General features: G+C 42.5%; 1 protein-coding gene and 1 long non-coding RNA gene across 5 annotated transcripts; one reads left to right on the top strand and one right to left on the bottom strand.

The window, feature by feature from the left end:
* The first annotated feature begins 69,974 nt into the window (after positions 1–69,974).
* On the top strand, positions 69,975–249,828 carry NEDD9 (neural precursor cell expressed, developmentally down-regulated 9). 4 transcript variants are annotated; one of them, XM_008530705.2, is made up of 8 exons: positions 69,975–70,189; positions 138,080–138,257; positions 222,197–222,643; positions 240,686–240,787; positions 241,641–241,742; positions 242,578–243,819; positions 245,200–245,289; positions 247,508–249,828. In XM_008530705.2, exons 2-8 carry the CDS (start codon positions 138,246–138,248, stop codon positions 248,015–248,017), a joined length of 2,505 nt encoding a protein of 834 aa, XP_008528927.2. In that variant the 5' UTR covers positions 69,975–70,189; positions 138,080–138,245; the 3' UTR covers positions 248,018–249,828. The 4 variants fall into 4 exon arrangements, with proteins under 4 accessions (XP_008528927.2, XP_070440163.1, XP_070440162.1 ...); XM_070584062.1 differs by lacking the exons at positions 69,975–70,189; positions 138,080–138,257 and adding an exon at positions 198,636–198,968; XM_070584061.1 differs by lacking the exons at positions 69,975–70,189; positions 138,080–138,257 and adding an exon at positions 202,900–203,107.
* Positions 249,829–262,218: 12,390 nt separating this feature from the next.
* On the bottom strand, positions 262,219–280,497 carry LOC139077247 (uncharacterized). The gene is made up of 3 exons (XR_011529598.1): positions 280,192–280,497; positions 264,903–264,962; positions 262,219–263,879 (listed from the first exon to the last, which is right to left on the bottom strand). It is a non-coding gene; the product is annotated as an uncharacterized lncRNA (long non-coding RNA).
* Between the last annotated feature and the right edge of the window lie 7,861 nt (positions 280,498–288,358).

Genomic DNA, 288,358 nt, shown 5'->3' with positions numbered 1-288,358 from the left:
AGGAAATTTTTCGATAATTGTTCTACAAATGTACTCTTTCTCCCTTGCATTTTATTGACTTTTTCTTTTTTGTGTGTCTCTCTGTTTCCTCAGCTAAGTTCGTATTTAATCATTCTCTAAATTTAGAGCCAGTTCATTTGAGAAAATAAAGTTCTTTCACTTTCAGACATTTCCCAAGGTGGGAGGGGGTCGGGTCTGGGGAACGTGCCTCCACTTTTCAGCTGGATTAAGCTTTGAAAATGCTTTAGCAAGTTTTAGATTCTTGTCTGATTAAGAGCTGCTACAAATAATAAGTAGGAGAAAGAGAAAGTGAAGCTATGCAGTTATGAATACGAGTGGTAAAGAACATTCTTCAGATCCCTGCTCTGCGGCTTTAGGAATTACAGAAAGCAAATTGTAGCCTTCTAGTCAGATTTCACATCATGTCTTAGAATACAAGCGTCGAGACTGGAGTTTCCTGGGTGTGACCTCGCCTGCTTCCACCCGGGTAGTATAATCAACCCCATCGCTAAGCGCTGGCTTCACTTCCCCAGTTACCATCCTTCCTGCATCGTCATGCGTGCAGCCTGCTAGGTCATCCCCTTCAGCATACTAAGCACTTCACTGTCTCTCATCTTAAAACAAAACAAAACATACACTAAACAAAAACCCTCCTTTGGCCCCCACATCCCCTTCCAGCTGCTGCTTTGTTTCTCTTCTTCCTTTTCTAGCAAAATTCCCAACAGTCACTTATGGTCCACCTCTTCACTCCCTAGGATTCTTTCACGATATTCTTGTCCACATCCCGAATGACTTCCACGTTGCCAAATCCAAGACTCTTCTCAAGGTCCTCCTCTTCCTCAACACTTCAGCATCTTTTTAACACATCTGGCCACTTCCTGTATTGGAAGCTCTCACTTCTCTTAGTCTGTATTTACCTGGTTTTCCTCGTACCTCTCTGGCAGTTCTTTATGTCTTCTCTGATGGAGTCTGCTCTTCAGCTTAATTTATAATATGTTGGAGGGCCCTCAGAGCATAGTTCTAGGCTCTCTTCTCTACCTACACTGCGTCCCTAGGGAAATAATCCTATCCTAAGGCTTGAGATGTCATTGACATGCCATGACTCTCAGATTCTCCTTTTCATTCCTGACTTCTCTCTGAGCTCCAAATTTGGATATCCAACTTTGCATTCATTACCTCCATTTGGCTCACTAATAGGTATTTCAAATATAAAGTTAATTTCCTCCTACCCTCCAACCTGTTCCTCCTCCAGGACTTCCAATATTAGATAATGGCATCTCTACCCTCCCAGGACCTCAAGCCTTGATTTTTCTTTTCTAATCCATCAGTGAATCTGGGGCTCTATCTTCAAAATATACCTCCAATCCACTCACCTCACCCCACCTTCATTGCTATCATGCTAACCTAAACCATCATCATGACTTATCTGGATGACTGCAATTGCCTCTGAATGTCTCCCTGTTTCTACTCTCCACACAGACAATCCATTGCTACACAGCAACCAGAGAGATGTTTTAAAAATATAGATCAGATCATGTCATTTCCTTGCTTAAAACCATCTAGGTATTTCCTTCCCAAAAGCACCTAGAATAAAACGTACCTCTTTCCCCCAATTTATGAGTCCAGTTGACTTAGCCCCTATCTAACTCCTTGTCATTTTATACCATTTCCTCCCTCACTTCCTCTATCCCAGCCGTGTTGGCTGTCTTTTTGCTCCTCCAGTATGTCATGATGCTTTCCACTTCAGGGTTCTTGTATATGCTTTTCCCTTTATCCCTCTGTATAGCTGGTTCCTTCTTATTTGTCAGATGTTAGTTTCTGTGTTATCATTAGTCCCTTAGATCAAACCTCCCTAATGGCTCTGTTCAAAGGAAGTCCTCCCTCTCATCACAATGCCCAGTTCATTCCCATTAAAGTCCTTCCTACAGGTTGTAATTACAGGCTTGCTTGTTTTCTCATTTGTTGTCATTCATCTCCCACATGAATGTGAGCTCCACAAGAGCAGGGACTTGCTCTGTCTTATTAATGGCTGCATCACTGCTGTCTAGAACAATGCCTGCACACAATAGATGTTCAATAAGTATCTGTTGAATGAATGAATCAGTTTTCAGATTATTTAAGCCATTTGTTTTTCCTTGATTGCCTGTCAAGCTACTTCTTTGTAAAGTATCTGAACATTAGAGTAAGGAACATGTTTCATTTTCAACTTATCTTCAAAGTCACAGAACTTTAACAGATTGGAGAGACATCTTAGCTTTTAAGTCTTAGATTTTAAGCAGTATATCCCTTAGTGATGGTGAATAATCAAAAATTAGGTTAAGAGCACACACTTCCACAAGCAACAGTTAATCTTTTCTATTTTCTGTTCCTTTTGTGAATTTTATTTTGTCTCAATTTAGAATGTTGCTTTATGTACTTTTTATGTACTTTTCAATCTAGAAATCTACAAAATCAACATTTTTGTTTATTTCAGATACACTGGTTTCAAGACTAAGTCTTCTTATTCTCAAGAATTACAAAATAAAAATGCAGATATGGAATTTATTGCAATAATATCTTGGGATATGAAATTGTATCTATAAAACACTGATGTAATGCTATGAGCTTATAATATAAATAGATACTAGACCATCTCTGTTTTGTGGCACATTGTATCATCAAATTTTTGTGTGTGTGCAATTCTAAAGTAAAAAAATAAAACAAAGTTGCAACTAACAGGTGTGTTGCTTCAGACATACCACTCAGCGACTCTAAATCCTGAGTTGGGGAAATGCCTGCAAAGCTGAAGGTCAGGTTAAGATATCACATTTAACATTCTAGAAAACAGAAAAGAAGTATGTCTAAAATGTATTAGAAAAGAATGATAAATTAAATGTAAAACTTTGCAGATCAAGACGAAACATTCAATGTAAAATGCTTTTCTATGGAGAGAAAAGAAGAACAAGAGGGAAGAAGGAAGGCAGAGTTTGTTGGAGAGGTGCTGTGCCTGAGTTAGTTCAACTGCTTGAACTCAGTCTCTTGGGCTGTGCAGTCATGAAAATAATGGTCAGTGTTTATTTACCATTTTCTCTGGGTTTCCATATTTTGCATTGTGCTTCAGCCATGAGAAGCATGAAACCATGACAAGGACTACAAGGGCAATCAAAGCTCAGCGAGAGGCTAAAGGTTAGTGGGTTGGAGAAGTTGGGAATCACTTTACGGAAAGGGATGGACTCCGGTTGAATCTTGTCGGGTGCATTGGACTTTTTTTTTTTTTTTTTTTTAGCGTTTCCTGAATCTGTTTTGTTTTGCTTTTTTTTTTCAGTTTTTTTTTATTGAGTTATTGATAGGTTACAATCTTGTGAAATTTCAATTGTACATTAATGTTTGTCAGTCATGTTGTAGGTGCACCACTTCACCCTTTGTGCCCACCCCCCACTCCACCTTTCCCCTGGTATCCACTAAACTGTTCTTGGTCCATAGTTTTAAATTCCTCATATGAGTGGAGTCATACACAGATTATCTTTCTCTTGCTGGCTTATTTCACTTAACATAATTCTCTCAAGGTCCATCCATGTTATTGCAAATGGAATGATTTTGTTCTGTTTTGCAGCTGAGTAGTATTCCATTGTATATATGTACCACATCTCTTTATTCGGGTGCATTGGACTTTGACAGAGAGAGAAAGATGTGAGCATTGAGGAGAGAGTGTGAAGAGAGACATGTATAGAAGCAAAAGAAGGTTAGGAAGAATAGGTTAGACTTCCCTTTCCCTGGGAAAAAGTTCCAAAGGATACCCTTGTTCAAACAAGGGAGCATTTAGTGTAGCTGTAAGAAATGAGCGGAATGAAGCTGCTGTGGGTTTTGAACCCCAGGCTGCAGAGCAAGTCGGCAGGAAGAAGCTATTGGAAACCTCAAGCAAGAGTGACATGAACGAAGCAATGTTTTAGGAAGGGAAATGCTTGATGGCATCAGGCAAGGTGGGTTGCAAAGAGGTAAGCTTGGAGTCACACACCGATGCCGTTTTTCTAATAAAGATATAAAATGTAACAAATTAAAGATCTGCACTCTGATGGTTGTAATTTTAACAGAGAGATAAAGGAGTAATTCCAAGAGGCAGTTCGAAGGGAAAAGAAACAAACATTTATGAAGTGTTGTTCACTCTATCCTTTACATACATGACTCTACTTAACTCTCATAACAACCCTTCCAAACAGGTATTGTTATTCCAATTTAGAGAGAATCGAGTCTCAGTGGCTTATTAAATAACCTACTCAAGGTCAGACAGTGGAACCAGGCTTAAGAAGCAGCAGATTGGATGGGTGGTGGGTTAGGATGAATCAAAGTGTGTTTATTTGTTTGTTTTATAGAGCTGTATTTCTACTTTTGCTTTATTTATTCCTCCTAAGTCTGGGAGTCTAACATTGGTTTGTGTATGTCTGTATATCAAAGACAAGTGCTGAGAAGGGAATGCCAAAAGCAGAAAGTGATGGCCAGTTTTGTTTTAGTTTTGTTTTTTCATCCTTATAAGTAAGAATTTGGTTTTAGATAAATGAAAGATGAGTTCCTGATAATAAACGACAGTATAATAAAGACTGATAATGAGTGACTACCAGCTGGTGAAGGCAAGCACCCTTCACTAAGTTGTCTCTCCATGAGTTGCCTTGGATAGCTTCAACCCTTGGCTGGAGAGGAGTCACAGACCAGAGGTCTCAAGGGCAAAGGGAGGCTGGTGTGTATTCCAAGCAATATCCCAGTGCTGAGTGGAACCTGCGTAACCCACTTGGGCAATTAAGAAGCAGCATAAAATAAACTTGCAACACAAGGGATAGAGAATAAGACAGGCTGAGAGTCGAGGATACAGCTCAAGCTTTAGACTCAGATTTTAAAACCTGGAAAACTCTATAAAGAAAAACAGAAGCTCGCAGTCTCATTTCATTACCCACCACCAGTGCTTTTGAGCCATGAACTTTCCCCCACTTCGGAAACTTCTCTGGAAAATTCATTTCATGCTTGTCTACTCCAGTAAAACCCTTGACCGAACTGTTACAAAACAGGAGACTTGGCCAAGGGAATGTGAGAAATCACCCGATACGGTGAAACCAGTTGGCATCCTTGAGAGCCGTGGGCCTCCAACCTTGGGTTTACCTGTAATCTTGGATTGTGACCTTCTCCCAGTGGAGGGGGAGCTCTCATTGTTCCTGAGCCAGGTGTCTGGGAAGATCACAGCACATGCATCACATTCTTTAACACACACGCTGAGGAATATCTCTTAGGCCGAGTGAGGGCTTGTAACTATCAAATCTCTTTGAAAGCCTCAACTTGGATTCCATCTCGTATAAGGGTGTGCCTGTATCAATTACCTTATTTCTACTAATGCTGCTCTTGAACTAATGTGATAGAACACCCTGTCTCCTCTAGAGCAGATTTTTACCCAACAATCCTTACAGGAATCCTTAGCCAGACACCGTCCCATTCTCCACTGCGTTCTTTCAGAACTTATTTTCTCACATCTGACCCTTTCGCTCTCAGAAGATGATCTAATTTCTTCTCTCCCCAAGGAAAGGCCATATTTTCAACAAGAATTTATTGAGCATCTGCTATGAAGAGGGAATTGTGCTAAGTTTTTGGAATATAAAGACAAATAAGGCATGATCTCTGCCGTGGATGGGCTTATAGCTGGTTAGAGGGAAGTAGACATGAAAACAGGTAAGGGCAGTCAAACCATGTAGGTGAGTTAACGGACGGATGGACAGGGCAAAGGGAGCGCAGGGGAGGAGTCATCAATTCCACTTAGAAAGGCAGGAAAAGCTTCACAAAGACCATCCGAGATGAGCTGCCTAAATGCCCTTCCCTCTGTTTCCAAAATCATCTATAGCTGCAGATATTGTTACCATCTTTCTTCCTGTCTTAGAATAAATGTCTACTCTTTTCTAAGACCAAGCCTTCACTTGGCTCTTAAAAATAAACTTCATCTTCCAATATAAAAGTGAGGTAAAGAACTACAAAAATATTGTAAAACAAAAACATAGAAAAATTAAGAAAGAAAAAATAAAAATATCTCCCATAACCCAGCCAACTTCTTAACATTGCCACCATCATCCTTATCTGTTGTTTTAATCTCTTTTCTTTTTCTATGCATATTTAAATAGTTGTACCATAACCCCTATGTCTATATTCATCCTCTACCCCCTCCTGTGACCTGACCCCTCCCAATTCTGTATCTCGACTGTCTTTCCCATTGGAAAGTCCCAGTCGCTTCTCTACACACTTAAGGAAGCCATATCTACACACGGGAAGCTGAATCATTTCCTTAGCCAAGCCAGACATCATCCTTATAGATTCTTCAATGACCTGCTAAGGATGCCAGGTAACTTTTCTTGTTGATCCCTTTCTTCTCTCTGCAGCTTTCCCCCTTTAACTCCCTTACTTGTATATTTTTGAATATTTGTCCCCACTTCTCCAACAACTCTTTCCTCCACCATCTCTTTCTTATATTAGTTCCTCTCGCTCTGCCCACTCTTTAAAAACTGGCAGTTCCCAGGGTGTCACCACGGCCAATTTCCCTTTACTCACTCTAGACTCCCTCGGGAGCTTGCATATTCTCTGAGTACTTTCAGGTCTGTATCTCCACCCTAGACTTCCTGCCTGATCTTCAGCCCCATTTGCACTTCTAGTGGGCATCTTTACTCTAGACACCTCCAACTCAACATTTACAAACAGGACTCTTCTCCTTATCCCTGAGTTTGGTCGAAAGTATGACCGCCCACCTACTCCACCATGCTGGAAAAATGGACACTGTTTTCATTTCCTCCTTCTTCCTGAAAAATGTATCTCAAATCCATCGCTCATTCTCACTGACATTTTTAAAAATGAGACCCTGACTATTTCTTATCTAGTGTGTTATTTAGCCCACTAGTGAAGCCACTGCTTTCTAATTCTTTTTATAACACTTTCTTCCACGCTAGGAAAGTTTTTATTTCTATAATACAGATTCTTTAAAAAATCAGTTCCTTAACTAAAAATTGTTGATGATTTTCCTCTGCCTGTGCCCAAATTCACATTTCTTACACAGCACTCAAAGCAATGTGTCTTTTAGCCCCATCTACTTTTCCCACCCTCACTTCTTTCCTACCCTTTCTCCATGCACCCTATGCTGTAGCCCCATGCAATGACTTCACCCTGCCTGCTGCCCTGAACACGCCGTGAATTCTTACACCTCTCAGGACCTACTGCGGTTTTTCCCTCCACCTAGAAATGCCTTGTGCCTTTGCTGAAATCATATTCATGCTTCTAAGCCCGGCTTCAATGCCACCTTCTCTGTGAAGTCTTCCCAGACCTTATCTTCTCCTGCTCCTTGGGAAATCAATGACTCTCTCCTCTGAGTTTTCATGCCAGACTGGTTCCCAAACCAGCTGTGCACTACAATCAGCTGGAAAGCTTTTAGAAGAAACTGCTGCCTGGACCTTACCTCACCCCACTCACACCAGAATATTTGAGGGTAAGCTCTGCACATTAGTAATTTTTAAAATCAGATCTCAGGTGCTCAGAATTTGATCCATTCAAATCTTGATTTATGATTCATGGCAAACTATTGTCATTGTCCATGCATGTCCTTCTTTTAATTGAACTTTTATAATATAAGAAACACCTGTGAACCTACCACGTGATTTAAGAGCCAGAACATTACAAGTAGCTTATCATCTATGTTCTCCTCATATTCACCCTCCCCTGAAACTTGTATGCCTTTGTTTAAAATCGTTATTATATGTAAATAATAGGTACCATATATTATTTAGCTTTGCTTGTGTTTGGACTTCATAAAAGGCATATCTCTCTCCAGGCATTGGCATTTTTTCAAAGCTCTGGCTGATTCTCATGCATGCCAGGGGAGAGCCACCATCAGAGCGCTTTCCACGTGCCTTCTACCCAGCTGTTTCCCTGGATCATCTGTGAGCCATCTGCCTCATCCTCCTGTGCCCTGACTTCGGGAGCCCTGCCTTGTGCTGGCCTTTCTGGAGGCGTTTGCCCGGTCTCTGGTCTCTTACGGCATTCTGCTCTCATCTCCCTCCAGGTCTTAGTCATTCTACTGAGCTCTTTCCCTGAGCCTGCGCTTTGGAGCTGTCAGCCTCTACCTTGCCTCTGTCCCCTTTCCTGTTTCCTCTTTCATCCTCTCCTCACCCCCATAGCATTTATCCTTAATAATAGCAATGGAGAGCCAGGAAAGCTGCAAAGCCTGGTGTATGGAAACCACGCAGAGAGAAGAACAACAACAAATATTCCCTGTCTCTTCAGCCTCTAATGACTGGAAAGGCAGAACCAGGCTTTAGTGAAACCACAACTGCACAGAAATGGGAACTCGGTCGCTCTTTAACACGTGGACCAGCGGGATGTGTCACACTGGGGAGAAATTGGCTCCATCTCTGAACACATATCATTAGCAGCACCCCCCCCCCTTATTCTTTCACTTAATGATCCCAAATAAACAGTGTGCTGCGGCATAGAGTAGATGCCGTTTATTGAAACAGGTTACAAATAGTCAACAGGGAGAACAAGACTCATTTTATTCTGGGGGAGCCTGGTTCTGGGATGAGGAATAATGTTCTTAATTAGCTCAATTGTCTCTGGGGCCTCTGTCCACGTCCCGGGAAAGCTGAGCTTCTTCGAAAGACCAAAGAAGAGGGTGGACGAAGTGATCTGCTGTATTCGTGTCTTGGGAGAATCACAAAGGTATGTTGGAATAAAGCTGGGACGGCCCTCCCTGTTGTTCTTCAGGTGTGACGTTAAAAATCTCCTCTCGCCCAGGCAGGTGTGTGTGTCACGATCTTTCAGTTCTCCCAAGTCCAACGAGCAAGCCACACACAGACAAGACTGACTAACTTGAAGAAAAGTGTTCTCTCTGCTACTTAATTGCGGTCTGAAGGCAAGTCTGGGGAATAAATAAAAACGATAGTATATATTTGTACGCGAAATAGTCCCAGTACGCACAATGAATCATTTTTTTTATGGTTCAAATGGGAAGTAGTCTAACAGCTTACAGTTTGTCTCAGAAAACCAAAAAGGCTCTCCTTTGAGAACCACCCCATAGGTTTGCTATTACTGGGGTGGACTGGAAATCAAGAAGTTAAGAAAACTGTTTTCTTGGAAGTTTAAATTGATTAAATAACATTTAAATCTAATATGTAGGAATTTTAAAATTCTAAACTTCACTCCTGCGTCACGGAGCCCCTGTAGCAATCAGGGATCTTAAGCAGCGAAGCATTTCCGTGTTTCGTGAGGTGGGTGGCACCGGAGCCCCCCACGCCTCCCTCACACACGTGCCCTTCAGAGGGGTGTGGACACGCGACCCGGGTGTGTACAGGGATGTGCATCCACACCCACAACAGCTGGCCTGTCCACAGCCTGGCTTTAAAGGAAACCCTGACTTTTAAGGTCACTGTTCTTTTTCATTTAAATCATGATCTTACTGATGAATCCAAAGCCCAAACAAACATGATGTCAGGGCACAGCAGGGCAGTTTGAGCGGATTAGATTTCTTTAATTACAAAAACAGTAAGAGCCAGAGGCCTTTAAAATCAACTTTTTATAGTCTGAGTCATTCTCGTGTTTTTGCTCCTTTGCTTAGAAAAACAATATCATCCGAGTTGACCTAAAACCCGCATAGCGGTGCATGGGGCAGCTGAGAGAAGTGTGCTAGCGCCAAGCCTGCCCCTCGCAGCCATGCCGAGGCTGGACGTTCTGAGTCTCTGGAGAAGAATCATTTTCTTCACTCGTAGGGAAACATTTATAAGAACAGTGTTTTAAATATCAGTATTTAAAGTTTTATTTTAAGTTTCACTGTTCAGAACCAAAGAAATGAGGATAGGTGCATAAACTTTCCCCTAACCCCCTAGTGGCAAAACTGCCTCTTAGCTGAAATGCAGTTTAACACAGTGGTTCTCAAGATGAAGTCTCCAGATCAGCAACATCGGTACCACTCCAGAACTTGTTAGATAAGCAAACTGTCAAGCTCCACCCCAGATTTGCTGAATCAGCAACCCTGGAGGTGAGCCGCACAAATGGATGCGTCAGCAATCCCTCCAGGCAATTCTGAGGCAGCCTTCAGCTGAAGCACCACTGGTTTCATACAGTTCATGATGTGAAAGACCACCAGGTGTCTGAACAAAAGCCAACAACATGGCATGGCTTACCCATAAAACAGACAAACCAACAAGGTCTCTGGACCCCCTGAACTTTATTCTTAACATTTTTCTCACGCCAAAGAAAAGGGAGTAATTCGGGGACGAGGAAACTGTTTTTTTTGATGTAAAAGATCCATTGCTGTAAAAGGTGGAAAATCATTTGGGAACTATGCAAAGGTAAACAAAACCAAAAATAAGCCCACTTAGATTACCTTTTTGTTCCTTACAATAAAAAAATTTGTTCAGTTTTCTGTGTCTTTTCAGTTAACTATGAGGAACAATAAGATAAAGCCAAGAAAAATAGTCAGTTTTCTATTATAGTTAATTAAAGGAGAGGTGCCTGGTTCTACAGAGGAACTTATTTTCTTGAAGAGCCAAAGTTTTCATTCTGTTTCTTTAAATACCTAGCCTACTCCTAGATCTGAAATACACGTCTAATAAATATTCATTAAAATTAAAGGAAAAGGTAAATACAGAAAAAGGAGGAAAAAGAGAAAAATAGGGAAAATACCAGGGAGAAATATAAACATGAGAGACAGAGAAAAAGATAGAAACATACACAGAGGGAAAGAAGACACCAAGTGGAAAATAGAAGAAAATGGCAGAGGTAAGAAGCAAAGAGATGATACCTTGAGAAACAAAAAACTAAACTGATTTATAAATTATAGGAATAAGGTTCATGAACTTCAGTGACCTAGCTACTAAGGTATGCACTGTTTCCTCTTTTAAAAATTGTTATTTCTAAAAACACTTGTCCAAAATGCTGGCCAAGTTTCAAGAACCAAGACGTAGACGTACGGATGGAGCATTCTACCTAACAGAAGGAGCCCCTTTTGTCAAGTAGAGGTGCTTGGACCTGAGACAAGTTGCTGTGAGTCAGTGATCACCTTGTGCTCAAGCCAAGGAGGATGGGGAGCTGTGAGGGCTATGGCGGATTCTGTATCAAAAGAAGAGGGGGAAGGAAGAGCTTGGTTCTTTTTAAATCTTCAACTTTGCTGAGAATATGTCTCAGTTTCAACACACAGCAGCTGTTTCACAGATATATAGGCATAGGAAACATGGCTCAATGGACCCAGGCCTGTGAATTCTCACCTTGAACTAAAATTCACTTTACCGTCTTAACCAGTCACCACCTTATCTCACGCTTCGTTTCATCTCGGCAGAGAGAATATGCTCTTGTATCATACAGTGCAGTAACTGAATAGTTCAAGAGCAGTTGTAAGCAGAATTGGCCTAAGGGAAAAATATAATCTGACAGAAGTGTTGGCAGGAGACATTCCACTCACTCCCAAGCAGGACTCCACTTGTTCAAGAAAAGACAGGAGAAAGTATAAGCTACCACAACACACAAAAACAGAGCTGGCAGCCGTGTCTTATAAGTCAGAAGAGTTGATTCAACTCTAGAAAATAGTTGTTTTTCCGGTTAACATTTCCACTGTATGCAGCTTAACAGGATGCTGGACCTTCATTCTGTCATCTCAAGTAATAAACAAAAGAGAGCAATGGGGAGGCGGGGGCTGGCCTGGTGGCGCAGCAGGTAAGTGCACACGTTCTGATTCAGTGGCCCAGAGTTCGCCAGTTCGGATCCTGGGTGCGGACATGGCACCGTTTGGCAAGCCATGCTGTGGTAGGCGTCCCACATATAAAGTAGAGGAAGATGAGCATGGATGTTAGCTCAGGGCCAGTCTTCCTCAGCAAAAAGAGGAGGATTGGCAGTAGTTAGCTTGGGGCTAATCTTCCTCAACAAAAAAAAAAAAGAGAGAGAGAGAGCAATGAGGGAAAACAACCCACACTTCCATTGTCATCATACCTTGTATATTCACATATCACTAAACATTTGTCCAAACTCATAGAATGTACAACACCAAAAGAGAGCTCTAATGTCACCTGTGGACTCTACATGATGATGTGTCGGTGTAAGTTTGTCAATTGTAACAAATGTACCACTCTGGCGGGGGAGGTTGACAGCAGGGGAGGCTGCACAGGTGTAAGGGCAGGGCCATATACATCCCTCTATATTTTCTTCTCAGTTTTGCAGTGAAGCTTAAACTTCTCGAAAATAATAGTCAGAAAGAAAGAAAGAAAGAAAGAAAGAAAAAAACCCTGAGACTTTCATTCCTGCTTTTCAAGATCCAACAAATGTTTTTATCTCTCAGTAGGCTGGAACCTCCAATAATGTGGGTGACAAGATATTTAGTGCACAAATGGGAAAACAGATCTATCTTACAGACAGTTCCAGAATGTCTTAAGCTCGTTTGGACTTGCTATTCATTTGGTATTTGACTTAACGGCAATCAATCCCTAAATATTATACAATGAAAACGCATTGAGGTGTTAAACTTTTTGCTCAAAGAAAAGTATTACAAAGAAAGAAAGAGGAGAGTGAAAAACCACATGAAACATGTTTGCTTTGTATTTGTGTGTAAAGATGCAAGTATGTCCACACAGAGACGTATGCTCTCCTTCAATCTCTGCAAAGAAACTCCCTCTCTGCTGTCAGGAAGGACTTCCTTTTTGAGCGGCAGACTTGGACTTGTGTGCATGCTGCATTGGTCTCCTGGGTGCCTTACTGTGCACATCTGCAAAGCAAAGAGTATTGGGGCATTGTGAAGAAATCTTTCTTTGTACAACACTGTCCTACCAAATGTGATCATTCTTAAATCAACTGAGCAAAACAGACAAATAATATCTAGGTTTCCATATGAGTATTTTTTCATCAATAAAATAGTGGATTTATAGCATCTTCTATTAATCAGATTGTTACACCATTTTTAAAAAATCAAGGAAAGAGGCAAGACTTTGATTATGTGGCTGTCAAGACATGATTACACAATGACGGCCTTGGGCCAAGACTGGGAGGCAGCACTTCCTGTGCTGACACTGAAGGCTGATTATGACAAGTGATTGAGGTGATGGTATTCTGGAGCAAAGGGAAAAGGAAGACAGGTCTAGCCCATCAATGCTACCCCTGATGTTGGCATTTGGAGCACCTTCTCCACGTGAAGTAAATAAGCGGTTGGTTTTATCAGGATCCACTATTAGGTTTCCATAATAGCATGTCTCCTGTATTTCTGAACAGACTCTAGCAGAATGCAAAAGAGAGAGTAGGCAACTTAATTCTTAAGTGGCTTTGCACATAGAAAAATGGTGGTAATGAATGTATTTATGCAATGAATGTCTTTATGAAAACATATTTCCATTTTCTGAGATCACATTCTTCTCTTGCCTCATGAGTGTTAGGAAAACTAATATTTATTGAGTATTTACCGTGAGCTAAGTATTTTACAGACATCATTTCCTCAAGTGTTCACAACTAAGTCAAGTATATACCATCCTTATTTTTAGGTGAGGAAACTGAAGCCAAGAAGATAAAACACTTGGTCAATGTTACCAGACAGCTGGTGGCAGAGTTGGGATCCAAACTAGTTGTGTTCCATTACAAAACCAGAGTACTCTCTATCAGACTCTGCTGCGTCATTTTCTAGCCATACCAATTTAGAGTTCTAAGGTGTCTTCTCTCATTGCTAGTTGTCAAAAAAATAACACTTATATACAAACAGCCTACACACATCTAATCATATACGTGCCTATATGAGATACAGTGTAGCATGGTGGTAAGGAGCATGGACTCTGGAGCAAAACTACCTGTGTTCAAATGCCAGCCCTGACTACCAGTGTACCAGTGAGCGAGGTGCTTAGCCACTCTCTGACTCATCTTCCCATTTGTCAAACAGACATGCTAATAGTGTACATTGTTAAGAACAGTGTCTGGAACATTTTAAGCACTATGCAAGTATTAGCTAAGACTGCTATATAAATAAGGGTAGAACTCTTGAGTTCTCATTCAGTGTATCTTGGCTGGAATGGTTTTAACAATGAAAATTTACTGCTCTGGAGGCCAAGATTAAAACTGGGATAAATTTATAGACCAGTTAGATTTATTTCTGCTCCATGGTCATAGATTCCCTAATTCTACTCAGCTGTATCAATGAGTATCAAAGGTCTTAAAAGGGTTTCCTTAATTCGGACAATTTTACTCTCTCTACAAAATACATGACTTATTGAGGATCAGATGGTAGGTTAGTCATGAAATGGAATATGAGCCTTTTACTTTTGTAATTGAAAACGCTGATTTGATACACTTCTGTTCGTGGCAGTATTATTCACAATAGCCAAAAGATGGAAAAAATCCAAGTGTTCACTGATAGATGAGTAAACAGAATGTGGTACATACATGCAATGGAAGGTTATTCAGCCTTAAAAAGGAAGGAAATTCTGACACATGCTATAACCTGGATGAACCTTGAGAACATTATGCGAAGTGAGATAAACCAGTCACCAAAAGACAAATTCTGCATGCTTCCACTTATCTGAGATATCTAGAGTAGTCAAATTGATAGAGACAGAAGGTAGAATGGTGGTTTCCAGGGGCTGCGGGGAAGAGGAAATGGGGGAGTTAGTATTTAAGGGGTAAAGAGTTTCAGTTTTACAAGATGAAGAGAGCTCTGGAGACTGGTTGCACAACAGTGTGAAGGTACTTACTGCTGAACTGTACGCTTAAAAATGGTTAAGATGATAAATTTTATGTTACAAGTATTTACTACAATTAAAATTTTTTTAATACTAATTTCAATCAAACCAACTGTAGCTCCCACGGTGGCCAGCAATTAGTTGGAGGGTGTTCTGTTGTTACTGATCTGTGAGATCTGATGACACTGCCAATGCTTTTTCCTGTCAGCAGCCAATCTCAGTGAAATGCTGCAGCTGTCGTCTGTGCTCTCCAGTCCAAACGAGAGTCTGGCCCACCCACCCTTGGCCTTTGATTCTTTCCTAAGGGAGCTGCAAATATGACTCTTGAAATAAAGGGTCTGTGTGGAGAAAATGCATGTGCGCACCTCCAGGTTGTCACCCTGCCGAACCTCGTTACGTATGGGAGAATGAGTGGCAGTGCTAAAATCTTCCAGATTGGTCATAGTGTTCCATCACACGCTTGTCAGAGGTAATGGTTTGGTTTGTGATGACATCATTGGATGCTCCAGGCAGCATCCCAGGGTCTCTGTATTTGTACCCATGTTTTTGCGTACTGTGTGAATGTCAAGTCTACAACCTGGAACTTGGGCAATTCCCTGAAGCAGGGAATGGTGGAGTCTCTTCATTAGTTAGGACCCATCAAGATTTCTGCGAACAGTGGTTTCAATATGAATCCTTTAGGTTAGAATTGGTACCCTTTAAAATGTGTTTGAATTTCCCAAGCATGTGTGACCTGCATATCCTTTACTTTTCCTAGCTGGGAGGAAAGTGGAGGGAGGACAAACTTTTCGTGTTTCAACACCAATGAGAGCCACTTTCAAGTCCAGCACGTGAATTAACTAACAAATAATTATCCTTCATAGTAGTAGGAGAGTGTAAATAGGAATCTATTTTACTACTGACTATTCCTTCTTTTAGATGTTAGAATCAATTCTTTATGCTTCCCTCTCTGACTACCTGAACGCTTCCACGTGTGTGTGGAAGCGTGTGTGTGTAATAGTGCATCTATTATGTGTTATACTGAAATGTAATTTGAAGCAATAGCAACTCACACTGTTGAAAGAGTAGAGACTTTGCTTCTGATACCTGTGACACATACTATTCCAGTCTCGTTTCAAAAAGGCAGCTGTCAAATAGCTCGTGGTCGGCGTTACAGAAAATAAAATGCAAAGTGACGGTGTTTTACCCGAATGTCTCTTGATTCAACCCCTCTTGACAAGTAGAGGCCACTCTGAAGACCGAGTGCCACCTGTTACTGGAAAGGAGTCAACTGACCTCTGACCAGACTGCCTCGGGGGAGGTTTGGCCACATGTGTGATTTCCATCAGCATCCACCTTCTTCAGCCCGTGAAGAAGCTGGGGCAGAACTTGGTTAAGGAGGGGAAGTTGCTTTCAAAAGAGATGAAAGAACTACTGGAATCAAACAGCTTAGTACAATGACTGATTCTCTTTTCTACGGTCCTAAGAACTGACCTGTCCTTGACCTTCCAAAATGTTGCTTCCAGACTATCAAGCTGTCAGGGTGCTAGAGAGAAACCACAGCAAAGGGTGAGACCATTGGGCGTGATTAGTGGGTTTTGATGGTAAAAACAATGATTCTGCCTCTCTTTCAGCCCCAAACTCTCAGATAGGATAGGACACTGCCAGGACTGAGTCTTTGCCCTAAGAGAACTTGAAAAACTCTGTTTCAGGCTACTGAACTTAAGAAACCGAAAGTGGCCTTGGCGGGAACTATTTTAGCAGGAGTCTCAAGCTTTTAAAAGAAGGGGAAGCAAGGGCTTTAAATTAAGTTTCCCTTTTGTGTTCCACCAAGAACAGGTGTTCACTTCGCTCAAAGAAAGATTTCCCAGGGTGATTTCATGCATAGCGGAGAGCTGTAGTAGGATTTTTCAGCTGTCCTGCCTGGGATTGATTTCTACCATCAGGGCATATCACTCCAGCGGCTTTCTAGGAATATGATATTAAACATATACATGTGTGTATATACACAATGCCTGAATCACGTAAAACAACCACCCACCATTTCCCCAGCATTCTTGGGAATATTTGCCATATTACAGCAGCTTCCTTATACTCCAGTTATAGTAACACAAGTACTTTATACACGATTTCTCATTTAATTTTCATCACAAAGCTATGAGATCGGCATTATTGTCCCCACTATATAGATGCGAAGAACCAATGCTTAAAGAGGTTGAATAACACGCTATGTTAGCATAACTAGGAAGTGGTAGAGTTGGGATTTGAGCTGAAGAAGTCCACAGCTTTGCTCTCAATCACGCACCCACAAGATAAGGAGCATACATTGTATCGGCTGCACAAAGTCACTACAGAATCCTGAGTGACCATCTGCAAAGCCCATTCACTAACTTCCTCTCCTGTGCAGAGCTGACCCACAAGCCCAGAAATGTGGCATTGCCTCCCCACCCCCACCTCACCCAGTGTCCCTCCGCTTATGCTACTTTCAGTCTTTTCCAAGATTAGCACTTGACCTACCTTGTTTCCGTGAACTGGACTGCCAACCCTCCCAACAGGGTGTCCTGAACAATAGAATTAGGTGAAAACACCTTGCCCCTCTTTCCACTAGAATGGCTGTCCCTCTGTGGACTTCTGGAAAAGCACCGTTTATACAGCCATAACAAACTGCCCAGTCTCCTCTTTATCCAGAGTTCCACAATATCAAATCCTTTTGACAACAATATAAGGAGGAAGAAAAGTCAATTTGGCTGGTGATCAACTTTCTCTTTCCTTCTTCTCCTGAATGTCCTTATCTTTTCTCTTCTAGCTCTTCAGTTGCTTAGATTCTTTAAGAAACTGCTCTGTGTTGCCATGTTCAAGATAGATGATAGATAGACAGATAATAGATAGGTAGATAGATAGAGGATAGATGAAGATATGGCTATGTATGTATACATGTGTCTGTTATTGGCTTGGGTTCCCCCAGAAGTCGACCCTTAGATAAGGACCCACAGGCAAGCAGGAAACACTAGTAGGAGAATGGAAAAATGAGAAAGAGCGACAGGAAGAAAACTAAAGGAGAATAATCGAGCAACTTCCCACTGCAGACAAATGGGCTTAATTTGAGGGAGTTTTGGGAGATTGTGTAAAATCTCCTTTTCAAAGTGGATCATCATCATCTCAAGCTCCGCCTCAAATCCACTGAATCAGACACGAATTTTTAACAACATCCCCAAATGATAAAGTTTGTAGAGTACTTGGGCAGAATATGCCTCAAAGTTTAACTAACCAAGGGGCAAGAAAATTGTGAGATTTATCCACCAACTCCCCACTTGACATTGGTTGTGAGTAATTTCTGAGGGTTTTAATTCTCTGGCACTTCTGCCTCAGCCTTTGTATAGGCAGAACATTCATACTCCAGTGGCCAGAAAGAAAGTCCCCAGACAGAAAATGAAAGATACTAGCAGCAAGCAGCCCTCAGCATGCACAGCTGTTACAAGTTCAGCTATGATCCAGCTACTTATGAATATGATATTAAAGCTGAGGTTGAATTGCAATAATGCTAACCACCACAACTGGATTCTGGTTCACTGTTAAAGAGGCATTAGGTAGTATACATTAAACAGTTGGATTTCATCTTGGCTTTCCTTCTAAATAAAGCAGTTAATTTAGCTAGTAGAGAAACACCACTATCACAATGAACTGTAGAAGCATTAAAATAAATATAACATTATTTTTTACTCAGTAGTTATTTCAGGCTCTCTCAAGGAGACCATGAGTGAGATGAGATCAGGAAATAGGCTTCCATATTTCATTTACTTATTATAATTCCTGATATTAGCCCTCAGGAGGGGTCTTCCCTGCAATGACAAACTGTGCACCACACATGTTCTGGAGTACATTCAAGAGCTGAAATTATGGGGGGGGGGGAAGACTGGACTCCTATTATTATGTTCAACACTGCTAAAGAGATTTGGACAACATCCAGAAAACTCTCTGACTGCTCCCAGACACGATAAAGTTAACTATACAAGAAAGGCAGTTTCCAGGAAAATGTTAGTTGTGTCACCCATCACTTGTATTTTAAAAGAGTTTCAGAGTATTCCATTTGATACAAGGAAAAAATTCAAAATACATCAAAAGTTTCTAAGTCATCTTGAAAAAAAAATTAACAAAATAGTAAGCTCTCAGAAACATCAAACTTAAAATAAATCCTAAGTAGGATTTTTATGTTTAAATAATAGGGCTATAGCAAAGTGTGAATCCAAAATTTTTATACACGACAGGACATTTTGATCATGAGCTCAAATTATAAGTTCACCACTTGAACTTTATTAAATAAAATTTAAAATAGTGAATTAGCTATATATCCTTTTATACATTTTTTGCTCAATACAGCTACTCACAAGAACTCACAAGTAGCTGTATTGAGCAAAATGAATTTTAAAATACTCAAGATATTGGAAAATTACACTTATTATTCATTTATTAACCAACTACCAAAATTGAAACACCTTTTGTTTAGAAAATGAAAAATGTACCTAGTATATTCTTAACGTACCTAAGTAATGAAATTCTACAGATTATATTCTTCTTATGCCCCTTTCTCTCCCCTCTGTCTCCCTCTTTCTTCCCTTTAGCTTCCAGCGGCAAAAGCAATTTCATATATATTAAAGAAGTGCCTCTCCAGGGCACTGAGCACAGCATTGTCCGCACGCTTCCTCACACTACGGATCAACCGCCTCACTTAGAACAAAGTCTAGTGAGAGCCTGCCTTGCTGAAGTGGTCTCTCTCCCTTTGTGAGTAGTTTCTGCTCTGACCAGGACACTGAGGAAGACATCAGTGGTTTTAAGGCATTTATTTGTATAATGTGGTTGACAGACTCATTGATCTTAGAAAGAAAAGCTCTGCCAAATTTGACAATTCACACCTTACTTTATTCCAAGTTTGTATTAAAACAAAACCAGTTTGAAATATCAGTTTGGATTGGGGAAGGGGATTATTTTCCTCAAAGAACTAAGATGACTCCGCTCTCTAAACCAGTGCTGTCTAATGGAGATGGAACGTGAGTCACGAAAATGAGGCACGTACACAATTCTAAATGTTCTAGTACCCCATTAAAAAGGCAAAAAGAAACAGACCAAGTTCATTTAAATAGTATATTATTTAACCCAATAAGAACAAAATACTATAATTGTTAATATTAATGAGATATGTAGCATTCTTTTTTTCATAATGTCTTGAAAATCAAGTGTGAATTCTACACTTACGGCATATTTCAGGTGCCCCACAGGTTGCAACGGTGCTAGTCAGCTCAGATCTAGACAATCTGAACCAAGTTGCTTTAAAAATATTTGCAGGATCTTTAACAGCCAGATCAAAAGCACTAGCTGAAACCATGAAGCCGAACTACATTTGTATTATAGTGAGGTCTGACCTCTTTCATGGATACTTACAGCTCCAGCAATGTGCTAGATTTTTCTCTAAGGATTATTTTGTCATCCAGCTCAATTGCACATGCTCTCATTCATTCTAACACACGTAATGAGCAGGACTCTCCCCAACCCAGACACAACCTGCAGTATCCTACACTCTAACCATTGGGAATTGCTTTAAATTAGGAAAATACTTTAATTCTGATTCGCTTTTTAGTACAAAAAGCAGTGTCAGTCTGCTTTACTTAAAAATGTGGTCTGCCAAAGGTATGGAAAAACCATTGTGTCATCTAGGTCCTTGTGTGGACAGAGGAAGGACAACAGGAAGCAAACAGCTCTGTCGTTGAGAACATTATATATGCTAGGGCTCATTTTTTATATGCTGTGGGCCTCTGGTCAAGTTTTGGAATTAGGAAGGAGACAAAGGGAAGCCTGTCACTTCAGTGCCTGACAATGTATATTGCCATGCCCTTTGGGGGAGCAGCCTTGAACACAATGCTGTGAACGTTTCTCGTCCTCAATATGGATATTGATTGTGATATTTCTGAAACCCAATGTCTCTTCTGAGACAGTAGTTACTGTGAGATGACTCAGAAATAATAAGGCATATTTGCACAGTACACTGCCAGGGAAATCTCCCAGAGCCCTGGGCTTGGAGTGTCAGCTTCTATCCTGGACTGTCTGTAGGAAACCCTGCATCTCTGAGTGATATTCTGGCTTAACTTGAGCAATGTCCTGCTGCAAGCGATTGTCCTATGGGATTGCGCTGGTTGAGGTGTGGAAATGGATAGGAAGGGAATTCTAGGACATGACTGACACCAGTGAGAAGGGGACAGGTTTCTCCAAGGGGGTATGAAGAATCACACTCTGTTGGTTTGGAAAAGAAAGCTCTCCTTACAGAGAGGTAGACCTCAGGATCCAGGGGCAGGGCTGGGTATACTGTGTACATCTGCAAAGGGTTCAGTTCCCTGAGTGAGTTTCTCTTGGGCTATTAGAGGAGTTGTGAAGGATACACTATTAATTATTTCTCCTATGTTATATTCTCTTACAACTTTTCCATAAAAGTCTTGTGTGATAGAATAAAAACAGGACGAGCTACATAATTTGCAGGGCCAGTGCAAAATGAAAGTGCAGGAACGCTTGTTTAAAAATTATTAAGAATTTCAACAAAAATGTGGTATATACGTATAACAGAGTATTATTCAGTCTTAAAAAGGAAGGAAATTCTGACCTGTGGTGAGTAGCAAGCAGCAGAATACCATAGACAAAAGAAAAATTTTAAAGCAATCAGAATAAAAGGTATATTACTTATAAAGTAATGACAATTAGACCAACAACAGAATTCTCATTAGCATTATTAGAGGCCAGAAAACAATGGAATAATGTTTTTAAGTATTGGGAGAAAGTAGTTGTGAACCTGAAACATTCTGCCTAGCTAAATTGTTATTCAACAGTAAGAGTGAAAAAAAGATGATTTCAAACAAATCAAACCTGAGAGAGTTTACAACTCATGGGCTTTCCATAACTGAAAGAACTACAAAAGGGTGTACATCAGTAGAAAGAAAACTAAACTGAGGAGGAAGGACTGGTATGCAGAAGTATTTCGTAGTTTCTCATTCTACTCCCATGTCTTTTACAACTTTTCATATTTTATATTTATTTTTTTTTTTGCTGTGCTGCATTCTGAATAATTTCTTTAAATTTTTCTAGTTTACTAATTCTCTATTTATCGAGTTGCTAATATTTTTCTATGATTGTTAGGATTAACTTCAGGCAAAGTAAGAGAAGAACCCAATATAGCTATGGCTTTAAAAAAGACAGAGAAATTCAGTTTTCAATCAAGATAAAGAATCAGGGCCTGTATTTCTCCTCCTGCCTAGAAAAATAAAAAGAACAAATATAAGAAGCAACAGTTTTCAAGATGCTGGACATCAGGGAAGAGAGGATAGTGATCCTGATTGATGAGAAACAAATAATGTTAAGTCCTATGATTGCCCCCTTGCTGCCTTGAGAGAGTTTTCATTTTCAGGCTGTCACTGGGAGAGGGGACCCAAGGGTCCTTTCCTTGAGTTGAAGAAATGGAGCTGAGAATCTCAGGGGAACAAGACAAACAGAATTCACAGGACAGAATACTCCAGAGAGAAGAACTGCAAAGAGAGAAACACAGAGACCTGCAGAAGTTTCTCTGCCAGTAGTCAATTGAGTAATAATCAGTGTGTATGTGTGTGTGAGGAAGCTGGAGAAAGAACCACCCAAAATGGTTAGAGGAAATAGTACCCAAGCTTACACAGGGCCAGGAATAGTTCCCACTCCCACAAATTATACTAACAAACCTCATGATTCACAGGGCATGGGGCAGAGTACACTATGAAATGGGTGAAGGTGGTCAAAAAGTACAAACTTCCAGCCATAAGATAAATAGGTCCCGGGGATGTCATGTGCAACATGGTGACTATAGTTAACAATGCTGCATTGTATATTTGAAAGTTGCTGAAAGAGTAAATCTTAAAAATTCTCATCACAAGAAAAAATTGTTAACTGTGTGGCGATGTATGTCAACTAAACTTATTGAGGTAGTCATTTCACAACATACACATATGTTGAGTCACATGTATGTAAAAATATATATTTCCACCACATTTTCCTCATCCATTCATCCATTGGTGGACATTTAGGTTGTTTCCATGTCTTGGCTATTGTAAATCATGTTGCAGTGAATATGAGTGTGCACATATATTTCAAATCAGTGTTGCTGCTGTTTTGTTTTTTTATTGAGGTTATGATGGTTTACAACATTGCGAATTTCAATAGTACTTTATTATATGTCAGTCATCTTATAGGCGTGCCCCTTCGCGCTTTGTGCCCACGCCACTCCCCGCTTCCCCCTGGTAACTACTAATCTGTTCTCTTTGTCTACGTGTTTGTTTATCTTCCACATATGAGTGGAGTCATACAGAGTTTGTCTTTCCCTATCTGGCTTATCAAGTCAGTGTTTTCATTTTCTTCAGATAATTACCCAGAAATGGAATTGGTGTATCCTGTGGTAGTTCTATTTTTAGTTTTTTGAGGAATCTTCATATTGTTTTCTGTAGTAGTCGCACCAATTTCCATTCTCACCAAGAGTGCACAAGGATGCCCTTTTCTCCACATCCTTGTCAACACTTGTTATTTCTTGTCTTTTTGATAACAGCCATTCTAACAGGTGTGAGGTGATAGCTTATTGTGGTTTTGATTTGCATCTCCCTGATGATTAGTGATGTTGAGCAACTTTACATGTACCTGTTGGCCATCTCTGTATGTCTTCTTTGGAAAAATGTCTATTCAGATCCTCTGCCCATTTTTTTACCTGGGTTGTTTGGTATTTTTGCTATTGATTTATATATGTTTCTTATTTAATTTGATGTTAACTCCTTATCAGATATATGATTTACAAATACTTTCTCCCATTTGCTAGGTTGCCTTTGCGTTTCGCTGATGGCTTCTTTTGCTGTGCAAAAGCTATTTATTTTGATGTAGTCCCTTTGTTTATTTTCCCTTCTGCTTCCTTTGCTTTTGGTGTCAAATCCAAAAAATCATCTCCAAGACTGATGTCAAGGAGCTTACCACCTATGTTTTCCTCTAGGCATTTTATGGGTTCAGGTCTTGCATTCAAGTATTTAATCCATTTTGAGTTAATTTTCATGTATGGTGTGAGATAGTGGTCTAGTTTCATTCTTTTTTTTTTTTTTTTTTTGCTGAGGAAGATTTGCCCTGAGCTAACATCTATGCTAATATTTCTCTATTTTGTATGTGGGTCACTGCCACAGCATGGCCACTGATGAGTGGTGTAGGTCCATACCTGGGAACCAAACCCAGGCCATTGAAGTGGAGAATGCCTAACTTAACCGCTAGGCCACAGTGCTGGCCCCCAGTTTGATTCATTTGCATATGGCTGTCCAGTTTTTCCAATACCACTTATTGAAGACTCAACTTCTTCTTAGAAAGACTTAAAGTATCTCGTAATTAATTAGGAAAATAGCCAAAGATTTATTACCTGACATATATATTTTGTACGCTTGCATACTTCCTCGATTTTCCTTTAATTAGAAGGGAGATTATTGAGTGACTTACACTCTACAGTACTAAATAATGGGGAAAAAACCCATAGATCTTATATGGTTTCCACTGTCTAGACTTCTTGTTTGTTTTAGATCCTTCTAATGCCTGAAGGACATTGGGACGTTTTCCAAGACCAGGAGGAGCAACATGTAATTGGAGCTGTTGTCATAGTCCTTCTGTGTTAGGAAATTTCTCATCGTTGTTCCAAGAAGGCAAACACTCGGGAACCATTCTGCAGGAAACGACTGGTTTCATATAAATGGCCATTTACCACGCAGTCTGCAGTGTCATCAAATGTCTTATAATGATGGCATCTCCTACTCAGCGTCGTCCCTTCCTGAGGAAAGTGTGCTTCTTTCTAGAGGAGAATTGGTGACTGGGGATTTACTTTTCCTCTTAGAGAGAAGATTTCCTTCATGTTCGTGAGAAATTACACTAACCATAAGTGATGCTTAACATTACGTGTTAGGCTGATATTTTGGATGCGCTGCCGCTTTTGATAGGAATGAGGGAAGTCTTATACATGTGATGAAAATGCTGTATGTTGAGGAGGGGGAGTTTCTGAGTCCATGAGTCTTAAGTATGCTTCTCTGGGATAGTAAAGAGGACTTTCCACTTAAATTTTTAAATAATAATAAAGGAGACAAACAAGCACCATGCACTTTCATTCACATAGACAAGAAAAGCATCCTTCTCTTTTTCAGAGTTTGGATTTTGGAAAATTAAGAGCTGCCTGCATTTGAATTCTGTTCTTATTTTTATGTTGCCTACAGTGGCCTTTCTACACACAGGTAACGTTTCTTTCTACCTTCCATGAACTAATGTTCAAACTCCCTAGTATGTTTCACCAGGACCTTCATGATCTGGCCCTTGCTTACCTCTCCAGTTTCATTTTGTAACCTTCAGAAATACACACACGCGCATGCTAACCTCCATCCGTCAACCCCATCCCACCCTCCCTGACGAGCTACCACACTCTCACCGCAAGGCAGCCATATGGGAATTATTTCAGTTCCATATATGGCCTAGGTTCCCACCAGACTCTGGGCCTTTGTCCACGTTGCTCTATTTGCTTAAAATACTGTTTCACACAAAGTCTTTGTTACGAACTGCATGTTTGTGTGCCCCTAAAATTCATGTTTAAATTATAACCCCAAAAAAGATGGTATTAGGAGCCAGGCCCTTGGCAGGGTGACCAGGTTATGAGGGTTGAGGCTTCATGATGGAATTAGATGAGGAAGAGAGGTAGACCTCTCTCCCTGCCATGTGAGGATACAACAAGAAGGTCTGTAAGCCAGGAAGAGCATGCTCACCAGAACCCACCATGCTGGCACCCTGATCTTAGACTTCCAGCCCCCAGGACTGTGAGAAATAATGTTGGTCGGTTAGCCACCCCAGCCTGTGGTAATTTGTCTTAGTAGCCTGAGCTGACTAAGGTAGACCTTGTTTGGCTAACTTCCACTGATTCTCAATTTCAGCTGAGTAGCCACTTCCTTTGAAAAATGATTGGTTAACTCTGCTGATCAAGATTAGTCCCCTTACATGTTCTCCTGTCCTCCCCAACCATAACACTTATTGCACTGTATTTTTGGCAGACCCTGTTTTCTAAAGATGGTCACAACTATATCTCCTATCCCACATGCTCTTACCTCATTCTCCTTCACCAAGAGGTTGGAGGCAGAGGTTGGAGGAGTCTAATTCTCCTCCCCTGGAATCTAGGCTGGCTTTAGTAACCAATAGAATGTGGTGGAAGTGATGGCCGTGATTTCCAAGGTTGGTTCAGAAAAGGCCCCAAAGCTTTGTCAGTTTCTGTTGAGACATGTGTGCCAGGGGGAGCCAGTCACCGTGTGAGAAGTCTCCTTAAGTAGGTCGTGCCGGAGATAACACATGTAGGTGTTCTGGGCAACAGCTCCCAGATGATGATAGCTAAGCAAGAACTGCCAGCCAAGTGAGTGAAGACATCTCCAGATAATGCCAGCCCCCATCCAAAAGTCACCTTTAACCACCGAGGCTTCCCAGCTGAGGCCAGACATGGAATCCTGTACTTTTTGAATTCCTAAGCTACAGAGCCATGAACATAATTAAGTGATGGGTTTAAGCTACTAAATTTCAGGATAATTTGTTACACAGCACTAGTAATTGAAACACAATTATATAAATGGATGTTCTCTGATTCAGGCTGTAAGATCCACACCAGACTCTATAAGCATGAGGACATGGAATATATCTGATTTGTTTACCATTATAACCTCAGCTTTTAGTTTAATGTCTGGCATATAATAGGGGTTTAGTAAATAATCTTAACTAAATAAATAGATGAATGGATAAATGCGTGTTTTCTTCCTCTAGCTTTGTGTTATTCATCTCTTTCTCACACCTTAAGTGTGGTGATCTAATTACAGACAGTTGGTTTGCCCAAGATTCCGTTTTTCTTGTCTGTCCAGTTCTAATATCATTAGTTCCTACTGTGTTCCTCTTGACTATTCCTTGACTCCGTGTTTGCAATAATGAAGTGGCCAAGTGAAAGGCCTTGTACCATGTGGGTCTCAGAAAACCCATCCAGTACAGCCCCCAAGTTGCCCTACTTTCCCCAGAAGGGGATTGGAGTGGAATGAGGAATGACTGAAGGCCAACAATTCTCTGAAGCTTCTGAACTCGAGAGTGGTCTTTGTGAGGGCGCAGAACCATCCATCAGCAAGATACAGCCTCTCTCTTTCCACATACCCTCCTAGGGCGTGGGGATTGAAGAGACTGCAGAGAGACAGCAATCAGACCAAAACAGCACATTATCAGTTCCAGGTCAAAGAGTGTTAGGGGGTAGGGAGAGGGGTTGTTGAAGGTGAGAAGTGGGGAGCTGAATAAGATAATATCCATGCCTTAAAAAGTCTCTCACCTTCCCCCTCCATCCCAAACCCTTTCCCTGCTCTTACACATGTGCACACACACACAGAGTCAGGAGGAGGCCTGGCATCCTGAATCACACCTGGTTCTATGCAGGGTAGGTGTAGCCTTCCATGCTGAGTCCTTGCCCCAGTTATAGTGATAGAATAAAAATAAGAACAAGGAGAATAAGAATAGGAAGAGAAGCGGGAGAGAGAGGGAAGAAGGGCTATTTTTAATTTGGTGTTTGCTCTATGCCATGAATGGAAATAAGAACTTTTTTTTTTTGCATAAGGCCATTTAATCTGAAACAACTCACAAAATAGGTATATATATATATATATATATTTTTTTTTTTTTTTTGAGGAAGATCAGCCTTGAGCTAAGGTCTGTTGCCAATCCTCATCTTTTTGCTGAGAAAGACTGGCCCTGAGCGAACATCCATGCCCATCTTCCTCTATTTTATGTGGGACACCTGCCACAGCATGGCTTAACAAGTGGTGGTAGGTCCACACCCAGGATTCGAACCATCAAACCCTGGGCCATCGAAGCAGAACTTGAGAACTTAACCACTGCACCTCTGGGTCAACCCCAAAATAGGTATAATTTTTAATTCATAGATGAAAAAATTAATACTCAAAGAGTTTAAGTAACTTACTCAAGATCACATAGTTAGTAAATGGAGCCAGAATTTGTAGCCAGATCTGACTTCTCTACATTCCGTGTTCTTTGCATTCAACCAGGCTATGGGGGGTTCTATTATCACCTAGAATTTTCTAAATATCCCACAGGGAGAGTGTTCAAGTAGGATCATGACATGGGGGTCCCTTTGCTTGTGACTGTAGAGAGTTGTACCCCCTGTTATACCACGTGTTTGAATTTACTCCCCCTTACACAACTACCTGGATGCCTAAGCACAGCCAGGAACTGCTAACTGACCTGGAGTACAGTGTTCTGACCGTGCCCTGAGGATAAAGAATTCAGGCTATGAGATTCCAACACAGTGCATTGCCCCATAGAGGAGAAGGTTGAGAAATTCAGTTGATGGCTCTCAGCCATAGGTTGCTTTATGCCCAAAAATGCATTTCTGTTCCTGGCAAAGAAAGGCGACTCTCTAAGATCCACCCAGGTCGACCACAGTAGCTCTTCTGATCATAGGAGCCACTGTGAACTGAGGTGGTTTTGTTAACTCTCCATTATACAGTGTTTATACAAGCTCTGTTTGCTAAGGCAACACAGAGTCAGTAATTTCTTCAACAGTTTACAGTAAGCGATAAGAAAATGAAGGACCAGAATCAAGTGCTGAGGCTCTGGATCCAATTACTCAAAGCTTACAGGGAATTCTCAGAAGCATCTCAGAGCTTCAGAAGTATGCTTCCTTGAAACACGGGCTTGGGCTGCTGAGAACATGGCTAGGGCTCTATCACCGATAGCCACATTCCACAACTGTAAAACAAGGAATGGCTCTCCAGCTATTACTTTTTTTTTGCTTCTGATTTTTTAAAGTTAATTTTTATTGAGTTTATGATAGGTTACAATCTTGTGAAATTTCAGTTGTACATTACTGTTTGTCAGTCATGTTGTAGTTGTACTCCTTCAACCTTTGTGCCCTCCCTCCACCCCCTCTCCCCACCACCCCCCCTCCAGCAATTACTTTTAATCGTTTAGTTTTGTTTTTCCAATTCAGCAAACGTTTCCTGATCATCTGCTGTTGCAGTGCACTCTGCTTGGCCATTTAGCACTAAGGAGGACACCAGGAATCAGGGAACATGATCGCTGCCTTCACAATATTACAATCTGTTGGACGAATGATAAATAATCAACTAACACACGCCCCAGAGGGTGAGAGGAGCCCCGGCCTAAGGACACTCCCCAAATTCGAGGGCAGCACACAGGAGGGAGAAGTCTATTCCGAAAGGCAGTTGTGTATTTGATTTTGATCAAGGGTTGTGAAGGGTTTACTCTTTTAGTTTGATTCAGTTCAACATTTGAAGCCTCATTGTGAACTAGACATTAAGCTATGGAGCAGAGATAAATGGTCCTACATCCTGAGTTTAACTAGCTCACCATACCTAGTGATTATAGAAAAGAAGTTACATACTTCAACAGATTGCTTTGTCATTACTCCTCTTTGGTGGGTCCGAATATAATTGTTCAAAACATATGCATGCTGATTCTCAGTTCTCAAAGCCAGAATATATGGTCAAATGTGTAATTATAATAGATGATAACTTACGCATAAGTTACTGTGCCAATAAGTGGTAGTTAGGCCCTTCAGTTTTAATATACTTCACATGGCCACTTTCTCCTACATTGGGGAAAAATTGCGAAGCTTCTTCTACAAATCCTACATTTTAGAAGATGGTATAAGAAGTTGAATTTTCTCCTCAGACCAGGTTTGCTGAGCGGCATTACTCTATCTTCAGGATGGAAAACTCCGGACTTCCCAGTAGCAACAGTTTACATTAACTCCAAAAGAGAAAAGGGGGAAGTTAGAGCAAGTGAAAAAGAAATAAACAAAAGACAACAAAAACATTAGCTCTAGAAGAAAAGATAGAGGAAGTTAGGAAATTTAGAAAGAAGAAAAAAGAGAACAGAAAAGACAGACCAAACACTGTTAGGAAAGTTAAAAAAATCTGAACAGCAGCCTGATTTATTATAATCCATCATATCTTTGCTTTTATACCCAAAATAGGATTCAATTTAGCTCCAAGTAAATGATATCAAACACCAAAAGCAACAGATGACTCATGACTTAGAAAATCAGTTGAATGAGCTATAAAAATGCATCCAAGTTTATTTTTAGAATTTAACAGAGTGGTTTTATTTTCTTCTAATAATATGTCAGAATATACAATGGCATTCTCCAGGGTCTAAAAAATATATTTAAAGATATTGTGAATTCTGTTTTAACATGGTACTCTCCTTTTTTAATTTAATTTTATTTTTTTAGTTAAGTGCAGAGAACATTACAAAAGCTTTCAAAAAGCTGTCTAACCACAATGCTTGAGAAAGAGGAATGAGGTATAATTGTGCGATAGTAGAATGAATTACAGAATTGGTTAGAGCAGTAAAAATGGTATTACAGATGATGCTTTTCACCTTAGTACCTTAGTATTTTTCCAGTCTTCAAGAAGAGTTCATTGTCAATACCCACAATTGCGGTCCACGGTAGTGATGGTCACAATTTTAATGGGCCCTATCTTATGGAGGCTGTGTTTTATTTCTCTACCAGTGCCTTTCTCACTTGACTTTTAGCTTGTAGTCATTCACCACATAAAAATACCAGAACTAACAAGATGATTGGATGAAAATGCAGAATAATAACCATGTAATATGTAATGTGCCATAAATGTGGTGTACACATATTATATATTATAGCAAAACCTTGGTAATTGCCTGTCTGGTTTAATTTTCAGCTGAGTAAAGGGAAAAAATTCTGAGGTCGTGCTATCTTTTTCTGTATTATTATTATTATTACAAATATCTGTATTGGTCAGGGAACCACACAAATCCATCACTCCAGTTTTACAGTTTTCAAAGTTTCTGGACTTGGAAGCTAACCTAAGGTAAAACACTTACCCAAACACAGCTTTCCAGAGTTTTCTTACTTTTCTCATCAGAAATGAATTTCAAGTTAACCTTTAAATAATAAGAAACAAGAGTTCCCTAGGAAATTGCGGGGTAGCTAAACCCCAGAGTAGGACGGGGCAGGACACGGGGTGAGGACGCTGTGTTCTCTCTTATCCTTCTTAGCAGTTGGCTTTAAACGGGAATGGCTTTCTTGGATCCTGGAGTCTTGCTGTGGTCTCCGCACAGAGGAGGAGCTGTCATGATTTGGGAATGGGGCTGAGAGGAGATGATAAAAGCTTGGGCAAAATTCTGGTGCGTACCAATTCCAGCCTCTCATTTTTCTATCCTTTCTAGCCCGAACCCTCCAACTTAAAGTCTGAGGAAAGCTTGGCTCGAGAGGGCAGCTTAAGCCTCTATCATGGCGAATTAATCCTCAGATTTCCACAAATGCCTAACGAATACGCCAGGTGCTAGAGATTCCGGAATAAATAACCCCAAGTCCCTGCCTGTAGGTAATTTAGAGTCTAGTGGAGGAGTTTGTCCTAGTTTCCTAGGGCTGTCATTAACAAAGTACCACAAACTGTGGCTTAAACAAGAGAAATTTATTTTCTTACAGGGCTGGAGGTTAGAAGTCTGAGATCAAGGTGTTGGCAGGGCTGGTTCCTTCGGAGGCTGTGAGGGAGAATTTGTTCCGTTCTGTTCTCCTAGCTTCTGGCAGCCTCAGGCATTCCTTGGCTCGTTGATGGCATTCTCCCTGCATCTCCACATCATCTTAAGCTCCGTGCAGATCTATCTGTGTCCAAATTTCCCCTTTTCATAAGGACACCAGTCATATTGGATTAGGGCCACCCAATGACCTCATCTTATCTTGATCACCTGCAAAGACCCTATTTCCGAATAAGGTCACATTCACAAGTACTAGGGGTTAGAACTTCAACATCTTTTGGGGGGACACAGTTCAACCCATAAGAGAGTTTTTCAAATGGATAAAAATTCTACAGTCTCTGACCTTCCACACTGAACTTCACCTTCTCCTGAGATCTTGCATACTGGGCTTCCACAAGCCAGTTCCATTCCAGAGCCCTCTGTTACTTCACTGCCTTTGTCTCAACAACTCCGGAAACGTTCAAGGCCCTATTTTGACTTGAAAGCCCATCCTTTAGGCTGTTCCCTAGTCATTGTCCAGCACGTCTCCCTCGTCTTTGCCAGCACACCGACACTACTTTGCATCAACAACTTAAGCCCTCTGTTCCAAGGGTTTCACTGAAAAGACATATTTCACTCCAATGTTTTTTATGCCTCCTGCTCTATGTTCCGTTCCTGGGGCTCAGCACACACTCTTGCCTTCCACGAGAAACTCACAGTCTAGGGAGGAATGATAAAAAATAACACTCAGAGGAATAGAGGCTTTGGTCAGAGCCACCACAGGGTGCTATGGGAGTGCATATGGTCAGCCCTGAATCCAGGCTGAGGGTGAAGGAGAGGCGGGCAGAGAAGGCTTCGTGTAGGAGGGCACACCCGAGCTGAGTCTTGACACACATGCAGTAGGATTTATCCAGACAATGATGTAAAAGTAGAAAAGACGGACAGTGGAGTAGACAGGATCTTAGGACAGATAAAAAGATAAAAAGAGAGTATATAAAGAGATGCTAGTTAAATACTGGACATAGTAAATGAATAAGGAGAAGAGAGAGTACTGTGTTTTAAAAGTTGGGTATGAGCAGTTTTCTTTTCAATAGGTACAAACAGCTTGTCTTAGTCAGCTTGAGCTGCTAAACAAAATACCATAGACTGTGCAGCTTAGACATTTACAGACAATTTATTTCTCAATAGATGTTTATTTCTCACATGGGGGCAGGCCTGAGGGCATGGTGGTTAAGTTTGCCTGCTCCACTTAGGTGACTTGGAGTTCGTGGGTTTGGATCCCAGGTGCAGATCTAGCGTAGCTTGTCAAGCCATGCTGTGGCAGTGTCCCACATAAAATAGAGGAAGATTGGCACAGAGGTTAGCTCAGGGCCAATCTTCCTCACGAAAAAAAAAAAAGACATTTATTTCTCACAGTTCTAGAGTCTAGGAAGAAAGTCAAAGACCAGAAGATTTGGTGTCTAGTGAGGCTCTCGTCCTGGCTTATAGATGGCTGCTTTCTCAATGTGCCCTCTCTGGTGGAGAGCAAGCAAGCTCTGATCTCTTCTTCTTCTTATAAGGGTTCTAATCCCATCTTGGAGACTCCACCCTCATGACCTCATCTAAGCCAAATTACCTCCTAAAGGCCCCACCTCCAAATACCATCATGTTGGAGATTAGGGCTTCAACACATGAATTCGGGGGGACACAAACCTTCAGTCTCCCCACAGCTTTTGTTGATATCATGAGGAAAAACGAATGCCTGGTGCAGAAGAACTGACTGACAAATTCCTCCACCCTGTTCCTCTCCCCCCAGTGCCCATGGACTCAATCACTATAAACCACAAGACTGCTCTTTAGTCAATCAAACCCATGATCAGTGAGTAGGGCTCTGATAAGGGTCCGTCACACAGTGTAAGTGTAGACCTATCTAAGGCGGTCTTACTTTTTAGCTATGCAAACAGAGGCTTCTCCAGAAACCCACTGGCTTGCCCAGCTCAGGGCTACAAAAGGATGACACAGCTCTTCCCCAGCCTGGGCATTAACAGTCTCGGCTAGACTTGGGAGAACCATTCGAATTCCTCCCCAGCCAACATGTGATTCACGGGCTGCTATTGTTCCATCACTCTGGTCACCTGATGTCATGGGATCCCACAGAAGCCTGTGACCTAATGCTAATTTGACAGGAAACCTATTCTGTATCACCTCCTTCACTTCAGAATACAGCTCTCATGCCTTGATACCTTAAAATGCACACCCACCCTCCAGGTAAGTGTAGAAGCTCACCAGATTGCAAATAAACCACGGAGCTTAAAGAGGATTCTATGAGGGCTGAACATTTTAGTTGAATCTGAACTAAACAAAATATACTGGAACTATGGCTCTCATTGGCTACATAATCATCACTGTATTTTTATAAACAAAACCTCAGCATTCCTTTAAAGTAGTGTAGTTATCAGGAAGGAAACAGCTGATGTCATTTGTTTTTCTTTTAAGTCATCACGAGTCTTGACCATGACTTAAGCTGCAGAAAAATGCCAGTATACGTGCCATTTGCCATCTTTTAGTATAAATTGTGTGGGTGGGAAGGAAGAGATTGGTTAGAAAAAGAAAAAGACACAGTGTACACATAAGAACACACGTACCAAAGAACAAGGTCAATAATGAAGTGATGTGGCTAACCATAATTTGCCTTCTGGGGTCCAGATTTTGGGCCATTGAGCAATTGTGTTCTCTTCCTTTGAGTCCTGTCTGTCTGCTTTCAGGCCCCTGCTAGTGGTTTGTGGGCTGAGGTTACACCCGGTCCAGCACTAGGCATCGTGCAAAGGGTCCAAACACACAAATACCCTCAGGGCTCAGTTCCCATTCCACTTCCATCCCATGGAGGGAGAAGAGAGCTGGTCCTCCACAGGTCCGGCTCTGGAATTCCACAGTCTCTAAGCAGGAAGAAGAGATGTTTACAACGCCTGTCTGGTTTGGGGGCTGGGGTGTGTCTCTGAGATGCGTTTGATAAAACCGGAATTCTGCATTTGCTGCAGATAACAATCGCTCAGCTTTTTTAATAAGAACGGAATGTATTCCTCTTCTTTTCACTTTCAGCCTTAGTTAGTGGGGTCATTTACAGTGTTGATTCAAACTCTGTTATGGCATCGCATGAAGAAAGAATGAGTTCATTAGTTAATCGGTTCAGTAAGTTTGATTGAATTCTTCCTCTATTCTTGGGGTTACAAAGAACCGTTAGACCCAGTTCTTCCCTACAAAGAACTTACACCCAGTCTGGGGACGGGACAGGAAGCTTGTTCTTTGTGTTCTGTTCATCGCTGTAACTCCCACACCTAGCACAGTGTTCTTTTAGTGCATTCTGGGTGTTCAGCAAATACGTGTCACATAAATGAGTGAAATCAAGACCGCATGAGGACAGTAAGTCCTTTCCAAGCTGAGAAGTGAGCACTCCTGGCTTAGGACTCAGGGCAGGCTTCATAAAGGAGATGGCATTTCAGAAATGCTTTCAGGAAGGGGTAGGACTCCACGCAGCTGGTGGAGGGATGACAGAAAGAGGTTACAGGTATTCGGACACAGGGGAGTCAAGCCAGGGGACGCGGAGACCCAGAGCATTTTCAGAAGGCAGGTGGCTGAAGTGCAAGAGGCCGGACAGTGGGAGAAAAGCCTCAGGAGGCAAGTTAGAGTCCGACAGGGCAGGAGAGCACGTGCCGGGTGAGGAGGGCCTCTGAAATCACTTCCAAATTGATGGGAAAAAAGAATCATGGGTAAACTGGAGCGCCGTGACGAGGGAAAACTCCACAGAGAGCCAGACTGAGCCTGAGAGATCCAAGCTGCATCCCAGCTGGGCCCAGGAGAGGGTTGCTTCCTGCTTCCATTTAACCTTTAGAAAAAGGAAATTAAATAAAACAAAAACCTGACTTCCTATGTACTTTCCGAGTGACTCATAAGGATTATGATGTTCGTAGCCAATTTTGATGTAAAGATATGAATAGGAATAAGAACAGATCCCAGAAAGCCCCCAGGAGGCTGTTCTTAGCCATAAAATGTCTTAGGAGGGGGAAACAGCTGCCCTGTGGCCCCTCGCCCCACAGTCATGTTATGAAATGAAAGACTGCAAGGTGCCTGGTAAGCCCAAGTCATTGCATTCTAGGACCTTCCAACACGAAGGGTGTGTGTGTCTGTATGGGGTGTGTGTCTATGGTATGTGTGTGGTGTGTGCGTGTGTACGTGGCATGTGTGCGTGGTGTTCGTGGTGGTGTGTATGTGAGTGTGAATGGTGTGTGTGTGGTGCTGGAGTGGGTAGAGGTGTTCGGCCACTGAAAGAGTTTGGGGAAGAGCAAAAGTGCCAAGTTTCCCCCACTCATACCCTATGTACAACATTCTCAAAGATGGTAAAAAAAAAAAAATCGAAAAACAGAAAAACAAATTAGTCAGGAGAGGGACAAAAAAAAAACCCTCAAGAGATTAGATTTCTCAATAAAATAGTTACAGGAAATTGTTTATATTCCAGAAGAGATGAATTTTTTCTATAATTAGCTTTCACGTCAATGTTGCAATCATCCTTTTCATCTAAATTGTAGCTATCAGCCCCCTCACCAGCGCCACCACCCCATACTGTGCATCCCTCTACCTTCGTCGTCTTCTCTTGCTTCCTGGCAGGCTGTGACCGCTGGATGGTGGGAACCGATTCATCTGCATAGAACATTACTTGGCACAGAGTAGATGCTCAATGATGTTTTTGGCAGAGTGGGACCTAGGAGGGCATTTGAAGAACAGTCTCCTTGGGGTGTCCCGAGCAGTGTGAGCCACAGAAGGAGGGCTGGCTGACTACCCCAAAGGTAACCCTGGAATCAATTGCGAGTGCATGTGCACGCACACTCCTACACACACCTTCCAAAAACAAGCATTACTTTTAAAAATCATGTGATCTCCCTCAATATTCAGGAATAAACATGTTTTCTGAATATAGCGTATTCCATTCCATGCGAACACAGTATGATTCGATTCTATGACGTCCTTGCTTTACATCCATACCTTGAAAGATATTGAGTGTCATCCGCCTCTCCTTCCCCCGGCCCCCAACTCCACTCACTCTCAGATGGACACCAGACTACCCTCTGGGCCCCTGACCCCTGGTTAAGAAACCCTGATCAGTCAGGACCATGTAATCAGAGAAAGTTCCAGGAAGCCCTGCAGAAGCTTTAAATGCTGCTTTTCTGTCTGTTAGGCCACATCCCTGTCCTAGGGAGGCATCTCAGAGACTTTCCTTTAGAGGAAGAAGGCAAGCGAGGATTTCTGACCCTTCTGTGCACACCCACTCCCTGCAGCCCCTGCTCGATCGATGGGCATGGGGGGCAGTGAGCGGAGTAGAGTGAAGGGATGGGTTTATTCCAGCTACAAAAGGAAACTTCCAAGTATAAAAATGGGATGGCACATACATGTCACAGACGTTTGGAGAAAGTGGAATGTCGAGAATGTATAATGTAAGATGCCGAGGGAAGAATTCTCCAGGCGCTGGGACTGGAGCCCAGATGATGAGCATGATTTGAGGAGGTGGGATAGGGTGGGGGGCAGGGAAGGGGAGGGAGGCATTCCCAGCATTCCTGAGGGGAGGCTCAGCAAAGGGGGCGCTGGGCATGGGCAGTTTGTAGGGTCAGAGCTCACAGATGACCGCTCTCTACCAGGAGTCCAGAGAGGAGACATTAGGACATGAAAGCCTTGCAAAGGCAGTGTACGTGCACGCGTGTGCAGATGTGTGCAAGCAAACCCATGCATGCACACGTGAATTTTAATAGAAATCTTTATTTACATGCCCTGTTTCTGACATCCTATCTTCCTTTTCTTAATCTGAAGAGTACGGCCCGAGTATTAGTAATGATAACAATATCTCACTTGTAAAAATGCAAACAACTTTAAAGAGGCTTTGGGTATCTTTGTCGCATTCGTTACATTATATTATTAACTCGTTGGAAGTGCTCCTACAGCTACCTGCTCCTGGAGGGTTCAGGAATGCTTACCAGCTTAATCTTGCATTTTCGCAATGCCACTTATTTAAAATGATTGCTAAAACATTCTGTCTGTGCTTTGAAGAGCGGATAATATTATGCACGTAACCCTCTCTCTTGCTTAGAGAGGTATGCCTCCTCCAGGAGGGCCTGAGGGGGAGCAGCAAGAATGTCAGGCATCTCTTTTTCCGAAGGTGAGGGGTTGGGCTGGGTGAGTCAGCTGTTGTCACCCTAACTCTTATTTCAACACTAGGGCTGGGAAGGAGCTGGTAATCGGGGGTCTAGGAATGAAACCCCCTACCTTCTTGCCCCCACCCTCACTTCCAGCCCTGTCTAAATAAGGGTGAAGCCCCACTCAGCAAAGCCAACTTGATAACCCCTAGCCAGAGGGCGTTGAACCATTTTTCCCCTTCTGTTTGTTGAAATCCACATACTATGGGGTGTCACGAGCCCGCTCCCCTTCTCAGAAACAGTCCCCGCTGGGCTGGGATAGGAAACAGGTCTGTGGCACAGGTGTTCTTGAAGACTGTGTTTAAGTTTCTGGAAAACCCAGCAGCATGTCCTGCTGCCCTTGAGCCCCCTGGGACTTATGCCCATGCCCAGGTCTTTGCCCCGATCCTTAAAGGAATATGACTTAGCCCTGAGGCTTAAACCTCCGTAGTTGAAGTAAGGATTCTGAGTTCTAACAACTTTCCAGGTGAGGAACCCTTGGAACAGTAATGCATTTATTTTCAAATAGCCCCCCTTTTCTGAGTGCTTACTGCAAGCCAGGGCCTGTGCTTGGCTGAGCATTTTACATCAGCTAATCCTCAATCAATCTATAAGGTACATATCATTAGTCCATTTCACACCTGAGAAACCGGAAAGCAGGTTGCTCAAGCTCTCACAGCACTGCGATTTTAATCTAGGCTTCTCCAACTCCACTTAACTATGCAAAAGAAACTATAGTTCTTGCTTGTAAGTTCATTCTTTCATTCAAACAGTATTTACTGAGCTCCTACTAAGTGCCTGGGACAGGAAACACTGCTGTGAACAATACAGACAAAGCTTGAGATTTCATGGAGGTTAGACGCTAGTGGGTGGAAATGGAAAATTAACAAATATGTAACACGTTCCGTGGTGATAAGCGCCATGGGGAAAAATGAACCACGCTAACTGACATGGAAAGAGCTGGGGTGAGACAGTACTGCTTACCTAGGAAATGACGCATTCCTGATGCTAGGACATAAAAATGCTTCCCATCATGTCAAGAACAATTTCTAAACTCCTGGAACCTGTCATATCCAGCTGTGATGACAGTATGATGGCTCCCCAGCCAGCATAAGAGGAGTCCCTGCCAAATAGGTGTGTTTCAGCTGATTGGAACATTCGGTGAGGATGGAAAGGTTACAGCACAGATGGGCTGAATGACATGGGTAATGATTCAATCTCGTCCTGAGCCTCATCACCACCTTCCCTTGATTGGAAACTAATCCCCTCTCCACTTTCTTCACAAGGAGCTTTTGAAAACTGACCCCCACCAATCTGGAAACCATTTGGAGATTCCCAAGAGAGAAGGGCTATGTACCAATGTGATTGGTGGGATTGTTCTCATTAAATATAACATGATTGGGAATTACTGAGAAAACCACTACGGATGAAGGAAGGGGTTTCAAAAGATGTGACAAATTAGCATGTGTAAAGATTGGCCATAAAATCAGGAGGTTGATGAACTATCAATGTTTCTAAGCTATATAAATAAGCAGTTTTTATAAAGTGGCGTGATTTCGAGATCCTGAGAAAGGGTGGTCCCGTGCTTTAGAAAACAAGTGATTTAATAGCATAACTATATACTTTGAAAGGATTACTTCCCCTGAAGTAGCAAGGTTTGTTAACACCCACACAGAGGACATGGAGTTCCTACATCCAAACAGATCCAAAAAGTGGCCTGAGATCTCTGGGAGGTCGGACTGTGATCAGCCTCTCAGAATCGTTGTAACACTCAGTAAAACCAAATACCCTCTGTCTAGGGGGAATTGAAAATTAATCTCAACTGAAAAAAATTCTATTTAAACCCATAAAACTCCATCATATTCTCCACTCCTCGCTCCTTTCTAATCCTTTCTAGCACCCTCAAATACATTTTGGCAGTAAATGGAGTTTAACTCCTTAATTAATTTATTAAGTAATTAACATTATGACTATTTCAAATCTTATATATTCTCATTTCATGTCATTCGGAAAAAACTAAAACTTTGATTTTTCAGAAACCGGTTTTTCAAGATGGATAGAATAAATGGTCTTATTTCTATTGCAAATTTGGACACATAAGAGTTTTCACTATCTTTCCACAATTCAAGAAGAGAAGCTAAGGCGAATTCTCCAAACATACTAGCATTGTGATGACAAGCATAGTAGAGAGGAAAATACAGCTTTCGAGGCCATCTAAGTTTTGCTCTGTGTGTCTTATTACGTAATGAAATTCTTGGAATAAAAAGGTCCAAAAAATCCAAAGTGGTAGTGGTGGTGATTAAATTTACTATCATTTTATAAATGCTATAAATCTGTAGTGTCCAATATGGAAGCCACCAGCCACATGTGGCCATTGAGCATTTGAAATGTGGCTGCTCTGAATTGAGATGTGCTGTAAGTGTAAAATACACACTAGATTTCAAAGACTTAGTATGGAAAAAGAATAAAAATATCTTATTAATAATTTATATATTGGTTCTATTTTGAAATAATATGTTGGATATATCGAGTTAAATAAAATGTATGATTAAAATTAATTTTACCTGTTTATTTTTATATTTTTAGTGTAGCTACTAGAAAATTGAAAAGTTTATATGTGGCTTGCATTTAATTTTTATTAGACAACACTACTATAAATTTTATGAAAACACAAAGAAAGTATTTATTTCAGTTGGCCTTAAGGTATTTTTTTAAGCAATTTTAAAATTGTTTTTAAGCAAGAATCACCCTAAGGAGCCATCAAGATTAGATTAGTAAGTACATGCTTTGTATACTGACCCCCACCCACCCTCTTGGCTTCAAAAGAGAACAATGACAGACAGAGTATAAATAAGTAAGTAAAATGATATAAGCACATTCAAAGCACCATAAGCATCTACATGGACCAACTGCATGGACCAAAAAGCAAGACAATCAGTAGCAGACAGCACCAAGATCTGGGCCTGCTTCTGGGGCAGGAAGCAGGCAAAGACCTCTGGGAGTTTGGTTCATCTGAGGTCATGGTAACCAAAATTATCCATATAAAGTGTCAACAGGAATCAAGCTGGAGACTGGAATAGAACTCCCCCTGACTGAAAAAAAAAAGATTGAGAAAAGCTCTATTAATTGTTGCCTTGGAAATCTACTTGAATTGGTAGGACATAAAAACAGCCTCATCTCCAGGATCTGAAAGATGCTAACTGCTGGCTCTATGATAAGATTGGCCACAAACCTTAATCCTTGAGGTCATAATCCTTAACTATGTGAGCTCCAAACCTGCAATGTAAGACTTATTTTGTCAGCAAGCCCCAAGGATCCAGAGGAGGCAATGATAAAAACAACTCAAGAGGGAGGGATGGGTAGAAAAAGAAAACCTTAATTCCTTCTCAAAATAATCCTAGAAACTATGTGTGTAACACTAAGACAGATAGCCAACATAAATCACTAAGAAGATATACTTAACCAAACAAAATTAAAGTACAAGAATAGTCTGACAAAGACTTTTAGAGAGCTAAAGGAGATAAGTGAAAGTATAACTTCCAGTAAAAATAGAACACAGAATCATCAAGCAAAAACAGGTAGACATTAAAACAGATCTAAAAGAAACAATGTAAAAAATTTAGACATGAAGATCATTTATTGAAAAAAGTTTTAATAGACTGTGCAGAATCAGGGAATTGTAAGATAGTGCTGTACTGAGAATTTCACTAGACTGCACCACAAGAAGACAAAGAGAGAAAAATATGACAAAACACTTAAAGGTCTTAGAGGATAAATAGAAAAATCTAATTTGTATATGTCTAATAAAATTTCCCAGAAAGGTAGAAAAACAATATTTGAAGAGATATTTGCTAATATTTTTTCCAGAACTGAAGAGAGACATGAGTCCTCAGAGTCAAAGTTAAATCCTAGGACCCAGAGGGAAAAATAAGTTATAATTACTACAAAATAATACATATAGTGAAATTACAAATCATCGAGAAAAAATGAAGGGGAAAAATCTTAAAAACAACTATAGTAAAAAGATTACTTAGAAAGGACTGACAGTTAAATGACAGCAGTGGTAGACACCAGGAGATAAAAGAATAATATCCTCAAAATGCTAAGTGACAGTATTTCAGTCTAAACTTTTATACCCACACAAACTATCATTCAAAAAAATGAAGAGAAATAAAGCTGTTTTTAGATAAAGACCAAGAGAGTTTACCATCAATCAATCTCTCACGAGCCCAAATATTAAAGGATGTATTTAAGTAAAAGAAAAAGTGGACCCAGAGGAAAAGCATGGAATACAGGAAAGAGGGTATACATGATATTAACAAAAGAGGTTGATTAATTTAATTTAATGTCAACTATTTAAAAAGATATTTTAGCAATTTTTGGGAAAAAGTTTTAAAAACTCCAGGAAGTGGTTGTTTAATGGGTAGTTAAACATGCCCAATGAGTTTGTAACATTCCAAAATTTCATGGATAAATTTAGACTTCTCAAAAAATATTATAGTCAAAGATTGGAGGGCCAGCCCCATGGCCGAGTGGTTAAGTTCTTGCGCTCCGCTTCGGTGGCCCATGGTTTTCACTGGTTCGGATTGTGGGTGGGGACATGGCACCACTCATCAAGCCATGCTGAGGCAGTGTTCCACATAATAGAACTAGAAGGACCTACAACTAGAATATACAACAATGTATTGGGGGAGTTTTGGGGAAAAGAAGAAGAAAAAACAAAGAAGAAGATTGGCAACAGATGTTAGCTCAGGTGCAAAAATAAAAGAGATTGGAGATGGTAACTAAAAATAATAGAAATAATAGAATTAAAATAATAGAAATGCTTGCAAAACAGCAGAGTAGGGAGAAAGATGCATGGAGAAAATTTTTAAAAAAACGAAAAACAAAAAAAAACTTTATCCAAAAAAAAAGCACGGAAGTTATATATTTTTTAAAAATCCTGTAAAAATGAATAGTAAAAAGAAAATACGGTGGTAGAAATAAGTGCAACTATATCAGGATTGTAGCAATAAAAATGGATTAAATTTATCTGATAAATGACACAGATTAGTAGGTTGGAGTTTGCTAAGCCAGCTATTTGCTGTTTATAAGAAACCTTAAACAAAATCAAAACACAATCACTCAGACAGATTGAAGTATGGGAAAAGTGGTTCCATGAAATTAATAAAGAAGGAAATTTTGTGTAAAAATATCAATCTTAGACAAAACAGAATTTCAGACACAACACAATAAGGATAAATATGTATACTATGTAATAATAAAAATAAAAATCCACCAAGAGACAGCAAACACAAACACATATTCATAGAACGTATTCAGAGAACATTTTACATTTTCTCGTAAATAACTCATGAGGAAAAAAGGAAATCACAATACACGTTGAAAAATGTCCATATACTTTATGTATTCTGAAGTTATAATTTAGTGACATAGAAATTTAGGGCAATTACAGAATATTTACAACAGAATAAATGTACTACTTTTAAAAATTTTTAGATGTAGCTAAAATGTTTTTAAAGGTAAATATATAACTTTAAGTAAACTAATTAAAAATTGAAAAATGGATGAATTAAATTTGCAACTTAATAAGCTAAAAAAAAAGCAAATCCAAAGAAATTCAAAAGAAGGAAAGAAAGCAGAAATTAATAATATACAGAAAAGAGAAACAGTATAGATGATGAACAGAAACAATACTTGTTTTTAAACAGCTTTAACAAAATGTAATTCACATACCATATAGTTTGCTCACTTAAAGTGAACAATTCAATGTTTTTAGTATATTCACACAGTTGTGCAACCGTCACCACAATCTAATTTTAGAATATTTTCATCACCCTAAAAGGAAACCCTCTGCCTCTTAGCAGGCACTAGGCAATCGGTCACTACCCTGTGGCCATCAGACAGCAACTAACCTACTTTCTTTTTCTCTACACGTGTAGTAATCAAAAAACTTATCGCAATGAAAAGTCTAGTCCTAGTGGCCTCCCTGGTGCATTCTACCAAGGGTTTAAAGAAGAATGCCTATCCTTATAAACTTTTCCAGAAAATAAAAGATGAGGCGACACTTTCTAACTCATCGTACAAAGCCAGTATTACTCTGATAGCAAAACCAGACAAAGACATCACAAGACAAGAAAACTACACGTGGGCTCTAGGACCTGCCAGGAAGTTTTGCATCACTCAGCCTCAAAAGTCAAACCTGTCACCAGCAGCAAGAGAGTGAGCCATGAAGAATGTGCCATTGATACAAATGCCTGAGTCCTCTGAACAGAAGGCATTTTGATTTGCCCACATTGACACAGACTGGCGCATGCCTACAAGAGGCAGCCTCCAGAAATGGGAGCTGGTCTTAGAGTCTATGACACTGTATATTCCATTCCTAGTTACAGAAAAAGTGCTTCAAGTTTGGAAGCTCCTCCTCTTTGAAAGATTGCACTAGTTTCATGACTGATGGCAAGTCCATCCTGTGCACAACTCCTGTTGAGTTCAGCAAAGTCAGGATTCATTCATTTTCACCCTCAGAGAATCTTTCCTCATTATCCTCACCCATAGCAACCCAGGGCCAAGCTCTCTTTTCCATTCTGTGTCAAAATCTCTCCGAATCTTCATTCACATTAAAGTCTAAATGAAGGATAACAATACAAAGAATGGTTCAACCAGACTATGTGCATTTTACCAGAGATTTGAGCTTAAACTTAAAGAGTAGCAATCAATCATGTCTGTCATTAGACAATTTTATAGGGAATAATTTAAGGGGCAAGATCTTGTGAGTATAGAGGGTCTCTGGATTTTCCTAGACTCTAAAAACAATACATACACTAAGAATCTACTTTAATCCTGATGTCAAATTCTAAGTTGCTAGAAACATAAAGAAGTAAGCACCATAGGTATACCTGTTTGCATAGAGTTCTTGAAATTTGTCCAGGATATGCACAGTAGAGGTCCTGTAAGCAAAGTAAACAGGATACACTAAGGAAACATATCAATATCCAGGTTGTGCTTTCTAGAAGAAAATTTGTCTTTCCTTTCAGTGATATATGCGGCCAAGATTGTTGAAAACTTCTGTAGCTGCAGCCTCAGAAAATATGTATAAGTGACTTTAAAACTCATTAATTTCAATAATATGGGACCCTCGAGCAGATCTTCAAATCCCTTAATGATTTAGAAGATGTTTCTAGTATCTGATAACCAGTCACTTTGAATCATGAGTATTTAGTACTATAATCACTGAGGAATGTGTGGCTGGGCCTCAGAAAGCCCTATTTCCCTCGTTTGCCTCTGAGATTAAAAGCATCCAAGAGACAGGTATTGTGTTTGCTCTGGGACCATGCAGTCCCTTAATTCCAGTGGCACCATCTGGACTAAGTCCGCTTTAAGACCAGCTAGGTGAGGGCTTTTAATCATTGGCAGATCTCTTATCACAAAGTCAGATCTCTGTAACTACCAGGGGCTTAATCCTTCCCTTGCAATGCCATATAAAGTGTTAGTCCTCAACTTTTTCATTAGAAAAAGAGAAGGTTGTAGTATAGGAAATCTGATGAATCTCAAGGGTGAGCTCATGGGTTAAAACTGAGGACAGCTAAAATACTAAATGAATGGTGGAAAGATCTTAAATTTCTATTAATGTCTTTAGGTTACAAAAGTAGGGCATATGAAAAAAAGGACTCATATGAAGACAAATACGAAGGTGGAAGCAGAAAAAAAGCTTTCAGTTAAGGAATGTTTCCAAGAGACGGCACTGGGAGACAGTTTATTTTATTATGTAATAAAAAGGAAAAATAGAGATTTTCTTTTTTTGAAGGATCAGGCCAAAAGAGTTTTTAGGATATGTTATGAACTCATTCACAGAGGCATCAACATACTTTAGGGCAAAGTTGTCTAAAAATAACTTGCTTCATCAGTTCTGGGACTTTTTTTCAGTCTTTGGCCAAGAATCCAATTAATGTGTGTTGTTTTTCTCTTTCAGGCAATTTTATGTGGCTTTTATATCTCATACTCTTTTATAAAGAAAAGTCAGATGGCCAAGTGGATGTGAATAATATGATATGTTAGTAGCTAAGATGCTAAGGCTCATAATGCAATTACTTGAGTCCCTCTGGCCCAGGACATTTATAAAGATCAGTTAACTCAGTTAAGCTCTCTTTCCCTCTATCCCCAGGTTCCACCATACTTCAGAGCTGGAACTCAGACTCTCTGCCTCTATGAAACTAGCAGTGAGTGAGCGAGTGAAAAAGGACCTGGAAATAGGAGCCAGCTAGGGACTTTAATCCTTGCTGAGAGCTTACGCAGGTAACTACCTGGCAAGATTTAAATTTAAAGGCTGAAGCTGGCCTATCTTCCTGGGGCATCAATGAATAATAATAAAACATTTTAATAACAAAACGATGTCAAATATATTAAGGAATAGGATGCACACGAACCTTTAAGTTAAAACACAGTAGACTTCAAGATATTTCATGACTATTTTTTTCAAGTGGGCCACTTGAGGCTGAGTCTCTGACCTACTGGAAGCCTCTTACCACACAATATAAAGCATAACATCAGGAAACAGCTGTGGTGGAATATTCACTTGAGGGAGTATTATTATAAATCTAACAAGACGTTTGAGACAGATCACCATTAGCTATGGATTTTAATATTGGAGCAGACTTTAAAGTTAACCTGGCCTAAACAGAAACTAGAATCCAAACAAAGAGACAACCCACCAATTGGGAGAAAATATTTGCAAATCATACATCTGACAAGGGGTTAATCTCCATAGTATATAAGGAACTCTCACACCTGAATAAAAAAACAAACAACCCCATCAAAAAATGGGCAGAGGAGATGAACAGACATTTTTCCAAAGAAGACACACAGATGGCCAATAAACACATGAAAAGATGTTCAACATCACTAACCATCAGGGAAATGCAAATCAAAACTATACTAAGATACTACCTTGCACCTGTTAAAATGGCTATAATCACTAAGACTAAAAATAACAGTTGTTGGAGAGGGTGTGGAGAGAAGGGAACCCTCATGCACTGCTGGTGGGAATGCAAACTGGTGCAGCCACTATGGAAAACAGTATGGAGATTCCTCAAAAAACTAAAAATAGAAATACCCTAAGATCGAGCTATCCCACTACTGGGTATCTACCCAAACAACTTGAAATCAACAATCCAAAGTAACATATGCACCCCTATGTTCATTGCAGCACTATTCACAATAGCCAAGAAGTGGAAGCAATCCAAGTGCCCATCGACTGATGATTGGATAAAGAAGATGTGGTATATATATATATACAATGGAATACTACTCAGTCATAAAAAAAGACAAATTCATCCCGTTTGCAACAATATGGAAGGACCTGTAGGGAATTATGCTAAGCAAAACAAGCCAGACTGAGAAAGACAAATGCCAGATGATTTCACTCATATGTGGAATATAAACAAACACATGGACAAAGAAAACAGCTCAGTGGTTACCAGGGGAAGCGGGGTGGGGGATGGGCACAGGGGGTGAACGGGAGCACTTATGTGGTGACAGTCAAGAAATAATGTACAACTGAAATCTTACATTGATGTAAACTATTATGAACTCAATTAAAATTAAAAATTAAAAAAAAAAGATAAGCTGGCCTAACCTATTACTTTAAAGATGAAATTGAGAACAAAGATAAAAGGTAGAGAAAGGTCTTGGGTGGGTTTTCCTTTCTCCCTAACAGACTCCAGGGCTAAGGTTTTCCACGCACTGAGCTAGTGACCATTCTCCAAATACGCCATTGTGTATTTGCTTCAATCTTCCTTTTGCATGAAATGTCTTCTTCCTTTGGAAAAGTTTTACTCTCAATTCAAGACCCAGCTCAAAATCATCTCCTTGGGGAAACCTGTCTATACTCACCCAGGCAGACTAAGCTGCTTTCTCCCCTGTGTTCTAAGAGACCTTTAAATATAATTTTGCTTTAGTCCCTCTCATCTTAAAAAAAAAATAAATATACCCCTTTCTGACCCCCCTCTCCTGCCAACCTATCCATCTCCTCCCCTTCACCGCTATGGTTCTCAAAAGAATTGCTTCCATATTCAGGCTATACTTCCTCCCCTGCATTTACTACTCAGCCCACTCCAACCGGCTCCTGACCTCTCACCTCCGCTGAGGTTATTTTTGGTAAAGTCACCAATGACTTCTGTGCTACCCAATCCCATGGCTGCTTTTCAGTTCTTATCATACTTGTCCTCTTTTGAACATTCTACACAGTTGACCACCAGCACTTCAAAACACCCTTGGCATCTGGGACACCACACTCTACTGGTTTTCCTCCAATGACTTAAGGCATTTCTCTCAACCTCTTTGGGAGTTCATCCTCCTCTCCTGAATGTTTAGTGTTAGAGTTCCTCAGAGCTTAGACCCCAATAATACTCTTCTCTCTCTTTCCTTTATTTCTTGGTTATATTGTCCATTCCCTGTCTTCAAATTCTGTATCTATCAATGATTCTCAACAATATGTCTATAGGTAAGATCTCTCTTTCTGAGTTCTAGGTTGTAGATCCAATTGTTTACTTCCATTGCTAGCACTGTCATGATTATAAGTGATAAAATCCCACCAAAAACTAGCTAAGGTAAAACAAAACAGAACGAGACAGAGAGAGACAGACAGACAGAGGGATACCAGAGAGAGTGTTTGATAGAGACAGTCAGAGAGTCAGAAAGAGGAAGAGAGACATTGGTTAATAGACAGATACTGACTCTCAACTCATGTAACCAAACTCGGAGCAGAAGCAAGAGGACTCCAGTATTCCTCCTCTCCAACTCTTGTTTCTGTGCATAATCTGTGAACGTGTGTCTTCATTCATTTAAGCCAACATAATCCCCATCAAGGGGACATACCCATCAACGGCTCTGACCAGAGTGTAAAAGATCTCTTTGCCCTCTCAGATTAAGAGAAGAAATTTCATTGGCCCACTGAGGCTCACATGGCTTTTCCATGAATCAGTCCTTGTGGCCTGGGAGTTGAGATACTATGATTGATTTAGATTGGGTCACATGCACACCTCATAATTACTAGAGGAATAATGTGGGGCCAGGCAGTCACATAACAGGTATCAGTCAAACTATTCAACATTTCCACTGGGATCTTTCACAGGTATCTCAAGGCAATAGTACTCAAACTTAACCAGTAATGTCTCTCCAAAAAACATGATTCTCCTCCAGTATTTTCAATCTCAAAAATGACAACAACATTTATGGGATTGCTCAGCCAAGAGACATAGGATTTATGCTTGACAGTCCCTCTCCCTTATTGTCACCACCACCCCACCCACCATCCAATGATCATGGTCTACTAATTCCAAGCTATGTTTTTGATCCGTTCATTTTTTTCTGTCTCCCAAACCACCGTTCTAGGTCAAGTTGATGTCATGTTATAGATTACTGCAGTGGCATCCTAACTGGTCTCCTACTGTCCTCTCTGGATCTCCTTCCCAGTTTTTATCTTCAAAGCAGAGTGATTTGCTAAAATTTAAAAGTCACCATACCTAGCTCCTGCTTAAAATCTTAGAAAAGCTTCTCACTGCTCTTAAGATAAACCCTGAATCCTTAACTTGCTCTCCAAGCCCTGGGTGTCCAATCTCTGCTTTCATTCCTAACTTCATCTCTTCCCACTCTCCCCTTTCCCTCACTCAAAATATTTCCGCTGTATCAATCTTTCAGTGTCTCATATGTAATTTGAGCTTTATTGGGCTACAGGGCTTTCACATGAGCCAGGCGAACACACCTTGTTTTATCCTTTCTACCCCCTGCACTTCTTCAAATCACTTATCACAATTCTAATAGTTATTTGTACCAATTTTTAACTGTAAGGTTCATAATGGCAAAGACTGCATCTGTTTTGTTTGACATATTGCGTACCACCTAGGAGATGCCCTGTCAATATTTAGTGAATGAACAGCCATCCAATTTTATTATATTCTTTGTGCATCTATTCTGGCAAAATATGAACTCATTCTTTTATTTCACAAATATTTATCGAGTTGCCACCTGTGCTAAGGAGTTAAATATCACAGAGGCGTGAAGAAGATAAATGAGGTCCTTACCTTTGGAAATTGATAGACTTTTTACTGTGCTAAGGAAACTATGTATTTTCTCTTTCTTTATCTCAATTCCTGGCAGATAGCAGCTATGGAAGATTTACTGAATGAATAAATGAATGAATTAATGGGTACTCTGAACTTGACCATCAACTACTCCATCTTCTTGTCACTATTCCTAATTTTATGTGTTCAGAATGACCAAAAGACTCATGGCAGAAGAGAATGGGCCAGAGCCCATGGGTTTCCTGGGCAATGAGCTGAGACAAACATAATGATCACCCACTAGGCAGAAGTGAGATAGGGAGGTCCAAGACGGAATATTGGCACAAGGGAGGAAGGAAGGCTCTAGATATATGGCATCTGGGAGCCTTGGAGCAAATTGTTGGGAGGAAAATGGCAATGTCAATGGAGTAAGAAAGGAAGAAGAAGGAAAAGAATCAATAAAGAGCCAAAATCTGCCTATTTTTCGGTGAAGTTTTTTTTTTAAAGATTTTATTCTTCCTTTTTCTCTCCAAAGCTCCCAAGTACTTAGTTGTATATTTTTAGTTATGGGTCCTTCTAGTTGTGGCATGTAGGATGCCGCCTCAGCGTGGCTTGATGAGTGGTGCCGTGTCTGCGCCCAGATCCAAACCAGTGAAACCCTGGGCCGCCGAAGCGGAGCATGCAAACTTAACCACTCGGCCACAGGCTCGGCCCCTGAAGTTTCTTATTTAATGTCTGTCTCCTACTCTGCATTATGAGCTCTGTGGCAGCAGGAACAATGTCTCTCTTGATTATCAGAGCACCCCTAGTGCAAATCGAAGCAATCAAGCTTACTTGATGAATGAATGAATGCTCAGGCAGAGCAGGCTCCAGGTCTCAGAATTACAGCTCTAAGAAGCTAATGAGGCCAGGAAACCTGTTCCTATACCTCACACCACCCATAGAACACCCTTCCAGTGGCTGGTTCTGGAGCTCACCCTCTCCACATAAGCAGGAAACCCTTGAGAGGAAGTTCTCACACCCAGATGTTCCAACCAGTCACCAGCCCCAGGCATCCGAAAACCACAGTCAAGAGACAAATGGATCCTTATCTCTGAGTTCACAGCTAAAAATTCTCAGAGGAAAGAAACAAAACAAAACAAAACCTCTTATTGTCAGAAATAAAAAATACAAAAATGCTTTTATGCCTAGAAAGCATAGATAGTATTAGTATGAATGCATAAATTATATTGAGTAATTTTTTCAGAAAACAAGTGGTAGTGGTATGAGGTATACAATATAGCACGGCTATGGGCACCTAAAGAGACGAGGGGATGCCTTTGGGGAGAAAAAGGAGACAAAAATTAAGGAGCCTGAAGATCTCAAACATAAACGTGGGGGAAATGACCCAGAGCAGCTGAAATTTTGTGTCTTTCCCATCTAGGTAAGAGGGGATATCACATAGTGGCTGAACATGTGACTTCTAGAATCCAGTAGCCTGGGTTTGAATCCCCTCACTGTTGATTCTGGACAAGTCATTCAGCATTTGCAGGGTTCAGTTATTTTGTTTGAAAATGACAATACAAATGAGAACCATCTCTTAAAGTCCTGAGAGTATTAAATGAAGGAATCCCCATTAAGCACATGACCTGTTTTACATGCTTGAAAAATATTAGTTATTACTCATACGCACACAAATGACTCGGCGGGAGGTGTGTGCACCATTTGGGCTGAGTTCTAACAGTGGAGATTCCATGGAGAAGCAGAGGAAAATGAGGAGCCTGGAGATAACCTTTACGAGAAGTGTCCAAGCGGAGCTGGGCACACAGGCGACACTCAATAAGTGATGACTTTCCTTCCTTCCACTTTGTCATCTCCCTATTTCTATGAAATGGAATGTTAAGTGCACGATTCTTTCTGCTTCTCTGTAGCTCCCCTGCACCCACGAAACTTTTTCTGGTCTGGAGACACAGCCCAGCGGCTACACCAAGGGAAAGTGGTCAAAATGCAAATCAGAGTTTCCCTTTGAAACAAATGCATATTTTAAGGCAATCATCCAGATGCACAACTCGCATTAAAATCTAATCAAGCACAGATAATGCAAAGTTGTAAAACCAGATTTTTTCTTCTTCTTCTTCATTCAGCATCTTAAGGGCCCTCTGCTCAGGAAGGGGCTGGGTGGTTGTTTCCTGGCTCCGGGCAATGGCGGGAAGGAAGTGAAGTTCAGTGCCCCTAGTGCCACCTCCTTCCTCTTTCCCCTTCCCCCTTCAACTCCCTCAAGCCTTTTGCCCCCAACGCTGGGCCCAGAACGGTCCATAGATTCCCAGCCAAAATTGTCTCTCAAGAAGGATCTGAAACTTATTTACATTAAAATACAAATGAAGGTTGCCGCTGAGAGCATGGCCCTGAAGTCGGCCTCACCTGAAAACCCCCGGCAGCATCTCACACTCACTCCACCAAAGGCAGAGACTCCTCCTTAGCGGCCTCCCTGACCCTGCGAGCTGGTATTTTTCAGATGGATTCTTCCTGGAATCCCTGAAATCTCACTGCTTGGGCTGTAAGTTAATCAGCAGAGTTCAAACAAAGGCACGAAGGGTTAGGGAGGGCAACTGGTACTGCAACAATGGTAAGCATCTTCCTTCCTTTTGGCAGAAAGAGGAGGAGACACACTCAGCAATTCCCACCTCCCCTGAATTTAAAATCACCTGAAGCATTCATGTATCGACAACCAGAAGCCCTTTCGACCCTCTCAGAGGTCTGGGTTAAAACCCTGGAAACCAACTGTAGTACCCAGCATTGTGGGGTCGTGGAGAGGATTAAATGAGGGAGTTATGGAGAAAGCCCTGGCCTTCGCACCTGCCTTAGCAGAGTTGGGCATTATTTGAATCTCTCCTCTCGCTTCCTGCAGCCTCACTTGGAAGCTCGAGTCTGAGTCCCTCAGTCCCTGCTCTCTAACTGCCAGTTGCAGACCTTGGTGAAGAGCTGCTCTTTCCTCTCTGATCTAGTTTACATGTTGCTAACAGATTCCTCTTTCTAAAGTACAGTTCTGAGCACGTCCAAGAATCCACACTCCACTCGACCCCACGGCACACTCACGACCCAACCTTCACACGGTAGCAAGGGTTACCTTTTAAAAATCAGATTGTTTCATTTCCACGTTTAAAATGAAACGCAAACTCTTTACAGCAGCTTTCAAAGCCCCTATAGGACCTGGCCCCTGTTCATCTTTCCAACACTATCTCCTGCCATTTCCCCTGCTCACTGGGCTCCAATCACACTGATGTGATTGGTCCTCCAGCCACACTGCTCCCTCCTGCCTCAAGGCCTCCCTGCTGCTGTTCCCTCTGCCCAGATTGCTCTTCCCGCAGACCCTTGCAGGACTGGCTCCATTGCATGGCTAGTTCTCGGCTCAACAACTACCTCCCATAGGCAGTTCCTCCAGGATTAATCACATTCACCTTTTAATTTTTCCAGCACTTCTAAATCTAAAAGGTAATCTAAATTTACCTTGTATATTTATTTGTTTTCTTACTACTACCTGTCTAACCCCTCCAGGAGCTAAGTTCCTTGAGGACAAGACCCTGGTTTTCCTGTTCACTGTTCACTGTTTGTCTCCACTGTGTAGAAAGCAGTTGATACATTGTTGACTTTCCTTTTTTTTTTAAAGATTGGCACCTGAGCTAACATCTGTTGCCAATCTTCTTTTTCTTCTTCTTCTTCTCTCTAAAGCCCCCCAGAATGTAGTTGTATATTCTAGTTGTAGGTCCTTCTGGTTGTGCTATGTGGGACGCTGCCTCAGCATGGACTGATGAGCGGCGCCATGTCCACACCCAGGATCCGAACCGGCGAAACCCTGGGCTGCTAAAGTGGAGCAAGCGAACTCAACCACTCAGCCAGGGGGCCAGCCCCACCATGGTTGACTTTCAGTAAGCATTTTGCAATAGAACCATGTCATCCCTGTGTTCAAATCCTTCCACAGTTGTACATCGTTTTCAGAATCTAAAACACACTCCTTGGGGGGCTGGCCAGGTGGCATAGTGGTCAAGTTCGTACAGTCCGCTTCAGTGTCCTGGGGTTTGTGGACCTGGATCCCGGGCATGGACATGCACACCACTCATCAAGCCATGCTGTGGTGGCATCCCACATACAAAACAGAGGAAGACTGGCACAGAAGTTAGCTCAGGGACAATCTTCCTCAAGCAAAAAGAGGAAGATTGGCAACAGATGTTAGCTCAGGGCCAATCTTCCTCACGAAAAAAACCACACAATCCTGGCCTACCAGTGAACAGTCTCCATGGTTTTGCATTAATCCATGTGCTACACTATGTTTATGCAGCTCCCTTATGATAACAATTAACACATTAAATTGAAATGATCTGCATGGGTTTCTGACTCCTAACCTTTGCTCCTCAAAGTGAGGTTTGTGGACCAGCATTACTGGCATCATCTGGGAGTTTGTTAGAATTACAGAATCTGAAGTCCAGCATCACACCCATGGAATCACCAGCTGCATTTTAACATGGTGAATAGGGTGTTCATTGAGCCATATACACGCCTCGTAATTACTAGAGGCACAATAAGTGGCCTGGCTGTCAGTCACCCAGTGAGTGTCAGCTCAACTTCTCACCAGTCCCTCCTGGATCTCTCACAGGTGTCTCAAGTGGATAATGTCCAGACTGAACTAATAATGGACCTCCAGAAAACGTGGTTCTCCTCCAGTGTTTTCAATCTCAGAAAATAAGAAATAATGTCCTATGCTAATTTATGAGCTATTCAAAGGCTTTATTATTCTGCTTGGGAAACTGGGGGAATGGGAGTGACGTTCTCTGAAATAGGGAACATAGGAGGATTGGGCGGAGGTGGGCAGAGAGAGAATGGCTTTCATTTTCCCGTGAGAAAGCCAGCGGATAGATATCAGTAGCTGGGCAGATATGTGAGTTTGGAACTCATGTGAGACATCAGGGTTCAAAAATAGACTTTGGAGCCAACCTACAGCAGCCAGGGTCGAATCAGTATTTACTGACCAGTGATCCCCCTGTTTTCCTTGTTGGTTCACCCTTCAAGATGAACTCTTCAAGATAGCTCACGTCCTAACCTTTCTCCCTAAACCTCCAACACCTCCTCCTCAGACTTCAGACTTGGGTGATGACCTTCTTTCCTATTTCTCAGAGGAAATAGAAATGGTCAGCAGGGGTCATGCATCCACTCACACCCCCATACCTGTAGTCCGCCCTTGCTCTTCATGAGAAGCTGTTGATGACTTTGTTCAATTAACATTTGTTAAGTGAAGCACAGGGTGTGGGATTGTGAGTCTCAGTTCAACCAAAGACCACAAGAGAAATTGAAAGAGAGAGGTTTATTACTCACTGGTCATGGAAGAAGTCCACAGCATGACGCCAGGGGTCACGAGGTGAGGTCAAGGCAGGGTGGAGGCAGAGAAAGCAATAGGACTGGGGCACATGCCTTTATTAGGGTCGTGGGTGGAGTGCTTTGGGGTTCTTGGGCTAAAGTCAGGTTAGTCAATTCAAACCCAAATAAGCAGGGTTTTGGTAACTTCCCATTAGATAATAAGGGGCGCACGAGGGGAAGGCCCTGGAGGCAGGGGAGCCTGTGGATCGCAAGGGCTGTGGGGGAGTCATACCAGGACTTTGCATTTGCTTGTGACCCTGTGGGCTGCTGTCTAGGGTCTATGCTTGTGTGAGGGGGCTGGGGTCAGTTTAAGGCCCGGCAGACAGTTTGGCCAAACAAAATGAGTGCTGAGGCAGCAATATCATCCAGTCGTTTAGCTAAACTCTTGACAGAAGCCAACCTCTCCGCTATTTCCCAGATCCCATCCCTGTACCTTTCTCAAGGACCTCATTCCAACAGTTCACTCCTCTCTCTCCTGGGTCCTACAATTTTCCCTTTCTATTAGATTTTCAATTATCAGTCAAGCATATTAAATCTCTCATCGGTAAACAAACCAAAAAGCCTCCCTTGACTCTGAAGCCTCCTTCGCTCTCATCCCATTCTGCTTTACAGCAAAGCTCCTTGAAAGAGTTGTCTATACTGCTGCCGCCAACTTCTCCTCCCATTCCTTCTTGCACGCACAACTGAAATTGTTTTGTCAAGGCCACTGACGACCTCCCCATCACCAAAACCACCGGGCAGTCCTCAGCCCCCATCACACTTCCCCTACCAACATTTGACACGCTTCCCTCCTCCTAGACACTCTCCACTGGCCTCTCGGGACACCATACGCTGGTGGCAGTCCTCCTTTCCTCTCAGGCCACTCGCTCTCAGTCTCCGTTGCCAGTTTCCCTCTCTTGTGACCTCTCCATGTTGGCATGTCCCGTGCTCAGTCCTCAGTTTGCTTCCCTTTTCCGTGTGCGCGCCCTCAGTGATCTCATCCAGCATCACTGCTTTGCATGTCATCTACATGCTGACGACTCCCAGAGTTCCATCTCCAGCCCAGAGCTCTCCCTGACCTCTGCATTCATATATCCAACTTCCTTTTCAACAGCTGCCCTTCAATGTCTAATAACCATGTAGAACTTAGGCTGCCGCAAATCTAACTCTTTGTTCTATCCCCTCCAGATCCCCCACAGTCTTCCTCATGCTCAAAATGACAACTCCTTCTTCCACTTGCCAGAGCCAAAAGCTTTGGGCTTAACCTTGATTCCTCTCCTTTACTCCCCACATCCAACAGAAAATCCTATTGATCTCACCCCAAATTAGAAGAAAAATTCACGCATTTCTCAGCATTACATTGCCTCCATCTTGATCCAAGCCCCCATCATCTCTTGCCTTGATTATTGCAATTGTCTCCTACCAGAAATCCCTGCCTCTGCTCTGGCCTCCTTGGTCTCTTCTCAACACACCAGCCAGAATGACCTGCTAAGAGTATAAGTCAGATCACATCACTGCTCTCCTTAAAACCCTCAATGGCTCCCCGTTTCCCTCAAAATAGAGGCCAAAGCCCTAGCCTTGCCCGTGAGGCCTTCTCTGACCTGCCCCTGCTGCCCCCTGATCTGTTTCTTTCCTTTTTCCCTTCACTTCATTGAATAGAATGAACTTCACTTCATAGAATCACTTCATTCTAGCCACTTGAAGATGCCAAGCACAATTCCGCCCCAGGGCGTTTGTGCTGTTTGTTCCCTCTGGCAAGCCTCATGTTTTGTCCTAACTCCTTTCAAGTCACTGTGCAAATGTGTCATCAAAGAGGCTTTCCTATATACCCTAAAAGGTGTTGTCCCTACCTGGTATCCACCTTTTCCTACTTACCCAGCATGATATTTTCCACAACACTTACTCCGTCTAACATAGGAAATGCTTATTTGTTGATTCATTGTCTGTCTCCTACCTGATGGAAATTTCATCAGGGCAGGGATGGGTCTGTTTTGTTTATTGCTGTATCTCCAGCATGAACAACAGTACCAGGCATACAGTAGGCATTCAACGAATACTTGCTGAATAAAAAAATGGATTAAAGAAATACGTATTGAATGTCTAATCTGTGTCATGAACATATAACTAGGAATTGAAAGTACAGGAAAGGATGAAATCTCACCTCAGGAATTAACAGTTGAGATTGCAACAAAGGCAGAAAACACAGTTCGAGGGCAGGCAAAAAAAGAGGACCCGATCAGGGAGCACGGAAAGGAGTTGCTAGAATGGTGGGAGGTAAACGGAGACAAGTTTGTCACAGAACACAAGGGAGATAGAGTTCCAAAAGAGAGGGACTTGACAAGAATAGCAATGCTGCAGGAAGATAAATAAGAGGGAAAAAATGGAAAGCACCCATTGAGTGGAGCAAAAGCATTTGAGGACTGTAGTGTTTCCTAGCAACTGTGACAGTATCGCCTCCCCCAGGAAGGCTCTGTACACACTCATATCACAGTGCCTATCAATCAAATACAAGCCCGTTGACCTGTCCGTTACCCAGCAATTTAGACTGTAAGCAGCCTGAGGGCTTTGAGGAAGAGAATGGGATTTATTAGTCAATTTCCATGGGCCAGGAAAAATGCTGAGTACTTTGCATATACTCATATATTTGATCCTCACAGCAACTTGGTGAGATAGATGTGATTTCCCATTTTACATATGTAGAAATTGAGATTCCAAGAGGTTAAATAACGGAACGAAGATCTTGCAACTGCTAAGTAGCAAAGCAGACACTGGAACATTGGTCTTTTGGACTCTGTGCAAAAAACATGTGTGTAGGGAGTGTTTTTCCCATCCCTCTTATGTCATCTGAAGTCCCACATGGAGGCAGACCTGCTGGTTACTTACCCAATAGCCAACTCTTTCTTCCTTCTAACAGGACTGGATTCTGTTTGGGTATGGGGGCGGGGGTAGCCTTATGCTTCAGGAAGGACTGAGTCCTTTCCTACCCCCAGGAGGCAAAATTTGACTGGTCTAAGCCAATTATGACCATTTCATTGGCCCTGCTCTTGAGTAGCTTGGGAATAGACTTGTGATGTGTTTCTGTCTCCTGATACTAGGAGCCTTTCTCCTGGGGAGTGGGAGAAGGGCAGACAGTTCTAGGAAAGGGATCATCTCTCAAAAAGAGGCACAGAGACCCAAAAAAGGGAGTGCCTTCATTTTGGCTTTATTTATTTATGTATTTATTTGCATTTGGGTGTGGTTGAGAAGGCACTGCTTAGAGTCCTTGCAGGCACTTTGCAATCACAAGGGACCCAACAACCTGAGAACACAGCTGACATGAAGAAATTTATTGATCCACTGAATTAACCAACCTCTACCCCCAGACTTCCTGCTTGGTGAGGCAACAAGTAGCTATTGTTCAAGTAAGTTCTATTTTTACATTATTTGTAGCCAAAGCATCCAACATACACAAGATACTATGAATGTTTTTACTCAGTAGATTACCCCCAGCTCCTAACACAGTGTTAATTGCTCAGAAAATATGTTTTGATCGACTGACTGCCTGAGGAATGTTGTGTACTTCAGAGCAAAAACGAATGAATTCAATTAATTATTACAGGATGTAAAAAGTTGAAGCAACAACGTGCCATTGACATTCTCTCTAAAAGCACAAGAGGAGGAATAAAAATAGCATACCACATCGAAAAAGCCCAGGTTGTGTGCGATATGGCAGCATCGCAATGCCCTGGCTCCAGGGAATAGGCATTCATGCCAAGATCTCTGCCTGTTGGATGGCCATTTCCTACCACGTAATTAATTGAAATTTGAAATCAACTTTTGTCCCCGGGTCCCGAGGTCCAGACTAAAAACAGCCCAGATTGTATTCTCAGTCAGGAGGTAGTTATGTTTGAGATTTGTGTTGGCATCTCTGGGCTGTGACCACAGCACACATTTTTGTGGGAAATATCAGATGAAACTTTTACAGCCACATTCTTCCATTAGGAAGGGGGTGGTGGTGGCGGGGTTCAGCACGCCCAGGGGAGGTTTTCTCCTTCTGAAACTTGTTTAGACTCATTCTTTCCAAACTAATGAGACCACTTTTCCCCTTTCAGAGCATAAGTAGCTGGAGAAAAAAATGGGTGCAAAATTTAGAAACATCAGGGTCCCCTTTCCAAAGCCTTGTGATTTCACAAGGCCCGAGGTGGTTTGTGGGAACAACTTGAGGTCCTGGTGACTGATAAAAATGACATAATTTTAGAACTTTCAGAAGCCTGTGTGGCCTCTTAAAGATCAGGAATTACAGCCTTAAAGTACTGAAAACAATTACCTAAACCATTTTCAAAATGTCCATATTCAGTATTAGTTCTGGGCACTGTTCTCTTCCTCTCACTCAGACAGTTTGCACACTTTCAAGCAGCTAGATCATTCTAGTTGTGATTCCCAGATGTGGTTCAGCTGCAGTGCGTTCAGGAGTGCATTGGGAAAACATGCTGGCCTAGGATTTGGAGAAGAGTCTCTTTACGCCCACTTGCTCGTGGCCCTATTCTGAGGGAAGTGACTCTAAGTGGTTTCTTACATACAGATTGTCATGTTTCACCCCATGATCCTGGCTGATAGAACCAGGAAGTGGCAGTTGTTTTTGAAGATGACTATCCATAAGCTGGCTGGAAGCCAAGGAGACAACCCAGTGGGAGCCCTCTATAGGACAGGGGTGTCCAGTGCCCTGTAGTGACCAACAGATTCTATCAGATCCTTTTTCTCAGAGAACTTGAAGGTGACAGAGAGAGAAAAATACAAGTGGCCGAGGGATCCAGAAACCAAGAGCCTCTTGGAGAAGAGGCAGAGGGTGGAAGCCATGAGTCAGTAGCAACCAAGAAGTTAAACAATAAAAGAAGGACATGGAAGTGTGCAGGAGGAAGAAGTAATTTTCCCCATACCCTTCTAGGTGCTTGGCTGAGATTCCTGTAACAAAAGACATTAACAGGAAAAAACAATTCGAAGTTTAGTAACAAGTATACCTCCTATACACATGGGAGATACCCAGAAAAACTGAACAACTCCCCCAAATGACCCAAGCCACCACTTTAAATACCATCTCCAACCAAAGTCAACGAGGATGTTGGGGTTGGGGAAGCTGGTTATGGGAGGTTATCAGGCAAAGCCCAGTACACAGGGTGGGGCTGTCATGCAGATTTAAGTCCATGTCTTCTCCATTGAGAAGTTTCTAAAGATTTGGTCATCCTCTTCCTGGTACAAAGAGGGAGACACCCTTACAATTGGAGACTTCACTTATAAATGTAAAGGTCTCTTATACGGGGGTAACATCTACTCCTTTTCAGAGCTGCTTCTATGTCTGCTGTTTCTTAAAAATAATCAGCCTAAAATAATCTTTATGCCAAAGAGGGATTTTTAGGGGTGGCAAATTCTGCTCCCCTTCAGGAGGCAGCTAGAAGAGGTATGACAAGGGTCAAGGAGGCAGCAGAAACAGGCTGTGGCCTCATCTGGTGCCATGGATGACTGTGCTTGAGAAATCAACAAGATCCTAGCTTCCGTAGACTGAGTAGGAAGAGCCAGTTCCTGGGAGGCTGGGTTCTGACTTTACCTGAACTCTTTGCAGCTCTTTTTTATATCTCTTTATCGTAAATCTCCATTAGTTCAGAATCTGATTGCATCACATTCTTGCAATCTTAAAGAGTTTAACCAATAGATCCAATATTTACCAACTTGGTGGTCTCGGGTAAGTCGCTTAACCTCCATGAACGTTAGTTGTTTAATCTCTATATGTGATAGCCGGAAAAATGGCCCCCAAATATGTCCATGTCCTAATTCCAGGAAACTGTGAATCTGTCACTTTACATAGCAAAAGGGATTTTGCAGATGGGATTAAGTTAGGGACCTTGAGATGGTCTCCTGTATTATCCTTGAGGGTCCAATCTAATCACATGGGTCCTTAAAATTGAAGAGGAGAATTTTTCCCAGCTGTGGTGGCAGAAGAATGGTCGTAGAGATGCGACATTGCAGGCTTTGAAGATGGAGGAAGGGGCCATGAGCCAAGGAACGTGGATGGCCTCTAGAAGCTGGAAAAGGCAAGGAAACACATTATCCCCTAAACCCTCCAGAAGAATGCAGCCCTACCAACATGCTAAGTGCAGCCCAGAGAGACCTGTGTTGGACTACTAACCTACAGGACAGTAAGATAATAAATATGTGTTGTTTTGCCGTTAGGTTTGTGGTAATTTGTTACAGCACAATAGGAAACTAATATACTATAATATCACAGTACATATACACACGCAGGGAACTTCAAAAGGCTATATACTCCCATGTAACGGTTACGTTACCTTTTTGAATTACTTAATTTTTTTAATGGTTTTAACAATGAGTTTATATTACTTGTGTAATAGCGAAATAATAGAAATATTGAAGAACAAGTAATAACATACTAAAATAAATTAACCGCTTCTGAGGCTTGGCCCAGCTGTGACATCATAGGAACAATCTAGGAGATGGCTTAGTGATCAGCCTACATCTCGCCTCGTCTTCAAAGCTATACTCAGGTCTCAACTCCTCCCTGAGGAGACCACCAATTTCAAATCACTCCTGATGCCTTTATTTTCTTTTCCGCCTCCCAGGTATGTGTGCTTGCTTATATTCAACTACATAATGGTTTTGGAGTGTTTCTACATTTCTCTTGTCTGTACTTTTTGAAATATTTAGTTATTTGGTCAATCATAAATCCAAAAAATACTTGTTGGAGACAGTTGGTGTAGTCCTGAGGTCATTCAGATGATGCATATTTTTAAAGTCTTCATTAGGCCAGGTATGGTGCATTATGACAGATCTCAAGATCATGTTCAAGGAGCTCAAAATCTACTGAAGAAATTTAAAAAGGAGATTTTAGAGACCTTGTGGCCCAAACTAGTCTCACCTACCTTCGCAAGTCCATCAACCTCACCTAAAGTCCGAAAATCCTTAAGGTTCATTCGCAATCCACCCGATGTCAACAGAAGAGGCCTATTAACAATATTAGAGGTTCCAATATTAGTGATAAGCACAGCAAATGAAAACAGTGAGCCTCCTTAGAAGGTACTTGTGAACCTCTTAAGCTTAAGGACTTGGCTTCAGTGAGTTAAAAATGCAGAGCATGCCTAGGATACCAGTTCTCACTTGAGCAAGAATTTGTTGGTTCTTATCACAGTCAACCATCTCCAAGGCTTTGAATGACCCTAAACTTAATTTGGCATTTGCACAGGACAATAGGTACTTCACATGACCTGATTAGAGAATAATGAAGGCTGTTTCCTGTTAGGTCACTTTGATCCATGGCTGAGCCAAATTCCCCGGACCTGTCTCCAGCCAAAATATACCCAAAGGAATGAAGGAAATAGAGCAGATTTTTAGGAGTAGGGATCTTAGTGCTTTTCACCATGTCTTTATTTATAAAATATTTGTTGGATACTGTAAGTGTGTTCTCAAACCTTCATGTGCTTAAGAATTACCTGGGAGGGTTCCACTCGCCAGAGAAACTGACGAGGAATTCAAGAGGGGGGCCTGGGGATCTATATTCACCACCCTTGTGGGTGATTCTGATGCAAGATCTCTACAGACTACTTTGTAAAATGTTTAGTTTTGTTACCGAAACCAAAGTGGGTTTGCCTCCTGGTGAGTTAAATAAGACTCTTCACCAGAAGTAATTGTCTCACAAAGTAAAATATATTTGCAGCAAATAGGAAACCATATGGAATCACTTCCAAAGTCATGGTGTCCCCAAACAAAGGGAGCAGGGACATTTATTTCAGATGGGGGATGAATATTCAAAAGGGAGAGGTGGGTATTTGCTCGCACAGGCTCAGTTGGGAAACATGCTTCTACATACACTGCAGGTTATGGCAATAAGGCCTAAATCCCTCCTGGAGGGATCTTAGCATAAAAAATAAAGCAAAGGTCATAGGCGTAGCTCTTGTGGCGAGGGTTTGTCTGGTTCAGGGAGGTTGGTGATTGCATCTCCTTAACGTGACAAATGGGGAAAAAGAAACAATTTGGAAAAACAGTTAAATGCTTCCAAACCCACCTTTGAGTTCCCCAGGGCAATTAGCCAGTGACAATTTGGTCCCCAGAATGAATAAGTAACAGTGCCCTGCAGTCAGGAGCCTTGAAGTCCGGGGAGGCAGACACACTGTGGTGACGTTACATGATCCACGTGATAATAGAAGTCCTGGCGACAGTGAAAGGGGAAAGGATTCTCTGTCCAGGGGAGTGCAGTATCGAAGAGCGTTGCCAAAAAGAGAAGAAGGAAGGGCATTCTGGGCAGGGCCACAGCCTTTACAAGGCCACAATCATGAGAAGACGTGAAGCATGAGGCCGCAGTGAGCAGGTCAGGGTCACAGGGAGGTGAAGGGCACTCTGCTCGGCGTGGATAAGCAGGAGAGAGTCTAAGAAGACAGCATGGATCTTGATTCACCAACGAAGTTGTTCCAACTTTATTTTGTAGGCAACGGGGAACTGGTGGGAGTTTTTAAGCAGACAGTCACGTGAGGAGATTCAAAATCTGTCTATGAGAATATCTAGTATTGTGCAGATGTTCATGCAACTAGCATCTCCTGAGGACATGGCCTGTGCCCAACAGTGTGCTAAGTATCAAGTTAGAGGAGGGCTGTCACCGTTAGGAACTGTTGTGACAGTCCATGCAATGAAAGGTGAAACTAAGACAGTGGCAGTAGGTATGTACAGAGGAAACTGAGATGGTCAGCAAGTTGAGATTTAATTTTAAAAAAAGAAGCAGGATTTGGTGACAGGTTAAACTTAAGAAGCAAGGAAAAGAAGGTTTGCAATGTTTGGGGGCAGAAAGACTGCTATGGATTGAATGTTTGTGTCCCCTCCCCGCCAAATTGATATGTTGAAGCCAAACCCCCAATTTTTATTTATTGTTTTTGCTGAGGAAGATTAGCCCTGAGCTAACACTTGTTGCCAATCCTCCTCTTTTTTTTTTTTTTTTTTTTGCTGAGGAAGCTTAGCCCTGAGCTAATATCTGTGCCAATCTTCCTCTACTTTATACATGGCTTGCTGCCACAGCGTAGCTGCTGAGTTGTATAGGTCTGCATCCAGGATCCAAACTGGCGAACCCAGGTCACCAAAGTGGAGTGTGCCAAACTCAACCACCATGCTATGGGGCCAGCCCCTAACCCCCAATTTGATGGTATTAGGTGATGAGGCCTTTGGGAGGTAATTAGGTCATGAAGGTAAAGTCTTCATAAATGGGATTAATGTCTTTATAAGAAGAGACACAAGAAGATGATCTATCTCTCCCATGTGAGGATACAGCAAGAAGGCAGCCAAACCAGGAAGAGGCTCCTCACCAGAACCTGACCTTGCTGGTTGATCTTGGGCTTCCAGCCTGTGGCCAGATCTGACTAAAACAGAGACTAGGTGTATGATAATGACATCACTGGAGGGTACAGAAGGCCAAGGCTTGCCCAGACCTAAATGGGAACAGATGAGCCCATCCATAGAGAGCAGTAGAGTGACAATGGGTGGGGTCCAATGGTGAAGAGTGGGTTGCAATAAGCGGAGGAGGAGGAGTGAGCCATGAAGGAGGTGAACCAAGGCTGAGTGGGGTCCCCCCAAAAAAGAAAGAAAGGGTGTGAGAGGAAAGAAGTGATCGGTCATTTTAAATGCAACAGAGGGAAAGACTTTGTACTGTCTCCTGGTTTCATCATCTAAGATGCCACGGGTGACAGTAACAGGGACAACTGCAGTGGAGAGCCGGGAGTGAGAGCCAGACATCAGAGTGGAAGGAATGCAGTGCAGAAGGAGGGAATGGAAGGTGTGGAAGTAGGGTCACAGAATGCAGACCACTCTGTCAGGAAAGCTGAGCGTGAAAGGAAGAAGAGAGAAGGAGGCAAAGTGAGAAGGGGAGCTAGAACCAAGGGGCTGAGTTTTGGGGCTTCCATGACCATTGGACACAAGGCTTTTACTTATACAATAGAAGAAGTTGTGCTGAAAATAGAGGAGGAATAATTCAGATTTCCTTCTTAAACTTCTATGATCTTAGAGTAAAATAAGTATATAAAAACTAAAGAGAAAAAGCAGACAGCGCTGGGAATCAGTGAAAAATATTTGTAAATCTTTAAAGTAGTAATCTCTTAAAATGGGATTGTGAAATAGAGGCTGCTCTGAGAATCAGAAGAAGGAAAATATTCCTTCTTCTGGAATTTTTAACATTCTTAAGGAAGAGAAAAGATAAAGAACCAGCCATTTTAGAGAAACAAGTGGCTCTAAATGATCATAGCACTTGGGGGCCCCTCTCTGGCACTGGGGTCATTGCCAGAGGCAGCATCAGGGCCTAGGGAGAGGCATGAATTGACTCATTTTTTGGTTAAGTGATTGTGTAGGCAAAAGGAAAATCCAGAAAAATCACTTTATCAAATAACTAATGGATTTTGGTATTTGATCTGGGAATCTCTACTCAGAGGCAAACCAGTTGGATGTAAATCCACATTTTTGTATATTTAGAAAACAAATGGGCAAAAGTCAGATAAACCAAGGAGTCTAATCTCTTCAATCATCAAAAGCAGAAATGTAGTTTTGTTTTTTATATTGTTATGAATAAGGTGTTATTTTCAAATTGCTATTTCATGTGAAACCAGAACAGCAGTTTACACAGTTCCCTCAGAAACCGAGGGTAATAGAATGGTTTCAGTCTCATGTTCTGTCTGTGTACACAAGCACACTCAAGGGTGAGAATGCACACACGCACAATGGCAAGTTGACAGTGGTTACATACATTTAGATAAATGCCTAGAAAATGTCTTGGAAGAAAACATCCCAAACAGATAGCGGCAGTTCACTGCGGGCAAAGCAGAGGAGGGAACTGGAATTAGGGCTGATGGTCAAAAGGCACTTTAGTTTTACCTGGAATTTTAGCTTTTTATGGTATAAGTTTATTACTTGTAGATTTAAAAAATTATGGAAAAATCCAACCCAAGATTTCCCCAATTACTTTTTGGGAAGTCAAAGATGGTTATCATCCAGTAGAGGGAGAGGTGAACAGGATACAGGTAATGGAGAAATCAGTGCTTGGTGCCTGCCAGATGCCCAAATGCAAAGAATGCTCCCAATAAGTCAGAATCTTCTAAATTCACCCCATCGGTTCTCTCTTAAAAATAATTCAGTTTTTCTTCCCTTTGCTCGTCTACGTGCCCATGTTTCTTCAAAAAGCTGTTCTGTGAGCTAGAAAAATGGTTTCATCTCTGCAAATGTCATTTACCTCCTAATAATAAACATGAAAAATGGTAGCTATTACTACTGAGGCCGGCCTGGTGCTGTAGCAGTTAAGTTTGTGCCTTCCGTTCTGTGGCCTAGGGTTCATGGGTTCGGATATTAGGCACAGACTTATGTACCGCTTATCAAGCCATGCTGTGGCAGGCGTCCCACATATAAAATAGAGGAAGATGGGCACAGCTCTTAGCTCAGGGCCACTATTCCTAAGCAAAAAGAGGAGGTTTGGTGGCGGATGTTAGCTCAGGGCTAATCTTCCTCAAAAAAAAAAAAAAAAAAGGAAAGGTAGCTATTACTATTATTATTAATCAAGTGGTAATACTTGAAGCTATAATTCACAGGATTGATGAATGTGCAGAGAATGAGGAACAGGATAGATGGGAGAGCGAAATCCTGCAGAGATCATGAGGGATGCTAAAAGAGCTCACATCAGCAGCTCTTAACCTAGGGAGGGCATGAGGTGAGGGCTGGGCTCAGGGCTTCTGGAGGGTGAGAGAAGTTTAGAAAGAAGACTTGACAGATGGTCAGTGGGAGATGAATAAGAAGACTGCTGAGCAGCACGAGGGCCTCAGCTGAGGTTATAGGGGGAGAATTTGCAAGGAAACAAATTGGCCTTTGTTAACATTCCCCAGTGAGTCTGGGAAGCCCTGGAGCATGAGAGAAAGTAGGCTGAACTTCCACCTAAAGCTGGAAATGGATGAACACCCAGAAGAACAAGAACAACGAAATCAACATTCACACATTGCTGAAATAGCTGGTCATGGGTTTCTGGAAATGTAAGAGTGCTAGGCTCTGGATTTGGCTGATGGACTGGGAGAATAGAAGAGATGGAAGACAAAGATATCCTGTTATGAGAGAGACAAAAGGAGAATTGTAAATAGCAAGAGAGCAGGAGAGGAAGGTGGATGATGTTCCCTTTACCATGCCTACTAGATTGTAATTTCTCTTAGGGAAGCAGCTGATTCTCATTCATTTTTTATTTATCACAGCACTTGCTCAATAAATGTTTTATCATCAGGAGTGAACCAATTAATGGGAATAGTTATCTCACTAGATTATCTCCCCACCAAGCTGTGAGTTTCTTGAGGGCAGGCCCTGTGTCCTGTGGATTGATGCACCAAAAATGTGCAGAAAAGCTCAGAGGGGTTTGCAGGTACACAATAGTTATTGAATGAACAAATGAACTTGATCTTTTTGAGCTCTAATTTCTTCATCTAAAAATGAAACCACAAGACTGACTGGCATTCTTCAGCAGGGATGAGGCATACATTATAACACTGGACAACTTTGCTCTTAAAACTTGCCAAACCTACTCTTGAGAATATTCATTTAAATTCCTTAGTGGGCAGCTGATGCCCTATGGCTAATACTGTCTTCAATTGTGGAGGGAAATGAGTCAAGCAAATGGAATCATAAATACACACACACACACGCACGCACACACACACACACACACAACTTGGACATGGATTTTTTTAACCTTTTTATCTTCTCAAATTCTCCTCGCTTTTCCCTCCGCCACCACTCAGCCTCTACTCCACACAACAGTCACTCCTTGGACCAAACATCCATGACAAATTCAAAACAGTGGCCTGGGGTTTGGCTACTGCTTGACAGGTAGTTGGGCACATTCTGCGGTGCTGATGGAGATTCCAGCTCACTGAGACAGCGTGAAGAAGCTAATTAAAGCAGTCATGAAGACTGTTTCAATGAAGGAGAAAATGTAAACACCATCTTCACTGGATAGAGTGATTAGAAATTACCGTTGTTTGTTTTCTGTCACAACCATCTGTGGTTTGTCAAAATTTTGACATGTGGCATAACCTGCCACTAATCAAAAAGAAGAAAACAAACCCAAAAAAAAGGAAGAAAATCTAAAACTGTAAGTAGGAAAGCAGACATAGAAAACCTTCATCTTTCCAAGTGGGAAAAATATTTAACTTGTTTTTCCAAAACCAGTCTCATCTGTTTTTGGACAAAGTCTGAGCTCCTAGTTTGCCTTGACAGGTATGCCCTCTCCATTTGGAAGAACTCAACAGTGGGAGGTCCGGCTGTTCAAAGTGGGAAAAGAAGCCACGAGGATAGAGATGAAAGAACAGAGTTAAGGATAATCAAGTTGCCAGACTCAAGTACTTTATTTAAAAGAAGCCCAAGCTTAATTTTTTGACTCTTTCTAGAGTATCTTTGACTTATGGAGACAGCTCAGTGGCATTAATCTTTGAGTTATCCTATATAACTGTAAATTATTTTTTCTGAAATTTACACATTTAGATTGATACTGCTTAAATATCTAATGAAGAAAAAAATACCTGAGATGGTATAATGGGAAATGCATAGAGGGACATTTTGAAAAATTGTGTACTATGTGGACCTCTCCTCTACCTCTGTTCAGTTATGATGAATACTCTGAACTACAAAATAAAAACTTGAAAATAGGATAATTCTACTTCAAATCTGCAACAGGTATTGATATATAGCATGTATTCAAGAATGCTTTTTTTAAGGAGAGGGGAGAGAAAGAAAAAAATAGAGTGCCATGATGATACTTTTACCACGAATTTTGCTAATTCCACTTATGGATGTGACTATGTATGATTTATATAGATGCTCTTGTTATTGATGTATTTATAAGCCCTAGTTGCACAACACAACTGCGTGTTTGTTCTTTGTTTAAATGTGGCATATTCTTATGGGCAGAGTATTCCTTAAGTTGATTCAGGCAAGCTCAATATTTAAAAATAAGTGACATGGATCTAAATTTCAGAGAAGTATCACAGGAAATTAAAACAAAACAACAACAACAAAACAGAAGTCACAAGAGTGCAACACACAACATGAGCAGAGCTTGAAGATGAGGCGAGGGCCAAGGACAGTCCTTTCCCGGTCCTGGTGATGGAGCAGAGGCATCAGGCACCACTGGATCATTTGGGGAGCATCAGTTGTTCAGACCATCTCACTCTCTCCTCAACCCTCTATGTCCCCTAGTCACTTCCTAGGCATGAGCACTGTGTGGGAAGTGGGGAAGAGAAGGAAAAAACCAAATGACTGAGCTTATAATAATATAATTTGCCACTAATAATGATAGCAAACACTCACATACTGCTCACTTATTTGTTTGTGCCAGGCACTCTTTGAGTGCTTTCGTATACTAACTCATTTAATTCTCACAACAATCCTATGGTTATTCCCATTTTACAGATGAGGAAGCTGAAGCACAGAAAGATCGAAAGCACTTGAAGGGTAGAGCCATAATTCACGCCCGGGTGGGTGGCCTCAGAGCTTCTCCACTTGTCTGCTACTCAAAAGCACGGCTGGAAGAAGACAAAGGCTTTGGGGCTAAGAGACTTTCCAGTTCCCTCCCACATACTCGAATCTAGCTTCCACACCACATTGTAAATAGGAATCTCTGCGTGGGTACTTAGCCCCCAGCAGGATGCCTGTCACAATGTACAGGCTTAACAAATACTTGTCAAGTGAAAGGATGTTTCATGTCAATTTATAGTGAAACTGTTTGGAACAAATTGACTCCATAATACCACAAAATCCTAATTTAATTGGCCTAAAATAGCCTAAATTTTTGCCCTCAATGCAGCCTAGAAGGGAGCTTATGCCACTTTGGAAATATATTGCACAGAATTTCATTGCAATAATAATGTAAAGATCACCTATCTTTCTCAAAATAGCAAGTGGTGCAGATAATAACTAGATTTCTTACCTGCTCCTAAACTATAAATCGTCCACAGTGTATTGGAAGGTCTGACAGAACACAGAGAGGAAATGAACTGAGACAACATCACTTCAGAGCAACCGGAAGGAAAAACACACACATACCTACGCCTCTTGCATTCTACGTGTGCGGTTGCTCAGTGGGGAAACGCTTACAGCTGCCTTTAGAAACAAGTCTGGTGGCTGCAGCGAGAGAGAAGCCTCATCATGAGGCAGGACTGAGCTGCTACCTCCTGCCTGCCCGCCCAGAGAGAGGGCAAGAACTCCAGGAAGACCAGATGATTCACCAACAGTGGTTCTGCCCCGGGTGAGTTCTCAGACACTTGCTGAGTGTGGCCTGAGGGGAGAAGGCGGGGAGACTCACTCAGACTCTGAACTTCCTGAGTTGATGTCAGACATCTGGTGGTGTTCCCCACCGTTAACACCTCTTAACTGAAACTGGGAAGGGACTCAACATGCCCCAAAGGAGGAAAGAGTGGTTCCAGGCCACCTTCAAGTTGATCTGGAGGCACTGGCTTTGAGGCAACTTAAAACCCACCGGATCCTATTTTTTAAATCATCCAGGGTGGGTGCTTCCTGGTATGTAGAGTACACAGCTCCTCCCCCATTCCAGCTGTCCTCAGAGCTCACCTGTGCTAACCTGAGCTTTCACTTTTCCTCAATTATTTCAGCACTTCAAAGTATGGGCTGTCACTCACCCTTCATGGTGGATTAGAGTCATCTATAACGTCATTGTCAACCTCTCTGGGAATGACTCCTGAGGGGCAAGAAGTGGTGATTGAGAACTGGACTTAGTGTGTGTCCCAGTTCTGCAGGGAACTGGTCATTAGCATTATCTCTAAGGGGTTGGGGACAAATGACACTATGTTCTACCTGTCCACACTGGGCCACCCCAACAGCTCCATCCTTATGTTTCTCTATATTTATTAATTCATTTAACTCGTTCATTCATTCAATTGCCTTTCTTCCACAAAGGATTTGAGGCAACCTTTTTATCTTGCTGAAATTACTTCAAAGTGAAGAATACATACAACATTAAAGGGGGAAAGTCATTCTAAAGGGGTTTTATGTTGTTTAAAGCTGGTTGAGACAGGTGGGTGGTCATTTCCCTGTGCTGGTGATGAGAGGTGAGAGTGGGTGTCCCAGCCTTTTTACCTCCTGCTTGAGGAGCCCCTCCTTTCCCCTAGACACTGGTTTCCCACCCAGAAGTGGGTGTGAAACCTTGACAGAACCCTGGGAACAAGCCAAGCGCTTTTCCTCCTTGTTTCTGTTTCCTCCCAAGTTGGGTTCTTTTCAAGGACATTCCTGTTCTAAGAATGGGGCAAAATGGAGCAGTGGAAGGAAAAGAATATGAAATCAGTTTTGAGTTAGAGCTCCACCATTTCTCATTAATTAGTTCATTTATTTAACAAGTATCTAGTGAGCATTCACCGTGTGACAGCCACTTTTAAGTCAAAACGTACAAGAAATGGAGCAAAATTGACATTGCCCTGCCCCCAAAAGGCTTACGGTTGAGGGGAGAAGCAGCCATTAGTCAATGATGACACAAATGGGATGAGGACCAGAACATACTGATCTCATCTGGGAGTCAGGGAGGTTTCCATAAAGAAGGTGGAGATGAGAACTGAACGAGGCGTGGGAATTCACAAGGCAAAGGGCTGGCTAGTGCTCTGGGCAGAGAGAACAGCCTATACCGTGCCCTGAGGTGGGGGGCCACAGAATTGTCCTGCAAAATTATGGCCAGTATGGCCAGGGGGAAGAGGGGAGTAGCTCAAGATGAGCCTAAAAGACCTGTGTTAAAGATGCTGCTTATTCTAAAAGCGATGGAGAAGCTAGGGGTGTTGTGATCTGATCTGCATTTTGTTTTAACTGAGGTAACATTGGTTTATAACATTTCGGATATACACCATTATATTTCAGTTTCTGTGTAGACTACATCATGTTCACACCCAAAGACTAATTACTACCGTACACATGTGCTCTATTACCCCTTTGGTACTTTTAAGGAATCCCTTTTGATGCAGTGTGGAGAACGGATGGGAGGGGGCCACGCATACAGACAGGGACACTAGTTAGGGGGTTGATGAAGTCAGCCAAGCAAGAATATCTATGGGAGTACAGACAAGACAAGGGTGATAGCAGTGGAGATAGAATTAGACAAATTGAAGAGTCATCTAGAAAGGAACAGGACTTGGTGGCAGACAGGAAAGGAGAGTGAGGGGAATGTCAAAGATGATCCTGTTTCCTGGTTTGGGAATCCCAATGGACATTGATGCTTCATACTGGTCACAGAAACTGGAAAAGCTGGTGGAGACCAGGTCCAGGGTTAGTTCAGTTCTGGAACTAATGATTTTGGAGGGCCTAGCAGACATTCAAAGGCAGATGTCAGCCAGGCAGTTGACATTGACCAACATCTAGATAGAGCTCAGAGCAGAGGTCTGGGGGATCCTTGGCATATGGATGGTAATTGAACCCATGGGTATGGATGATACATACTTGACAGAGAGCATCAAATGAGAAAGGAGGAGGGTGGCTTAGGATTGAACCTCAAGAAATTCTAAAATTTAAACAGAAGTAGAGGAGAATGAGCTCTCCAAGAAGATTAGGATGGCTTCTTGAAAAGTTAAACATAAAATTACCATATGAACCAGCAATTCTACTCCTAATTATATATCCAAAAGACTTGAAAACAGGGACTCAACTAAGTACATATACATGCATTTTCATAGCAGTACTATTCACGATAGCCAAAAAGTGGAAACGGCTTAAATGTCCATCAACAGATGAATGGATGAAAAAATCATGGTATAGCCATACAATGGAATATTATTCACAAAAACGCTACAACATGGATAAGTCTCAACAACTTTGTGCTAAGTGAAAGAAGCCAGGCACAAAAAGTCCACGACTCCGTTTATATGAAATATCCTCAATAGGTAAATCAATAGAGACAGAATACAGACTGGTGGTAACCTGGGGCTGGTGGTAGGGGAAAAGGGGGAGCAACTGCTGAACGGGTATGAGGTTTCCTTTTGGGGTGATAAAAATGTTTTGAAACTAGACAGAAGTGGTCATTGCACAGCATTGTGAATACACTGAATTGTTCCTTGAAACATCTAATTTATGCTTTGCCAATTTCAACTCAATATTAAAAGAAGAAAAAAAGGCGAAGAAAAGAAAGACCAGGAAGGTGTAACCAGAGGTGATGGAGCACACAGACTGTCTAACTTTGTCAAATGAAGTAATGCCTGGTGCCTCTTTCTCTACATGTAAATAAGGGGAAATAGCTACCTTGTGGTAAGGATTAGATGTGATAACAAAGTTTTGAAGTATCTAGCAGAGAAGTAGTGTGGTAGAAGCAGTCAGTGACCTACCTACATCCTCAGGTCTCATCAGGACTGGGCTGACTTCTAACAGCCTGAGTCTTTATCTCATGACCTGACAGGTTTCTCCAGACCCAGGTAGGACCACTGTAACTGCCCAAAGGCAGGTGAGAATGCCCAGGAACTAACTCTCCAATGGCCTATAAATATCCCAGGTCCCTCATGCCTGTTGGAAAAACTCTAAGACATGTGTTTCACCTTTTCCCAAAGTTTCCACGTGGAAAACTTAAAGGGACCATAAAGTTCCCCCGTGGGCTTAAGCTCCAGTTGCCCACAGTGTTAGCTGGCTTGATAATGTGCCCTTGATGGCTTTCCTTCCTTCCCTTTTCCCTCCCCTCACCAAGGTCTCCTGGGATCGTTTCTTAAACTACATGCACTTGAATCCTGTGTCAGAGTCTGCTTCTGGGGGAACTAAGATCACCTGTGACACAGTGCTGTGGATACTCAAGTGGTTTCATCTTCTGTTCTCCAAGGATCAACTCTATTTGACCTTAGATGCCTGTGATCTGACATCCCTCATATCCATTCAAGTGTCATATGAGGGAGGGTCCTCCACATCAATTTCTGAGATGCCACTTAGAGAAGGGACTCAGGTACTGGCCCAGGGAGAATTCCTTTCGACTTAACATGTCCTGTAGGAAACTGTACTACGTGAAGCCACATCCCACTACAAGCCCTCTCCACTCTCCTTCTGTCTCCCTACAGCTGATCTGATCAAAATTCCCAAAGTGTGGGACACTGTGATCCTTTTACGTGGTACATGATACACAGACATGGCATTAAATCACACTGAATCACTAGACTTTGTCACAGAGAGAAAACTTCCATTTTCACACCTTTGATCCTCTGATTTTGGCCTGATCTTAAAATCCTCTAACCACCGGCCATTTACCTTTGAACAAAGAGAAAGTGAACCTCAGACTATGAGCCATCAGCAGGCAATGGTAGCTAGCTAAAATTCAATAGCGTGGCTTTGCTTTTCTGCATCTATTTTTCATGATTACCTTCTGTTAATCACAATGGCATTGGTTTTTTATTTGGAGTACTGGTATAAACTTTCTTTTTAATATAATTGACTTTAAGTGAAAAAAAAGTGAGTTGATTTAAAGAAAAACAGTGTTACTAATTATACTGGCAGCACACCTGAAATGGCAAACTCTGGAAGGTGGGACTTGAATGAGAGAAGATTGGGCAGAGGCCCAGTGGAGCAGAGGCCCTCGAGGGCATGCTGTGTCTCGTTCCACTCTGTGCCTGTCCGGTTCATGCGCAGGGCCAGGATGGCGCGGTCATCCTAGACAGGCAGTGTCCAAGCCACCCGTGTTTACTGCAGACTTTCTTGGCCATCCAAATTAACAACTTCACAGTGCCCAGAATGGCTCCCAAACATCCAGGCAGTGATGGTAAAGGCCACTGGAAACTGACACACCGCAAGACCCCATCCTGTGGTAGCTCTGCCCTAAGGAAGGATCCTGGGGCTTCAGAGGGAACTCAACAATGGTGAAATGAGATGATGAGGAGGTGACAATGCATCCACATTCCTTTTCACCTTCGCTTGATGGACGGCTGTAACAATTAACTTTCTATCTAAGTTCTACGAGCAGATGTTCCTCCTCACGCCCCTCCCTCCACTTTCCAAGGAAGGTGACAAATGAGGGTTAATAATCCAGGTAAATTTCACTTTAGAAAATTTTTTAAATATTACGAAACATTTCATACTACAAAGAGGTGTATATAATGGGTATGTACATACATTCTAAATAATAATAGAAGTAATAAACCAAACATGTTTACCTACTGCCTCCCTTCCCAATTCTTGAAGCCTGCTGCACGCGCCTAACCAATTGTATCCATCTCCACCCACGCCCCACACAAAGGGAAGTGCAGTCTGAAATTTGGTGTTAGTCACGTTCCCTTACTTTTCTTTTTAGATTGGGCTCACATGCCTCTGTCCTTAGTGCCATAAAGTCGACTCCTAGTGACCCTGTTTGTACAGCAGAACTGAACGCTGCCCAGTCTTTTTGTGCCATCCCTTCACCTTCTGGAGCTTTATCAGACAGTGCTTCGCTGGTATTCACAGCGTTTTCATGGCCAGTTTTTTTTGGAAGTGGGTGGCCAGGTCCTTCTTCCTGTATGTATGCATGTATGCATGTGATTTATATATAAACTTATATGTGAATTAATTTAGGCATATATGCAGTTTATTTTTGCCTGTTTGGAAACTTTAAACAAATGTAATCATACCATAAATATTCTTCCATAACCGGCTCTTTGGCTCAACGTTGGTTTTGAGGGTCATCATGTCGATGCAAATAGGTGTTGGTGATTCATTTTCATGGCTGTATAGCATTCTATTGTGTAGACACATGACAACCTATTATTTCTATCAATGACAGTGCTAGGGACTTGCCAAAGATGAAGGCTCAGAGTATAATTTCAGGAAGCACAATGGCTCCCAAATGTCCCCCTCTCTCGTGCACAAAATCCTACCAGGAGAGATGTGAAGCTTTGCCTCTTGTTAGAATAAGGGATAAGAGGTGAATGAATTAGGAACCTGAAAGGCAGAAGGAAAAAGACATCAAAGGGGGGAAGGAGCCTTAAAGGGAGGGAAGGAAGCGATAAAAATGACCCCCTGAGATAAAGAATCCTGAATGCACAGTTGTGCAGATTGTGGACACATTAAGGAAAGCTTCCACGCTCACAGTCCACTTCCCCTACCACAGACACCCTGGGCGGAAGCATCTCTGTGAGTACTTACTTTGCAAAAGCATCCTTCCCCAGATCAGCAATGGGCACATGAGTGCTAAGCACTCTGCTAGATCCTGAAGAGAAGCAAATGCTCCCCAGATGATCCCCACAGATATGTTTTTAGATTGATCTTTTCCTTACAGTATCCAGGACTAATTAGCTGCCACACAGTCATCAACTGTGACCATGACCCTTTCGTAACCTTTTGACTAGTTTCCATGACTCTGAAATTCCCCACCCACATCTTCACTCATAAAGAGTGGAAACGTTTAGAGGAAGTGATACTGTAAGCGGCTCAACATCACTCTGGGAAGTATTTTCCCCTAAAAGCACAGTAGTAAGGCAGTGCCTCACATCTCTCCATCACAACATGGCTTCAGCAAGGACAATAGTCTCTTAGCACCTGCTTCTCTAGATAGAAAATATGCAGGTGCTTTGTATCACAGGAGAAATGAAATGGAGTGGAGAAGTTGAGCTCAATAACTAGTGTCAGGGGTTGTGTCCCTGGTCTGGCTTTACATGCTGTGGGTCCTTGGTGGATAAGAATGATTCTCCGTATATTACATGTATTGACTGATTCATTGAGAGAGTAAATGACCAAGAGATCCTGTATCAATCAGGGTTCTTCAGAGAAATAGAACAGGATGTGTGTATATATGTACATAGGGAGAGAGATTTATTTTAAGGAATTGTCTCATGCATTTATGGAAACTAGCAAGTTCAAACTCTGCAGAGTAGGCTGGCAGGCTGGAGACCCAGGGAAGAGCTGACGCTGCTGTTGAGTGCAAAGTCAGTCTTGTCAGCAGAATTCATGTTTGGAGGAAGTCAGTGTTTTTCTCTTCAGGCCTTCAACTGGTTACATGAGGCCCACCCACATTATGGAGGGTTATCTGCTTTACTCAGAGTCTACCGACCTAAATGTTAATCTTACCTAAAAAATAACTTCACAGCAACATCTCAAGCAATGTTTGGCCTAATATCCAGTATCCAGTATCTTGGCCTAGCCAAGTCGACTCACAAAATTAACTATCACAGACACCATATCTCATTTCAGAAAATAAGTTAGCAGTTATTTATTTAACATTTTTTAAGGGCCCACTAGGGGCCAGGTACTGTGCTAGGTCCTGAGGATTCAGTACTGAAGCCAAGCAGATAAAGTCCCTATCCTCAAGGACCTCATATGTGGGAGGTGCCCAGGTAATTAAAAACACTTGGAGTAGGTTTTGTGCCTTTCAGAAGCACTGCACATGCAACTCGAGTCAATCAAATCCAACTTTCCCTTATAAATATGGTATTGGGATATACTGAGGTTGTGTCTTCATGGACTTTATGGTCAACAAGGGATCTCAGATGTAAATTTCTTGATAACTATAAACACATTTCGACAATTACACACAACATGCTATCCATTATACAGCTTTCAAAAGCACAGTGAGGATTAACAAATTGCATACAATTGTACTTAAAATGACCAGGGTATTTTGTACATAGTTACTTAATTTTTTTCATAATTCCTTTATTTTTATGGCAAGACAGATAAAAGAACCTCTTAATTCGGGTGTTATGATTTTGAAAGGATTGATTTGGAAAGACTTGGGACTACTTGATGGGGTTCCTTTCTTTCTCTGGTTGGTGGAAGTTGTTTACTTTATTGGCCTCTTTTTTCATTATGTTTTTGTTTTTTGTCTGAAGCAAGGGCAGGTATTAGAATTAAAGGCATCACTTCATGTTGTTTAGAACTGAGAATCCATTTTTTCAAAATGGTGGGATTATCTGTGCTGGCTTGCTGATGAGTCACCATGGGTGTAGAGGTGTCACATGCATAGCTTACAGTCTAAGAATGTCAGCATTTTCTGCAAACCTTTGACTGCCACAAGCTGGGGGTGGTAATCCAATCAGTCTTAGGTGAGGACTGGAGACGGCACAAGGATGTATTCTACAGATGGTGTGTGTCGAACAGTGGAATTTTACTAAGAAAGCATCCTCACAATTTGTCACCTGTTATCTCCAACACAGAGCCCCCAGAACCTCACGAAGCTCCTGAGTTTAGGAGCTAGCGTACGTTTGCAAAGCAAAAATCACATTTAAAAAGTAGGTAAGTGGTCTCCTTGATGTTCCCCCAAGAGGCCAAGCATGAGCCCAACTCAGGACTTTCGCACTGGAAGTTCCTTCTAGGAGATACCTGTAAGGCCCCTCCATGTCCCCATTCATCTCTAGGGTCACACGCCACGTTATCCTGCAGCCCTCCCTTTTACCATGCTGTATAAAAAACATCCCTGTCCCCCCTTACACACCCAGTCTCTTACCACCCCTATCACCATCTGATGTGGTAAATCCCTGGATTTGCCGATTGCCTGTTTCCTCCCCTGGACTGCCAGCCCTGTGGGTGCAGGACCTGGTTGTGTTCACTGTTGTATCTCTGCACTTGGTACACACAAAATAAATATCTGTTGAAGGAATCCATGAGTGAATGAGTGAGTGGGTGAACCACCGAGGGAATGTTAGAGACGAGTGCTACTGTGCAGGGGAAGCAGAGCGGTTTCAGCGGGGAAGCCTGCTCAGGAGGGCTGAGGCTCAGGATGGTCTTCGTAGAACAGCAAAGATGTAGAAAAACAGGAGGAGATTGTGAAGGGCAGAAAAGGTGGCCTGAGCAGAGGAGCAAGACAGCTGTGCACCAGTGCACTTCCAGGGGCCCAGGAGTGGATCCCGTTGACGGGAAGGCAGCCTCTTGCACTGGCCGAGTGGGCGGCAGTCCTGGCAGTCCATGTGAAAGCAAGAAGCCTGCCCTCTCGGGCTGCATGTACTGTAGGCAGACACTCTTCCTCAGGAAACTAAATCTAGATCTGCTCCAATATTTGACTAACAACCGGATTGAAAAACAGAGTTAACTTAACATAGCAGAGTGGAGAATATTTTTGGCCTGAACATTTTTTAGAGAAAATGTTGCTGGCTGCTTGCTTCAGCGGTAGGAAAACTTCAGAGAAGCTTTTGTGTAATACCTTACTCTAAGCAGGCTGTGATTCAGGCCTCGGCCCCCCAGGGTTCCTGCCAGGATGATTTAGCAGTAAAATGACTTAGCATCAGAGTTAAAGTGATGCATAGGGAAAAGATTTTTTACTTACATCAATTAACATCCTCAACCATAATATTCCTTGAATACCCAGTTAGAGAAGAGTTGGTTTCTTCTGTGTCATATTTTTTCTCTGCTGAATGGTTTATTTCTTAACAGCATAAAAGAGCGTCTCGGCCCAACGCTCTCTGTTTGAATTCAACCTAGCATGAGTTTCTTTCTTTTGAGACAATTTGAAATGCAATTGTGCATGACATTGAAAACATGAAGCCAATCCGAATGTCCATCAGTGGCGCCCTTGTTATAATTTGGCAATCCACTCTTTGGAATGTATGATACTAATACTACAGTTAAAAAAGAATCAACCTGATCTGGACACAAAGATGTGAAAAAGTGTGAACGAAATCCAAAGCAACAAATACAATAGAACATACAGTCGAAGCCCATTTTCAGTAAAATGATTATTATTATCTATCTCCTTGTAGAAAGAAACCATGAACTTCGGAGTTCCAGAAATGGGCAGATACCAGAGAGCTGGAGTAGCTGGTGGGGGGCTTAAGAGCCAGCTGCCTGGGTTCGAATCCCACCTCCACCATCCATGCTGTGTGCTCTTGAGTAGTTTACTTTACCTTTCTGTTTGTCAGCTTCTCATCTGAAAAAGGAGGTAACAACAGTTCTGTCTCACTGGGTAGTTTTGAAGTTTTAATGAGTCAATATACGGTTTTGAGTTTTCCATGAGTCAACATACGCAAGTACCTAAAGCACTATCCGACATATTAAATGCTTGATACATATTAGCTAGTCAGAGGAAGAGGAGGGGAGGGAATAGGGTTTCATTTAAAGTGAAGGGGCCTAACGAACTAGTAGAGTTTGACAAGAAAAGAATTCCGGAAGAGAAAACCACAAAAAACCAAAAATAACCCCAGAGGCTTCTAGGATGAATGAAATGATCCAATTAAATTCAGCTCAACCTCTGTAAAGAAAGTCAAAATGGTATTTCATTACCTAGGTGATAAACAGGAGCACATAGATACAAGTAATAAAATGAAATATCAGGAGGATATCCTTTGCCATCATGTAAACTAACCAGTGTATCAGTCATCAGTCAACAAGTATTTTTGGAACCCCTACAGTGTGCGGGACACCACGGGGAACAGGACCAGCTGTCCCTCCAGTGTGGAACTTTTTTCAAGTGGGTTTAAAGTCAGAAAACTATTGGGATGATTTGTTTCATTGTGTGTTCATTCGTAACGTACCCAATGTTACAGTAGTTAACTCAGTGTGACTCAGGAATAAGCAGGAAAAAAAATCATTGTATTACCTTTAAAGTATAGATGCCTCTTGATTTTCTGTGCTACTGAGGAATTACAGGAATAAATGTAGTTGATAAATTATGTTTATTTTATCTGTAAGTTAAATAAATCGTCATTGTTTTGCCTTTTAAATTTAAAGCCTTGCTCCATCTGTTTGGATTTCTGATTATCCTCCATCCCCATCTCTCCTTCTCACCTTGCACACGGCCCTGCAGGCCCGGAGAGAGGGGAGAAGCAGCTTTCAGGTCTAAGCAGCCCTTTGGTCACTGAGCTGAGTGACCTTGGCAAAGACCTTGTCACCTTCGCCCAGTAAAAGAAATGCAAGCGTGTCCCTGAAACACTAAAGCTTTTGCTTACCACCCCTGACCAGCTGAAGACTCCCTGTGGGAGCCGAGATCCAGTCTTGTAAATCTCTGAGAGTTCAGACAGGAAGGCCAGGCCTTTCATAGTTCTGCAGGATTTACTTGTAAGCAGGGCTGTGTGGAAGGTGCCAAAACAGCTAACAGCTAAATTTAAGAAATGATGGTAATTAGTTGGTGCAAAGGGGTAGCTTTCACTCTTAGCATCGCATTGCCAGCGGCTGAGCTGGGGAGTTTGGTCTCCAGCGAAGAGTTAAAAATCAGACAGGAACCGTTACAAAAATTGCCACTGAAAAGTAAGTTTCTTGTAAGAGAAGCTGAGACTCGCTAATTGCAGCTTACTCTAAACCTAATGACAGTCTGTAGCGTTGGTGAAGAAAGCACAGGATGTTTGAACAATGGGGAGAGGACAGGGGACTCCAAGCCGATGGATCTGAACCCAACAGGCATGATGAGTCCTTTAGAATAATGATCCCTTTTAGAGGGAACTACATTGGGAGATGAGTCCAATTTACTTTCTCCAAGATTCTTACCAACAGTAAAGATTGATAAAACACATTTGTGCTGCTGTATTTTTCAAAAGTTCAACCATATAATAACTTTAGCAGGGTACATCACACTACGCTGCCTCAATTTCAAACATTTCCTTGATGTAGGATGATCACAATAGAAAGGAATGTTCTTCTTATCCAGCCATTGGTAAGACTTTGTCTTCCTTAATCCCAGAAACTAAATCACTGGCTACTTCAGAGGCTCTGACCTAAATCTTAATTGATGCTCATTGCAATTTTAGACCACTGTGTATGATTTTAACCAGACAAACCCAGGAGGCAGGATTAAGGCTGCTGCAACGTGGACAGGCTAATATTTTGACCACTCGTATAGTGACTTTATTGCAATAGCCTTTCCATTTGTAATTTAGCTCTATAAGGCTCTCCTCCTGAGGTAACCCTCCTTTCTTAATGTCCAATACCGTGAAAACTAGGTTTTTATTTTATGTTTGATTTTTTCTGTTCAATCTTGGTGCTAGTTAACATCACTTGATCAAAACATTAATAGCTAATATTTAGGTACTAATTTATAATTCCATCAGCACATTAACCCACATCATCTTAATGTTCACAATGACTCTGGGGATTATTATTATATTCCCCACTCTACAGATAATGAAACTGAGGAGACGGGGTGGACTAGATGAGGTAACTTACGTGAAGTTGAGCAACCAATCAAATGACACAACTGAAACTGAACCCCGGGTCTTTTGACTAAGTCATTTGCCTAAAGACGTTCTTCCGATGATGACGCAACTCCTTGGGGTGGATCCTTAACAGTGCAGATGTCTTTGGTGTGAAGACATTGATTGTCCTTAGATGAAAATCCATTTTATTTCAAGATAGGAAGTTTCTGTTTTTATTTCCATCTCTCCTATATTGCTGTTAGAGTGCTGACCATCAAGGGTCAAGATTTCCCATGGAAAAATCTCCTGCACACATGAAGTGACCCTTCAGTACCACCAGTTTTGCTTCCTAAATCCCATTTCCTGTTTTTGGCACTCATTACTAACAAGTCCTCTTTTCAAGTACCTAATACCCATGGGCTCCTTCCAATTTTGCTTTAGCAAACTGTGCTTGTAGGGAAGGATTTTGTCTCATTGATTTCAATTGATGTGGCGCCAAGCCGCTATTCACCTGCTATTTACCTTTTCAGCCATATTTCTTACTTTGGATTAAGAAGTTTGCCACTCTAGTAAAGGGAGTTTGGGGGGGGGTAGATGAAGAAGATGAGGTTTTAAATCAGGGACATCTTCTTTTACCCTTCAAATTCTACCATGTAGGTGTACTGTGCTCTAGCCAACTCAGTGGTAACTGGGATATCTTGATCTACCAACGAAGGCAACATGGCCACTTGCCATACGTTTGCTATGACAGTGCAAACAGGCCTTTAGCAGAAAGAGCTGTTTTTCTTTGAAAGCAGTGCAAAAATAGGTCTGTGGAATGCTGGGGTCACCTAGTTTCCTCACTGAAAAGAAATGGGATGTTTCTGCATTAACTAGAAGGCTTGAAAGGGAGGAAGTGGTAAAGGTAATTGTGAAATAATTTCAGCAAACAGAATGTTAAATATTCTGTTCTAAGACAAGGTGTTCCCATTTGAGGGGCCAGTGGTAGAAAATATGGTTTCCATAATGAAAGGGGATCAGCCCAAAGTGCCCACCCATTCCTACTTCTGCCTCATTTCTTCTAAGCACTCAGCCTGCTGTACTGACTTCATCTCTATCACCACAGTGTCCAACCCCTCCCAGCTGGACACAAGGAGACCAAGGAAGAGGTAAGGAAAGAGGAGGGGAAGTGTTGAGGCTCCATTAGGCTTGCAAAGCAAAAGTATTGTGATAGATACTGTTGTTAAAAAAAGAGAAGGATTAGTTCTATGCTATTCCTTTCCCTTTTCTCTCCTTATAGATGTTTCAACTTCTTGGAGACATTCACCTTGTTATTGGGCTGCAGGAAATGTGTGATAGTGTTTCTGGTTAGTGGGTGGAAGAGATAGAAGCCTGGTGCATAATAATGGAATGATAGAGTTTTATTGAGGAGTTTGTGCTGAGCAAACTCACCTCCTTTGATTCACAAACACCCAAGGAGGGAGGCATTATTACAATAATTTTAGAGCCTCCCTAGGGGTTAGAAGAAGGGCTCTGTAGCCAGCCTGCCTGGGTTCAAATCATGGTTGTGCCATGTGCCTGTTGTGTGACTTTCAGATAGTTACTTATCCTTCCATGAGTCAGCTGTGTTCCCTTTAAAACTGAGATAGTAATGTCACACACCTGTTTTGGGGATCTCCAAGCCCACCCTCGGGTTCGTGACTCACTACAAGACCTCAAAGGACTCAGGATATAGTCATACCCACAGCTAAGATCTATTACGTCAAATGATTACAAATTGAAATCATCAAAGGGAAAATAAATGAGGTAAATTCCAGAGGAAACCAGGCACAAGCTACCAAGAATCCTCTCCCAGTGGAATCACACAGGACATGTTTCATCTCTCCAGCAAGGAGATATGGCGGATGTGATCTGGAGCCTACCGGGGAAGCTCATTACAGACTCAGTGCTAGAGTTTTGGTGGAGGGCCCGTCACCTAGGCAGTCTGTCTCTGGCACGTAACAAAATTCCAGACTCCTAGGAGAGCAGCTGTTCAGCATAAACCACATTGTTTGCACAGTTAGGTACAGTAAGTACCTCCTATCAAAGAATGGTGAAAACGCTCCTGAAATCCACATTCCCAGATGCCAGCCAAAGGCCAACCTTGCAAGCAGGCCCTCCTAAGGATAGCAGCCCCATGCTGCATGTTAACTCTATTCTGCACATCACCTCATGGATTATTGGGAAATTAGATGAAGTAATGTATCTCCACTGCTTACAACAGTGCCTTATACTTTGGAAGGCCTAGAAATTTTTGTTAGCCATTACTATTAAATAGAAAATAAGTATTGAGGTTTAGAATGACTACAGAGCCAAGATTAGCCCACCTGGAATCTGGATTCACATCTACCTGACTGAAAAACAACCATGCATTTGTTCACTTCATTCTAGTATAAGGAAAATAGTATCCTTCAGACCTCAACTAGGAATAGAGGTGACAGACCCCTCCCTTCTCAGGCACACAGCAGATGGAGCCTTTAAGTGTAGCTGACTGTTTTGAAAACATTGTTTCCTCCAGCTACAGGAAATATCACACTATGGTGTAGAACTCTCATCAATTCAACCCACTCCTAGAGTGTAGACATGGTTTAGTACGTTAATGCCCCAAATGAGTCTATTCTGGATTTACCACAATCTTTCCCTCCTACTCATTTAGGCATGCTTTGTTAATGTCCCTCACTTTTCAGGATTTGTATCCATAAGAATTTTCTTTTATAAGATCTGGATAGTGAATCGTCACATGATAATTGAAATCATCTAATTGTAAATCACTTTTAGGCTTAAAAATATTCTGACAGAGAATTTTCTGCTGCTCACCCCCTCCCAATGCTAACCAGTTACTCAATCTCTTTAAATCCCAGAATTCCCTCTCCATCATCTTTCACCAGGTTTTCGTGTCTTTGGTGATGTCAGTGGGACGGGCAGCAGACGTATCCCACAGCTTGCTGTGAGTGTGCGGTAGGCAACTGTGGCGCAAGTTAGTTCAGTTGAATCAGAGAAAGCTCTGTATTGAGATGGAGTCCTTGACTGCAGCCAATTGAGAGAGATCTTTTCGTTTTTTAAAAAAAGGATTTAGAAATGAGACAGGGTTAGCAAAATCATTTGAATTTTGCCTCAACAGTTAGAGTCTTTAAGAGAAATTTTGCGAGAATTTTAAGTTAAAAAAATATGTACTATCCATGGTGATTGCAATATGGTCATACAGTATGATGAAACAAAGAGCCTTAGAGCAATAGTTTATTTCAACATTAGCGTAGTTGGTTATTATGAGTCTGTCTCTTCTAATAAACGCAGCTTTTTGAAACATCTTAGTCATTTCTGTGCCCCATAGAGCCTAGCATAGAATTTACACATGGTGAACGGTCAATAAAGGTCTCTTGCTTTAACATTCAGTTCCTAATGTATTGCCATCTAAAAAAAGATGGGTTTAGTGGTTTATAACATATTGCCACTGTGTAGGTGGCTAGTTCCTAGATGACTATAGTCAACCTAGTGCCAGATTTTGACACCCACACAAATCTCTCCCTCCAGCTAGAAAAGCAAGCAAGCCAAGGAAGCTAAAGTGAAAGAATAATGTGACTGGGTTGTTTAATATCATAATTTGAAGAATAAATAATGGGATCTAGAAAAAGTAAGAAGTGAAGCTCATAGAATATGGAAGTCAAAGTATTTGTGGGAGCTGTGGTTGCTAGTAGCCAGACCCAAAGGTGCTGTGGAAGAGCTTAAGACATGCAGAGAGAAGCAAGAAGCAGGACACACAAACTAGGGAGAGAGAAAAGGAAGAGTGCCAGCATAAGAGGATGCATTAAGACTCTTTTTTTCCTATGCAACCTCCCAAATATTCCTTGAATATTGTGTCTTTACCATTGACCAGACTAATTTCTCCTTCTTACCCAGGTACCAGGTTTAGCTCACTTATTCCATCCTTTTGACATCTTTTCTTGAGCATCCCTACCCCAATTGCTTTCTCCCTCCTCCAAACATGTATAGCTTCCATCATAATGTTAGATATTGTTCCTTAGGGTCACATTTAGATTATGTATATATGGAGATTTATATCTCCATATACATATAATTATCAAGGGATATATATGTATTTTTTGTTGTTGCTATACTTCTAAGTTGCTTAAACAAAACTGGCAGATTTTTCATTCTTTCATCAGCAAGCATTTCTTACCCATCTACTGCGTATGGGGTAAAAAGAGGGTGCCGTCGAGGGTTTCGTCAGACTTTAACTAGGGTCCTCCAATTCTGAGTACTGCAGTCTATGCACAAAAGTTTCTTTTAGCAAAACCCAAAACCAGGTTTGCCAAAAGCTGTTTTCTTGTTTCCGGATCAGCTGCTTACTTCTGGAGACCATGCCTCCGCTACTTCATTGTTTGAGTAAAACTTGAGTGCTCCAAAAGTAAATGGCAACAAGAAAAAGCACCACATATGCAGACACACAAAGTGTGTAGGATATGGCCTGTCTCTCAAGTTTGAGCAGGAAACTCTGCTGTGTACCCTTTCTGTTCTTTCTGCTACACGCTCTGATCTTGTGAAGCTCTCTGTCAGCTCCTCACGAAAGGTCCATGGAGGCAAGGAGCAGTGCCCTTCCCTGGCAAAGCAGTGACCACACAGTGTTACCTGTGAGAATTATTTCATTTTCTCTTCTTCCCTAGACTCTCTTTAAATTATTAGCAGACTCTTGATCATTTTCTCCTTTGCTTGTTATTTTGCCAATCCATGATACAATTTTTATTTTAAGTCTTTCCTCATATGTCACACCCTCTTCACCCTGAGGGGCAGGTTTTTTGGCTTGGTCTCTCTTCAATCTATCCATACTTTCCCTTTTGGGTGGCATGAGAAACTGAGTCTTCTTCCAACAGCAGTTTCCCGGAACCACAGAATTTGGAGCTGGAAAGGACTGTTGTCCCTACTCTGTGACACACTGACAACTGAAGCCTGCAGAATTCTACCACATGATGGACAGTTGAGTTATGAATTCCACACCGACCTACTCCTTCTGTCACGATGTAGACAGGAATTTCAGAAAATTACTTGATAAGGCCTTATTTTTTTTTGATATATCTGTCAACTACACTGCTTCAAGATATGGTTTGTCCCTCAAAGACATGGGACAAGTCTCAAGGGAATAGCTATCTGGCAACAAAATGGCGCACCAAGACGGTAAGCTCTCCCAATCAGAGAACGTTTTCATGACAAAAACAGTGTTTAGTGGATTGGATGCCAACTTTATGTGATGGATCTCCCTGAAGCCCTGGGTTAAGAACATGTGGCAATTTGTTTGGGAAATGATGAAAGAGAAAATTTTTCAACTCTGCCTAACAGTGGTTGAAGCAGCTCTTGAGAAACTGCTGTAAAGACTTCTAACCATCAACATGGAGGAAGACGTCCAGAAGCACATGAGGTAAAAGTAAAGTTTGTACAGAGAATGAGGGGAACTTACAGATAACTTTGAATTGGCACCTATGTAATTATCTCTTTCACGTGAATTTACCAAAATTAACTAGTCAAAATGGACAATTGTGAAATGCAGACAGGCGGGCACTTGTTCTCCAAAGCCGGCTGGGTATGTCTTCATGATGTCAGACCATTAGGAAGCTTCCATCTTCCTCCTCAGAGAAATCCAAACACATCAGATGACTCCTGTACACTCCTGGGCAAAAGCTGATTCGATTCCAGATTCCTTCAAGTATAAACAGGAAGGCTTTATCAGAAGCTTCAGCCTGCTTCTTCGACAATTTCCCCACATGGGGATAAATATGTATCCTGCTCTCTGAGCTTGTTCCATGCGTAGCCCAGGTGAATCCTTGCCAGCTCTCTCCCTGTAACTCATCTGACTTAGACTCCTGGGGACTCCCACACACACATTTTACTCTTACAGAAGCCCCTTCAAGTCTCTCAAAGCTTCGCAAACTCAAGTTGTCTCTTACAAAATCTTTGTTCCTGACCCGCCTTAAAAAAGATGAACTTGGAGGTTTCCCCCAGTCGTGGTGACAGGCATATTAAGCCACGGACTCTCTTACCTTTCTCACTCTGTTGCCTACAATGGTGTGGACCTGGCTGCTCAGTTCACAGCTGATTCTCCTCAGCCTCTGTGAATGGTCGGAGGTCTTTTAAATCTCTCTTTGCAGCACCCCTCCCGCACCATCAAATATTTTGTAAAGCAACAAAACAGGAGTGTCCTGATTCCCAGCCAAGGGGCAATTATTAAGAGTGACAGGCAAGTCGTGTTTCCTCCCTCTGCTCCCCCTCCTGCCCACCAGCACCCGCCGGCTTCTGAAGGCCCACAGGGCTACCTGCACTTCCTCTGGAGGGACTTGATTCTCCAAATGGAGAGTCAACACTTTTTAAATCCTCAGTTTTATTCATTGTCTAACATGCTATTTTCCTAGCAGCCAGGTTCAGAGGTGTTTAAACCCAAATGTCATCAACACACACCAGGGCACACATAGCCAAGCCTCCCAGGCCAGTTTGCGCTAGAGAACAGTTCTGTCCGGCAGGCATCTCTGCCACGTGGGCATCAGGCGAAAGGCAGCGCTCCTGTAACGCTGTTGACGTTATCAAAGGGCAGAATGATGGCTCCTTTAGCTGTTGAACAGTCCCCTCGGCGGGCAGGACTTACGGTGACCGCCTGCGTAACGGGCAGAGAAGGCCACTTTGCTCCTTGCCACAGACTTGTCCACTCACCTAGGCCGATGTGGTAGAACTTATCTGGAAGGGGTTATTTCTCCACAAGTACAGGTTCTGATCAGAACCAAACCCTCTTCCAGGCAGGAGTGGGGAAGGCCCTGTGTCGCCTGCCAGTTTGGACACACAGCTTGTTTTCTCAGGGATAACGAGACCGCGTACCAAGTGACCTCCTGTCTGTCCACAACAGCATCATGGTAGCAGGAGTCCAAAATAGAGGGAATCTTTAAATTCGGTTATTATTATTTGAGTTTTTCTGGATGCTGTTTCTTATTTCAAGTAGTTCCATAAAAGCTGCAAAGCCACTTAAACACCATCTGAATGTGCCTGCAGAACTTGGACCGGGCGCTGCCCTATTTAGTGGCTAATAATGGTCAGTGGCTTTCTCTCCCTTTCTAACTGTGTTTGGGGTGTGTCTGGGCTGAGGTCTCAGTTGCAGCTGTGCATAGGTCTCCATAGTCCAAGAAACATTTCTGGTACTAATGGGTGGGAAGACGATGCCAAGGTGCCCGCCGCTGTTCCAGCACCAACAGAGAACAAACACAAGCCAAAGGATGCAGGGATGGTTAGGCAGAGATTGGAGCAGTCATTCCTGGGCTTCCAGAGGGATAATGACAAGTTTACCCACAGGAACAAAGAGTTATAGCCACCAGAATAGGCTTGGGTAACATCCCGGCAAACCAGTTTAAAAACTTAACTATGACGACAGGCTGAAGAAAGCCAGAAAGGAATTGGTGGGTTGAAAGTATATCTGCCAGCTTTAGAAAGTGACAAACAAGCAAAATGGAGTCTTTGAGAGAGTCCAGTGGGCTTGGCTGGAGCCCCACGACAGAAGGCAGCAGTCACTTCATTGTACTCAGCACAAAGCCGCTAAAGCTGAGAGCAGGAAATCCTGTTGTTCCCACCCTCTCCTCCGCTGAGCTCCCAGGAGACAATATTCCTTAGATAATCAACAGAGACCTTCCTTACATGCTAAGGGGTGTAGGTCATAATACTCATAGAAAGTTGGTGGAAAGGTCACTGTCATTGAAGCCAATAAAATATTTATCCACACATTTATTCATCAATAATTTACTGAATATTCTCCTAGGGGGAGGTGAAAGGGAGATGTTTATAATGATTACAAAGATTAAAGAGACAAGACACTCAACTGAGCTTCTGGACTACAATGATGCTACTGAAGGTAGCTGATGCCCACCTGGGAGCATCTTGGAAATGCCAATTTCCTGGCCCACCCGAGCTTTACTGAAACTGGACCCCTACAGTTGGGGCCCAGCGACCTAGGAGAGTTTAAGATGTGCTGGAACACCCTGTCTCAAACACTGGTGTGTCTTGGCCATTTGTGAGGTCTGTGGAAAGCGATTCATTATTAATGACGGTTCACATACCGACATTTTTTAATAATTTAAATGTATGTTACCTGCACAGATTTTTTAAAATACAGACCTTTGGCCCCACCCAATTCCGTCTGAGTCAGAATCTCCAGATGTGGTACCCAGGAATGTATGGCATTTTGAACTTCCTGGGTGACTCTTAGGATCAGCCAGGTTTGGGAACCACCGGTCTATATGAGCCATTTGCCTTGTAATAAAGACAAATGAGTCATGGAATTCTGGAGGAAGGCCCCTCAGAGAGCAGGTTTCCCTAACCGGAACAGATCTTAGGGAGACTTTGATTTTTTTAAACATAGAGAAGAGAAGCATCTCTGACTGAGGCAGCAGAGGTCGCTCGGCACTCCTTCCTCTGCAGTAGTCGCTGTGACCCTTTATAAAAACCTGGCATTCCCCCAAAACATGGCGAAACCAATCACCCAGGTTTGCTCAGGACGAAGAGGGTTCCAAGAACACAGGACTTCCAATTTTACAACAGGGACAGTCCCCTGGACAAACCAGGGTAAGTTGGTGGCCCTAGATCGAAATCCACAGTTCTCGCCTTTGGGAGAGTTTTATTACTGTTATCATTAGGATTATTATGCCATATTACTGTAAGAATTCAGATTATTTTTTTGTTCAACTTTGTTTTTATTCTCTATTCCAGAAGAATTTAAAGGAGTAATGCCATCATTTTATATCATAAAATACTCAAAGTACTCTAAAATGCTCTTGTAACCATTCCTGTGTTCATATCTTCTGTACCTCACAAGCCCTCAGGTCCAATATGCCACATGCATGCAGACTGGATCTTCTCTCTGTCTTCTATATATTTTTGTGGTATTTGCTGTGGTCCTATTGTGCCTTGCTGAGGTCCCTGTATTAGTCAGAATTTGTGTGTGTGTGTGAGGAAGATTGTCACTGAGCTAACATCTGTGCCAGTCTTCCTCTATTTTATGTGGGATGCTGCCACAGTGTGGCTTGATAAGCCACGCTAGGTCCGTGCACAGGATCCAAATCTGCATACCCCCCGGCTGCCGAAGTAGAGCGTGAGAACTTAATCACTCTGCCCCTAGTCAGAATTCTTTAGGTTGCCAGTAAAAGGAAATCTAACTTCTAATGGCTTAAGAAAGCAAAAGGATGGAGCATATTGGCTCATGTAACAGAAAAGATCTTTAGACACAGCTGAATACAGGCGCTCAGTCTCATCAGGACTCGGTCTCTCTCTCCATCCCTGAGCTCACTCAGGCTTGCCCTAGCAATATGGCAACAAGACAGCCCCCAGCAGCCCCACACGCACACCCTCTGCTCTCAGCAATCCAGCTGACTGCATCTGATTCCCAACAGTTTTTGTAAAAGACCCTAGGATTGACTCTTTTTGGGGCCCGGCCGCAGGCATGTTCCCACCCCTAGCACAGAGACTAAGAAGAGAGAAAGATGAGTCCCCAAAGGACATTAGAACATGGTTCCCAGAAGCAGGGGAGGAAAAGATGCCAGGCAACTGAAAGTCCATTGTCGTCTTACACTGAACCAAGACCCACCCCACCCCCACCAGATCTGATGACTCCGTCAATAGTGTGTACCCTAATTTCTTCCTCCACCCCCACACAACTGAGATCTAAGTACTATTTTATCCTAAAACACCAGGCTGCATGAGTCCAAGGCCATTATCATCAGTTCTAATTTTTAAGACCCGAGCAATATTTGGTTGAAGTCCGCAGCAGCCCCAGAACCAGGGAGATTCCGTTAGAATAATGGTGGACCTTCTGCTGGGCTCCCAAATATGGAGCTCCTGACAGTTGGGAGCTGGTGACTCACATCCCTTGTTCCCTGTCTGGCCTCGAGTTTTCCAGCTGGGTCTGTGACATGTGACATAGTCATTTCTTCAATGTGTCCCATAGAAAAGGAACAAATAGCCCCAGAGCTCTTTCTTTCTCTTCCTTCCTTTCTTCCTGTAATTCATACTCAGGCCAATTTGGCTTTGTTCAAATGACAGCATTTCACGCTGCCCTGCAAGTTCTGACACAGCTGCTTGCTTTATTCTTTTAGTCCTCTGTTAAGCCAGGAGTAAAGTTGTACATTGTGGCTAATTTTTAGTCTGTAAACCTTATCCTGATAAGCTGAAATGTTAGATTAAATCAGCATGAAATGCCAGCTCCCCCGAGACCTCTGAATTATGGCCCCAGGTCCCTCTTCCCTCCCCCACACTCATTAAGTCCTTTCCAACCTCTACATTTGCTTTCTCTTATCCAATAGTAAGGTAGTGTTCTGAGTCTTCTTAAACACTTTTTTTCCCTTTTTGGTCAGCCTGCCTCTACTTCACTTGATCTATTTTATTTTATATATAATCGCATTATATATCCCTAATTTGGGTAAATAACTTGTGTGTTCTAAAGGCGGGCTTTAAGAATGTTTATTTCACAAATCAAGAGACCTCTCAATCATATGGCCTCTAACTAGTCATGGGGCCAGTGTGTTCATTTCCTAGAGCTGCTATAACAAAGTACCACCAACTGGGTGGCTTAAAATGACAGAAATGTATTCCTTTCCAGTTCTGGAGACCAGAAGTCTGACATCAAGGTGATGGTAAGGCCATGCTCTGTCGGAAACCTCTAGGGCAGAAGCCTTCCTTGCCTCTTCCAGCTTCCGGTAGCCCCAGGTGTTCCTTGACTTGTGATGGCCAAACTCCAATCTCTCTCTGACCTCACAGGCTGTCTTCTGTGTCTCTGTCTTCACATGGCTTCTCTTCTCCTCTTACCAGGACAACAGGCATATGGGATTAGGGCCCACCCTAATGATCTCAACTTAACTTGATTAAATCTGCAAATATCCCATTTCCAAATAAGGTCACATTCACAGGGACTAGAGGTTAGGACTGCAGCTTTTTCTGTTTTTTTTTGGAGGGGGACGCAGGGCAGGGGACACAATGGAATCTATAACAGGCAGGAAAGAGAGAACAACAGAAAAACAAGGGACAGAAAAATGACTCTTTGATCTTGAGCCACCAAAAAGGAGATCCTCGTCTTCTTAGAGACTGTTTGCCCAGAAAGAGCTTGAGACCCCTGCCAGGAACAGCTCAAGGTGGAGGGAAAAGGCTAAGATGCAGGTGATGGCAAATCCCCTGGAGGGTAGAGGCAGGGACGTACCCATGCTCCGAGAGCCTACTGTGTGCTCTACACATTTTTATCACATTATGTCCCCAAATAACTCTAACGCATAATGGCTACTATCTTTATCTTATAGATGGGAACACTGAGGCTCCGAGTAAGCAGACCCAGGGCATACAGCTGTAAGTCGAAGAGCCAGATCGTTATGATTATTACCTTTGTCATTTTAATTATTAGTAACCATCCATTCTCACATGCCTACTATGTGCCGAGGACAATGCCTAAATTAAGCGAGATCTTCATAGCTCTGAAGGATAGATATTGTCAGCTTTATATGGATGAAGAAACTAAAGCTCAGACAGGCTAAGTCACCTGCCTAATGTCACACAGTTATTAATTACATGAGCCAAAATTCAAACTCAGGTCTTTCTCACTCTGAAGACTGTTCTAACCATTATGCCCTGTGGCCAGGGAGGCATTAAGGCATCCAAATTAAGATTTACCCAGCTTCAGAGAAAGAAGCTGCAAGAAGAAACTGCAGAGTCATACTTGAGGCCTAGCAAAACAAAGCAACATAAAAAGAGTATGCTCCTGAGGGAAGAGGCAAAAGTGAAGAGAAATTGGTTGGCCAGTTGAGCGGCAGTGGGAGAGTTGTTAATCAAAGAAGCAAATGGCAGACATTGACTGTTATAAGACAAAGCAAGCTGGGCTCGGTGTCTGCAGACATCTAGACGCCTTCCAGGAGAGGATTCCATCTTCCCCATCTGTGCCCGGATGGCTGAGCGAACATCTGTGATGCAGACAACTCACTTCTCCAGAGGAGAGGCAAGAGGGGAAAGCTGGGAAGTCCCAAGCTTCTAAGGAGAAACTCTCCTGCATCCTAAGAGAAATGGTATAAGGGTTTTAACCCTGAAGAAGAGGAAACTTGGGTAAGGATGGGCTGAGAGAGGGTCTCCCGATACTGAGAACACTGCCGGTGGAAGAGCAGGCAGACCAGTGAGGGCAGGCTGGGCCCGTGTTCTGTGGACGGCAGCTCTGCGTCCATTTGAACAAGTATCTTGCTAACAAGTTGACCTGCCTCACAGTGGTATGAGCTACCTGCCAGGGGATCACGGAAGAAACGTTAGAATTAATTCATCCAGTGTTCTCAAACTGCCACGTGTTTAAAACCTTCAGAGTCCCCTTGTTGTCTTTGGGATGAAATTCTACTCCTTAACAAGGCCTTCCTGATCTGGCCCCTCTTTATAGCCCCAGCCTCATCTCCCACTGCTCCTCACCTTGAACTTCACACTCCAGCCATGGGGCTCCCGGCAGCTCCCTAAACGTGCGAAGAGCTCCGTCACAACCCCTGACTCTCGCTCCCTGACTTTGCCCTCTCGGTCTCTCCTTACTTTCTTCCCACCTCTTTTCCTTTCTGGCCTCTGTGCCATGCACGTGCTGTAAGCTTTACCTGAAACATCTCTCTTCCATCCTTTAATCTTCTGGCTTACTCCTTTTCTCCCTTCAAGACTCCACCCCTCTCAAAAAGCCTTTTCTGATTCCCTTAAGCCTGGGTGACATTTCCTCCATGAGCCCCTCAAATGTACAACAACACCGTATTTATCCATGTATTCCAACTGCTTGTCCACTTGCCTGTCTCCCTCCCGTGGGGTTAGCCATAGTGTCTTGTTTAGCATCTTGGTCATATCCCCTCCAGCACCCACTCCAGCACCCGGCACAGAGTAGGTACTCAAGGAGCATGTTGACTGAGTGATGACATTGAGGGAGGCAGGCCTGCTGACCTCTAAGTTCCCATCTACTCCAAGAGTCTGTGAGTCTCTATTTCTGCTCCCACAGTTTGTCACAGAGGAGAGGAAGTTGCCAAAGCCGGATGATGAGTCTTCTGTTTGGGGTTGCCCAGGTCTGCCTGGTCTTTGCGATTTGCAATTAGGGTGTTTGAAAGAGAAACCCAACCAAGAGCAAAACACAGTTTTGATGAGGCAAGAGTTGCAAAATAACTAGTTGTGTAATGGTGGTGGTGGCCTCTGAGACCATCTTGGTCTCAACCCTGCCCAGAGTATGTGAGACTTCGTATGGGTCGGCTTTGTGTATGCACCAAGAGGACAATTGTCAAAGCTATGACTTGAGTGTTTAAAAGCCCCTTCTCCCTCAAGGTATTGCCTCCAGAGGTCAGCCTGACACCTCAAATCCTCTCCTTAAATGATTTCTTCTTAAGATTGGCCATATATGCAGAGATTGGATGTAAATGAAAACATGTTACCTAAAAGGTGTAACCGTTGAAGCCACTTTTGACCATGAAGAGCCAATTGTAAGTAAGTTTGCTGTCTAGTAGATCGAACTGTATTGCCAGGAGCAGCTCCTGGAGAACTGGGAGCTGTGAACTTCTCAGTTTAGGAGGTTGGATAAGACTTTACATTTGTACATCATCCATTCTCTCTTTTGAACCTAGAGACACTGAGCTAGATAAATTGGAGATTTTTGCTACAGATTTACAGTTAAAGACATTGAGTCTTAGAGAGAAGTGACTTGCTCAAAGTTTTCATAAAGGTGAAAAGAAGGGCTGGCCCCGTGGCCACGGGTTTCAGTGGCCCATGGTTGGCTAGTTCGGATCCTGGGTGCAGACATGGCACCCCTCATCAAGCCAGGCTGTAGCGACATCCCACATAGAGGAACTAGCATGACCTACAACTAGGATATACAACTATGTGCTGGGGCTTTGGGGAGGAAAAAGAGGAAGATTGGCAACCGATGTTAGCTCAGGGCCAATCTTCCTCACCAAAATTTTAAAAAAGATGAAAAGAAGTGGTTAAGCAGGGCAATGATCCCCTCAGTGCCCCTCTTGCAGCTGCACCTCCCGGTCCTGCTCCTTTGGTGGAGAGATGGGAGTCCTGAATTGAGGTTGGGCAGTGGAGGGAGAGGTGGGCCAGGGGCTGGGCAGAGCAGGTTGGGGATACTGTGCCCTGGGGATCCCTTAGCCAAAATGGGGATCCATGAAGAGCGAGGGGAAGGGATTAGGGCATGGAAATGAGGAATTTGTGAGGAAGGGGAACAGGAAAAACTGGCTGACCCTTCACAACTCAGCTTCAGGCCAGCCTGGCTCTCGAACTCTGGGCTGAAGGTGGCCGAGTATGGGCTTCCACAGAGAAAAGAGGTTTTCACATCCAATCCACATGGTTCCCAGGAGCTGGGAGCCTACTGAACGCAAACTCAGGGCTGCTGCTACTGGCTGAGTGATCAAAGCAAGTCAAAGAGCCTTGAAAAGCTGAGGGGGTGGCTGCTCAGTTAGCTGCCAGCCCAGAGCCTCTGTGCAATACTAGTGCCCCCCACCCCAACCTCCTCCCCCAACAAGAGTCCCGGAGGCCTCAAACAGAAACCATGGAGATAAGTCATGGAAAGGGCCAAACCTCCTCTGCCTGTGGATTCTAGCGTGTGCATCATAAGAAGACTGATTCTACCCAGTAAATAGAAGGGCCTTTGAACTCGCCTGGGGACCTCTGAGCCTTCTTATGACCACACAACAAAAGCGAACCACAGAAATGTGCTACCTTAACAGAGAGCATTGCTCTTTTGAGTGGGTCTTTAATAGCTAACACGGGTCGCCCTCACTCTTTTCTCTTTTAAGGACTGTCCTCATCATTGTATGGAATAGCAGGACTCGGAGAGCCTGCTGAATCAGTACCTAGTGGAAAAAAATACCTTCTATGTGACATAAAAGATACAAATACTATATCAATAGGCATGTTTGTTCATTCAATGAGCATTTATTGAGCGCTTTCTGTGTGCAGACACTGTCCTCAGTGCTGGAGAAGATGGACAAGGTCGCTGTTCTCCTGGAGCTTATATGCCGATGACGGAGACACAAATAAGGCAAATAAATAAGTAGATACACTAGATTGTGCCAGGGAGTGCTAAGTACCATAAATAAGCTAAAAGTAGGTGATGTTGTATAGGAGATGCTTTAGATAGAGAAGTCTTGGGAGCTGTAATCCTGGAGGTCTGGGGTCAGAGGTTTCAGGCAGAGAATAGGTGCGGAAGTTGTGTTTGAGGAACAGCAAGAGGCCAGTGGGGCTGGAGGCCGTGAGCTGGGGGAAGTGTGTGAGATGAGCTTGGCAATCGTTTACGCCCCCATCTCTCAGACCCGGCGTTTTGATCTCAGCCAAAGGTACCTTTCACTCGTGCTGCTTTGCTTAGTACCGCATTGATATTTATGACCAATGCATGATGTGTTTGTACTTTCTGCTCAGAGATAAGTCCTCTACAAGTGTTTATGGGGTTGAAAAGAAGATAATCTCTCCTCCAGAAAGGCTCTTTGGAAACCTGGGGGCAGGGGACAGGGACTAAGAGCAGATTTCATCTTGGGTAATCTGAGGTTCACCAGGAAATGAAGCCGTGAGCCTCTGTGGCCGTGACAGCAGGTCCCTGCTCCACATACAGAGCTGAAGTTGGCAGGAGGAGAGTCTCCTTTACGGGCTTCAAATGCAGCGTGCGTGCACACACGTACACACTCAGGCAAACACGCACATACCTGCTATCTTGGTGCTCGCTTCTCCCTCTCATCCATTGCTGTCCTGCACACTGAGATAACATGCACAAGTAACTTGAAATCCTGAAACTTGAAACGCTGCCCCAAACTACATATTGTCAAATAGTCACAAATGTCATGGTCTCTTGTTACTCAGTATTTCTTGGCTTGGATTTAAAGCACCAATCAGCGCATTGTCCCCATCTCTCATCCCCCACCTCCAGCAGCTCCCTGTTAAATCTTACATATTCCTTTGGGTGGATTTCTTCTCCCTCTTTCTTCTCTTGGGATCTTCACATTTCTTTTCACTCTTACGCTCATCCCCTTCCCACTGTGCCTCACCCTGGTCCCTCTTTCCAGGCCCCCTTCCCAGTCACTCTATTCCAGACAAGATCTTTCTTCTTTGATGTCTTTTCTACTTCCACAAGAACGACCCCAAGCTCCTTTCCTTTCCATTGAATGGGCTGGCTCCCGGCATTTATAGTTCTAACAGTCAGAGGCACATGGCACAGGAAGTATACGTAATTCCCTCCTTCCCTACCCCTGCATCTTAATCCCCAGTTCCTTTGAATTCTGACTCTCTGATGGCGGCAGGAGACAGGAGCAGGGGAAAGGAGAGGGATGAAAAAGAGAAAAAAGAAGTTGTTGTTTTTTAATGATAAGTTTAAACAAAGTAGGAGACAAGGTACCTGTTTTCTGAACTTCGGAGCTGGAAAGACTGATATTCGTGACAGGTTGGAGGTGGGAGGGGCAATGCTGGCCAGCAACCAGGGACAATTCCCAGCAGAATGTGGCCATTGGAATGCATGCTATGCAACCTAAGTGTAGTAGAAGCCAGAGAGGCTGGAGTTTGCCTTGGAGGCGTGGCATTGAGGTCAAACGCCTCAGAGCCATCCAGATGTCTCTGTATATTGGAATCTTATCTTATCAACTATGACCTGGAATAAACATGCCCTTATCTGAAGCTAGGAATCCAGTTTGCTCTTCTCTCTGGAAGGGTGGGACACTCAGGACAGGAGCGTGATGCTGTTGACGTTTTGTGCACACCCCCCTCTGAACTTCCCCTACCTTGAATGAGCCCTCTCTCTTCAAGGTAAATATCTTCAATAGGGTGGACCTTCCCACAGGGTGGACCAGATGGGTTTTTCTCAGTTGTCTGGAATTTGATGCTAAGTGAGGTGCCTAACTTTGGAATTGAGGCCACATTCATATCCTAATATTATGTCCATTGCAAGTGCTCATCAGCACGTTTTTTTGTAGCCAGACCTATGCCAGGCACAGGTGTCATGAGCCCACTATACTTAAGAGGGTTCATACTTACTAATTCCCCGAAAGAACCGAAAAGGGGCCTTGAGGTGGTAAGTCTTGGGATGAGAGAGAGCAGCCCATCACCCCTCTCTCTTGCCAACTATGACTCCAATGCCTCTCCTTATTACTCTAACTCCTTAGTTAGTATGTAAAGGACAGGAAAATATCTGAGGCTGTGTCTATTGTAAATATCCATAGTTCACCTGAGAGCCTAGGTGAGGTATCTCCCATGGCACCATGGCATGTCAACTACTCGCACGTGTATTTAGTCTCTGAGAAATACCTTTTACTCAGGTGTCTTACCTTTTAACTTCATTAGACTAAAATCTGGTGTCTTGAGTTTCACAGCCTATTAGTGTAGCATTATTTTAGCTTTCATATTCAATCTTACACGTGATAACAGTAAAGGAAGTCATCTCATCCACTCATTTATTCATCCATTTATTCATTCATTCATTCATGTTACATTTGCTGAGCGTGTATTGTGTGCTAAATTGGTAGTGTTCACAACGATGGAAGAAATGGACAAAAGTCCTGACCACATGGAAGTTACATTCTAAAAGGGAAGATAAAACAAGATAAATAAAATACAGTGTGTTAGAGAGTGACACATGAATACAGGAAAAAAAAACTAAAGAAAGAGAGTATTGGGTACAGTTTTAAATAGGGTATTCAGGGAAAGCCTCAGAGAAGGTCATTTTTTTAAAAAAAAAATTCTTTTAGTCTGCTTTCTTAGGATATAATTTATCTGCTATAAAATTCGCACATTTAAGTGTACAGACTGATGACTTTTGACTAACACGTATACACCCACTATCCTAATCAAGCTATAGAAAATTTCTATCTCCCCAGAAAGTTCCACCATACTGTTTTATACTCAATCTCCTACTCCTACCCCAAGGTACCACAGATACTATTTGTATCACTATAGGTTAGTTTTTCCTTCTTTAGAATGTCATACAAGTATAATCATGTTTCAAAAAGTCTTTTGTATGTGGCTTCTTTTGGTCGGCTTAGTCCCTGTTATCACATTTATCAGCAATTACAGCTTTTCAGTACTGAATATTAGTCCCTTGTATGAATATGTCACAATTTGTTTATTTAATTATTTATTATTTCTGTTACTTTTCATTTTTTCCGTAGTTTCTATCTGGTGTGATTTCCCTTTGGGCTGAAGGACATCCTTCAGCATTTCAGGTCTGCTGGTGATGAATTTTCTCAGATTTTGTTTATCTGACAGTGTCTGTAGTTCGCCTTCAGTTTTGAAGAATATTTTTGTTCAATATAGAATTCTGGGTGGACAGGATTTTTCATCCAACGCTTTGTTGTTTCATTGTCTTCTAGACTCTCTTGTTTCTGATGAAAAATTAGCAGTAATTCTTAGCTTTGTCCCCCTGTATGTAACATATCTTTTTTCTCTGGCAGCTTTCAAGATTTTGTCTTTATGTTTAGTGTTCTGTAGTTTGACTATGATGTACCTATGTAGGTTTTCTTTATCTTTATCCTTCTTGAGCTTCTTGGAGTTGTAGGTCATTTTTCAAACATTTGGGAATTTCTTCAGATGTTTTTTCTGTTCTCAATTCTCTTTTCTTTCTGGGATGTCAATTACACATGTATCAGACTATCTGATACTTTCCACAGGTGCCTGACCCTCTGTTCATTTTTTCTTGATATTTTTTCTCTCTTTGATACTTTCTACTGGTCTGTCTCTGACTTTACTGAGTCTTTCTTCTACCATCTTCACTCTGTTAGGAAGCTCCTCCAGTGAATGATTCACTTCATGCATCGTACGATTCTAGACTTTCCATGTGGTTCTTTTTATGATTTCCATTTCTCTGCTAAGATTCCTTATATATTCACTCATTGAAACCATTTTTTAAAATTAACGAATGTATTTTTAATTTTTTGAATATATGTTGTGAAATATATATATTTTAAGTCTTTATCTTATAAATTCAACATTTGGTCAATCTTAGGATCAGTTTCTTTTGACTGCTTTTTTTTTTTTTAAAAGATTGGCACCTGAGCTAACAACTGTTGCCAATCTTTTTTCTTTTTTTTTTTTTCTGCTTTATCTCCCCAACTTCCCTCCCCCTCGCCACCCCGTACGTAGTTGTATATCATTAATTGCAGGTCCTTCTAGTTGTGGGATGTGGGACGCTGCCTCAACGTGGCCTGACGAGCCGTGCCATGTCCACGCCCAGGATCCGAACCCTGGGCCGCCGCAGCAGAGTGAACGAACTTAACCACTCGGCCATGGAGCCGGCCGCTGACTGCTTTTTTTTTGACTACGGATTACACAATACTTATTTGTTTGTTCATGGTTTCACACATCTGGTGATTTACGATTGACTATTGGACATGGTGAATTTTACATTGTAGAGACTCTAGATCAGCACTGTTTAGTAGAACTTCTTGCATGGAGAAAATGTTCTATGTCTGCACAAGCAATAAGGTAGTGGCTATTGAACACTTGAATGTGACTGCAAAACTGAATTTAAAATTTTACTTAACTTTTGTTAATTCAAGTTTGAATACTCATACATTTACCTCCAAAATTGCTCAATCTCTATTATATTTGTTTCAATCTCAACCCACTGCAGCTGATATTTGATAAGGCTTGGATGGGTTTTTCCCTGCACATGTCCAGTCCAGCCCTCAGCCTTAGACTCATGGAGGACCTCCCCACACCTATACATAGACTTTTAGGACTTTCTCTCTGCACAGATTTCAGCCATTTCAGTTGCCTTGAACTCTGATCCCTGCCTCTTCAGCTCAGCAGGAATACTGAGCTCTGCTCAAATTCACATCTCCAGGCAGAGAGCAGGAAGCACTCTGGGGCTCACCTCACACTCCCTTCTCCCAGGTACTGAAGTCTTGTGCTGTTTATTTTCCATTGCCTGAAAACTATCTTACTTCACATATCTTTTCCAGTTTCCTAATTATTTATAGGAGATGAGATAATCTGAAACCATTTACTCCAGATGGTCAGTAGCCTAAGAAGTTTCATTTTAAGCAACAATTTGAAGAAGATGAGGAATATTTGGAGGAAGAGAGTTCCAGAGAGAAAAGACATCAATGGAAAGGGCTGTGAGGCAGAGGCATGCCTGATTTGTTAGTAGGACAGCAAGGAGGCAACATGGCTGGTGAGCACAGGAGAGAGAGTAAGAAACGAGGTCAGAGAGATTGTAGGGATGGGAAAAGATATTGCTTAGCTTTATAGGCCATTATAAGGACTTTGGCTTTTACTCCAGTGAAATGAGAAGCCAGTGAAAAGTTTTGGGGCCAAGAACTGATTTGAGGATCACACTGTCTTTCGAGAATAGATCTCTGGGACAAAAGCAGGGAGCTGAATTAGAAAGTCATTGAAATAATCAATTGCCTAAACTTGCAGATTAATTAAACTTCTATATTATACAAGTTCGACAGCTGGATTTTTCTCGATTCCACAGACTTTGAGGCTTGCTAAGGGACAGACATCTTCGTGTCTAAGAACACATCATCTAAAGCCAAATTAGCCATATGACTTCAGGCAAGAGACTTAAAATGTCCCTTTTTATTTCTACGAAATGGAGATAACAATAATATCACGTATAGGATATTATTACAGTTAAATGAGATAAGTCGTGTAAAACTCTTTAAATGGTGCCTTACAGATATATAGTAAGTGATCCATAAGCGTTAACTATTGTTCTCTGAAAAGCTGAGTGTGTAATGATCATCTCTTTACCCAATGGGCATTGACTGATCTGCCACTTCATGAATGAGGGGTACAGACACCCAGCTCTTGTCCTCAAGGTATGTATGTGCAGCTTAGTAAAGGAAGCTGGCATGGAAATAATATCTGAAACAACACTGAAACAAATAAGAGCTAAGTAGAGGTACACATTTTCAGCTCTTGAATGAGGAGGGAAAGCTATTCACTCAATTGGGGATCTCTTTGGAGCCTTCTTGGAGGCAATCAGACTTTGAAGGATGAATGGGATGGATACTCTGAAAAGGAAGGGAATTTATATCAAGCACGTGTGCTCTCTGGCCTATTTGAAAGTCACAAACCCACTAAGGATGGTGTTCCATGCAAATATGGCTTCTGAAGTTCCCCTGAATTTTGGCCATGACTAATTTTTAAAGAGCTTCTTAGATTCAATGTGAAAAATAATGTTAGACATGGCCATTATCTCCTTAAGCTCACATTTAGAATCAACCATATGAAGTAGGCTATAGTTATATTGCAACTGAAGGATTTTTTTTTAACTTATTTTGGGAAATTAGATGATGAATGCAAATATAGTCTTGTTGAACCAGAGCACTTACCAACTGTCTCTGTGAGAAATTAGGAAAGGTTCAAGAAATGCAAGCAGAGAGAGCTTGGGTGCATCCTGAAAACCCAGTGCTGTAGCATTGGGAAAGTGAATAATGGCCCATGGGCCACAGGAAGGTAACAAATACATTACTCAAAGGTTTTGATTAATGCACGTGATCTCACATTTCATCTGTCCCAACATGTATCCAATGATTCGTTTCTAGCATAGTTCATGGAAGGAGAAAACCTTGATGAAATAGGATCTAGAGAACCAGGATGGGCCGGTCCCACACCAAACATAAGCTGTTCTGCTTTGGGGACACTTGTATAAAACATGAAGAAAGCCAGCTTTTCACAGAGGTTAAAGCACATTTGACAATCTCTGGTAGCAAAGAGAGTATCCATCGCTTTAGTAGGGTAAGAGCCGTGGGCAGGCTCACCCTGTCCAGGCTGTGAAGGGATCACTTTGGGAATGCTTTCTGTTTGTTTTGATTTAAAAAAGTCAGCTGAAGGCCCAGCCTGGTGGCATAGTGGTTAATTTCACACACTCCGCTTTGGCAGTCCGGGGTTCATGCGTTCAGATCCTGGGCATAGACCTACATACCGCTCAGCAAGCCATGCTATGGCAGCATCCCACATACAAATAGAGGAAGATTGGCACAGATGTTAGCCCAGCAATAATCATCCTCAAGCAAAAAAGAGGAAGATTGGCAACAGATGTTAGCTCAGGGCCAATCTTCCTCACCAAGTAAATAAATACACAAATAAATAAATTTAGGGGAAAAAAAGCCAGCCGAGAATGTATAAAGAATGGGCAGAAAACATCAATCAAAGAAATACTATGCAGTCATCAAAAAGAATGAGGCATGTTTGTATATTTTAATAGAGAATTATCTCCAACATCTATAATTAAGTGAGAAAATCAAGGTACAGAATAATGTTTCCAGTATATGATCATTTATGTAAAAAATGACATATACATATGCACAGATCTAAGAGGTTATCTCTGGGGAGCTGGACTGAGAGTAAGCAGGGAACTTATTTTCAATCTATCCTTTTGTGTCTTTTGAATTTAGTTCTAGACACACCTAAATTCAAACAGGTTGGTTTTTTTAGTGGAAAAAATTAAAATGTATAGAGAAAAAGCAAATAATACCCGTAATTTAATTTTCCAAAGAGCTATAATAGGGCCTTCCCTTTCTCATTTACAAAAGGAGCCATAATCATGGCAGATGCAGGCTACCAAAATGATCATTCTAGAGGGGAGATTTAGGATCTAGTGCACCTTTCTGATGTGTCACTTAAGGGTCCCTGAGGATATTAGTTTGTAGGACTTCTGTAAAAAAGTATCACAAACTGAGTGGCTTAAGAACAGAAATTTATTATCTCACACTTCTGGAGGCTTAAAGTCTGAGATCAAGCTGTGAGTGGGGTCGGTTCCTTCAGGGAGCTCTGAGGAAGAAGGTACGCCTCTCTCCTGACTTCTGATGGCTTGCTGGCAATTGTCGGCGTCTCTTGGGTTGTAGAAGCACCAGCCCAATCTCTGCCTTCATCTTCACATGGAGTGCTCCTCATGAGCGTGTATGTCTCCTTTTTCATAAGGGCATCATATTGGCTTAGTTGTAATGGATTAGGCGGTCCATCCTGATGACCTCATTTTAGCTTTAATTACATCTACAATAACCCTATTTCCAGATAAGGAAATATTTCAGGGTTCATTCTGAGGCACTGGGGGTTAGGACTTCAACATGCGAATTTAGGGGGACACAATTCAACCCATGACACCAAGTAACACTTCACTTATCCAAAAGGAGGGCGCTTGCTGAGGGGAAGGATTTTGCAGTGTGTCAATAGGCACAGCTAATACGATGCATCTCCTCATGCCCCAGATGTGTAAAGTGGATAAATGTTGGCATGACTGAACACCTTAAAATTTTTGAGTGCATTACCATCCTCTAAGGAAAGAGAGAGCCTAAACTTGGTTAACTAAGAATGACAGCTTCTGTAGTCAGAGCAATAAATCAGTGAAAGTAAGCTGAGATTCCCTCTCCTCCCCTCCCCCCATCCATGCCAGCTAAGGGTATATTCACTCCATGATGTCTATTAAGCACCTGTTGGTGCCTGACACCACACTGGGAGCTGAGCACAGAGTGGGACAGAGCGTCTCCTGCCCTTCCAGTGGAGAAAAGAGACACTTAAAGTACTAACTGTATTGATATGGTAGATGCTATGTAGAGACATGAACAAGGCAGAGAGGAAAACCCTTAGCTCTACCTGGAGATGCCAAGGAAGGCTTTCTATGACAAGTGACACAAGAGCTGAGCCTTGACGGTTGAGTCAGAGAGTAAGTGAGGTAGATGAGGGCCAGGGAAGGTGAGTATGGGGAGAAGGAAGGCCCAGGGGATGCCATGTTCAAAGCAAGGGAGACCCCGACGGCCTTCCGGGATGGGGACACAGGGCTTGGAGTTAAAGTCCGGGTGCAGACAAGCTTCTGAAGTGTTTCAATCTTTAGCCTGAGGATTTGGGACTTATTTATCCTTTAGGAAACCCCGGAGGACTTAGGGGAGCCACTGGTTAGATTTTCTTTTCAGGAAGACCTTATGAGAAAGAATGAATTAAGGGAGAGAGGATAAAGAGAGAGTGATATGCAAGGAGACGTTTGTAGGTGAGAAAAAGAATGAGCAATAAACACTAGTGGCGCCAGGAATAGAAAGCACAGGGAATACTTATTACCCCTATTTGCACACATCCATTTCATTTTCATAAAATTTTGCAATTTTTTTAGATTATAAAAGTTAATGCATGCTCAATGTAAAAAATTTGGAAAAATTTTTTGAATGTGTATGAAATAAAATAAAAATGACTCAATTACACTCCAGAAATAAGCATTATTATTTTTGCCTGTATCTTATTTAATTCTTTTCAAAATCATATATACGTACGTATATAGTCATTTACTCAAAATATTTCATAACCTGCTTTTTCCACTTTGTATGTCATATGTCCCTATTCCGTTAAGTCATTTTGTACAAGCTGGTTTTTAATTGATGTGCCATGTTTATTTAGCCAATCTAGGGGACAGATATGAAAACTTAAAGAATTAACAATAGAAGTAGGGGCTGATTGATTAGCTGAGGGGACATGAGGGAAAGAAAGAAAACCAGGCAACCCTAACTTTCGAGCTAATGCCTTTCTCTCTACAGTTGTCTTCTTGCTTAGGCCGGAAGTGCAGGACAAGTCATACGAAAGGGACATCCAAAAAAGGTGCATGACAATATGTTCTATTCAATCTCAACAATGGTGAAAATAATCACTGTTCAGGGCATGCAGACACAGCCCCGTGTTCAGAAACTGCCAGAGCATTCATTAAAGTGGATAAAATGACCCGCAGTGGAATCCTCAAAGGATGTGGTAGATAAAGCAAATGAACTCCTAAACACAGCTGCAGGCGCCTGAGTCCCAGCTGCGCTAGCTGAGCAATCTCAGAGAGAGGCAAGTGCAGACAGCCTCCCAGCCAGGAGGGAGAGCCTCTCCAGGCTGTGCTCCCTGGCCTGGCCTTCGCACCTGTTGCTCACCTGATGTCTTCCCCACATCCTGGGAGGGTGTGCTTGTCCTTGCACTCCCTTGGTCTTTCCACAACCACCGGAGGGGGAGAAGTGGCTCTTCTCAAGAGAGGCAGCAATACCCGTGAGGCACAATAAGTCCGATTGAGGCGAATAAGAAAGCTTGTTCGTTTCTAAAAGACGAAAAGGCAGTCTTTGGGGAGGTATTGGGAGATAAACAGACTAATTAATCAGGCACTTCCTGTTAGGTTCCGTTTGGTTTTCATTGTCTAATGCATCTCCTACACTCTTGAGCTTCTCTTGCACCTGAGGTAGACCTTAAGAAGGAAAATACTTTTTTTTTTTTTATTCCTTCCTTCATTCATCTTAAGGGCAACCATGGGGTTCAGAATAAATCTTTATGTGGAGCTGATATAAAGGAACTAACTGTTCTATCAGCATTTATTCTACCAAAGAAAAAATATGAGATGCATTTTGTCAAAAAAAGCTCTTCATCATTTACAGTTCGTTGAAACTCATCCATTTCCTCATTATGTGTTTTTTGACCTGCTGCTACCTTTGTGGGTGGCGTTGTGCTAGGCATTGGGGAAGCAGGGTGACTGCAACATAGCACTCACTCCCGGCCTCAAGGATCTCGCAGTTGAGTTGGGAGGTAATTTCAATATGATGTATACTCTAGTGAAGCTAAGCACACAGCGCAAAGGAGAATCTGACTCAAGGGCTGTTGAGGTTGGTTTCCCAGGGCAGACGCCTATGATTCTGAGGAAACAGCATGTGCAAGGGTATGGAGTTAGAAGAGAACGTGGAGCATTTGGAGAAGCAGAAGCATCTCAATGTGACGGGAGCAGAGATGAGGGGCATACATACTAACAAGGATACCCCCCATCCTGGAGGTAACGGAGAGCCACTGTGAATCTTAAGGATTTTAAGAAGGGGGACGATGTGGTCAAATTTGCACTCAGTCAAGTATTCCTTGAACCCCTGCTCGCTGCCCCACTACATACGCGTGCCATCACGTTATTAAGCTAAAAGCTCAGAGTCTGACTGGAAACCCTACCCTGCAGTTCTTGTAATGGAACCCTGAAGGTAACTCAGGGCTTACACCCCTGGGTTAAAAAAAGATCAAGGGCATTTCATAGATCTTATTGCCTTAGTTTTTTCTCTTAGGGAAAAACACACATAAAAAAGACCCTCAAATGGTGCTCACTGTTACTCTAACACTTTTTTTTTATTCTTATGTCTTTCATCCTAAATGCTCATGAAAGACATGTTGCTTCTGGTTCAAACTTGGGCCTACGACAAGGTCTTTCATGTTTGTTGACCCAATAATCAGCCATTGCACTCAAAGACTTAGAGTGGATCAGTTTAAAAACAGCTATTAGTGCATTTGAACTACAGCCCCCCACCCCGTATGTCTGGGCTTGCTGCTGCCACAGGGAAGCGCCCACTTCTACCCAGGGAGGTATTGTGTTTCTCAGCCTGTTTTAACACTAACATGTAAAAACTGCTCGTGTCAAATACAGGTAAATTGCAAATCCATTTACGAGGTTAGCTGACCTTTATTCCACAGCAAGTGTGGCCTATGAGATAAACCCAAAGCCTTCGGCAAGACTGGTCTAGTGTTCCGTTTTGGAGAATGGCACAGCAGTCATTATGGGAAAGAGATGGAGCACCTCTCTATGGTTATTTCAAGACATTAGCTTCAACCACCCTAGTTTCCTCTAATCAAGGATTCGTTGTCTTGGGCCAGCCCAGTGGCATAGTGGTTAAGTTTGCGTGCTCCGCTTTGGCAGCCCGGGGCTGGCCGGTTTGAATCCTGGGTGTGGGCCTACACACCACTCATCAAGCCATGTTGTAGCGGCATCCTAGGTAGACAACTAGAAGGACTTACAAGTAGGATATACAACTATGTACAGGGGCTTCAGAGGAAAAAAAAATTGATTGTGGAATTGTCATTTTGCCTTTAAACTTCTTTTGAGCTCTTTGTTTCTGCAGCCATTGGCATTGGGATAAAAGGCTTTCAAATCACCTCCTCCCCCCACTACCCCCAGGACTTCACTGTATTAAGTAAGTGCCATAGAATGAATATTTGTGCCCGTACCCCATTCATATGTTGAGTCCTAATCCCCAATGTGATGTATTAGGAGGTGAGGCCTTTGGAAGGTGCTAAGGTCGTGAGGGTGGAGCCCTCATGAATGGATTAGCGCCCTTATAAAAGAAAGCCCCCATAGCTCCTCTGTCCCTTATGCCGTGTGAGGACACAGGGAGAAGATGGCTGTGTATGAACCAGGAAGAGGGCTCTCACTAGACACCAAATCTGTTGACACCTTGATCTTGGACTTTCCAGCCTCCAGGACTGTGAGAAATCAAAGTTTGTTGCTACCAAGAAGTGTGGTGCTGCTGTAAAAAAACACCTAAAAATGTTCCTCTTTGGAACTAGGTAGTGGGTAGAGACTGGAAGAGTGGTTTTTTTTTGTTTTTTCTGAGGAAGATTAGCCCTGAGCTAACTACTGCCAATGCTCCTCTTTTTGCTGAGGAAGACTGGCCCTGAGCTAACATCCGTGCCCATCTTCCTCTACTTTATATGTAGGACACCTACCACAGCATGGCTTTTGCCAAGTGGTGCCATGTCTGCACTCGAGATCTGAACTGGCGAACGCCAGGCTGCTGAGAAGCAGAACGTGCACACTTAACCGCTGCTCCACCAGGCCGGCCTGAGACTGGAAGAGTTTTAAGGTGCATGATAGAAAAAGCCTACATTCCTATGAATGAACTGTTAAGGGCAATTCTGGTGAGAGCTCAGAAAGAAAAGAGAAGAACTGTAGAGAAAGCCTCAATGTTCTTAGACAATACCTAAGTAATCATGAATAGAATGTTGTTAGAAATATGGACAGTAAAGGCCCTTCTGATGGGGTCTCAGGCGGAAATGAGGAAGATGTTTTTGGAAACTGGAGAAAGGCCATCTTTGTTATAAATTGGCAAAGACCTTGGCTGAATGGTGTTTGTATTGTAGTGTTTTGTGGAAGGTAGCTCTAGTGAGGGATGAAATTGGATATCGAGCTTACACTATTTCTAAGCAAAGTGTTGAAGATGCAGCTTGGCTCCCCCTGACTGCTTACAGTAAAATTCGAGAAGAGAGAAATGACTTAAAGATGGAATTGTTAAGCAAAAAGGAAGCAGAATTTAAAGATTCAGGAAATTCTCAGCTTATCCATGTTTTAAAAAATGAGAACACTACCTGTGTGGCCAGGTGAACATTTAATAAAGAGATGGATGGATCAGCCGTCTCAACAGAAGCCAGGTGCTATTCTTCAAGACAATGGAAGGATGACCCTGTAGGTGATCCAGAGGCCATTGGGGACGCCACTCCTATCACAGGCCCAGAGTGCAAGGGCCTGGAGGGCAGAGTGATTTCAAAGGGTAGGGCCACCTCTCCAGTTCAGGTGAGGCAGAATGCTCCTGCCCAGCGCTTCAGGGGTGAGGTCCCCCACCGTGCTGCCCCCCGGCTTGGGCTGCACCCAGTGGAACCACAGCCTAAACAGTGATAGGGCCACTGGGCCCTAGCAGAAAACTGTGGTGGGGCAGGGTCTGGCAGACAACTGTGGTGAGGGCAGGCATGGAGCCCCAGCAGAGAGCCACTGCACGCATGTCCCACAGAGCCATGGGGTGACGTTGTCACTCCAGTGGCCTGGAAGATAGAGCATTGAGCCAAAGAGGATTATTCTGGAGCCTTAAGATTTAATGTCGGTTGCCCTGCTAGCTTTTGGACTTGCGTGGACCTGACGTCCTTGTCTTCTTTCCTATTTATCTATAGGAATGGGAATGTCTCTCCTGTGCCTGTCCCACCTCCCACCATTGAATCTTGGAAGCGCATAACTTGTCTGGTTTCACAGATTCACACTGGAGAGGAAGTTGCTTCAAGATGAATCATACCTTGAGTCTCTCATTTCTGATTTAGATGATAATTAGACGAGACTTTGGTCTTTAGACTTTTAAGTTGTTGCTGGAATGAATTAAGACTTTAAGGGCTAATGGGATGGAATGAATGCATTTTGTATGCAAGGAAGACATGAATTTGGGGGGTACAGGGGCAGAATTCTACAGACTAAACTTTTGTGTTCCTCCAAATTTCATATATTGAAGCCTAATCTCCAATCTGATGGTATTTAGAGATGGGGCCTTTGGGAGGTTTTTAGGTCATGAAAGTGGAGCCCTCATAAATGGGGCTAATGTTCTTATAAAAGAGACCCCAGAGAGCTCTCCCACTTCTCCTGCCATGTGAGGACACAGTGAGAAGACAGCCCTCTGTGAACCAGAAGGTGGGCTCTCACCAGACACCCAATTTGTCGGTGCCTTGATCTCGGACTTCCCAACGTCCAGAACCATGAGAAAAGAATGTCTGTCATTTATAAGCACCCAGTCTATGGTATTTCTGTTGTGGCAGCCTGGACGGACAAAGACAGAAGTATTTCCTTTCACTGTCTTAATTTACCTCCCTGCCCCCCACATCCTTGTCACTCGTGCCGTGTTCAGGTAAATTAGCAATTTGTGAACAAGTCAACATTCAGAATTACCTATTCTCTCAACTCGTATCTTTCTGAGCAGAAGAATTCTCAACTTTTTAGCTCCCTTATACTGCACTTGCCCCGTCTCTGTTATAATTTTGGTGAACTTACTCTTTTGGTTCAATCTCCATTGTCCCCCCATAGGAATCAACCAAAACTGATGCCACCAGGAGTTCCAGTCTGAGCCCTACAGAACATTTGGCAAGAGAGGGTTTGGTTGGGTTGGGTTAGGTTTAGTTATTATTCTTTCCTCACCTCTGGAAATGTGGGTAGATGCAGCTTACCAGGTGAGGTTGGTGATTTCCTTCTCTAGAAATCTTTACAGTAAAGCATACAATATTCCATCTGTGAAAATTTGTACAATGAGTTAGCCATTCAATGGGTTATAGAAAACAGGGCCTGCGTCTCAGACCCTAAACCAGTGCCAGATTAACAAGGATTGCCAGCAGCAATCAGAACAACATGGCTTTGATGGACTTATCCAGAATTTTATAATCAGATAAAAGGAAAAAACCATTTTGTGTTTTGTGGTTTAGAATTGCTTTTATTTGGGCTTACCTATGGGAGGAGATACTACAATAATTCAGTGCTTGGAGACTTGGCCTAAGAGGTAAAGGCAGCTGGAGAGGAAGCAGGAAGCAAACTTTATCTTTTCTGCTCCCTTTGGCTCTTGTTTTCACAGAACACGTGTCTAAATGGGAATCGTATTTGGCTTCTGTTCTCAGCAGAGTTTATATGATTAAAGGAAGCACAGGTTACCTGTTCTACCTCTCTCTAGCCCATGCCTCCGCCTCCTCCAGTTTACTCTAGACGCCTCCCCCAGGTCCCTGCTCTATCTCATGCTGTCCTCTCCTTCACTTCGGGGGCCCCAGTGCTCTGTGCTCTCGTCAAAACATCTTTCAAATCCATTAGTCATACTAAATTAGCATCAGTTCTTTACAAGTTAAAGGTCATCTCCCTCCCAGGGTAATGTCATATCAATATGAGTCAATGTCTTAGCTAAAGAAGGAGTGTCTACCTGTGGAATTTTAATTAGGTACCAGAGGATGAGAGAACTGGCTGGAGCAGGCTGTCTCGGTGCTTCTAAGTTCCCATTATTTGGACCTGACTTTTCAATATTGTAGTCACTAGCTGCATGAGATGATTACAATTTAATTAATTGAAATTAAATAAAATTAAAGATCCAGTTCCTCAGTCACGCTGGCCACAGTTCAAGTGCTAAAAAACCACAACTGTCTAGTGGCTAATGCATTGAAAGGCACAAATGTTGAACATTTCCACCATCAGAAAGTTCCCATTAACAGAAATTTCCATCGGACAGTGCTAGTGTAGACAATTACTTTCTTGATCTATGTGGAGGCTGTTCTACCCCTTGCCCTGATGCAGGGTTTCTCAACCTTGGCACTACTGACATTTTGGAGGAGATCTTTCTTTGTTGTAGGGTGCTGTCCTATGCATCATAGGGTGTTTAGAAGCATCTCTGGCCTCTATTCCCTACATGCTAGTAACAGCTCTCCCACTCCAATTATGACCATCAAAAATGTCTCTAGATGGGGCCAGCCTGGTGGCGCAGTGGTTAAGTTTGCACACTCCACTTCAGCAGCCTGGAGTTCACAGGTTCAGACCCTGGGAGTAGACATACACACTGCTCATCAAGCCATGCTGTGGCAGCATCCCACATACAAAATAGAGGAAGATTGGCACAGGTGTTAGCTCAGCAACAATCTTCCTCAAGCAAAAAGTGGAAGATTGGCAACAGATGTTAGCTTAGGGCCAATCTTCCTCACCAAAAATAATAAATAAATAAATAAAATAAAAATGTCTCTAGACGCTGCCAAATGCCCCCTAGGGGATAAAACTGCTCTGAGTTGTGAACCACTGCATTAAAGTTGGCTGATGCTTTGGGAGTCAGAGGAATCTGTAAGTGTACCTATGAGCAAGATGAGTTGAGGAAGCTGGGAGCTCTTAGAGTGTGGGGACTCTGCAGGGGGCAGGCTGTGCACATTTCAAGTGCTCTTGAAACATTACAGATGAGATGAATTTCAGAGTGACGTTTATAGCCAAGAAAGATATTCTTCCCCCGGTCTTGGGAATTCCCTTGGTGCTCAATTGTCATGTATGTCAAAGCCCTAAAGAACTGCAGAGAGGGCTGTAAATCCAAAAGAAGGCAGAAAAAAGGCCCAAGGGACAGACTGTAGGGTGAATTAACTTATTCCAGAAAAGGTGAACAAGGTTGCCCCCAGCTTTGCTCTGAGATTTCTAGCCCGGTGTGCTAAGCCCCCTGTTCCCAAAGTGGCCATTCATGCACTAAATGGCCATTACTACCTCATCAGCAGCTTGTCAGCTGTAAATTCTAATCCCAGGCCGGGTCTCTCTTCCCAGGACCAAAGTCATAAAGATGTTTGCCCTGCACAGGTCTTTGACATGTGCTAGGCTGCATTTGTGTATCTGTCTTAGGGCTCTCTTGAGAGCTTAGCAGTTCTCTCTGACCCAGGCAAGGCTTTATGTGGTGTGCATTCCTCCTGACCATGATGTCATGCTTGTACCTCACCATGGAATTCTGAAACAAGACCTTGGGGGTGGAATCCAAAGATGGAAGGACTTAAAAGTCTTAAACAAGCAAGTGTTTTTCATTATTTAAGATTTTAAGGAAATCAAATTCTGAAATATTTATGGCCCTGGCCTCCTTTGTGGGTTGTCAATGACCTCTTTCCTTTTAGGAGGCATCTTATGGAAAGGGAGCCCTTGGCCTGTTCCCCTCAGGGCCACTAATTCACAGCAAAGCTGAGTCGACCGGTCCATCGGAAGACTTGTAAGAAGTTTATTCACCAGGTACTTCTAGCTGAAATGAATAGAATCAAACTCATGAGAAGTACAAGCTTATCATAGAAGGCAAAGCAGAGACAAAGGACCACCATGTTGGCTGCATACTTGCATTTTAGATTTAGCTCAAGTTGTTTTTCTGTTTTGAGGGCCCATGTCAATCATCTCATAAATAAATGAAGATAGTGATTCAACAGTTCTGTCAACATTGAGAGAAAAGAGAAACCACCTCACAAAATACTTCATATAGTTTAGGGTGGGGTGGGGATGAGTTGCACAGTGTCTTCTGGGGTTGATCTCTGCTCTTTCCTTTTATCCAGGGACTATTAACCTGCTCCATCTGGAAGTTCTGCCCAATGGTCTGGCACCATAGGAAGTTTGTCCAGTGTGATTTGAACCCTCTTATAGGGTCTAAATAATTCTTTACATGTAAGAATTAAAAGCTTGTTCTTTTAGTCAGTGTTTCCTTTGGGGATGCTATAAATATTTTGGGTAGAACAACTCTTCGTTGTGGGAGTGTCCCCATCTCATAGCAGGGCATTTAGCATCCCCAGCTTCTGGGCACAAAATACTAGTGTTGTCTACCCTCAGTCATTGTCACAGTCAACCACCCCCTAATACACTCATTTCCCAGCACCACCTGGTGGATAGCACTGCCCCCACTGAACTCTCTGTGAGCTTATCGCTTTAGAAACTAGAATGTTGGCACTACACCTGGGAGTATTTAGGTAGCAGTCTTGTCCTGTATTTATTATATTAGGTCATTCTGCCTACTTCAAATCTGAGACCCACTATTATAGATTTGTGGAGAGGTTTTGACTGCCCCATTTCTTCCCAAAGAGTGAGATAGTATGGGTGGAAGACAGGAGAAGAAAATGACTGACTGCACAGCCATTCTCTTCCTGCTCCCTATTGATTTCCTAATGCTGTGAATATACTCTAAGAATTCTCCCAGGTGTGGAACAAGTGGCCTTCAATTGGGAGGAAAGTTGTCCCAAGGCGAAGCGTTCTCTTTTCCCTCTGTGAGAGCTTTGTCCAGATGCCCTCAGATTAGGAGGTCTCCACCCCATCTAACATCCTCAGACCCTCCTGAGACCTCCTGAGCCCTCCTGAGACCTCCATTAATGGCCAGCAGCTTCAGACTCCTAGCTGGCCCTCTTTCACCTTGCATCTTCTCGCCCCGCTGAATTCCACAGAGTGAGGCCCTAAAGTTATCAGTGATCAGAGAAGGTCAGAGCTGGAGAGGAGCTAATGGATCATCCAATAAAGTGCTTTTGAATGTACAGATTTAGATGTCTATTGATTGTGAAGATACTGGAGGGGATTCACAAGCTATTACCATTTTCAAAAATGGTACCGGAACTCTTCCATTTGCTTTAAGACTCATGGGTATATTAAAACATCAAGGGTTTTTTTTCCTTTTACCTAAAACTGCATCAACAGGCACAGTAACTGATTATTTCATGCTGACAAAAATTCTGATTGACAGAACTTCTACTCATCATATTATCATATCATCAAGTAATATCAATATTACTTGACATGATCATCTTGAAAACATGGAGATTGTGAGAATAAATTAGAAAACAAGCCCTTCATGGGGAAAAGGCTAGGAAAATTGTAGTTCAATTGTCTCTTTCTTGAACAGAAGTTGAGGCCCAGAGATATTAAGTGACTGGCTGTAAGTTAGACAGCTAGTTAGTGACCTAGAGCTATAGTGACCAGGTCATACCAAGAAAGTCTCTGTTTGTGCCTGTTGTCCCAACACAATTATCAATAGTAATCCCTCCCACTCTCAGAAGAGTCCTAGTTTGGATAATAGGTCATATGGTCACCCTACTTAAACCTGTCTCCTTACCGTCAATGCATCACCTTTCCCACTACACAACCCTGCCTCTTTCTCCCTCTTTGTTGTTCTCAAAATTTTTCCTCCCATCTTATTCCATCTCTTGTGTCTTTGCAAGTTGGTCAGCCTTGAAGTTTGGGTGGCTGTAAATGACAAGTCAAGTCCAGACGCCTGAACTATGGGGCCTTTGGTTCCTGAGTGGACAAGGAAGCAAGACACCCTAGGAGCGGGATCAATGGGCCCCACGTGAGCCCACAGCCTTGACGAAGCCTTATACAATCATCCACGCACTCCCACATTTTCAGTAACAAAGGCTGGAGGGGGATGGGGCAAGGAAGCTGGTGAATTTTTGAGATTTTTTTTTTTTTTAATAAATCTAAACTGGATCGAAAAGAAATACAATGTGAAACACCACCTATTAGGCTATGAAAGCCCAGTATGTCCAGACGGCTCAAGTATGGTGTTCATATTCTTTGGGAATGCTTTGAAATCCTTTGTGAACGATAAAAGTTAAGTATAAGCAAGAAGGTATTTCTCATATAAAATCTCCTTTCCTTGTCTGCCCCACGGGCCCGAAAATACCCGTGTCTTTAATTGGTATATCAGTACCACCCTCAAGAATTCCTCATACACCGTAAACACACAATGCAATTTTGGCAGCATCCCGCAGCAAGCTGTAATCATGGGCTGGCAGGAGCCCGCTCTGCAGCTGTGCTTGGTTTCTTTATTGCTTTTAACTTGCCCCAGAACTAAATACCTGTGTAATAAGAGCTCCTGATAACAAAGCTCATTGGACTTGAGAGAAAATGGTTAAAACGAAAATTGGGAGATAAAGAAGATGGCTTCTTTTTCATATGAGGAACTTTGTGATGCTATGTAATGAAGAGGCTGCTGCATAGACAAGTCTGTCTTTCTAACGAGCACTCTTTCTGACTCCTTGGAAATACCGAATCACCGACTTCATTTATTCCATGATGAACAACACAAGTTCTGGGGCCAGCAAACCTGGGTTTGACTTGCTCTGTTGATCAGAAAGCATGTGATCTCCAGCAAGTTATTTAACCTTCCTTGGCCTTAGTTTCCCCAATTATAAAATGAAGAGTCTAGTACCCATCTCATAAATACTAATTGTGGTGTTGTGAAGAGGGAAGACAACAATGCCTGTCAAGTACTTAGCATAGTGCCTGGCTCATACTAGCTGCCATTACTGTCATTGAATCAATCCTTTTGAAATCAATTACGTACCAAGTGTTACACAAGGCTATGGGGCTCCAAAAAAGAAGATAAAGATTCTGATTTGAGGACCTTATAAGCCAAGAGAGGTGGCAAGTACACAAACAAATGCTTATGTGGGGATATGACGTGGCGTGGGACAGAGAGTCTTTCTTTGGAGAGGGGCAACAGACTTCTGTTAGCAATTGACATTTGCGTTGAGTTTTGAAGGATGGATAAAAATTCTCCAGGCAGAGAAGGTAAAAAGGCATTCCAAGATTGCTCAGGTTAAGTAACCAAGTACCTAGAGGAGTGGAAAAAGATGATTTGGCTTTTGTTTTGGTTCCAGCCCAGTTCTTATGCAACAGATTATGACTAATTTAAAAAGGTCAAACAAAGCCTGTTGTTTGTAAGTTTTATTCTCCTTTCCCCTAGTAAGCCATGCAGAGTTGGGGACACTGTGTCATCAGGAGGCTTGTTGGGTAAATAGAGCATATTTCCCTGAGGTGGAGCCATCTGGTCTTTGCTCATTCAGGGCTTGGCCCACATCTGCCCAGAACATTGCTTGGCGGTAGAGTGGCCATGATGGACTCGCTCTCCCAAGTGTTCCCCAAATTCCCTCTGACCTGCACAGAGAAATTTTTGTACCAAAAGTTTCAGCGTATGCCTCAAAATCAAACATTCATAGAAGACTCCTTTGAGAATGTCCATAGTGTTGGGTTTTCTACCCCTTAACCTGCTCGCCATCTACCTTCTGCCTCACAAAAATGATGGCCTGGGCAGAGACAGATCACAGAACAGGGAGGGACCGGTGGTTCGTCCACAGCACACTCCAATGTCGCAGCTGGAGCTGATTTTGGGAGATATAGACACGATGTTTCAGGTTGAATGAAAGGGATTGTTTTGGAAATCTCCCCAGGAATAACTGGTCAGGAGTGAGGAAGTGGAACCATGAGCAAAGGTGACTGCCAAGCTGAGTCCCATGGAGGGGAGCTGGGGTCAACCCCACAGGGGAGCTTGGACCTGGTTTAGGCCACATTCCAAGGCTGTTCTGAGGGGCTAACATGGGAGCTGGGTATTTATACCTCTCACTCTGCTGGCCAGGGGCTCAGTGCTGCTTCCAGGGCACGTCAGTTCCTAGGCACAGCCTGCTCTCTGTGCACACAGGCTAATGGATTCCTACAACCTGAGGACAATCCACCAACAAAGAGACACCAGTTCTGGCTGTTGAAAGTAAGAGCGTACAGGTGGGGCCCAGTAAAAAGGAAAATATGGCGTCTTTTTTTCAAAAAGCAGGAAAAAGGTGCCATGAGAGGTACTAAAATGAGAGCTTTTTCCTTTCTTCCACAGTCTCTCTCACTTGTGATGGCTTTTTTTTTTTTAATTTGCTATTTAATGCCACTCTAAGGAAATAAAAATTTAAATTTTAAATTATTAGCATGAATTTTACCTTTCATCTCTGTATTGTGTGACTCGGGTTTTAAATGCAAATGTAAGAGTGTTTAACCCGTATGCTAATCGCCCAAATTACACAATTTGCATATTGTATTCTTACCAGAACAGTAGGAAAATGGCACGAAACTAACTCAGCTGCTTTTCTTTCACTTCTTGATATGCGCACATTTTACCGACAGCCTCTCCCTCTGGCTTTCGGATGAGAGAGGAAGGACTGGAAGGAAAGGGACTAGCTTGCCTTATCTTTCCCTTTCCTTCTGTGTCGTCAGTTTCAGCGCTGGTGCAGGGAAGTAACATGAACACACAAGGACGTGATAGTGTTCCTCAGCTGTTGTGTTTCTTGAACGCCACTGCCTTCTTTCTGTGCTTGCAGTCAATTTTGGTTCAAATGGAAAGGGTGGTCTCTTGGGGCTGTCAGGATCCCTCTGCCTTCCCAACTTAGTCATAGACAAAACACACTCACCTGGGATTCGCTTTGAACTCCCACACATCGAGGATCCCCTAGAATTCTGTGCTCACGGTGAACGCTCCATGAGAATGGGGTAGCAAGAAAGGACGGACACAACACTGTATGTATATCTTCCGTTATCACGCCTGCTCCATCAGAATTCACTTACAAAATAGAGTGCAAAGAAAAAAATATTAAGAATTTTAATGTGGTGACAGCAGAGCATTAAACCCAGTGTGAGGTCCTTCCATGTGACCCTACAGGTCATGTACCATGATGCTGGCCCTGCATGCATGAAAATGGTAAAGAGATCCCAGGGGATATGGGTGGAGCGCCCAGAAAGAAAACTAGGAAGCCAGGCCTGCACACACTGATGTTTGTACAGGAGGAGCCCAGGGCCACCAAAGAGATTTGTTAGCAAAGGAATTGCCCCAGAGCAAAAGCCATGCCAGGAAAGAGGAGACAGATGAAGGGGCATCAAGCAGAGGGAGAAGAGCCGGAGAACTGGTTAACACACGGAACTGAACACCAGGAGAGATCCATGAAGTGCAACCAAAGACAGAGAGGCAAGCAAGCTACTAGCGAAGGGTTGTCATAAACCTACGGCCATTTGGATCTGATCACCATTCTGAGCACCCTCCACAGCATCCCTCCAGGCCCATGAGCTACATTCCGCCTGCCTGGACCTGGCTCCTAGAGGGGCAAACCCTGCTGGGCAGCCTGGCCTTTCAGCTCTTTCTCCTCGCTCTACTCTCTTGGTAAGAAACAAGACAACTGTGGGAGTGAGGCAGCCCCGTACCTCTCCTGGAGAGAAGACCTTCTGCTTTTCCAAAGCTCTGGGAAAGCTTTTCCCAATTGTTTCACTACAGAAACAAGCAGGAAACTGGCCATATTGAAGATGTGACACAGGAAGTGGTTCATGATGAGCCACCAACTTACAGGACACTGGGTCCTGTTGTTCATCTGTGAGACTTTGTAACAGAGCAGCAGGAGGCTGTCACTCGGAGGTGTTCACCACCTGGAGGCCTCTTTCCGTCATCCTGGACTCAGTCTTCTGTGTTAACTTAGAGCAGGGTTTCTCAGCCTCAGCACTGTTGACATCTTGGGCCAGATAATTCTCCGTTGTGAGAAACTGTCCTGTGCACTGTAGGATGTTTAGCAACATCCCTGGCCTCTGCCCACTAGATGCCAGTAGCACCCCCAAGTTGTGGCAATCAAAAATGTCTCCAGACATTCCCAAATGTCCCCTAAGGGGACATGATCACCCTCAGTGAGAGCCAGTGACTTAAAGCACGTGGGCCCTGGTGCAGAACACGCCTGTAGAAGACCCCACTTTCAATCATACGCTCTTAGCTAGACTTATTATTCCGCTTCTGTATTAGCCTGTGTCTGCTTTTCTGGAAGTGTCTCTTTACTGCTTTGTCTTCCTTATGGCACTATCTGCCCCACTCCTGGGTGTGTTAGCAAGACCTCAGTGGTTAGCGAAGGCCCTTGGTGGATAAGCCTCCTTGCTCTGTGTCCATCTGAAAAGACTTATACGGCCTTTGAAAATTGCTGCAAACTATATACATCTCAAAGACTTTTGTTAGCTCTTCATCCCTTTTCTAATTCTCTGGGGTACTGTGTACTGATATCTAGCAAGAGCTCAGGGTTTGCTAGCCTTGTCCTATGTCTTATCTCATTTAATCCTCCAAGAGAAGAAAAAAAAACTCCTATAAAATAGCATATCCACTTTTATAGACAGGGAAATGAGGCCAGGAGTTAATAAGTAACTTGCCCAAGACCACCCAGCTGGGAAATAGATTTGAACTCGGGTCTTTTGGCTGCTAATCAGAGACTCTTTCACTTCCACCAATGCTTCTCAACTTTAGTGCATGTAAGAATCGCCTGGGGGTGTTTGTGAACAATGCAGGTTCCCAGGCCCCCCGCCCAGATTCAGTAGCTAGGTCTAGAGCAGACCTAAGAATTAGGATTTTAAACAAGTATTTTCAGTGATTCTGATGTGAGTGGTCTGTGGATCTCCCTTGAGAAACACTGAACTCCATCCTGCTACATTATGCTAGGATTTCTGGTGAGCTGTAGGGGAGGGGAGTAGAGGAAAGAGATGCAGAGAGAAGGAGGAGGATTGGGAGAGATCAAAAGTATGTCAGGTTCCCTCCCACATCCCGGCAGGCTCAGCCTGAGGTCTGACTGGCAATACTGTATCCAACAATCCAGCCCGCGTTGGATGCCCTGTGACCTCGCCTGCTTCTCTGCAGCCACAGAGCATGTGGAAGGCTGACAGGTTCCCCCAGGGCAGGCCTCGGGTGCCAGGACCCAGGGGACCATCAGCCTACCTGCGGGTAATTCACAGAGCGCTTTCATCAGCTTTGTTTGGTTATGGGAATTAGCCCAGTAACCTTGCCTTTGTTTGTCCGCAGATACTTTCAGAAATCCTTGGCCTTCCCTGGGGACTTTTCCTGGAACCTTTGCCTACCCTGGCTAGATCATAAAAAACCTGGATCCGCCCAGAAGCTGGATGTCTGCTCACTTTAGCTTTCAATAGTCTGGCTAAGTAATGGGTCCAAGATCTCTTGGTGTGATGTGTTTCCAGTGAAAAATATTAGCAAAACATAGTAAGAATAGTACTTGGAGGGCTCAGTTCCCATTAGAATTCAGCAAAGACTTCAGAAGATCTCCTCGAGTTCAGATCTAGTTTAAGGGAAAATAGTGGCTGAGGCGGGTCTGAGTTTGACTCGAGCTTCTCCCAGCTCCTTTCAGAGACAGAAGAGAAAACCTGCAGAGAAACACAAACCATTGCTCACTGTGCCTGCTACTTGTTTGCAAGCAGTTGTATTTCTGCCCTACAAACCTCGTTGGCCTCACTGACTTTAAAATCAGCCTCTGTGATGTAACATGCCCAGCTCTTCACCTGCACTGTGTGCAGAAAATTCAGCATCTCTGAATCGTGACTTTAGCCGTGGCTCTTTTCTGCTCAAACTATTGCTACTGGTGGCTTTGGCTTTTATGACCTGCAGCTCCAGGACAGAGCCAGGTCCTCTACTGTGGCCCTGATCTAGCACAGCTGTGATCTTTCATTGTTCTTCCACGAGCACACCTTTTCCAGAAAGCCAAACTGTTCGTGATTGTGCCTCTGATCCTATGGACCATTCAGAAGACAGCCTGTCATCTCGTCGAGTTGGAACCTGGGAAGACCAAGGTTCAGAGAAGACAGGCCTTCCATTTGTGGGGTTTACACATCTCTGTCCCTGGGTGGGGGGTGCTGGGAACTGGGTTCACTGTCATTATGCCATTGTTATTGTGTGTGTCGTAATCACAGAGCTGGCCACACACATACACTGCATGTAACCCAAGGGCATCATCCGCTCCAAGAGGTTCTTCCATGTGCAAGACTCTTTGCTGGAGGAGGAAATTTGACCAGTATTCCATAGGCATGATCTATGCCTTGAATCAGTGAACGGCAGATTAAGAGCTGACATCTCTGAGGACAGGCTCACTCCCTTTCTTTGATGAGGATCACCAACACCTGAGCAGCCCCCGTCATAACTGGAAGGATGATCTCCGCTGTTGGGGCGATGTTTCATCAGAACTCCTGCCCCACTCAGGTGAAGCAGCTGTCACAGTGGTCAACTCCCCTTTGTTCTAACCCCATGCTCACTGAGTGACCACCACCCTCAAGTCTTGCCAGACACCTCCACATCTGGAAGGGGCTGCTTTGGACCACATTCTGGTTATAGAAGGGGATTTCTCAACTGAATTTAGTACACTGTCGTTCTGTCTTTTTAAGTCACGAGAGTGGGCAGGCCAGGCAAGAAAATTTGGGAGAGCAGCACAAATCCATACTTCCTGTTAGAAACACAAAGTCAGACAGACGTCCTTCTGACAGAGGGCAGTAAGCTTCACCTGTCCGTGTGAAGGGGCATTTGTGTTTTATCCGCAGGACCTGGAGCAGTCGTGCGGGACTGGATGGTCTCATCTGTTAGGACCAGAGGTGGTAGAGAAGTCAGCGGTGGTTGTCATGCTTGGACCTGGTGTCCGGGCATCTGACTGACTCTTGGAGGAGGAAGTGTTTGGTTGTTGTTTCCTTGGAATGACAGAGACAAATGGGCCTTCGCACTGGATATTTAAACCTTGGAAGCCACAGCTGCCACAGTGCAGGCCAGTCCCTGTGGTCCAGGTTGACGCATTTAGCAAAATAAAAATACAGGTAAAAAAAAAGTTTGAATTTCAGATAAACAATGAATAATTTTTAGTACAGTTTTTAGTATACATTTTTAGTATGCAAATTATTTGTTGTTTATCTGAAATTCAAATTTAACCAGGTGTCCTGTATTTTATCTATCAACACTCCCCAGGGCAGTTCCAAGTAAACCCGTAAGTTGTTTCATCAGACCCTCTGATTGGTAATCAGGATGAGGAATCTGCTCTTCTGTGAAAATCTCTTTCAAGGAAAATGGCAGTTTAAGGTTACTTACTTTGGTGTGAGTTTTGAGTCACTGTTTTCTCTCTCTCAGACACAGTAAAATTTTAAGCATGTTTTCCATTGGGGAATATGAGGAATAATAGACTTTATCCACAGGAAGGAAATTCCAGTCTCGTTCCTATAATGTTTCATGGAATTTTGGGTTCCTCTCATCCATCAAGGAGAAGTCTGTCGTTGGTTGAGGTGGACATAGCTGGAGATGGTGGATTCTGGTTCTGCCATGATTCCTGCCACTTAGGGACAATGAAGGCACAATGCTATGGCCACAGCTGTACCCTGTTCACAAGTATCAGTGTTTCTTCTGCTCAAGAGAAAGCAGTTTCAAATAGTTTCTTTACTAAGAATAATTAACAGATTCTGACCAAAGGTATCATTTTTGTTGATAGCCAATGATTCCCCTCCCTCTTTCTCCCTCTCTCCCCTTCTTCCTCCCTTAATTTTTTCTTTCCTGCCTTCCTGACTTCCTTCCTTCTTCCCTCCCACCTTCTCTTTCTCCTCCTTCTCCTCTTCCTTTTTCTCCCCTCCCCCCCACCCCACTGACTCTTTCTTTTGAAGAGTTGACAACACACAGTATGACATTGTTTAAAACCTCTTAGGAGGTTTCCGGTTAAATTCTCTGCCCTACTCCTGTCTTCTAAGCTGCCCGCTCCTGGGCCCGACCCCCTGCAACACACATGTTCATACACACAAGTAAACTATTGGTATTAATTTATTTATTTCTCTTTCCAGAGTTTTTTCAATGTGTACGTATATGTGAATTTGAATGGATGTTGTTATCCCCCAGATAACAGCCTACAAAACCCACTCTTCTGCCCCTTCTTCTTTTCACTTACCATTACAATAGCGTGCACTTGACAATGGGGATGCATTCTGAGAACTGTGTTGATTTCATCATTGTGCAAACATCATCGAGTGTTCAACACAAACCTAGTTGTTGTAGCCTACTACACACCAAGGCTGTAAGCTACTGATCTTATGGGACCACTGTTGTATGTGCAGTCCATCATTGACCAAAACTTCTTTATGTGGCATGTGACTGTCTATCTTAGAGATCTTTCCATATATAAAGACCTTATTCATTCTTTTTACAGCATCATAGTAGTACTCTAATTGTATGGATTAGTGTAATTTATTTAACCAATTCTATATTAATAGAAATTTAGATTGTTTCTGATATTTTACTATTACCAACTGTCGATGAAAATAATCCATAACCAATCTATAAACGAAAATTTGGGAGAGTTTATTCTGAGCTAAAATGTGAGGACCATGGCCCAGGAGAGTCCTTCCACAAAGGAACAGAGCACGCCAAAGAAGCAGGGGTATACAGGGTGGTTATATACCCTCAAAGAGGATGTTTCGCATATGATTGAAATGTGCCTCTTACAATAGTCACAAGATTGCCCTGTCAGCACAACATTTGATGGACGCAGCAGGTAGTGGGTCTGTTATCTCGGCGGGTGCAGCAGGAAGCAAGTCTATTGTCTTGAGCTGGGTGGTCACAGGTGAGCGCAGCAATCAGTTCCTAGCCTAAGGAAAGATGCTTAATCTTGAAGGAAATGCCAACATTGGGAGGGGGAGGGAAGTTGCACCTTTATCTCAAGGGCCTTTGTTCTTGCTGTAGGGAATGTCTAAAGCAGATATACAATGCATGCTCAATGGCCATGGTCAGGACCTTTTGGAAAAACAAAGTTAGGCCGAATTAGGTTTACACCAAATGGCTTCCTCGTATACTCCAATATATCCTATTGCTGGCCATTTCTATTTGTCACAACAGTGCTTTACCAAGTAACCTTGCACTGTGTCTTTTTGCACCAGTATATCTGTATACTTTTTTGCACCTGTACAAGTATATCTGTAGCATAAACTTCTGTAAATGCCCTTGCTGGGTCAACAAGTGTATGCATGTATAATCCTGATAGATTTGGACAAGTTGGCTGTCACAGGTATTGCACTGACCACACTTTCACTAACTCTGTGAGAGTGTGGCAGTCCCTGTAATGACAACATCCTGAGGCTTTCCTGGGATCAGGAAGGTGTTAGAGACTATGGGTGGCTATTGAATTAGAACACTGGGTTCCCCATTGCACAGCCCATGGCTGTGACCATTGAAATCCTTGTGGGGGACTGGCATTGGCCACTCCAAGATATGTCTCTTTGGCATGAGGATTATTTGGGGCTGGTTACTTTTAATAAACTGGGACAGGGAAGGAGGCTCTGAGGAGTGGAACTTGCTTACCCTTTGTTAAGAAACATTTACATTTGTAAGGGAAATCTCCATCTGTAAAGTTGTCTCCCTCTCTGTACCAGAAGGGGGATGACCTTATCTCTAGAAACTCCTATCAATACAGAATTCAAGGACTTAAATCTGCATAATAATCTTATTCCTGTTTCTGGTAACCTCCTGTAACTGACTCCCCCCACCCCCCCGCCCCCGATCTTCCTTTGTCTTTAGCTGGAAATGATATTTAAGGTGGTGGATTCAGCCATTTTGGCAAGTTGCTCAGCTTGCCTGAGCCTCTCTCATGTATACATGTTCTAAAGCTTTGTTTAATTTTCTCCTGTTATTCTGTCTCACGTGAATTTAATTTGTTCTCCAGCCAGAAGAACCCAGAGAGGGTAGAGGAAATGTCTTCCTCCCCTGCATCCTCAAACCTGAGTGTTTATGCTACAACCCCAGGAGGGAATACTTTTATTTTTTCATTATAACTGAAGAAATTAGGACTCTTTTGGCTGAAAGTAATAAAATATAGTTCAACTTAGCTTGGTGAAGGGGGGTAGCAAGAAAGGAAGGGAGATGGTCATGGTAAGGATGGGGATGTATCCCACTGTACCAGACAGAGGCAGAGAGGCAGCCATGCTCCCAAGGTCACTCTTGGAGAGGGACCATGTGAGGGACTCAATGCACGTGTGTGGAGGACTTTGACTCTGAACTTGGGTCAAGTGCCCACCCTAGGTCCAGGCAGCTGTGAACAGGAGAGCATGATCATGTTGTCCAAACTGGAACCCACTCTGAGTGAGCAAAGCAACCAGGAGAATCTTCTCGAGCTAGGCAGTTATTCCAAATGGCATCTGCTACAACTCCAAATAAAATGGTTTCTCTTTGTCACTTGAATGTTATAACAAAAAAGATTATACAAAAATGGAATAGGAACAAAATGAATTCTAAATGCCCAATAAATCTTTCATTTAAATCACCCTGATGGTTTCTGAGGTTGTCACGTCCCTGTGGCAGGAACGAATTGGGTGTGAACGCGACAAGTTCTTACCTCTGCTACTGTTTCTATTTGGAGGGTCATTTCCAAAACTGGGTTATCAGAGAAACTTTTTAGAGTAAAACAGGTTGTTTTTTTTGTTTTTTGGTTTTTTTTTTTACATTAAAACATTCGCTTTGATAAGTCAGAGAAACCACAGATTTCAGGGTGGGCCAATAGGGCATATTTCAAAGTGATATATAATGTCACTTTAGAAAAGTGACCTGTTTCTTGTTTCAACTTAAAGACAAAATGGCCAGGGAGAAAGCAGCCAAGTCTCTGAGTAATCCTATTGAGGGTTCGATTTTCTAAGTATGACCTTACGCTAGCAACATCTCCTAAGTAACAAGAAAACAAGCCGAGCCAGGAAGTCCTACTTCTACAAGACAAGAGACTTCAAGACAGCAAAGTCTGAAGGCTAATTCTAATTATGTAACATGCATGAGTCATCAATGCCATCAGAGATTACAGACAGCCAGACAGTCACCACCCTTTCCTCACATTTTCAAAATACGTGGGCTCTCATGGACCTCGTTCATCCCACACCTTCCTTTCACTCTCCATTCCTTAGTTCCAATTTTTTCTTCTCTTTTCCATTCTGTGCTGTTGGAAACAGAAGCAATAGCATGGAAATATATAATATATATATATATATATATATATATATATATATATATGATTTATTATAAGGAAGTGGCTCATTTGATTATGGAGAAGGGCAAGTCCAAAGATCTGCAGGGTGAATTGGAAAGCTGGAGACCCAGAAGAGCCAATGATTTAGTTCCAGTCCAAGTCTCAAGGCCTATGAACCAGGAAAACCAATGGTATAGTTTGGAACTGGCCTGAAAGCTGGCAGGCCTGGAGCCAATGTCTCACTTCATGTCTGGAAGCAGGAAAAAGCAAGGTCCCAGTTCAGAGACGTGCAGGCAGGAGGAATTCTCTCACTCAGAGAGAGTCAGCCTTTAGGCTCTATTCAGACCTTCAGCTGACTGGATAGGGCCCACCCACATTAGGGAAAGAAATCTGCTTTACTCAGTTACTTATTTAAATGTTAATCTCATCCAAAAACACTCTCACAGGGACACTCAGAAGAACGTTTGACCAAATATCTGGCACCCCACTTCCTAGTCAAGTGGACACGTAAAATTAACCATCATACATTCCTTCTCTTTTATTGTGCACCAGCCATTACTGCATGGGCCTAAGACCATGATCTCTCAAGTTATCACTTCTGTTTCCCATTTCTCTTCTTTTCCTTATAGTAAAGTTTCTAGAAAGAGAAGTCTAGACTCACTGTCTGAAATTTCTCATCTCTCATTCACTGTTCAATCCAATGGCATTTGGCGTCTGTCCCCATCATTCCATTGAAACTGATTTCCTTAAAAATGTCCATAATCTCATCGTCAAATTCTTTCCTCTTGTTTTCTGTGACAGCACAGCGTCCTGAATTTCCTCCTACCTCTCCAGCCCCCTCTCTGTATGCCCTCCAGGAGCAGTATTCTCCAGGGGCCCACCACCTTCCTTTCTTACTTTATAAACTCTGTCCCTCTGATGTCATACATTCCTGTGCTTTAACTACCAGCTGTAAGCTCATGACTCCAAAATCTGTATCTTCTACATTCACCTCTCTCTGAATCAGACTTGTGTATGTAACTGCTGACAGATTGTCTCCCCACGTGACATTCTCCACAGAAAACTGGAACTTAACATGTCATATTAAATTCATCATTCTCTCACAGACTCAGTTCTGAAGTTCCTCTTTCTTAGAATGATATTATCATCCACCCAATCTCCTTCTACCTGAGAGACATTTATTACAAGTACTTCCTCTCTCTCACCTTCTAATTCCAATCAATTACTGTGCTCTATCCATTCTACTTGCTAAATATCCACTGCCTCTCCTCTTCATTGTCTCTGTCATGGGCTTAATCTGGACTCTCCTCATTTGTCATCTGGATTCTAGCACAGCTTTGTAATGGATTTCTCTCTACCTCCACTCCAGCCACCTTTCCAATTCATCCACTAGATTCAGTGTGATTTTTATGCCTAGGAAATGTGATCAAGTTACTTCCCAGTTAAAACTTTTCCAAGTCTTCCCCATTGCCTTGAAGATGAAGTGTGAAGACAATTACAACAGTCCAGGGGAGTGACAATGAGCTAAGACAGTAGCAACTGAGACGGAGAGATGGGGGAGGGAGGAAGGAAGCCAGAAATCAGAAGGAGCTAGAAATGACGAGATCCCATTACTGCTTAGATGTGAGGAGTGAGAGTACAGGAAGCACTAAGGAAAATCTCTCCATTTCTTACTTAGGTGATTGAGTGAATCATGTTCCCATTCTCTGAGACTGGGGACCGAGACTTTCCTTTCCTCATGGACAAAAGCAAGTTGAGTTACCTGGGTGGGGCACCACATCTAGGGAAGGAAGCCTGCAGGAAACCTAAAGGTCTGGACGGAGATGACTCAGAGCCTAGTAAAGAAGAAGGGATAAAAATTAATACCAGGGCTCCAGGGAAACAGTCTACTTCATCATACATCATACATCCTCATGCAACAAACATTTACTGAGCACCTACTGTATACCAGGTACTGAGCTAGGTCATGGGTGAAGGAGGCAGTTGAAAGTCCCTGTAAATAGTCGGCATCCAAGAACCCTACAGGAGAGGAAGGTGCAGCAAACAACGTCCTCTCTTCTGCCAGGAGATTCCTGAAAATTTGCTGGCAGATTTGCCAGGAAAAGAACCAGGGCCGTGCGCTCAGCAAGACATTACCTAACTGCAAAAAGGTTTAAAGGACTTATCACTCATTTATTTCATGATCGTTGTCGTGCCCTTTTTCTTGGTCAGGGTTTTGGCTGTAGTTGAGATATCTTGCTGTTTTCAGAAAATGTTAAATCATGAATTATTTTGTTGCTATGCCTCCAGGGTGCACATTTGGAGGTACACGTAGATGAACTAATAGCCCGTTTCATCTCACTTTCTGTCTGAGTCTCACCCATTTCAAGCAAAGGAAAGGCTTGTTTTGTAGGTCTTTAAAACATACCTGAGAATTTGCAATTCACTTACGAGCCAGTCCCCTCCAGGGATCATTCTGAAAGAACCAAGGTCATTTAAAGCTGTATGCAAGCAACATTTAACTGGTTAAATTGAGCCAATCCACCCAACTTGATTGTTTAGCCAAATTCAAGTGTGTCTAATGCATTGGGGTATTAAATCCCCAACAAATTCTTCTTTGGCATGACCTGATGTGATCACTGGTATTTATTTACTGTTTTTACACAAATGGAAAAAATATTTATGTATACCATAATTAAGAAGAGTTTTCATAGGTAACCTGGTTGGAATACTGAATGGGGCCCAAGAGAAGCCTGAAGAACACAATCGTTCTGCCAAAGAGCAGCAAAAATCTGACTTTTTGCTCTGCAAGCAGGTGGCTGATGGACTGTTTTATGAAATGTTTAATTAACTCTGCCTTTCTGTCTTAGTTACCTACCAAAATAAACTATGTGAATCCCAATGTGGTAAGAGGGCTTCATCATTGGCTGGCAAGCAGCATCTTAGTAACTCTTAATAGCCTACAGAAACGAAAATACTAAGGAAGACAAGTTAGTAAGTGTGTAGTTACAAGAGGCCTCTATTTCAGGTACTGTCAGTGGCCACAGTGAACAGCCAGTGTGCTTTGCTGGCTGCATTAGTCCCAGGCCCAGCAGTGCCCTTAGGCAGAGCCACAGGGGAACCCAGCTGGTTTCAGACCCTGGACTCTGCTCCTCCTCCTCTTGGTAGCCTCCTCTGGGAGAACTTTGCCTGGCCCGCTGATGAGGGTCTTTCTGACACCTTTGCCCATAAATCTGACTCAGGTCCAGTTCCCTCAGGACACTATCCAGATGGTGAAAGGGTCACCAGATAGATGCATTCAATGTATGATGTTCACGACTGATGAATGCTTAGCTTCTGTGCCTTTTAATGAAATAGCAATGCATTTTCACCATTGCCTCCAAGGCCCTATCTCAAAGGCACGAGCAAAGTAGAAACTTCATAGGGTGTGGCAGGGTCAGAGATAGACAGAAAAACAGAGATAGAGAAAGAGAGACAGGGATCCCACCAATTATATATCCAGGTGATATCCTAAATAAGACACAGAACTGAGGACAGCTTTTTGTCTGACTCCTTCGTCTTATGCATGAGGAAACTGGGGCGTAGAAATGGCTGAGTTGCCCAAAGTCACACACCTGAGACTAGAGCCCAGCTCTCCTACTTTCCAGGCCACTGGTCTTCCTGCCATGAACATCCTACCACATTGCCAGTTGCATATGGCCAAATGGAAGATATAGAAGGTTGGAGAACCTGGTTTATCTTAGTAGCTGCCCAGGTCCCTTCCCATCAAGGACCTTAAATATAGGGATCAGATACCAGGCTAGGGAAACATCCAAGGAGAAATGGGGAAAATGTAGCCTCAGTGTCGGAAATGAAATGGGTTACCAGGAAACCAGGAAGTTAAATAGACTGACCGGAGGGAGCCATAAGAGTTGCCTTCCTCATCTATGCTTATCTCGTCCCACAGAGATAGCTTACCTACAAGCATAAGCCCTGCCCTTTTTACCCACACCAAAGCCAAGAGCATCGGTCCCTCTTAATCTGTGTTTCTGGACTCCACCCCACCCCCCCTTCCTTTAGGAAGAAATTATTTTTCTTTCCTATCACCAAAACTTCTCACAGAGCTCCAGGGAAACAGTCTACTTCATCATACATCCTCATGCAACAAACATTTACTGAGCACCTACTGTATACCAGGTACTGAGCTAGGTCCTGGAGAAACAGATGGAGCAGCCACAGTTATTCTCTTCAAGAGCTCATCATCTGAAGGTCCTAGTCACGAACAAGTGATTGCTTGCACATGGGTGTCATAGATGCATGTGGACAGAGAGCTTATTTCTAAACCCCAAATTCTAACATAGGGTCCCCAAAAAGATTACTTTTCTATTTGTGAATGTTTTATATGAACGTCTTTAAAAGGCTTAAAAATTAAATTGTATTAGTAAGTCCTGTAACAAATTTCTTGTACTGAAAAGAAATAAATTTTATTAAATCGGGCTTTTTGGAGAAAAATCTGTGCTATATGTTCACCAAACCCATATGCCTTACCTGGTAAAACTTTCTCATGATCCTAGTCTATTGCAGTCGGGAAGGATCTGAGATATCGCCTAAGCTAGGAGATTTAAATTTTTTATTTTATTTTTTAAGCAATGGAACACTTTTTTAAGCCAAATATTAGCAAGAGTTCCAAAATATAAAGCAGTTGAAACTGGAGCTGCTTTGGTCAAAGGAGAGGTGGCAAGCTCAGAGCTCTCGCTTCTGATCTCCTTCTCCCATCCCGCCACCTCCATTCCCGCAGATTTGGGAAGTGCACTCCACAAAAATGATGATCAATCTACTCTCCACGTCCCCAATGAGGAGACTGAGATCCAAAGAGAGTGTGATTGACCTCGTTTTAACTAATTATCTCTGCTATTGGAAATAGTCATCCTATTTCCAATGAGGTCACATTCTGAGATACTAAAGGTTAAGACTTCAACATATGAATTGGGAGGGACACAACTCAACCCATAGCACTGCTTCCTGCCCTGTTAGGATGAAGGTCTCAGTCAAGCCAAGGAACCCTATGACACCAGGTTCTTAAGGGAGAGACATGAACCTATTTGACAAAGGCTGGGAAGAAGTCATGAGAGGGAGAGGTTGCATAGAGAGATGTCCCTGAGAAGACCAGAGAGGATGGGCACTGAGGCCAGGTAGAGGGATTAGCCTGAGCACAAGAGGAGACACTTCCTTTCTCGTCAGAAGAAGGTGGGGAGGAGAAAGGAATGAGTTGGGATGCAAAACGACACTACAGATGTAGATAAGAGAAGTTGAGGGAGTTCACTCCAGATGGCTCCAGCTCTCTTCCTGAAGTGGGAGGAGAGATTGCCTACTGAAGCTGACAGTGGAGTTTGGGATCGGGGTTCAGCAGAGGGGCGGGTAAGAAAACCAGAGAGCTGAGGAGAGCACAGTCACCACAGACTTCTCAGTGGTTGTGTTATTTTTATTGTGCTGCTTCTAGAATTTTTTCTTGTCATATGGAAAGTGATTAGGCCTGGATAGTTTGAAATAGCCCTGTGCAGAACAGACAACAGCCAACTGAGTCTAGAGTAGGTATCCAATGCATGACTGCAGAAGAGGACCTGCTATCATTGTAATATGCAAATGGGAGAATAGGAGGCTGAACCGACCAGGGAAACAGAGAAGGGCTGCCTGACAGTAACGCGGGCCCAGATGGCACTGGTGACCGTAAGATTATAGAGGCACCATCTGCAGGGTGTGTGGCTTTTCCAGCAATGCTCAACAGCTGGGCGATTGATGTAGAGAAAGTAAACAGTTGAGTTCAGCCAGGGCTGAGCTCTGCCCAGGAGGGTGCATTAAAATGACAAAGGGGCAAGGAGGTTGAGGATATTAGCAGGAGGAAGGTGAAGTGAGGAAGTTCAGTGGCCCAAGTAGGTGGAGAAGGAAATGTGCTGTTTGGAGGCTGGGCCTATTTCTGCCGAAGAGGCTTACACACGTCGCTTACTTTCTGTTGACCAGAGCACATTGTTATTGCTGCCTCCTGAAGGAACAGAGGCTGCCAGATGGGGCATGCTGACGAGCTGCAAGCTGATGGGCTCCCCCAGCTGACCTCCTCCTCAAAGGTGGTCCTGACTGGCCCCAGCTGGGTAATTCAGCAATTTGTGCCTAGAGCCACCATGACTGTCAGAGCATGCTCTGGGGATGTACGTACCCCTACGAAAGGATAAGGTCAATACCAACTGTGTATCAGGAGCGTCGGTTCACCCCCTAGGTCAGTCTGCTAATCTGTGTGTTATTTTAAAACTCTCTGTGGGCTAACCCTGTTTATTTGGATCTTATGTCTATGAATCTTCCAGGACTACAGATCTTCTCTTAGCTGCCATATTTCTAATAAAAACTATGGCATTTATTATTATTATTATTTGAGGAAAATTAGCCCTGAGCTAACATCTGCTACCAATTCTCCCCTTTTTGCTGAGGAAGACTGGCCCTGAGCTAACATCTGTGCCCATCTTCCTGTACTTTATATGTGGGATGCCTGCCACAGCATGGCTTGCCAAGTGGTACCATGTCTGCACCCGGGATCTGAACCAGCAAACCCCAGGACGCCAAAGCCAAACATGGGAACTTAACCACTGCGCCACTGGGCTGGCCCCAATGGCTATTTTTATAAATATTATTGTTGTTGTTATTATTATTATATACCTCTACTGATGTTATTAGCAGTCAACTTGGAACTCCAAATTACTATAATCATTTCAGTATCTTCAGGTATAAATAATAGGGAAAAAAACCCAGAAACTTTTTAGTAGTATACTAAAAATATCCCTTTTATAGAATGGTTAAAACTAAAAAGAAGTACCAAACATTGTCAGAGGCAAGGGGAACTCTCCTACCCTGCTGGTGAGAACATAAATTGGTACAATCAGTTTGGAAAGAGTTTGGTATTTTCTATTAGAGTTGAAGATCTGGATATTTATCATTTAGCAATTCCATCCCTGAGTATGTGCACAACAGAGATAGATAATGATGAGGATTTTAGGCTGGTTACTTTTAAAACTGCACATGAGAAGCAAGCTCCAAGGACTGGAATTTTGCTTGCCCTTTTGAGAGACATTTGCATTTGTGAAGGAAGCGGGGATGACCTTGTAGGGACCTGAAATTGGCCACCCCAGGATATGTCTCTTTGGCATCGGGATTATTTGGGGCTGATTGCTTTTGATAACAGGGACAGGGAAGGAGGCTCTGGGGAATGGAACTTGCCCTTGTTGGGACACATTTACATTTGTAAGGTAAATCTCTATTTGTAAAAGGTGCCTCCCTCTCTGTACCAGGAAGAAGAAGAGAGATGACCTTATCCCTAGAAACTCTTAATGGGGAAGGCAAGAACTTAAGTTGGTTGCTGTCTGGCTATCTCATGTAACTGATTTAGGGTGGTGGCTTCTAACCTTTCTAACCTTTACTTAATCTGATTTGATTCTTGTCTAAAAGTCATAGGATCACCCACTGACCAGACCCCACCTGCACTGATACCACTTTAACTTTTTTCCATGTTCTTTCCTTTGTCTTGTAAAGAGATGACCCACATACCCATGCCTTATAAAATTAGCCCTAACCCTCAACTCGGGGCAGCAGCAGAAGCTCTGACTGCCCGTGGGTCCTGTCCCCATGCCAGCGGGGGCAGCAGAAGCGGCAGCAGCAGGAGCTCTAACTGCCCGTGGGTCCTGTCCCCACGCACCAGCTCTGCCTTCCCATGGGTCCTGTCCCCATGCCAGCGGGGGCAGCAGAAGCATCAGCAGAAGCTCTGACTGCCCATGGGTCCTGTCCCCATGCTATTCTATACTATTCTCTAAATAAAAGAGCACTACTGCCAGATCTTAAGAGTCTAAGAAATCTTTCTTTCGACTCCTCGGCTCACCGACCCCGCATCAGATAAGACCTACATAGCAGTATTATTCATAATGGTCCAATACTGGAGGCAACTCAATTGTTCTTCAAACTTTTAGTGTTCATTAAAATAGATGGATATACACACAATGGAATATTATACAGCAATGAAAATTACAAACTATAGCTATAGGCAACAACAAGATGAACTTCACGAACAGAATACTGAGTGGAAAAAGCCAACATAAAAGAATATATATTGTGTGATCTGTTTATTCAGAGTTCAAACCCAGGGAAAAGTGACTGGAGTAGATAGGAATGCAGACCTAAGTGGATAAAGTACAAAGAAAGGCAAGGAGGAAGGATCCTAACAGTGAAGACAGGTACCTTTAGGCAGGTTCACCCCTAACATTTGTGGGGAGAACCACTGCCTAAATATTTAAAAGCTGTAAGTTAACAAGCTATTAAATAAAAGAGGTTCCATTCTCCTACCTTGACAAATATATCTTCATGGCAACCTGGAAGGTCAGGTTGGACCTTAGAATTCTTGGATTGCTTAGAGCTTCTCACTGGAACATGTGACAAAAGAAGAGCCAGCCCCCAGACTCTTGGGCCATCCCCCTTCTCCTCCCACCCTCTGCTCCATCCCGAACTTTGAGGGCCTTCGTGCTCCTGTATATGGAGTCCCTATCCTAAAGTCTAACCTTCATCCACAGCCTCCTACTAATGTTTGCCCCTTGGCCACCCCTCAGGAAGATGGACCTGACGAATAGGCCCAGGAAGACCTGGAAGTAGGCCTAGAATCATGTGGACAGGGAGTCCCACTCTCCCGGTACTTGGTACATGGCCTAGAAAGGGAGATGTGGCTTCCAGGAGGACATAGTTTCTTGGCCTCACACACTTCTTTTCCCTTGGAAAGGGACATAGCCGGAGGAGAGCTAGAAGCCCAAAAGCATAAGGCCCAATACATATCCCCCTGCACGGGGCTCAGGGCAGTACTGCCTTCAAAGGAAAGAAAGGGGTTGCATCTGGAAGGGCACCTGGAAAACTTCTGGGGTCCTGGCAGGATGCTATGCCTTGACCTGGGTGGCAGTTACATTTATAACAATTTATTAAGCTCTACATTTGTTTAATACAGTTTTTGTATGTGTGTTACATTTCACAATAAAGAATTAATGAAATCTACATACATATATTATTCCTGGTACTGTAGTTTATGGGATCCGCGTAGACAAATCAGCTCGGAGGGGTTGCCTTTGAGCTCAGACACCTTGAGCAGTTAAAATGCCTCAAGGCGAGAATACCTAAAGGGGAAATGGACAGAGTGCTGGAAACACAGGAACTCTCACTGCTGGTTTCCTCCCCCATCTGGGGCCGAGATACTGGGCTGACCATGGATGGGTTCGGGCAGAGCAAATGAGTCATGGGCCCACGTCCTCTTGCCTAGCCACTGCAAGTGCCTCAGAGGAAAATTCCCTTTCTCCCTCTTAACCAAGACTATAAATACTGTATTTATCAAACCGAAATTATAGGAAGCTATTCCCATCCTAGCAGAAGTAAAAGGAGACCAACTCCCAATTATGCTGTGTTTGGAAAACAGTTCTAGGAATCCTCCCCCTCCCCAGAAGGGCAGCTGGATACATTCACTACACGGTTTGCTGAGCTGCTACTATGAGCCAGACGCAATCCTTATTTTTCTGTTCCACATTTTAAACATCTATTTAGTTTTGATTTTTCATTCTTGACGGGAAAAACACTTTCCTTTTACAAAGATTCAGATTCCTGGTTCTCAGAAAGATTTCCATGTGCCCCATGTGGCTTAGATATCTGGGTTTTTCTAAGAATATGCATTTCTACTATGGTCCATCAAGATACACACACACACACACACACACACACGCACACACCCCATCCCAAAACTAAACTTTACGGCTGCGAGAAAATGAAAGGGACATGAAAAACTGGCCAGTACTAACCAACCAAAAGCCCAGTCAATTTTTTTCCCGAAAAATCAAATTCTAGGCTTTGCATCTAAGCTGTTTAAAAGCCACATTGTCAAAGCACCAGTTTTCCTCATTTTCGGGAAACAAGAAAAGCATATGGTTCTAGTGACCTTCGCAAACTGCTGATGAGAGGTAGAATCAGACACGCTTGGTGGCTTCAAAACGGTAAAAGCAGCAACATCTTAGATTAAAGAGGGATCACGAGGCAGTGGGGGTGGAGGAGTGGAAAAACAGGTGAAATCAACAGGACTAAAGTTGCAGATTACAGACAGTGAAGGACCACGCACTTCTACCATTCTGCCCCGATAAGAAACTCCCGGCAAACATCTATCCATCACTCAAGACTCCACCCAAAGTTTACCATCTCCCTCCTTTGTGCCCTCACCAGATCCACTTCATTTTCTACCACAGTACCTGTAACATTGCATGGCACTCTATGTTTTGGTTTGCCCTGCAAGGCTGTGGGTTCCTTGAGGACAGGACCATATTTTATGCATTTTTGAAGTTCTAGCTGATGCATAGCTGGAGCTCCACAAATGCTTTCTTTGATTGCACACATGAATGAATGAATGAATGAATGATAGAATCCATTCATGAAACTATGGATTTGGCTTTTCCAACTGCTATTATGCAATCTTCAAGTGATGAAAAGTGTCTCAGTCTCTGCCAGAGTTTCACATTTTTTATTTCTCTTTTCAGGTTCAGGAAGCTGGAGACGTCACACACTGGCCTGAGAACATCGTACATTCTTTAAGTAGTTATGAAAAGGAAGAAACTGGTCAGCAGGCTAAAACACTGGAATTGTCCTTTTCAGGATCTACAGCTTCAACATTCCTTGGCTTAACAGCGAGAAGCACCTGGGAAAATGTGGGCAAGGGTGAGTAGTGATGGAAGAAACACACATTTCGTGCGATTCTGTTTCGTCCAGTTCCACTCAGATGAATTCCTTTGAAACAGTAATACAAATGGCATTCCATCCTCACCCAGAATTGAAACTAACATTTGAAATTAAAAGGTTGATTTTAGGCCACCAGATTTTGCTCAGTTTGGTGAATCTTTTTACTTGGCCACACTGATGCCCCCAGGAAATCCTCTTCCATTCAGAAATCTCTGGGGGAAGGTCTTCTGGGAGATGGCTGGAATAGTCCACCTAGCGTGACTAGTGCCCAAGCAAGGGTAAAAGTTACACTCACTGAACTATTCCAAAGCTGATCACCTGGGTTATGGATTCCTCTCTGTCTGCCCACTACCTGTAAACCATTCCTCTTCCATTCAGCCATTCCACAAGAAAATCAGCTTAGCCTGGGATTCAGGTTGGAGTTAAAATGGTCAATTATCCTATCGAACCAAGGCTTCTTAAAAGTTTTATATAAATTCAGCAGAAGAAGTGATACGCAATTGCGGTTATTAATTGACGTCAAGGGAGCCAGGCAGCATGGCACAGGGGTTGCGTTGGGGGTCAGGCATATCTGGATTGATGTCCTTGCTCTTGGGCTTAGCAGTGGAGCGACCATGAGCCAGTTACTTGACCTTTTTGAATCTCTCTTTTTGAATTTATAAAATGGTGATATGAGGATTATCTTGAAGATGAAATGAGAAAATGCACTTAAAGTAACATGTGCTCAAAAGAAAAATGGTTAATTCCCTTATGCATTGAGATCAATAATCTGTTGTCTGTATCACATGGAAAACTAAGCATCAACACAAATAAGAAAGCGCTGGGCAGACACGTCAATCCAAATAAGGCTCTGTTTCATTTGCAGGAGAAGGGCTGTAAGTTAAGTAAAATGAATGTTTTCTTTGAACATTTTCATGGTAACAAAAGGATTTCCATGGAAGTCTTTAAAAACCAGTTAGATTGTCATATCATTGTAATGTTTTAAAGTAAAGTAATGACCTCTTAAAAATCCCTTCTGGTCCTAGGATTCTATGACAAAAACCTGTCATAGTACCGGACACTTCAGAGGCGTCAACCAAACCAAGTTATGAATTCAAACCAGAGCATGTTACATTTATTTGAGATTCCTCAAGTCATTCAACATGAATATTAATTTCTTAATGAAAAGTGAAACAAAAATCATCTCTTTTTATTTTCTTAAACCTACTCAGCCAGTTTTACTAAATTGAGACAAAACAAAGCAAAAAAACACACAAAACATAGCATTCTCTAAAGCAAGCCAGTACTTCATTCCATTTGAGTCTCTGCAGTGAACATGTGCACAGTGAACATGTTCAAATACATGTTGATTCTCAACTTTGATCTTCTATACCTGAAAACTAGACAATTCTACCACCTGAAATCTTCAATTTGCTTTAGAATTATCTATGTTCAGAGTCCAAGGGTCCTTTGAGATCATTAATTCCATTACTTCTAGGTGTTTTTTTTCTCATCGCTGAACTTTATTTCAATATTCCATACACACACACACTTACACACACACACATACTTGCATGTAACTTCATACTAGACTAAGTAGAATGTAAATACTTGTCAATTATTAGTATCACCTAATGAAAAGGAGCGCTTATTCCTTGTGGTCGATGCTTCCTAAGAACACATTTCTGCTGCTCTTTTGGGAACGGTGTGCTGGTTACAAATAGGGACCTGAAGCCTTACTGCCTGACTGGAATCCCAACTCTGCCTCTAACCAGTCATAGGACCTTGAACAAGTTATTTCACCTCTCTGTGCCTCAGTTTCTTCATCTATAAAACGAGGATGAGAATAGTACCTATCTGGAGGGGTTGTTATGAATGTTAAGTATGTAAATTGCTTAGAATTGTGCTTGGGGCATACTAAGCCCTCAATAGACGCTTCCAATGAAACCGGAAGTTCTACAGCACATAGGAAGTGAAGTCTATGCAGCTAAAAGAAACTACTGAAGGCGGAAGATGGGAGAAGCAGATGTGAGGAGAGGCCTTGTGAGAGAATGGGCCATTAGTAACCTGGCTCAGGGTAGGCCTGGTGGTTCTCCTGAACTCCCTTATGCTCTGAGTTTCTGGTTCCAGGAGCAACAATGAAGATACCACAAGGGCATGGCCAGAAAAATCCTTTAGGGGAAACCTGGGCCAAACTCCTGAATACTCTTAAAAGTAAGTCCCTTACAAAAAATTCAGCAAACAACAGCAAGTCCTGAGGTGACTGCAAATATCCAGGTGAGGAGAAGGTGGAGAGCCCACACGCACACCTGGAAGGGCATCTGCAGGCTGCCGGGAGGCCGGCACCGCGTGACCTTCTTGTGCCTTTCAGTGAGAATCAGCGGTGCGCTGGAGGCGGCCAGTCCCAGCACCCCCGAAGCCCACTGTGCTCCTGCATCCCAGTGACTCCACCCACGGAGCTTGATAATGGCCAAAGCGGGGGTATTTACACCACAGAAATCGGCAAAGACCACAAATCAGGGCTGTTTGGCTTTGTTTTCTTTTCAGAGAGCTGATACTTAAACACGCCCCAGTGCACTGCTGGGGATGATAAAGGGGCTGGCTCAGAAAAATGGAGAACCTGCAAGAAAGATCTTTTTTTTTTTTAAGAATTTTTTTATTTTTTTCCTTTTTCTCCCCAAAGCCCCCCAGTACATAGCTGTATATTCTTAGTTGTGGGTCCTTCTAGGTGTGGCATGTGGGATGCCGCCCCAGCATGGCTTGATGAGCGGTGCCATGTCCGCGCCTAGGATTCGAACCAATGAAACACTGGGCCGCCTGCAGCAGAGCGCACGAACTCAACCACTCGGCCACGGGGCCAGCCCCACCAGACAACTATTAAGTCACAGAGGGCCCAAAAGTGCTGACTGAGAGAACTTGAAAATGTTGTCCTTTTCTCCCATTAAATACAAGTTCAATGCAGGTCCACAATAGTGGTCAGGCTGTATATTTGCCCCTGCCACAGGTTTGTGACACGTGCCCTGGCAAGGGAGATGCAAAGAAGAGGAGTAATCCACACACTCCCTTTGCACCCCTTTAAAAATAGGATTATTCTGACTCATTTTAGGGAATATGAATACTCGATCTACTGAGAGTCATTATCTTGCCTCATTATACCTCAAGGGCAATTGAACGGGTTCAAATTTTGAGGTTGTTCCTTAAGCGTAAAGATGAAAGAATAAGGAGTAAAGTGAAGAAGTGGCCATAGATCTGCCTCTATTAGTCAGCTGGGGCTGCCATAACAGAGTACCAGAATCTGGACGGCTCAGACAGCAGAAACTTATTTCCTCACAGTTCTGGAGGCTGGAAGTCCCAGATGAGGGTGTCGGCAGGGTTGGTTTCTTCTGAGGCTTCTCTCCTCGGCTTGTAGACGGCCGTCTTCTCCCTGTGTCCTCACGTGGTCATGCCTCCATGTGTGTCTGTGTCCTAATACCCTCTTCACATAAAGACTCCAGTCCTATTGGATTAGGGCCCACCCCAATGACCTCATTTAACCTTAATCACCTCTTTAAAGACGTTATCTCCAAATACAGTCATATTCTAAGATACTGGGAGTTAGGACTTCAATATATGAATTTGGAGGGGAACACAATTCATTCCATAACACTGCCTAAACATAAGCATAATTTACCTACAAGGAAAATTTCATTTAATAACATCACAGGTTGAGTTTCAGAGAAGCAAATTCTGGAGAGATGGAGACTGGCATGCAGTACGTTTATGGGGAGCACACTCAGGAGCACCCACCAGTGGCAAAGGAAGCAGGACTAGGCAGAGGGAGAGATGGACTGACTGCACTGCAATCGCAATAAAGAGCCCAGCTAATCGCACGGGCTCTCTGAAGCTGGGTGGTCCTTCTGAGTTGTCTGGAACTGAAGCAAGGAGGATGAGCCTTGATCCCCTTGCCTGGACCAGTCATAGGATGTGGGCTGCCCTGCGGAGGATGCACAACGTGCACGAAGAGGCTCTCTTCAGCTGAGGACAATCTCAGGAGGAGACTCAGTGGAGAGCTGCCAGTCACCAGGTCTCCAGGAGACAACACAGTGATTGCTGAGTCTCAGGTGGGGTCTCTGGTCAGTGCAATGCCATGTCCACAACCATACAGTGAACAGAAGTCCCCCAAGTATTTGGAAGGACTTACCATTATCTTCTTAAGAAATTTCTTATAATGTCTCTCAGTAGATTAAAGAGGGACCTATTTGAACTCTAAAACATTTGACCCAAAGCTAGGCACATAGAAAATGCCCAGCAGGATGGTCAGTGAGTGTCTCTTAGTGGGAAAAATATGCTCTTTGAAGCCAAAGAGAGCTAGGTTCAAGTCTCTGCCCCGCTATTTACTAATATTTCTTCCCTTCTCTGAACCTCCAATTTCTCCTCGGCAAAATGAGGATAATAATACCAACTTTGGTGGAATGTTGCAAGATTTAAAATATACATATAGTTAAAGTGTCTAGCACCATGCTTGACACAAAAAAGGCATCCCAAAAGCCTTGGTTTCAGTTAGTCCCCTTCCTTTTCTTTTAGCAAATAGTTCATTGGTAGTAACCAATTGCAAACCAGAAGTAGAGGTTTGACCTCCTAACTTGAAGGAGAATGTTTCTCAAATTCTGGTGTGATCAGAATCACCTGTAAAGATTGTTAAAATACAGATTCTTGGACTCCATTCACAGTAAATCTCCTTCAGGGGATCTAGAGTGAAGACCAAGAATGCATAATTTTAGTAAGCTCCATAGAGGCTTCTGATCCTCAGAAAATCTTGAGGCCCCTTGCTCGAGGCTGTGGAGGCCATCTCAGTAAGAATGCAAGTCCAGTGCTGAGAAGATGCCAGAGGACATTTACACTGCCCTACATCGTTGGTTCTGTCGACGTGGATATACACATCATGTCACAAAGACTTCCCTCCCTTCGTAAATACTGTGTATTCCAAAACTAAAATGTGCATAAATTATGTCAGTTATAGAATCAAACCAATTCTCCTTTTCAAGATGTAGTTTTATTGAGGTATAAATCACCACTACAAAGCACTTCAGTGCAGACGGGAATTGTATTGGGGTATGCAGATCCCCTGAGCTTGTCTGGGAAATGGGAAGCATGTTCAAGGATGAAGTGTCCTGCAGGTGTAAGAGTCATGGGCCTGCAAAGGAGCTTGTCTGGACGGAGATTTAACTTGCTCATTTAAACCAAGTACAGTTGAGCTCCCCTGCATGGGCTTGCTGAAGGCTTTCTGTGTTTGATTATGGGTCTCGAAGCCCAGCTGCATTGCAGAAATTACACTGTCAAAAAGACACTGACCAAGGTCCAGAAAGTAAACAGGAGCTGGAACACAGAATGTGACCCCTGAGCGTAACGGGCTTTCACATCCCTACCAGACTTTTTCTCTGATTTAACACAGGGCCATGTGGTTTCTCAGTGTCTTCTGTGGCTTTCTTTTCCCACAGAGAGGCCTCATTTATCCTAAAATACGAAGCTTTGGGGGTTTCTTGAAAATGGTACTTTCACTCAGTAAAAATAAGTCAAGATGAAAATGCTATCTGTGGGGATCCATTCTGAAAAAGGATTCAACTAAGAACATGAAAGGAACAGTCTATTTTCCCCAAATGATCATTAGCCACCCAGACCTAATCACTTTCCATATGACAAGAAAAAAATTCTACAAGCAGCACAACAAAAATATTACAGTCACTGAGAAGTCTCTGGTAGCTCTGTGCTCACCATCTCCATATGAATGTCACAAGTGCAGTATTGGTGAGCTTATTTTGTCCTTAGACCTATTCTGAGTTCTCTTACTGATGAAGGAGGTTTGTCATCATTTTCCCACAATTTGCCTTTATTCTCTTTTAAAAAATATTTCTCTGGGTTTGACCAGGGCATTATAATACACAGAGCAGTGTTACACCAAAAAGAACCGTGCATCCCCTATCGTAAGTGTTATCCAGAGCCCCCTCAGTCTTTTCACTAACTCCTTTAGAGAAGCATCTTTGAGTATAACATCCAATTAAACAGCAGGTTTAGATCCTGTGCTCATATCTCTTTCTACCTCTGCCCTGTACTCTACCCTTCCTTAGATACACAGAATTTTAGAACTGCAAGCACACGTTAGTCAGGGTCATGCTGCAGTAAGCTGCAGTAACAAGTAGACCCTATAATCTTGGCAGCTAAGCACAATACACTTTAGTTCTCTCTCCTGGGACAGTCGATGGCTCTCTTGGGCAGCTATCCTCAGGGGTCTGGATTCCTTCCATCACGTGGCTCTGCCATCCCAGGGTGCTTCACTTGCAGCAGTGTACATAGGAAGAGAGAGGGTACGGGACATTTTAGAGAACAGGCTGGGAAAATACAATAAATCACTTCTACCAGCAATCCATTGGCCCAAAGAAAGGCTGATAAATGTAGAGAAGTGCAAAGACACTAATAGTGTTTGCCTCAGAGAGTCCTTAGATGCCGCTAGCTTTCAATCCCTTCAAGGTTTTTTTTTTCAGTTGAGGCAACTGAGACACGGAGAACATAAGTTTCACGCAGCTAATCGGTGATAGTTCAGTTCAGGGCTGGCCAAGAGGCTCTTGCCCATTCCTATTCATCTCAACTAGTATATTAAAGGGCTCATAAAATCTCAAGAAACAGTTGGAGCATTGTTTCTAGAACTTTCTATCCAAGACTCCAGAGTAGGGAGGACTATGACCACCCTGCTCCGAAACCTGCAGTTCTCTCAGTCCAAGAGCTGGACAGATGAATGTTTCAAGGAGCAAGTGCCAGTAGCAAACCTTAATTACAGGAAATGCTTCTTGGTTCCTAAGGGATATAAAATTACTTTGCAGAAAGTCAAGAAAAATAGAAACAGAATACCCTGTAATGCTTTATTCAGAGGCCAAAAGTCACCTATTAAGGCATGTGTGTTGTGCTTGATTCTGTCAAGATAGCTTAAAGAGTGGAGACAGAGTTTATGGGGAGAGAGATTCTGGAGGGTGTCAGCCTGGTTTGGAAACATCAAGTTGGCTCATAGAATGTACGACTGGAAGGATTGTCTTCCTCACAGTTGAGATCAAATGTGAGAAGAAACAGAGGTTTCCAGAAAATACCTGATAAAGAATGAGGAAATGGGCTCAGGCAAGGGTAGTATCCTTGACAGACTCTGAAAGCTGTCTAGAGAGCAGGGCTTTGCTACCAGAAAGAACTGCTGTGTGGAAATCTGGATAAAGCTTTGCCACATCACTAGTCACTGATGACTACCTCAGTGTCTAGTGAACACTCAGTTACAGACCGATTTTTTTAAATTCTGACTTTACCATCACAAAGATTATATATCTGGACTCTTTGCCTGAATTTAAAATTTTCATCTGGAGATTTGACATTCAGTAGTTAAAGGCTGCATATTAGTTCTGTTAGTTTTAAGGGTCTTAAGACAAACTACTTAACATTCTGAGGTTTCTTCTCTCTGACCGTAACAGTTAGGGAGGGAAAAGAAATAAAAATAATATTCGCCACTTGGCTGGAAATTAAGGTTCTGATTTAATCTAAATATTTTTTCATCACGTTAAATCAAGGAATGATAAGAATGAAAACCAGGGGCTGGCGCTGTGGCCAAGTGGTTAAGTTTGCTCACTCTGCTTCCGTGGCCAGGGGTTTTGCGGGTTCGGATCCTGGGCGGGGGCATGGCACTGCTCATCAGGCCATGCTGGGGTGGCGTCCTACATAGCAGAGCCAGAAGGACCTACAACTAGAATATACAACTGAGGGGCTTTGGGGAGAAGAAGGAAAAAAAAGAAGAAGATTGGCAACAGATGTTAGCTCAGGTGCCAATCTTTAAAAAAAAAATGAAAATCAGATTTATAGCAGTGGCAGATTATTACTTTATTTAGCTGACTTTTCCCCAAAGACAATCATGTTTCCTAGATTTACAGACCAGATATTAAAAATAGTGCAGAATTTAATTACATGTGCCTTCATTTTTCAATCTTTCTGTCTCATTCTCTTCTTTCCATGCTCACTGCTCCTCCCCTTTAAAAGAAATTTATGCCGTGAGATGGGGAAATATTGTGCCCATTTTATTAACAGTCATATTGAAGCCATTGAGATGAATGGGTTTGCTGAATCACAGGTTAGTTTACGGCAAATCTTGGACTCAAATCAATAGTTAGTATGGGAAGCAAGAGGGGAGGCAGGTCGGTTAAGGATTTCCAAAGAACTTGGAAATAAGGCAGCTTAGACTAGTAAAATGCATATATAAAATACATACAAACTAGTACAACAGAATGGATATAATTAGCTAACTGTGGAAGTAAGCCAAGAAACCAACCATCTATATATAAAATAGAAGAGTATAGCAGCATCTCCAACTTCAGTCTCCCTGATATGCGGGTACCATAATGAGGAGGAGGTATATGTGAGTGTAAATTAGTGAGCAGAAAACTAAGTGGCTGCATCATGCCTGTTTGGATGAAAGCTGTGTGAACAGAAGGGGTTGGTTAGCCAAGGAAGCAGTAAAAAGAATCAGAGGGTCCTAGAGGCCCTCTGGATGGCAGAGCCCCTCAACATGGAGGCATTTAGGGAAGACAGTCTTGGCAATGTTGACCAAAGCATTATGGTTCCATTGTAACCATAAGGTAGTTTAGACTAGTAAAATGCATGCAAAGTAGTAAAACAGAGTGGATGTAATTAGCCAACTGTGGAAGTAAACCAAGAAACCAACCATCTATATATAAAATAGAAGTGTATACGCATTTTACTAGTCTAAGCTACCTTATTTCCAAGACTATCCCTATCGTGAGCAAAAGTGCCTCAAGCCATTGACAGTAACATTCCAAGATCAAGTAAGTCTTTGTTCTGATTCTGTGGACACCAAACAACCTTGTGATCATTTGGCTCCTCATGTAGTGAGCCTATTGACAGAGCAGCCTCAAAGCATTCTGGTCTACTTGCCAGTTGTATTTGTGATTATAAATTACTACAATTAGATTGATGCTGCGAGCTGGTTCCACCTGAAGCATGCTAACAAAATCACTTTTATGAACCTAACACACCTTAGACTATGGCATATTCTTCAAGGTAAACACCACCGTATGGAGTGCACCTGGGCGGGCAGTACTGTTACCCAGCACCAGCTCAGGCCTCACAGTGCTTTTCTTGAACTGCAGCTGAACCAGCCGTGTGCAATTTGGACTGAACCATGTATAACGTCAAGTCAGAATGTTCTAATAATATGACTCCCTTCGTGATCTGACAAAACAATTGCTGTATTGTAAGCCAGAGGCAGTCTGCAGAGTGAAGGGACAGAAAGAACCTAGACCATTTTAACAGGCCACGTGCTGATTTTCAAGCATATCTGGGACCCCGCCATAGACAGCTTCATCAAAGATACCAACGTAGTTGACAGGGTAATGATTTCCAGGTTTTTTCACACCTTATCCGGTTGCAGTAATTGTTAGGTGATAAATACAGTGACAGCTCATTACAAAATTCAGCTTCCAGAAGCTGAAAGGTTAAGTGGCACCTTTCACCTGCTGGGTGATAGGTTAGCATCTTACCCCATCTCTTCTCCACTCTCCACCCTACAGCTCTGTCTGGAATCTTGTACACTCGAGGCATTAGATTTCACACAAAACCTATTGAAGTGAAAATAAAGTCAGAAGGCTATTCTACAGAATCTCAGGAATATGTAAGACAGTACATAGAGGGCGGGGATGAAGAGGATGAAGAATATGGCCTAAAAACTTGAGAGCATTATCTAAGTCTGTAAGAGTTTTGTGATTAATGCATGTGTGTACGTGTGTGTCTGTGTGTCTAGGGAGAAGGGTTTGTATACTTTTGTGCCTTCAGGCCAGCTTGTCACACACGTATCAGCCTATGTCCAGAGATGTTAACCACTTGGGTTTTTTTTAAACAGCTTTATTGAGGTATAATTGGCATACAATAAATTACACATATTTAAAGTATAAGTTTCAGTGATGCCGACATAGATATATGCCTGTAAAACCATCATCACAGTCAAGGTAACGAACATATCCATCACTCCCAAAAGTTTCCTCATGTCCCTTAATAATGCCACCTTCTGCCCCTTCTTACTCCCATCCCAACCCTAGGAAATCATTGATCTGCTTTTTACAATTATACGTTAGTTTGCAATTCTAAGGAATTTATGTAAATGAAGCATACAGTATATGCCCCTTTTTTCCTGCCTTCTTTTACTCAGCCTCATTATTTTTATTTTCATCCTTGTTGTGGCAGATATCAATAGTTTACGTCTTGTTATTTTTTTCAAGGAAAAATGTTTATTGCCCACGGGCCTCAGTCCAGGCCTTCCAGAAATTCTCTATTTTTAGGTTTTATGTTTATCTCTGATCCATTTTGAGTTAATGTCTATGTGATGAAAGAAATGAACTGAAGTTCATTATTTTATATATGAAAGTCCAATCGTACCAACACCATTCATTGGAAGGACTATGTTTTCCTACTAAATTTTCTTTGTACCTTGGTCAAAAAAATCGGCTATCCATATATGTGTGTAGACCTGTGTCTGTTCCATTGATCGACTTGTCCATCTTTAAGCCAATACCACAGTACTGTCTTGATTAGTGTAGCTTTGTAATAAGTCTTGAAGTCAGGTGGCATTAGTCCTCCAACTTCATTCTTTTATAAACTTTTTTGCTTTTTTTTTTGTTCGTTTCATTTGGTTTTGTTTTGTTTTGCTATTCCAGGTCCCTTGTGTTTCCATATTACGTTTAGAATCAGTTTATCAATTTCTACAAAAAAGGCCTACTGAGATTTTGATTGGGATGATGCTGGATCTATAAATCAGCTTGGGGAGAATTGACATTTTACCAGTATTGTCATGATCCATGAACGCATTGTCTCTCTCCATTTATTTAGATCTTCTTTCATTTTCTCAGCAATTTTTTAGCATTTCAGTGTGCTGAGAAGTGTAAACATTTCTCATTCACAGACCATAAAGGAGATGACAAATTTCTTCAAGACTGACGGGCTCAAGGCACCAGAACTTGAGCTCCTGTATTGGATTACAGCAATACAATATAGCAGAGACTATAAAGAGGGGATGATAGCACCTATTTCCTAGAAAATAGGAAGCATTAAGCATTGTGAACATTAAATGAGAGAGTACCAGTATGCAGTTTAATATAGGTCAGGCTGTGGGTCAGACCTCATGGGTTCAACTCCCAGCTCCACCACTTATAGCCAAGTGATCTTGGGAAATTCGCAATCCCTCTAGAACTCAGTTCTCTGATCAGCAAAATGCAGAAATTACTAGCACCTCCCTTGTAAGGTCCTCATGAGAATCAAATGAGCTAATTAAACCCTTAGAACAATTCTTGCCATGCAATAAGCAGCTAATAATTGTTAGCAATGGTTGTTGATTTTATTATTAATAACTCTTAACACAGCATCGGGAACATGGTAAGCACCCAATAAAGGATAAATTTTATTATTAGCTTATACAGCAAACTAGGCCACTTGGTTAACACCTTCAGGTATGCTTCTCATCTGAGTTGAATATCCCAAGCTAAACTGAATTTGCTGGAAGGAGGTTTATTCTCAAAAGATCTGACCCCAATCCTGAATGCAGACTTCTCACTCCACTCCTCAGATGCTACAGTTGAGACTCTGCATCAGACACATCTAAGCAGGGTCTTGAGATCAGGCAGCTAATCTCCCACACTTAGCTCCACCATTGGCTTCCTTAATTTCTCTCTGGCCCATCTTGGGGTCTAAATGTCAAAGGGGTTATGTGAATCATTTTCTCTCATTGCTCCTGAAATGCTTAGAAAGCTGATTTCCTCATGAAGATGCGTGTACTCTACTCCTGGCCCTTGCTATAGGGGAAGGAAGTGTCCAGGTCACCTTTTGTACATACTAGACTGCTTTTATGGTGTGACATGATTTCCAAACCCAGGAAGATGCTATGCACCTCTCATCACCTACCACCACTACCCTCCACCCCTGTACATGCACACACACACACACACACACACACACACGAAATCTCCTTCCTGGCTAGCTGACACAAGCTGCCTAATTGGCGACCCGTTTCTGTGCTTAATGACTTTCTTCCCTATAAAAATGCAAATCACCTTTTAAGGAAAAATAATCATTAACTTATGCATGTAGGTGACCGTGTGAAGTCATAGAAAGAGCCCTGGACCAGGAGAATAAAGGTTTGGGTTCCAATCCTAGCTGCCTTTTTTCTTCCCCTAAACCTAAGACTCTACATAAGCTCCCCACTCTACAATAAGGGGATGCTGACATTTGAGTCCTTCGTTCATTCACCAAATCTTTCCGACCACTTATCACGGCCAGGTGTGGTTTTAAGCATAGGAGACACAGCAGTGAACGAAGTCCCTGCTCCCACAAGCTTATATTCAAGTCAGAGAGACAGATAATAAGCATGTGTAATAGATTGTCAAGGAGTAGAGAATTACAAGAATTAAAAGAAAGCAGAGTAAAGAGGCGAAGGATGAAAAGGAATGCTAGGTTAGATAGAGTATTAAAGGGAGTTCTTTCTGAGGCAGTGATGGTTCAGTAGAAACCTGAAGAAAATGAGTGATATAAACAAGGCTCACTGGTAGAGGAACATTCCAGGCATGGGGCATGGTCAGTGTGAAGGTCATAAGGTAGGAGTGTGCTCAACATGTTCAAGGAAAATCAAAGAGGCTCAAATGGTTGCAGTAAAGAGATAGTTGTCTAGGGTCCAAATCATATAGGGCATTGTAGGCCCGCATAAGGACTTCTGAGTGTATTCTAAGTGAGATGGGAAAGCACTGGAGGGTCTCGGGCAGGGGAGTGATGAGATCTGACTTATTCAAGAATGATCGCTTGGGCTGATGTGCTCAGGACCGACTGTGGAGGAAGCAGGAAGAGACAGAGGAGCTGCTGCCGTAGTGCAACAGAGAGAGATTTGTGGCTTAGGCTAGGATGGTAGTGGCGAAAGAGGTAACAAATAAATGTTTGGGACATACGTTGAATGCTTAGATGTAGGGTATGGGTTCCATGCCATGGAGTAAGAAAGGAGTAAAAAATGACTCTAATATTTTAGCCTGAACAAAAGGGAGCTGCCATTCACTGAGCTAAAGAAGCCTGGAGAAAAGAAGGTTTGAGGGGCACAGCAAGAGTTTGTTTTGGACGTGTTAAGTTGGGGTTGTCCATTAGATATCCAAAGGCAGTTCAGGTAGGCAGTTGGATATGCAGAGCTGGACTGCAGGGCAGCAATCAGGGCCAGAGACCAACATTTGGAGTCATCAGTGTCTACCTGGTGATGAAATTTATTGCACTGGGTGAGGGCACCCATGTGGTGACTATTGCTAAAAAAGAGAAGAATCCTCCAACAGGAAGAGGAGGATCCAAGAAAAGAGTGTGATGGAATAGCCAATGGGGCAGAGGAAACATCTAGAGAGCAAGGTAACACGGAAGCCAAATTTCAAACGTCTTTCGAGGAGAGAGTGAAAGAAAGCTGCTGGTATTTTTAATCTCTGCAGTTTACTCCTGGATTACATGAGATAAATGCCTGGAATGGTGCATTACGGTGCTTTGGGCTGCAGGCCGAGTACCAGAAATCCCGAGTAAAAGTAGTTTAAACAATAAGAACATTTATTACGTCACATGACATAATTCTGGAAAAAGAATAGTTCTGAGTTTGGTTAATTCATTGGCTCAAAGATGTCATCAAGGATCCAGATCCCTTCATTTTTGGACTCTGCCATTCTCATAATGGCTAGATGGCTGCTGCAGCTCCGGATGTCACATCCTCTCACGGTATCCAGAGATGGGTAAAGGGAAGAGCGTTTTATCACTTCTCTTTTGAAGAGTGAAGACTTTTACCAGTAGCTCCCCTGCAGAACTCCCTTTTCGACTAAACCAGAATGTGTCACATACCCGTGCCTAAACTAATCTTAGCAGGACAGAATGATATAAGTTGATATTCACACCTTGGAGCTGAGGAATAGCCCAGAGTCTCTTTAAGGACATGGCTGTTCTGAGCAGAGTGAAAAGAGTCAAGATTCTGTGAGAGAGAAAGAAGGTGGTTCTTGGTTCGATGACCAATACTGTCTGCAGCACTAATTCTTGGCATTCTCAATGTGCCCATCTTTCCTCCACAGCAATGATGCAAATATAGGTTATGAACAGATATGCATTTTCTCTCAACCAAGATGAGAAGTTCTCTGAACTGAAACACTGACCCGGGCCGACCGAAGTATCATGGAATCTAGGGGTCAGAAGAGACCTCAAAAGTCCATGTATCCTCAATATAAAATCCCCATGACTTCATGTGTTAGACAAAGCCCCAGCAAGAAATATATGACACACTCAAATTATCCCATTTAACAGGAACTCAGAGGATTTGGTGCCAGGACCAGCTACGAGGGAGGGGAGAGCCTAGTGAAGGCACAGGGTAGGGTAGCAACAGGGCTAGTATCCGAGAGGCCTCTCTTGCCACCCCTGGGCCTGAAGAAGAGGGCGCTCTGAAGCGTCATCACCCAACAGGAGCTGAGACCCTTGTTGAGGGGCACAGCTAGTCCCCCACGACCTGGGGAATAAATGCCCTGACCTCACTTCCTCCCTCCCTCCCATTGGAAGCCAGAGGGTAAGGGAGCCCATTAATGGAGTCCCTAAGGTGAGACTCTGGGGCACAGAGCAGGGAAGAGAAGGGTAGGAGTGATTCTGAAGGAGCAAATAGACAATATCCAGCCTGCCCCATAGAGGGAGATCAGCCACTCCCAAGGCCATTCATTTCACCTTGGTACAACTCTGACTGCTGGAAAGTTCCCAGTCAACCCAGGAGTCCCTACAAACAGGTCTAATTCCTCATCCCCATGACAATGCTTTAGACAGAGGACAACAGCCAAGCACTAGGGTGAAAGTCCTTGAGACTTTGGTCCCAGACCCCAGTGCCCAGTGCAGATGGAAAGGTAGGGTCTCCATGTGTCTTTTCCTTAGCACAGAGGTTCTCAACCAGGGGTGACCTTGCCCCTCAGAAGATATTGGCAATGTCTGGAGATATTTTCCATTATCACAACTCAAGGGAGGTGGTGCTACTGGCATCTAGTGGGTAGAGGCCAAGGATGCAGCTGAACATCCTACAACTCACAGGACAGTCCCCACAGCAAAGAATGATGCAGCCCCAAACATCAATAGTGCCAAGGATGAGAAACTCAGCAGGAGCTGAGTCTGTGCAAGGCTGTTGCTCTAAGACTTTCCCCAGGAGCCACACCCTGAAGCTCCCCCGTGTACCTGGGCTGAAATCTTTGCTTTCAGCTTGAGTTAATAAAAAACAGCACTAGGGGGGCTGGCCCCGTGGCCGAGTGGTTAAGTTCGCGCGCTCCGCTGCAGGCGGCCCAGTGTTTCGTTGGTTCGAATCCTGGGCGCGGACATGGCACTGCTCGTCAGACCACGCTGAGGCAGCGTCCCACATACCACAACTAGAAGAACCCACAACGAAGAATATACAACTATGTACTGGGGGGCTTTGGGGAGAAAAAGGAAATAATAAAATCTTTAAAACAAAACAAAACAAAACAAAACAAAAACAGCACTAGGGCCCCTGGAAAACAGTGAGGGAAAGTTTTAGTGGGAGTAGAGTTGCAGGGGTGAGATGGGTAAGAGGAGAAGAGGGGCTCTTTGCTTGCATTTGGAATGGCCATTGTCAAATTTCCCTTTGGTCGGTGCCCCATCTTCTGAGCTAATGGCAGGGGGAGATGTGAGCAGGGGCCAGGTCGGGGGAGGCGAGGGGAGGGGAGGGGAGGGGTGCTGCAGTGTACCAACGCCAGCCACTCGGCAGCAGACAAGCCATCATCACATCCCAACATCAGCTTTTCGCAGGCAAGCATGTAAACAAGAAGACCAGCCACGAGAAACATAAGAAAGGAATAAAAGTTGTTTGGTCTGCTGTCAGGAACAGACTGTTGGAATATTCCAGCCCCAGTCCAAAAGGAACAACCAACAATAACAACCAGGAGACTGCGTCTGACGTTAGATACACGAAGCCTGTGCTTTGCTTCTGCCCGGACCATTTCCAAGAGAACTAGATGCGGGCCCCGTCCTGTTTTCACCACGGCCTGGAGAGCGCAAGGTCTGTCCAATCACCCACGTTAGGACCGAAAAACATAAAAATGTCCACTGTGACCACAAGTCAAGAGCAGATGAATTTAGCACCTGCTGAGGGTCAGCGAGTGTGGGTATTTCGATAAATATTTGCCTCATACAGCAATTCCTCACTTATCTGGCATCTATAGATCAATCAGCAATAGGGTATTTGGGGTGAATCTTCCAGATACCTGAAGTTCCCAGTTTCAGAACAACCTTACTGATGTAATCTTTTGGGAGTGAAAAGCTTTCTAAAAGATACACATCTCTTTTGCTTTAATAAACAAAGTATGTTGACAGTAATTCTACCTTTTAAAGTGACTCAGGGCAATTATTATGAAGTCATAAGCAAATAATACGATGTCCTTAGACCTGGGTGCAGTGTGACCAGGCGTTAGAGGAACCCAGATCATGCCTTTTTTCTTGGTTCTTGTGCAAACTCTGCATAGCTCCTCCTTCTCCTCCTTTGTGTCGCTGTCAGCTGTCACTCTTTTCCTCTATCACCAGGCCCGTCCACTCATAATTCCTGCCTTCTAGTAATTGCTGCTGTGGGCCAGGACAGTGTTCTCAGTTGTGGGCAGCGTGATGAAATCTCTTGGGAGCTTAAAGAATTATCTGTGCCTGGGTCCCATCTCCAGGGTTGGATGTCACTGATCTGGGGCATGGCGTGGGCATGAGGATGATTTCAAACTCTCCAGGTGATTCTCTTGTGCAAACAAGGCTGAGAACCACTGGGACGGGAAATCTGATACCCCATCCTTTTAGAATTAGGCATAAAATGAGAGTTAATTTTGATCTGAGTGATTTTCCTATGAATAAGCATTAGTATATGAACCTTTTTGGCATGTATGTTAGAGCTGTTTGGGTCTCACTTTCTCATTCTTAGCTGTGCTCCAGGGAAGTGACTCAAGCTAGGAGAGATGTAGGATGGATGAGTGGTTATGCACTTGGAGTCTAGAGCTCAAATGCCTAGGTTCAAAACTTGACTCTGCCACTTAACTGTGTGACCTTGGGTAAGCGTCTTAACCTTTCTGTGCCTTAGTCTCATCCATGAAGTGTTAGAAGGATTAAACGGGTCAGTGTACCCAGAGGACAGAATAGAGCCTGGCACATAATAACACTCAACCAAGTTAGTGTTATTAGTTCAGAGTTTGGTAAGAAACAAAATTTACTTCAGATGCTCAAGGTGGAGACGCAGAGGTATGGGCAAGGGGAAGGACCAAGCAGTGGTGTTCTGGCACTCAGAGACTGGCAGCAGGGGGAAGTTGTTACTAGTGTGGGCCAGAAGAGGGAGGGGAAGGAGTAACATTACTGGAATCCAGTGAAAGCTGAGGCTGTGCAGACACACAGCGACTGCCAAAGAGGAGGCACAGAGCGGGGAGGGAGCAGGGGAGAGATACCCCCATTTCTCCCTCCTTGCGGTCTCTGATCGTCTTCCCTGCCTTCCTTCTGCTGGCTGAACCCAGTGAGAAGCCAGGGAGTGGAAGGGAAGCAGCCCTCAGGGGTCAGCCTCTCGGGGCACAGAGCTAAACAGAAAAGGAAAAAGAATGAGCCTGAGTGGGTGGGAGGTAAATGGAGAATAACCAGCACATTAGCTACTATGAATTATTACAAGAGCTGGGAAGTCACCCGAGAAAGTCCTCGCTGCCCTAGAGAGGGCAAACTTCACACAGCATCCACTGTAGAATCAGAAAGAGAATTGCCCCTGAAGCCACACTCATTCTGCAAGAAAGGTGCCATCACCGCAAATCTTCATCAGTAAACTGAGGTGTTTCAACATTGCTGTGGATAAAAAGCCCAATTTTTAAAAATGTCATAATCTCCATGGGTATTTCAGGACTCAGTGGGGGCAAAGCCCCCCATCCTGATGGACTAGTTCATACTCGTCTCAGAGTCCTTTCTCTCTTGCTCACTTCAGTCTCTTGTCCAGCCCCTGCCCATGTGCCTCAGAAAACACAGCTCCTAGCTCACTTCCTTCACTAATTGAAACACATTCCTGAGCCTGACTCGCAGCCTACTTTGGAATTTCTTCCTCCATCACTTCCCCACCCCCAAACAGCACCTCTTTCTTCTCACTCATGAATGTTGACCTTTTCTCCAATAAAGACTTCAGTCTTCCAACCTCCCACTTTCTACTTCAGCAGCCCTTCTCGGCTATGTTTACATTTGCCCTACAAAACAGTCCTTGGAGTTTCACTATGTAGAAGTACTGAGCTGTATAACAGGGGCTGAAGGCCCTATTTTCCAGCAGCTTCCATTCTAAGTGTAAAGGGTAGGAGCCAGTGCTCAGGGCGACGGGTGGCTTTCCCCACAGACACCTAGGCAGTGTGACAGTTTCCTCTCCTTATTTTGCTGCTGCGCCATATTGGAAAGAAAATTAGTAACTATTAGATTCATGCCTGAGTGCACCTGAAACTTTCTCGTACTGTGCTGATATGCACACTTGGTTTCACTGGAGACCCTGCCATGACCTTATCTTCATTTCCGTCATCAGATTTTTTTCTAGATCCCATGACTAGATATTCCTTTACCAGATTTAATTGAACTATTCATCCTTATTACCCCATTGAATTCATTCCAGATTCCTTTGGATCCATGTTTTCCATCACCACAAACATTGTGCTATAATAATAGCCACTATCTGGCTCTGTTCCCCCTCGGAAGCCTGGTGAATATTACTATTGGGCCCTTCTGAGTAAAAAGAGAAGATGAAACCCCTTCTGTTCCTCTCCCAGTACATGGGTGCCCTTAAACAAAAGCATCATAATGATGATGCCAACGTCCCCAGAAAGAGCTGGGGATTGAAGTTGAAAGAGACCTGGTGAGATCTGAGTGGCAGGATTTCAACCACTGATTTGGGTTCAGAGTGGGCTGGAAACATTAGTAGCATATATAGCAGCACTCAATCCTATGAACTCATAGGACCTAGAGATTCAATAAATCCTTGCCCCTCAGGAGCTTACATTTTAGATAAGGAGGGAGGACACACCCACATACACACGCACACACACACACACTCCTAATAATATAGGCTAGCATAGAACGAATGCCAATTAAGTAGTACATAAATAATAATAATTGAATTGTATTTAAAAAATCTGTATTGCAGGCATTTCCCTTAATCAAGACTCATTTTCTACCCAGGTAATTTCCATTTCAATTGGTATAGGTGGAACTTTTACTGTATTTCTTAATCCATCTCTGTTTCCATATGCATAACTTTGGTCGCTGGCAGATGTCTCCCATTTCCAAATCTAGTTTATTGTTTGACATTTTGAATGTGTGACACATGCACAATTACTAAAGATTTATCTATCAGTATCTGAAGACATGTCTTGAGATGATGTCTTACGATTAAAATGCTTTAAAGTGGAAATTATCTAAAAATAACTCCCTGTGTGAGTAAGTTAGAGTGGATGCTTTATATCTTCAGTTCTCATTTTTCTCAGGATGGGCACTCCTTTAGCAAAGCCAATCCTCCAAGAACATTCCCCGCCCCTGCCCATTTGTCCACAAGAGTCATTAGCAAAGAAAAGACAAAGTCCAATTCTGAGCAGTATGAGTGAGTTGGACTGCCTCAGCCTTCAGCTCATAGTGATGAAGGTTATTACAAGTGAACCATTAACTTGTCACAGTGACACCTGCTCTACGTGCTTTGATGCTCGAGCCATATTTCTATCACAGGACCTCTCACAAGATGCTGTGCTTGCTGCCTGCATGCAGGGTGGCCTCCTCAGCAGATGTGCGCTCTTGGAGAACATGCAGTGGCTCTTATTTAGCTTGACATTCCCAACATGGAGCACAGCACTTTGTGCCCAGTAGGCCCGGGAAACGGTGGATGATCAAATAACTGATTAATGGAAAATGGGAAATCATAGGCATTAATACTCCTGGCATGCAGGAATAGGCCTAGCAGTAATTGTGAGAAAGAGAGGTTGGTCTGTGGTGTCAGTCCGCTTCCCTGGCAGAGGGAATTGTGGCCTCAGCTGTAGCCACATAAGCACCGAGGGGAGAAGACCGAGCTGATGACTGGGGTACCCCTTTCCGGTCTGGGGATGGATCTTAGGGGCAGGGCCATCATCACCCTTCAGAACACGTGGCACAGACACTCGCTGATGTTGGGGCAGCCCAGGCGAGGACCAGATTACTTAGCCCCATACTATGTCCCCTTTGAGTAAAGTACCCTATTCGTACTCCCACACAACTTGAAGTCCAGGATACGTGTAAGCTAGGGTACATTCAAAAAGCTCCTAACAAATCGTAACTCAGATTCTAACCTGGTTCTCAGGCTTGATGCAAAAAGAGTTGAAGAATTTGGTCTCAAAAGGACTTTTGAATTTTGCTTGGAAAACATTCCAAGAAAATTGTCAAGGGCAATAAGCCTCTTAGTGTTTTGTGATTTAATTGGAGCCTCTGGCTAAATTCCGTCATTAGCAAGGGGGAAAAGCACATTTGGATATTGCAGTGTCATTAACATAGTCAGCCCCCTCTCTTGGCTCAACTTGAAAAAATGCTAATGAAGAAGGAACAGATCCAACACAAAAGGTCAGATCACCTCGGTGTACCTACCCCCCACACAGCGGTTTTCTCTAATCAGACATCAGAATCACATGCACGGAGGTGAGGTTTTCTAGAGGGACAGAAGAATTTTCCAGGGAACAATCCGATATTGAATGACGCGCTCAGAAGTACTCACAGGTGTTTTACAGGTCACGGGTGACAATTCTGCCTCCAGTTGTGTGAACAATGCCTAAAGTCACATCTACTCAAAACCTCAAATAAATGAAGTCATTCTGAGTCACTGGCAGGACGGAATCTGCCAGTCGGGAAGGAGCAGCGGGTTAACGGCAGGTTGGGCCTGTGTCAAAGGCAGCACAACGTGACCGACACAAATAAGCACAGCCACGGGGTGTTCACGCCTTGGCTTTGGTGGCACTGTGTGACGCCTGTCACGAGTCAGGGTGCCCTTGCCTTAAGCAAATGCAACCTTTGGTACACTTCTTTTTATAGAAACTAAGTTAGAGAGGAATTACCATATAGAAACTATTTTTTCATTTAACTGTTGTCTTAAATAGTACCTCTGCGCTAGTAGTTACAATAATTTTTTAAAATTTCAACTTAATACATATTTTCAAGAATATATCTATTATTAAAATACACTCATATAAGGAAAAGTAGATGGACAATCACATGGCCGTCCACGTCACACTATCACAATATCACAATCTTGGATGCTTCTTTCAATAAACCTTCACCTCGCCTACCCCTAAGAAACCACTTCTTTGACTGAGTTAAATTAGGCAACAGTTAAGCAATAGGGACGTCTTTTCTTCATACCCCAGCACAAAGCCGATAGACTCTCTGATGATCTGTTAATATCAAAGACTGGAAAACAAGGAGTGCTGTGTGACAGATCTGTCCATTCACCAGCCCCATCGCTGTGCGAGTCAGCGTTTTGGCTTGAATAGGCCAACGGTTTCAGGGTCAAGAGAGAAGTGGTTCATCAAACTGGGGGAAGAGAAATGAAAATCCAGCGGACAGTTATGAAGAGCAGATAAGAAGAACAACAATCCAGTATCTGTATGGATAAGCAATGCACACTGGAGAACGCGCAATGGAATGTGAAGAGGATGAAGCCAGAAATAAGGAAACAGTGCTTCCAACTGCAGTGCCCAGGCCTCATTCACAGCCTCATTCCTTGGGCTCTACACCTGAACCGCACACCACCAGGGTCTGTAGACGCCAAGGCACCATGCGAGGTTGGGGCAAGGACCCAGCTGGTGTTGGGGAGGAAGGAAGGAAGCACACCTTCTGCCATTAGTGAAAAATGGGATTTTCCCAGGTAACGATCTCGAAGTAAATTCATCAGACAATGAATGTCAATCTGTCATTCTTCTATCAATCTTCTCCTTCTTCTTTCTGCCCAGTGCACACAGAGCCCTACCTTAATTTAAAATATTGCAATAAACTAAGAAGTCAACTCTAGATCAACCCGCATTCAATTGTGCATGTAGCAAGAAACCTTAAAAGTAGGAGGTGATCATTTTGGTTTGTTTTAATTTAAAAAACAATGGCATTTTTCAAGTGCTGAATGTTCGTCCGACATCTTGCATTGGTCTTGCCTTCTTTCCATGGGGCATTGATGGGTAGAAGGAGCTACAGTCTGTGACTGACGAAGAAAGATTTGCTAGTGGAGGGAGTAACTAGGTCTGATTTGTTTTGCATGCATAACAAGCAATTCTTGGGATGTGGAGACCCCCCATCTTCAGCTTCAGGAGAGAAAAGTAAACTGAGTCCCCAGGCTCAGGGCCAGTGGAAGGAAGGAGAGGGGGAGAGTCTCCTGATTTGGCACACCAGTTCTTCACTGGGCTGTCTTTTGATATGACAGCTGCCTTCTGTGGTGGGGCCACCTAAGAAGTTCTTGGGGAAATATCTCAATGCGAACCAGACAGAAGTATGCTTTAAGGGAAGCGACGCGTCTTGCTGCCCTTTGTGGTTTTACAATACATGAGCCGAGTTTACATAGCAGCGGCACAAACGCAGCTCTGTATAATACTGTCATAGTTAAGCTATGTGCATGTTTATCATTTCCTTACCAACAACAGCTGGAGAAAACAGCGAAGTGAGATTGGGGAGGAGGGAGGGAAGATGGAGGGGAATCAAAACATCGAACAGACAACCTGCAACTTCCTTGATGAATGAGGCTCCAGATTCAGTTATATTTAACGGATGTCAAAGTGTCATGACTCTGCATTTTTCCTTCCAAACGTAGAAGAAGTGACGGTGGACATAAAACAGGACTGTGAAAATGGAGCAGATGAAGCCAAAGACTTTACCTTGATTAAGTTCTAGGGTGTATTTATTCCCTCTCCATACTGGGCCTCCCCTTGTTTTTGCAGGTGCAACTTTTTAACTGCTTATAATGCACCTATTGGCCCTGCTCTTGGGGGGCAATTACCCCCCCAAAAAGTGCAAGAGCTCAGATTGCACCTGCTAACTGTTAAGACTCAGGCCCAGCTATGCTACTAAGTCATTCTGCAAGCTGGGACAGGCCCACACTGCCTGAGCAGATCTTTCTGTCCCACCAAAGGCTGCTAAAGCAGAAAAAAGGGATCAGTAAAGGATTCTGAACATGTCAACCAAAAGCACTGCGCGATTGCCTTCTCAATAGCTTGTCTTTGCTCCTGACATCCCCTGGGTTTGAAATGCCCTTTCTCCTACCCTCTCCCCACTCCCCCCAATTCCTTTCTGTCATCTAATTCCTCTTTTTTCTCCAATACTCTGCTAAGATATTACCTCCTCCTAGAAGCCTTCCCTGAAATCCTCAAGCAATTCTCTTCCATTGACCTCCCTCTTTGGATTCCTAGGTGTCTCTTTGGGTTTGTCTGTCCCACCAGACTGAAAATACTTTGGAGGTGGAAGCAATGTTCTTCCCATTTTTGTGTTTCCAAAACTAATCACCATGGTAGATGCTCAGCTAATGAATAAATTAATAATATTAATATAATCTATAGCCACTTCACTAAACTGGTGACGCCCATAAGGGCAAAGTTTGTAGTCATCTATTGGTCTGTTAATCTCAGAGCTGTCAACTGGACGCTGGTCCCAAGCCAGTTGTCTCACAAAATATATACAATTTTCAGAAGGACAAACAGAGCAAGAGAAGGTAGAAAGATGACTGTAACTTCAATTTTACTGTTGGAAAGTATGTATTTGGTCCCACTCATAATGTGTCAGTAGCGTCCCCTTTGGATGAATGGTAAGATACATGTTCATGTCATATACATATACACTATTAAAAACCCTCAGGCCTGTACTAGTCTCCACTGGATCCTGTAAAAGACAGAGAGCATCCAAGACCACATAGGCTTCAGGTTATATTCCTTTATTCCTCAGAGTCTAGTGGGTTGTTAAGTTGACACTGTATATGAGTACCTTAGGGGTTTCTCCAAATCCATTTATTTCAGTACCTCCTGAGTTTAGTTGGGAAATCAGCAGAGAAACACATTATACCTTATTAGTTAAGAGTGACGAAAAGCAAAGATGCAGATACTGGCCTGATACTTCGCATGCTCAGCTCACAGTCACATGGACAAAGTCTCTCCAGTGCGTGATGCGAATAATGAGGGTAAATGTAACAAGATGGAGGAGCCCTCCCAATCGCCTTATTAGTCAGGTAAGTTAACCTCTCTGAGTCTGTAGGATCCTTCCAGCTCGTGAATGCAGACGTGACACTGCCAGGGATGTTGCTATTCAGGATAAAGTTCAGGGCCCAAGAGTTTCCTGGCTTCACAGCTGCGTCACTGAAGGCTGATAAGCTCTGGCCAAGACTATCAAGGTCTCCAGCTGTCTTGAAAGTGTCTGCTTGTTTATTTTAGGTAGATAGGTGTTGCTATTATTCCTGGGAGGGTAGGAGATACCAGAGGCTGGCCATCACTGGAGACTTTTTAAATTGGAACAATGTGAAGATATGTTAGAATCTCTGGTGCATTAAAAATGGGGCTGGGGGAAAAACCAAATACTCTGCATTTGGTGATGCTGTAATTATAGCTCCCGGTAAGAGCAGTTAATGATCACCTTCCATTTTGTAACCTGAGGATAATGAACACTGTAGCTTTGTTGTTAATTGAAGTTGACACAATGCTAGAAAGAGCCTCATGGCACACCCCTTACATCAGGGGAGTGTTTTCTCTTTGTTTATCAATAAGGGAGTGTTTGTTTGTTTTTTGTGGCTTATTCTAGGTTTGCATCAGAGGAAGTAAAGAGAGTACTCTCAGGAAAATCCTTGGGGGTAAAGTCCAGTCACTCATCTTGAGCATTATCTCAGCACTTAACCTGGCAGAAACCAATGAATAAGTGATCCCTTTCACCGTCATAATCTGAATGTCTCCCTGGACATACAAGCAGACCAAAGCAAGTGGGACAGCTCTGAGTCTCTCAGTCCTCTGCCCAAAGTTCTCACCAGCTCTCTAAACAGCCTAAGACATCAGAGAAGATCAGAAAGTAATTGTTCAACTTGCTCCCAGCAGTCAGAATGCCCCGTGACCTGACCAGACAGAGCACTGGACAGAACTGTAGGACTGAAGGTTCTGGAAGGTCTATCCTGTGATGCCATCACTAACTTTCTCCCCCAGCCCGAAACCTTCAACAGATACCCAGCTTGTAGTGAATGGGTTAGATTCACTGAATTACAGTTAAATTCAGCTGCTTGGCCTTTCCTTAAATACTTTAAAGCTAGAAGAGAACATCACTTTTGCATGACAAAGAGTTTCAGGAAATTGGGCCTTTTCTTTAAGATCACAAATTCTAATTTCAGTTTTCAACTTTACTAAACTTTTCTATAAATGAGTAAAATTTCTCTTCCTAATTTCAAGCAGATTTAAATATCTCTGAAACTAGGTTAAGGACCTAAGGTGAAATAAACATAAAGTTAGCCCCTTTTCCCAAATACTGGAAAATTCTTTATTATCATTAAAAGCCAACAGTTTTAACTCAGCCTTATTTTATATATCTACTCTTTTATTCCTCCTGTGTTAGCAATTGAATATCTTTTATAAATGTATTAATTTTATTGTGTACCTTGACTTACAGACATCCAATATTAAAATCGCTACCAGATAGTTTATAAATCAGAGAATAATTCTATGTAAGTTAATTGAAAATCTATTTTAATTTTGTACCATGTTTCAGCAAACAAAACGGCAACGACTTTTATTGCTATGTGTATTCCAGAAAATACGCCCTCTCCTTTTGCAATTTTACCACATGTTAAGAAAACAAAGCTGCTGATAAGGGGAGATCAGTCAGTCAGTCAAACCTCGTATGCCCAGGTGGAGTCACGATATTCCAGGATACGCCCTTAGAAATCCAAAAAAATAAAGTTTGTCCTTGTTCTAGAACTAATCAGATTCTCAGGAACTTATTTGGATTAACCAAATAGATAAGAGATTGATGTGCAACCTGTAGAAACCAGATGAAAAAGAATAGATGAGAAAGTCAGGTGGAGCCTGAGATGGCCAGCACCCCAAGATTGGTGCTTCTAGAAGGTAGCTATATTCTAGGAGCTGGTACTGTACTTTGAAACCACAAAAACTTGCTCTTATCTGTGTCTAGAGGTGACATCAACCCAAATGCAGATGTGCTTAGGGGACAGTCCCAAATGCCTAATTTATTCAAAATACTGTGGACTAGAAATGCAATCATGTGGGTGTGATTTTTCTCCCTGCCCTCAGGCTGTATGGGAAGCTCTATCATAATCAGGAGTCACTTTATTGATTCCTCTTGAGAAACTATTGTCGTAAGAAACAGAACACTTCCTATGACCCCTACCTGTAAACTTACGGAACTTAGGAAACTTATGGAAAGCCAAGTAATGACCAGAAGGAGGCTTGGGCCCCTGGAATCAGAACAAGGGGGCTTAAACCAATAGAACATTAATGGAATTGAGTTAAAACAGCCCAAGGCATCCATCTGATAATGGGAATAATTTTGCCGGCAATGAGCAAAAATAGAGTCTAATGACTATACTGTCCTCCTCGGCTATTTCCACATTATGGATTCCTGGAAACTGAAATGTTGCAAAGTCCTCAGTTGTGCTCCCACTCTTCCCCCAGATGGTGCTTCATGGGCACCGTGCATGTGGTCACTCTTCTCCTTGTCCTTTTTCTACATCGCTAATACCAATCAACCTTCTTCACGAGGCCGTCTGAACTGAACTCTTTCAAGTGCTCTTGCACTGGAAAGGATATCGTCAGCTCAGGAGATTTTCATCAAATTTTTCAAAGCTTTGGGCCAAATATCCCTCCAACCCTGAATTCAAGTCCATTTTCCCTCATTCCATACTTACGCCTGATACCTGATTTTGCCACCTACATCTACTGCTCAGAAAAGGGGGTGCCCCAAACAAGAGACAAATCACTAAGAAGGAATAAATGCATCGTACACTACTACAGTGACATAACAGCTCATGTCTTGAGTATGTGGGAGCTCCTGGAATGTATCCTGGAATCATCGGAAATGGAAAAATGAGTGCCACTTGAGAGTTAATTATAAGATCAATATGTAGAACACTTCAAAGCATGCTTATTTCTATGTTCTTCAGAGACTGATGACTTCTTAAGAATAGTTTACAGATGCTGTGGAAGACTGCCTTTCCCCCAGCTGCCTGGAAAGGGCCGAGAAGGGGATGAGGTGTGAGTGTCCAACCTGAGGGCAGGTGCATTTGCCTGGTACCAACACCAGGCCTGATGGAGGCAACGAGAGGACCGTTCTACCTCCTCCCCAGTTTTCCTTAACCTGAGCCAAAATCAGCCAACAGAAAGGCCTGGCTGTGAAAATGACTTGTAAACATTATAGTGCTATTCAAATGTGATGGAATTAATGATAACTGAAGTCTTTATTTTTCATAATAGAAAATGCCTAATGTTCCGAATATTATATATAAATGCTTTACATCTTTAGTATTAAACTAACATTTCTTTGAGAGCTAGTCAGGCTGTAGAGAATGATGAATAATGAATACAAATTAAGGATAAAATCAGGAAAGGTGATCCTTTCAGAAAATCAACACGAAATGCATGGATTTATCCAGGACCAGGGTTAACCCTCTTCAAGGTGGTTTGTAAACGGGTGCTAAGGGAGACTTGGGAAATACTGAAGTCCCACCAAGGAAATATCTTTTGCAGTTACTTGCAATTACATTGCAAATTGTGGGGAAAGGCTAGTCTGCAAAAGACTGGCCCAGATAAATGGAGCCGAAGAATGTGCCCATGAGTGGTCATGGGGAAATGGAATCTATCTGCCTAGGGGAAAGGATGCCCTAAGGATTTGTCTCAAGGTTCTTCTCTGACACATAACTTGAGGACACTATCCTAGTGGTTTTCAAACTTTTCATGTATGGGGAACACTTTCAGGGAAGGAGGGGCTTTGTTTTAGACCTAAGAAAAATCTAAGATTCTCCCACGTGTAAGATTCCTCCCACTTGTTCCTAAAAACTGTATGCAAAATTCCCAACATTCAACTCATGTCTTATAAGGAACAAGGTGTTCCCAAGGAGCTAAAGTTTATTATAAAATCCTTAATTAAACTTAGCCTTTTAGCACAATAGTTGACAACATATTTTCAGCATTTCCTACTGTCGGTGTCGCCATCCAATGTACACATCAGGATAGACGCGGAGAGGGCTGATGGCCACTCTGAGTTTATTATAACCAGCGTTTCAGTATATACATAGCTTACATCTGTTAGACATACACAGGAGTTCTGGATGAAATAATTAGCGAATGCCAAGAATTCTTAGTGATTTCTCAAGGAGCCCTCCCTCGGCGTCTGTTTTGATATTATCATGTTATTGCTATGCTCGTATATTTTTATCTCGGAGCAGGCAAGGTCTCTTAGGCAACGGTCCCTCCTGCTCCCGATATCGATATCATTTCTCCATCTGTGCCCCCGAGAGGCCGCCGCCTGTCTTAGGTTGCCCCCCCGGGGGTCTTACCCGTCATTGGCTAACCGGCCTTCTCACCTCCAGGTCACAGTTTGTTGGCAAGCTTTTTCCAGTGATTATTAACCCTTCCTGTGTCAGGGGCGGCTACACGTTCTTTAGCTTATTTCTTTTTCATGACAAGTGGATATAACCAACAGGCTTATGTCCCATGAGTGTCTATTGGAAATCTCAGATTTGCCACTTTGTCTAAAGACTCAATTGCGTTAGGTTAAATGTTTCTAGTTACTAGTTTCAGCATTTCATTTATTGCTTTATTTTCCACTTCTTTTTATAAAATAGTAAGGTTAAAACCGAACAAAATGTCAAATAATTGCACAAATATTGGTGCACAAAGATAGCAACACTAAAATTGAACAGCTGGCTGGTAGGCAACATCATCATGCAGTAGCCTGAAATGTGATAGTCAGTTAATGTTTAAACTGAGTGCCCAAAAGGCAGTTTAGGAGTGCCAAAACATAACGTGGAAAAGTGAAGGCTAATCAAAATACACTTTTAGGATCTTTTGATTGGGGGGAAAAAAAAACCAACCCACAAATACAATAATGTTTGAAACAAATGTAACTACATACATCCATTAACTAGTGGAGCACATATGTGAAACATCGTTTATTCTATCTATAGATTTGATGTTCTTGTAGCTCATATGGAATCCATGATAACATTAGTGTTCTGACTGACTCAGCAATAATGTTTCTGGCTCTAAATCTCATTCTGGCTGTCACTGCAGTAGTCTCTTTTGAGTTAGATCATTCAAGATCTGTGTTCTGAGCCTTGTTGACTCAGGATGAGCTGACAATGTCCAGTTTTGAGGCCAGCAGGGCTGAGGCCCGTCTGCTGTGGCCTAAGGCACTGAAGCATCAGGTGTCAGTTGGTTCCTTTCTACATTTCTCTACTTAAATTCAATCTATGTTTAGATTTATGGCATGTGCTTAGAAATAAATTATATTATAAGCCCTGGATATAATATTCAGTATAATTAGTTTATGGAAAATTAAAGAAAGGCCATTTTTCTCCCTCAGACGAGATCCGTGTCTCAGTAGATATTGATAACAGCTGCATGTTTTTTCTTTTTGTCCCAGCTCATCAGTGCTACGTCTGCTGAATTACACACCCCACACTCCCGCCCCCAGGACCTCTGCTGTGAATTGATAATGTATGCAGCAATCAGCATATTTAGCTGAAAGCCAAAGCCTCTATCAGTCATGGATGCCTGGATTCTCTGTTAATATACTAGTAATAGAGATTCTCTATTACTATATTAGCACCAACGGACTCTCTATTTCTATAAAGCCAATTCTGCATTTCTTAAGCCATATACAATAGAGTTAAGGCAACGTACGAGTCTCAAGGCAATATGAAAGGCTATTTGGGAACTACAGCCCTGTAGCCAGGGATGTGGTACCTGTTATTTTTGCAAAGATCTCTGACCTTATCAAAGCTTCAGACCAAGATTTCAGTTCATCAGTTCACTTGGCATCTAATAAACACAAGAGCCATTTGTTCATTTGATAAAGTCAGATGGTATGTCACAAGCCATTTCCAGGTTTAGTTTTCTTCCAAAGACACATTTGCAGGAAGCACTGCCAGAGAGAAATGACTGTGGCTGAAATAAAATAATTGACATCAAGAGATGCTGGCTTCAGAAGGAGCTGCCAAAAGCAGCAGCCAGAGATGCTGAGGTTTTCATATGAGGGCTGTTTGTAATCATAAGCCAGACAGGTAATTCCAGCCTGTGCAGATTTTCTTGGGCATGGGTGCTGTGAAAACCGTTGGACTGAGAGCAAAATCTCTACTCAACCGAAGCCATCCCCGCTCCCGTCTGTTGATGTGTTGCTCCTGATTCACAGTGATGGATGGTCCTTATGGCAATTGAGGAGAAGGTAGTTCATTCTCTACAAGCTTATGTACCAAGAGGGGCACCGTCTTCCTGTATTAACTTCCTGCTTAATGCAACCGATCCAGACCATGAACTGGTTTCACAGAGACCTTAAATGCCAGGCTGGGCTTGCTCGTTCCTTACCAGCCAGTAAAGATTGAGATGACAGACCAGCTCAGTCAAGCTGGTCACTAAAGGTACCGTGGCAAACTATATCTGTCTTTGGTTAGACTTAGACCACTGATTACGATTATAATTTCTCATCCCTCAGTGACAAATGAATTGATACTGTAGCTGAAGACTAATTAGGGGCAAATAAAAAGCAGAGAAGTTGTTTTTAATAAGCGTACTTGGAAGAAAACCCTAAAGGCCAGTAAGAATAAACTCAGCTTCTTAGAGAACTTTCACCTCCAAAATAGGATCTTCTGCCTCCGGGCTCGCTCTCCTGAGTGAATTAATTGTCTGTATAATGGTTTCTTTTCCAAGACTTTACGGCAGCGTTTCTCAACACTGGCACTACTAGCATTTTGGTTTCTTTGTTGTGGGCGTATTCAATGTCCTGTGCATTGAATACGTATACCAGCATCCTTAGACCCCGCCCATTAAATGCCAGTGGCACGCTCCCCACCCCAGTTGCGACAATCAAAAATGTCCTCCTGCATGGCCAAACATCCCCTGGCGGGGAAAGGGACACAAAATCGCCCGCAGTTGAAGACCACTGGTTTAGGGCATTATTTAATAAACACTTTCATCCATACCAATGACTCTTCTCCCCCGACTCCTCACTCTAAGCTCTCCAAAAGCATCGCCTCTTATTCTTTAAAAAGGTGACCAGCTTTAAACAACTTTCCCACCAGTATTACAAATCATAAGGACAATAAATTAATTGATTCAATTCTTACCCCAGGATAAAGTTCTTGGAGAAAAGTGTGTCTATCCACACATCCTAGAAAACTAAAATTTAAATCTTTAAGAATAGATTTGTTGAAAGAATAAAATAAGTTAAAGCCCGATAAATACTCTTGAAAATTTCAAGTCATCGAGGAAATTTTTTTAAGCAATATTTGAAAATCACCCAAAATCTCACCACGCAGAAATAATCCTGACTGATATTTGGTAAGCATCCTTCCAGACATCACTCCGTGTACGTATACGGGTAGAAAGGCTGATAGATGTATGAAAGTTCATCTACAAAATAATCCAGGATTAATTATCCCATGATTTCATATTGACATTTACAAAAATGAGATTATACTTAGGCAGTTACAAATTAAAAGAATTAAATTTAATTTTCAGATGAGAAAGAAACTGATGACTTTCAGATAAATGTTTCTTTACCACTGGAGATATTGGTTCTTAAAAGATCTCCCTAAATTAAGAAAACGTTCTGGAAAATTTTAAGAGCTGAAGTTGTTATTTTTAAACTGTCTCTTTCGACATTAAACGGCATCTCCTGACTCCCTAACAGGAAAGATGAGGAAGTTAGTTAACTTATATTTTTTCCTACCCCTGTTCCATCCTCAGTTTGATTAGTTGTAATTTACATGTGACCTTTAAGTTCTCTTCTTTGGCCATACTTCCTACAGTTGTTGGGTCTCAGTTCTATTTTCAATGACTCCACAGCCTCTCAGTTCCTGAATTCTCTATTTTGACTCTTTTTTATTTGGCCAGATTAGTTTTCAAGGCACAGTTTTTAGTTGCAAAAAGGACTCACACATGCTGTATTTCTTAAGCTTTTGACTTCTTGATGATATCTGCCTGCTGCTTTCATACTCAGAGGACAACTTGGCTGGACATTCAATTCCTAGGTGACCCTTTCGTGCCCTCCAGCTTTATAGACACCACTCCATGGTCATTGCTGGAGTCAATGGCCAGTTCCCGCTGCAGCAAACTCTGAGCCCACGCTTGATGCTGGGGCGTTGTGGCTCCCCACAGCTCCCTGGTTCCTCCTCTCGGGGGCATCACTTCCTGGGGCCACACTTTGACCTGCTCCGATCACCTAAAGACCATTGCTGCCCTTCGGACTTGAAAGCAGCCTACTAGCTCTGGGGCGAGTCTTCTCTCACCTCCCTACCCTGTGCCAGGCACAGAGCCACCTCTTCATCCGTCAAAATGACGGCGGGAGCACATCCTCCTTCATCTCCCGCTGCCCTTCTTCTACATCCAGGGAACTTTGGTGGCTACTCTTTCCCTTCTTCCCACCCTCTCTCCTTTGGGTCTAGAAGGCCCAGAGCCGTCACTTCCACCCCTTGCTCTGAATAAACCACCATGTCTTTCTCTTTCTGTCTTTTGTCTGCTTCGCTTCCTCACTCAGGATCTTCAACTGAGTTCTGCCCTTTGGGAACAACAAGTTACTCTAGTGGGTACTAAAGAGGTCTTCTGGTGTACTCTTAACATCCCCACTCATTCCAAAAACCTACATATGAAATAACCAAGGAGTAATTATCCCACGATTCCATACTGACATTCTGTATTGATTAAGTACGTATCCTTCAGGGCAGGGAAATCCTCAACTTCCAGTGGTACCCAGTTTACTCTCGCCTGCTTTCACTCCCGTAAATTTTGACTGCATTTTTAATCTACTGTACACATCTCAGTGCATGAAAAGGCCAGACTATAGCAATAGTTACCTTCTAAGAGTGTGTCAAAAAGCCTTTCAAAACAGAACACCCTACACGTCAAGGTATTCAGCAAATATTTGTTGATAAAGAGGATATATTGAGAATTCTATTAACATGTTCCAGGGCTCAGGAAATAAGGATGCATAATAGAATACTAAAAGTAAGTGAAAGACCAGGATGAAGAATTTAACAATAATAATAATAAATATTAATTGAGTGCTTCCCACGGACATGCCATTGCTTTAAGTTGTTTATATAAGTGGCCTTGTTCAATCTTTACAACGACCCCAGGAGGGACCGCTGTTTTAAAGATGAGGAAACTGAGACATAGAGCCCACAGTCACACAGCTGATAAGCAGCAAAGCCTGAATCTGAACCCAGGAAGACGAGGAGATGCTCTACATGGATTACTGTGAGGGAAATGGACTGTTCTTCATTTTGACTAAGATTTGCAGGAATATAAGTTTAAGGAACCATAAATTAAAATTCTGTTAGGACTAATGAACTTCCTTTCTGTGAAAGTGATAGGGCTCCACCTACCAAGAGAGGTTACAAGCTCTCTGTGTAAACGTCCCAGACAAAAATGACACCTATCCATGTGTGACCTTAACACACACTCTTCCATTCCAACCAGTCGATGACCTCATGATGTTGAAGGCCAGGAATGTGAGCTGAGGAGGAGAAAATAACAGCTTGCTTTCTCTTTCCAAGCACAAGCACAGCAGCCCAAGACACTCTCTCTGCTGTGCGTTCTCTCCAGCTTGAGGGCCATCCATGTGCCAGATAGATTAAACATTCGGGGAATTTGATACCATCACTCCTGGGGGGAGTTTTTTCCACTACTCTCTAATCCAATGAAGCCTGGGCTGGCAAAGGCAGATAAATTGAGAGAGTGACTAAATATGCGGCGTCCTTGGAGGTTAGCGTGCAGTCTGTCTACGAGGGGAAGGCATTTTGCCTCTCGTCTGCCTGGATTTCTAATATCTACTGCAGACTATTAATCAGGCAGACCAGACTCTTGAACTTCTTTGAATTGTTTTACATTTAATCAGAACCCTCCCCCCCGAAAATAAAAGCTACAGAATCCTGCCTGGTTATCTGATTTAAATGACTTTAGGGGCTGGCCCCGTGGCCGAGTGGTTAAGTTCGCGCGCTCCGCTGCAGGCGGCCCAGTGTTTCGTTGGTTTGAATCCTGGGCGCGGACATGGCACTGCTCGTCAGACCACGCTGAGGCAGCGTCCCACGTGCCACAACTAGAGGAACCCACAACGAAGAATACACAACTATGTACCCGGGGGGGGGGGGGGCTTTGGGGAGAAAAAGGAAAAAATAAAATCTTTAAATGACTTTAAAGATTTAAACAATGGTTTACATGCAACATATACCCAACATTGAGCATATATTTAACCGCTTTGAAATGGACTCAAACAAAACAAAAAATGCAATTACTATGAATATCACAAAATTGTGAGAATTAAAAATTAGCCGGGGACTTACTGTTCATTTCCTTTAGATTCCCTGTTAAAACATCTGTTGTCCTAGATTTTCACCATCAGAAATACTACAGAAGAAAATCGAATAGCTCCTTTTCTATAGGACTATTTCCATCAAATTTTATTGGGTGAGAATTTGGCCCAGAGTTTACACTTTAATGTATGATTCTGTATGTTGAAATGTCACCTGACTTTATTTGTGACCTTCACATAAAGCAAATGTTGTGATTTACAAAACCACGTCCATCTGAAGTTCAGGAATGGCTCTCCTCCTTGTCCCCTCTGCAAACCAATCTTCCATGCGTTTGCTGGCCTTGAACTCATTTTACTCTTTTGACAAATCTATATTGTGTTTAACTCAGAGTTTTTCATTTCGGTTTTCTGGGCTATGTGGATGGAAATGCTTTTCTCTAAGAACCTTATCCTGGGATAACAATTGGAGCCAAATTGGAAATGTGGATGGTATCCAGGTTCCAGAATAGTCATAGTTCCCCATTCCAACCACACGTAAATTCCGAAACTTGCTTCCAGGAGAGAATCTGGGAAGTGAACAAAGTCTGTGTTTTCCTTCTTCTACTCTCAGAAGGGCAGGTTGTGTGTTTCCACCTCAAGGCAGGGAGGGAATCAAGACCCATATGCTCTTGATTGCACAACCTGTGAGGGGAAAAAAGGGCAAACATTTACCTAGGCCAAAAGAATTTTGCCACAAATCTGTCACCAATATAGCTGCCAGAATTTTTCAAGGTGCAGAAAAAGTAAATCTTTAAAGCAAAGCCTCTTTGGCACTTTCTTCTTGGAAGTTTCTCGTTAATTTCCTCTTGTGCTTCCCTGGCCATCTGCGAGCTGGAGCTTAAGCACCATCGGCTCCAAGCAAATAACACTGGAGCCAGAAGGCTACAAGACAAAGGGTCTCATTAAACCACAGACGTTTGCTGGTCTGGGCACATGTTCGGCACCCAATTTCCACGTTAGGGAATAGTCCAGAATACTTAAGTCTTTTGATTTGTCTATTTCTTTAAAAGAAATGTTTCAAAGTCAGATAAAGTCGAGGAATTTGGGAGGTAGTTAGGGTGGAAGTTTCTTCCAAAGAGATCAGATCCAAATTTGACATCCTCAGGGTAAGACAGGAATCTCACACATCACAGTCATGGCTGTGTGCTGGTCTGCAAGCTTCACCCTGCGCCAGTGGGGTCTTTCACCCTCTAGACTTTGTCTGTTTGGGGATGTTACTGGAGCGAGAATAAGGGGAAGCAGAGAAAATGAAGTAAAAATGCGGTATAAGTTGTCAACGACTATGTATACCATATATCCCAGATTTTCCGTGACCTGTGTTCATATACTTTCTCTGGTGATTCCCATAAAGGTAGTCACACTTGACAGGAAGGGTGTCTCTATTTTTAAGTAAGAAAATTAAGATTATAGACTAGGTATACTTTATAAAAGGCAGGATACAACTTAACTTCTCCTTGAGGACAATGACTGGGACACATTTATCCATGTATTTCTAATACCTTAGATGGCACGGCAAACACAAAGAGCTCCAGATATGTTGAATGATGGAAAAACAAATAAGCTGACGAAAATCAAGATAAATACAGGAGGATAACAGTTATTTTATTGTTTTGTTGTTTTACTTCTATTATTGATTTTTACCGTAAACTAAGAATCTGAAAATCGAAGCTCGAATCCTGGCTCTGAAAAACACCCTTGAGAAAGTTATTAAAACTCCAAAGACTCAGTTTTCCCAACTATAAAATGGAGATAATAGCTTCCTTTGTTTAGTTTATGTTACAGAGCTGTTACATAAACCGAGACACAGACTGTGAAAAGGCTAGGGAAACTGAAAAGATCCACACAAATGTGAATTTTTATCGTTCTCGTTGTTTCCACTGATCCTCACTGCTCCAGCGCTCTGTGTTGCTCAGCCAGCTCAAATCTTGCCAAAAAGAAAACTGCAAGTAGCCACAAAAATCTCAAGCCACATCTGAGCTTACTTTTCAAATTGGCTTAGTTTTTATAGTAATTAAAAAATAACTCATAACTTTTCATGCTTTGTCCCCACAGTAAGCCAACCAGGGCACACTCAAATTTTGGAAATTATAGAGCACCAACCCCAGGGAGAATTCTTTAGCAACACACACACACACATGTATGCACACATAATACCGCATATGCTTCAACACTGAGAATACTTGATGGTGGGTGTGAAGAAGACACACTCTCAGAAAAACTGAGAAATAGTTTGTCTTCTGTGACTAGCAAACTGTACCTTCTTCCTCTTTAATATTGTTTCTACCCCCAGATGCCCAGGCTCCTCAAGTCATTTAGGACCCACCATGCATGTTCCTAAGCTTCTACCACTCCTGTTAAGTCAGTTAATGTGAGTGCATTTGCTCAGTGCCCACAGCTGGGGTGCCAGTGACTAGGGTGAGAAATCACCATCTTCATCTCCATCTGTCCAATCTTCCTCATGGTTTGAATATTTACTGTGTGGATGTACATTCTTCATCTTCTTTAATCTTGTCAACAACCCTATGAAATAAATATTATTGACCCCGTTTTACAGATGGGCAAATTGAGACTTAGAATGACTCAGTAATTCACTCAAAGGCACACAACTTTTAAGCAGCAGTGTCTGGATTAGAAACCAATTCCACCTGGTTCTAAAGTCCATGTTTTTAACCACCTCACTCTACTGCCTTCTTGAGTGTTTCTATCACAGGCACTTTGGGGTGTGCTGGGGTAGAGATTCTCGAGGAGGAAGAGGTCTTTGGAGAGCTCTTCAGTGTACATCCTCTGCTCTGTTTATTACTATTAATCCACCAATGTGTATTTTTAAACTCTTCGCTATGCATGGCTGACTATGCTATGCCTGGAGGAACATAAAGAACTCAATATTTCTATAATGTAAGTGACTAATAGTGATTTAATTCCCTTTTATTGGGTTATCTATATTTTAAAAGATAAGCTGTATGGTATAAGCCAAATGAATGAGTTCCTAATGGTACAATTTCTGACACTGAGGCAAGCAGATAGAGAAGAGTTTGTTTCTATGGGCTTTTTTGTGTTTATTTGTTTGCTTCTTTGTTTTAAAGGACAATTACTGCTCTCCTAATACCATAACATTTAGGCAACCATCTAATTTGATCTCTCATAAGGTTCGATCTTATTGGCATCACTCTCAATGTCCTTACCCTAGATGTAAAAGTGGCTAGTTAATATTTGGTCAGTCAATCTTAAAATAATATCTACCTCTGTTATTCAGAGAATCAGAAATTATGCTGATTATTCCTAAAGGTCTGACTCATTTTCCTAACTCCAGGGAGGGTGAGAGAATATGTTTCAGCCACTCACGTCTCTGTATTATTTTTGTAGGGGGTCTTTTTTTTCTTGTTTTTGCTTCAAATAAGAACATACAACACAATTCCATCACATAAGCAGTCAATTTTGCTAATAATAATGCATGCCTAGAGCTCTAAGATTAAATTACATGCACATAAAATTATTCATGGTGGCACCCCTTGGTCATGGTAGTTTTCGGGGACAGGACTAAAACTCATCTTCAAAGTCCACCCTGTGACATTGAGTTTTGTAGGGTCCTGCTGTTTTCAAGGATATGATCAGATGCTTAATTTACAGGAATCTGAAAAATGATTTGCCTTTTAAAAACTTGGAATTTGCCACTTTTGCCCCTATTCCAGGCTGGCCTTTGGAGATGAAAGGTCTTTAAGCTTAGGTTAACTGGAAAATGGTTCTGAGTGACTGGGTTGCAGGTAGAGTGCCCTCCAGGAACACCTTCGCTTGCACAAACGACACTCCCAGCAAGACAATCAGAGCAAAGGCGATGGGAGGCATCCTCCCACTGCCAGAGGGTCTTATTTTGTAAGCCTTCTCAGCTTGCCTGGGGTCACTGGGTGACAGAGGAAGGGACACTCTGCTTGATGTAGCACAAAGGCCAAGCATGTTTCCCTCCTGAACTAGAAGCCATGTCCGGCTCCTTCATGTGAACTGCCCAGAGCTGGGTCATGTTTCCAGGTCCCCCTCAATCTTCCACAAAGAGACCCCCGGACCCCTAAGAAAAACACCAGCAGCACCAAGTGCCAACAGAGAGAAATGAGGTGTGCATTTTCTGGTTTCACGTTGCGGCTTCTCCAGCTCCTCTTACCACAGAAATAACATCTGCAATGCCAGAAACCTCTGAAGCAATAAGCAACCCTTCCCCCAGACGGTCACCAACTCTGCCTTGCTTCGAGGCACAATCAGCTCTGAAAAGTTTATGACTTTGTGGCCTCCAACCTGAATGGGCATTGCCCCTTCGGAGAGCTTAATGACCTCACGCAGCTTCACATTCACTCTAGGAGGAACGTGTGGGCACAGTCACCAATGGAGTGTCACAACTTGCATGGCTTCAGGTCATTCAGAACCTGTCACCTTTAGTCCAGATTCCAGATGGCAAACTGGCTTCCAAAGCAGGTCAAATAACAAAAACCCTTTTTCAGACCAATAACTGAGTGGCCTGAAACTAAATGTAAAGCATGCATTGAAACCCACAAAACCACTTCCTTTCAAATTCTTGATAGCAAACACATTAGATCAGTAAGCAGTAATTGAGGCGTGCTGTAAGCAAAATTCAGAGAAGAGCATTCACACCTTCTACAGCAGAGCCCATCTGAGGTGCTGGGGCCCAGCTCTCACATTGTTCTCCTGCGAGAAAGATGCTGATGTGCAAGCAGTGGTGGGCTGGCAAAGCCCCTGAGCCTCCCTCAGAGGATCCCATAGCTTAATGTTCCGAGTCCTGTAAAAATGTGGTTACACCGGGAAATCGACTGCTGTGTATGCTGCAGGGTGCTGCGAGGAAATTGGAGTTTGTCTGTGTTCACCTTGGACTTCGCTATCAGATGATTCATTTAGAAAAAGGTCCATCGTTGTGGCCTATGAAGGTGCAACCAGTTACATAGCTGAAAAGTAGCCTCTTCCGTCTGGCCTTTGCCTCTTTGAGGACATATGTGCCAACTCTGTGGAAAGTTACCATTTGCGATTATTATCAGTTATTTATATCTTGGTGTGAATGAAGGCTGAGAGTTAGCTTTAAAAGCAACAGATAGACATAAGGACACTTGTCCGTGAGCAAGAGAATAATCACTAAAACAGGACACAAGGAGTACAAAAGACAACCTTTTTATTGTACTCATTTAACACACACACACACACAGCATCCACGTTGTGCCTGGCGCTCTGCTGGGCTACTGGGAAGGCAGAGATGAAAAGCTTCGGTTCTCACCCTGTTGAGAGTTTTGCCTGACACTGGCTCTTCTGTTGGAATGGAGTTTGACTTTGCAAATCTCTTAGTGCTTCCAGGCAGAACTCAGGAGCAAGACGACCCAAGAAAGAACAAATTAGAATAAAAGGGGAGGAGTAAGAACAGCATAGAGAGTGGGGACATTGACAGAAAGCAGCAAAGTTCAGAAAAATGATCTGTTTGGGGGGCTATGGAGACAGAGCCAGACTAGGATTCCAGAGCCCCGAGGGCTGGTTCCAGGGTGGTCTCCACGGAACTGTGGGCCCTCAGGAGGCCTCCTCCCAGCTCCAGGTCCTCAGTTTCCCCTCGGATAAATGAGGAAGGTAGAGTTCACCAGCAGTTCTCAACCAGGGGTGATTCTGCTCCTTCAGGAGATGTTTGCCAATGTCTAGAGACATTTTTGGTGGTCAAAACTGGGGTCGGGGGGGGGTGGGGATGCGGGTACTGGCATCTAATGCTGCCTAACATCCTACAATGCACAGGAAAGCCCCACAACAAAGAGTTACCAGCCCAGAATGTCAATTGTGCCAAAGTTGAAAATCTCTGGGCTGCACCATTTGAAGGGTCTATTAACCTCTAATAAGATCCATGTGGCCAATCGCCCCCACAAAACTGGGAGTTGGATGGCCATACTTGGCATTTTTCCAAGGGCCTGAGAGCCAACATGAGCCATTATATGTATAAATTTTGCCCTGTTTCCTGGCATTCATGAGCATGTGTCCAACACACTCAGAGACTGACCAGTGCTACTCAAAGGGAGGTTTGGCTGGCAGTCAAGTCAGAAGGTGCATGAAAATTGACCAGTTAGTAAATATGCCATCCACGTGGGAGTGGCTCTGAGTTTGTACAGTGTCACCTGAATCTATTCAAACTCATTGATACTAAAAGGCTACTGAAAGGGCTCTTTTGAATTCACAGAGTTTGTAACAAGCATATAATATAAGAATTAAATATCAAAGAATACTACAAGCAAGATGCCACCTACACTTCTTGGTCATTGGTGAAAAGAGCCAATAAGAGCAGAGGTGGCCCTGTGGCTGGAGAGTGGGCTGGAGAGATTCCAAGAATTATAGAACCATCCTGCCCTCTTGCCACAGTATACCTGTCAGGAAAAGAAAAATGCTAGTGCCCTGGAGGTCTGGACAGGAATACTCCCACTTGAGTAGTTGGGGTGTGACCTTGTGAGGTATTTGGCATAGAAAAGGTGGTTCTGAAGAGCCAAGGCCAGTGTCTTGTGAGTCTGCTGCAATCCGCTACCCCTCTGAGGCCTGAAATATCCCCTCAGGACAGTGGAACTGCCAGTCTTCAGTTATGACAGACAGCGCCCCACCACCCTCTAGCAACAACTGCTCATAGTGACTTGTGAAGTTCTTCTCACTTTGCTGGGCCATCAAGACCCAGATGCTCTTGTGGGCATGCTGCTTGGAGGTCTAGTGGTGCTATTCCCAGATCTTCTGAAAATGTAGCAAAAAAATCAACAGGAAGGATGGAGACCACAGCTTTCCCTCATCTCCTGCCCAAATTACTGGAGCAGGCTCTAACTGGTCTCCTCACAGCTATCGGTTTCCCCTCCAATCCCTTCTCAGCAGTGCAGCCAGACTTATTCTTTCGCACCCAAAGTAAATTGTGTTACACTCTTTCTTAAATACATACAATGGCTTCATAGTGCTCTGGGGATTAAGATAGAATTCCTTGACAGATCCCAAAAGGCCTTGCCTGGATCCACCTGCTACCTGCCTCTCAAGCGTAATATCCCACCATGAAACACACTGACTTTCTTTCAGTTCTTTGAATGCCTTCTGCTTCCTTCTGCCACAGGGCATTTGCACATATTGTTTCATCTGCCTTATATCCTCTTCCTCCCAGGCCCTCACCACTCATTGTCACCCGGTTAATTCTATTCTCCCTTCGCAGCTCAACTCAATCACAGCCTTCCTCACAAAGGCCTTATCCAACAGCCCTCACTAGGTCATTCTTCATATACTCCTTCTCCTGGCATGGTGAAGCTTCTTCATAGCTCCTCACACAATAGCAACTTTACATTAACGGATGCATTGCTGTTCAATAAATATCTACTGAACAAACAAATGAAAGAATCAGTCCCTCCTGGGGTGGAATAGAGACTCTGACCACACATTTCTATGTCTCTCTCTTTGGTGGTTCCATCCTCTCAGCATGGGAAGCTGTTGGCTTCTCCCTGCCCGTCAAGAATTTCCCTTCCCTGCCAAGCCCAGTTCACCCGCTCTTTCCTCTGTGAACTCCTCTCTCATCTCCCACTGCTCACAGAATTTATTCATCCCTGGCTGTGATCCTGCAGCACTTTATTTGTATCTTTTCACACGTTGCCCTGAATCAGCATCCGTCATAGACATCTTAGTCTTCCCTTTCGGACTCCAAACTCCTTGAGAAAAGAGACCCAGCCTAGCATGCTATTCTATAAAGTTGTATGTGCATAATAAATATTTGTTAAACTGAAATGCCACTCATTAAAGCTCTGGGGATAGGAATAATCTCAAGTAGCAACTCTAAGATGACACTGATAGTGGCATTCCACCCACTCAGCTTTCAAGAGGGGATGGAGAATGGGGATGGGAAGATGCACTCTCTCTGTGCGGAGAGAGAAGGTAGGTCTGTTGTGAGCATCTTCTACTTAAAAAGAAATTACTATCATCTTCGTGGCTCAATGGGATTTCTGCTCTTGTTCCCCGTGGCTGCCACGGCGGGAACCCTATTTCTCTGTGTGTAAGGGTGTCAGGTTTAGCAAATAAAAATACAAGACTCCCAGGTAAATTTGAATTTCAGATAAACAACAAATATTTTCTTCTATAAATATGTCTCAAATATTTCATGGGACATACTTATACTAAACAATTATTCATAGTTTATCTGAAATTCAAATGTAACTGGTCATCCTGCATTTTATCTAACAAGCTTAACCATATGCTTTTGAAGATGCCATGATATTAACTGATGGTTCCAAATGACTATCCACAATGAAATGAATTGCAGTACAAAAGATCAGAAGAATGTAATTCTTTCCCAATGTTTACTTGTTTGTCTATATGGCTCTCATGTCACTGTGTGAATCATCATTGTCATAAAGGGCGGGTCCTGGATCTATTTTTTCTCTGTATATAATCCTTAGGGTGATGTCACATTCACGTACACACTGAAGGCATACCTGTGTTGCCACCTATTATGTCCAGGAAGAAGGAATGGACTTTGGTGATAGTTTTTATAATGTTCCCATAGAGCATTTCGAGTTAAAGCCCAAAGTAATACCATAATTTCCCATACATAAAATTTTACATTGAAAAAATAGAGAAATGGAAACCAATTTTAAACATTTTAAGTAAGTTAACCTGAAAGTGCAGGATTTAACTCACAATCAAATGCGAGCTTGTCCCAGGGTATGGGGTTGTGCAGGGAGAGCAAAAAGAGTATATTCTCCAGCAATTTTCCTGGAGCCCTGCGCCTTTTCAAGGAGAAGGACATAAAAGTGAAGAATGAGCCATACACCCTGATCAAATTTTCCTTCAGAAATACAGCTGCTTCGGCACCCCGCCTCCCTGCAACCTCCATGGAGGAGGCGAGATTCCGACGACTGGGGCGGCTGTGTTTGATTTCATTATTTCTTTTCCTCCCTTACCATCCTGGAAGGTGAGGTTTTTTAAAAATTATTGACAAGAATGAACACTCAGTTTGATTTGACAAGTGTTTGTGAGTTAAGCAGCCGTACACGTGTGAATGTGGTAAAACGTAATAGGATGTTGCCTCGTTGAGGAATTAAATGGGAACCCATTAGGACTAATATCGATGCATTTTCTTTTAACCATAACCTGACCCTTGTCTGGAGGCTCTTGAAAGAATATGTCCTGGCTTCCTTGGGACTCGGCTGTTTGCAAGAATCTTAGATCATCAAGACAAACTTAAACATTCTCGTGTCCCTCTGTTTCCCCAGAAGATAATGTTTTGTTCCTAGGCGACCATCAGTTAACATTAAAAACATCTAGCTCAAGCCCAATTTTCCAAAAGAATGATTTCTGTGTTGAAAGTGGGGGAGGAGGGAGACTACATTCCCATCATCTCTATCTCTTTCTGTCTAATTTTTATTTCCTTTTTTTTTTAAGGATATGTTGACCCTAGGATACAAAACCAACTTACACACAAAAACAAATCAGATATTTGGGAAACGAGCTTTTTCTGGGAAAATAGAATTACACCAGGCTAGGAATTAGTTTCTCTCCAATACCCATCATTTATGACTTTGTATATTAAGATGGTAATGCTTCACATGTGCCGAAGCTCTGCCTAATTAACCAGTGTAAGTGACATGGAACTAAGATGTCTATTTTCCAGCCGCTCCTTTCTGAGCTCTGTAGCGTTTCTTTGACTACAGAAGGGGATGCTTCCAGGAGGCCTGGGAAAAGGTCAACCCTAACTTCTACGGTCTTTAACACCAGTTTGCAATGAATCATGTTTTAGTGTGTATCTGTGATTGTGTGTGTGTTGGGGGGTGGTCGGTAGGGTGTGCCTTGTGCGTGTGTTAATTTGTTTTACTCTCTTTAAAGGGAGGGAAAGGCTCACTCAGATGCACGGAGAATTATATTAGCACAGGTTTTGCTCAGGTATTCCAAACAGGAGAGAGAAATGAGTGACCACATGGCAAGGACACGAGAGGTGCTTCGCTATTTCAATAGGAACCCTACTGCTCCTTCACTTGATTGGCACCTCTTAGAGCCTCCAAAACCCTTTTTCGACATTTGTGTTCATCTATATTCTCAGCTGCCAGGGGGCTGGAAATTTCATAACATGCTCAGACTGGTAGAAAATGAGAATGCCAGTTGTCTCCAGCGAGGCTTCCCTCTACTGCCACTACTGGGAGTCCCCGGACAGACCTGAGATGAAGGTGGAACAGAGGTCGTACTGCCACTCCGGGGAGAGAAGCTTAGGCCCTAATTCACCGGGGAAGGCACAGTAAAATCTGTGATTGACAGGAATCAAATTAACACCACCTCAAACCACAGGGCAGAGCAGAAGCACTGCGGTGGGGAGAGGCATTGGTGGGAAATGAAAGCAGGAGGTGAGGGGAGAATTTACCCCTTACCCCTCCCCCCTAACACACATGCATATATGCACAAACAAACGTGTGCACATGTGCACACGTGCACACACACAGACCCATGCTGAGGCAGGAAGCAGCACAGGGCCCACAGTAAACATACCACTGGAATTGAGCCACAGAAAAGTTAGTCAAAGACTCTTGGGGCAACTGGAGTACGAGGGGTCATTTCTTTGTAGAAACAGCCAACGAAGGATCATATTCTTCCGTTAAACCATGCCAGGTCCCAGTTTGCTTTGTTTTCCCTTGTACCACTGTTCCTAAGACTCGGAGGGGTTAAGTGCCTGACTCTGAGGGTTGAAATGCCCATGGGTACCTGGAAACGAACCTGGCAAGTGAGAGGGAACTGGGTTTGAATCGAGTCAGGGCTGAGCTTCTCTGCTGCCTGGGCAGACCACCTCTGCGGAAAATGAGCAGCCCCCACTTTCTCACCTCTGGAACTGGGGTCCTGATATGGGCCCCCCCACATAGAGGGGAGAGAGAACCATGAGAGCTGAAGGTGCTTCTGGATGTAGCTCCTCCACAAGGAAGGTTGTTATTTTCTTTCACAGTACCGATTTGAGCTCCTCACTGAACTGCCCTGGGCTCCAGCATCCTCGTCTGTTTAATACTAAACCCTCTGAAATGTCCCCATCACAGATTCCCGTTAACAGAGGGTGAGAGACCAAGAAAGGTGATTTAAACAAAACAACAATCAAAACCAAAAAAAGCACCTTTATTGGCCCCTAAAACCTTTATCTTCCCTGAAATGTTAGAATGGGGTTGACTGTATTAGTTCAGTTTGAATTAATTTTTCCATGTTGAAACAATTAAGACTGAGAGATGGAAATAATAGCCAACTAATTTTTATAGGGCTTGGCTTTTTTATACAATTGCATTTATTCTTTTCATTGTAGGTTATATTCCTTTAAAACCCAAATTAAACACTTAACACATAAGCCATCATCTCCTAAATCTCCATATAGCAGCAAAATTCTCCAGACATTTGCACAGATGGAAGAGCCAGGTACGGTACCTAGAGAAGTTAAAATATGGCATACTGCGAGCTGACCCCGTGGCCGAGCGGTTAAGTTCGCGCGCTCCGCTGCAGGTGGCCCAGTGTTTCGTTGGTTCGAATCCTGGGTGCGGACATGACACTGCTCATCCAAACCACGCTGAGGCAGCGTCCCACATGCCACAACTAGAAGGACCCACAACGAAGAATATACAACTATGTACCGGAGGCGCTTTGGGGAGAAAAAGGGAAAAAAATAAAATCTTTAAAAAAAAAAAAATATGGCATACTGACTCAAAGTTAAAGATTAGAGTTAAAGGCATCAAGGAGTTTGCAGCTATGTGGTTTTATTCCCCAATCCAGGAAGAGGTACAATTTTAACATTGCTAACCAATAGGTTCAGCCTGGGACCTTGTTAGATAGATTTGCAAATGAGAACTTCGAAACATGATGGGACAGCAGAGTTCAAAGGAGCCTCAACGCTCAGAGGAATCAGGGCTGGGGGCTGTGCCCACTTTTGAAATCTCAGAGCTGAAGTCATAATGCATTCCCCAACACACTTATCCCAAGGGAACAACTACTGTCACACTCACAAAGTGTCTCTGGACTCAGCTAACAGGTCTCTCTGGGGACCTGGGGAGGAGCGATTCCTGCTGGGAGAATGTCAGCATGCTGGGGAGGGGGCACCCGAGGATGCTGTGGTCATAGGACTGGCAGAAAAACCTCTTGAGTAGATTCAGAATGTGATTCTGGGCACTTAGCAGCCTCTCTCCTCCCCAGTGTGTTAAGGACATCCCGGGATGTTTTCCCTTAGCATTTAGGACTGGAAGCCACTCTGAGAAGGAAAGCGATGGAGGGTGACATGTGGGGATTCCAGCAAGGCTAGCATACAATTGTCTCATTTTCATGGGGCATCAAATTTAATTTAGCTTTGGCCGCTCTGCTTGTCATGGGTCTCTAACTCTCATCCAGAGCCAACATGTCACAAAAGTTTATGACTTTACACCGTCTTTGACCTCCAAGGATAATGGCCAGTTGGAAGAAAGACCAGCAGGGGCTCCTTCTTCTCCTAGTCCCAGTTTTTCCCTCCCTGTCTCTCTCTGAAACACAAGCCGGTTGGATGTTTGGCTATGCTTCGTCCACACCCATTGATTTGTACATCTCTTTACACGGAGTGAGGGAAGTGGGAGGGCTCATGACCCACTTTGGAACATAGAAGGTCACAGCCCAGGGACCTCTGCGGGTTGGAGAAAGCTGGGAAGGACCTGGTCCTGGCTAGAGCCTCTGGGAGCCCCTTCACCATGAGCTCTGCACTCACCACATTGTGCACCAGGAGGGCAGACCCAGCGGCAGGAGCTGGGAGAGAGCTCATGCCAGCAGACAGAAGCATAACCTCTGGGCAGAGGGCCGGAAATACAATATATTACCTAGTGACCCAGTGTGACCATCTGCCATGAGCTGAGGGCTCTCCTGACAGGCGGACAAAGCCTGACGTATGTATGTTCAGAGAATAGTTATCAAGCACCTACTATACCTATTTACACAGAAGTTACTTTTGGCTGACACTAATTGTCTTCCTCTAATACCCATTCTCCTCTTTCTTAGTCATGAAGTGACCACCCAGAGTAAAGACTACATTTCCCAGCTTCCTTTGCAGCTAGTTATGGCCATGTGACCAAGGTCTGGCTAATGGGATGTGAGCAGAGGGTCCAGGTTCACCTTCCAGGGAGGAGGCACATTTTTTTCACCTCCTTTTTTCTTCCTGCTGGCTGGAATGCAGATTTGATGGCTAGAATCTGAGCAGCCTTGGACCTTGTGTTGAGGATGGCAAGGCATGTGATAGGAGGGACCTGAGGCTCTGCAGACTTCTTGAAGCCCTCAACCAGCCCTGGACTGCTCTCCTCCAGACTTCTAATAAGGAGAAGAAAATTGACTTCTACCTTGTAGAAGCCTGTCCTTCTAGGGTTTTCCTCAGTCAAACCTAACTCTATAAGATTCAGTAAGTGTTTGTTAAGAGACTGACTGACCTATTGCATGATTAAATAGAAAAAATGAGTGAATGAAGTTCTAGGTGTGAGGGACTTCATGCTAAGTCCTACTCAGTAATGAGGTAGTAAACAGGACAGACATGATTGGGGCCCTCACGCATCTATAACCTCAACCTCGTAAGAAAGCTTGACTTTGAACAAAATATAGCAAGTGTGATGAAATTTATGAGAAGGGTGGTGTGCAATGGTGACATGTAACCGGGAGCTCCAACACGAAATGCAGAGGAATATTTCAGATGAATCCTGAACACTGAGCAAGAGTCAGGAGGTGAAGCGCTGTTGGCCCTAAAGGGAGAGGCAGCATGCTGCACTTGAAGCATTGGAAGAAGGCCAATGGCTGCAGCCCTGTGTTCAAGAAGAGTCACAAGGGAGAAAAGCAAAGAGGCAGGCAGAGGCCCGATCATGCAGGGTCTTCTAAGCCTTCGATGCTCCAAGCGTGGTCTATGGAGCAGCGGCTCCTTCTTCTGCAAGAGCATGCTGGAAATGCAGGCTCTCAGGCCCCACCCAGACAATGGAAGCAGAGCTGCATTTTAACAGGGTCCCCAGGACATTGGTGTGCATGGGCACATTGAGAACCACTGTTAGAGGCCACATTAGGGATCTGTGTTTTGTTTTATTTCATTTTGTTACTTTCTCTTGAGAAAATTGGGATGTGACCCTTTAAGCGTAAAAGTAGCATAATCAGATTTGCCTTTTTAGAAATTCTTTCTGGCCTCAGTGGAGACAACGCATTGGAGGCCTAAGTGGATGCACAGAGACTCAGGGAAGCTGTTGAATAATAAAGGGAGCGATGACAGTGGCCTGAGCTGTATGGCTGGGGACAGAGAGTACAGAGGGATGTGGATTGTTTGAAAGATACAAGAGAAGCACAACCAAGAGGATGAGTGACTGACTGTGAGCTGGGTAAGGCAGATGCCAGCTCCTGGCTTGCTGTGATAGCTGGATGCAGAGCTATTCTTTTGGGAGCTCTGGAGGATGACTGAGACCTCAGAGCTGGGGGGTCATAATCTTAGGTGACCATAAACAGCCCAGAGAAGATGTACAGTAGCAAGGAGATTTATTTTAAGGAATTGGCTCATGTGTTTGTGGAGGGTTGGCAAGGCCAAAATCTGATGGAGGGGGCCAGCATCCTGGAGACTTAGGAAAGAGTTACAGTTGCAGTTCAAGTTCAAGTTCAAAGGCAATCTGCTGATGAACCAGGAAGAGCTGATGTTGCAGTTGAAGTCCAAAGGCAGTCTTTAGAATTCTTTATTGCTCCAGAAAGATTAACCTTCTGTTCTACTCAGGCCTTCAACTGATTGGATGAGGCCCACCTATAAATGGAGAACAATCTGGACTTTATTCAAAGTCCACCAATTTAAATGTGATTCTCATCCAACACCCTCACAGAAACACCCAGAATAACATTTGACCAAACACCTGGTTAGGGTGGCCCAGCCAAGTTGACATCTAAAATTAACCATCACAGAGATGAAAACTGGGGAGTCATTGACATGTAGATAAGAGACTGCGAAAGCAGTGCAAGTGGGTTGCCTTGCCTGGGGAGAGAAAGCAAAGGAAGAAGGGCAGAGCCCTGAGGAGTATCTTTATTTAATGATCAGGTGGAGGAGACAGCAGGTAGCTGCCCAAAGAGATGGCAAAGACACTTGGCCAAGTCCTCAGGGACCAGCTCATCGGGGAGAGCCATGTGCAGGTAGCGGGGCCAGGCACAGGCAAGGTGGGGTTTCTGTCTCCCATTGAGTGAGTTAGCAGAGCTGGTGTAACTCTAGCATTCAGCAGGCTTAGTGCCATCAGAGAGTTGACCTCAAGCGCCTGGACAAGCTGGCCTTGGGGACACAATAGGCCACAGGCTCCAATCTGTTTCATGGAGGCTACAAGAGACCAGGAACCTGAGCATCCTACCAGAACAACTGAGGCCCTTTCCTGTCCAGACGGGGAAGATGTTTGTATAACACCTGTCCTTGCTTTCTGGCTCTTTTCCATAGAACAGCAATTTCCTCATCAGGGTTCAGCAATCTAGAGAACCACAGTGTTCAAAGGCAATAACAAGTGTATTAAGAGCATGAGATTTGAAGCCAGACAAGCCTTGGGTAAACCCTTGCTGTGTGATCCTGGGCAAGGTATTTACCTCTCTGAACATCAGGTTCCTGGTCTATAGTGTAGGATTCTTAACTCCTACCTGATTGGCTCTTACGGAGATAATGCCCTCAGCTGTATCTGGTGCACAATCAGACCTCTACATGGTAAATACAGAGAGAAGAATCTCCCTGTTGCTGAAGACCTTATTTCTCCTCTCTCCAAAGCCTTCCTTCCCCAGCCCTCCCCAACTCACCAACACGCCCCCGAAGTTGGCTTCTTCTTTCTATATTAATTACCATGTTTTGGTTGTTACTACTCCACATTCCCTCACAAGCATTAAATGTATACGTGTGGTCATACAACCGAAGCAATCCTTTTAAATGCATACAAAAATTTTAATGGCCAATCTCATGTGTGTGTCAGCCTTTGGAATTGTGCTGGAAACAAAATGCACGAAATCAGTTATAACTTGCTATTGCCAGACAGAAATTAAATTGGCGGCTGTGGTTGCCAGGGGTTTGAGGGCAAGGAAGAGGGGAGGAGGAATGAGGGGGGGGTGACTGCTGATGGGCAGGGGGCTTCTTTTTGGGATAATGGAAACGTTCTGGAATTAGTAATGATGGTGGATATACTAAAATATGCTATGTGAATATACTAAAAACTGCTGAATAATGCACTTTAAAATGGTGCATTGTATGCATGTAAATAGTTTGTCAATGAAAACAAATTGCTACTGCCTGGGTCAAGTAGGACTACTTCCAAAGGCAGCTGTTATGCAAACATGAGGCGTCGCCACCAAACAAGGCGCAGTCAGGAATTCACATGGATATATAATGACGCCATGACGCCAATGTTAGGCCAGTAGGAGTGGACTGTGAGCCTAGCACGAATGCAGGAAGGGGCTCACCAGTAGAGGCTGGAGGAGGTTTCAAGGAGAAGGTGAGACTGAGCTGAGGATGGGGGAGGAACGGATGAACTTGAACAGGTGGAGTAAGACACATTCCAAAGAAGAATCAGGAAGGAGTGAGAGATCTTGGTGTTCACTTTACTTGGCTGAAATTTTTAATTTCATTTCTTACCACAGTGTTTTCAAGGGGAGATGGGTGGACTTGAGAGGGCAGAGGAGTTACAAGAACAAGTGTTGGCCGGGCAGGGAAGAGCCATTTAGAGAGTTTCTTGAGAATCAGGCCTTGTCTTGATGTGAGGCAACGCAGGACCTAGTCATCTGAGGCGTAGGAGCCATGCTGGACAGTCATCGTCATTCATTCTGAGGCATTTGAACACCTGTGTCCTATGTCATCTAACTCCATGTAAAGACAGCCTGTTGGAAAGAAAACGTTTCCACCAGCCGGGCCTTTGCAATTTTTCATTTACAAGAGTTGCCTGAACTGTTTGAGGGAAGTGAGGTTTCTTTGTTTTAAAGAAATATAATGCTGCAAGGCGGAGGGGGAATTCCTACACAGCCATCTTATTTTATGTGGGTGTGAAGTGAAAAACCAAGCGAAGCCTTTTTTTTTTTTTTTTTGTTGAGCTGAGCAAAGCCAGAGTGAAGCGGGAAGAAAATGAACACGCACACGGGCTTTAAACACCACTTGGAAAATTCAGGGCGGGCTTCATTGGCTAACCCACAGCATGTCGGGAGGCTTCAGTGAAAAGATTGCCCCGAGGTCTTGATTTTTCTGTAAGATGCCGTGGGGTAGTCTCCACACTGCCGTGCCAAGTAGGCTGGTGGAGCCCAGAGCCCAGAGCCCAGAAGGCCACCTAGAGGTGTTTCATCCCTGGCACCTAAACCCTAGGACCTGGGATGTTGGCCTCTTCCGTGGACGCAGCTGTCAGTGAGTGAGCATGTCAGGGAGGGTGGCCGATGTGAGAGCAGCCCAGCATCTCCCTCCACCTGAGGCAGGCTGTGCGGCTGCCCTGCTGGTGGGCGCCCGGGCCCTGAGCCCCCGACACACACGGCACTGATGTCCATCTTCTTATGTTCCATTTTACTGGAATATTTTGTGGGCTCCCTCTTTGAGGTGACGTCAGTCTGGATCTATGGCATCTTTTATCCTTTGGTATTAACATTATTATTTTGTTAGCAGCGTAGCATAGTATGACCACTCTTTAAATACCACCCCCGCCACCCCCAAAGTAACTTGTCTGCTCTGAAAAGAAGTGGTTTGGCATAAAGGGAAAGTTTTTAAACATCCCTTTTCCAGATGGACCGCTCTGTTAAATTTATATACGTATACAAGAAAAGCTACACCATGTGGAATGCTCCTAAGTGAATATTATTGTTTACTAGACTTCTTATTCTTTCTTATGGCATTTTATAACAAAATATCAGCAAGCTCATAAAGAGGGCTTTTTTTAAGGTCCGTAATCTTTCTAACCATAACAAAAGGGCGGTAAATATATTGTACAAGAGCGCGATGGAAAAATGTGCTAAAATATTTCCATAAATCAAATGTAGTACTTTGGCATTGACTCTAAAGCATTAAATTTAGTAAATTAGAACCAGATGATTTTAAAATAGAAACTTACATAACTTGATGGTGTGATTTTTTTTTCTCTATGCAAGTTTATCTTCATGAAGTCCCCTTGGCTGCTACCGTAATAGGTATTTAAGAAGCGAGCACAGCGTCTGGGTATTATTCGTCTTTGTAGCTCCCGCGGTGCCTAGCATTCTGTAGGCAATTAGTCAGTATTGGTGGACAGGTGAATGAAATCTCAGCAGTGATTAACAACGACAAGTTAATTGGCAAGGAAATGTAATATAAATATTTATACGGATCTACAGGTAGACAAAACACCGCTACCCCACGCTTAATAGTAAAAATATGTCTTCCTTTGTCTTTCATTGATAAATCTGTGCATCTAAATCAATGGATTTGAAATAACAGGGTAGATCTGCTTCTCATTTGGGTCCTCATTCACCCAACTCCAATCACCCTGGAATTTTCCAAAGACATAGTCTCCATCCTGTTTGTGCCATGTTAAGAGCCACAGAAAAAGTGCCTTTCTGTCATTTCTCCCTCTCTCCTCACACACAATTTCACAATGTAGCTGGTACCTTAAGAACAAGCTAGGAATTCAATGCAACACATAGACTGAGAAGATCCTAAATGTGGTACCACAGGCAGCATAACTGAATAAGTTATAGTCTTTGCCCTCCAGGAGAATACTTCCTGGCAAAGGGTTAGTCAGGACACTGTAGTTATAAGAGAAAGAAGCTCAACTCCAGCTAGGCTAGGCAGAAAAATGTGTTTATTGCCTTATGAATTGGTTTATCTAAGAGTAGGCTTCAAGTATGGTTGGATTCAGAGGCACACACAACAGGATCAGAGTTCTCTTCCTTCCTCCACTTCAATATCTTTGCTCCTTTTTGCATCTGGACTCATTCTTGCTATAGACAATTCTACAGGAATTGTAGGAATGGAGGAAAAGATGTTCACTGCCAAGGATACATTAACCACTTATGGTCCAAAGAAAGACAGTCCTCTGTCTCCCAACCTTCATTTACAAAATCTCAAAGAAGATCTCAGATTGACTCTCTCTGAGTCACATGTCAATTTCTTGGGCCAATCACTGTGGACAATGAAATACATTCCATGACCTACCAGGCCTGAGTGGTGGTTGGGGACCTCCATTAGTGGGTATTTATGCTGTAAATATTGAGGGTAGAGAATTGACATGGATGACTGGAAGTGGGAAGTAGGAAGGAAAAAGAAACAAAACATCAATCTGAACTTTTGACTCTAGGCACCCAGGACAATGGTGGCATCATAAATGGAAATAGAATAGTTAGAATTGGATACTGTTTCAATGGGAAGTTCATATGTGTATTAGCCAGAGTTCTCCAGAGAAACAGAACCAATAGGCCAATAGGATGTGTGTGTGTGTGTGTCTGTCTGTGTGTGTGCACAGAGAGAGAGAGATTTATTTTAAGGAATTGGCTCACATGATTGTGGAGGCTGGCGAGTCCAAAATCTGCAAGGCAGGCTGGCAGGCTCGAGATCCAGGGAAGAGCTGATGTTGCAGCTCAAGTCCAAAGGCCATCTGGAGCAGAATTCCCTCTCCCTAAGGGGACATCAATCTTTTTACTCTTACGGTCTTCAACTAATTAGCTGAGGCCCACCCGCATGATGGAGGGGAAACTGCTTTACTCAGAGTCTACTGATTTAAACTTATTCGCATCTAAAAAATACCTTCACAGCAAAGTCTAGACCGGTATTTGACCAAATATCTGGGTACTGTGGCCTAGCCAAACTGACACCTAGAAGTAACCATCACACTACGTGAATACGAGGAGTTTATGAGAAGCCTCTGAAGTATTTGGGCGAAGTAGGAAAGGAGAGTTTGGAACTCAGACCACAGGTCAGGAGATGTGATTGTCATCAGCGTAGAAATGAGAGTAGAAGTCATTGGAGAGGATAAGAGAGATAAAGGAGAAAACACAGAAGAAAAAAAGCTGAGGATGGATCCTTGGGGAAAGGCTGCCTGAAAAGAAGACCGAAATATTGGTGAGAGAAGCAGAAGAGTTCTGCTGTGGAAGCCAAGGGAGGAGACCGTGTCAAGACAGGCGGCAGTGGAAAACGTCAGGAACTAGGGGATGCAGAGGACCCAGGAGGGCCCCCAGCTTGGGCAGAGGAGGGCAAGGGGGCCAAGCAGTGCTCCTCAAAGTATGGTCTGCGGATCTGACCAGGCCACTCACGGGACATGCCCACGGGGAGAGCAAAAGTGAGAGGGAATGCTTCACAACTCCGGCAGCAATCAGACAAGAGTCATTTTATATTGGTTGAATTCACTAATAATAACAGCAAACCAGCCTTGTATTTTGTAAGTCTTTTTTATTTCATTTTTCTACTATTGTATTTTTAAGTATTTTACAATACTACTGGTTCATGGTGGATTAGGAGTGGAAAACACTGGTACTTTACAGTGAAGAGCAGGAGAAGCGCTGGCCTGGGTGGTGGTGGAGGGAGTGGCTGGCAGAGGTGAGGAGCACCGAACGGGAGGCCAGGACTGGGACAGCTCCCTCTCTGGTCACGGCAAGAGAAAGAGAGAGAGCGCTTGGTTTGATGCTGGGGGAGGGAAAGGTGGCAAAGTGCTGGTCTGAAGAACTAGAGAGTGTATCAGTGGTCTGAGCTCATTCCTCCACAATCATAAAGTATAAAAATCTAGAGTTCTTTCCTAACTCATTGGGCAGCAAAATCTGACCTGGATTGACCTGAGGTAGTCATATTGCTCATTTACCACACTTGCTATGAATCTTCGTACATCTTACTGCCAAAATATGATAGGGTTTGCGTACAGGATGCCGGCCCAGGTCCCGCTGGGAGTTTTGTGATGCATGTGTGATATAGGCACTAAATCTGTTCCTAAAATCCGAAATATTCTGCATTCCACGACTCACCTGGCCTCCAGGTTTCTGAACAAGGCACTGTGGGTCTGCATTTAGGATGAGGAAGACCTGAACACATGTGTAGAGAGCAGGATGTGCAAGATCAGGGGTGCGAAGGACGGAGGCAGAGCTGGGGAGCTGAGTCTCAGAGTGGGCTTGAGAGGGGAGAACCAGAAGCACAGAGCTGTCTGGGTAAGAAGGAAAGATTTTTTTTCCTGGTGACTAGAACTGCACAGGAGACGGCTTTTGAAGATACAGAGTCATTTTGGGATGGCAAAATCAAAGCTGTGGAACACGTGGCCTCTCTTTGGGGTGGGCGGGGAGGGCATAAGCCTTCCTTCTCCCAACTCTCCACGCTTCCAAAGACCAGAAGCTCCAAAGGCTGGTTAGACATGAGTCATGAGAACCACAGGCACTGAAGTTCGAGAAAACCCTTGCAACACCCCCTTGTCTACACCCTCTCATGTGAAATCACAGGCTGCCAGGACTTAAGCAAATTAAGACAACTTATACTTAACATCTGTAAACCTCAGTGGTGTGAGTGAGTGAGCCTTGGAGTCTCGTGCATGCTCATTAGCAGGGCCCCCCTTCAGCTTTTTTTGTAAAGAGAGCAGCTCTTTATTTCTCGGCTTTGGTGGGCAGAAAGGAACACGCTGTCCACACTCCACACGGCCAGGCAAGGGTGGACACCGGTTTCTCCACCCCCGCCCAGTCTCCGGCCCACTCGGGAAAGGCATTCCTCTAGCAGACAAAATAAAAAGATTGCTGATAGCTGGAGCACTTTGCTTGCTAAAATGAACCAAACTCTTCAAAAGCTTGGACTCAACAGTGCCGGGTGCACTGTGTCCCCACATCACATTCCTCTCATCCTGCCCTCCTCGTCTCCCACACCGGGCCCTGCATAACTCGGATTCCTTTGACTCGCTCATCAGCGCCAGCTGGCGGCCGCCTGGGCTGGCCAGACAGGCCGGATGCCCTGGGACGGGGCCTGCGGGACCCTCGCTGGCCTCAGCAGCCCGGAGCATCGAGGGACAGGAGGCAGGCTTTCTTGGAGGATCAGGTCAGCCTGCCTCTTTTAGGGCCCCAGGGAGGAAATGCATTTCCAAACCCTGAAGAAATGGTTTACCCTGTGCCTGCAGGAAAGTGGTTATTTCCTGGTTAAAACACCCACCCCGGGCTCCCCATTCTTTCCTACCGCCCCTCCTCCCCCCGCCTCTACCCCAGAGTTATGCTGGATGCCGGATGTGGAAGGTGTCTTTTAGCAGCCGGTTTGTCTGGAGAATGGTAAAGCTCAGGGGTAGATTGGAAACAGAACATCCAGCCCCATCCAGGAATTTGGGAGTAAGCTCCTCTGTTTACTCCACCTAGACAGTAGCAAAAACCGGAGAGTGAGAGGGAATTGCAAAGTTCTAGCATAACATGTCATGTTATCATATCGTATCACATATAGTACAGTGAGAACATATATGCGAGGAGGGGTCAGGAAGACTTCAAATTTGAGAATATGAAGGAAGAACAAAAGTTAGCCAGAAGGAACCGGGGTGCCTTTGTCCCATCTTAGTTAATATGTACCATGTAGCAATATTATTGCACTGGGCAGTGCCTTCAGAAAGAGCAGAAGGCCATCCCCCATCCAGCCGTGGAATTCCTGTTTATTTGGTCTTGGCAGATCACCTTGACCTTTGTAAAAATCCACAGTCTAAAGTTTTTACCAGCAGAAGAAATTTCCATGGCAGTTTCTTATAACAAATTGTTTATTTGGACGAAGTGAAGCATGCAATAACAGAACCCTTCAGGGCGGAGAACACAGGGGAGGGCCTTTGCCAGGCAGTCGGCACAATTTTACTATTAAACTCTTTTTGTTCCACTGAACTTCATTCCTTTGCCCAGCTGGATACATATAAATAGTAGAAATGTAAACCTTTGCACATTTAATGGAGATAAATAAATCTAAATCTAATTTTTCTCATAATTTCGCCCCTAAATTAACTCTCCCCTATCCTTCATATCAAGAAAACACGAAACACTGAAGTGGAGCCTCACAATTGCTTGTCATATTTCACTAGAGTTGAATTTACTTAACATGTAATTTAATCTATTTTTTTAGTTCTTTGGGGGGAAAAGGTAGTAATCAACTATTCCAAAGTTACAATGACACTATTATATATGTATATATATATATATATATAAAACATTAAAAACTTCATAACTGCACAGCTTTTCAAAAATCAAGTCAAAGCATTGCCCACAATCACCCCAGTTACAGGGGTCTATCTAAGTTTTTAGTAGCACGTCAGTGACACGGTATCACATACATTCTTTCATGATTAGTCAAAAATTGAGAGGGGCCTAAGACACTCCGTTTTAGGCCTTCACCTTTGGGAAAATTAAAAGGCACCTCAAAGAGGGTGAGATGGAAGGCAGAAGGCAGTGGGACATGGGGTGGGGGAAGGAGGGTGGAGATTTTTAAAAGACAGTAACAATGACACACTCATAAATGTGGCTGAGTGAAAAGGGGTAGTGAGACCTTGTAAAGTGCTCACAGTGTGGTAATCCACTGTCACGCAGTGACGCAGTGACGAGAGATGGAGAGGAATCATTTCTAATCTCCTTTGTTTACAGCCCCACCCCACCCCAGGTGGCTGGTCATTGAGTGAGAATGAGAAATAAGTCAGGGAGGGACAAAATCAGAAGTAATTTGGGAATCATGAGTCAATGACCCTTTTTAGTAAACACCACCCTGCATCTGCAGAAATATATATTTTAAAACAATGCCTTTAACAACTCTTTCAGAAAGCAGAGTTTATTCCCAGGACACTGCTGTTAAAAGGGAGGAGGGGAGGTTGGGACTGCCTGGCCTTCACGAGGTCTCTCATGCCAAAATATTAGTGGAGAGAAAGTGAATGGAAGCTCCATCCCACAACACATGAAGTAAACACTAGAGACACTTCCTGGAGCTTCTCTCTAATAATAGACTTTCATTCATTCCAAGGGCTTGACCAGCTCAACACATAAAAGAGGGCTATTGCCTAGAGCGAGAGGTATTCTTTCCCCGGCCTGCTAAAATGTGACTTGTTTTTTCCATGTTGACATCAGCAAAGGCTGGGTACATGGACAAGATATGGGGCTTTGAGAAGACATAAGACGAGCCTGAGTTACCCGAATAGGTGCAGAAGGGGATAACACTGAAGAAAAGACAGGATCCCCGTCTATAAGTGGCTTAAAATCTCATTGTAGAGAAGCAGCTCTTACAGGTAAAACAGTGCAAGGCAATAACTGAGCACTAATTACATGCTCCACACACAAAACTGTATGCAGCATCACATGAGGATTTCTGAATGTCTCGACCCCAAGGCCTCACACCAGGCCTACTGAAGCCAACTTAAAGGGGCTGAGCCCCAGCATTGCTAATTGCTTTTTAAGGGAGGTCAGATTTGGGAAGCACTGGCCTGGGTGATGAGAGACACAGAGGGTGGGTGGGAGGAGGTCAACAATGGAAAGATTTTCTAGAAAAGCTTCCATGAGGGAGATGGGGTGCAGACTGGGGGGAAGATAGGATTTAGGGAAGCAGAGTGATGAAAGGAGGGCAGTGAAGGCAAGAGGGACTGCACACATCCAGGCTTGAAAGTATGAGTGAGCAGGGGTGCATGTGTTTGTATGCACACTATTAGCCCTAGTCACAACTTGAGAACAATACCTGCTCCTTGGTTAGGCTTAGCCTCATAGGGTAGAGATGCTACCTCATTGAAGTGACAAATAATGATGCGGAAGACAACCAGAGGAAGCCTGGAGGCAGTATAGCACAATGGTTAGGGGCATACAGACTCAGCAGTGGAAAGCCTGGGTTCACATAGCAGACCTGCCACCCACCTGCCTGTAACTCTGTGCCAGTTGTAACTCTCCGAGTCTTGGTGCTGTTACGTGTAAAATTAGAATATTACACCCTATCTCGTAGGGTTGTTGTATTAGATGAATATGAAACGCAGTAAGGCTTGTGAATATCTAGCACACAGCCTGGCGCCTGGGAGGGTTGCAGCCAAGGCGAAGGGGCGGGGTCATTGGAGGAGATTGACAGACATGCATCTCAATGGCTCATCTTTGTTTGGGGAGGTTTCTGGAGACTTGTAGAACTGAAAAGTTGCTGCCTCAGATTGTTTTTTGAAATAACTTTGGTATATGTAGATTTTTTTAAAAACATATCAAACTAGAAATGGTAAAGCATGGCCCTAGAATGGGTATTTCTAGCCTGTTTCTCTGTGGATGTGGAGGATCTGTACTTTAGCCTGAACTCAGGGTTAGATGCACCTTGCGCTGTTCTAGAGCATGGATTGGCAAGCTTTTTCTGTGGAGGGCCGGATAATACATTTTTTCAGTTTGGCTCTCCTTACCTCCTCTGTTGCAACCACTCAAGTCTGCCACTGCAGCTCAAAAGACCACTTGTAAATGAGGTGTGCCTGTGTTCCAATAAAGCTTTATTTATAGACATTGAAATTGGAATTTCATATACTTTTCACATCTCGTGAAATATTATTCTCCTTTTGATTTTTCTCCACCATTTAAAAATGTAAAAGTTATTCTTAGTTCGTAAGGTGTGTAAAAAGAGGCATCCCACAAGCCTTAGTTTTTGGGCTGACCTCCACTGAAGAGCCACAACTGGCGATAGGCCTTGACTTGGTTGTGAAAGGTGCTGATACTTCTAATAAGTGCAAACCGCATGCTGCCCTCAATCACAAGTTTTCCGCATTCCCTTCCTGGGCATCCGGCAGAACTTGAAGATAACACATGTTCTTTGAAGTTACATTTATCCTCCTATTCATTCGGTAAGCATTTAAGTACCTACGAGGGATAAGCCAGCAGGAGACAGAGTGGAACAAGATACCACCCCGTCCCTCTGGAGCTCACCTTGAAGCTGGGGAAACAGACATCAAAAACTCCTTATGATACAATGTGGAAGAGCCTGATAATACTGCTGTGTTCCAAGGACAATGGAGGCATAGTAAAGAGAGGGAGGAATTAGTTCTGAGAGGGCGAGGTGGGCAGGGTAGGGGCTGTTGACAAGGAAGCACAAAAGAGCTAGTGTTGGGGTTCTGCTTGACGGCAGCAGAGTGAAGAGAGGACGTTCTGGGCAGAGGGCCCCGGCTGTGCGAGCGTGTCTTGGATTCGGTGAGTCCTCCACTGTGGCGTGAGCGTGGGGGGTGGGGAGTGGGGTGGGGGGATGGTGGGAGATAAGGCCAGAAAGGGAGAGTGGATTCAGATTATAGTCCCATGCCCGTGTGTGCGAATTTTGTTTTTTAAGGCATTGAAGCGTCCCCAGAGGTTTTTAAACATAGCAGTAATGTGGTGGGCTCTGTATCTACTCTAGAAATTAAACAGGTAGCGATGTGAAATATAGGGTAGAGCAGCGAGAGATTTCAGGCAGGGAAACTAAAAAGAATGACCAGAATAAATCAGACAAGAGACACAGGGGCCTGACCTAAAGCACTGATTGTTGTTCTCGTCCAGCCTGGTGGGCCCTGGGCAGGACAGTCACCCTCAGAGCAGCACCTTTGTCCTCTCTGTGAGGGGCTGGACTAGATGCTTCCGGAGGTCGCTTCCTACCCTCACATGATCTGACTTTGCCCTTCTCTCATCGAGAACAGCCACGTTGGTTCCTTCCAAGTTATGGACAGAAGAATCTTTTCCCTCTAGCATCCTCTTGATGTTTTGCTGTATCCATGCCAGTGCCCAGTGTCAGCTGGAAAATCATTTGAACAGCATCCGATGCCATTTCCCTTGCTCCTGCCTGCAGGAGCATCTGGGGAGACAGAGCCCTTGGCAGACAAGCAGGCAGGTGGCAAGGCTGATGGGCCGAGAGTACTGGAGAGCACAGGTTTGGGTCCAAGCCCCAGTGTCCTGGCCAATTTTAGGAGGCCACCCATGGGAGTACTAGGGTGGCTCCATAAATCCATCAATGGTGTTTATGTAGCAGAGTTTAAGCAGTAATTTTGCATCCAAAATCTCAGGTAACAGATGGGGAAGGGGCTGTTTCTCTATTCATTGAGGGAATCTGTGTTTCCCCAAAGAGTTTTGAAGGAAATCTACTAGAAGCCGGTAATAAAGTCATGACTATCTGCATTATGTGAGCTGCATTAAGACCAGAGCTCAATATTTTAACTAATAGCCTGCTGCCCTGGAGTGTTTAAACAAATGGTAAGATCAGAGAGAAGCACATCACAGCATTCCCTGCTCAGAACACGCCAGTGACTTTCTGTCGCACTCAGGAGAAGATTCGAACAGTTACCACCTACCTCTCTGAGCTTGCCTTCTCCATCCCTCTCCTGGGTACCCAACTCTGGGCACCCTAGACTGTCTGCTCTTTTTAAATACACCAAGCTCATTTCTACTTCAGGGCCTTTCCATGGGTCACTTCCTCTCTCTGGAATGTTCTTTCCCCTGATCTTTGAGTGGATCCCTCCTGTTGTTCAGATTCCTGCTTCAATATTACACCCTTAGAGGAGCTTACCTGATCACTCTCTCTAAACTAAGAGCCACACCCCCAGCCCCGCATCCTGGTCTGTTTTCGTCTAGCAATTTTCCTTGTTTAATTTTTCTTCATGCATTTATCACTCCAAAATTGTATTATATATCCATTTAGTTATTGTCTTCCACTCCCACTAGACTGTAAGCCCCATGAGGGTATGAATTTTGTCTGTTGTATCTTCCTCACCTAGAACAGTACCTGGCACATGGTGGGTACTCCACGGGTATTCGCTAAATTAGAAAGATGCCCTGTGAAAGGCTGGCACACAGATGAGGGGACTCCGCCTTTTTCTGAATGCCTGCCACGCTTATATGTACTGTCAATAACAGTCTAATAGCGATAATAGTTATAATTAATATAATAATTAAATATTAATGTTATTTATATACTATATTATAACAATAATGTCATATGATACAGTAATAAAATAATATATAATAAATTTAATGTTAACATAATAATTAGTAATGGTAATAATAATAAGAAGCAACCATATATTAAGGTTTTACTGTGTACCTAGTACTATTAACTTCTATCCACATTACCTCATTTAATCCTTATGATAACCCTAACAGGTAAGTATTATTATTTTCTCTATTTTACACTGTAGGACACCATAATTAAGAAGTTAAGAAATTTGCTGAAATTCTAATACAGGTTTACGGACTCCAACACCCTTGTGCTTTTCTTTCTATAACAATACGACAACCCAAACCACCTTGAAATGAAATTGAGGTAGATTTTAAGTCTTACTGTACAGGATAGAAACAGGAAAGCAGGAGGGCCAGTTGGTGTGAATTAAGCTTTCAAGCTAGAGAATGAAACGACCAAAAGCCCTGCAGATGCTTTGGGAAATGGTTTGAAAGCATTAAATTGGGGTGAGGTGGTGTTCACTCGTCAGTGGTGCTCATCAAACAAAACAGAAGGCGGCTTCAGCTTTCCTGCTTAGGAAGCCAAAGGGGTGTTATCTAGAGCTCCTGGAAGCCACAGACTCATCTTACAGATGGGGAGGGCTTTGACTTCGCCAGGCAGACACCAAAACAATTTCCTGCAAACTAATGACTCTCCCATAAGTCTGTGGGCCTGCTTGCAAGATCCTTGCCGGGCAATATGCTACATGCTTAATTTGTGTTCATAAAGACCTTGCAAAATCACTCAGGCTCATTTTCACTCTAAGGCTAAATGAGGAAAAGCAAGGCCTCGCTGAGGCCCAAACCTGTGTGTCAACCTCCTTATGACCGCCTGGCGGTCATGTCTAGGGAACCGGTACCACATTAAACAGTGATCTCAACTGTGAGCCCTGTGTCTGGAAACCACTTTTGTAGGACAGCAGCTCTCCTTTTTGCTTAGATCATAAAAGTAGAGTTTTAATCCACTGGGAATTTGGGAGGAAAAAACTCAAACTGATTCTGATCCAACTCGGTCAGGAAAATAAATAAGGGCTGATTTTTCCATCCAAGTCTGTAGTCTGGTTGGAGTCCCTCCCCCTCAGGGCTGGTATTGTCTGCACTCACCAGGTCTCAGTCCCCAGGCTCAGTGAAAAGGAATTCTCCTCTGACCACTCCATCCTTCAGAAGAGTTGTTGGAGGTGACCATTTCTGTCCTCTCCTGAGGGACCTCTTTCTCTATAGAAACCATGAAGCTGAACCAAATGTTCTATGCTTCACTGAAGAGACTGATCTTTTTAACCAGGCTCGTCAAACAGTGGGCATTTTTTGTTCCCCAGATAATAAGTGTTGGTGGGTTAAGGGGTTCAGGAGAGAGGTCAGAAGGAAAAACTGCAGTGTTCAAAGCTGGAGCTAGAAATGCCAGCCATGAAAGAACACAGCACTCAGTGGACAGTGATGATGTATAGGGCGTGCCCTGGCCAGCCCCATCTGAGAGGTCACGTCTAACCTTTATCCTCAGCACAGCCCGGAGAAGGTCGCTGAATGTGGTTGACAGTCAACTCTGTGGGGCCCTCGTGAGAACCCAGCCAGGGAAACTCTGGTGCTCCTGCTAGGGAGCTCCTTTTCACTGAGGGAGAATTGTATTCTGGCTCCTTGCAGACTGACTTGGGAAGTACTTTGAACATTGAAAAGAACAAAAAAAGCAAACAGCCAAGAAAAAGCGGAGGGGAGGGAGCAGAGAAAGAGAGAGAGAGATATCAGCAGGGGTAGTTAGTAAAAAGGGGCCCAGAGACAGAAAACCTTTTGTTCCCCGAGTTCGTTTCATGTAGAGATTGTGAGGTGAATGGCTTTGAAATGAAATGGGTTTATGAAGGAGTTGCTAGGTCACAGGAAACACGACTGTCAGACTGTTTTGTGAATCCGATTTCTTTAAAACTTAGGTTAACTTTAAAAAAAGAAAAGAATTTATCTCCTTTTCCCGGGTTTTGGGGGGGTGGAGTAAGGTTCGGGACGGTTCCCCACTTTGTTTTATTTTCCACCCTTTCTGACAGTGTAAAAAAAATGATCACATTACAAGTTCTTTGTCAGGAGTTTTCTGAAGTTAAGAGGTGGGCGGGGCATGGGTATTACCTTGGCCCACTAGCCAATGGAGGGGCGGTATGCAAATGTGGCCCGTGAAGAGCCCGCCTCGATCTGCACAGTGAGCTCAGAGGCTCGGCGAGCGCAGCCGTGCGGGCGCTGGGCGAGCTGCGACTGACACCCCGGCCGGCGCGGAGCGTTCTTACTTTCATTTAGCGCTCACTGCACTAAATGGGGCGGACAGCTCGTGCTTAATGCAGTCTGACTAGGGTAGGAAAACGGCTCAAGTCACTGCTGCCGAGATGAAGTATAAGGTAAGAAGGTGCCTTTTACATAAGGTTTCCGGGGGGTGTGTGTGTGTTTCCCACTGTGACAGCTTCTCTGCAGGGACTCCTACTGTGCCCCACAGAGTTCTGAGATGGGTCTCTGTCACTGAGGGCGGCATACAAGCGGGCAGGCGGAGAGCCAGCCTCTAAGCCCCGCGCCGGAGTTCACTGCACACCCGGGGCCGTCTGCTCTAAACGTTGTGCGGAGTTAGTCTTCGAGCTGGTCCACAGCAGCCGCTGCGGGTCAGAGGGTGGGTCACTTGCAGCGGAGCAGGCGTTAGCTCACGTCTCCCCGGCTCCCCGAGGCCTGGCCTCCACTGTCCCGGGAGCCATAAGAAGAGAGGAATCCGAACTGCTGAGTCTCCCAGACTGGCTTAGAGCAGTTTTCAGCCTTTGCTTTAAGCGTCTGGTTTGGGAAGCAGTCTCCCATGTGCACTTTTCGGGGGAGAAATTAAACGCCCCAGGTACTATTATACAGCTCATGACGGAGAATTTTGACATCCTTAAATGATGTTGGATGGAAGAACAAATGGGTATTTGCCATCTCTTGAAAGCACTTTTATTGGCCTGTGAATGGACTGAGGGTCTGAAGGCTCCAGGGAGCTTATTGTCCCTGAAGCTCACAGTGTCATAATACTTCGGCAGCATTATTTTCCCATGCATTTTGCACCATTGTTTGTGTGTTTATTCTTGGCAAAAGGATTTTAACATGCTTGGCATGTTCCGTTTTGTTTACGTTGCCCCCACCTAATCAGGCACGCATCTTCCAGAGACACCATACAGAAGCAGATTGTAATGAATTGGGCATGAATATTCCTTGCAGGATGAATATTTCTATTCTAGAATAGACACGAGTCCTAGTGCGTTTAAACAAACGTGCTATTATTAAAATGAATTTTTGCAAGGTGGCTATGCTTTTGGGGTGACAATTTCTATTTCTTTTGACGTTCAGGATGGTGCTAGCTGGGAGTTACTTTGTTTTCTTTCTGTATTATCTAGCTTCTGGCCCATCCTTTTTTAATGTGAGGTTGTAAATACTTGGTTCTGGCTAATAGCCACTGGCTGACCTCAGTGATAAATCTTTTGTTCAAAAGCTATAAATCTTGTTCCAAAGCTCTAAATCTAAATGTAGAAAGTCTTTACTGTAACACATGAGTTACAGTTCTTGAAAAGGTTACAACTGTCTGAAGACATAGCTATCAGTTACCACTGTACTATCAGCTTTCCAGTATCTGTCTCAATAGGAAGGATCAGAGGCACAGATAATCTTGAAGATTCTTAATATTTTTGCCTTTAGGATGCATCCAAAAACAAGTCCTTCTCCCTGGTGAGAAAGCTCTCTCTCTTGAAGTGGTTTCCCCGTATTTCCTTGAGAAGAGTGACAGGACCAGATCTCAGGCGGCCTCCAGTGACTCTTTGCCCCTCCTCTCCCTATGGCTGAATGCCTTCAGTTTCATAAAAACTGCCTTTCAGGAAAAAAAAAAGGGAAAATGTGTTTCTACTTTTATTATTGGAAAGTATAAATGGCTGAAATTAACATTGAGTGCTGCAATCTAGAAAGTGACAAAAGTGACAAAGTCTAAAGTCACTTTTATTCAATGACCTCATCATGTTTAGTTTTACTCTTATGGAAAGAAAACATCGTGGCAACTGACAATGTAAATTGCGATTGTCATTCATGGAGAAAATCTTCCTCTTTGCCTGGTCTTACCAGTGTGGAACAAACGCCCTGCCAAGTGATGTAACTGTATGAGTTTTATTAGCTTGTGGACACCTTCACCAGCAAAAATACCGACTTCGAAGGACCAAATGACAGATTGACACCTTGTGGTGACTATAAAATAAACCAATAGCTGAAGCAATCTACTTTCCCTTCTTATAAAGCCTATTTTCTCTCTAGTTAATAATGGACAACTTTATTTCAGGATAGGATTTTGTTATTTTAAGTGGAGGAGGTGACACAAAGATAGAGTGATAAATCACATTTCTTAAGACTTACCATGACATAAGAGGTAAGGAGAGAATTGTCCTATTTAACTCTCCCAATAACTCCATGAGGCGGGTATTATTATGCTCAGTTTCAAATGTGGAAATTGTGGCACAGAGAGGCTAGGCAATTTATACAAAGCCACACAGCTAAAAAGTGGTGGAGCTGGGATTTGAGCCAAGGCAATCTGGCTCCAGAACTTGTGACTTTAAACCACCATTAGAGTCAGAGAAAGAACCATCTGTGACCTCTCGAAAATGTCTGACTGGTGTTTTCTTCTCCCAGGAAGTTTAAGGCTATTCATCCCAAGTATCCTGCAGGATAGATTCTTATTTTCTTTTTTTAGACAGTAATTCTGCAAAGCAAAGTGAAATGCACATTTGGCAGTTACTTGTTTAACTTGAGCCACTTAGGTAGTAAAACCAGATAATTATTAGATTGTAAAATCCTGGAGTCAGGAATTATCTTTTAAATACTGTGTTGGTCTATACACTATAAATTTAGCACAGTCAGACTTAAAAATGTTCCCTGAGAGATTTATAATCCAGCCACTAGAAGATTTTTTTTTTTTTAAACCAGATTATCTGGTTTGCCTACTTTGGGGATCGTAACTAGAGAACAGTTACCAGACTTGCACTCATTTTGCACTCACACACAGCTCCAGGTCGGCCAGCCACGTATTTACAATAATCTTGAGAACCGTGGAATGTAAGCTGTTACTTCTGTAAACTTTTTCGGTTAACACGTATCTAGTCTATTTTTATTTCATTATGTGTTTTTTATTTGTACATAGGAAGGCTGCAGTCACTCTCATGTGTACTTAAGGTTCTGTTTCTCTTAAAAGGATTCAGTCTGAGGTTCTGTGATGGTAAATTATGGGGGCTTCATTTATTAAGTGTTTTCCACAAGCTCCTCTGAATACTCAGAGCATGTTCTGAAATGGGGGGAGGAGGCTGCGCCTGGATAGCAGTGGCTTACTCAGTGAAGGCTTCCCTCTTGAGGGTCTGGAGGCCGATTGTTGCTGCTGTTTGCCAGGAGGGTGAGTGAAGGGCCCTGCACAGCTGTATTTGAGCAGAGATCCGCACCCTCCCTGGAGGCCCCACCCACTTTGTGCAGGCCCAGGCCCCAGACTCCGCCCACTTTGTGCTGCCCCCCCCCCCCCCCCCCGACCCTGCCCACTTATTGCAGGCCCAGGCTTGGTCAGTGCTCTGCAGGCACTGCCTGTCTGATCACTAATACCTGAGCAGCTTTTGTGGCTTTGCCAAACTTCTGAACCCCGTGTGCCTACATTTAAATTCTAAGTTAGTTATTTAGTCTGCTGTTCAACAAAATCATTCTTAAACGTTTTGATTGAAAAAAGTTGCAGATGAAACTTACAATACAACTAAGAAAACCACATTCTGAAATTCAGATTCCTGTGATCTGCTTGAATGTGGGCTCGGTAGGTTGGGAAACAAGAAAGTGTGTACTATGAAAGCTTTTAAGGGGACTTTGAAAACATTTTATTTTCTCAAGCTGGCCTGAGAAGGAATGATCAAGGGTCTTTGATTTAATCAATGACTCTGTAATTCCCAGTTCTTTCCTCACTCTGACACTGTGGTTTCAAATTCTTTTTTCTCTTCTAAATGATTTGTTGCATTCAGTCCAAATTAGAGACTCCTGCGCCCCCTCTTTAAATCTTATGTGGGATCTATGAATTTGAAAGCACCAAAAGATGCTTTGAAAAGTGTTACCTTTATTATCTATGTATTTATTTATTGAGAAAACCCATATTCAGAGCTAAATGACTTACCTGCACAGGGATGAAAGTCTTTGAAAACTGAGGGTGATTTGATAACACCAAGTGTAGCACATTGCATAGTGGGGAACACACCAAGGATTCCTTTAGCATCCTTTCCTTGCTGGAGTGTATGTACATCAGTCTTCTCAGACTTCATCAGTGGCTTCCTGTCTGCCCCCTCAAAGACTTCAAAAAGAAACTTCCTCTCTACTTTTCAAGGCCCTTTGCAAATTCTGTCCGCCTTTTGTGCCCTTATGACCTCATCGTCTCTCATTTTTTCATTCAAGCATTCCTTATGTTCTCTGATACCAGACTTCTGTAGGACTCGCCTCACCCCCAACGCAGACCTGCCACTCTCAAAGCCCACCGTGTGCGCCTCCTTCTCTCCTCCCTCTTGGCTCTGCTCTGGGTAATCATGGTCCCTTGCTGCTCCTGTTCCTTTGCCCCTGTCTGCTTGTGCCTACGTGACCTGGTTAGTCTGTCACTCCCCACCAGTCATGTTTCTTCATCCATCCACTCTATAAAACAATCAAAAGCCTGACCTTTTGTCTCCTTGTCTGTCCTATGACCCCTAGGATGGGCTGTATGTTTTTCACCTCTGCCCTACTCTGTTAGCACTGCCTTACTTATTAATGCCTTTCGGTGAAACCACTATCTAAACGAAGCTGTAACTCATATAAGTTGCCCGCTGGGGCTGTCCAGTTTGAAGTAAGCCCCATTGAATTCTGGAGACCCACCCTTTATTTGTATGTAGAGGCAGATTGATAGACAAGTCCTTGACTAAAAAGTGTGATCTAGGATCAGTTATGGGCTTGAAGGGGCAGTGCCTTAATCTCAAATGTTCTCTAGTAGAGACAAGATAGAGTGTGAGCCTTGGAGAAAGGCATTTCTGTTTCTTGTGACTTAATGCTTTGTAAACTTGGGCAAGTGAAGCTCTTTGAGCCTCAGTTTTCTTATCTGTAAAATAGAGATAATGACTGCCACATACTATTGTTCTAAGGCCTAAATAAGATAATATATGAATGTAGAGTATTAACCGTGGCTCCTGGCGTATGGTAAGTAGACAGTGCTGGGCCACCGCAGCTCTCCTTATATGGCAGATACTCAATAGATGTTGAAAGGATGGGGTGGACTCAAGACCTGATGATGGTATTATGTCAAAATCCCCGTTACCAGGTTAAGATGATTGACTGTTGTTTAGTATCCCAGAGGCCTGGATGTGTGCTGTAGAAATGCAGATGCCTGACACAGGGACTTACCAGCATGCCTATGTGTCCACTTGCTAATATATTAATGACTTGGTATCTTCATTGTTACTAATAAGATTTGATATTCCTGAAAGTACAGGATCTTGCTCATAGTAAATACTCAACAAATGTTGAATTTCATAAAATACTTCTACAAGTAACCATTACAAAGAATCTGAAACTGTATGGCATAGTGGAAAGAACATGAATTTTGTTTCAAATCCCACTTTTGTTACTTTCTAACAGTGTAATTTCAGGCAAGCTACTTTAGGCCTCTGTTTCCTATTTATAAAATGGGAGTAATAATATCTGTCTTATCAGATAGTTGTAAGGATATCATATATGAAAATCATCAGTTTCTAGCACACAGTAGGTATTTAAAAATGGCAGCCATTATATGATGCATTAGAAGCTGTATATTATATATTTACACATATATAGATATGGAAGCATTATACAGGTAAAAATTTAAGAGGAAACATTTGTTAGAATTGTTTATCCATAACAAAAATATTAGTAAGGAAAAGAGAAAGTCACCAGTGTGAAAAACCAAAGGTCAAACACAAAGGAGATGAGTTGGGGGATAAAGGGTAAACTATATCCCTTATCCTATTGCGGTCAGTTAGAGTGACGTAGATGTGAAGTAAGAGGTCTTAGTGATCTATTTTTAGATCATTTTAGGCTTAGAAAGACACCTAAACAAATTGGTTTAAAATGCCAGCCACCGGGACCATGGCAGTACTCTGCAGTGACGTAGAGACTTCGTTACCAAGGCTCCTTGCCAAGATGACAAAACAGGGCCGTGGGGAAGAAATGCTATATTTCTAATTTAAAATGCAGAGAATAGCTGCCGGTTTCCTAGGCAATGGATGATGGCAAAGAGTATGGGCATGGAAAGAGGGACCCCCCCCCCAAAAAAAACTTGTTTATACTTGTCAACAACACCCTGCTCCATCTTATTTACTTACAACATTCCAGTCATCTCCCTGCCGTAATTGTTACTGGTTAATGAGGACTCTGCATGCCTGGGGAACATTACAGCCTAGCTGCAAAAGACTATTTTCCTGAGGAATCTTCATTTTAAGATAAATGGCCTTGTTGGTGACCTTTTCCACCCTCCACCGGGAAGAGCAAGTCTTTTAGAAGGTACTTTTAGCAGACAATACGATCTAGCTGACTGAGGCATATACTTTGAGGAAAGTGGAATGGGCACTCCAGGAAATATGAGTAGTGATGCTGTGTGACCGTGATTTTTCATGGTTGAGGTGGGGGGTGGGGCATCTCATTATGGAGATATTAAAATTGCCGGTGGAATGGTTGCAAATACATACGCCTGGGCCCCATCGTGGACATTAAATACCAGTTTATTCTTAAAAAAGAGCTAGTCCCTTTCCCGGAAACCTCCTCCCCAACCATTAATGGTGCTGAATGGTGTGTAAATAGGTAGTTCAAGATCTTTATTCAAAGGCTGCGTCCGTCGTTTTGGAGGTGCCTTATTCCTTTGCAAATCTTGGTGCGTACGTTGCAAGTGAGAATTCCTTCTGCTATTTCTAGTATGTCAAGGTAATAGTTAGAAGATGTTAGCAAAAATGTTTCTCATGTGGAATGTTGATGTTTATGCTTTCTAGAAATAAAGATTGAGCTGTGAATATGTAATATTACATGAACAGGTAAAAATGCAAATATTGCACAAAAATGTTTGATAGCTCCTTTTGAATTTAATTTTAATTCCTTTCTTTACTCTGTATGTATGTTGGGTGGGGAGGAATATTTGTGAAGCTCAATGGAAAGCTGCAGTAACCAGAAGGCATATAAAGCTAAGATTTGAACGGGATCTTCTTTTTATTTATTAAAACAATATGTATTTAGACAGTATGAAGGGCCATTAACATCTTTCCTAATTTCTTTTAGTTATGTGGAAACCCTATGTTGTCTCTTGCTAATTATGAACTAGCTTTAATCTCATTGATTCTCATTGTTACCCTTAATTTAGCAGCTCACTCCTACAGGAGATGTGGCTAACACAGGATTCATCTAGGCTTCTCTGTCCCCAGGCTCTGTGCTCTTCTGAAAGAATAAGCTGGGATTTCCCCCTACACCCCCAACCCCAAATAACCATAACAAGCAAAGCCAGAACCCTGGGAAGGGAAATGAGGTGGACGTCTAGACGCTTCTTGAACTCCAGTTTTCCTGGAGTTTAGAACCTTTAGTATCTAACAGGACATGTCACTAATCTGTCGATGAATTTTGTCGATGAATCATTTGTGGTATGACTTAGAATGTGGCAGGAAATGGGTTAGTGGATTGCAGTACCTCACAGCAGCATTGACAGAGCAAAATTCTGAAGTCTCCTTTCCCTGGAGTGCTCATCTGGGCCAGACCTTCTTGTTTTTCTCTGATTCTCTGACCCTTTTCTCTCAGAGCAAAGTGTGAGGAGCATGCCCTTAAAGGGGGGGGGGGGGAGGGGACATTAGGAATACAGTTAGCCCCACAGCATTCTTTCTCTTCGTGACCCCAGTAACTGTGGAGCTGGACTTGTAGACAATCTCACAGAGGCCCAGAGGCCCTTGGAATAGATCTTGTTTCCTTGTAAAGATCATCTTGTCAATTAGAGAACACGTGCATTGACTGAATCGAAGATTCTTACCAGGACCTATCTTTTTTTCTCCCAAATCCTAAATTCAACTAAGGCAGACCCATTGGCAAGATACATACTTGCTAATGCCTATCTTTCATTTTTAGTTTAAAATATATATGTAATTTCTGCAGGTATGTATCTGTGTTTCACAAACCCAAAAATGGGACATATGGTCTGACAATGGGAAGGATACTTGAAACTACGACTGTCTTGGAAAGTTCAGGAACACATGGTCACTCTAGACAGTCAACGTGGGCTGCTCCAGAGATCCATCAGCTGTCAAGAGTGCTACCCCTTTTCCCTTATGGCAACCTTTTGACAGGAAATTATCTAAAAGGCTTTTTTTTAAGTGGATCCAGGTAAATTTTTCATGTAGACTCATAAATAACATTTACTTATAAATAATAAGCTGCTCCTTTTCTTTTTTCCTTGCAGAAATGGGCATCTTTAGAAACGAGAGCAAGCCCATTTTGCGATATGGACACGCGCAGAGAACACCTGGGAGCGTTAAGCAGGAGGGAGATTGTATTTCCCTTGTTCTTGTTTGGAACCTGGCGTGGCAGCCCTGGGCCTCGTAGCCCGCAGCGGCTGCATCAGGCCTCCTGCCTCCCTTATTAAGGTCTTAATTACAGACGCAGCTTACTTCATTGCTGGAGGGAAAGAATTTAGTTTCTCTGAACTGTGTCTGTTTTTGGTGTGGCAGGTGTAATCATGATGAGATCATTTCTGGTTTGTTTTCTATTCCCGGAGGAATTTTTTTTTGAGGGGGAGGAGTCCAGTTCTTAAGACACAATTTCATGAGCTCATAAGAGTGAGTAATAACTGTGCTTTGATTTTATAGAGACTTTTCTGAAGAAATCAGAGTGTTTCGCGTATAGTTTCATGATTCCTCATAATACTATTATAAAGAACACGTTCATGATCCCCATTTTGCAGATAGGGAAACAGAGGCACAAAAGGCAGTGATTTCATTGTCATTAGTCTTACGCTATGAGGACTGAGACTGGACTCTGTATTAATTCAATTTAGATCCAGTCCTCTGTCCAGGGTTTCTCCAGCTCAGCACTAATGGCATTTAGGGCTGGATAACTCTTTGTGGCGGGGACTGTCCTGTGCATTGCAGGACGTTTAGCAGCATCCTCAGCCTCTACCCAATAACTACCAGTGACACACACACATTGTGACAACAACAAAATGTCTCCCAATGTTGCCAAATGTCACCTGGGGGAACAAAATCCCCCCTAGTTAAGAATCACTAGTCTAATCTCTCCTACTTCTTTCTGCTTAGAAATCATCGCCTCACTGGTTTTATGTGATAGAAGCACAAAAATACAACTGTAGAACTGTTCGCCATAATTTTATCATGACTGAGGTTGAGCTGAGTGTAACAGGACCTAACCAAAAGGAAACGTCCTCTTACACACTTAGTTTCAATTTGTTCAAGAGAATACCACAAAATACTAAGAAGCGTGGGATCTCACCCAGTCACATGTAAAACCCTCAGGCCATAATTCTCTGAAGTCTTCCTCTGGCATATATATAATTTAATATACAATACAATGAAAATAATGGAACATGCATTTAGAACTGGGCTGTGAAGAAAGCTATTTTATTCTCATAAACTGGTGTATGATATGTACATGTAGGAGCTTGTCTATATACTTCTAGCCACTGAACAATTTCATTCTGAGGTTTTCCTCTGTTCCATTTGCTCCTGCCATCTTTCCTCTCTCTTCTAGCTAAAAAGCTGCAGCATCTAAAGGTTTTTATGTTTTTGGGGGGTTTTTGGTGAGGAAGATTGGCCCTAAGCTAACATAAGTTGCCAATCTTCTTCTTTTCTTTTTCCCTTCCCCAATGCCCCAGTACATAGTTGTATATCCTAGTTGTAAGTCCTTCTAGTTCTTCTATGTGGGGTGCTGCCACAGCATAGCTTGATGAGCGGTGTGTAGATCTGCACCCAGGATCCAAACTAGCAAACCCTGGGCCACCGAAATGTAGCACAGGAACTTAACCACCATGCCACCTGACAGGCACCTAAAGGTTCTTTCTTGAGACAACTCTGCAGTTGCAATGCTGACAGCATATGATTGTATACACCCTCTCGGCCAAGTGTATGGACCCATTTTTTAAAATTCATTGAGGACCTCACAAATTAAGTGGGATAATAGCAATCAGGTTCCAAACCTAGGTCAGGTGACATCTAAAAGAGTTCCCGTAAGGGGTGGCATCCAAGTTACATCAGCTGGGTTTGGGCTGGGAGACTGATGAGGATTGCTAGCATGTGCACACATCGGTATTGGTGGGTTTAGATATAACATCATACCTTGGGGGCTTCATACCGCGGTGCAGGAAGATAAGATATATGGGAATGTAAGAATAGGAAGATCTTTCCCTTCTTTCAAATACTTTATTAGATGTTATAACTTGTGTGTTTTGACTTTTGAGAAGTGATATTGTTTTGAGAAATGTACTATAATATAGTGGACTGGCATCTCCTACTCCTTTATAACTTAATTCTCATTTCGCTTCCCCAAGTACCTGGATATTAGAGGGATTTGTCTAGACAGGCAGATAGAAGTGATCTGGTGCCAACACTGTAATGTTGGCTGAAATCCAGATGGTTGTTTTATTGTTAATAAAACATATCTTTTGGGTGAGCGGGTGTCAGGTCTTCATCATTATATGGTGCCTGTCAGATTTATCTAGGGACAGAACCCAGAAAAGAGTTTGTGCCTGCCCCGTGTTTTTGATCCTTTGCCAATAGACTCTACTTAAATCTATCAAAACCAGGCAACCTGAGACAAATGCTTATAAATTCCAAGGCTTAATAGCAATAGTACTAAATTCGAAGATGGAGAAATTTCTTAGGATGCACATCCTGGTCTGTGGAAAAAGTCCTAGATTAAGAGGGGAACCAGATGCTAGTTCTGGCTCTGCTGCTAATCTAATAGGAGACCCTCTGGACTGTAAAGCAAGAAGATTGGGTTAGAATGATCTCCAGGATCCCTTCTTAGTGTAAAATTCTAGTCTAGTTGGTTCTGGTCAACCTATGGGTGACTTCTGGTTCCACTACCCATGGAAACCTAGGTGTTCTTCCACTGTCTTTAAGGCCCTCAGGAGTTGCTTAAGAAAATCTCAAAGACCACAGAAGTGTGGAAAATTGAGCTCACAAGATACATGTATTATTTATAATCATCAGACTTGTCACAAAAAGCTAGTTTATTTTTCTCAAATGCTGTCAGCAATCAAATTCATCCTCTACAATAGGCTAAGAAATAATAGAAGCTGCCGTGAAGTTGCACACATACCCACGTGCATGCACACCACCTACCTAACAGCGCATCTGTAATTTTCCTAAAATGAAACAAAGGATTTACTCCAGGCTTTCATTGGTTCCATGATAAACAAATCCCAGGATATGAAGTTTCTGTCCTGCATCAATCTTATATTACGAGAGAATAGATGGCATTCATTCTAGTGCAGAAAAGGAAGGGAACCCAGCATTTGAAGAAACGCTTTTTAAATCTCGTAGCTATGCTGTCCATATCATGTTACCAAATCTGGTCAGATCAAAAACTCTTTCTGAGATCCAAATATCCAAATTTGCAGTGAGCATCAGATCTTCTCACTAACTCTCAAGAGGTAGTGTCACTTTGGTATGTGAACGACCAAAGTAATGCTGGATTCTAAATGATCCCTCCTCACATAGGAATAGGCCAGTATGGAAGAGACATTAAGATTCCCAAACCTGGGAACCTCACAGGAGACCAGGCACAGGGCGCAGCCCCACGGCACAGGTGAGGGCTGCATGTTGGAGAGTACCTTTGGGAAACAAGTATCTAATGTCACATTTCTTAAAGCATCTCCCATTCAGAAATGGTCAAAAGGGAATGCTGTGGCTAAAGTTCACAAGGCTGGAAAATCTAAGAAAACAACTTGGGGCAGAGTAAATGACATGAAGATTCAGAGAGGGTCCAAGATACTCATGTGAGCTTTGTGACCATCATAGGAGTATAGAAGTACTTTCCAGAAAATGAAAATCATTGGCTAAAATGTGGTATAGGTGCCAGAGGAATCTTTGGTGGCACATGTGGGACACTCCTCACCAGGAGTCAGAAGTATGACTGGGGACTAGTGGGACCTAGCAGGAACCGCTGCTGCCTTTCTGTGGCTTCTTAGATCACTTAGTGAGAAGTATCTCAGATCGCAATCGACAAATAATGCTGAAAAAAAAGACATGGATGTGCTATTTATCATGTCTTCTAACTCCTGAACTTGAAAGCTTCGTGTCTGCTACTTAATCTCCAGAGGATACAGTTCTTAGAAAATTCAGCATTCCAGGTCATCCAATGAAAGAACTCAGGTGTAAACCAAGTATTCCAAGACTTGAAATCCAGACATTTGTAGAGATCCATGTTTTCTGACTATAGCTGTTTCCTTCTTTTGAAATCCCACATACCCCTATAGCTTAAAGGTGATGGCGGGAGGAACCCAAAGTGATTTGTTGGCCCTCAGACTGAAGCTGACTTTGTCAGCAGGCACAAAAGCACAGGCGCCTTTCTTTCTCTTCCCCAGTGTGTCCTGAGACTGACCTTGGTGATGCTCATCGCTTAGCCACTTCCTTTAGGACTGATTTCCTTGACAATGGCCATTTCCTTCTTTACTGTGTCTGTTTCTCAGGATCTGTTGTGTGTGTGTGTGTGTGTGTGTGTGTGTGTGTGTGCATGTGCGCTCTGCCAGAGTCCAGGGCTAAAGTTTGGGGGGTTGGGTACAGGAAAGTCATGTTGTTAAGAATCTGTCAGCCTTGAGGCCTTGGCAGGAGCTCCTGCATGATAAATATAGAATGAAGTAAAAATAATAAGAGGAAGTTGGGCCATTGATGATGCTATCAGTCTTAGAGTGGTGACGCACCAGCCATTGTGTCTCATTTCTCTTCAAAGAGCAGCTTGAATGGTCATGGAAATTATAAGTCACACCTCTCTGTATTTGGAATAGCAGATAGTTTCCCTGGCAGTAGGAGTAATAAGCTTTCTTGACATTTTGATAGTGGTGGGGGAAAAAAAAGGCAGGAAAACGTGGGGGATGGTGTGGAAGCTGTCATGCAACCTGGAGCTCTCTGTACCCGCTCTTCTGGCTGGTTGTACCATATTTTCTTCCCACTCCTCAGGCATAGCTTGGAAACCAGGAACAGCAGAACCCAAATGTTCTGGCAAAGTATGAATGGTGCTCTGTCACCTGCTGCCAGCTGTAGGTTGCTACACTGAAGGGAGAAAAGGTTCTTACAGAGACCATTGTGTTTGATCTGGCTGGTATGGTCAGCTCCTCTTGGCCTTCCTGTTTGCTCAGTGGCATGGACACTAGATTCAGCCTCCCCATCTACGTCATTATCCTGTTTTAATAGGGAGGGGCGGGAGCTTTCCTGCTTGCTGTCTCACACGTTCTCTGGCTGTGTGGCTTACGTGACTCGGACATGCCATTGATCTTTTTGGTTCCATTATCTCGTTCATCTTCCCATGTCCATCTGAAAATTTTAACCAGGTGTCTCATGGACTTCTCTAGAAAACATTTTCACCTTCTCTGTAGAGAACCAGGAAATCAGAGTCCAGAATCCATTTCAAGTTAGCAAACATTTAATGAGTGTGTATTTTGTTTCAGACACTGGGCTAAAGTTCTAGAAATGCCATCAGAATAAGACAGCCTCCCTGAACTTAAGGAGTTCACAGTCTTGAATGGGTTACTACAAGTCATACTGTAAGATAGATTTACAGAGAACTGGAAAGGGAAACAATCTGATAGGTTTTGGAAAGATAACTATTCTGGTTATGTGGAAGATGGGTTTGAGGTGGGAAGAGGCCAAATGCAGGAAAACCAGTTGGGAAGCAATTACCATATTCCCAAAAAAAGTTCCTGAGGCACTGAGCTAGGAGTGGTGTGAGGAGGAGAGCATGGAACCAAGAGTGGTGGTGAGGAGGGGAGCAGGGTCCAAGTTGACTGAGTTTCAGGTTGGGAAGAGACTCAGCAGACCTCTGAGGCTGCTCTCTTGGGCAACTGTGTGCATGCTGCTAACTAAGAGAGAGAAAGCAGGAAAAAGGGGGTTTTGCACTGGTTGAGTGAGAGGTGAAGATACCCATTGGACAATTGGACATATGGGACTGGAGTGCAGAAGCGATATCTAGGCTGGAGCTATGGATCTGAGTGTATGTGTGTGTTTAGATGCCGTCAGCATGGATGAGATTTCCTGCAGAGAGCAAGCATATAGAGAAGACAAAAGTGCAAAGGAGAGATCCCTTTGGAACACAATTACTTAAGGGATGGGCAAAAAAAAAACCCCTTTCAACTGTTCAGGAGAAGAAAGATGAGTGGTCACAAGAACAAGAGGAGAGAGAGAACTAGGAAGTGGAGTCATGGAAGCCAAAAGAGAGTTTCAAGAAAGATTGGGTATTCACAATAGCCAAGAATTGGGAGCAACCTAAGTGCCCATCAAAGGATGAATGGATTAAGAAGATGTGGTATATATACACAATGGAATACTACACAGCCATAAAAAGGTGAACTTTTGCCATTCGTGACAACATGGGTGGACCTTGAGGGTATTATGCTAAGTGAAATAAAGTCAGAGGGAGAAAGTCAAATACCATATGATCTCACTCATAAATAGAAGATAACAACAACAACAAACAAACACAGAGATTAGATTGGTGGTTACCAGCGGAGAAAGGGGGAGGGAGGAGGGCGAAAGGGATGACTGAGCTCATGTGTGTAGTGATGGATGGTAATTAGTCTTTGGGTGGTGAACATGACGTAACTTACACAGAAATGGAAATATAATGATATACGCTTGAAATTTTTATAGTGTTATAAACCAGTGTTACCTCAATTAAAAAAAAAGGGAAAAAAAGGAAAGATTGGAATCAGGATTAGTACTAGAGGCTGCTAATGTTAGGGGACCCTCAAATAAGATTTATGACTCTAAATGCCAATTTCCACTCCTGATTATAACCACAGCTTTTGTAGCACACGTATTTGACTTTATTAAATACTGTCCTAATTCTGGAGCTGGAGACAGGAGGCCTGAATTCTTGTCCCAGCTCTTTGACCTTCTTGCCAGGTGACTTGGCCAATCATTAACTTCTTGAGTCTCATTTTTCTCATTTGTAAAGTGCGAGAGTTGGACTATAATTGTTTAAAGTTCCCTTGGCTTTCAAGTTCTGGGCCCCGACTGTTTGGGTGCTTTGCCAAGCTCTAGCTGCATTTCCAACTGCCAGTCTCTCCGGCTAACCGTCCAAGTGGATATAGAATTACATAGCTCTCTTATCTCTCCTTGGTTTGTTTCTATGTTGACCTTCCCTGCCCTGAAGATAAATATCCCAGACAGGGTAGGAGAAAGAGTAGATCTTGAATAGACAAACTGCCTCTCCTGGGTTTTTCTAAGATATTCAGATAATCACCTTCTGACTTTGTGGCCTTAAGGAATCACACCTCTGCACTGAAAGAGAGGGCCCCCCCACCATCCTCCCAGCTGGGGGAGTTAACTCTTGATTTGCCTATTTATGAGTTGCATGTCCACTTTTGAATGAGACGGTTTGTGTTCTGGCTGTAATTAATTTTGCTAAACTCTTGCTCCGACACACTAAGTGTTTTCAAAAGCCGCGCTCGTTACCCATGTTTTTTCTCACTTTCTGATGGATTGTACTCTGCTGGAATCTAATGATATTTATCCATAATTTGTCCAGTAATATTATTATTATTTTGTCTCAAAAGTTTTCTTGAACGCAACCAATAGTTTCATTATTACCATTTGTAGGTAAATACTTGACATGAGGTTGCAATCACCAGAACTCATTATTATTATTATTATTATTTTTAAGATTGGCACCTGGGCTAACAACTGTTACCAATCTTTTTTTTTCTTTTCTCCTTTATCTCCCCAACCCACCCTGTACACAGTTGTATATCTTAGTTGCACATCCTTCTAGTTGTGGGATGTGGGACGCCGCCTTAATGTGGCCTGACGAGCGGTGCCATGTTCGCACCCAGGATCCGAACCCTGGGCTGCCCCAGCGGAGCGCGCGAACTTAACCACTCGGCCACGGAGCCGGCCCCAGAACTCATTATTAATTCAGAGAAATATTGCCACGAGATACAGTTCTCCTGAAATGTAATTGTGAGCAAGAGAAATATCAGATATGTATAAAAATGCATATAATAGCATCATTTGAATGGGACCAACTCTTGCCTGAGAACTGAGAGGAGGTGAACTGAGGCCTAAGGCCAAAGAGCCATCCAGCAAATTCAGTAAATAGCCACGGTAGCTGTGTAAGTGTCCAGTAGTGTGTGAGTACTTGACTTGAATTAGCTCATCCTCGCAGCAAACTCATAAGGTATGTGCTGTTATCTGCATTCTCATTTTACAGATCAGAAGTTAAGGCACAAAGGGGAGAGGTAATCTGCCCAAGTCACACAGCTAGGATCCCAGCTCCCAAGAATCTGTTTATTCTAAGACATGATAAGTAGAACTGTCATCTTCAGAACTATTCTGTATAATGGAATTGAGCCCAGTCAGGAAGACATGTGTAGAGAGAGCTAAGGTGGCTTAGAGTTCTGGAAAGAGAATCGAACCAAGAGAACACGGTTCTCTTCTCATGTCTAACACCAACAGAGTATCCTTAGGCAAAGGAAGGCCTCCCCAGATGTGTTTCCTAGTCTGCAAGACAGAGAGGTTGGGAGCAGGTGTTCTCTAAAGGTCTCTGTGGCTGTAACCTTCTGTTGGGAGAGTGGCTGGGTATAGACATTGACTCTCTGTGGCATGCACAGATATTAAATAACTCACTCCTTTTCAGCCAAGGCTGAGAATATCTGTCAGTGTGTGAGGTGGCAGGCTAGCCCCGGGGTGCCTGCCACTAACAGCCATGCCCAGCTCTCTTTCACAGTCCTGATCTCTGTGGGCATTGGGAGGACTGCTGGGAAGTCATGGACAGCTCGTCAGGGAACTCACCCATGGCGCCTCCTCAGTTAGCAAGGACAATAGGCTCTGAGTGTTTTCCCAGAGAAGCAGCTCTTGAGGCACGTCTAGGAACATTAGCATGCTGTTTACCAGGTGGCGGGGGGGTCACTCGGACAGGAGACAAAGAACATCCAGAACACCCCTCACACAGGGCTTTCTATCTGCGTCTAATCAAGCACGGTCGGGGCTCTGCTTCAGTGCCTCATGGAGTTCCATGGCAGTGGCCCAACTCCGAACGCCTCCAGCTCATTTATGCTGAGTGGGTCTCTAGTTCTTTGCCTTTCTACCTTTTTCTGTTTCTCTTCTCTCCCTTCTTTGTAGCCAATATAATTGCACAGTTGTCCACTCTCAGATGCCATAGAACTGGCCCCAACCCTATGACTTCTGATTTCATCTTGGGGCTTCCTTACCAGCCATTGCTAATTGTTGAATGGGCCCCAGAGAAAGGGACAGAGACCAGAGTGGTCAGCTCTCTGCCTGCTCTATAATCACAATACTGCTCTGTTGGAGCAATGTCCTTCAGGTCATTTTGGTACAAAGGACCAGAATCTTGTCTTCTGTAACTCTAGGACTTTTCTTTTAAATTACAAAACCCCAAAAGATGGAAGAAGAGAAACAGAGGAGATTTTAGGATTATGACACATCTTTAAATGGTTCTTCAACCAGGAAAGGATGCTGCCTGATTTTTATGTATGTGAACTTTTAATTGTCAGAAGGAACCCAAAGCTTCCTAGAATATAAATACTAAGTAAAATCTTCACCCGGAACGCAAACCCCTCAGTTTCTCTTTAGCTTCTCTTACTGCTCACCCGTCTACGTCATAGACTTCCTGCATCTCAAAACTGCCGAGAACAAGGACTTCAACCTTATTCTTAAAGAGCATCACCAGGCTTCCTGGGTACTGACCTCTATGGCTTTATCTCCTTTCCTTAGGTTAAGTAGTTGCACCAAGAGGAAATTGGTTAACAGATCAAAGTAGGACCCCTTCCCAACTACCAACCAGAGGGGAGATCCTTTACACAGCACGGCCACTCCGTAGTAGAGAACCAGCACACGGCACAGGACCTGTGCTTGTGGGGCACAGTACAGGGGGAGATGATTAACGTGTGTCAATTACTAAGGAATGAAAAGCACGCGGCTGAAAGACCAAGTCCACATTTCTAGAGAAACAAACAGGGGGCAGAAGTCCAAACAACAACTGCCAAAAATTCCACAAATATGTAAAGTCACAAACATGCTCCATCTGATCAGCAGTCCTTTCTCCCACAAATGATCACCATCGCAATGACTCAGGTCCATCCAGCCACTTTAGGGAAGCACTACAGGGATCACGTTGAGTTTTCTGAGTGCTTGTGATGAATTTACAGCATTCCCCGGCCACTCTGTGTGCCGGGAAGGAGCAGGCATGTGGTGATGGCTGCCATCGTGCTGCGAAACATTACTCACGCCAAGAAATGAAATCTTCAGAGCCTTTGAAAGGCTTCCAAGAATGTCAGCACGTACTGCCTGCCCGCTCTCTGCTGAATGCCTACTTTGGCTGTCTGCTTAGTACTGAATGTGCCAGACGGGCCTTCATACAAAGAGAGAAAGTGTTTTGGGCCCATGAAAGGGGAAGGCACAGCCTTTCTGATGTGAATGGCTAGATTCAAGAAGTAGGTTATAAAGTGGCAGGGTGAGGGAGGCCCTCAGGAAAGGTATGAATAAAAGACCAAAAAAGACAGAGATGGCCTCTACCTATGTGTGATAAATTCTTTGTAGCTGCCCGCCATCAAATCTGGAGAGGTAGATTACTGTCACTCTGTGCCCCGTGCTTGATTATCGTGGTAGAAATGCTTGCTTGTAGATTCTCCCTGTATCCAAGGACCTCTTGATCAACTGAGAATGAGAATTTTTAAGCCCTGCCAAGGCATATATAAGTGTACTTTTGTTTCCATTTTAACACCAAATATAAATGCCATTTGTACTGTTTGTTAAATGAGATTTTCTTTGACTCTTTTTACCTCCAATATATAAAAACATTGAGAAATATCCATTATAGACTAGCTGAATATCTTGGAACTTTTTATTCCTTAAGCTGGTTTTAAGGAAAGGAAGAAAATGTTTTATATAGTGAACGGTTCTCTAACTCTTTAACAGTGCTACTCATAATTCCTTGGCACAGCATCTACTGCTGGAGGAAAGAACTCTTGTGGTGTTCTGGGCTTTTCTGAGGAGGCAGTCTGATGTCATTGGTGGCAGACACAGTATGTATGTTTCTGTCTTTTGTCTGCACCATCTGTTTTTCTCCTTATGGGCGGCTGTTCAGATTTATTTTTCTCTTCTTTCCAGGAAGTGCGCTTCTCCATAAGAGCCTGGACTTCAGGTGTTAAAGAGACTGAGGCAATATTCTAACCTGATTTCCCTCTGTTCTTTCCTTCCTAGAATCTTATGGCAAGAGCCTTATACGACAATGTCCCAGAGTGTGCTGAGGAACTGGCCTTTCGCAAGGGAGACATCCTGACTGTCATAGAGCAGAACACAGGAGGACTGGAAGGATGGTGGCTCTGTTCCTTACATGGTCGGCAAGGCATTGTCCCAGGCAACCGGGTGAAGCTTCTGATTGGCCCTGTGCAGGAGACCTCGTCCAGCCAGGACCAGCCCACTCCTGGACTGATGCACCAGACCTTCAGCCAACAGAAGCTCTATCAAGTACCAAACCCACAGGGTGCTTCTCGAGACACCATCTACCAAGTGCCACCTTCCTACCAAAATCAGGGAATTTACCAGGTACCCACTGGCCATGGTACCCAGGAACAAGATGTGTATCAAGTACCACCATCAGTGCAGAGAGGCATTGGGGGGGCGAATGGTCCCCAATTAAGTAAAAAGGTGAGTGAGCGACTCACTGGATTTTTATTCCTGCTTATTTTTTTCCATTGCACTCATAGCAATAAAAATGTTCCCAAAATAAGAACTTGAAACTTCCAAGAAGTAAGCATATCTAGTTCCCTAGCTTGGGCATTATTTTTGCATCATTTTTCCATTCATCAGTCAGCAAAACTTTTTTTAACTCCTACCACGTGCCAAGTACTGTTGATCCACAGCCATTATAAGTTCCTTTGTCATTGTGGGTCATGCTGGATCAAGTTGTTTCTCTGCATCTTTCTGATAGATCTGTTTTTAGACCTAGGTTCTAAGCCCAAATAGATTCCAGTCTTTTATGTTTCTTCCTTGAGTGGTACAAGCCACCAAATTTGGTACAAGCACAATGATCTAGCAAGGACACTCCTTTTGCCAAAAGCTGAATCATGACCCCATTGGCCTGGCTGCACAAAGAAACCTCCAGAAGTAGAGGGAAAAAGGAAGCTGGAAGTGGGTCATGCCAACCAACTTGTTCTGTAAAGTTCTTAAAGTTTGACTCATTTGAAACATACAGATCCTACTGAATTTAGAAATCTTTTGTCCTTCAAGTAATTCCTATAATAATGACTGAGGCAGTGGGTGAAAATAGTGGAGTTAGGATATTTAAGAGGGCATCATGTTAAAGAAAGAGAGGACCTCTTCAGCAGTCTGTATAATTCCAAATTCCGTAACAATTTGAGGTAAATAGAAATTCATAAATTGAATAAATTTTAAGCATCTAGTATATTTTTGGTGCTTGTAATACAGTGATGAATTAAAGAGTGAGCAAAGTCTTCATGATGTGGACATTGTAGTGGGGAGACAGAAGCTGACACTGTAATGTCAGGTGGGGGGATAAGTGCTGGGAAGATAATAATGTCAGTAAACTTATGGGGGGTAATAGCCAACACCAAGATGATACTTTTGGACTCATTACAAGGAAAGGCTTTTCTCTTTTATTTACTGGCAAATTCCAAGAGTCTACAATGGGTCCTGCATGGTTTGCTATTAAGAATGGAATAATTTAATGGAACAAGAAAAGATCCCTGACTTACAAGAGGAAAGATGCAGTTAGACACCAGAAAGAGCTGTTGACGCTTTTTTGTTGCTGGTACCATTGATTCGATTCCGTCTCCCAGGACCCTGTGGACAGCAGAGCGGAGCCCTGCCCCGTGTTTCTGCCCCATCCTCTCACCTTCCAGCGCCATGTCAGACAGTGCTCCGCTGCTATTCACAGGGTTTTCATGGCCAATCTTTTGGAATTGGGTGGCCGGGTCCTTCTTCCTAGTCTGTCTTAGCCTGGAATCTCTGCTGAAACCACTGTGGGTAACCCTGCTGGTATTTGAAATACCGGTGGCATAGCTTTCAGCATCACAGCAACACACAGCCACCATAGTGTGACAACCAACAGATGGTGGTATGGTTCCCTGACTTGGAAGCGAACCCCAGGTTGTGGTGGTGAGAGTGCCAGATCTTAATCACTAGACCACCATGCTGGCTCTTAGAGTACTCCCTATACATGTGTCCTGCCCTAAATCGAATCCAAAGTCTGAATTTACAAACCCATGTAAATTAGGGAATATTTATTTGCATGATAATGGAATCCTCTGTTGAAAAACAAAACTGGGGGGTGATTTACTGTTGAATTCCTTAAATAACAAAACCATGACTGTTCATTCATGTACCACATAATGACGTTCAGGTCAACAATGGACCACATATAACGATGGTGGTCCCCTAAGATTAGTACCATGTAGCCTAGGTTTGTAGTAGGCTATCCCATCTAGGCTTGTGTAAGTGCACTCTATGATGGTCACACAACAATGCAATCACCTAAGGATGCATTTCTCAGAATGCATCCCCAACCCTATCATTAAGCGACACATGACTGTATTTTCAAATCACCTTTTATACAACAAGTATGTTTTACAAAACGCTTCTCAAGAGCCCATGTGTTGCATAAGCTAAGTTAGGAGGAATTCTTCAAGAAGTGGTGAATGGCTTTCCCACTTGTATTGTCAGGACAATGACCCCTGTCTAGAGGCTATAGACTTCACCATGACCTTTCAAAGTCCTTCTTCCCCCAGTTATGTCTGATTCAAAGGGAAAGCCAAATCCAGCCTCTATCTCCAGAGGGAGAAGAGAACAGTTAAAAGGTGTAACTATAAATACATAACTTCTCTCATTCTTAGTCCTGGTTGTTTGCACCTTAAAAATAGCTCTCTCTCCTCTGAGCTAGTGTGAGGCAGATGGAGGCGGCCAGAACAGGAAATGCTTGGCTGAAAGGTGGTCGGGTCTAGACTTTCATCACAGTTTATTTTGGCAGGAAGGTGACATGTTTTCCTTTTTAGACTCAACCTTTTTAGTTCCAAGTCTGAAAAGTCTAAAACTTCAGACTTCTTCCCATCTTATTGGCAGATTTGCTCCTTGACTCTCCATCCTTTTGGAGAGGAAAGACTTAGCCCACACCTTCCCTTGAATTGATGTTGGGGTGCTGGGGTTACCCTGGGGTGCTCAAATCAATGTTTTGTTTGTTTGTTTAATTCTAAAGTCAGTGGAATATTTTACGTTTAGCAAAAGGTAGGTGATTCCCGTGGGAGGAAGCCACCTTCTGAAAAGGACCTCTGCCGGCCCTTCCAGGGGTTGCAGCCAGATCTGGGGGAGACTTTCCAAGAGCTAAGGAGTAGATGATGCTGGATGCTGAGCTTTGAGCAGTCAGGGTCTGAGGTGGTAACATGGCAAGAAGGGGGAGGGCAGGAGGGAATGGTCCAGGCTCTTCACGCCAAACACCAAGTGTTCTGCAGGATATCCTGACATCACCTTCAATACCACCTTAGTGCCTCTGGTTCTCTAGGTTGCCTGCCTCCATCCTGTCCACTGAACACCATTGACTCCCACCCCCATGGGAGTGTGTTTGCCCTCTTCCTTTCTTTCCTCTCCCACTCTTCCTTCCTTCCTCTCTTCTCTCTCCCTCTCACCCCCACTCCTCCCTCTCTTTCTCACTCTTTTTTTTTTTAAGAAGGTTGTCACTGAGCTAACATCTGTTGCCAATCTTCCTCTTTTTACTTGAGGAAGATTGTCGCTGAGCTAACATCTGTGCCAATCCTCCTCTATTTTTTGTGGGATGCTGCCACAGTGGAGTTTGATGAGTGGTGCTAAGTGTGTGCTTGAGATCCGAACCCGCAAACTCCGGGCCACTGAAGCGGAGTGTGAGAACTTAACCACTACAACACTGGGCCGGCCCCCCCACTCTCTCACTCTTGCTTTTGCTCTTGCTCTTGGTCTCACCCTTTCTTTCCCGTTCTCTCTCTGCCTCCTTCCTTCCTTCCCTCCTTCTCTCCCTCCCTCTTTTCTTCTTTCCTTCCTTCATAGCGGTGATGACCTGGCTGCTAAGAGGTGATTTTAACCTTCTAGGTAATAGCTGCTTTAAAAACTTCTGCCACCATCTCCTTCAGTGTAGGGATCTTCTCAGTGGGTGAGAATTACACTAACAACTAAAGCCGAGGCCCCAAGAGTTAATCCCAGTACAGTGGGGATCAGGTGGGGTTTTTTATATTTTTTGAGTTCTCATTGTATCAGTTCTACTGACTTGCTAAATAGCTCTGTACCCATTTTTCTCTTAATTTCCCATCTGTAAAATGGTGGTGAACCCAGAACTGGACATTCCTGGTAGTTTAAGCTATGGTCCTTAAAAGCTATTAAAGAAGACAAAGAGGCAGCAATGGAATCTTGTTTTGAACCATGAAAGTGTGGTTTTAAAATTTTAGAGAACATAAGACTCACCCAGAGAGGTAGGGAAGGTGAGGGGAAATGCAGATTCCTGGGCCTTTCCCCAGAGAGTCGAATCCTAGGGCCCAGGAGTCTGCAGTTCAGTAAGCTCCTTGATAGTTCTGGGGGAAGTAGTCCAGGACTACACTTCGAGAACCACTGCGAATGGACCATGAAAGGGGTTGGATATGTTCCAATCTGATTGTGATTCGGGACTTTCCGTAGTTAAAGATTCCCTTGAGGTTGCTAACAGACCGTGGGCTTCAGAAGTTTTATCCACCACAGTTTTTTCTGCTAATGAATCAGTTAAGGAAAAAAAAAAGAGAAAAGCAGTGAATTCTGCCTTCCATCACTTCAGCTTTGCTCTCAGGGAAACTCCAGCCTCTACCCACGTTCTTGCGTCCCATCCACATTCAGTGACCTTCATCACTGATTAAATCAGTGATTAGAGAAAGAAAGAAAATCACATAGTCCTCAGCCCTTTAGGAAACAAGAAGACAGCATGAGCATTGTGAAAAGAGTGCGGGCTTAGGGATGTGGCTGACTCCCAATTCTGTTTCCTCCTCTGCACAGCCCTTGGCAAGTTATTGAACTTCTTTAGGCTTTGGTTCCTTCATCCGTAAAATGGGAATAATCATAACTCCCTCGCAGGGAGAGAATTAAATGAACCGGTATATAGAAATGACTGGACACAGAGCTTAGCAGAGCAGGTGCTTCAAAAATGGGTGCCTCTCACCTTGTTTTTCTTTCCTTTCTCAGATTTTGTTTTGAACTGTGGGCCCTGTTTGTGTTTCTTACCATACCCAAATATGCAAATACTTTATTGCTGGCACATATGCTGTTCCCTTTGAGTGCATGGCGCTCTCTCTGGTTCTATAAGAATTTTGCATAGAGTGGAAAAGAACTCTCAGCATTATCTGGAAACCATATACACTGACACCTTTACTTAATTTCATTGGTCTTTTTCACTCTGGGTTTTGTGTGCAGGGCCGTTTTCTCCATTAGGCATTGTGGGCAGAATGCCCAGGGCCTACGAGAATGTCTGAGAGCTGAATAAAAAAAATTTGGCTCCAAAATATGAAACACAAAAACAGCAAAATAGAAATTAATAAACATGTAGACACATGTGTAGGAAACAACATCGTGTCAACCTCATTAATGGTTATATTTTGGGCTTATACCTCTTTCATTACGTTTTAAAACAGTTTGTAGGTTAGATTTTTCTCACTTTGCAAAGATTTCTAAATATGCCCTGTGATTGCCAAGAACTCACAGGCAATTCTAAATTAAATGAGTTACTCATAGTCCAATAACTTGAAAAGCTGAATTATATTTTTTTAAATGTTCTTGATTTTTTTTTAAAAAAGGAAAAATTCTCCTTAATATGGGAGCACGGTTTGGAGTGGAGCCTCCCAACATCCAAAAGCCTAAAGTCTACAAAGATCTAAAATAGCCTCATTTCTTTGCTTCAGAGACCAGTAAAACTGCCACCTGAGTTCATCCGTGTCGTGCTTGATCTGCGTGGGGAATTATATGTGTTTCTCTCATTAGTCCTTGGACATGTCACTTTTTTTCTAACTGGTGAAATTAGATTTGCTGTCAATCCTTCTGAAGATCAGTTTGGGGCTACGTTATAAGCTCCATTAAGGTAGGCAGGGGCTGTGGCTGTCTCTGCTGCCGTAGGCCAAGCTTGCAGCAAAGTATCAGCCCACAGAGAACAGCCAATGAGCAAATGAACAAGGCAGAGAAAGAAATGAAGCATTTAATTTGAGTTGACCTTTAAATAAGCTGAAAAGTAGTTCTGATCTTATCACCATCCGCCATGACACACTGTTCAAATCCCATCGTCCAGCTCATTAGTCTGTTATGACATACGTCAGATTGTACGCGGTCATTTTCCCCCAGAACGGTCTTGGAGAATGTCACCATCTGTTTTCTGTAATCATAACTATCTATACACAACGAATGAGCATCCAAAGCATGATTGATGTAAAGCGCAACTTGTCTGAGGGCCTCAATTTCATGCATTTTGCCCAATTTACACAACAAGTTTAGTTAACTCTTCCATAGTCACCTAAAAAAGAGAACTACTCTTTTTCTACCAAGTAGCAGAGCTTCCTTTGCATACGCTATTATTTACCTAGAATGCCTTTCCTCCTCTAGTCTACCTGTGCACTCCTATTCATACTTTAAAACCCATTTCAATGTTCATCTCTTCTGTGAAGCTTTCTCTCTGCACCCCAGCAGTTTCTCGCTCCTCAGTGGTCCCAAGGTATGTTGTACATTTCACTTAATCTCAAGGGAGCTCATGGGCTCATTAAAACTGTAATGGCCCGCCCTTATACCATGTATGATGGTCTAGGTTGGGGCAAGTACTGCTTCAGGGTGGCACTCAGAAAACTCAAGTAGTATTAAGATTTATCTAGACCCCATTACATCATCTTTAAAGACCATTTCCTACCTTGCAAAATAGGGGACAGCCAAATCGTTGGCAGGAAATGAGTCAAAGATATTAGCCAGGTCTTCTAGGCCCATTCCTGAAAGGTAATATAAGAACCAGAAATACATTAGCTACAATGTTTGTACCTTCTTAGACACTGAGTCACCATGAATTACACACACACACACACACACACACACCCAAAGCCATTGGTTAAGGAACAGAGGACTTCCCTTATTGGGATTTGAAGCATTGTGAAATCTGGTTACCCAGAGCAACACTCAGTTATGAGCCAACTAACTGCTGTATATTAGCAGTATGATTTGTCTACCAACAAGTAAAAATAGATTTAGAGGAAATGAAAGCTCCCAGAGAAGATAAACTCTGCCTCTCCCTCACTTTCCTTTCCTATACACACACACACACTCTAAAAAATACCAGGGAGAATCAGAGTTTGCCAGGGCAGAGAGTACCTCTGGTTTCTTCACTTATCAACTCAATAGAGTAAGCCCATGTTCCAGAATTATGCATTTCTATATAAAGATAATCCTGATTTAAATGATTGCTTTTCCTCAATACATGGCTTTATGGGCTATGCAGAGAAGTGAACTTTCATCTACAATCTCTACCCTCAGTGTCGAGATGCATTTGAAATCTTGCAGATAAGTGGAGGTCCCTGAGCACTTCAAGGGCAGGACTTTATGAGCTCACTTTGAAAATGAGAAGTGTCTCTTCCCAGTCGCGTCACCCACGCCTGCGGAATGAGCAAACTGTGACACCTCCTTAAAAATGAACAAAGTCCTTTTTGTTCCGTCAATGCCAAGGCCTTCAAACGCAGTTGCAATTTGTTATAAAGCTCATAGATAACGCATGTTTCTAAGAGTGTATTAGTAACTTCTTATAAACCCGCACCAAAGCAAACAGAGGTAATCTCCTGTCGTTTGTCAGTGATTTCCTGCTCAGTGACTGTGCTCATCAGAGTGAACAGGTCCCATATTGTTTGCAGTATGATGTCTGGCTAAGTGGATAATGCTCTATATGTGAGGGAGAGAGAAGAATACATTTCTTTATTTGATTTGATAATAAAACCGAGACTTACTACTGGTTCAACACATCTTCACCAGCAGACTTGTTTGAGTATGTTGTGCAAAATGCAGAGCTAGATACCATCAGAAATGCACTTGGTTCTAAATGGTTGTGCCATGAACCTAGTTGTCAATGTACACTTCTAGACAGGCGCGCTGCTCCTGTTTAAGGGGTGCAGGTGTGACTCGCTTAGGCCGGTGTGTCTTCCTTAAAAGTTGTAACTCCAGTAACATTTGAAGAGTACTAAGGAGTCCTCTCATTACCCACAGTAGATCAATTTTTTTTTTTTAAGATTTTATTTTTTTCCTTTTTCTCCCCAAAGCCCCCTGGTACATAGTTGTATATTCTTAGTTGTGGTTCCTTCTAGTTGTGGCATCTGGGATGCCACCTCACTGTGGCTCGATGAGCGGTGCCATGTCCACGCCCAGGATTCGAACTGACGAAACACTGGACGCAGCAGAACGCGCGAATTTAACCACTCGGCCACGGGGCCCGCCCCCACAGTAGATCGATTTTTGAAGCAAAGAATCCTTTAGCAATGCCATAATCACATCTGATTTATTTGAATAATTTTTATAATACTTGGGTTTCTTAGAGCATGGTGTGCTTAAACCAGTCATTTCGAATAGTTATTTGTTTTCAAATTGGCCACCAACTGACTGTGTAGCCTTTAGCATGTTTTTAAGCTACTCAGTTTTCAAGACAGTTTTCGATCTAAGTAGGGGTGACCCCACAGTGCCTTTAAGCTTTGGCTCCATGTGAAGGATGTTATCCACATAATCTCATCTAATCCTCTCAACAGCCTCACAAGGTGCTCCTTACAGCCTTCACTTTACAAGGGGAGGGATCTGAGGTCTGAGATGTAAGTTAACTTACCGAAGGACACAACCTCTAGTAAGAGGCAGGATTGATTTGAGCCCATGTCTGTCTGACTCTGAAACTAATGAGTTTTACATCCCAGCGAATGGTTGAGGTTGCCAAGCCTTAAAATAAGAGAGCATATTTAGACACCTCATTAGCAATTCCAGCTCACCAGAACCCTGGGTGCTAAAAAGCATCCTGTTGGCCAGGAAGAATTAAAGTCACTTCAGAAAGCTCCCACCTCAGATCCAGAGAGTAGCCTCAATGCTGAGGGAACCCGAGTTAAGGAACGTGGAAATGCGCGCCTTGTGCAGTGGTCGGTCTCACGGCAGGCAGATCCAGAAGTCCTGAGCGGGTCTTTAAGGTGATGTAGAGACCATGGTACCACTGACAACATTGCTATGTTGGCTTTCTCTGCCATTGGAAATACCACCTTTTCAAATGACCTCCAATTGCTCCAAATGGATAACTATTTAACCAGATAGAGTTAAATCTCCCAGAATGGGCTTGCCAGTGAAAGGGGCACCCCCCAAAAATAAGATACCCAGATTTCAAGTTCGTCTTCTCAGAGAAGCAAGTAATTTTCTTTGGGAGGATTTACTTGTGAAATTAGAAAAGTAGTAAATTTCTAATCTGTCTTGCTACTGTAGGCACCAGGACCTTGAGGAAAGCACTCCTGGGCTGCCGGACCCAGCTCACCAGGATTCTCGTTCACTTTTCTGTCCTTAATGAGCTGAATAACCTCTCTGAACTTTAGTTCCCTCAACTGTGAAATGGGGAGTAGGGCTGGATTATCTCTAATGGTCTTTGCTAAAATTTTATGATCCAGATATCCTTATCTGATTCTTTCCCACAGTCGCTTGAAAGGTTTAATAAAATGACCCCGCCTCAAGATTCTTAAAAAAAAGAAAAGGCATGCAGGTGTTGACATAAATTTCAGTTTGCCCCTAAGTTTTGGCAATTCCTTCTGACCTTTCCTTTAGGATCCAGTTCACCTTCCTATCTAGAAACCTCAGCCTCCTTTAGAAGATAGAACCGTGTCAACAGAAAGCAAGGAGCAGGCAGGAACACAGGAGGGAGGGGTGGGTACGCTGAGCCAGGGAGAATCCAAGTTTGTAGACCGGGTCCCATACTTGAGAAGGCTATAGCGAGCACCTCATTAAGGAGAACTCTCACCTCTGCTTTACCAAGAGCTAAGGAAGTGCTTTGTCCTGGAACTCGTTATTTTCTGCCCATTTTCCTCTGTTTAATCCCCTCAGCTTGGCAGAGGCCCTTGGTGGGTCCCGTGTCTCTCGAAGCGACAGCCCTGCCGCAGCACTGGGTCAGCCCTCTTCAGAACTGGCACCAAGTTCTGCCATGTGAGCAGTTTGCTCCATCAGCCATCACGTCTTTTCTCCGATTTAAGCCTTGAGAGGTCTCCTATTTAGGAGGAAACAATACCCGTAGGCATTTGAGTCCAGAAATTCTCATCCCTTACCTCCTTTCCATAATCACATCCTCTTTAGGGCACTCTGTGGGCATTTCTCTAAAATCCATTTCAAAATCTAGATTTAGCACTTAGTGTCCTGTTGAATTTACTTGAACATCAAAAGAACCAAAATGCTTGTGCCTTTTATAGTTTTTATTCAAAGAACATTTCAGTCCATGGGATATAAAAAATGGCTTTGCTGTACCCAGCTCTGTCACAGGCTGTATTCGGCTTTGTCCAGAGAAAGACCTCAACCACTTGAGGAACCCAGATGTCACTTCCCATCATGTCCTTTCACGTTAAATGCTTCTAGCTGCTCCCTGGCGCTTGGTCACTCCATAGCTAAATATTGCTTTAGCACTCACTGCACAAAGGGCTTCCTGAAAGCAGCGGGGAGACATGTGGAGGCTTTACAATCGGGCACTGTTTCCATTGAGTGCTTCGCCGCCCAAATGCTGTGTCAAATGAAAGTGACCCAAGAGCCCTGTTCCGCTTCTGAGCTTTTAGTTGTGACTTTTTTCTCATTTGGAAAAAGAGACTGGCCGTGATTTAGATGTGGCTAGCAAAAGCCTTCGTTCTAGCATAAAATCAGACATCAACATGTCTTTGAAGGAAAAATCATCTCCCCAAAATAGTGAGGGAGCAATCTTGAGGAGCACGAGAAGCATTAGGAAGGGTTAACCATGGACATGGCCCACGGGGGTGTATTTTTAAGGCCAGACTCAGTTTTCATTATTGTTGCTATGTGAGTAAATAAATGAGCTCACCGCTACACCCAAGCTGGGCAGAGAGAATTTATAGAGAATTAATGAATCCAGTGTAGGCAACATGTGGCTTTTCCTCTGGTCATAGAAAAGCAACTAATAATCTTGGATTTTAAACAGACAAACCTCTATAACATTGCAGTTTCTGAAAACTGGATCCAAGTTCTAATGGGCAGGCAGGGATGATAGTGATGTTTCTTTTCCTAGGGTTTCCTTTAAAGGGAAAGGTCGCATAGTTCACGGGCTTTAAGACAAAGAGGTTGTTATAAGATCTAATAAATACTGTGGTGGCTCTGTTAATGCTTTTTAAGGGCATTTAAGTGAAATAAGTCCTTTCCAACAGGCAGTTTTAGAAATCTAAACACTCTTGTTAATGCATGAAGCCCAGAGATGGTATAAATAAAACAGGGGGTTAGGGGGGATTAGAGATAGACAGGAAGCAATCTAATTTTACTTTCCACATGTGCCAAGAAAAATGCAAATAGATGACTGCTAATCACTGAAGCCTACTTTTGAATTCAGACTATCTTAGGTACTGTTAACGGCAAGGTTATAAATCTGTACTGTAATCATTAGGGTATAGTGGCACTTGTTAACTTCTCATCACTTACTCATTCTGTCTCCTGAGTACCACCTGGGTTGTCTAGTTCTTGACTAGGCCTTGGGGCAGAACACCAGGAGCTGGTTACACACATTCCTGCTCTGCTAGATTCATGGATAAACTCCATTGGCCAATTATCGAGGTATTATCTAGAAAGCTAAAGCAGAGGAGTGTGTAATTCAGGATTGTGGAGACTTAGAGGCAGAGAATTAAATCATGGAACTAAGAAACTAGAACAGTGACAAAAGCCTCCTCCCTACCTTTCCAAGTGGGATTTCTTATTTTTAAAAATTTTGTTAAAATTATATTTTTGTGACTTTGTAATTTTTGATACATACGTGCATCAAATGTGGAACTCTGAATCATAGTAATAATAAAACACTAGAACACGACCAGTGCTGCCGAGGTTACCTGTGCTCCACCCCATCCCACTCGGTCTCTCCTGCACTCTACCTAATTCTTTCTGTCAAACAGTAGGATTTTTCTGCTTCCTTTTTACTGTTTTTGTTCTTCCTTAGGGTTGCTGGTAGCCTGGAAGGAGGGAAGGAGTCAAAGCAGGGGCGAGTGTTGGAGGAGAGAGATGAGAAGTTGTGATAAGTAGGAGAGCAGTGGGGCTGGCATCAGAAGGAAGCACCGCAGAACGTGATGACCTGAGATCCTATTAATCGGCTTTCGCAGGATTCTCGGGGGTGGGGTGACAAGGAGGATCTGCCTTCATGAGTGGCACAGCCTGCTCCCTTCCCACGTCCCTCAGCGCTCCACTGAACTGGCAGCATGCAGCGGAGAAGCTGAAGTTCTTTCTCCTAACCACAGGGCCTCTGCTGCTGCTATGCCCCAATCCCAGGCACCCACTAGCTCAACTTTAAGGAGGTGAAGTGGGTGCCCAAGGAAAGTAGTGCCTCCAAATAGACTTGCTGAGACCTTGGTACAAGTGATACTGTGTGAGCAGAAGTTGTCTTGAGCAAAAGCGTTTTGCTTCTAGACATTCCAGATAAGTAGGTGCCGTACTTCTTGGTGAGATCCTCTTGACAAACTCAGCTTGTGACCTTCCACTGAAAAGGCCTTGTCTGGAGAGGAATTCAATAAAATGCGCTGGGTTTTGGACCTCACCGTCTTTCTCTTGGATAAGTGTCTATCTCTAAGCCTTATAAAGCACGTTTTCTCCTGGGGTTTTCCACTGGAGTGTCTTAGGCTGTTATGGTGATAATTGTGACAATGACAACACTGATAAGACCAGAGTAAAATAGTAACCCCAAGTAAATCTACTGATGGTCATTAACAGCCAAAGTCTCTTGTCATTTACTGCTTTGCTTTGAAATTCCCATTGCCTTGTAGACCTTACTGGGAAGACTTTATGCATTTGTGAAGATTAATTTCTATCTGACTTAAATCTAAGAATGATTAAATGCTGTTTGTTTTCTCCCATGGTTTAATCATGAAACATTTTGAAAGTAAACAGCCTTGAGCTCTATGATCACTAAGACACAGACAACATCTTTATCACATTAGGCAGAAAGCAAAAATTGGATGTTGATCGTCTTGCTTCTGATGTCTTGTCTTTTATATTCCTGGTTATCTTTGATTGTGTGTTGGACATTGTACTTTTTATATATTTGTAGAAATAATTTAAGACCTATAAAGATGTTCTTTACTTCCAGAGAGGATTTTATTTCCCTTTGCCTGCCTCATAGACACACATAAATCTAACTTCAGGCTTTGCGATGTTCTTGCCAACCCTATGACTTAAAACCTAGTTTCCGTCCATGCAGTGGTGGGTTTACTTCCAGTTAATCCTTACTTTTGCATGCAGCCCTTAGGGGTCCCAACCAAAGTGGGGATGGCTATCAGTGTTCCCCCCCACCCAAGAAGCTGTAAAAAAACACAATGTAGACTCTCAGACAGCTGTTTCAGATCAGCAAATGCCCCCAGGGAAAAACCAGTCTCAAAATTTGGACTTACGTCTATGAATTCCTTCTCCTCTTTCAAATTTTGACCTGGCAATTCTTTACTATGTTTTAATTCTTTGATGCTATTGAGAAGATTTTTAGTATCTTTTCTTCATTTGTTTGCTAAAGCTGTTAGCAAACAGCTATTAAACAAGACAGTTGTTAAAGCTGTCTGCAGTAGGATGGTTGGTCTCAACTGCCTAGTCCACAATTTAAGTCCAAAAGTAAAATCTATATAGCCCAGGTGACACTTATAATAAAAATACCTAAGGCTTGAGGGTTTACTCTTCACTGGGTATGTTATGTACTTGATCTCATTTAATACTCACAATAGCCTATAAGTATTATTATTTCCACTTACTAATGAGGAAAGAGGGTTAGAATAGACAAATACCGTGGTCATGTTCTTAGCGCTAGTAAGTGGTAGAGCCAGGATTTAGATCCAGCTCTGCCTGAGTCCAACTTCTGTTCTCAATCACTTCCTTCACATCACCTAATCCTTTCAATGAGCTAAAGACCCATTGTGGCCTTGGCCTCTGGTACGCAGCTTTTCATGACACAGACCTGTCACATATTTTCAGAACTAGAGAAAGCATGACTCCTGTTCCTTTCTGTTGTATTTTCCTTCTGATGTTAGAGTAAAAAGCAGAGTTTGTTTTGATTCCTTTTTGCAAAACTCCCCCATATGTTTCCAGCTTGTGGCTGACAAGAATGCAGGTGTTCATGTCACATGCAGGCTCTAGACTGGGGAAAAGGAAACCATGTAGTGGCACTTCTTGGCCTCCCATCGTGGTTTGCACCGAATGGTGGTGCAGGTGATAATTCTTCATGGCTTCTGGTTTCTCAACTTTACCTAACATTCACTCCATTTTCTTGGCTCCTAACTTGGCTGCTAAGACACAGTTCTGCCCCTTATCCCATGGGTCCCACTCAACCTAGAGCTGACTTACCTGGAAACCAACCTTATCCTACATAGGCAGACCTTGTTTAGTGTCTCTCTAGTTCCACACCAACTTGCATAAGAAAAGCCTTGAGTTCTCCTTTAGTTCTTTAATGTATTCAATCAATAAATTTATCTAAGACCTGTTATATTCGAGGCACCGTGCTAGGCCCTGCTGTTTATACACAAATGAAAAAGAAGTGGTCTGTCTCCACAATGCTAAGGGAAGAGATGAGATGCACCATAACAGTCAAACCACAAAAGATCAGTACCATTAGGATGCATGGATAACATACTCGGGGAGTTCAAGGAGGGAGATATTATATCTGTCTGGGAAAGTCTCCATGGGAGAGGGGCACTCAGGTTGACCTTGAAAATTGAATAAAATTTGAATATGAGGAAAGGCAGAAGAGCATCTTGCACAAAGACACAGTGTGAGTGAAGGCACAGAGGTGTGGAGTGCAGGGCGTACATAAAAAACAGATAGTTCAATCTTGCCAAGGCATGGAGTTGGTGCAGAGCGCTCGGGCCCTGCCCTCAGAGGCTTTCAAGGTACCGAGGGAGGAGGGCAGAAATAGACAGATGCAGGCGAAGATGGCACCCTGGGGGCCAGAGACAAGTTTAGTTTGGCCAAGATGCTTTTCAAATGTTTGAGCCAATTTTGAAAATCAGATTCACATAAAAATCCAGATTTCTTGCTTCTCCTGAAAATTTGAAAGATCTGGCAACACAGGGTGTATTTTTTCAGGATGGCAGTTGGCTGGAGCTGAGGCATGGCTGCCTCCTGATTTCAGTAGGGTCTGAGTTCTGTCTCCCCAGCACAGAATCCCGGCTTGTTTCTCCCTTGCCCACCTACCTGCTCAGCCTCGCAGGCATCTCTTCTACAGGTCTGCGCCTAGCCAACCAAATGTAGAGGCCTGAATGCCTGACCCAGGAGCCTCTCTTCCAGCTCTCTGACCCTCACACCTGTTGGTTTTCAGTTTTCCCTAGGCCTCGCTGCTGCCTCCAATACAGACTCTTCTTTAAAATCTCAGCATGCACGGCTCTCAAGATTATGAGACATGGAAGTATTTAAAGCGTCTCTAAAAACAGCTCGGGCTGCCCAGGATCTGAGGCTTGAAATGGTGTGAACCAAACACACCAAAGGGCAGGGCGGGGCCAGCCATGTGTGTTTGCTTATTTTGATGCGAGCAGACGAATTAAGAGAGCTAACGTCACGCCAGTCTCTGGACTGTTTCGATCCTATGCTGCCGGGGCCCAGTGTTGGAGATTTAGTAAATGGACTCCTCCTTTTCTAAATTTCTACAGTCTGCCCTTCTTTGCACCATGTCTCTTAAAGATTCTCCTATTAGTTGACAAGAATGGTATACTAACATCTGAGGAAGGTTGCATTCCTCATCAGAAGAGAAAGTCTATATTTGGAAAATGCAAATCCTCTGGCAGGGTGACAGGAAAGCAGTAAAGTGGTCGTAGAGCACCAGAAACCCCACAGTTTAGCCCCCTTTGTGGCAACCCTAGTGAACGAATAGGTCGGTTTGGTAATTCCTAAGGTTAAACCCTTGTAACTATAAATAAATACACAGAATGAAAAGAATGGAGAAAAGAAAAACAAACAGAGGGAAAAAGGGAAGCGAAAAATCTGACGTGATTTCATTGAGAAAATTAATTGTAAAATGCCCTGTGTGTAGCAATTCCATGAGTGCCTTGCTGTGCAATGCCCAGGAGAATTCTTGCAAAGTTTCCGTCCCCTTAGCTAGGCCTTGGTGTTCCTCGTACGCTGAGGTTCAGTAATTCTGGGATAGTAGAAAGGTTTTTGTGTGCTATGTCAAGCAGGAAGAAAAGGCCTTATGAACCACAAAACTGGATACTTTGTAAGGTACAGAACAGTCAGCACTTTCCTCTGAGGAAAGAACACACAATTGGCATGTAAGTGACCCAAGCAATGGGTTGAGGAGGAGAATGTCCAAAAGTAGACTTGCAGCTCTCTGTTCTTTCCTGCGTCACACAGCAGATCGCTGCATGCCCTGGATGTGTCTGCCCAGATGCAAAACGTTGGCCCCATTTAAATGCCGTTTGTGGACCAACGTGAATTAGATGGTAACATCAGGAATGCTGGCATCGGGGAGGTTGTATTTTGTTGGCTTTCCCCCCCTGTGGTTTTCACCATCTGTTTCTTTTAATGCATAAACAAGGAAAATGACTGGTTTGGAATGCGAAATTTTTAAAAACCAGATGACCACAGGCATCCTCTAAATGAGAAAGAGAGAGCAAGTTGGGGTTCTGTGACATTTGTCAGGAAGTGAGATGTTAAATATCGGGGAGCATTAATGCTCTCTGCCAGGGAAGATCCACAAAGGCGAGGAAAGCCTCATCCGTGACCCCGCCTTTCTGAGGTCATGCCGTATGTTCATTTCATCCGGGGCTATTTCAGATACCACCACCACCCCGTCTGTCTCCTAGCCCCGCTCCCTTTTTGACTCTAAAGATGAAACCATTCAGCTGGCTTCAGCATAACCAGCCTTGGTTTTCCATTAGCATTATTGCTAACTTGGCAACCCAGGACAGACCCCACTCTTAGAAACTTGTAGCCTGAACAAAAGCTGCGTTGTGAGCAGGTTCTATTATAAAGCCCAAATAGAGAGCTATAAATAGAGGAGCTGATGAGGTAGACTAAGAGAAGATAACTTCATTTCTTTCCTGGACAATAGTGAAAAAAAAAATTACATAAGGGCATTAGGAACACAGTGTGTTTTTCTTGAGCAAAGGGCATCCTGCTTTGAAAAGGAAGATTTGCTGTGCACAGTACAGTGGCCACTCTATAAAATGGTTCTGTATGCTCCATGCCAACAAACCTTAAAGCGATAGAGTCCTTTTTTAAACCCAAGGCAGTGGAGAGATTTGATGGGATGGTGACTGCATACTAATCTCTTTTGCCTTCATTGCAAGAAAAATCAGCTGCGTGCACCAGGGATTTAAAGCCAAATTGAATTCGGGCATTTTAAAGCCCCCCAGGGAGAAGGGCATTGGTGCCTTTGGCTGAATTCCATCCAATTCAGCATAAGTCGGACATGAGCATTTTTCACATAGTTTTGTAGGCAGCTTGACGCCAGAGTTTGCACACTACAGAAAGGATAAAAGATGACAGTTTCTTAGGGAACAACCAACTCTTCCTAATTTGCAATATCTGTTGTCCTCAAAATGTCATGGGCAATACGGAGGTGGGCGCTGTTCGTCATTCGGGGGGCAGGGGTTAGGCAGAAACAAACCCAGGGAATTTAGAAGCCCTTGGAGGATTAAATATATCTCAAAATGAGTTTAAGTTCAAATAATTCTCTACCCATGCTTAGGACAGAATGAAGTATGTAGATATGAAAATACAAGCCTCTTGGGTGAGATTCATTTCATTGACATTGGTTCCAGATGCCAGAGTTGTGGTGAGCATATTTGACTTCTGACATCCCTTGCATGGGTCGTAGGTACTGTCTGGGATGTGTGCTTCCCTGGTGGAAATGGGAAAATGAAGAGAGACCTGCACTCTGCTCCTGGTTGCTCCCCGACTCAGTCCTGCACTGGTTTCCTAACTTAGACTGAAAGCTCCTGGAGGCTTCCAAGGGCAGCGCTGTTTGAGCATTAGCTGCATAAAAGTACTCTAGTGACCTATGGAATTTTAGTTATAATAATGTCAGATGAAGAGGAGTCCTGGGGGAAGATATGTGAGGAATTTTAAGCGACCAAACTCTGTATTATTCACTTTACAAATAGTTTCAGAGCCTTTAAAAAACTTTTTTTTTCATTATGCTGTGCTTTTGATGCTCCAAAGGGACGATGTAGGACTTCCGTGGTTTAAAAATAATTCTCCCTTAAAGTACACTTTGGGAATTGAGACTTAATCTGACCAACTTTGAGATGACTTTATTACTGGGAGGCGGGGGGACAGAGATATTTCAGGGGCTTGTTCTTTATGGGTATTCAAGAGGGTTTTAAAAGTTTACTGACCTGGTGTCTCCTTGTCTCCTTCCTTTTCTCTTCCTTCTCTCTTTGGTTTTTTTCTTTCTTTCTTTTTCTGGGGGAGGGAGGAGTGCCTGTTTAGGAGGTGAAGAGATTCGCTCAGGCCGGGGGCTTGGGATTTTACACCTCTGTGTCTTCTTGCCCACAGGTGATAACCCCTGTCAGGTCGGGCCATGGTTATGTGTACGAGTACCCATCCAGACACCAAAAGGACATCTATGACATCCCCCCTTCCCATGCCACTCAAGGGGTATGTACCGGGAACGTGGTCACCGGGAGAGACGAGCTTTAAGGGTAGCGTTCCTTCAGGGCTGCAGAGGAAAGGGAAATGACAAATTGTGTATATTTCATAGGAAGCTTCCTTTAGGTTTCTATTCAGGATCCATTTTAGCCAACGTTATTTAAATTATGTTTTCTGGATTTGCTTTATCAGGAAATCTTAGGCTTCTATCTGACAAAGCTTTTGTTGCTTATCATTTTATTTCAGGAAGTATAAAATTTAAACTACAGTTTAAAATATAGATAATGGTAGTTCCCAGAGGTGGGGCCAGGGGAGGGTGGGTGAAATGGGTGAAGGGGGCCAAAAGGTACAGACTTCCAGTTATGAATAAGTCAGGACTGGGGATGTAATGTACAACATGGGGACTCTAGTTAATGATTCTGTATTGCATATTTTAAAGTTGGTTAGAGAGTAGATCTTAAAAGTTCTCATCACAAGAAAAAAAAATTTCATATCTATGTAAGGTGATAAACATTAACTAGACTTACGGTGGTGATCTTTTCACAGTACATTCAAACATCGAATCATCGTGTCGTACATCTGAAACTAATGTTATATTTCAATTATATCTCAATAAAATAATTAATTTAAAAATTTAAAAAGTAAAATACAGCGTAGATATTTTGCTTAAGATCATTTTTATATTTAGTCTAAGTCAAAGAACACAAAACTTAGAAAAATGCCATCAATCCCTTAAAACATAGAATGCTGCTACAGAGCAAGGGTGAGCTGGTCAACAAATCCATAGTTAAAAGCTTAGTAATGGAAATCATGACAAGTGTAAGACACCTCCATTGTGGGTAACTCAAGTGTTTCTTTTCAGATATATGACATCCCTCCATCGTCAGCAAAAGGCCCTGTGTTTTCAGTTCCAGTGGGAGAGATAAAACCTCAAGGGGTCTATGACATCCCTCCTACTAAAGGGGTAAGTGAAGGTGGCAAGGGCAAACCCAAAGGAGAAAAACTGGTCTTGGTGAGAAAGTAAATGGAAGGAAGGTAGGAGGGATGGAGGGAAAGAAGGAAGGAAGAAAGGAAAAACAATAATGAAAGATAATTCTAGGTATTCCATATTTAGGGGCTCCTACTAAAAAAGAAATGGGGCAGTCAATAAGGAAAGCCAGTTAGAAGGTAAAACAATTAATTCAGTTTGGCAAGCAATTAATATATCTCATATAGCTATCTCATATATCTCCTGTTTATATAGGGTGTTACAGCTTACTTAGTCCATTATGGACTAATGCATTTGACTCACTCTGTTGCCCTCTGGTGTATGCCTGCACAGGAAGTACAGCGAGCCTTGTTTTACGGATAAGGGAACTGTGTCTCAGAACTTTAAGTGACTTATTCAGCATCACACAGCTGGTAGATCCGGGGAGAGACCGCAGGTCTTCTGACACCTAGTCAGTTATGTTAATGCATAATCTGCCTCTCAGCCTGGATCAGCTGAGGAAGGATACCCAGGAGGTGCTCAGAAACTGAAGCTGGGACCCGGGAAGAGCAACTCAGCCAGCAGGGGTCCACACAAGGCAGCACTGAGGCCACGGAAAGGATGCACTTGTCAGAGGATGAGGGAAGTGGGAATGGAGCAGAGCAGAGCAGAGTTGGAAAATACCTACCATTAGTGGGTGGAGAGTGAAAGAAGAAGAGCCAGAAAGCAGGACTGAGAATTCTGGCCTTGATTTTAATGTACCGCTCAGTTTCCACGTGTTCACATGAGCCAACAGAACAAATGACAGCTTCATTTTTTACTTACTTTGCAGGTATATGCCATTCCACCCTCTGCTTGCCGAGATGAAGCAGGGCTTAGGGAAAAAGAGTATGACTTCCCCCCTCCGATGAGACAAGCTGGAAGGCCGGACATCAGACCTGAGGGCATTTATGACATCCCCCCAACCAGCACCAAGCCGGTGGGGAAGGACCTTCACATAAAATATAACTGTGACACTGCTGGACCTGCTGAACTGGTGACGCGAAGACACCAAAGCATTTCCCTGAACCATCCCCCCCCACAGCTGGGGCAGTCAGTGGGCACTCAGAACGATGCCTACGATGTCCCCCGAGGGGTTCAGTTTCTTGAACCGCCAGCAGAAACCAGTGAGAAAGCAAACCCCGAAGAAAGAGACGGTGTTTACGATGTCCCTCTGCACAACCCACCAGATGCCAAAGGCTCTCAGGACGTGGTAGATGGTATCAACCGATTATCTTTCTCCAGTACAGGCAGCACCAGGAGTAATATGTCCACATCTTCCACCACCTCAAAGGAATCTTCATTGTCGGCCTCCCCATCTCAGGACAAAAGGCTTTTATTGGATCCAGACACAGCCATTGAGAGACTTCATCGGCTCCAGCAGACCCTGGAGATGGGCGTCTCCAGCCTAATGGCGCTGGTCACCACAGACTGGCGGTGTTACGGATACATGGAACGACATATCAACGAGATACGCACCGCAGTGGACAAGGTGGAGCTGTTCCTGAGGGACTACCTCCATTTTGCCAAGGGAGCTGCAGCAAATGCTTCCTGCCTCCCAGAACTCACCCTCCACAACAAAATGAAGCGGGAGCTCCAAAGAGTAGAAGACTCCCACCAGATTCTGAGCCAAACCAGCCATGACTTAAATGAGTGCAGCTGGTCCCTGAATATTCTGGCCATCAACAAGCCCCAAAACAAGTGTGATGATCTGGACCGGTTTGTGATGGTAGCAAAGACGGTGCCCGATGATGCCAAGCAGCTCACCACAACGATCAATACCAACGCAGAAGCCCTCTTTAGACCAGGCCCTGGTAGCTCACATGTAAAGAATGGGCCTGAGAACATCATGAACTCCACTGACTACCCCCACGCTGGGTCCCAGATGCAGCTGCTACATCCTGGGGACCACAAGGCCCAAGGCCTCAACAAGCCATTACCCCATAACCTGGGCAAGGACCAGCCCCCTGACTGTAGCAGCAGTGATGGCTCTGAAAGGAGCTGGATGGATGATTATGACTATGTCCACCTACAGGTAAAGAAAGCAGGCTCATAATAACTTATATTCACTCAGAGAGCCTGGGACAAATGCCTGTCAGGCTGTTAGGCTGGACTACTAGAGCAGAGAACATGATTAATGGTTCACAAACATCATTAGTGGTTCGTAAACTGGAGGCAATGCTGTATAGTAGGAAGAACATGGGCCTGAAAGTCCTGAGCCCTCAGCTCTAGACCTATCCCTGGTACTAATTGTGTGACCAATCTCTACAACCTCCCTGGACCTTCATTCCCTCATTTACAAAATGAGCGAAGCACAGGGCTGGATTAGATCCCATTGGTGTGCCTCAGGCAAGCAGGCAGAGATGCCCCAAGTAGGATAGTTGGCCTTCAGATTATCATACCAGTTCCATTTGCATTTTATGATTTAGTTCTGCATGATATTTTATTTGAAAAAAAGGGGGGGGTTCACTGTTAAGAAAAAAAAATTGAAAACCTCTGCACTACAGAATTTCTAAGGTCCCCTCAGCTCTGTAGTGTGTGTGTGTGTGTGTGTGTGTGTGTGTGTAATAACTTGCAGAAAAACTCAACCACACCTCAAACTTACCTTGAGGACCACTAGGCATTTGCCATTTGACCTAGAACTTAACCTGAATATGGGAAACTGGGCAGTCACAGTCTGCCACCCACAAGTGGAAATTCCCCCAAATTGGCCTGGGATCCTGATAGCTTGCCCTTTTGCTTTGGGGGATTAAGATCCATTATTTAGAATTTGGCTCACTTTCTTATTCTGCCGTTCTTTTCATTTGACTGAGAGCCACGGATTATCCTGAGAACTATTAAACTAACTACAGTTCCCTTGAGTGCAAGACACTGGGAAAGGGAGCACTAAGCCACACCTAGGACTGAGGAAAGACGTGGGGAGAGAGTAGATGGAGACATTAAACATTCACCTGGCTGGTTGTCCATCTCTCCATATTGGGAAATACTAATTTGGTGTAGAGTTGTAAGTGATTCCGAGAAACTAGAAGTGCACTGTGGGCCACATTTAGACCTGCATTAGGAGGTTTATGGGTCCACATATAATCTATCAGAAAAGAACCCTGAGAAATGGTACTGCTTAAGGTGTTTGAAGGGGATCATGGATACTCTTGGAAAATGGTAAAGTGGAGCAGAGAGCGTGGCCCCCTACACAGAAACAGATTATGATTTTCAGCCCTAACCTACACGGTGACTCTGGAAGTCTGGCCGAGAAGCACGTCATCCCTGTCTTGGGTTCACAGAGGCCTAATTGGGCATGCGGGAAATTGCCAAGGCAGTGGAAAATGAAAGAGTATTTACGCGTTTGTCAATGAAATTGTTAGCATAAATGAATCACAGTGGTGATGTAATGTTTCTTTATGTCGAAAAATAATAGGGTAAAGAGGAGTTTGAGAGGCAACAGAAAGAGCTGTTGGAAAAAGAAAATATCATCAAACAGAACAAGATGCAGCTGGAACATCATCAGGTAAGTTCAGTCACAACAAAACCTACTTGGTATTGAAAAGATTTCTCACTTAATAAGGAAGGTATAACTTCAAACGATTGATTTTGATCCTTCCAGCACACTTTGGCATAAATAAGCTCCAAGGCATATAACAGGGTACAAGAACAGCGAGAAGGTTTATGGCTTCAGTAATCTGGTGGTATACAGGTTACGTCCAAACGGCAATGTTTCCAGGCTAAACCTGTGCTTCTGACATATTAGGACTATTTGGGTTAAGGTTGTTGGTCTCAAGGAACAAGACCCACTCAAGCCAGCCCAAGAAAACAGGTTTTATAGTCAGGCCATGGTAGGGGATTCAGGAACAGAAAATAAAAGATATAGCCAAGTCTGATGAGAACTAGGGCTGTAAATTCTCTCCTCTTCTTGTACTTCTTTTACTTCTCTCTAAATCTGCTTGCTTCTCCTCTATCTTTTGGTAGTTTCCTCTTCTTATCTACTCATTTGGCTCCTCTATAACTTTACAAAACCCGTAAATGGCCACTCAAAGCCCCTTCTAAAGATGGCTTTTCATCTCAGCTTCCTCAGCTGATAGTCAGTTCCTTCTGTGATTCATTAAATTCCCAAAAAGGAGAGTCTGATTGGGCCATCTCTATCTATGTATCTATGTATCTATCTATCAACTATCAACTGTCCATCTATCTGTCTATCTATCTATCATCTATCTCTCCCCTACAACACAAGCCTATGGCTTGGCTCAACTTGATCCAATCTAAGGGTAGGAGGGCAGGATCCACTGTTTTTAAAATATATCAAGTCCATTTACTAAGGGCTTGGGACACGGCAGGTTCATTCAACAGTTGGGCATGAGTGGGGCAGATAATATGGGTATTGCTAGTACAGGGGCATAAAAATAACGAGAAATAGATTGAGGATTTATAAACCTTTTAAGATGAAATGAAATGTCATGTAGAGACCTGAAATGGCACACTGCACTCAGGAAACCAGCGTTATCGTCCTTGCTTTCTGACCAACCAACTCTGTGACCTTAGGCAAGTCACTTAACCTCCTTGAACTCCAGTTAATTCTCTGTAAATTGAGAAAACCCCTCACCCCCCCATCTAATGAGATGATATATTTATGAACATATTTGCAAAAGCATAAGCTAAATATCTTGAAGCATCATCCTCTATCTGTTTATGTTTTCTTTGGCATCTGGCCAAGTAAGATAACAGAGCTTTAGCAAACCTGTGGAAACCACAGTAATTCCTAAGAAGAAAACAGATTCTGCAGAAAAGTAAAGCTGACTGTGCCTTTCTCAGGGGAGAAGCTGAGTGAGGTCATCCCTGCTCTGACTCAGCCCTACCTCAGGGTAGAAGACTGACTGAGTCCCAAGCTCAGGTCACAGATAGTCCTTACCTGCAAAAGAGAGTCTCTCCTGAGACTTGGTGTAATAGCTGGAGATATTATCATTGCAATTTAAACAACACACCAGCTGCGGGCAGTGAGGAGAGAGGAAGAAAGCTAACACTCATTGAGTCTGACTCTGTGCAAGGTCCTTTTCTTTCCACAATTCTGGGGGCTAAGTGTTACGATGTACAATTAGCATTCAAATTCCCTTAGAGCGGTTCTTTTCCATAGTGCACATATATTTATATGCATTAGTCTTTCCTGTCGTGCTGGATGATAACATTTATACATCTTGACAGAAAGAGTAGGGGAAACAGAAAAGTGCCATGGATTGTTGTTTATCAAAGAGTCTTGAAGGGCCAGAGTCAAGGCTTTCCTCCAGAAGGAGCAAACTCTCAGAGATTTGCTTGACAAAGAGATCCCTGCATTTGGTTTTCCCTTGCCACCACTCAATGTTTAACAAGCACTGAGCTACAATATACCAAACACCATTCTAAGCACTTTGTAAATATTAACTCATTACACCTTCATGAAGATGTAGGTAACAGAGCTGGGTTTCAACCATATGCTTCCTTCCAGCCCAAGGGCAGCAGAGGCTGATCATCCAATCATAGAAGGCCTGAGCTGGAAGATTCCTTAGAGATCATCTTCCTCAACCTCTACATTTTACAGTTGGGGGATGCAAGGCACCTTGACCAAGGACTTACATCTAACAAGCACCTGACACTGGTTAGGGACTACAATCCCTGTCTTTTTAACTCCAAGCCCCGGTTAGTCTTCATTACAGCACACTGCCTTACCCTTAATGAATCTGCTTTTTTCTTCCTTGCAGCTAAGTCAGTTCCAGTTGTTGGAACAAGAAATTACAAAGCCCGTGGAGAATGACATCTCCAAGTGGAAGCCTTCTCAGAGCCTCCCGACCACAAACAGCAGCGTGGGTGCTCAGGATAGGCAGTTGCTCTGCTTCTACTATGACCAGTGTGAGACCCATTTCATTTCCCTTCTCAATGCCATCGATGCTCTCTTCAGTTGCGTCAGCTCAGCCCAGCCCCCGCGGATCTTCGTGGCGCACAGCAAGTTTGTCATCCTAAGTGCACACAAACTGGTGTTCATTGGAGACACACTGACAAGGCAGGTTGCTGCCCAGGACATTCGCAACAAAGTGATGAACTCCAGCAACCAGCTCTGTGAACAGCTCAAGACTATAGTTATGGCGACCAAGATGGCCGCCCTCCATTACCCCAGCACTACGGCCTTGCAAGAAATGGTACACCAAGTCACAGACCTGTCCAGGACCGCGCAGCTGTTCAAGCGCTCTTTGCTGGAGATGGCAACGTTCTGAAAAGAAAATGAGAAAAGGAGGACTGAGTGGGTTGCTAGGGAAAACTGGAAATACTGTCTGGTTTTTGTAAATATTATCTATTTTTATAGATATTTTATATGAAATGAAATATTTTAACATTTTATGGGTTAGACGACATTCAGAAATTCAGGGAGCTAGAGGGGGAATTGTGTTTTTCTGTGTGGTTCTTGTGTACACACATAAGCATCTAAGACAAACTGTACAGAAACTCGTCCACATGCGTGTGTATGCCTGTGTATTCGTGTTCATTTGTAGATGTTTGTCTGATACATTCCATTAAAAAACATGAATTAAGAAGCACCTTAGTAAGCACATCCTAATGCTGCATTTTTTTTTTAGAAAACATACCAGATAGTTGTAATATTGCTCTACGTGTACCAGCAATTATTCTGAGCCTGTCACTTCCAAGTCTGGGGAACATAGTATATTTGCTGGTGTTCACCTCCCAGTAATGAGGCATGGTATGACTTGTTCTTGTTTTGCAACCCCTTCCAAAATTGACTGTCTTGGGCACATTATGGCAAATTGCCTCACTTCTGGTTGAAAAAGCCCTCTTAGAAAGAAAGTTTCAGAAGCCTATGTTAATCCAAGCCCCAATATTTTCGGTGCTGGAGGAAAGACACATGTATTTGGAGGACATGCGCCCAGTTAGGACTGGGTTTTTCCATACTGAGAGGAGGTCACAATAAAAGGAGAGCACGTGTTTCCCCAGGGTTTTCTGATCTGCATTTAGGAGTGATTTGGCCAGGAGGTTTTCCAAAGGATGTTTTTAGATTTGCAAAGACCATATTATTCGCAGCAGGAATTCATACAGACGCATCAGACTACGCTCACCCATAAAAGAAGGGATGGTTCCATCCGCCAGTAGTAAGTAGAGGCCTTTCTGACTCTCAACATTCACTTAGGTGCTACCGCCCCCATCACCTGAGGGAAACTACCCAGTTCCTTTGTCACCTAAATGTTAGAGCCATCTCCTACTCTAAGAAAATTCATTGCTTGATCTTGCACCCTCCTTAAAACATGTATATGCAGACCCGACACTCAGAGCAACTGTATGGAGCCCATCTAATCCTTACAGTTCTTTCTGGCCAATGACCCTGTGTGTACAGCCCACCACTGTCTCACAGCTCATCACAATATCCATTTCACAGCCTGTCCCCTTGCACCTGTTGCTGTTGGCACAGCACAAACACACCACAAGCCATTAGATTCATCATGGGCAAATGAAATACTTCCTACCCTGTGGGTAAATGTAGTCACATATTACCAAGTCAAGGAGCGTGTTATCTGTGATCTTTCGGTCCAGTTCTTATTTAATTGTTCTGTCCAGCCTATTTGAAAACGTTTTTATTTGCAATATAGGTCTTGACTTAATTAAGCTTGCATGTTTTAAACAACCAAATCATTGAAACAGGAAAAGATTTAAGAAAGAATATGTGATCTAAGTGTGATAAAAAGCCAGTGAAACTTACAGAAGGTGCTTTACAAGACAACCGCTATGGTAGGTCTCAAAGTTCTGCTCTACCAGAAGAAGATTAAAAGTTGTATTGTATTGTATTGTTATTGTGGGGAGGAAGGAGCTTGCTGAAAATCAACAAAGAAGATGAAAAATGTTCTTGTAGATTTCATTGTATAACGTGTATTTCTTAGGAGATGACAGATTTGTTCTAAGTGGTGACATTTCACGTTTTCAAAACCAAAATGTCCAATCTGTATTATTCTCTTTCCCATCCTATATGTAGAGACTATTTTTAAACCATTAAATTTTTAGATCTCTCTTTTCATAGGCACTGGATGTTCCTTTCCATATTTCTTTCTTTGTCACAGAATTAAATGTTGACTTATTTTGGCACTCCTAATATAGAAAGTTAAATTATGGTTATTTTATCCATACTATAAACCTGGAATTTTTAGGAAAATTGAGAGTTGGTTATCTTTTCATTTTGTGTCATTTCAGAGAATCTTTGCATTTGAAGAAAATTCTGGAATGTTACCAAACCCAAATATCTGGAACAAGGCTTCTCTTCACCAGAAAGCCTGAACATTTAAGTAATGGGTAGGATGATTTCTGCTATCATAATATGGATGTTACCATTCATGTGTTTTAGAATCAAAGGGAATTGCACAATTCATTCTGGAACAAACATAAAAAAATAATTAAAAGGAAACTATATTTGATGAAAATAACAGATTAATAACCACATAAATTATTTTTAAAGCTTGGCCCACTCTTTCACTCAGTATCTTGCTGAGATTTATGGATAAACTATTTGAATATACCTTGTATCTTTTTGCCCACATCTATAAACATTAATTGATTTTTGAGGAAAGTGCCAAGGCACTTTAATGGTGAATGGAAATTCTTTTGAAAAACTGCTGCTGGAACAACTAAATCTCTCCATGGAAAAAAATGAATACTTACCTTACATCCTACACGAAAATGCATCATATACCTAAATGTAAAACTTAAAACTGTAACACTTCTCGAAGAAAACATAGAAGGAAATCTTTGTGATCTTAGGTAGACAAAGTTTCCTTAGATAGCACAAAAAAACATAAATCATAAAACAATTGATAAATTGGACTTGATCAAAATTAAAAACTTTTACTCTTCTAAAGAGATCATTAAGAAAACAAAAAAGCAACCCACAAGCCAGGAGAAAATATTTGCACCACATCCATCAGCCAAACACATATATCAGAATAAGGAGACAAACAACTAAATTTTTTTAACTGAGCAAAAATTTTCAACAGAAACCTCCCAAATGAAGACCTATGAATGGACAATAGTAAATGAAATATAAACACACCAAATAAAATTACTAAAATTAAAAACACGAGCCATACCAACTGTTGATGAGAAAGGGGAGCAAATGGAGCGCTCATACACTGCTGGAGAGAAGGTAAAATGGCACAAAAACCTTGGAAAATAGATTGGCAGTTTCTTAAAAAATTAAATCTATGCCTACCATATGACCTAGGAATTCCTCTCCTTGGTATTTACCCAAAGAAATAAAAGCATATGTCCATACAAAGACTGGTATAAGGACATTTATAGCAGCTTTATTTGTAATAGCCAAAAGCTAAAACAACCCAAATGTGGATGGAATACTACACAGAAATAAAAAGGAACAAAAAAATTGAAACAAAAACAACATGAATGAATTTCAAAATCATTATGATGCTTAGGGGCCTGGCCCCGTGGCCGAGTGGTTAAGTTCGCACGCTCCGCTGCAGGCGGCCCAGTGTTTCGTTGGTTCGGATCCTGGGCGCGGACATGGCACTGCTCATCGGACCATGCTGGGGCAGCGTCCCGCATGCCACAACTAGAAGGACCTACAACGAAGAATATACAACTATGTACCACGGGGCTTTGGGGCGAAAAAGGAAAAAATAAAATCTTTAAAAAAAAAATCATTATGATGCTTAAAGGGAGCCAGACAAAAAAGAATACATCTGGTATGTTTCCATTTATACAAAATTCTAGAAAATGCTAACTGTAGTGACAGAAAGCAGATCAGTGGTTGTCTGGGAAGAGGAATGGTGGGAAGAATAGATTACAGAGGAGCTCAAAGAAACTTAGGGACTGACAAAAATGCCCCTTTTCTTGACTGTGGTGATGGCTTCACAGGTATATGCATGTCAAAACTCATCAGATTGTACACTTATCATACATACAGTTGATTCTTTGTCAATTACAATTTTTTTTACAAAAATGCTCTAAGACTCCAAATAAAAGTCAGAGATTCTCAGACTAGATTTTCTTAAAAAGCAAGACTAAACTATACACTATTTAAAAGACATCCACTTTAAATAAAAACACATAGATAAGTTAAAAGAAAAGGGATAGAAAGAGATGTATCATTCATGCACATTCTAATTAAAAAATAGCCGAGTGGCTATATTAGCAGACAAAATAGAATTCAGAACAGCGGAAAGAGGGGCATTTCCTGAAACAAGAATCAACTCAGAAAGAAGATAAAACACTCCTAAACGTGTGTGTAGCTAATTACAAAGTTTCAAAATATATGAGGCAAAAACTGATGTCACTGAAAGGAAAAGTGGAAAATCTGTAATTATAGGTGGAGATTTAGACACACTCTCTCAGTAATTAATAGAACAAGTAAACAAAAACATCAGTAATAATTGGTAAGGGTGGAGCCACTGGAACTTCCCTGCATTGCTGACAGGAATGTAAAATGGTACCATGTTGAAAAGCAGTTTGGCAATCTCTTATCAAGTTAAACATACACTTACATACAACCCAGCAATTCCAATCGTAGGTATTTACCCAAGAGAAATAAAAATATGTATCCACATGAAAAACTAACTGCTTTATTCATCATAGTCCCAAAAATCAAAACAACCCAAATAGCATCAACAGGTGAGTGGATAAATAAATTGTGGTCTAGTCATAAAATGGAATACTATTCAGCAATAAAAAGCAGTGAATTAACTATATACATAATAGAATGAATGCATAAACCTTAGAAACCATATGCTGAGAAAAACGCAGGCGAATAAATAGTATATATATGAAGCTCTAGAAAACACAAATCTAATTTGTAGTAACAGAAATCAAATTAGTGATTTCCTGAAGTCAGGGGTGGGAGTTAGGAATTATCAGGAAAAGGACACAAAGGAATTTTTTGGTGTGATGGATATGGTTTATATCAGTGTGTACATATATATATAAATATATATATATAAGATGGAATGCTTCATAATTTGCAGTGTCCAATACAGTAGACAACAGTCACATGCAGCTACTGAACATTTGAAATGTGGCTAGTACAACTGAGGAACTGTTTTTAATTTTAGTTCATTTTAATTTAATAGCCATATGTGGCTAGTGGCTGCCGCATTGGACAGTACCATATCTATATCTTGATTCTTAGGGTAATTACATGAATGCATATATTTGTCAAAATTATCATAAAATACACCTAGAATGGGAACATTTTATTGTATGCAAATCACACCTCAATAAAGTTGATTTTAAAAAGAGGTAAAGCATTGCCCAACTAACTCTAAAGTTTCATTTTTTTTCAAATCAATATTATCATCAATCAACTCGCAGAAACACTGGAGGGCCCATAGAGAAAGGTCAAGTCAGAAAGTTCAGCTTTCTAAAGAGTCAGTCGAGGGCTAGTTCATGAGCCACCAGGAAGACAAAGACAGTGTCCAACACCCCTCATCAGTAAAAGTCTGTCTGGGCTTTAGATGTTTCCGCACAAACCACATCTCCATTCTTAATAGTTTTTGAGGAATTAATGACAAAAGAAATGTTGCCATTCACGAGAGGACATGAAAGACAAGATTCATTTATTCATTGAGCATTTCCTGCCCGGCTGGCGAGAGCAGGTGGATCCACCCCACCCATCCGTAAGGCACCAGCTGTGCCAGCCCGGGCAGCCTCCACCCTCTCCACCAGCGTCCTGCCTGCTCAGCAACGTGCTGTGCACCAAAGGGACAGAAAAGAAACGGAAGACCGCTCTCTGCTTTTCTTGGTTTGAGACCAAAAGTAAACATGCCTTTTAAACAATTTAAGGTGGATTATAGACAAATGCCCAACTGAAAGCTTCAGGCAAAGCCTTCCCCTCTGGTAACCACTAATCTGTTCTCTTCATCCATGTGTTTATCTTGCACATATGAGTGAAATCATATGGTGTTTGTCTTTCTCTGCCTGGCTTATTTCACTTAACATAATACCCTCAAGTTGTTGCAAATGGGATGATTTTGTCTTTTTTTATTGTTGAGTAGTATTCCATTGTATATATATATCACGTCTTCTTTATCCATTCATCAGTTTATGGGCACTTGGGTTGCTTCCACATCTTGAGTATTGTGAATAACACTGCAAATAACATACAAGTGCATATATCTTTACACATTTGTGTTTTCTTGTTCTTTGGAGAAATATCCAGCAGTGGAATAGCTGGATCATGTGATAGTTCTATCCTTAATTTTTTAAGGAATCTCCATACTCTTTTCCATAGTGGCTGTACCAGTTTACATTCCCACCAGCAGTGTATGAGGGTTCCCTTTTCTCCACATCCTCTCCAACACTTGTTATTTCTACTCTTGTTAATTATAGCCATTCTGACAGGCGTGAGGTGATATCTCATTGTAGTTTTGATTTGCATTTCCCTTATAATTAGTGATGTTGAACATCTTTTCATCTGCCTGTTGGCCATCTGTATATCTCCTTTGGAAAAATGTCTGTTCATAGCCTCTGTCCACTTTTTGGTCAGTTTGTCTGATTTTTTGCTGTTGAGTTGTGTGAGTTCTTTACAAATTTTGGAAATTAACCCCTTGTTGGATATATGATTTGCAAATATTTTCTCCCAGTTGGTAGGTTGTATTTTCATTTTATTCATGGTTTCCTTTGCCTTGCAGAAGCTTTTTAGTTTGATGAGGTCCAATTTGTTTATTTTTTCTTTTGTTTCCCTTGCCTAAGTAGACATGATATTCGAAAAGATGCTGCTAAGACCAACGTCAAAGAGTGTACTGCCTATATTTTCTTCTAGAAGTTTTATGGTTTCAGGTCTTACATTCAAGTCTTTAATTCATTTTGAGTTCATTTTTGTGTATGGTATAAGACAATGGTCTACTTTCATTCTTTTACCTGTGGCTGTTCAGTTTTCCCAACACTGTTTATTAAAGAGAATTTCCTTTCTCCATTGTATGTTCTTGGTTCTTTTCTCTAAAACTAGCTGTGCATAGGTGTGTGGTTTTATTTGTGGGTTTTCAGTTCTGCTCCATTGATCTGTGTGTCTATTTTTGTGCCAGTACTATACTGTTTTGATTACTATAGCTTTGGAGTATACTTTGAAGTCAGGGATTGTGATGTCTCCAGCTTTGGCTTTTTTCTCAGGATTCCTTTGGCTATTCAGGGTCTTTTGTTGTTCCGTATAAACTTTAAGATTCTTTGGTCTATTTTCATGAAGAATGTCATTGGGATTCTGATTGGGATTGCACTGAAACTGTAGATTGCTTTAGGTAATATGGACATTTTAACTATGTTTATTCTTCCAATCCATGTGCATGGAATATCTTTCCATTTCTTTATGTCGTCTTCAATTTTTTTCCGTAAAGTGCTATAGTTTTCAGTGTATAGGTCTTTTACCTCCTTGGTTAAATTTATTCCTAGGTATTTTATTCGTTGTTTTGCAATTGTAAATGGGATTATATTCTTGACTTCTCTTTCTACTAGTTTGTTATTAGTGTATAGAATGCAACTGATTTTTGTTAAGTTGATTTTGTAAACTGCAACTTTGTCCTAACTGTTGATTATATCTAATAGTTTTCTGGTGGATTCTTTAGGGTTTTCTATATATAGAATCATGTCATCCACAAACAGTGAGAGTTTTTTCTTCCTTTCCAATTTGGATACTTTCTATTTATTTTTCTTGCCAAATTTCTCTGGCCAAAACCTCCAGTACTATGTTGAATAGGAGTGGCAAGAGTGGGCACCATTGTCTTGTTCCTGTTCTCAGAGGGATGTCTTTCAGTTTTTCAACTTTGGGAATGCTGTTGGCTGTGGGTTTGTCATATATGGCCTTTATTATCTTGAGGTACTTTCCTTCTATACCCATTTTATTGAGAGTTTTTTTTATCATAAATGGATGCTGGATCTTGTCAAATGCGTTCTCTGCATCTATTGAGATGATCACGTGATTTTGATTCTTCATTTTGTTAATGTGGTGTATCACATTGATTGATTTGCAGATGTTGAACCATCCCTGTATCCCTGGAATAAATCTCACTTGATCATGGTACATGACCCTCTTAATGTATTGCTGTATACGATTTGCCAATATTTTGTTGAGGATTTTGCATCTATGTTCATCAGCGATATTGGCCTGCAATTTTCCTTGTTTGCATTGTCCTTGTCTAGTTTTGATAGCAGGGTGATGTTAGCTTCATAGAATGACTTAGGAAGCACTCTGTCTTCTTCAATTTTTTGGAGTAGTTTGAGAAGGATAGGTATTAAATCTTCTTTGAATGTTTGGTAGAATTCTGCAGAGAAGCCATCTAGTCCTGGACTTTAGGTTTTGGGGATGTTTTTGATTACTGTTTCAATCTCTTTACTTCAGATTCTCTATTTCTTCTCAATTCAGTTTTGGGAGGTTGTATGAGTCTAAGAATTTATCCCGTTCTTCCAGGTTATCTAATTTGTTATCATATAATTTTTAATAGTATCCTCTTAAAATCCTTTATAGTTCTGTGGTATCCATTGCAATTTCTCCTCTTTCATTTCTAATTTTATTTATTTGAGTCTTCTTTTTTTTTTCTTAGTGAGTCTGGCTAAGGGTTTATCAATTTCATTTATCTTCTCAAAGAAACAGCTCTTAGTTTCACTGATCCTTTCTATTTTTTTAAATCTCTATTTCATTTATTTCTGCTCTAATTTTTATTATTTCCCTCCTTCTGCTGACTTTGGGCTTTGTTTGTTCTCCTTTTTCTAATTCTGTTAGGTGTAATTTAAGATTACTTATTTGAGATTTTTCTTGTTTGTTGAGATAGGTCTGTATTGCTATAAATTTCCCTCTTAACACCACTTTTGCTGCAACCCATAGGAGTTGGTATATTGTATTTTCATTTTCATTGTCTCCAGGTATTTTTTAATTTCTCCTTTGATTTCTTCATTGATCTAATTGTTGTTCAGTAGCATGTTGTTTGGTCTTTACATATTTATGACTTTCCCAGCTTTTTCTTGTAATTTATTTCTAGTTTCATAGCACTGTGTTTGGAAAAGATGCTTGATATGATTTCAATCTTCTTAAATTTATTGAGGGTTGCCTTGTTTCCAAACATATGGTTTATCTTTGAGAATGTTCCATGTGCTCTTGAGAAGAAGTTGTATTCTGCTGTTTGGGTATGGAATGTTCTATATATATCTATTAAGTCCATCCAGTCTAGTATTTCATTTCAGGTCACTGTTTTCTTGTTGATTTTCTGTCTGGAAGATCTATGCATTGATGCGAGAGGGGTGTTGAGTTCCCCTACTATTATTGTGTTGCTGTGAATTTCTCCCTTTAGGCCTGTTAATAGTTGCTTTATATACTTTGGTGCTCCTGTGTTAGGTGCATATATATTCATAAGTGTTATTTCCTCTTGGTGGAATGTCCCTTTTATCATTATACACTGCCCCTCTTTTTCTCTCATTGTCTTTTTTATATTGAAGACCGCTTTGTCTGATATAAGAATGGCAACACCTGCCTTCTTTTGCTTTTGCTTGCCTTCCCTTCACTCTTAGCCTCTGTTTGTCTTTAGAGCTGAGATGTGCTTCCTGGAGCCTGCATGTTGTTGGTCTTGTTTTTTAATCCATCCAGCCATTCTGTGACTTTTGATTGGAGAATTCAATCTATTTACATTTGGAGTGATTATTGATATATGGGGGCTTAATGATGCCATTTTATCTCTTATTTTCTGGTTGTTCTATATTTCTGTTGTTTCTGTTCCCTTATATTTCTGACTGCCACTTCAGTTTGGTGGTTTTCTGTGATGGTTTTCTCATTATTTATGATTTGTGGCTCTGCTCTGAAATTTTGTTTAGTGGTTACTGTGATGTTTGTATAAAAGATCTCACAGATGAGACAGTCCATTTTCTAATAGCCTCTTATCTCTATTACCCTAAGCAGATTCCGTTCCTTTCCTCTTCCTATTCTGAGTTATTCTTGTCACAAATTATTGTTTTTTGTGTTGTGAGTTTGTGACTAAATTGAAGTGTTCATAATTATTTTTTGTGCTTTCCTTCCCTTTATCTGTTATGTTATAATTGCTTGCTAACCTGTTCTGATAGAGAGCTGCAATTTTCTGATTTTATCTCCTGCTCGATGCTTTGTAAACCTTTCCTTTTTTGTTTCATGTGGGAAGGCTTCCTTCATCATTTCTTGTGAAGCAGATCTATTGGCAATGAACTCCCTCAGCTTTTGCTTATCTTGGAAAGCTTTTATTTCCATCATTTCTGAAGGATACTTTCACTGGATAGAGTATTCTTGGCTGATAGTTTTTGGCTTTCAGTATTTTAAATATATCATTCCACTCTCCCCTAGCCTGTAAGATTTCTGCTGAGAAGTCCACTGAAAGCCTGATAGGGGTTTCTTTGTAGGATATTTTCTTCTGCCTTACTGCCCTTAATATATTTTCTTTGTCATTGACTTTTGCCAGTTTTGATAGTATATGTCGTGGAGAAGGTCTTTTTGCATTGATGTAATTAGGAGTTCTATTGTCTTCATGTACTTGTAAGTCCAGTTTCTTACTCAGGTTTAGAAAGTCTCAGCTATCATTTCTTTGAACATGCTCTCTGGTACTTTCTCCCTCTTGAATACCTATAATCTTTATGTTGCTTTTCCTAATTGAGTCAGATATATCTCAAAGAATTTCTTCATTTTCTTAAAAAAAAATCTGAGTTCTCCCTCCTCCTCCACCTGACACATTTCTAGATTTCTATCTTCTAGGTCACTTATTCTCTCCTCCATAAGGTCAGCTCTATTTTTTATGGTTTCTAGATTATTTTTAATTTCATTAATTGTGTTCTTTATATGCAGAATTTCTGTACAGTTTTTTTTAAAGGCTTCGATCTCTTTGGTGAAGTATTCCTTCTGCTCATTAATTTTACTCCTGAGCTCATTAAACTGTCTTTCTGAGTTTTCTTGTAACTCATTGAGTTTCTTAATGACAACTATTTTGAATTCTCTGTCATTTAGATTGTAAATTTCTGTGACTGCAGGATTGGTTTCTAGAGACTTGTCATTTTCCTTCCACTCTGAAGGGTCACTGTAGTTCTTCACAGTGTTTGATGAATTGATCCTTCGCCAGCGCATTTGTGGTAGTATGAGGTCGCAGATTCTCCCTGCCACCACTGGAGGAGGGTGGCAGAAGCTGTGTTTTCTGATCCTGCCCTGTCTGCTGGAAGTTGTGCTGGTAGGGCTGCTCTGCATTCACATGGGCTGGCCATAGCCACTTGGTGGGTCACACATGCAAAGGTGGAGCCTCTGTGCTCAGCAGGCATGTCACTCTTGTGTGGGTACAACTGCTGTGCTCAGCAGAGAACTGGCTGAATTTCTGCACTAAGTGGGAGGGGAGCTTTCTTTTGCAGGAGCCAGCGCTGCACTCATGGGCAGTTTGGCTGAGCTGCTGCACTTTGTGAACAGGGTACCTTCATAGGGGCTGAGCCTCCACCACTCAGAGGGGAGCATTCCCATGGGTGTGGCCACTGCAGCATGGTGGGTACTCCTGCAGGCTGAGCTACCACTCTGAAAGCATTCATGCACAGACCAGGCTGCCCCCACATCCACTTGCAGTCACAACACCACTGTGTGAGGATCTGCAAACTGGATCGCTGCCACTGGGGAAAGGGAGGGGTCTGCTCACCTAGTTCCACTGCTTCCAGGGGATCCAGTCCACCCTCCCTCAGATATATGGCTGTGTGGATATCTCAGCCATCCTATTGTGCTCTCTATGGAGTCCTCTGTTGGTTAATGAATGTCTGTTTAGTTGTAACTTAGAGGGAAAGACAAAGGGAACAACTCACTCCACCACGATGCTGACATCACTTGGAAAGGTCAATCTTATATGAGGAATTTTTAAAATAAAAGTACTTTTCAGGTAGGAACCAAAAAAGTGAAAGAAAAATAAAATACATTTAAATGGGAAGAGAAGTATAGTCAGAGACGAATTGTCTGGCCTGTACAGAGATTTAATCTAAGAAGAGGTGCTCAATACATATGAAGGTTTCTTGAATGGGTGGCAATAATAATACAGACAAACACATACTTTGTTCTGAAAATAGCTCTCTGCAGTGTGAAAGGTGGTGAGGAGGGGCCTTGCGGGTCCTGAAAGCTCAGTTAGGAAGCTCTTATATCAGTTCTAGGAGAATGGGCAAAGGTAGCCTGGATTGAAAACGAGGAGTGAAGATAGAGAGAAGCGGACAGACCCAGTACGTAGGAGGGGAAATCCACATGGTTGGTGATGAATTGGACATGGTTCCTGATGCAGAGGGAGCTAGGTCGAGGGCTTCTGGCTTGGGCATCCATAAGGGTGTGGATCTATTCCGAGCTGGGAAGAAGAGGGAGCAAGCAACTCTGGCCAAGAAACCCCAAACTGTATCAGGAGAAGTCTATGTTAAGCCTACCTTATTCCCTCCCTGAACATGAAGGCACACGCTTATTTTGTGTTTGAAAAAAAAGAAAGAAAAGAAAAACAAACTTGAAAGGGTTTTAATGAACAGAGGCCAACATGCAGGGGAGAAACCTCTGAAAAGGGTAACTGAAAAAATTTAGCACACTGACTTTTATCTGAGAGTTTACTATTACCAGCCTCTAAAACAAATTCCTCAGTAGCCTGGGGGGAAGAAAGAATGCATACCTCACAACATGATTTAAGCCATCTTCCAACAACTATAATTAAGAAAACAGTGTTAACAGAAAGGGCACCTTATTTTGTCTCCTCACGGACAATTTTCCAGGGAGACAAGAGTCAGCAAGGAATGATGCTATGTGAAAACATACCCCTAATTTTCCCTGGTCTGCCTGACAGTTAGGATACCATCAGACACCGGACACCATCTATCCCTCCTCCAGCAGTTACCATCTAAAAGCAGTTTATGAGTCTCCTTTATGACCCGGGGAGCATAATGGGGGTTTCTCAGAACTGTCTGGGCCCTTTGTGACTTAAATCTGTGTTAAAGAAGCTGAAGTCTCTAAGAACAATGGTTGTGAATGGGACGTTTTAAACACTGGTAAGAGAAGCACCATATTCCAGAGTCTTGCACAATGTTGAAATACTAAGACAAAGGACTGGTGTGGGCGTATTTTTAGCGGGATGTACAAATGTAAATGGACAACTTAGTTAAGGTTGTCCTTGCCCTTGGGCAATTATTTCCACCTTTCTGTCTAGACATCCAATCAACACTAGAAAGGGCCTAAGATTTGACAAAAGAAAGTTTTAGTTGAATAATGGGTCCCTCAGTCCTATTTGCAAAAGGAAAATCAAAAAGAAAACAAAAGCTTTGAAGGAACATTAAGAAGAGGGCATGTAGGAGCCTGCTGTGTGGAGGAAAGCTTTCTAGGGAAAAGTTATCATGTCCTGTTGCTCACAAAGGGGAGTGGACTTATGTTTACACTTCCCAGGCGGCTGCCCTTGTTGGAAGGGGCCTCCTAAGATTCCTTTATCTTGCTGCCAGTGCAAATGGCCAGTATCCATTCACTCCAGGTAACAAAGTCTTTATCTGAGCACCACTTAGGATGCTTTTGAAGCTTTTCATTTAGCGCCCAGCATTTTGCTGATCTAAAGCAGACTTCACCCAGGAGCCCTCAGGGTAGCCTCACACAGCACCCCCTTGTGGTCTGGTGGGGAAACAAAGGGCCTAGGACGACAATTTGGGTTTTATGCCAGATTCTGCCATGAACCTGCCTGTGAAATGAGGGGGATACTTGCTCAATGTTGTGAATTTAAGCTTCTAAAATAACTGTTAAGTACTCTACAAACAGGTAACAGTACCATCATTCCTTTGCCTACACATGTCCCTATTCTATTGTATATTTCAGATCTCGGGCATCTTGAGTTCATCTCTTCCATCTCATGGCCTGACTCACACAAGGAACTCAATTTATCTTTGTTGACTGGCTAACTGACCAAATGAATGAATCCACTTCCCAAATGTCTCCCCCACATCCCAATCCCACATTGCATTTGAAACAAAAGGTCTTTTCAGGATCCTTACAGAATAGCAAATAAAAACTGAAATCGTTCCAAAGGGCAGGACTTAGAGTATCCATAAGTTACTGCTGTATTGTTTCTCTTTATATAAGTAATTTCCCATCATTTATGTTGGTGCCTTTTGTTGTTGTTGGATGATTATGATTTCTCCGCCTGCAAGTTCCTGAGGTTGGATTTCACGTTTCATAGCTCCCTGTGGGCACAGCTCCAGTACACTGCCTTGTGTAGTTGGTACAACCAGACCAAACCCTCTGTCCCTGAATTTAGAATACATGGTTTTGGATAACTATGAAGTTACATCACCCCATGTGCTCTCTTGACACGACTCAACACTTTTGTTATATCCCCATCCTGATACTCAGATCTTTAGCCCATCACAGCGTTTACAGACCTTTCAACCATGGCGCCTACAAGCAAAAATCAATTACAGAGAAAATTGACAAAAGACTAAATGGAAGAAAAGCTTTACTATCAGCAGACAAACTATAGGCAGAACTATTCATACTTAAGCATGGGAAAATGTTTTGTCTCTCCTGAGTAATTGACAAGCTTTTTCTTATGAAAATGAGGTTTTTGTAGCTAATTGATCATGTTTTTCTTTTTGCCTATAGTACCAAGAAGATCAGAGACAAATTTGATACCCAATGTCAGTAACTATTTAATAACCCGTGGCTTGAATATCTGAGTCCTAACTTTTCTCTTCATCTAATCTTTTCTGTCTAAATTACTCCCTTTCCTCTCTTTTTGGCCCACTTTCTTTAATATTACATGTGTCCGTGTGAATATTTTGACTGTGTAAGAGCTCAGATGCTTCATACACTATGGGTAAGTAAAGAAGCGTGGGCTCTGCTTCTCCTCCTGCAGAGCCAAGATGCTCCCTGGTAAGATGGGCTGGGCCAATCCTACTGGGCTCATAGCCAGTTCTCTTCTATAGACCCACTGCCAGGGTGCTGGTGTGGGACAAGTTCTTCTATCGGTTATTTCTCACACTCTAGATCAGTCTTTCAGTGCAACTTCTCCCAGGCTTGGGTGTGAAACCAGTCCAGATTTACATTTCTGCTACTGTCAGTCTCCCTTTGGGGGACTAATACCCTTTCCTGAAATCCGGTCTCAGACAGTTTCAATATATGTGTGTGATCCTTGACGACAGCATTAAGGGTTAGGATCCCAATCCTTTGTCTTTCAGGAGACATCTCAGCTGCTTTATAATTTCAAAAATGCAAGCTTGACTCACCAGTGCCTGGAAACATCCAAGCCCCAAATGCTCTACCTGAGAGCAGTGTCTAAGCCCTAAGGAATGCCCTGTGACATCTGTAAGCCTCATAATGAATAGATGTGCAGACTTTCCAGGTGTGGGTGGAGGGAGCGCATATCCCACTCTCCTCACATTCCCATGGAAGGGAAGACCTTCCTTCCACCCTCACACACATTCACTTCTCCCTGTGACTGGTGCTTCCAAGTGCCAGAGAGACATCCTTCAGTCTCCCCACAGGCTGCTTATTAGTTGCAAGGGAAAAATAGTAATTATATGGTGGAGGAAGCGGACAATTCCATGATGGAGTGGGGTGATCAAAATCAATACCACCAGTTAGGGACAGATGAATAACCTGTACCTCCAGAAGGGAGACCCTGAGACAGTCACAACACCGCCTGTGTAATATTGAGTTTCCTTGCCTCCTCATGACGAAACGTCAGACCAACAAAGAATGAAGAACACTTATTCTATTTTTCAAAGGTGGGGGAAACATATTCTGCAAAAGTATGAATGTAGACAAGACAAAGGAAGTCTATGAAATGTTTTCAGATTAAAGGAGGCAGGAGAGAACTGAGAAAGAGACAGAATACCTGGCACTAGCTAGGATCCCATCCTGGTGGGAAAAATAAAGGTCATTATTACTCGGTTGATTGTCAACATTGAAATCAGACAGTAAATTTTGGCCAGCTCTGGTGGCCTAGTGGTTAAGTTCAGCACTCTCTGCTTCAGTGACCAGGGTTCAGTTCCCAGGTGCGGACCCACACCACTCGTCTGTCAGTGGCCACACTGTGATGGCAGCTCACATACAAAAAGAGAAAGACTGGTCGCAGATGTTAGCTCAGGGTGAAACTTCCTCAGCTAAAAAAGAAAAAAGAAATACAGACTGTAAATTAAATAGAAGTAGCTAATCGACGCTATATTTAGTAAAGTTGATAAATACTCTGGTTCTATAAGAAAATATTCCTATTCTTAGCAAACATGCACTGAAGTATTCTACGGTAAAGGGCCACAACGTAGGCACGTGTGTTTCAGAAAAGGAATTTTATACCTGTTAACAACAAGTGAATCTTAGTAAAATGTGCTATTCTCATTCTTACAACTTTTCGATAAATTTGGAATTATTTCCAAATGAAAAGTTTTAAAAACAACCACACTTCAATCTTACCTATAAGAGCCTGGCCTCAGTGATAGAACCTGGGTTTAAATCTCACCTCTGCCTCTTGGTTGTGTGATCTTGAGCTATTTTACTCTCTGTACACCTTGATTTCCTCATCAATAAAATGGGCACAATAATAGCAGCTGTGTTATAGGCTTGTTACAAGGCTTAAAATTACAAATGAATATTTGTAAAGCGTTTAGAACAGGTCCTGGCGCACAGTCAGCATCAGACAACTGTTTGATAAATATATTGCTACAATTCTGAGATTAAAAACAAAACAAACACACAAAACAACTTTTTCCAAACCTAAAAATTCCCTCCTTGGGTCCACTGACCGACTAACTTAATGTGTCAATGTTTTCGTAGGTTTAGCATGAACTGTGTCTTAATTGTTTGACCCATCAGACAAGTATGGGCCATTGAGTAGGGTTAGAAATGTGGGGAAGCTTAAGCTACCTGAGTAATTTTGCTTTTGTAAAAGCAGTGAAATATATTACAAATCAGATATTGAGTTAAAATAAACAGAGAAAATAAGTACTCGTTACTCTTCTGAACAATATCTTTGAATATTACATTGTTTCCAAGAAATAAAGGAGGGAAATACGATAATATCCTAGCTGGCCTGGCTTTGTTTTAGGATGCAAAGGAACTAGGAAATTACAAACAGTGTTTACACAGCCATGACTCATTTCAGCTTCACAGGAGAATGTCTTATTACATACCGAAAACCCGATGAAGGAAAGGGAAAAGTCTCCTGTTTTCAGCCTCTACTGCAATTTCTCCTGGAAGAGAGCAGAGTTGGGGCAACTGAGAGACTTTTTTTGCAAAGCTCCTGAAGACTCTTGCCAGGAAAGCCCTCATGTAGGCAGGGCCTGGGGAAGTGACATCTCCAACCATGCCAGGACCATGGGGCTCCTCAGGAAGCCACCTGGCTGGTCCCCCAGGTTCCAGGAAAATGACCAGCAATAGCATCCAGGGAGGTGGCAGTGCCTCCTACGCAGTAGGTCAAGGTGACCGCAGCATGGACGTGGTGACAAATATTCACCTGGGGTTCCCCCAGAGATAGGCAGCCCAGCCATACCTCCAGCTCTGCAGAACTTTATCCTGATCAAGCCAGTCCACCAGCAAGCTGTGCATCTGGAACACACTGTCTTGGCCTCTCATAGCTCACAGAACGGCTATTAGTCTTTTACTTGACACCATAGCCCTGCCTTATGGACAGGCCATAAGAAACAGCCTCCCCATTGTGCTGATGCAGTGATGGACTTTTCTATTATTATTTTAAATAAGAAGTTCAATTCAATAACACGACACTTGACTTGAAAGGAAAACTACTTAGGATTTATTTCCTTTAGAGAAATTTATTCCGACTTAAAAACAGATTGCCCTACGTGTAACGGCTATTTACAAAAAATTGTAACATTTTAAAATTGCCCTTGGTTTTATAATGATAAATGAAATATGCTGAAGTTCTCCAATCAAATAGAGTATGCAAAAAATTTTGTTGTTGCTATTGTTTGCCAGACAGTGAGAGCAAAATAACTTAAAGACGTTAAAAATAAAAGTTGTATGAGTACACCTCTGATGAGTCATTTTACGGAAATAGTTTCTTCTCCACTCCATTTCCTTCTGATGTCAATAGAAAATATCAATGACTATCGAGTTAAAAAATAATAATAGTACAATAGACCTGTTTACAAATGCTGGTTACTTTTTATACAACAAAGCAGAGGGAGAGCGGAAATGACAGAGGCAACTACTTGAGCAAGTCAGGATGTGGTGGAATCAAATTGCATTTTTCTAACTGAGAACGTTTTCTCGTCTCTGAGTCCTGAGTGAATGAAGTAGCACACCATGTGCATTTTCATCCTTCATTTCCACTACGCAGGTGCATCTGTTTCATTGATTATCTGCCCATCAAACTGGAATTTTATCTGCCTCAGTGACAAGTCGCGTCACGCACACTAGGTTTTTATTCATTGACTAGTGCTGGATTTCTCTGACTCTTCACCAGAACAACCTGCCCTACCTCCTTCACATGAATTTGCTCACTGTTCCCAGTCTTGACCCTTCCTCGGCTTTTGCATTAGCCACATGAGTGCTGGGGACCTCTCAGCTACTGCATCACAAAAAAGGCACCAGGTCTGAGCCCAACACACAAGCTGCACAGGAGGGGCCGATGGAGGTGGCAGTGGAGGCGAAGGGAGAATGCAGTGATGGTTTTGAGGAGTATTCTGCTGTCCACAAGTATCCCTTCAAAAAGACCCCTGAGAGTTTCTATTCGGTCTCAGACCTAGCAAAGCTAAGCTTTCCTGAACAGCTATTTTGGCTGTCGGAGGCCTCCAGGGCTTGGTTCTGGGCCCCCTCCTCTTCTCCCTCAGGGGTCTTACCCAGTCCCATCAACCTAATCCGAGCTACAGTCATCTCTCTCCTAGACGGGAGCAAATGGCCCCCAGCTGGCCTCCCTGTTCCCACCCTCGCCCATTTACAACGCAACTACCAGATGGCAGCCCGGACAACCTTCTTAAAGCATAAACCACATCCTGATACCCACCTGCTCAGTGCCCTCCAGTCCTCCTCTTTGCCCTTTGACTCGAACTTTGCCTTTTAAAGCCCTTCATGATCAATGCTGACCTCTGACCTCAGCTCAGACCATGCCTACCCTCGCCTCCCATGTTCCAACAACAGGAGCCTCTTTTCCGTTTCTCAAATAAGCAGGTCATTCCTTTGCACCAGCTGTCTCCCTGCCCTGCGGCTCCCCTCCCAGATGGTCAAGATCGGCTCTTTGTTGTCACCCAGAGCTTAGCATCTTTAACCTCCCATCCAATGTCACCTCTCAACCACTTTCTAGCACATTCACTTCTCTTAATCCTCTCAGAACCCTTATTATTAGCTCTTACACTTCTTGCCTGTTTCTTCTCTGCCTACTTCCACCTAGAATGTGATCCCAAGGGATCTTCCTGTCTTGTCTACTGCTGTGTTCTCAGAGCCAAATAGTCCTCAGAATAAGATATATGCAAACAAGTATTTATTGAATGAGTCTGATGAACATGGTAGACTTTGGAACCACGAGTGTTTTTCTCACAGCTATGACCCCCAGTACTGTCAGAATCAAGAGCAGGGCTTACTTCTACTTGCACCAGACCTTACAACATGCATTTCAGGGAAACATCCTGAACTCTTATGTTTCTCTCCCTATTTTTCTCTTGCACTGATTTGCTTATCTTAAAAATTAGTTATAAAGGGCTGAAAATTCTGCTAAGCTTTTCTCAACCCCTAGTAAAATGTGGTGGCGTGTAAGTAAATCATATAAGTGGCCATTTGACAAACATTGCAAGATAGAGTTCTATGGGTAACAAGAGGAATGAGTCCCCCGTGTCACTGATTTCCCAATGACAAGTTGGTGAGAGCAAAACCTGATGCCATCTCTATCTGAGTCAGTGCTGGGGAGGCACAGGAAAACTCAAATCCACTGCAAGAGCCAATGTGAATCCTCACGTCATGGCCAAAGTCAGTTACCAGGTGTCAGGAAAGCAGACACCAAGCTCAGCCGGCCCCAGACCAGCAAAGGTGGACAACGTGAGAGGGAAGTGTGGGATGACCCTGTCCAGCTACAACAGATCATCAGATGGGATATCTTTTTTTAAAATTGTAAATAAAGCTAAACATCTTTACTGCTATAGTATCTCTTTGTTTTTAACTGTGGTAAAAAAAAACATACAACATAAAATTTAACATCTTACCAATTTTTAAGTATTCTGTTCAGTAGTGTTAAGTATATTCACATTGTTGTGCAATCGATCTCCGGAACTTTTTCATCTTCCATACTGAAATTCTATACCCATTTAACAACAACTGCCCATTTCTCCCTCCTCCCAGCCCCTGGCAACCACCATTCTACTTTCTGTCTCTATTCATTTGACTGCTTTAGATACCTCATATAAGCGGAATCCGAGAGGATTTGTCTTTTTGTGACTGGCTTATTTCACTTAGCATAATGTCCTCAAGGTTCATCCACATTGTGGTATGTGACAGGATGTCCTTCCTTTTTTAAGCACAATAATATTTCCTTGTATGTATATACCACATTTTGTTTATCCCTTCATCCATTGGTGGACAGTTGGGTTATTTCCACCTCTTCGCTATTTTCCGATGGGACACTTCTGCATTTATGTGCACCTGCTCTGGTCTAAGGGACATCTGACCAAGCCTGGGCGTCAGTTAGCATCTGCCGCTCTTGCAAGCTCAGGGAAAAAAGTCATACAAGCACGCAGACTGTGCATTCATGGTCACCACCTTCAGCTGGACCTAAACACTGCTTAACAGGCCTCTGGTCAGCTCTCTCGCTCAGTTCCCACGTGGCTGTCTCAGGCCTTCTCCACTTTTCTCACACCTTCCAGCATACATAACTACTCTGCTGGAATTTTGCAGGCAACATTTTGTAGATGTGGTCTATCTCAGTGAATGGCATTACCATTCACCCAGTTGGTAAAGCCCAATATCAAAAGGCATTCTATTCCATCAGGCCCCATATCCTACCAGTGACCAACAGTAATAGCACTTAGCTTCTATCATGACAGAATCTGTCCATTTTTCATTATTCCAATGGCTATTTCCTCAATGCCAGTTACCATCACCACCAGTAAGACTACTGCAAGGGCCTCCTAACTGATCCCCCTCCATGCCCCCTGCCCATTCCCACCCATTCTCCCCACTGCATTCATGTGACCTTGCTCTAATTCCAGTGTAATTATGCCACCCCACAGGGGCACCCCAATACCCTCCTTGGTGTGGCGTGCAAGGCCTTCCTTGACCAGAGCCTCATCTCCTGCATCCCATCCCACCCACATTTGCTTCAGCCATGTGAGAAGCCCCTCCCCACACACCAGCCCTTTCACACCTTACAAACTTTGCTCATGCTATTCTCCCACCTGGCTCACAATGACCATGTCTCTTCACTGGCCTAATTCTTCTTCACCATTTAGGAATCACTCACGCCTCCATCCAATTCCTAAGCCCAGTCTCTTTCCTCCTGTGCCTCCTCTTCAATACTGGAGCACCCGTTTCACACTCTTCATTCAGTTTTTTGGAGGAATCATTTCCTTCCCCAGATTCCCACAGTCATTCTGGGTTCCTTGAACATGTTCTTGGGGCATAAGGTCATATTCTCCATCCCCTCACCGCCTTCTTTTCCATGCTAAGTAGACATTTCATAGTGTAATAGTACATAGGAACTTCTCAAAAGCCCCAGTGTTAAGCTTGAGTAACATATAAACAAACGCACTTAGAGGAATGTTTAAATTGTGAATTATAGCTACAAAAGAAACTATAAACAATTTAAACTAGTGAAGAATTGCCCCGCTGTGTGCCTCTGTTTTATACAAGTGTTCATGCACAAGGGCTGAGTCACAGAACAATAAAGAATGGCTGTTCAGTTCTGTGGCAGGAACCACAAACACAAAGGTCACAGACAGACATCCATTCTGTGTCCCATTTTCAGTAATTTATGAAAAATTAGGCTTTCTGTCTGAGGCTTTCTTTGTGTAAGCTCAAATTTCATTTTGGAAATTCCGAACAAGCTCTCCTCAATTAAAACGCATCACTTTTCCACATTATAAAAAATTGAAAATGTTTCTGAACGAAGTTGGTTGAACTTGGAGAACTGGTTGATCCAAAAGGAATGAGAGCTGTCAAATAATATTATAGATTATATAATATTATAACCAAATATTTTGGTAAAGTGGGATGAGGTTTTTTAAAGGAAAGATGTTCCTTGGGGGGACGCACCTTCTTTGATTTATCAATTTTAGGAAACTGGAATTTGGACAATCCTAGGCTCAAGTAGGAACAACAGAAGAGAAACATGGTCATTCACATTTCTTAATGTTTTCACGGAAAGACATCTTTTTAGTTTACAAGACTAACTACAATCTTCTTTTCTCTCTTGCAGACCTAACTTCATATTTTCATGGGAATTCTCTCATACTGATTCCTTGAATAAGAGAACATAACTAATACAGTGCCACAGGTGGAATTTGGAAATAGAGTTTTCAGCTCTCTTGAGAAGGCATCTATCTTCATACTCATATTTAAATAAAGAATAACATCCCTGAAAAGAAATTGGAAACTGAGGAACTAAACTAAATAAACTAATTTTCACTCAAAAATAAGAAAACAAAATAAACCAAAATGAAGTATATAAAAGGATTGGTAGAGATAAAAGTGAAAAGTAATGAATTAGAAAACAAACAGAAAGTAGAATTGATAAGTAAAATCAAAGTTTTGCTTTTAAAAGTCCAACAAAAGAAACTCCTGGCAACCACATGCATAGAAAAAAAGAAGAAAAAAATCCATGAATCTGTAATATCAGAAATGAAAGAGATAGGATCATAGGATAGAGGATAGATTGCTATGTACAACTCCATGTTAATGTGTTTGAAAATCTGGATGAAATAGGGCAGTTCCTAGAACTTTTAAATCAGAGTAAGTCAGAAAGAGACAGAAACCTGCATGGAAATAATCTCTAGTGGAAAAAATTGAAAAAGTTCCAAAAACTAGCCCCAAAATAAGACACTAGATTCAGACGGATTTTAAAGAGAGTCCTATCAAAGCCCTGAGGAAGATATAAATAATCCTCACGTGAGTTAAACTATTTCAGAATATAGAAAAAGATGAAGAGTTTCTAACTCATCTTGCAAGGATTGCTTAATCTTGATACCAAAACAAGAGGGAAAAAAAGAAAAAAGAAATATAGTCTAAACTAATGAAACAGATGCAAAGATTCTAAACAGGATATTATTAAATTAAAACAATAATATATCTCAGTGCACTAAAATAATGTGCCATAATTGACTAAGGTTTAGTTCAGGTAGGTAAGGCTAGTATAAAAGTAGTGAATCTGTTAGTGTAAATTAGCACAAAAATAAGTTGAAGTAAAAAAATCCATGTGACCATCTCTATAAATACCAAAAAGATATTAAATAAAATTCCACATCCACTTTTAATATACAAAAACTCTTTGTATACTGGAATAGAAAGATGCTTCTATAATCTGAAAGCAAAGCAAACAGCACACATGTTAGTGAAACAATAGTGTCATTTTCACAAAGGTCTAAGACAAGAGAAGGATGACTTGTCTAACCAGTTTAACACAGCAATAAAAAGAAATTGGTGTGGGTTTTAAAAAAATATCACTTGCCAAAAAAGCTTAAGTGAAGGGGAATTTATTATCAAGATTCGAGAAACCAAAGAATGGGAAATACAAGTGGACATCACAAGGGACTAGAAGCAGGATCTGGAAGACCTACGGGATACAAGGCAGCTAGCTACTGTCTTTAAGTCTTTGCCTCTGTCTCTCTGGAAGCAGCATGATCCCAAATTTGATTCATTCTTTCTCCTCAGAAAAATCTACTAACTCATCCTCTTATATATGGCCCACCATGCTTACCCAAAATGGCAGCTGCAGCCCTGAAGTCTATATGACCTTCCAGTCACTATCTTTTAAAATATTGCTATACCGCATTCTCTCTCTCCCTCCTTCTGGGGCACAAATTATATGTATGTTAGACCTTAGTCAATTATGGCACATTATTTTAGTGCACTGAGATATATTATTGTTTTAATTTAATAATATCCTGTTTAGAATCTTTGCATCTGTTTCATTAGTTTAGACTATATTTCTTTTTTCTTTTTTTCCCTCTTGTTTTGGTATCAAGATTATGCAATCCTTGCAAGATGAGTTAGAAACTCTTCATCTTTTTCTATATTCTGTTAACCTGGAAGCACCTCTGGTGAGTACTTCTCATCTTTTTGTCTCTCTCTGCTTCATTCTTCTGACCTATTGTTCAGTTTTCTAATTCTCTCTTCAGCTGTATCTAAACTGCTATATTAAGTTCCTAATTTTAGTTACTTTATTTTTCAGTTCTATAATTTCAAGTTAGTTTTTTTTTGTGAATCTGAAATACAGGTATTTTTTTCAGTTCTTTGTTGAAAGTATTCATGAGGATTGCAATATGGTGATTTTCTAATTCTATCTTTCTGCTTTTATTATCGTAATTCTTCCATAATAAATACTTTTCCCTCATCAACTATTTTGTTACCCTGAAATTCAGTTTGAAAGGAAAAATAGGAAAAATGCTTGATTCTTTCCAGAGTAATAGTTGATGCCCTAGCAATCTCCAATGGTAATCAACATGATTTTTAAATTTATAGGATTATATACACTCATGGAATTTTAAAACAGCTTTATTGAGACATAATTTATATACCATAATGTTTACAATTTAAAGGAAAACATTCAAGGGTATTTAGTATATTTACAGTCTTGTGTAACCATCACTATAATCTAATTTTAGAACATTTTCATCATCACCAAAAGAAACCTTGTACCTATTAGTAATCACTCACATTCTGCTGGGTTCCCCTCACCCAAGTCCTAGGCAACCACTAACATACTTTCTTTCTCTGTAAATTTTCCTATTTGGTGTATTTAATATAATGATATCATACAACAAGTGATCCTTTGTGACTGCCTTCTTCCACTTGGCATCATGATTTTTAGGTTCCCTCGTGTTGTAGCATGTATCAGCACTTCAGTCTTTGTATTGCTGAATAATATTCTATTGTATGAATATATTATGTTTTGTTTATCCATTCATCCATTGATGGACACTGGATTGTATTCACTTTTTAGCTCTTGTGAATAATGCTGCTAACATCCAATCTGTTAACATAGGATGTCTTCCCGTTTATGTAAATCTTTAATTTCTTTCAACATTGTTTTGTAGTTTTCAGTGTGCAATTCTTGCACTTCTTTTCTTAAATTTCTTCCTAAGTATCTTATTCTTTTTGATGCTAATATAAAAGGAATTATTTTCTTAATTTCATTTTCAGATTGTTTATTGCTAATGTATAGAAATACAATTGATTTTTTGTGTGTTGATTCTGAACTTGTTTATTAGTTCTAACAGTTTTTAGTAGTGAATAGAGATAGTTTTACTTCTTTCTTTCCCATTTGGATGCTAGTTCTTTTCTTCTCACCCTTCCTCCTTCTCTCTCTCTCTCTTTCTTGTTTCCCCAGGTGCCCTGGCTAGAACCTCTAGTAAGCTGTTGAAGTGGCAAGAGTAGACATGCTTGTCTTGTTCTGAAGCTTACAGATTTTTCTATGTTTGACGTGTTTCTATCAATTGTAGCCATTATTCTCTTTTCGAGCTCAAATTTTCCCACTTTGGCCAGTGGGACCCTATTCTACTTAATTGCGATGATCTTTTAATATGATCTCATTAGTCTTTGATTGCTTCCTCACTTTCTGATATAATAAGATATCCCAGATCTGACTAGTATTTTGCTGCTCTGGACCTGGAATCAAGTTTTCCAAAAACTTTCCCTTTTGAGTTTCTAAATGGTATTTAAAGACCACAGTCTGGGCATTAGGAGTAACCATTGCTATGAGTCACCATTTCATCTAGTCCTTACACTTGACAGAGCTAAGAAATGAAGTGTTTCTTTAATATAAAAGGGAAAAGTCACAAATTCATACTTATATCTTTAAACATAAAATTACAAAGTTTTACTTAAATCCACTGATTTTATACTTTTATCTTATTTCTCTTCCACTGAAAATCCTGATTCCTTTTAAGAGTAATATAATTATTTATTTGCTTTATCCAGCAGTTTCAAAGTAATAATAACAATATTACTACTAACAATTAGATATTGAACGACATTTGAGGTTTTGGGGTTGTTTTTTTTTTTGTAGTTGTTATTATCATTAGAATATATCCCCTGAGAGATGTATAGTCAAATTACTGTATTTTAAAGTCACTTGGAATAATTCTTCTCTCTTTGTGATTATAGTACCAATTCAATATATATTTAGGTTCGTTTCCAATCATTTGTCATCTTTATTTCTTGCTTTCACTCCTTTTTAATTTAATTTTTGTATTTTAATTACATAAAACATTTATAAGTTTCCAAAGTCAAAACTATCTAAGAAAGTATTTTTAAGAAGATTCACTTTCATCCACGTCCCTCTACCCATTCCCTCACTCTCCTATAAGTAACTTTTTGTGTTAGTTTTTGTTTACCTTCAATTTTTTTCCTCTTTGAAAATTACCCCCATATGATATAAAAATGACAATAGTTGACATCCCTTGGTTGTTTCCATTTTCAAGGTGAAACTTTCAATATTTCACCATTATGTATAGTGTTTTCTGAATTACTTTTTTGTAGATACTCTTTATCAGATTTTGAAAAATCTCTTTTATTCCTGGTTTGCTGAAAGTTTTTTAAAAATCAAAAATAGGTGTAAAATATATTTTAGCAAATATATTCTTTTTATCTAAGATGACCAAATGATTTTCTTTCCTTTTTTTAATGAGATGAATTACACTGATTGATTTTCAAATATTAAACCAACCTCACATTCTTATCTAAACCCAATAGATTGAGTTGTATTATATTAACATTTTTCTATACCACTGAGTTCAATTTATTGAAATTTTGTTTAGAATTTTTGCATCCACATCCATAAGATTGATTTGTAATTTTCCTTTCTTGTAATTTTCTTGTCAAATTATGCTGGCTTCATAAAAAGAGTTTAGGAGAGTTTTCTCTTTGTGCATTCCATTCGTGTGGTGAATGAAACTGATTTTTAAAAAATATCAACCAAGGGTGTTTTTTTTTCATGAGGAAGATTGGCCCTGAGCTAAGATCTGTTGCCAATCCTTCTCTTTTTGCTTGAGGAAGATTGGCCCTGAGCTAACATCTGTGCCAGTCTTTCTCTATTTTGTATGTGGGACGCCACCACAGCATGGCTTGATGAGCTGTGTGTAGGTCTGTGCCCAAGATCTGAACCAGTGAAGCCCAGGCTGCCAAAGCAGAGTGCATAAACTTAATTACTATGCTACCAGGCCAGCCCTAACCAAGGTTTATTCTTGAAATAAACCCAAACAAAACAGCTTGCGTTTTGTTTTTAAACCTAGTCTGACAAACTTTATCTTTTAATTGGGGTGTTTAGTACATTCATATTTACTGTAATTACTGATATATTTTGGTTCATTTTGACTATTACTTATTTATTTAGCTCACTTGTTTTGTTTCTTTTTCTTTCCTTTCTTGTCTTCTTTTAAATTAAATATTGTTTACTATTTTCCCCTCCACTAGCTCTTCAGTTATACATTCTTTTACTGTTCTTATACTAAATGTTTCTTATACTATTCTTATATTATGTGTTTTTTATATTATTCTTATACTAAGTATTTATCTTAGAGATTGCAACACGAATCCATGACTTATTATAGTCAGATATAAATTATTATTTACACATCCCAAAAAATGTTCATTCCTTAGAACACTTTTCTCCATTTACCCTATCCTGTCTTATGTGTTAAGTTATATATTTTAATTCAATATGAATTGTAAACTACAAGAGACATTATTATTGTTGTACAGTCAATATTCACTTACATTTACTCATATATTTACCTTTTCTATAGCTCTTCATTCCTTCCTGTATTTCTAAATTTCCATCTGGGACTATTTTCCTTGTGCCTAATGCACTCCTTAAAAAAAATATTGACTTTTTGGTGCACATTTCTATGAATCTTAATGCATGTATAAATTTGTGTGAGCATCAACAAAATTGTGGTGCAGAACATGAAAATTCCGTTTAATATTTCTTCTAACATAAGTCTACTGGTGACATAGGTAATATATACCCTCAGTTTCGGTTTTTCTGGAAATATCTCTATTTTGCCTTCACTTTTCACAAGGTATAGAATTCTAGACTGGTCGTTATTTCCTTTCACCCTTTCAAAGGCGCCATTCCATCACTGGGTTTCCATAATTTCTGTTGAGATGTTAGCTTTCAGCCTTACTGTTGCTTCTTTGAAAGTAATGCATCTTTTTCTTTACTTGCTTTTATAATTTCTGTTTGTCTTTGATTTTTAGCAATTTGGTTATAACATACCAATGTGTGGTGTTTTTTGCCTTGATCCTGCTTAGGGTACCTAGTAATTTTGATTCCGTGACTCAAAATTTTTTATCAGTTTTGGAAAATTCTTGGTTATTATCTTTTCAAATACTGCTACTGCCACAGTCTCTTTCCTCCCTTCTTGAACTCCAATTACACATGTTAGAATACTCCATATGGTACACCGTGTCTCTTACATGCGTCCATATCTTCTATCCTTTTTTCTTCTTGTACTTCAGTCAAGACATTTTCTACCGTCCTATTTCCAGCTCACCAGACCTCTCAAGCTGTGTCCAACCTGCTGTTAAACCCCACTTACTGAGTTCTAATTTTGATTACTATATTTTTCAGTTCTAGAATTTCTATTTGCATTTTTTAAATGTAGATTCTGGTTCTCCAGTAAAATTCTGAATTTTTAAAATTCATTTTCTTAATCACATTAGTTACAATAATTTTTAAATCTGTGTCTGATAACGGCCATGATTTGGAACACCTATGAGCATATTTCTATTATGTGTTTTCCCTTGGCCCCCCTTCTTGGATCCTGGTAATTCTGAATTGAATGCTATCACTGTGTCTGAAAGAATGCAGAGGCTGTGGATGAAGTGATTTTCCTCCAGAAAGGATTCACTGTGTGGTCTGGAGGCAGCCAATGTGGGGACAGCTTATCTCAACCCCATCAGGGACTAAGATGATCCAGGCTGAGTTGTCTTAAGGCTTGATCTACCCTAATGCAGGGTCCCGACTAAAAGCATAGAGCATTTACTAAGTGCTGTCTCCTAGTCAGTTCCTGATTGCCAATTTTTATCTCCAACAACATCAGACTGCTAAAAATTCCAGTCTGCTTTCCAGCTGCTTTTCCTGGCTTCCGAGCCTTTCACTTTATGTGACTAAGATTCACCAAGCACTTCTAAGAGAAAACCATCAAATGTCAGGCTTGCTTCTCTGCACCTCCCTTTTTTTCTGGAACCTTGGCTTCTTGAATGCCGGCTGATGTGGAAACCCCACGCTCCAGGCTTTTTCTCCTCAGACCTCTGACACTGCTGAGAGCCCTGCTGCTTCTCCGCCTCTTCGGGGCCACCCTCTACCAAGTCTCCCAGCCCCTTTCTCAACGCCAAGATCTACCCACTGCCAAGAGGAGGAAAGCAGCTTTCGGAACATTGGACTCACTTCAGTGAGATTCCCTTCTCTCTGGTATTTCGACCCTTCAACTCAAGGCTGTCTCAGTGGCTCTCTGAAAACTTCAAACAGATCAATTTTAATTGTATCCATCTTTTCCACTTGTTCTCAGTGGGAGCAGCAGTTTTGTACTAACTGCTCCATCATAACTGGAAATGGGGGTGCTCTCTTAGTTTCTTTTGACAACTGAATAGTACCATCACTTGGTAGACATGCTATAGTTTATTTAACCAGTTCTCTACTGAAAAACATTTGAGTTGTTCCAGCTTCTCGTCCTATCAAATAAAGCCACAGTGATCTGCCTTCTGCAACTGTCTTCATATATTTGCATTTGAATATTTGAGATGGAATCCTCGAAGTATGATTGCTGGATCGAAGAGTGAATGCAGATGCAATTTTGCTAGATATTGCCAATTTCACTTCATAGAAACTGTACCATTTTGTGTCCCCACCAGCAGTGTACAAAACTGCCTGTTTTCACATACCTTGACAAAATTTGCATTGTCAAACTTTGGAGATGAGTTTTCAGTCAGAGAGACGAGAGACAGTATCTCAGTAGTTCTGACGTGATTTCCCTTACTGTGAACGAGGGCTATTAGTGCACCTTCTCTGGGAACTCTCTATTCACATCTTTGCTTATTTTTTCAATCAGGTTGTGGATCTTTTTTCCTCAATTTTTAGGAACTCCTTATTACATTAAGCATATCAGTAATTTTGATATAACTTGAGAACTTTTTCCCACTTTGTAATTATCTTGTGACTTTACTTATTTTGTTTTTTTGAAATGCTGTCAAAATTCTTCTTTTATTGAATCTAGATTTTCTTGGTCAGTTCAAAACTTCGACTCAGGTTATAAAAATAAGATTCACCCATGTTTTCTTCTAGTATTTGTTTTTCTGTTTCTGTTTTGTTTTCATTTAGATCTCTGATACATTTGAAATTTATTCTGGAATACATTGTAAGAAATAGATCCAATTTTTTTCTTTTTCTTTGCAGCTATCCATTTGCCCCAGTGCTATTTACAGTTAATTTTTCCCTCTGATTCAATGCCTCTTTTGTCATACACTAAGTTTTTCTTAATTATGTTTCTGGGCATCCTATTCCAATCCATCATTTTATAAGTCTCTTCCTGAGCTAATACCGTACAGCTTTAATTTAGAGGATTTTAAATATTTTACTATTCTAATAGGATTAACCATACATTAGATATTCTTGCCAAATATTTCCCAGCTATTCTCAGTTGTTTATTCTTCTATATAAACTTTACAATTAACTTGTCTAGTTCTGGGGGGAAAAAAATCTGAGGAAATTTTTATTGAGGTTGCATTACATTTATAACTAATTTAGGGAGAAATAACATCTTTACGAGGTTAAGTTTTCCTATTCAAGAATATTGTGTTTTTTTCAATTGTTCAAAGTTATTATCATATCTTTTAAGAATGTTTTACAGTTTTCTTACTATTTTTGCATATTTCTTATTAGGTTTATGTCTAAGTATTTAAATTTTTGTTATTGTACACAGGGTCTGCTCTTCCATTATATCCTCAAACTGCTTAGAGTTTATATATAAGAAGGCTAATGATATCAGTATGCTAATTTTACATCCTGCCACTTTGTGATCTTATGGTTTGTAGTACTTTTCCATTGATTCTTTTGTTTTTTCCAGATATGCAACTATATTATCTGGAAAGGGTTTGCCTCTTCCTTTCCAATTCTTATGAGTCTAATTGTCTTCTCTTGTTTAATTTCAGTGATTAACATTCCAATGCAACGTTAAATAATGTCGAGGTAGAAGGCATCCAAGTCTTCTTCCTGACTTGAGGGGAGTGACTCCGTAAAGTGTTTGACATTTATAATCCAATGAGAAGCTGGCTTTTGGACTGATACACACACACACACACGTGTACACACACATTTTATTAGGTTAAAAATGTATTTCCATGCTGTTTTTTCATTGTATGCCAGACATTTGTATTGGAAAAATTATTTGTAGAAATAATTTGAGGCCCAGGATGATACAGCTTGCTCCAGAGAGGATCTCTGTTGCTTATGCCACAATCGTGGGGGCACCATTAACAATCCAGACTAATCCTTTTCTAATTTTAGGTTTTAGGTTTCTAGACCTTTCATAGCACTTAAGAGAGGCTGAGGTCCGTTTGCGGGCTCATTTCGTTCTAGTACACCCTAACTTTTAGGGGGCAGCTCTTCAGGATTCCAATCTCAAAGTGTGGGGTGTGTCCCAGGGCCCCCAACCTCGGCAAGCTCTGGACCCACAGCTTTTTCTCCCCAGCCTCAAGGGGTTTTTAAAAGTGCAGCCAAATATTTCAGTGCCCCTTTCAAGATCTGCAAATGTCCTCCTGGACAAAAGGAGCCCCCAACAGTAGGCTCACTCTCTTGATTTCTGTCTTCTCCCAAATCTTGGCCAGTAATTTCTCACTACCTTGTTAACTTCTTGATGATTTTTAAACTAAATTTTAAATTTTATCCAGCTTTACTTTAGCTGTATCTTTAGCAAGAGGGTCGGTCTGAATCACCTCGTCCTCTGTTACCAAAAGCAGCCCTCCTATTTCACGACACCAAATTAAAATAAATTTAAAAAGCAATAAAGAGAAAAAAGTAAGAGAGTAGACTCTTTTAAACCACATTTTTCAATGTGTGAGAGATTTCCAGATGTGTCTGAATTACTATTTAGAAACGGGTACTTCTTCATAAACAGATAACAGCATAAACTTTTCATGACTAAAAAGTAGTAAAAATAATAGAATTTATTTCCATAACATGCCCCCCAAAGTAGCATAACTTTATAGTCACACCTCTCGTTTTCCCCAATTGACATCTCATCTAGGCTCCCCTGGGCTTACCTCATGGCAGAGCAGATGTTATTTTCTCCTCAGAAAATGCTATGTCATTCCTTGATTCTCATCTGTTGCCTAAGCAAATTGTTCCGGGGAAGTCACTCTCCTCACATACGCAAGCAAAAAAAGAAACACCAACAAAAAAAGCATAAGGCACTTCTAGCTTTCTGACTTAGAGAAGAAAATGCTTGGTGCTCCTTTATCATCCCCCCAAAGACAACACGATGTGAGATCTCTTGACCGGACCATATAGTTTTGTGGGACTCTATGCCCAAGTTTCTCAGTCTAACTTCTTTCATGCACATTAAGGTCACTCAAAAGCATGACTCACAGGTTTAACAACTGTACTTACGAATTTGAACCAACTACTTTTGTACAGTTTACAAAGCAGCTACCCAGAAGATTATGAGTCCCTTGGGCAGGAGGCCGGCTAATATATTTGGAACAGGATCTGACATTGAATGGGGATTTGGCAGTGCTGAAGCAGTCTGAAGGCAGCAACCGTGGAGAACCTTGGGAGTGATGGAGAGGTGGACACATTTCATGCAGGGCCCAGAGGTGCTATATATTTAGTTTCCAATGTTCAAAATATATACCCACTATTAGGGATTTCTTCTGGCAACACACCGGACTAAGTTGATGCAGTTAGGCCTTCCCTTCCACTGCAAATACAAAGAAGAGTTGGATGTAATAGTAGTTGTTTTCAATTGTAGTGTTTCATAATCCAGCTGAAAAAAGAAAGAATGAGAGATGACCAGGGGCTAGGAACAAAGATAGAAATCAAAACTGGAGCAGAAAGAGGGAGCTGAGGCAGTGCTGAACTATGGTGGCCCACCAAGGACGGGGCCCTGACCAAGGCCCTAGGGCCTTGCGTGTGAAGGTCTCACATGGACGAGAGACTTGGCCTCAAACTGCAGAGGTCAGAGGAGGTGGAACCAAGCCCTGCTGTGAATCACTGAGCCTCGTTTATGAAAGGGAGCTAAAAATTCCTGCACACTAGCCCAGGAAAGAGACAAGAAACTTGGTCATCTATGCATCTTGGGTTGGGGGAAAAAATTACCCCTAAGAAATCAAAACCTCAGTCATCTGTCATATGTGGGAATGAACGAATATAAACCTAGATCACTATCTTACGCCAAATAAAAATAAATTCAAAATGAATTGAAGACTTGAATTTAAAAAATAAAAATCTTGTGAGAAAATCTAGGCAACTATGCATTCAGAGTAAGGGCGGCAGAGAACTTCACAAAGACTGAAAACCCAGGAGCTATTTAATAAAAATTGCTATATTTGACTCTATAAAGAGTCTTTTTAAATGCTTTATGGCAAATGGTACCATAAACAAAATTAATAGGCAAAAATAGATTCAAAACAATAGTGCCAATGCAGATAGTAGAGAAAAGGTCAGTATCTGCAGTATACAAATGTTCCTTATTAATTGACAAGAAGGGAACAAAAAGTAGAAAAAGGACAAATGACATGGAGATAACTCATAGATGATAAAAGTTCAAATGGCCAACAAACATATGAAAAGATGGGCCAACCTACTAATTGTACAGAGTTCATTGACCTCCCCTCCTTCCAAGGACACTCGGCCTGGGCCCTACGTAAAAGAATGTGTCTGGGCTCGGAGCCGGAGATGGCCACTCCGACCCTGACCCCAAGGCACAAGCTAATAAGAAAATGTCCTGTGTCACGTTCCCTGTCTGGGCTGGCCACCCCGACGGGCACCAGACTGGATGGTAGAAACATCCCATCCGTGCGAACAAAAGATAAAAACATCCGATCCATGGGAACAAAAAGAAATAACTCAAAGTATCTAAATGTCTGAAACCCTGAGTCAGAACCCACAAAATATTAGAATAAAATGGCGTCACAAGCATAGAACAATTGGGAGTCTCACTGAGGAGAGGATGCTTTGCCTCAGACCCGCACAGTTGGCACTCCCGCCCGCCATACAAACTATTGGGACTTCCTGGCTGATTGTGGTGTGGATGTTGTGAGTACCGATTTGTTGTTCCCCTTTATCCCTGCTCCTCATTCTGTTTCCCTTTATCAATAAACTTTGATTGCTTAAACAACCAAGTAGCCTTGGCAGTACCTGTCATTCCTTGCCCTTTGCGGCTGCAGACAACACTAATACTAAAGGAAATCTAAATGAAATTTACAGTGAGCTATTTACTCCCACGTCCATCAGACTGGTAAAAATTCTAAGTATTCACAATGCCCATTTGTTGTTGGGGTTCAGGGAAAAGGGTAATTTCAGACATTGCTGGGGGACGTGTGAATTATTATAACATTTTTGGAAAGCAATCTGGCAATTACTATTATAATTTTTTAGAATATATATATATTAAAACTCACTTCTAACAACCTATCCCTGGGGCCGGCTAACTATGGTCTGTGGGCCAAATCCAACCCACTGCCTGATTTTGTAAATTGGGTTTTATTGGAACATAGCCACTCATTTGTTTACATGATGTCCATGGCTGCTTGGGGGCAAGGGCAGAGGCATGTGAAGACCGTGTGACCCACCAGGCCCAGCAAGTTCACTATCTGGCCCTTTTAGGGAAAGTTTGCTGGCCCCTGATCCATCCCAAGGAAATAAAAGCACAAGGCTATTTGTACAAGAATGGTGATTGGAACATTGCTTATATTGGACAACAAAATGAAAGTCCAGTGTTAGAATGTGTTTGAATAAATTATAATATGTCCACACCATGGAATTAGCAAGCAAGTCTTAAAAGCAATGAATTAACATTTTACCACTTGATTTGGAAGGATTTTCATGAAGTATTTTTGAGTGATATATCAAGAAGCATGTCTATGATTCTATTTTTGTCAAACAAGAGGCAAAACCATATGTCATATATATTTTTACATAAAGCTTTAGTCTTACATGACCAAGGCAAAAACATGAGAGAATATACACTGCATTGTTAACATGAGTTATGTAGGGTAGGGAGAGGATGAAGTGAGCAGAGAACTGGAAGAAAGAGTCAAGATAAAAGGAAGAGAAAAAAAGATTACACACACACACACACAAGTACATTTGACAAGGTCATATTTATGTATTTATATAAAAATATAATTGTGTGTATGCATATAAACATAATGAAATGAAAAATTAAATGGAATTCAATTGAAGGGTGAAACCAACTGGATGTAGGTGAAGAGAGAATTAATAAACTGAAAGATAAACATGAAGAAATCCAGTAAAAATTAGCATAGGTAGATAAACAGTTGAAAAATATGAAGGATCCAACATTAGTCTACTCAGAGGCCCAGGAAAGACTAGAGAGAATGGAAGAGAAATAATTTCAAGACAATGACAGAATTTTTCAGAAATAAGAAAGACCTAAGAAGCACCTCAACTCCCAAGCAGCATTAATAAAACAAATCTGCCCCTAGAAACACAGTGACAAAACTGTAGGACAGCAAAGTAACCACTGTGTCTGTTGGGGGAGGTGGGGACAAATAGTTGACAAAGAAATGACTATTTATAGCACTCCTATTTTCTCATCAGCAACAATACAGAACAGAAGACAATGGAATAACAACTTCTAAAACCCTTATCCAGCTCATCTCATGAGGGAGGGCAAGAGAAAGACATGTTGGGACAAAGATGAAAGTGTACCATGTGAAGACCTTTGCCAAACGAATTACTAAAGGATGTACTTCATGAAAAGGAAATTGAAGCCAGAAGGAAGAAGTGGATTGCAAGAAACAATGGAGAGCAAAGAAATCCAGTGTTGGTATAACTAAAGAAGCTTAACTCCTGGAACTAAAATAATAATGATGATGACTAATAATAATTACCTAAAATTAAGGTGGAACAAAAATACTCAACCCCAATAACATGAAAGATGAATAGGATGGAACACTAACTACCTCAAAAGGTCTTGTTCTTGAGGAGGGAACCTTATTGTCTACCTTTAGACTTTGTTGAATAAGCATCCTTGTGTTAAAAAAAATAAAATCAAAAAGAATATGAATGCCCACCCATGACACTCAGGCTTTTTAGTCGCTGGGCAACAGAAACCAACTGGGGCTGATAAAGCAGGAAGGAGATTTATTAAAGAACATCAAGTAGCTCACAGGATCTCAGGAAGGGCTAGCCCCAAGCTTGAGGGCTGTGTGGGCAGGGCGAATGCCCCCAGTCAGTCTGCAGAGCTGGCCCCGTGCAGACATGCTGCCCATGCAGCCTGCTCCACCCCCATCACAGCATCAGACACACTGCCCCATAACCCTGCCAGAGCTGCCTGGGGAATCAAACCACAGCAGCAAACGCTGCTGACCCACAGCAAGCACTCCCTGGGGCACACTCCTTGGGGCCTCGAGCTCCCACCCTGGGTGACAGCGTGTCACAGGAAAGCTGCATGACAGGTGGGGTGTTTTTTCACTTTTACAGAGAGGCAGGCTCAGCCTCCCAAAGACACACGCAGCCCGGAGCATCCCCAAAGAGATCATCCACTGGACCACTAAAAAAGAAAATTACATATGTGCACCAGAGCACTAAAACAATTTGAATAGGAAGTATAACTTCCTGAAGAGGGAAAGAGGAAATAAAGACGACTCAACCAAGACAATAGAAGGTAGGAAAAGGGAGGGGCAAGTTGTTATTAGTTTCCCAGGGCTGGAGGGACAGAGCACCACAAAACTGAGGGGCTTAAAACAACAGAAATGTATTCTCTCCCAGTCTGGAGGCTGCAAGTCCGAAAGCACAGTGTCGGCAGCCTTGATTCTTTCCTTTTTTGGAGGCTCTGAGGGAGAATCTGTTCCCTGCCTCTCTCTTAGCTTCGGGTGGCTCCTGGCGATCCTCAGCATCCTTCAGCTTATAGATGCATCGCTCCAGTCTCTGCCTCCACCTTCACATGGTGTTGCCTGTGTGACTCTGTGTGTCTGAACTTCCCTCTACTTACAAGGACGCCAGTCATTGGATTAGGGTCCAACTTAATCCACTATGACCTCATCTTAACGTGATTACATCTGCGAAGATCCTATTTATAAAAAAGGCCTCATTCATACGTTCCAGGTGAACAGGAATTTTGAGGGACACTATTCAACCCAGCACAGGGGGTTAAAAAAGGATAGTAATCCCCTGGGGGAAAACATGCTAAAAATGCCGATTCTTATTTCCGACCTCCCGGAGATTCTGATTCAGTGGACTTCAATAAAGAGCCAAGAATCCGCACCAGCAAGCATCCAGCTGATTGTGTGTGTTGAGAACACTGGTTTAGCAGGAAAGACAAACGGGAAGTGCTCTACGAGATACAAACACAAGGCCACAGTAGCACGGGGGCACAGGGAGGGCTGCCGGAAGAGGTGGCTCTTGAGGGGGGAACTGAAGGTGAGAGAAGGTCACCAGGCAAGGTGCTGCCTCAGTAAGGCACGGTGCTCAGCAACACTAAAGGACCGATGGTGCGGGACAGGGAGAAAGGCGGTGAGAGAGGCCAGGGCCCTGGGTTCCTTTCTGTTTGTTTTTTGCTCTGGGGAGGAGGGCTAAGAACTTGTTTTCACATGTAATCATCATTGAGCATGAATTAACTTGACAACACTCAGTGCAAGACTTGTAATGTATTTTGTTTTGAATTGCTTGGTGCCTAAATCAAATTAACTGTGATCTGAGTCTATTCACCAGGGTTGGTGAGATATTCAACATGAGTCATTATTGGCAAACACATCTCCCTCCCTAAGAGCCCGAATGGTCCTACACAATCCAGAAAACTTAACACAAGTCTTGGCCTTTCAGTCCCTCGAGGCTGCCTTTGAGACGCTCACATTCGGCCCCTGTGAGATCCAATCACAGCATCACCCCCCCCCCCGCCCCCGGGGCCCAACGCGGCCACAGAAAAGCTGGCTGCAGTTTCCAAGGCTGGAGCTTAGCATTCAGATGCCAACTATCTGCAAGCCAGGCCCACCGCAGGCCTGCCATGTCCCTGGGTGCAAGAACAGGGTGCAAGTTTCTGCTTTCAGTCCTTGGGAATCCAACTGCATTCACCATAGACTTTCCCGAAACGTCCCTTCCCTCTCAACCCTTTGCAAGTCCTTCTCCCTCTTGGGCAATCCAGATTTAGAGCCCCAGCGAACCCAAACCCATTGAGTCCCTCTTGAAATGAGGGAAAGCCAGCGCTACAGGACAGCAAGGCTGGTTCTCTATCGGGGGAGTAGGGAGGAAACAAAAGAAAACAAACACCCTGACTTTGTCAACTTAACCTGCCGTGTGCGCTCATATAAATTAGGGCTTCATCTTGTGTTTGCGTTTAGACATGTATTTATTTTCCTTTGTGCTGAGGTGATTTGTATGTCTTCAGTAAAAAAAAGAAACTGTTTCCCTTCTCTCAGCAACAAGGCAGAAGCCCAGGGTCCTGGCACTTACCGTGGCCATGGCCAAGATCCTTTACCTCTTTGAACCTCAATTTCTTTACCTGTAAAGTAAGGATAACATTTTCCTTGCCTTCCTCACACCTCACAAAGCTGTGGGGTGTGAGGAAGGCCATACATGAGAAAAAGATCTCGCAAATCAAAGGCACTATTCAACACCAAGCCGTGCTATTTCCAGTAACATCGCACCAAAGGGAGGGTCTTCTGACTTCCCTAAGCAAACATGTGGGCCTTTGGATCAATCACTCTTTCAGCACTCATTTTCTGAAATTGTCTGATTTCTGGAGTCGTACACTTGGAGTTGAAGTTCAAATGCTATTTGTGACTGCTCCTTTTTCTCTGACTTTAAGCGTTCATCAGCAGGAATCAGAGGGACTATAAATGCTGTCATCTGGCTCACCTCAGCTTTAGATCGAGTGAAAAGATGTCCCTGTGTGGCCAGAACAGCCCTGGTTTATATCTGTCATCCGGGCCCAATGACGAATAATCCACCCTCCCTTCACTCTCAAGTGTTCCAGGTCAATCGCTGATTTACATGCTCACTCTACTGCTGTAGGGAAAGAGCATTAAGTAAAATACCTACGCTGCAAAACAGGATGCCAGATAATTACCAAACCCGTCACCACTCTTAAAGGAACACACCCGTGACAGGAATGGAAGCCACACTCACCTGCTAATTCTTGAAATCTGTCGCCATCTTGTGGTCAAAAGCTGATGTTCTGACAGGATCTTTGGACCTTTTCAGAAGGGATGGAGGAGTAGCAGACACAGAAAACACAAAAAGAATTAGGTGCTCGCAAAATAAGCATCTCATTCATACACACTTTTGTGTTTGCTGATCGAAGAAAAGAGTAACCATTTTCAGGAGAGGCTGATAAGACAGGAAGTAGGCCTCTCTGATCTTAGACTCACATTCTGACTAAAAGATTGAATATATGCAGCTTACAGGTTAGAATATATTGATGTAAGTCCTACCTTATATTGGAACATTAACTAATTAATTCAACATGGTGGGGATGATGGTGTTTAATCAAATAAATGCATCAACAAATGTTTAATTCTTGTCTGTGGTCGCCACTGAAGGAGAAGACCATTCTAATAATGACAAAGGAACTGCCTGGAAAGCAGTGGGGGTGGTGTTCAGAGACACCTCTCTGAGAAAGTGACTCCTGAGCTGCAGTCTTTCGGTAAACACAATCTTTCGGCAGGCATGTCACTGGGCGTCTTCAGGTCTCTTTAACCCTTGTTCTAGGAGCAATGGTAAACCATTCATATGTTATAAGCAAGGAGACAACAAGGTCATATTTGAATTTCAAAAAGATCATTCTGGTGACAACGAGGAGGAGGAAGTGGAGAGGGGTTGTAATGGATTTGAGACAACCACCACTGCAGGAATCCATGTGAGCATTGTAACGGTAGGGAACACTCAATATATACCGAGCACTATTCTAAATGCTCTGTGTGTATTCACTCATTTAATCCTTACAAAAACCCTATGAGATAGGTACTATTATTATACCCATTTTACAGATGAAAAATGAGGCACGCAGACGTCCAATTCCAGAGGCCACCCTCGTGAGCAATATACTACACTGCCTACAGAGGGTAATAAGAAAATGGGGAAAAATAAATGGCTTCATGAGCAATTTCAGAAGTAAAATCATCAAGATGATGTGTCGACTATGGGGCCCAAAAGAGGGGTCAAAGATGACACCCAGGTTGTCAACTCTGGCAGCTGTATAGGCACACTGGAAGAACACCAGGTTCGGAGAGGGTTATAAATAGGACC

Source organism: Equus przewalskii, chromosome 19 (genome assembly GCF_037783145.1).
Source record: "Equus przewalskii isolate Varuska chromosome 19, EquPr2, whole genome shotgun sequence".
Classification (NCBI taxonomy): domain Eukaryota; kingdom Metazoa; phylum Chordata; class Mammalia; order Perissodactyla; family Equidae; genus Equus; species Equus przewalskii.
The sequence above is the reverse complement of the archived record's forward strand: the minus strand, read 5'-3'. Positions and strand labels throughout refer to the sequence as shown.

Bases quoted from the DNA above. Each gene is read 5' to 3' on its own strand.
- NEDD9 (XM_008530705.2), top strand. The intron at 240,788-241,640 runs GTATGTACCGGG...GTTTCTTTTCAG, and splicing joins CTTCCCATGCCACTCAAGGG to ATATATGACATCCCTCCATC. The intron at 241,743-242,577 runs GTAAGTGAAGGT...CTTACTTTGCAG, and splicing joins ACATCCCTCCTACTAAAGGG to GTATATGCCATTCCACCCTC.